The sequence below is a fragment of the Cervus canadensis genome, chromosome 6 (assembly GCF_019320065.1).
Source record: "Cervus canadensis isolate Bull #8, Minnesota chromosome 6, ASM1932006v1, whole genome shotgun sequence".
Taxonomy (NCBI): domain Eukaryota; kingdom Metazoa; phylum Chordata; class Mammalia; order Artiodactyla; family Cervidae; genus Cervus; species Cervus canadensis.
In genome coordinates this window covers 86,878,596-87,166,953 of record NC_057391.1, presented here as the reverse complement: position 1 = coordinate 87,166,953, position 288,358 = coordinate 86,878,596, and the positions used below count along the sequence as shown (strand labels likewise).

The following is a 288,358-nucleotide window of genomic DNA, read 5'->3' as shown; positions in this document are numbered from 1 at the left end:
GCTTCATGTGGGAAGGCAATCTTCCAGAGAGGTCCAAGCACCCACTGCCTGCAGAATGTACTTTCTCCAGGTATTCCATGGCCTTATATGCAGCTGCATCCTATGTGGCAAGACCTGTGTTGCTCAATGTGCCAAAATCTACAACCAGTGAGGAAAACAAGTTGGTGTTAAAGCAATACGCAGAGGGAGGCGGGAGGGGGGTTCGGGATGGGGAACACATGTAAATCCATGGCTGATTCATGTCAATGTATGGCAAAAACCACTACAATATTGTAAAGTAATTAGCCTCCAACTAATAAAAATAAATGGAAAATAAATAAATTAAGCAATATGGATCCTGTGGCCCAGTGCAGTGGCCATGGAGGTGAGAGGTGCACAGTGCTGAACCCCCTTCTAAAGGACCTGTGACAAGGGCACCCTCCGTCCGCTGTGAATTCATACAGAGACTGTGCTTTTCCCGGGCTTCCCTGGTGGCTCAGTGGTGAAAGAACCCCTCTGCCAATGTGAGATGTGCAGGTTCGATCCCTGGTTTGGGAAGATCCCGTGGAGAAGGCATCGGCCACCCACTCTAGTATTCTTGCCTGGGAAATCCCATGGACAGAGGGGCCTAGCAGGCTACTGTCCATGGGGTCACAAGGAGGTGGACACGACTGAGCAACTAAAGAACAACAACAACATGTCTTTCCCAGCTTGGCTTCAGCCAGTGGCTGAACATGCAGGAGACTTGAGTCAGACACTCTGCCCAACGAGGAACCTATTAGCCTTTGCTCTGGGCACCCCATCAGCTGATACTTTCTCAGACTGTGGCTCAAGGAAGGGTTTTTAAAGGCAACATTTTGGGTAAGGGTTGCATCTTATGGACTTTCTTCTGATTGGATAGTGGTAAGGTAACTGCGTAGTGTTTTGGGAGGCTGTACATGCTTGTGGTCCACGTGTCATCAGCATCCTCCACCTGGATCGGTTCAATTCAGTCACTCAGTTGTGTCCAACTCTTTGCGACCCCATGGACAGCAGCACGCCATGTGCATGAATGGCAGCATGAAGGGGGGCCTCTTCGCTTCTGCAAAACAACTCAAGGATACGGGTCAGACTGTTGTGTGTCTTCCTTGAGGAGGAAGTAGGACTCGGTTCTGTCGCTGAGCTACTGTTTAAGAATTCATTACTATTCTTGCTTGATTGCTTTTCCTTTGTTTCTGCATCTCTTCACTTCCCTAATTAGTTACTGCTTGAGTCTGATCTTTAGAACTCAGAGAAGACGCAGGAGACTAAAGCCTTTTTCTGCAAACAAGAAACAGAGGACACAGAGGGGCTTTTGTACCTGGGAGGGCCTTAAACGTTCCCACTCGATTTTGTTTACGTATATCGGACGTGTTGGTTACAGAGATTTGACCTGTTGTGAGAGCTGATTCAATAGTCTCCATCTTTGCAGCTGATGTTAGAACTTGAAGCCCACAGGGCAGACAGGCAGGAGGGGAAGGTGATATAAGCTGGAACAGAAGGACCGGTGGAGACCATATAAATGAACTAGAGCCCATAGGACAGACCAAACTCGTGTCAGTTCTTGTGGCCTTTGACCGTGATTGTTATGTGCTGAACTGTGTTCTCCCCAAACTCATGTGTTGAACTCCTAACTCCCAGGTGGTGATTACTTTTATGTACTGACTGGACCACTGGGTGCCCAGACTAACCTTTATTTCCAGGTGTCTTAGTGAGAGTGTTTCTGCACAGGATTAGCATTCGGGTGGATGGAGTCAGTAAAGCGGGTGGCCCTCCCCAACCTGCGTGAGCATCACCCAGTGTGCTGAGGCCTAAATAAAGCAAAAAGTCGAGGAAAGGAGGATTTATTCCCTTCCCCTCCTGCATGGGGTGCGACATCAGTCTTCTTCCTTGCACTGAGATTCACACCCTCAGCTCCCCAAGTTCTCAGACCTTCAGATTCCAACTGGGACCACACCACTGACTTTCTGGGTCTCCAGCTCGCAGATGGAAGATATTGAAACATCTTAGCCTTTATAAAAGATGCTTACTCCTTGGAAGGAAAGTTATGACCAACCTAGATAGCATATTAAAAAGCAGTGACATTACTTTGTCAACAAAGGTTCATCTAGTCAAGGCTATGGTTTCTCTAATAGTCATGTATGGATGTGAGAGTTGGACTATAAAGAGAACTGAGCGCAGAAGAATTGATGCTTTTGAACTGTGGTGTTGGAGAAGACTCTTGAGAGTCCCTTGGACTGCCAGGAGATCCAACCAGTCCATCCTAAAGGAACTCAGTCCTGGCTGTTCATTGGAAGGACTGTCGTTGATTGGAAGGACTGAAACTCCAATACTTTGGCCACCTTATGCGAAGAGCTGACTCATTTGAAAAGACCCTGATGCTGGGAAAGATTGAGGGCAGGAGGAGAAGGGGACAACAGAGGATGAGATGGTTAGATGGCATCACCATCATGTTAGATGGACATGAGTTTGGGTAAACTCTGGGAGCTGGTGTTGAACAGGGAGGCCTGGTGTGCTGCGGTTCATGGGGTTGCAAAGAGTCAGACACGACTGAGTGACTGAACTGACTGACCGACTGAGCCTTTATAGTTGCAGGAGCCAATGTGTTGTGATAGATAAACAGATCTACACATTTTGTTGTTGTTGTTGCAGCTGCTCAATCTCTAAGTCGTGCCCAACTCTTTGTAACCGTTAACCATAGCGTGCCAGGCTCCCTGCCCCTCACCATCTCCCAGAGTTTGCTCAAATTCATATCTGTTGAGTCGGTGATGCCAGGCTCCCTGCCCCTCACCATCTCCCAGAGTTTGCTCAAATTCATATCTGTTGAGTCGGTGATGCCAGGCTCCCTGCCCCTCACCATCTCCCAGAGTTTGCTCAAATTCATATCTGTTGAGTCGGTGATGCCAGGCTCCCTGCCCCTCACCATCTCCCAGAGTTTGCTCAATTCCATATCTGTACTGAGATCGGTGATGCCAGGACTTCCCTTCCCTCACCATCTTCCCAAGAGTTGCTCAAATTCATAATCTGTTGAGTCAGTGATGCCAGGTTCCCTGCCCCTCACCATGCTCCAGAGTTTGCTCAATTCATATCTGTTGAGTCGGTGATGCCAGGCTCCCTGCCCCTCACCATCTCCCAGAGTTTGCTCAAATTCATATCTGTTGAGTCGGTGATGCCAGGTTCCCTGTCCCTCACCATCTCCCAGAGTTTGCTCAAATTCATATCTGTTGAGTCGGTGATGCTATCTAACCATCTCAACCTCTGTTCCCCTCTTCTGCCTTCAGTCTTTCACAGCATCAGGGTCTTTTCCAATGAGTTGGCTCTTTGTATCAGGTGGCCAAAGTATTGGAGCTTCAGCTTTAGCATCAGTCCTTCCAATAAATATTTAGGGTTGATTTCCTTTAGGATGGACTGGTTTGATCTCCTTGCTGTCCAGGAGACTCCTCTAGTACCACAAGACAGATCACATAAATATGTATCATAAATATAAATAGGATAATAGATAAGTAGATAGGTGGGTAGGTAAGCAGGTAGATCAGATAAGTATGTATTATAAATATAAATAGGATGATAGGTAGGTAGAGAGATAATAAATAGCCTATCGGCTCTGTTTTTCAATAGAACCCTAATAAACACCAGTATCACAGAATGTGACTCTCCTTAGAGATAGGATCTTTGAAGAGTTAAATAAGTTAACACTTAACTTAGGTGAGCCCTAATGCAATACACCTGGTGTCCTCATAAGAAGAAGAAATTAGAACACAAGCGCACCCAGAGGGATGAGGAGGTGAACACGTGGAGAGAAGATGCCATCTACAGGCCTCAGAAGAAACCAACCCTGCTAACACCTCGATCTCAGACCTCTGACCACTGGAACTGGGAGAAATTACATATGTTGTTTGAGACACCCAGCCTGTGGTACTTCATTATGGCAGCCCTGGGTGTCTGCGTACTAAGTCGTTTCAGTGGTGCCCAACTCTGTGCGACCCTATGGACCGCAGCCTGCCAGGCTCCTCTGTCCATGGGATGCTCCAGGCAAGAACACTAGAGTGGGTTGCCATGCCCTCCTCCAGGGGATCTTCCCCAACCCAGGGATGGAACCTGAGTCTCTTAACGGCTCCTTCACTGGCAGGTGGGTTCTTTGTCCCAGCGCCACCTAGGTAGCCCCATGGTGGCCCCTAGCAGACTAATACAAATGACTCTGGCATCCTTCAGAAGCCAGAGCCCTTCTCCAGGGGCCTTCACGCACCCAGAGGTGAAGATGCTGAAGGTGGATTCAAGGCAGTAGAGCAGCAGCAGGTCCAGCCGCTGCTTCACACCGGCAGGGTGAGTCAGCTGATCTGTGTGTGGACTGCAAAGCCAGTGTGAGCTGCTGTTTCCCTTCTGCCCCCCACGTCTCCCACATAAATCCCCGGACCCACACTAACCAGAAACGCAAAGGAAAAGGAATTCTAGGGCAGGCGGTTCTGCCTAGGCAAGTTGGCGTGCTACCAAGCCGACATAATCACCCAACACAAAACTTAGCCCCTTCTACCATTTCCACTGGGCTTTCCAGGTCGCTAGTGGTAAAGAACCTGCCCGCCAATATAGGAGACAGAAAAGACGCAGGTTTGATCCCTGGGTCTGGAAGATCCCCTGGAGGAGGGCATGGCAACCCACTCTAGTGTTCTTGCGTGGAGAATCCCATAGACAGAGGAGCCTGGTGGGCTACAGTCCATGGGGTCTCAGAATCGGACACGACTAGAGCAACTTAGCACACACACGCAGATATATACTTAGCTGTCATAGCTGGAGGGTGGGGCCATTATTAGCATCTAGTGGGTAGAGGTCAGGGATGCTCCTAAATGTTCTTGGATACCTGGAGCCCCTGTGACAAAGAATTATCCAGCCCTAAAATGCCAGTCAAACCAAGGTTGAGAAACCCTGCATTATAGCAAGTCCTGAGCACCGAGAAGCCGAAACCTTAGGAGACGCCATGACGACTGAGCTGAGGAGAGGGGCGCGGGGGTCGGGTCTGGCAGCCATCATCCTGTCTGCCTCTCGTTTTTCCCCACTTTGTTCCTCACCCCCTCCTCCCACAGTCCCGGGAACTCCAGATTCCTCCCCTCCCACTTAAGAGCAGCTTTGCCCTTCTCTGAAGTCTTGATATCATTGAACATCCTGGAATTCAGAATTTCACCTTACCCCTCCTCAAAGAACTATCAAAATCTTTTTCCTGAGCAATGTGACTTCTAAATCTTGCAATTTCAGTTGATTTGCTTTTTCTTTTTTGCTTATCTACATTTTCCAACCCCTGCCACCACTGGAAAGACATTCTTAATAAAAGAAAACAGTAGGTCGGGGCAGGGGGCAGGGGTGTTGGTGTGGAATAGATAACAACATTTTTGAATTCTTATAAAATAAAACCAAATGAATGAAGTGTCAAATTTAATTGTATATACTTTATGACTCTATGTTTAGTTGTATCTACTATATGACTCTATGTTTATAGAGCTTCCCTGGTGGCTTAGACAGTAAAGAACCTACCTGCAATGCCGTGGAGACCCAGATTCGATCCCTGGGTCAGGAAGATCCCCTGGAGAAGGGAATGGCAACTCACTCCAGTATTTTTGCCTGGAAAATCCATGGACAGAGGAGCCTAGCAGGCTACAGTCCATGGGGTTGCAAAGAGTCGGACACGACTGAGCCACTAACACTTTCCACTTTCCACATTCCACACACTATATGACTCTGTGTTTAAAGTGAAAAGCAAACCCTAGTGGGCACAAGGGCAGCAATAAGTACAAATGACTAGAAAGAAACGCATCAGTAAGGTGTTTGGTTTAGGAACTCAAACAGGAAGTGACTTTCTTTTTCTCTGTGGCTGCTTGACCTTGTTTTTAAGAACTACCACTGTGTACCTACCCTGGCCTGGAGCGTGGAAGCAAGACTTTTGGTTATGATGGATGTCACTGCCATAGTTAGGTTACGTGATATAGCAAAGGGGAAGGGATTTTTACCGATGTGAGACCTCTAATCTGTTGATGCTGAGTTCATCAAAAGGCAGGTTATCCTGTGAGGGCCTGACCTAGTCCAGTGAGCCCTTTGAAAGTTTACTGTCCTAGGATTTGAAGCAACAGACTCTTCTGCCAGCTTTGAAAAAGCAGTGAGTTTGTTGCCTTACTCATCTTCTCATTCATCTTCAAAGATATGAATTCTACCAACATCCATGTGCGCTCAGAGAAGGAAACCAGGTCTGAGACCCCTGAGACCCCCCCAGCTGCAACCTTGTGAGACCCTAACCAAAAGACTCATTTAAACTGTTCCAGAACTCCTGATCCATGGAAACAATGAGATGATAACTGTGTTTTTAAGCTGCTAAATTTGTTATAATTTGTTTATCAGCAATAGAAAAGTGATACACCAGCCAATGGAAAACAAAACATTTTAATAAATAAACTTTAAACTGGAAGTCAAGAGATCAAGGTTTACATCACCATCATTAACTTGCTATATGATCTTAAAGTCACTTCTTAAGGCATGAGGTTTTAAAAAGGCATAATGTGAGAGATAAAGCTTGAAAATTCTATGATTGTAAATCTTGCCACAACAGACTCCCAGTTACTGTGCTTTTTTCCCTATCTTGCTTATAATGGAGTCTTGTAGTCCTAAAGATAAGTAGTCCATTAGCTAGGTTGTCAAAAATCTTTTCATAATGAAGAGATTCTCTTTATAACAGTATTTATTCTGCAAGAAATGGCACTTGCCTCATTACAACCCCAATTAGAATTTTAGAATAAAATATGTAGCAAAACGCTTAAGATCAAATACATGCAAACTAAAATAGCACAAAGGAATATTTTATGAAAAGGGAGAAGTCCAACACGAGATGGATTAAACTGGATGTATGCTTCTTAGACTTTAGAATTTGTCTTTACAAAGGAAGATTATCAGAAAATAAGGGCAAGTAATGCAGCTAGACGAGAGATACAGGAAGTACAGGAGAGTCCAAGCAGTATTATTGCATCTGAAGCAGCACGTAGTGCTATGGACTGAGTTGTGTGCACCCGCCATCCAAATTCATGTGTCGAAGCCCTAAACCTCCAACGTGATGGTGTTTGGAGATGGAGACTTCGGGAGGTGATTAGGGTTAGATGAGAACATGAGGGTGGGGTCCTGTGCTATGATTAGTGCCCTTCTAAAAAGAGACATCAGAATCGGAGGGCATGCTCACTCACTTTCTGTGCCTTATGAGGACACAACAAAAAGGTATCTGTCTTCAAGAAAGCTCTCACCAGAACCCAGCGACACTGGCACCCTAAGCTCGGACTTCCAGTGTTCAGAACTGTGAGAAGTAAATTCTGTTCTTTAAGCCACCCGTGTGTGCATGCTAAGACATATCAGTCATGTCCAACTCTTAGCCCAACAGGCTCCTCTGTCCATAGGATTCTCCAGGCAACAATATTGAAGTGGGTTGCCATACCCTCCTCCAGAGGATCTTCCTGACCCAACAGTTGAACCCTAGGCCCTTATGTCTCCTGCATTGGCAGGTGGATTCTTTACCACTAGTGCCCCCAGGGAAGTCTCTTAAATCACACAGTCTGTACTATTTTGTTACGGCAGCCCAAGCTGCCCTAATCCAAATATATTAGGGGAGAAAAATATAAGATCAGAGATGTAGAGGGCAGGAGAGAAAAAAGATGTTTGGTGGTCACATGGGGGAATTTGAGCTCATTGCCCATGATTACAGGAAACCCTCATAGCTTCTTATGTTTTTAATTATTTATTTATTTCTGGCCATGCTGGGTCTTCGTTGCTGTGTGGACTTCTCTCTAGTTGCAGTGCACAGGCTTCTCAGTGTGGTAGCTTCTCTTGTTGCAGAGTACAGGCTCTGGGGCATGTGGGCTTCCACTCAGTAGTTTCCACTCCCGGGTTCTAGAACACAGACTCAGTAGTTGTGGCACATGGGCTTAGTTGCTCTGTGGCATGTGGGGTCTTCCTGGACAAGGTGTGTCCTGCATTGTCAGGAAGATTCTTTACTGAACCGTCAGGGAAGCCACCCCTTATAACTTCTTAAGCAAGAGAGTTTGAGGAAAATGCGTCTGATGAGTGATGGTCCTGTCGGCTAGTTTATGTAGCATGAAGTAATGAGGGTTATGACTAGGACGGTGGTCATGGAAATAGAAAAGGGAGCAAAACTTTCAAGAAACATTAGGGGATAAGACTTGCCAGAACTTGGAGATGAATTTAATTGCTATTAAGCAATGAACTCATCTCTTAAGCCTGACAAGTGAGAGATTCTGATGAGGAAAATGGTGGAGGCCTGGCCAGTTAGCACAGAGGAGTGGACATAGGGATCTGGCCCTGTTTCCTGGAGGCCCCTTTCCTGCCTGCTCCCCAACTAAACTCCCAAGGTGTTCTGGAGAATCCATGAATAACTGAAAATGGTGTCGGGTACCTTTAGTGAGACTAAAAAGCAGAGACATTACTTTGCCAACAAAGGGCCATCTAGTCAAGGCTATGGTTTTTCCAGTGATCATGTATGGATGTGAGAGTTGAACTATAAAGAAAGCTAAGTGCCGAATAATTGATGCCTTTGAGCTGTGGTGTTGGAGAAGACTTAAGAGTCCCTTGGACTGCAAGGAGATCCAACCAGTCCATCCTAAAGGAAATCAGTCCTGGGTGTTCATTGGAAGGACTGATGTTGAAGCTGAAACTCCCATACTTTGGCCACCTAATGCGAAGAACTGACTCATTGGAAAAGACCCTGATGCTGGAAAAGATTGAAGGTGGGAGGAGAAGGGGACGACAGAGGTTGATGTGGTTCGATGGCATCACCAACTCAATGGACATGAGTTTGAGTAAACTCTGGGAGTTGGTGATGGACAGGGAGGCCTGGCATGCTGCAGTTCATGGGGTGGCAAGGAGTCAGACATGACTGAGCAACTGAACTGAGCTGAGTTGAGACTGCTCTAGGACAAAACACTCAGGTCACCCTCTTTCTTAGTTGTCAACTAATCAGTGCCTCTATTTTTATTTATTTTTGAAGATTTTTTGATGCAGACCATTTTTAAAGTCTTTACTGAATTTATTACCATGTTGCTTCTGTTTTATTTTTTAGCCCCAAGGCATGTGGGATCTTGGCTCCCTGACCAGAGTTCGAATCCCCACCCCATGCATTGCAAGGTGAAATCTTAACCACTGGACCACCAGGGAAGTCCCAAGGGCTTTTAAAAATTTGCTAAAGTTGCTTACTGTTTCCAGATGGTCTCCAATTTTCTCCTCCCCTCTTTTTATTATTCCTTGACTTAGCACAAACATCCATCCCTCATATGTGTGCGTGTACTCCTTTTGCACCTCTCATTGTTTAATTACTCAGTCATGTCCTACTCTTCATGATCCCATGGACTGTAGCCCGCCAGGCTCCTCTGCCCATGGGATTTTCCAGGCAAGAATACTGGAGTGGGTCGCCACTTCCTTCTTCGGGGGATCTTCCCGATCCAGGAACTGAACCCACATCTCCTGCATTGGAAAGCAGATTCTTTACCACTGAGCCATGAGGGAAGCCCCCTTGCATGTATATTTATGTACAAAATATAGAAATGTCTCTAAGTGATTCTGTGATATGGGGAGGATACCTTCTTCCTGTTTGTGCTTGGTCTCTAGAGTCAGGAACCAGGCTGAAATCCTGGTGCCCACATTCAGCTTGGGGAAGTTAGTAACCATTTCTATGTCTCAGTTTCTCTACAAAATCGGGAAAACTGAAGTACCTCCCTCACATTACCATTAGCATCAAGTGTAAATGACAACCAAGTATCTAAAGTGCTACCACAGTGGGAGTTCACAGCAAACCTTAGTTACTTTTGTTACTTAGTTACTCCAATATGATTGGACACTCAGCAAATCTAGGATCCGTCCAGATGGCCAGTAAGAGTGGAATAAGTAGACGTAATAAGCACCCTTTGAAAATGAATAGATAACTTATTTTGCAACGTCTTTTGAGTCTTAAAGTATTTCAAAATAAAAAGTAGTTTTTAAAAACATGAACAAGAACAGCCTGATAAGTTCTCCATGTGACCTTTGCCCCTCTACTCGAATTATCTTTTGTACCAGAGCGAAAATTCAAACTGCCCAATCACCATTGGTCAGTCATGCATTTGTGATGGATGACAAGTCCAGCAATAATGAAGTTTTCCTTTTTGGTCTTCTCTGGACAGAATCTTTTTTTAATTGCTTTTAGTATTCATGACAGGTCTGAGAAGCAAGGCAATAGTGATTTACTGATTCTGAGTTCGTACATTAAGGAACTGAGCTTCAGGGGTGTTGTGTAACTTGACAAAGGTTCCCTGGCTGAGCTAGCAGGTGACCCAATCCAGAATGGAACCCAGGTCTGTTCTACAACATGGCTATTTTTTTTTTTTTTTTTTTTGGTAGCACATGAGACTGCTCTTTAAGAGCTATGTTTTTAAATAAATTTTAAAATGAGGATTACATTAGTCTCCTATTGTGGCTATGGACTTTCTGGTAGCTCAGCTGGTAAGGAATCCACCTGCAATTCAAGGAGACCCCAGTTCCATTTCTGGGTCAGGAAGATCTGCCGGAGAAGGGAATGGCTGCCCACTCCAGTATTCATGGGCTTCCCTGGTGGTTCAGATGGTAAAGAATCTGCCCACAATGCGAGAGACCTGGGTTAGATCCCTGGGTTGGAAAGATCCCCTGGAGAAGGGAATGACAGCCCACTCCAGTACTCTTGCCTGGAGAAGTCCATGGACATAAGAGGCTGGTGGGCTACAGTCCATGGGGTTGCAAAGAGTTGGACATGACTGGGTGACTTTCACTTTTATTTTTTAACAAACTACCAGAAATTTAGTGGTTTGGGACACAGATTTATACTCTTAGAGTTCTGGATGTCAGAAGTCCAAAACTAGACCTCCTAAGGCTGAAACCAAGAAACTAGCATGGCCGTTTTCCTTCTGGAGGTTCTAAGGGAAAACCCACGCCTTGCCTTTTCCAGCTTTTAGAGGCTGTCTGCCTCCCTTGATGCATGACTCCCTTTCAGCAATGGCATCACTCCAACCCCTGTCTCCATCGTCACATCTTTTCCTTCTGACATGGAGCCTCCTGCCTCCCTCTGGTAAGAATGATTGTGATTTAAAACCATCTGGATAATCCAGGAGAATCTTCCCATCTCCAGACCCTTAATTTAGTCACATCAGCAAAGTCCTACACCTTATAAGGTGACATAGTCATAGGTTTGGGGATTAGGACATGAACACTTTCTGGGAGGGTTCCTTATTTTGTCTGCCCCAATGCATCATTTGCATACAGTAAAATGCATGGATCTGTGAATTCCAACAAATGTATCTACTCCTGTGAACTACCCACTAATTAGACCATTGAAGGTGCCATCATCCAAAATTTCCATCTTGCCTCTTGCCAGTGGCCCTACCCACCCTCACACCAAGCAGGTTCTATTCTGAGTGTGCTCACTATAATTAGGTCCACCTGTTCTTGAGCGCCACATGAATAAAATCATGTACTCTCTTTTCTGCCTGGTTTCTTTTACTCGGTATAAGGTTCTTGTGATTTATCCATGATGTGTACAAACCAGTTAGTCGTTTCCTTTTTTTTTTTTTTTTTTTTGATGAGTAGTATTCCATTGATTAAATATACTACTGCTTGTTTATCCATTCACCAGAAGGTGGATATTTTGAAAGTGTACATTTTGATGTATGAGAACTACTATCAAACAATTTTCCTCAGCAGTTGAAAGCCTTTGCAGTCCCACCAGTTGTATCCACTTTAAAACCTATCTACAACACTTCCACTACATATGAACATTTGAGTTGCAAACTTTCAAAGATATGAACACATGTTCTCATGTCCAATCATGTTAAGTGAGTTCACGTGTCTGGCGTTCATTGACATATTCATGCATCCTCTACGAGCAGTTATGCTTTTGTGACTTTACTGTATAATACTGTATAGTGTACAAGAGTATAGTATCTTTCTTTCAAGCCCAGGATGTCTAGAAACACAAAAGCAGTGGTGATGTAGCTGGTCCTGCTAAGGATCACCAATCAATAACAATGGAAACAAAGGTGAAAATCATTCAGAGAGTGGGGCAAGGTGAAAAGGTGGTACACACAAACTCCTCGCAGCATGAGGAACTTACTAATGAAGACCTGGGGTGATTAGAGGGCCAGAGTGTTGGGGTCCTTTAATGGACCAGAACCTGGTGGTACAGAGTCAACGATAAGAAAGTAAAAGAGAGAAAGAGAGAGAGAGAGAGAAAAGACCTGGGGACCTAAGCTCTGATGGAGCAAAGGTGCTTTAATGATTTTTCTATGAGTATATATAGGCTGTGGTACAAGAAACTTCTTTCGGGAATGATAGAGATCAGAAAACCAAACGTACAGCAACCGTTACCAAGGGAACAAGGGGTAATGTTAGTCACAAGGTCAGGAGACAATCCATATCTCAAGAAAGGGGAACGAGACTAAGCAGTTTTGTCCTAAAGAGAATATTTACTAAAGGAGACCCAAGCCTGCCTCACACAATGACCTCAGTCCCTGGGAGCAGCATGCTGTTCCGCTTGAAGAGGGACAAAAGACTCATGAGAGACAGCACGTAGGAATCCTCCCATCAAACATTCCCTGACACCAGAGAAAGAACAAAGAGAGACAAGAGAAAGGAGAAGCAACTGAAGAATTGCAGAGATTCATGATGCAGGGAGGTGTCTTTATTTGAAGAGGCACTGGGAGTTTTTGAACCACAGGACCTGAGTGTAGGCCGGTGCATGAAGTTTGCAGCAGCTCTTCAGAATGCAGTCCACTACTACCGTGTCATCTATGTCGAGAAAAGAAGAGTCAGTTCCCTGATATCACTGGATCATTTTTTTCAAGAGTACAGTACTACAAATACTTTCTTATATTTTCTCTATGGCTCAGTTCTGGATGTCAGACGGTCATTTCCTCAGAGGTTTCAATATATAGAAACATAAACACAGAAATGGGTACAGAAGTGGGTGGCTATGTATATGTGTATTATGGGTGTGTGTGTGCATTCACATGCTTATATACATACACAGACACACAGACACTCACTTCCCAACTTAGTCCACTCAGAGATTTTAGAAGCATTAAAACCACAGTAGCCATGGGTATTCCTGGAAAGAAAACACCATTCTCCACTGAAAGAAAGTGGGCTTCTTTGGAGAAATGTGTGATTCCAGTGCTGTGTTAGGAAAAGCAAAAAAAAAAAAAAATGATGGGAACATGTCAAAAAGATGCAGGAGTCAGTTTGAAGGAGTACACACTGGTCAAATCTGAGGCGATCTGAACATCAAAATAATAACGATAATGAAGATTATAAGCTATTGATTAAAGAGACGGGAATACCAGACCACCCGACCTGCCTCTTGAGAAACCTATATGCAAGTCAGGAAGCAACAGTTAGAACTGGACATGAATCAACAGACTGGTTCCAAATCAGGAAAGGAGTACATCAAGGCTGTATATTGTCACCCTGCTTATTTAACTTATATGCAGAGTACATCATGAGAAACGCTGGGCTGGAGGAAGCACAAGCTGGAATCAAGATTGCCAGGAGAAATATCAATTACCTCAGATATGCAGATGACACCAACCTTATGGCAGAAAGTGAAGAGGAACTAAAAAGCCTCTTGATGAAAGTGAAAGAGGAGAGTGAAAAAGTTGGCTTAAAGCTCAACATTCAGAAAACTAAGATCATGGCATCCAGTCCCATCACTTCATGGCAAACAGACAGGGAAACAGTGGGAACAGTGGCTGACTTTATTTTGAGGGGCTCCAAAATCACTTCAGATGGTAACTGCAGCCATGAAATTAAAAGACACTTACTCCTTGGAAGGAAAGTTATGACCAACCTAGACAGCGTATTAAAAAGCAGAAACATTACTTTGCCAACAGAGGTCCGTCCAGTCAAGGCTATGATTTTTCAAGTGGTCATGTATGGATGTGAGAGTTGGACAATAAAGAAAGCTGAGCTCCAAAGAACTGATGCTTTTGAACTGTGGTGTTGGAGAAGACTCTTGAGAGTCCCTTGGACTGCCAGGAGATCCAACCAGTCCATCCTAAAGGAACTCAGTCCTGGGTGTTCATTGGAAGGACTGATTCTGAAGCTGAAGCTCCAATACTTTAGCCACCTGATGCGAAGAACTGACTCATTGGAAAAGACCCTGATGCTGGGAAAGAGTGAAGGTGGGAGGAGAAGGGGACAACAGAGGTTGAGATGGTTGGATGGCATCACCGACTCAATGGACATGAGTTTGGGTAAACTCCGGGAGTTGGTGATGGACAGGGAGACTGGTGTGCTGTTGTCCATGGGGTAGCAAAGAGTCAGACACCACTGAGTGACTGAACTGAGCTGACCTGAACTGAAAGAATACATGGGTCTGTACCAATGTAAATTAATTAAATGAATAAATAAAAGATAATGCTCTGCCTATGCTAGAAAGCTAATAATAAATTCATAAAGAACGATGGAATTAGAAAATAACCATTTGTCAATCACCATAGTAATTTTTGGTTCAGGCAAGAGACATGAATACACCTTGTAAAGCTAGTTGGTGAATGTTTGAGGACCACTGAGATAATTACACAGTCTCAGAGTACCTTCTACAAGATACATATTAATTACAAATGAAAAATATACTGGAGGCATCTCTCCTTAACCAATTGATCAAAATTATTATTGCCAGGATTTGGACTAACCAACAGCATTTGGCTCCTGACATGACACCCTGAGAAGAATTCAGCATCACCTCTGAGGTGTTCTTACCAAATGTGTGTAACCTGAGTCTAATCGTGGCACAAATTGAAATTAGGGAACATTCTAGGAAATAACTTATTTAAACACTTTAAAAATGTCAGTATAGTGAGGTTCAGGGAAAGCACAGACACAGACAAACCAGGACAATCTGAATAACGTTGGTAGATTAAACGACAGTATTTGAATCAGTGGTAAATTCCTAACTTTGATAACAGTTCTGTGATTATTTGTTACTGTTGTTTAGTAGTTGTGTGTTCAACTCTTTTGTGACCCCCAGGGATTGTAGCCCGCCATGCTCATCTTTCCATGGGATTTCCAAGTCTTTGTTTTCAGAAAATACACACTAATACATGTAGGGATAAAGAGGCATCGTGTCTGCAATTTATTCTCAGTTGTTTTAATTATATACATGTGTGCTTGTGTATATACATGTTTACCCTGAATATATGAATATATATTTGATTTCTTAACATATATTTAATTTACTAATTTGTATTTAATTTATTGATATTAATTTAGTTAATTGTTTTATTACTGTTAAATTTATTGATATTAATATTTGGTGATTATTATTTTAACATATGTAACATATGTTTAGTATTTTGTCAATGCACCCCTTTGAGTTAGATTTATACAAAGTCATCCCAGCATAGGTGGGGGCCTATTCAAGTATAGGAGATGATCAAAATTCCTAATTTACTTCGAAAGGGCTTGCATTTACAGTATTACTTCAATATTTTGAAAATACTTATTTGACTATCCTTCTCTTAATAATGGCTATTTTAGTCTTATCCATCTCAATTTCTAACCAGTGTAAGAACTCTGTCTGAATCAAACTTTTGATTAAATTGTTTTAATTGGTTACTTTAGCATATGCGTGGTGCGTGCTTATACACTCAGTCATGTCTGACTCTTAGGACCCCATAGACTGTAGCCCGCCAGGCTCCCCTGTCCATGGGATTCTCCAGGCAAGAATACTGGAGTGGATTGCCATTTCCTCCTCCAGGGGATCTTCCTGACCCAGGAATCGAACCCATGTCTCCTGCATTGCAGGCAGACTCTCTACCAGCTGAGCTACAAGGGAAATCGCCACTTTAGCATATGGCCAAATGATGAACAAAGAGGTTTGTGTAATTAGTTTGGTCATTGCAGCGCAGCATAGGGGAAAGCACCAGGCCATTATTCAAACCACACTTCAAGACAGTCAGTCTCTGAGTATTAAAAAGTAGTGTTCTGATTACCCCTTAATATTGACAGCAAATCCCTAAACCATCCGGCCCCATCTCTTCTCTGACCTCCCGTTCACCTGCAAGTCCCTCGGCAGCACTGGCCTCCTTGCTGTTCTTAGAGCACAACAGGTGGGTTTTCCCCTGGAACCTTTGTTTCCTTCTTATTCCCGAAGGGTCTTCACTCACATCTTTATGGCTTAATACACTCATCAATATAAATCTTTGTTCAAATATGTCTATTACAGGGAAACCTCCTGGCCTCCCTTCTTTAAATTTAAGTGGTCCCAACCCTCCCCTTAGAATCCTAATTCCTTCTGTTGCTCTATGTTTTTTCTCTAGAGCATTTATCATCTTCTAATATATTTATTCTTTTTTTCTCCTCCTACTAGACTATAAACTCCGTGACTTTTGTGTGTTGTGTGGATTACTGAATCCCAAGGATCAAGGGCCTCCCAGGAGGGGCTGAGAAGGATAAACAAAGAGCAGCCCCCGACATTCAGAAGCCATACTTGGCATGCACACCTATTGTTCTCCTATTGGACATAATCAGTGTCACAGAATACCACCCGCAGACAGGTTACTCTGACACCGAGATACAATGGTTTCATAATTTTACCCAAAAGCACAGACAAAAACAGTTCCCTGTGCCACTCACAAAACACTGAATACGTCCTCTCTTGGCCCAAATGAGTAACTGCTGCTTCTTCACCGATGACAGCTTTATCCTCCTTCTAGTCTCCTCTCCCTTAAGATGAGGTTTATCAATTGATTTCTGCCAAATTATACCAAATTTCTACCAAATTATAGAAGTCAGGGGTACTTCTAATAGTATCCAGTAAGCATCCAGAGTAAACCTGGCTTCCCTGGATTCTCCCACAAACCACCCAGCTAAAGCCCAAATCCTGTAACAGTTTTCATTTAAATCCCCCATCCTGAGACACCCTATGGTGTGTGTGTTCTTCCTCATTGCAGTAAGTACTAAACCTAGTATGTTCGATGACTGGTGTCTTCCTTTGGTTGATCTTTGTCTGCAGGGCATTGACTGCCACCCAAATATTTGTTGAACAGATGAAGGAAGGAAGGAAAGATTATCCTATGAACATAATGTTCCCAACTCAACATTCACAAATGAAACACACTGCCATCTACAGAGAAGCTAAGTATTCTGAATCTAATAGGAGCTCCCATTGGTTTATCTCCATTTTCTAAGATTCACTTAATCAAATTCTTGTTGAAATTTAATTATAATCCAGCCTTTCTTCAGAAAGAAGTGAAAAGAAAGTGAAGTCACTCAGTTGTGTCTGACTCTTTGCAGCCCCATGGACTCTAGCCTACCAGGCTCCTCCGTCCATGGGATTTTCCAGGCAAGAATACTGAAGTGGGTTGCCATTTCCTTCTCCAGGGGATCTTCCCAAACCAGGGATGGAACCCGGGTTTCCTGCATTGTATGCAGATGCTTTACTGTCTGAGCCACCAGGGAAGTTAAAGTTATGAAAAAGCCAGGTCAAATGATGCCTGTCTGTTTATTCAAGGTATAAAGGTATCCTGACTTTTCCTTTATCTGTTGTAAGTCAATACTGCTCAGGAAGAATACACACCTCCAAAGTAAATGTCAGTTCTGGATGAAACTTGGTAAACAGTCTTACAGTCACACACCCAATCCCATTCATTCTGTTGCTACACACTTAGGCAGTATACACTTCTTATGTAGTTTGGTAGTATACACACTTAGAAGCATACACTTCTCTGCAATCTGGGATCTACACTTGACTTCTACGAGACAGTTATAATCACAGAAAGTGACTGAAACATTTAAAGCTTGTTTGTTTTGATTACTAATTATTGACTTGCCATATACAGTCTGGAATTCCAGGTGATACAATGGGATATAAAACCGTTATCCACTTACTCAAGAAGCTCAGAATGTACAGAAAGAGATGCCAGGTTCTACCTTACAATATGATGCAAGGACCTATATTTTCATTTATCCATGAAAAACAAACACAAAAATAATGATTCTGATTCCCCTCATCTACCTGAAAGAAAGTACCTTCTTCTCCAAGCCCCGAGGGGAAAACCTACAATTCCTCATCTCTCCCTAATTCTGCACTGGCGGATCTGATAATTCAAGCACTGGAGCCTTCACACATTTTTGCCAACTCAAATAGATCTCTAAAAATAACACGGGTAAGGATACTTGACTAGAGATGCTGATCACCACTCTGTTCTCAAGAAAAGGCTCTGAGGGCTATCTCACCATCTTTAAACGAAGAGCAAGCTGATTCACGTGTTCAACACATTCCGGAGGTTCTGAATAGTTGTGGATTGTTTGATTCATTTCAATAGAATAAGGTCACATCAATTTCAATGGAATAACAAGCCACTTATTGTCTACCTCCTCTGGGTCCTATGCTGTGTCGTAATGCAGAGCAAAAAGGTGTTCTGTAACTTGGAAATCTGTAACAATGACCTAGAACACTGACATGAGCAAGTAGAACAGGGTACAGACAGCTGAGCAAATAGTAAAGCAGTCTATGAATTAATAAGTAATGCTAACATTTTGTGCAAATTGACTGAGTATACAACTTAACTGGGAATGTTGGCAGGAAACCTTGAGGAGTGTATGCTCAATCTGGATAAAGCCATGGAAAATTTATAAACTTTTCACTAATTAATCATCATGCAAGATAGCAGGCTGACAAAATAAACCTGGCTTTCCCACACCATATTATAGACCTGCTCAGGAGGCTTGGAATTTCCCCAGGGATTTAAGGTCTCAGAACATGTCAGTAACTCATTGCTGACCTAAGACAATAGCTTTAGTAGCTCTAAACCCTTTTCAAATTAAGGTAATAAAGCTAACTTTATCAGTCTTAATAAAAACTAATTTTAACTTGTTTTGCTCCTTTGCCTCAAAGAATCAGTAAGAAATAACGTGTGTAGGCCATTCTATAATGAAGAAATCACTCCTCCTCACCCCATATCTCTTTTGAACTTCACAATAGACCTAGTGACCTGGTGAAGAGGGAATGATCAACGTATCTGTTTTTCAGATGAGGTGAATAGGAGTGAAGTAAATTTCCTGTGTAATAGGGGCACAAGGGCTCCTTAATATTTCCTGTAAGATAAAATTATGGTAGATATTTTAAGTTTAATCTATGGTACACAACATGTGTTTTGAAAATATTGTTAGAACACTTTATTGGTAAGGTGTATCTATTAATCAGGGCCCCCCAGGAGGCACTAGCAGTAAAGAATCCACCTGCCAATGCAGGAGACTTGGGTTCAATCTCTGGGTCTGGAAGCTCCCCTGGAGTAGGAAGAAATGGCACCCCATTCCAATATTCTTGCCTGGAAAATTCCACGGGCAGAGGAGCCTGGCAGGCTATAGTCCATGGGGTCACAAACAGCTGGACACAATGCAAAACTGAGCACACACATCATTAATCAACGAATAATCATCTAAGGCCAGTAGATGACAAGTTCAATGCTATATACCTATATACTTAATTGTATAATTGTCTTTGTTCTCAGCAAACTACCACCAATTTAAAAGGCAAGTTTGTGACTGTTCCGCAGACACTTAGAGAAATAAGGATTAATGAAGACTGGCCTGAAAGGAGAAGGCTCAGCTAAGATGAAATGCCAGTGAAACTGGGAAGATGCCAGGGTTGTGGTTAAGAAGCAGCAGCAGAGCAATGGGCAGATGGCAAAGGAGCCCAAGAGAAAACAAGAGAGTGTTAATGCAGAAGTCAAGAAGATAGTAAAAGAGAAGTTGGCAATTTGTCATTGCAGTGCCTAGCACAGGGCCTTCAATGTAAGAAGCACTCAGTAAAGAAAAAAGATGAAAAATGATGAAGTTAGATCTTAACCAAGCAGTGAGCTTTCCTCAATCTTATCAATCAGATAATCACTGCTTCTCTTGTGGAAGGCAGAAGTTTCTTTCCCAATAATCCCCCCAAGAAAGTAGAACGGTTTGTACAAGTTCCTATTTTGGCAGTAGAAGTTCTAATTTTTTTTTTTATTTTATGACAAAGCCAGTCATTGGAAAATTTTGAAAAAGCAGATGAAAGCAGTGTTTAAGGAAAATTAATCTGGCCGTGGTATGTAGTTTAGGTTAGAGAAAAGAAAGAATGGTGTTGGTGAATATGGCTAGAACTCAGGTGCATCAAGCAAGTAGGGAAAATGAGGGCCAGCAGGGAAGCTTTCAGTGAGAAAGGGGGAAATGGCCACATAATATACTAGATTTTACTCTATAATTTAAAATCAGAGGAACCCTAAGGAAGCACTGTTAGTGACAAAAATAGAGATGAATTGTGGTAAGACAGTATTAGAAAAGAGAACTCTTTTTCATGGGACAGTATTTGTCCTTCATCCTCTCCAGTGTGAATGTTGAACAACATTTTTTTTTATCCTTTTCCTGGAAAAGAGGACTCTTCATCAGAGAAGATGGAACACAAACGGTATCAAGATTCGTGTCCAGTGTGAACTTCTCCAAAATCCCGAACTCAGAATGTCTAAGTTCCAGACCTGACAGCTGACTGTGGGTGAATGCTAAGGAAAACAGAATGACACAATTTGATGAAGGAGCAGGAACATTAAGCCTCTGCCCTGCTTCCTCGTGAGAGCATACTAGAGTTGGTACTGAACACACAAGACTATTTCCACTTCCGCAATGTAATCACTGTCACCTTTATCTCCAAATATGTCAACCTAGACACCCGAACCTAGTCAACCTAAGACCTAGGTAGTCAATGAAGAGGACAATGTGACTTGACAAAAGGAGAGGGATGAGCACAAATGTGTGAAAGGGTTTTTCAAAGACTGTTGACCCCCTTTTCCAGATTATTATTATCTGGTGACCCTTGTAAAAATAAGTAGCATTGACATGATCTGTTAGTTGGTTCAGTTGCTCAGCTGTGTCTGACTCTTTGCGACTCATGGACTGCAGCACGCCAGGCTTCCCTGTCCATCAATAACTCCTGGAGCTTGCTCAAACTCATGTCCATTGACTCGGTGATATCATCCAACCATCTCATCCTTGGCCATCCCCTTCTCCTCCTGCCCTCAATCTTTCCCAGCATCAGGGTCTTTTCCAATAAGTCTATCCTTCGCATCAGGTGGCCAAAGGATTGGAGTTTCAGTTTCAGAATCAGTCCTTCCAATGAATATTCAGGGTTGATTTTCTTTAGGATTGACTGGTTGGATCTCCTTGCAGTCCAAGGGACTCTCAAGAGTCTTCTCCAACACCACAGTTCAAAAGCATCAATTCTTTGGTGTTCAGCTGCCTTTACAGTCCAACTCTCACATCCATACATGACTACTGGAAAAGCCATAGCTTTGACTAGATCAACCTTTGTCAGCAAAGTAATGTCTCTGCTTTTTAATATGCTTTCTAGGTTGGTCATGGTTTTTCTTCCAAGGATCAAGTATCTTTTAATTTCATGGCTGCAGTCACCATCTGCAGTGATTTTGAAGCCCAAGAAAATAGTCTGTCACTGTTTCTTTCCATTGTTTCCCCATCTGTTTGCCATGAAGTGATGGGACCAGATGCCATGATCTTTGTTTTTTGAACGTTGAGTTTTAAGCCAGCTTTTTCACTCTCCTCTTTGACTTTCATCAAGAGGCTCTTCAGTTCTTCTTCGCTTTCTGCCATAAGAGTGGTGTCATCTGCATATCTGAGGTTATTGATATTTCTCCTGGCAATCTTGATTCCAGCTTGTGCTTCATCCAGCCCAGCATTTTACATGATGTATGCTGCATGTAAGTTAAACAAGCAGGGTGACAACATACAGCCTTGATGTACTCCTTTCCCAATTTGGAACCAGTCTGTTGTTCCATGTCCGGTTCCAACTGTTGCTTCTTGACCTGCATACAGATTTCTCAGGATGCAGGTAAGGTAGTCTGGTATTCCCATCTCTTGAAGAATTTTCCAGTTTGCTGTGATCTACAGAGTCAAAGGGTTTGGCATAATCAATAAAGCAGAAGTTGATGTTTTTTCTGGTACCTGGTAGGATTTATTTCCTTTCCTTTTTTAGGGGCAAGGAGGCCGGTTAGTGAGTGCCAACCTGGTATCCCTATACCAGGTACTGTTTCATTTAAGTTAAAAAGAAACACCTCGCTCAGTCTAGCCCTTGTATTTTTTCCTCAGTGCTGTTATCACTATGCTCAATCCAAACTCTAAATAAAACTAAGAGTAAGAAGAGCTTAACACACTACAAACTCTTAACCTTATAATGTGTGTGCACTCGGTCGCTCAGTCCCGGGGGACTCTTTGAGGGCCCCACAAACTGTTGCCTGCCAGGCTCCTCTGTCCATGGAATTTTCCAGGTAAGAATACTGAAGTGGGGTGCCATTTCCTCCTCTAGGGGTGCTTCTGCGACCCAGGGATCGAACCCAGGTCTCCTGCATTGGCAGGAGGATTCTTTACCACTAGCGCCACCTGAGAGGCCCCTTCTTGATATTTACTTGGCGCCAAAAAAAAAAAAACAAAAAAAAACCTCTGGGTTCATGGCCTTGAGAGGGCGTCTGGTTCAGGTGTTAGCTAAGCTCTCTTAACTTCTACAGAACCGGGGCTTTTAGATATTGCCCCGCGACGGACTACGTTTCCCAGGAGCCCATACCAAAGCGAGAGGCCCATGAAGTGCATTGTGGGAATTGTAGTCTCTAGGGTGACTAACCTCGTCCAATTCCGGACTCTCGCTCCGATTCCGGGATGGTTAAACCAAGGAGCTCACCAATTAGTTGGGGCCATGTCGCTGAGGCCGTGGTCCAACCGAGAAAGCCGGTGTGAGAACTGCGCGTCGCGATTGGTCGAATCCTTGACCTCAGGGGCGGGGCAATGAGGTGGGCGGGGAGGGCCGCGACGATTGGGCGAGGCGTACGCGGCGGCGGGCGCGTATTGGCTGCCCGCTGGGGCAGGGAGGTCTGGGAAGGGGTGGAGGAAGAAGACCAGAGCAGGAAGCGCAGCGGCGAGGCGGAGGTGGCGGCGGCGGCGGCGGCGGAGGAGGAGGAGGCTGAGCTGGTGGTGGCCGAGGCGGAAGAGACAGCTCCGGGGGGTGGCAGCGGCCCTTGGGAGCAGGATGCGGGTCCGGTTCGGGCTGACGCTGCTGCTCTGGGCAGTGCTGCTGGGCTCGGCCTTGGCGTCCTCGGGTCAGTATCCGCCCCCTTCGGACTGGAGGCCGGGAGCCACCGCCCCCCGCTCCGGCCTCCTTCCCGGGGCAGGGCCGTGGGGGCTCCAGCCTCTCCCTGGCTTGTCACTCACGGTCCTCTCTTGGGTTTGGGATGCCCGGGGCCAGAGTGGCTGTTGAGGAGATCTTGCGAGGGGAGGAAGAGAAGGGTGCCCCCCGACCCACTGCCCACGCCTCTCCTCACTTGACAAACTTGCACGACTCCTTAGGAAGGAGAACGGAGTCGATGGGCATGAACCCCGACAGCTTAGAGACCCACGACTGCCACGGAGATACTGTGTTCCGTCGTTTTAGAAACTTCGCACAATCTGAGCTTGTCCCCTCGGCAGAGCCGGGTCCATCAAAAAAGCAGGATGTTGACAGTGGTTGGTTGGGTTTGCATGGCACCTCAGATGATCCTGTCTCTTTGTTTATTTAAAAAAAAAAAAAAAGCGAACGAAGGCTTTTGATGTGATCATGCCTATTCTGGTACCCCTTTTAAAGAAATAATTCCTGAGAAAGTGGTATTTTTGTGTTGTTTTTTTTTTTTTAACTGTGTCACAGGGTTTCTGAGCTGCCCCATGTTTGCTGACGGTCATTTTTCAAGAAAAGAAAGAACTGGGTGTTTTTTTTTTTCATTAGTGTAAAATGGATAACCTCTAGATTTAATTTTTTTTTTTACATAAATAGATTCAAGTGCCTTTGAATTGTTTTCCCAATTAGCTGATTTATACCCTGACTGTGGAAATTATCGTTTCCCTTCTTTAATAGCTTAATCTGCCAACATCTGAAAATGTCAGTTTTGAGAGTGTTGGTAAAGGAGCACTTAGTGTTTCTAAGTGTTGGTAAAGAAAGAATTAGTACAGTAAAGCTTTTGAATTTTAATTGGTTTCAGTTAACAAAACAGCTGTTCTGTGGCTTTAAATTTTTTTGGAACAAGGCAGGGTATAAATGTCAACGCTTTTTTTTTTTTTTTTTTTCCCAACAGAAAATTTCCCAGATGGTTATTTGAATCCTCAAATTATCTGTCCTAGTTGTAAGTCAGTGCTGTAACGTCATTCTGCTTCTAAAATAAGAGATCTAAACCTAAAATTCTATCCATAATGTGGTGTAAGACACCATTTCAAAAGCAACAAGCATATGCCAGTTACTTTACTGCCAACATCATGCTTTAAAGTCTGCTCCCGCCTCCCCTGTTCTTGTTGATTTGTGTTCATGACCAAATCTTTAAAACTCTGTGTAACTCCTGAAGCACTGCTAGTAGTTATCCGATCAAAGGAAGTTTGTGATCAGTGCTGTAGAGTCCCTGTGATCCAGGAACCACCTGCATCATAATTCGTCTTATGTGTTTGTTAAAAATGCAGTTTTAGGTCTTGAACGGGTTAGGGCATCTGTTGTTTAACAAGCTCCACAAGTGATTCTTCACACTAAAGTGTAAGAACTACTAAAGAACACAATTGATATCCCTCCAATTCAGTTTGCAGAATTTAAAGAAAAGGCATATAAACATTTTCCTGCATTTTCTTTTGACCTGATTTCACATATCCAAAGTGTCATGTCAGTGGAGATGATGATTGAAGAAGTCTTTTCATCAACAGTTGGGATTCCCGGTAGATTATAATAGAAGACTGTTAATAATAAATTGTTAAATCTTTGGGTTGTGTTGATATAAGCAAAAGACTAGGTTCACAAAACATCTGCTCTGATTTCTATCATGGTTAAACTGCCAAAACATTTCTATGGTAGAGGCTAAAGCCTTGCTTAACCCGAACTAGATCAATGTAGATGTGCATGCTGACATGAAGAGCAGATGATAGCACACTTAAGTGAGATAGTTTTATAAATGGAGTACATGGACTTTCAGTTGGCTTTTTTATTCGTTAAATTGCTTATTTACAAAGTGTTGGCCTCATTTTTAGCTTAAAAAGTTTTGCTTCGTTCACAATTTAGTGTTGACTTAAAATGTTTGACTGTTAGTAGCTACCCGGGGCGAGTCGCATTTTTTGCCAGGTAGAATTTGATCACCCAGCTGAAGGAATCTTGGTCCTGTCGTTGTTAGTAGCTGTTACCTACTTACCTTGAAGCCGTGTAAAAATTTCGTACTTTTTTAAGAAACATTTTCTTTTCCTTCGGAATAAATAAATTTAAAGGAGGAGATTTAAAAGATATTTCTCCTTTGTTTTCTCCAGGTTATAGTGAAACATGCTTTAACTTCTCACATGTTTTCGTGTTTTTGACAGGAAGTGGCTTATTGGTTAAAATGATTTACTGTTCATTTCTGTTTTTTTTTTTAATGCCAAATAATATTATGGAGTCTTGTGAATATGGTCCAACGCTAGGTATTTCAGGTAATAGTTACACCATATATTTCAGATTGCAAAATATGTTTCCTTTCACTCTTCTTTTGTTCCTTAAAACTTTATTGAGAGTCAACAGGGCAGGTGATATTCTTCCCTTTGACGCTTGAGGATAAGAAGGCTGAGCAAGCTTGCCATATTGAACCACGTGTGTAACATTGACATGCCATGAAGCCAGGTTTTGAGCCTAATTGTCCAGGCCTTGGATTTGGAGTAGTTAAGAATCAGCAGTATCCTAGGATCTGCACAGATTTCAGTGGCAAATCTGAAAACAGGCTGTCTGGTCTCTTTTCACTAAACTTTCCAGACTTTCTGTGTTTAAAAGTGTATCCGTCTCTGTTTAATCTACATGACAAGTTAGAAGATGAATTTGTAGTGACCACTTTCCCTTGAAAGATGATCCTTGATATTTTGCAGTTGTGTTGACTAATATTATAAAACTGAAAATTGGTCTTTTTCAAAGCAAGGGGTATGATTACCAGAGTAATGTAAACCATGATATTTGGATACAGTACTGTTTAGTGAGAAGTCCTTAACTCTTCACTGTATCCTTTTTACATTTTTCTTCTTGCTTGATAATGTAATCTGATCAAAGCACTACTGTATTCTTTTTATTTATACATAACTTCAGTATTTTTCATCCTTACCTGACTGTCTATCATAAGTTTCTAGGTTATGAGAAACTTACTTAAAAAGTATTATGTGAATGGACATATCAGTTTGAAAAAGAAAATAGCTGATGCTTTCAGATTACCATCTGGAGTAGGCTTTCCCAGTTTAGTAATTGAGAATTTTTTTAATTTGCCAGTAACCTGAATATATATTCCTGGTTTGTTAAAAGACAAAAGAAGGAGAGGCATGATGCAATTCGTATGAAATAACCCTGATGTCACAAGTTCCCATATCTCTGGGAGCTCAAAAACATATCCTGCTACTCTGATGCCTAACAGCTTGTAGTGTCTCAAATGTACATTTTTTATAATTTATTTATAGGCATCTATATTATTTACCTATTAGCTACATACGTGACCTGTTGTGGCAGGGTACTCAGCTGGGTGGTTAATGATTTTAGAGTTCTGACTAATAGCAAGTTTCAGAATTTGGGTGTATACCCTATACATTTCACATTTAATGTCTGCCCTTGATATATTAACTAGTTAATGTTTATGACTAATTAGATACATTCACATATACAATGTAGTTGTGTATTAGAGGTGAATTTTTTTCCTTTATGCAAAGATTTGCTGAGAATGGACTTTGAACCATATGTTAGAACTTGGGCTTTGGGTAATACTTGTGAAGAAGTGAGCCTGAAGAGTGACTGTTTATTAATTGACATCACTGCCTATAAACCTAAATGTTATAGGCCCTATGGGACTGATATATGTTGTACTCTTCTTTTCCCCACCCACCAGAAAAAAATATTTGGAAGGTAATCTAAAAGTAGTGAATGTGAAAATAACTATCATTTTTCTTTGAATTCATAGCACTTTTATATGTGGCAGAACCTCACCAGTAGACCGATTTCTGTCAAAGGAAACAAAACCTGAAATAGAGTTGAGTATTTGGTACATAATGAGTTGGTTATACTTCTTAAAAGTTTAGTTCAGTGCTTTGCTAACACAAACTCCAAAACATGTTTTTGCTGTACTTTGAAGAGTTACAAGTTACCAATAATAGTTAGGTATAATCATATGAAGTAAAGGTAAATGGCAACCATAACACCACATTTTCTAGTAAAAATCACATAGTTTATAACATTTTTGCCTGTGGTTAATTTCTCACATAACTTAAGGAGCTGGCAATACTGAAGTGAGTAAGAAGGAAATTTAACATTTTTGCCTATGGTTAATTTCTCACATAACTTAAGGAGCTGGCAATACTGAAGTGAGTAAGAAGGAAATTTAAAGATATCTGACACTTGTTTTTTTAACTGGCATACAAAGATCAAATATTTGCGAATGGCCAGTTGGGTTGCTGAATGTGTTTATATAAGGCAGTAAAAAGAATAACAGGCAGCTAGAATAGAAGTAACAACAGAGAAATCCAGAGAGAATAACAGAAGTAATCTTAATGTAATCTGACAAAGCCAAAACAGCTAATATAAATTTGGAAGAAAGATACAAGTAGTGATTGGATTTATTGGTAATGTGATATAGGCTATTGATTTCCTAATAAGTAGATCTCACGTGAGTGGATACATGATAGTGTGATGTTCTCAGTTCACATATCTGGTTATATCTTCAGTGAAGTCAAACACAAATCCTAACAATCTTTGGCAACTCTGCTAATCATTCTTAATGTCCATCTTTAGTAGTCTTAGTGAATAATAAAATGCTAGTTATCACTACAATAAGCTACAGTAACTCCAGATTCTGAGCAGAGGAAAAGAAGGAGTGGAATCCCAAACCACACAATTAGGACTCTATTTTCTAAATTTAGTAACTCATTCTCAGTAGTGGACTAACTGTATACAGAAGAACTGGATGGTATCTGAAGAAATATCTGGTTTTGGTGGTGATGTTCTCGGTCTTCCTGTCTAACAGATGAAGCTACTGTCCTTCCTGGATAAAGAGGAAGAAATACCCCCAACACCCCTTTTTCCTTTCACTTAGTTTTTTCTGAACAGTTGTTGCATACAACAAATTTTTAGATAATTCTAGATTATCTAGTGTCTGATCATTATTTATTATACTTATCAACTGCCTTCACTTAATAATACCTGTGATTACCAAACAAGAAAGACAACTAAATTGTCTTAAAATTTCTTTACAGATGAAGAAGGCAACCAGGATGAATCCATAGATTCCAAGGTGTGTACTCAGATTTGCATTGACCAGTGTTTGATGCCCAATTTAAAAGCATGAATTATGTATCTTAGAAAGGATATGAAATCTGCATCTTTTGAGCAACAGGATTGGATTTCAAAAAGAAAAAGATAGCTAGCATCAGTACTAATTCTTCTGGGGGCTGGAGGGTGGTGGGATGGAAATCACTGACCTGTTGGAATGTTCAGTCACTCAGTCACATCTGACTCTTTGTGACCCCCATGGACAGTAGTTTGCCAGGCTCATCTGTCCATGGAATTTTCTAGCCAGAATACTGGAGGGGGTTGTCATTTCCTCCTCCAGAGGATCTTCCCGACCCTGGGATCAAACCCGCATCTCCTGCGGCTTCTGCATTGGCACGTGGATTCTTTACCACTGAGCCACCTGGGAAGCCCCTAGAGAATAATAAATATTTCTATTAAGAGTGTTGGTTACCAGGTTTAATTTCAACTTAAATGTGGTGTGTGTGTCTGTGCGTTGAAGAGCCTTAAGGCAGTTACATTTTACTGCCTAATGAGAGATTGATTTTATTCTTTTTTTTCAGTTTTTTAATTCGAAGATTTAATCTCTGTCATTGTTTCCACTTATATAAGTTCTTTAAAAACAAAATCTATTAATGCACTTAAATTGATTGGTTGAATAAATGAGGTTGATGATTGCCTATTCAAAGAGACCAATCACTTATGATCCCTGATCTCTAGACTAGGAGGAATGGTAAGAAGCAGGAAGCTGCAGTACAGGGCTGTCATGCGGGGAAGTATGAGATACACTGGCAGCAAGGAGGGGAAGACCATAACCAAGCCTTAGGGGATTTAAGGAAGGCTTCTTGGGGGGAAGTAACATCCAAGTTGAAATCCGTACAATCAGGTTTAGGCAGGTGATGAGGGCACGTGATAGGCAGATAGCAGAGTCTGTAGAGGCAAGCAAGTAGGACACGTTCAAGGAGCTGAAGGAGCTGTGTCTGAATTAGTGAAAGTAATGGTCAGATTAGATTGGAGGGAGTCTTATTACTATTGGTAACTAAAAATACTTCATATTCTCAGACTTCTGTGCCGTCAGATGAGTCGGTAGAGAACCACAGCCCAGCAGGCAGAGTAATCGCTGGTCAGATATTCCTTGATTCAGAAGAATCTGAATTGGAATCACCTCCTCAAGAAGAGGAAGACAACCTCAGAAGCCAAGAAGGGGAAAGCATCGCAGAAGAAATCAGCTTTCTAGAATCTCCAAACCCAGAAAACAAGGACTATGAAGAGCCGACGAAAGTACGGACACCAGGTAGTCTGGACGTTTTGTTTGCTTTTGTCTGATTTAGCGAGGAGGCAGCTGGAATTTTAAAGCTAGCGTAGAAGGTACAGAAGTCCTGTTTTACTGATTGTTCATCACATATAATGTGTAGAGTATAATTTTACAGAGTGTGTTACATAAGCTGAATTTGATCGTCAGTATTGCTGTTGTGTTATATTAATGTTCAGGAGTCTGGTATGTAATAATGCATCAGAGCGGCACACAGAATAGGAACTCAGACAGGGAGGGTTGTCTTAAGTGCTGCTTTGGTTACTTTCAGAACTGTTAGGATTTTCACTGCAGTAATCTTTTCAGTCATCCTGGATAATTTGATTTAGGTGTTTATCCCTCTCCAGTTGAAGCCTACATAAAGACTTTAATCCAATTCTAATTTTCACTTTCTTGACACTGTAATTTTTAAATTTACGACTTGCTCTTTCTCACAATACAGTGTGCTAAATTCCTGTTCTTCTAAAAATTAATTATTAATGTGTCTTTGCTGCCCTGTCCCACCACCCTTCTGTCATTTATCATTTCAAAGATCACCACCATTCCCGCTTATTCTGTTAGTAGGCAGTCTCGAGAACTGATCCAGATTTGACCTTTTAAAAATATAATTTATTGCAAATATACAAAAAGAGAAACCACTGTTTAAAAATTAAAAGTACCTTAATCCCATCAATTAGAAGTAACAGCTGTTAACATAATGGAGACTCTTTCAGGCTTTTTTCTAGATGTTTGGTTTTAAGAAGACTAAATTGGTTCAGAATGTATATACTGTTTGACAGCCTGCATTTGCACATAACAGTTAATCTTGAACATTTCCCCATATTATTTAATATTCTTTTACAATTTGATGGTTAATGCCTATAAATATTTTTTCATGTAAATGTACCATAACAGTATTTTTTTAATGTATCTTTGGAAGTTGCCTTAGAGTTAGTTGTTAAAAGTAAACCTTGAAAGTAAAATATAAAATTTTAAGACATTTTTGTCAAATTGCTAAGTTCTGCAGAAAAATAAGTCTCTTTATTTCCTTTGAAACCACTCCTTTTCCTGTCCCTCAGTCAGATGTGTATTACCATTTTTAAGTTTTTGCCAAATATTTATTTTCATGCCTTTTTTTTATCCGGGAGACTTCCAAACAAGTGCAGAAGTAGAGAGCGTAATGACCCCGGTGTGCCCACCGTCGCCCGGCTTCAGCCGCCATCGGTGCCCTTGTACTTGCTTCATCTTTGCTACTCCATACGCACTTGCTCTTTTTTCCTCCTGGAGTATTAAGCAAATTCCACGTTGTTTTACCTGTGTAAACATCTCTAAAAGTAAGAATTTTTTTGTTCAATGAAACAAAAAATGCAGGTATTAAAACACTCACAAGGTTAGCTATTGTTCCCATTCCTATCACCCAGTACCCAGATTCTGTTCTGTTTTCCCAGTCGTTTCCAGTGTCTTCTTGGAATTGGTTTCTTTCAGTCAGTATCCACACTGAGATATTAGGTTTCTCTTACTCTGTAACAATCCTCCCTCCCTGTTTTCAGGTGCTATTTTATTTGTTAAAGAAAGAATGTCCTTTGTACTCCAGGACTTCCCACATTCTAGATCTAGTGGGTCATATTCTTGTAACGTAATTGAACTTGTTCCACTATCTGCTGTCTAGTCTGTGAACTAGAAGTTCAGTCCAAAGGCTTGGGTAGATTTTGTCTTTTTTTGGTGTGATTTAATATATGTTTATATTATGAAATGACTACCACAAATTTAATTAACATCCATTACCACACAGTTACAATTCTTTTTCTTGTGAAGAAAACTTTCAAGATCTACTCTCAGCAACTTACAGATATACAATATTGTTAACTATACTCAATGTGTTTTATATTATATCCTTGAAGTCAGTTTTTTAATTTATTATTTTTTATCTAGAATCTTTTTTATTTTTTAAATTATGAAAGTATGATTACATATTTACAGGAGACTTAGAAAATACAGAACAAAGTTACGTATAGTTCCACAATTTTTTCAGTAGATAAATTGAGAATTTTTAGTTGAAATTTCAATATAAAACTCAAAAAATACCAATAAATATACAGAAAAGTAGATGGATATTATAGACCTGAAAAGTGCCATGAACCAATTCAACATAATTAAGATTTTTATAATTTCACACAACAGTAGGATACAAATTCTATTCAAGTTCCCGTATACTATAAACTAGGAGACACTGGAACATATCCAGGGACATAAAACACAGTGCAAAAATTTCATGGTCTAAAGGTATTGCAATCATATGGAGTCTGTTCTCTTGTCACTGTGAAACTGTTTTTTAATTGATAATATTCATAGACAGTGTTGTATACTTCCCATTGCATTACCTGGGAGGTATGTAGTATTTGTCCCACTTCTAGGGATTGGTCAGTACGGTTGGGCGTTGTCAGCCTGATCTAGCCATTGGAAAGTTCCTCACTGACCTTTCGCCCAGAAGTTTTGAGAACCATTTCATTCTTTGTATGGATCCATCTTTTTCAGTGGGAGTTGCAAAATATGACTTTCTAACTTATTCCTTGTGCATTTGTTATCTGGGATTCTTTCATAAAGAAGAACTCTTCTCATCAACTATTTGGTTACCCAGAAATACAGTCCATATAGTAGGATAAAATGCTTGATTCTTTCCCCTGAAATATTTTCAAATAATGATTTGGTACCCTACCAACCTGCAAAAGAGACCTGTGAATATGTTTTCATTTCTGTTTGTTTTGCTTTGCTTTTGAGCATCATTAGAAATCCATGGGTTTTATATATCTGTGCATTACTCTTTTGTAATCATTCTTTTTTGTTGTTTACATTTTTCCATTTTTGGCTGTTGAGAGTCCCTTTAAGTTTATTCCTTTGTGCTTTTTTGACTAATTGTAGATAACTTTTAAACTTTCTTTTTTTTCTTTTTAGGCGGGACAAGATGTCCCAAATTCATCTTATATGTTTCCTGACCTAAAAATGAATCTCAGCCCTCCTTTTAGTGGGAAATTGTATTTATTTTGGAGAGTATAATCTAGACACCAAGGATATGCATTGCAGCTGCGTTATCATTACTAATAGACTTTTTTTTTGGTCAAAGAGTTAGGAAATATAACATTCATATTGATTTTTTTCCAGTTCAGATTGAATATTACAGGTGAGATAACAAAGGGTCAGACTGACAAATTGATTTCACAAGAATCCAAGATCCTACCTAATGTCCAACTTGACTAATGTGTTCAAAGATCTAACTGTCACAAGACACAGGTCACAGGTCTGAGGCCGCCAGAGCCGCTCCCAGGTCCTGTCTTGCCGCATTTAAGATGCGCCCTGGCTGACTTTAACACACGATTTTAACTTAGGACAGCTTTGACCGATGCATGTGGAGTGTCAGCCCCACAATAGGGAGCTATTTCAGTTATCAAAAGTCTCCAGGGTATTCCCTGATAATTGCATGACTTGCGTGGTGTTTTCTAGGAAGTCATGCCTGGTAAATACTGATATCCTGGGTGCACAGTGAGCAGTCTGCATAAACCAGCTCCAGCCAGCTAAAGCAGTGCACAAGTAGGGACTCTCCCGGTGGTAACCGGAAGGCCTCTTGGCGTGTTTCTTAGATGGTTTGATCCCACCCCTCTGTCTCTCTGTTTCTCTGACAGTGAAAGGAGAGAATGGATTTCAGGGCTGCCGCTAGTCCTTTCTACCCGTCAGGATCTTTGCTTCTTTGTTTTTATGTTGGGGTCTCTTTGCCCTGGTGCTGGTACCTAACAACATGGATGTTACCTTACTTCAGTCAGACAAACAAACAAAGGATATATCATTTCAAAATAACAATGGCAACCATACCACTAACAGTAAGATCGCTGAATGTAGCTTTAAGATTTCGTTGAGGTTCTTTTTGTTCTTAGTGTATATTTTACTAGTGATTTGTAGCATGATGTGTTTTAAAAATCACTTCAGTAATGCTGTGTGTGGTCATAGCAGGAACTTTTTAAACATTTAGATTGTTCAGTTTTTCAGTAATTGTTTTTTTCTTTTCATTCGTTTTCATGTGTTCTCAGTACGTGAGAGGACTTACGTATGTACGTGAAACATGCGTTGTGTCTGCATGACTTGGTGTGTGCAGTCACAGTTGCGTTAGAACTGGGTTATATGACAGCTAACTTCTAGACTTGCTTCCTCTGTCAGCCTCTCGTCCGTGTCTCTGCCATACTGATCTTCCTAAAACCCAAATGTGATCCTGTCACTTCCCTGTCTACAACTCCCATTAGCTCCCATTCACCTGTGAAATGAAGTCCTTGCTCCCCAGGGTGACTGACATAGCCTCTCTGTGCGCATGGCCGCCACCTTCCGTGGCTTCATCTCCCGAACCTTCCCCTCCATATGCCTTTTTCCAAGGAGACTAAACCCATCATCCTTCTTCAGAGGCTTGTGCCTCTGGGCCTTTGTACAAACTCGCCCCACCGCTTGGGATACCTTGCTCACCTCCTCACCCAGATCCATGTGTCACATTTCTGCTCATCTTGAAAGCCAGACTTAGGCTTCTCTTTTCCAAAGCAGTTCCTGAGGTAGCTAAGAGTCTCTTGTGTGAAAGGAATTCCTATCCAGTGCCCCTGTTTGCACCCTTTCCCCGGAGGCTAGTTATCTAACAGCAGCCAGACTGGTCCTCCTTCCTGTTCACAAGCCGCCAGTGGCTTCCCGCCACGTTGAGAATGAAATCCAAACAAGGCTTTAAATGATCAAGCCCCTCCTGTCTGACCTCATCTCTGTCACTCATGTGACTCCAGTCACACTCGCCTTCTGCTGCATGTTGAACCTTTCACACTTAATTCCCAGCTGTCAGGAGTCCCTAAGACTACACCCCTGGGCTCGATGATTCTCTCGAGAGACTCAGCAGGACTCAGCATATAGTCATATCTTCAGCTGTGATTTATTACAGAAAAAGAATACAAAGCAAAATCAGCAAAGGGAATGGTGCACAGAGTGAGTCTGGGGAAGCCAGACACAGGTTGCAGGGGTCCTCCCCCAGGGGAGTCACATGGGACGTGGTTAATTCCCTGGCAAGAAGTTGTGACCACATGTGTGAAGTGTCAGGGAAGCCCGTTAGAGGCTCAGAACCCGGAGTTTCTGTGGGGTCTGGTCACATAAGTGCTCCGTGCCTCGCACACAGCCAGAAGGAAAGCAGGCGTTCAGCATGAGCCATGTTGTTTATTCAGCTGGGCTGAGTCACTGGTAACTGTTAGGGTGGTGGGAACCCTTCCATGATCTTAAGTTCCCAGACACAAGCCAAGGGCCGGCCTGTTAAACAGGCCTTTTCAAGGACAGAACTTCAGGCCTGCTGCGCTCACTCTTCTCTGTGTCCCCACAGACCCCCTTGGTCACTGGCCAGGTTGTCTGTGCAGCAAAATTATTATCAGTATGACCCAGACAGCACGGATGAGGAGACCCCCCTGCAGTATTCATTTCAGCTGTGTTCTTTAACATGTCTTAGCCAACTGAGAAATCCCATTCGTCATAAAGGTCTGCCTTGGAAAGGCAGGTTAGCATCCTCCTCAAGTTTCTACATCAGCCTTTTTTACCTGACTCTAGGCATCAGTTTCCTGGCGGCCCAGTGGTTAAGAATCCACCTGCCAATGTAGGAGACACAAGTTTGATCCCTGGGAAAGATTCTGTAGAGAAGGAAATGGCAACCAGGAGTTGCCAGTATTCTTGCCTGGAAAATCCCATGGACAGAGAAGCCTGGCAGGCCACAGTCCATGGGATCGCAAAAGAGTTAGACGTGACTGGGCAACTCAGCACCACCCCCAGCATGAATTCAGGCCCAGTACAAGTCTGGCCAGGAAGTTGAAGCTGGCTTGAAAGCCTTCTAGGGCTGAGGCAGTGTCGTGATAGGGCGCACATCCAGGAGTCCATCCAGTACCAGAAGGAATTGCCAGGGAGTCCCAGGCATGCCCCAAAATCAGTTTGTGATTGCTGGGCACCCAGAGCAAGATATTAATTAGCAGTATGATGGACAGGGAGGCCTGGCGTGCTGCGGTCCAAGGGTTGCGAACAGTCGGGTACGACTGAGCGACTGAACCAGCTAATGATGCAGCTGCCCACCACAGGTATCTCGTCCTAGGGTTCCTGATCCAACCCAAGTCATTCAAGGTCAGTGCTTGGTTTCCCAGGGACTGCCAGCCAGTCCCCTAGAGTTTTGTTGTCTGTGACGACAATGGGTCCACCTCACGAGTGTGGTCGACATCGGAGGTCTTCTGCCTGGAAAGTACAGCGCCTGGGTCAGCCCCTCTGCCGCTCAGCAGCCCTGCCAGGTGTAATCGTAGGCTCCGAGTCTGAATTCACAGCGCTCTCAACAGGCTTGTAGAGGGGCCCAGGGGGTGTTCCTTCATGAAGAGGAAGACACTTCCAAAACAGCTTCGAAAAACAAGGATCATAACCCCTCCCCGCCCCCCGTGCCTCTCTGGGTGCAGGGCCTCTGCTCGCTTTCCTTGGCGGTTACAAAATCCGTGCTTCCATTCGGCAGTCATCATTCTATGTTTCCCGGCCATCCCCTGCTCTCATCCTGACCTGCCGTCTGGAGGGGCTGTGGGAAAGAGGTGGCACAACATCTTCATAGGAAAACCCTTTTAAGGACTTCCCTGGGGGTCCAGTGGTTAAGACACCACCCTTCCATCACAGGGGACTTGGGTTCGATCCCTGGTCGGGGAAGATCCTACATGCCACACGGCGTTACAAAAAAAAAACCTCCTTTATACAGCCGAACCAGAAAAATACCACGTGCACGGATTGGTCAGGACCAAACTCCTGAATTTCCTAAAAAATAAAAATGGTTTTATATAACCACCCACCCCTTTCACCCCGTGAACATCACTTCCCCAGTGACCAGCCTAGAAAAGACCAGTCCCTTTCTGAGGACAGCTGCATTGGCTGATCAGATTGCACTAAGGCGTGTGCCGCAGCTGGAAAGAGTGAGGGAGGCAAAGTCAGACATCAGTCCGTCGTCTCAAACAGCCCAGGGAGTTGACCTTTGCTAGACATGCTCCAGAGGGGGTCGGAGTTGACTCAGCCAGTCCAGAGTGATCGGAAGTCACTGTTGGTGTAATGTCCCTTTTCCCCAGTTGCAGCTTGCAGCTCTAGCCACAAGTTAAGAATGTAAGTCAGGCTCTGTATTGGAACCATACAAGCTCTATCTGCAGCTTGATTTTGGACGGTCCCATCAAAGATCAAGTCCTTTCCTGTGGGCTTTTGTAGCAGACCCAGACAGTCCAGCCGAGCAGCCGTGATGCACCGCAGAGAGGCGGCCTGATGCTCAGAGGTCAGAGGGCCTGAGCTCTTTACAAGCCAGCCACGCCAGCTTTCAGTTCAGCTCCCGGCTCCCACTGAGGCTGGAAGCTTATACCAGATGTGTGGGGCCTTAGCTTAGAATCAAGTCCAGGCAGTTAGGATCTGTGAATTCAGGAGTTTTAAAAAAAAGGCAGAGGCTTTTCTTTGGCAGCAAAACCTAGATGCTGTAGACCACAGAGGTTTTGGTTTTGTCCCTAAGTCCAAATCGACCCCACTCACAGATACACACATCAGCCTTCAAGGGACAGACCTCCACTCTCACCAGCTCCCATCAGCCAACTGAAACCTGCTTTTCAGAACTCCTAAAGGACATCTCCATCTGTAGAGCACCTTTCTTTTCTTTTTGTCTCCCTTTTCCCAGAGGCTCCAATAAGCAAAAACCCCTATCTTCCATTAGCAGAACTCATCAGTTACGGAAGCTGTTTCAGTTTCCAACATGCAGAGTTTCAATTCCAACCTGTCAACTGGCGGCAGAAAGCAAGGAAGTTGTGTCCCACTAACACATTTCTTCTTTGCAGCTTGCCTCAACCAGGATGACTCCTCTGGCATGTATGCAGTTACAAGCATTTAGCATTTTATATCCATTTTTACCATACATCCAGATGTCATGGCCACAAATCTAAAGTTACCAAAAAAATTTCTGTTCCCCCTCCCCCATTGCAAATTTATGTAAACTCCTAGCAGTAAAGTCAGCGTTTGCAGTATGACATCGCCTGAGAAACTGCCATCCCTGGGGTCCCTGGGGCCACCTCCCTCCGCCCGCTCCCACCCCCCGCCCCCACCCCCACCTTTTCTCCCTAGTTTATCTGAAGTGTAGTTCTAGCCCTGGGATCTGATTTCAACCCCACCCCCTCTCCTCCTGGAGAAGAGAGCAATGCAAACTTTTAACATTTTGGCCTCCATTTTGACATATTCACCTCTGGGATTTAGGAGGTTCCTTTCTCCTCCCTTGGAGGAGAGAGCAGACCCCAAAGACATGACTTTAGCTGGCCTGGCTGGAGGCAGATGGTGGGACCCAGCGAGCCCGCTCTCCCAGAGTTGGATTTCTCATTTCCAAATTGCACAGGTAGCTTTTACCTCTCAGAACAGATGACAGATCAGCTGTTGCTGCATACCACGGAGAATTCCATCATTACCTGGGTGCCGGAGATACCGACATACCCGGCCCCTTACCCTTCTTTTCCCAAAGTTTCACCTCGTTCAGGGAGTCAGGTTTGATTTAGGGAACCACAGTTCTTTTCTTTTTTTAACTTTTTTTTAATTGGAGTATAGCCAGTTAACAGCGTTGCCATAGTTTCAGGCGCACAGCAAAGCGACTCAGCTGTCCAGATACGTGTATCCATTCTCCCCTGAGCTAAAGAACCCCGTCTGATGCCAGCTGATACTGGGGTCCCCAGGACCACCCCTGGCTCCCATGATTTGCTGGGAGGACTCAGCATGTAGTTATACTCACAGCTATGATTTATTGTAGCAAAAGGGTGCAAGGAAAATCAGCATGGAGCGAGGTGGGGCGAGGTCCAGAGGAAACAAAGGTCCTCTCCCAGCAGAGTCACGTGACGTGAAGTGAAAGTCCCTCAGTCGTGTCTGACTCTTTGTGACCCCATGGACTATACAGTCCATGGAATTCCCTAGGCCAAGATACTGGAGTGGGTAGCCTTTCCCTTCTCCAGGGGATCTTCCCAACCCAGTGATCATACCCAGGTCTCCCGCATTGCAGGCGGATTCTTTGCCAGCTGAGCCACCAGGGAAGGTCGCACTGATTCCCCTTGCGTAGGTGACGTTTGTGTGCGGTGTCATCTGCCAGGGAAATTCAGTAGCGACCAGTGCCTGGAGTTTTTAGTGGAGACTAATCATGTAATCACCCTCTGCCTGGCATCCACCGAAATTACAGATTCCCAGAAGGAACATAGATGTTGCGCATCAACCACATTGTTTGTACAAGCAGTTTAGGCCCAGTGAGTCACTGGGGTGGCAGGAACCCCCCCCCACCACCCCATCTTAAGTTCCCAGATGCCAGCCAAGGGCCAGCCTCTCAAAGGATAACAGTCATTGTTGTGTTATCTGTTTTCTGCGTATCATCTCAGTAATAAACATTTGTTGAAAATGAATGAATAAGAGGCCACTAAGAGGGAAAATGATTTACACTGTGGTATTCCCGTTACCAAACACTCACAGTCATTATAAAAGGGACGTGTTTTGTTGGCAAATAATAGAAAATCCAACAAACCCTGGCAGGAGCAGAAGTTTGTTTGACTCACATAATCAGAACTCCATAGAGAAGGTGGTTCAGGACTCATGCCATCAAGGACTCCAGCTCCTTTCTCTCCAGTTCAGTCAATTGGCTTCATTGTCATCTCTGTCCCAAGTGATCCCATGGTAGTGGTTGGACCTCCAGGTCCCGGGTCCTTAGGAGGACGTGGTGCCTGCGTCAGAGGAGCGGGAGCCCCTTCAGAAGTCACTGCTTATCACTTGACCTGTCCATCCCTCACTCTACAGAAGTGAGTTGTTTAGTCACTAAGTTGTATCTGACTCTTTGCAACCCCAAGGGCTGGCACGCCAGGCCTCCCTATCCATCACCAACGCCTGGAGCTTGTTCAAACTCATGTCCTTTGAGTTGGTGATGCCATCCAACCATCTCATCCTCTGTTGCCCATTTCTCCTCTTGCCCTCAGTCTTTCTCAGCATCAAGATCTTTTCCAATGAGTCAGCTCTTCAAACAGGTGGCCAGAGTATTAGAACTTCAGCTTCAGCATCAGTCTCTCCAATGAATATTCAGGGTTGATCTCCTTTAGGATGGACTGGTTGGATCTCCTTGCTGTCCAAGGGACTCTCAAGAGTCTTGTCCAACACTACAGTTCAAAAGCATCAATTCTTCAGCACTCAGCCTTCTTTATGGTCTAATTCTCACATCCATACATGATTATTGGAAAAACCATAGTGGTGAGGAAGGGGTTAAGAATTATTAGCCAGTTTGCACTGGCTGCCACTGGAGGGAATGTCAGTGGTAAGTGAAAATGCCACATTGTAAATAATTCACCTAGTATGATCCTGTATTGATCAGGGTTCTTCAGAGAAGAACTGAAGGCCCTCTGCTGGCGGAATTCCTTCTTGCCCTTCTTCTATTAGGTCTTTTTTTTTTTTTTTTTTTTTTTTAGTTGGAGGCCAATCACTTCACAACATTTCAGTGGGTTTTGTCATACATTGATATGAATCAGCCATGGATTTACACGTATTCCCCGTCCCGATCCCCGCTCCCACCTCCCTCTCCACCCGATTCCCCCGAGTCCTCCCAGTGCACCAGGCTGGAGCACTTGTCTCATGCATCCCACCTGGGCTGGTGATCTGTTTCACCATAGATAGTATACATGCTGTTCTTTTGAGATATCCCACCCTCACATTCTCCCACAGAGGTCTTTAACTGATTGAACAAGGCCCACCCACATTGTGGAGGGTAATCTGCTTTACTCAGATAAATCCACTGATTTTCCGTGCCAGCCTCATCCAAAAACACCATCATGGAAACCTAGCATAGAGTTTGACCAAACATCTGAAACTCTGTGGCCCAGCCAAGTTTATACACAGAATTAACACATTGTAGGCAGACTGTTTAACCAACCATCTGAGCCACCGGGCAGCACCATTAACCATCACAGGTCCCTTGTGTAAAAGAAAGCCATTTCCCTCCAACATGTTCACACTTGAGAAATGAACCTCTTTTCTAGTAACAGTCATTACCTTTGGAGAAAAAGATAGTTTTCAGTGGTATCTAAAGTGTGATTTTTCTTTTACGTTTATATACTTTCTCATTGCTTGGATCATCTTTTTTTGCAATAAACACGCTATCCTAATAGGCAAAAAAAAAGAAGAAAAAAGAAATAACCAGCATCTTTCTCTGTTTTGAACAGCACAGGGTCTGAACTTACTAAACATGCTTAAAATTGGGTTCTGGAGTAAGAAAGTTGATTGAGTAATAGGATCTCATTTTTGCCTCATCGTCACATGCAAGAGGGTGGCAAGGAGTAAACAAACCTTAACTTAGTACTCAAACTAAACAGACTATGTATAGATGGTTAAGGAAACAGGTTGTGACCCTCAGCAGGTCTGACTTTAAAGATTTCTTTTGTCATCGTTTCTTTGTTCGATTGTCCAGCAAATTATTTGTGGAAGGAAACTCCTCTGTGAGACCATCCTGTGAAATAGCACCCCGCCAGCACGTTTGAAACTCAGAGAACCTTTACAGTCATTATTTAGTGAAACTCACTGTTCTTTTTTTTCTTTTTTTTGGCTGCATCACATCTAAGTTGCCCCACAGCTTAGTTCCCCGACCATTGAACCCACGTACCCCGCACTGGACGGTGGATTCATAACCCTTGGACCACCAGGGAAGCCCCTCGCTGTTTTTCAGTAGCAGTTTTCCTGAGCAGGTTTCACTCTGCATGCTTTCTGACAGTTCCTGTCACCTAAGTGTCTTGAAGTTTGTCCCTTTTTTCTGGGCACATGGAGCAGTGCTTGCTTGCTTTTTCTTTTTTTAAATTATTATTTTCACAGAGAGAACTGAGCTTTAATGAACTCTGACTTAATGTTCTGTTCATTCTCCATTTGACTACATTTCATTTTTCTTCTGAAAAATCATCTTAATCCTTAAAGCAGTGCCTTCCTTAGTATAGCGTGTGTATCTGTCTGTCCTCCCTTCATTAACATGTAATTTCTCAACTGTAGTTAGCAATTCTCAACCTTGGATGAAAGCAGTCTTCTTGTAGAAACTAACATAAAGTTGTTCTTTTCCTTACAAGATTAGGATACCATATTTCTCAGTCAGCAGTAAATATGCAGCCTGGACCATTTGCTTTATCTCAAGTAGGCTTGCTTTAAATCATCTGGACTTGTGTTTTGTTTGTACTACTTTTAATAGCGTGAAAGTGAAAGTCGCTCAGTTGTGTCCGACTCTTTGCGACCCCTGGCCTATACAGTCCGTGGGATTCTCTAGGCCAGAATACTGGAGTGGGTAGCCTTTCCCTTCTCCAGGGGATCTTTCCAACCCAGGGATCAAACCCAGGTCTCCCACATTGCAGGCAGATTCTTTACCAGCTGAGCCACAAGGCAAGCCCAAAAATACTGGAGTGGGTAGCCTATCCCTTCTCCAGTGGCTCTTCCCGACCCAGGAGTTGAACCAGGTCTCCCACATTGCAGGCAGAGTCTTTACCAGCTGAACTCTCAGGGAAGCACACTTTAATAGCGTAAATGCTCTAAAAAGGAGGAAATTTGCAGAGCCGGAACAGTTGCCTTTATTTGTGTGAGTCAAGAAGTTGATGTTTTTGTTTTGAATTTTAAAATAAAAATGAAAAGATATAAGTATTCCAGGGTATTTTATTCAGGACCAGCAGCAACATTCTAGCCACATTTGTTGTTTTCTCTTGTCAACCAAAGAACAACATGCAACCTACAAATTGCAAATAATACTTTATTCAGGGACCTTGCTGAGGGCTACAGCATGGGAGAAGCCTCTCAGGTGGCTCTGAGGAACTGCTCCAAAGGGGCAAGGGCAGAGCCAAGATACATGGGAGTTTTTGTTGTTGAGGGGGGGAGGGGTGGGCGGGGAATGCAGGTATCAGTCATCAAAAAATTACTGCCAATCACAAAAGTTGGACATCTCAAGCTAATAATGATTTTAGTGCTTTTCTGGGTTTGATAAGATGCAGGAGTTTGGGCTCCTTGAGATTATCCCTGAGATGTGCGGTATCTGATAGACCCAGTGTCCTGTTTTTCTCCACCCTGAGTTCCCTTGGGGTGTACTGTTGGGGGTGGGAGAGGTGCAGTGGCCGGGGATCTCTGGGCAGACAGAGGTCTTTGTTCACTGAATGGCAGCCAGATTCTCTGTCCACACACTTGAATTCTTTGCACCGACATTCAAACACGCTGCAATATCTGAACGTTAGAGAATCCGAAACCTGACCCCCAGTGCCGCTCCAGCAGCTGCCTCACTTCTCCCCTCCCCTTCGTGGCAGTCTTGCTAGGAAAAGGGGCCTCTGTTCACTGACTTCAGTTCGTCTCTTTCCATTCTGCAGTCTGAGTGGAGTGAGGCCCCAGTCCCTCTCCAGACCATTAAATCCACACCCCTCCAGGCACATCCTGATGGCTGAAGACCTGGGCGGTCCTTGGTCCTTATCTTCCTGGCCCCCCAAGTGTTTTTTTTTTTTTCCTTTCTCTGAGGACACTTTCTTCACTGGGCTGCGGTTCCTCAGAAGCTGTCCGCTGCTGAAATAGAAGGTTGCCCCAGGGACTCAGCTTTCATCCTGTGCTCTGTCTCCACTAGTCTCTGGTAACCTTTGAGTCCATCTGTGTGGATGCCAGGTGTCTCTGTAACAGCTGCACTGTAGTTGATTTAACCAACCCTCTCTTCCTTACCTCTGAGTTCTTTTGGGGTTTATGTTTTTAAAATAATGATGATGTGCAAACACTCCTTGGACATACCTCTCTGTATCCTTGTGAGAACGTTTCTATAAGTAAATATCCCACAATTGAAAAAATCTGATCTAAAGGTGTATGGAACTTTTCACTTCTAATAGATGTTACTAAATGTCCCTCTACACCCCTGCCAATAGTATGAAATTTACGTTCCTGCCATTTACCTATATTATGGCCAGCGCTGAAGGATTACATGTTCAGGTAGGGTAGGTTTTTTTAGGGGGGGGGAACCTTTCTAGCTTTTCTAAATGATTTTAATTGACTTTGCGAGAGCAAATTTCTACCAGTTTAAATATAAAGTGTTCTGTTCCTCATTGTAAGTTCTCAAATACCGTAAGCTTAATATCTTACTCCCACAGTCTAAATAAATTGTGATGCTATGTCATTTTTGCATGAAGATTCAGAATTGACTCAATGGCACATTTTTCCCTTTTGAGTATCAGATTTGATTGCTGGCTATCATTAACTCAGATTGCATAATCCGTCAGCCTCCATATGCCAGAGCAGTGATTACCATTGTTTTTAAAACTGGTACTGTTTTCATGGCTGTTATTAAAATAATAGCTTCGAAATTCTTACAGAATTTCTCCATGGAAAGAAAATTAACTGAAATTAATCCTATTGTGAGGAATATCAACCTGAGATAATTGACTTGAAACTAGCAAGCTCCAGTCAGTAACTTTTGGAAAACTTTAAAACAAATTTTAAAGGTAATAGCAGTTTCCCTGTGGTGACTTTGCTCGGAGAAGATAACTGAGAAATACAAATTTTCTTTCTATTAACTTACTTAGAGTCACATTATATGACCAGTGTATAATTTGACCAAGATATTTCAGTTTAACCAAACCGATGAAGCAGGTGTTCCTGGGCGTTCTTCGAGCTTAAGTTAATGTTGATTCATTAGTGGATTAAAATCTTGTATTGCCAAAAACTTTTGGATTCTCTTTAGTTTCTTTTCTGGTGTATCATTCCATCACATGGAAGAGAATTCTTTCATATATTTGAGCCTCTTAAAAAGTACAGGTTTTGGCAAGCTAGAATTCTTATGACAAGCTATTTGCCTTTAAAACAGAAATTTCAGTTTTCATAGGAAAAAATCAAATATTCGTTAAACCACTGGGTGTTATTTAGTTTGAAATTCAAGTTTACAAACTGCAGTTACAAATAGCATCTTTCTAAAGCAGATTTGACCCCACTGGCAGTGCACAGGAGTACCTTTTCAGATTCTGTAGTCATAGTGACCCCTCTGAGGCTGTTGATAGAGGATGCTTTGCTTATAGGATGCATGAAAGATCATTTCTTAAAAAGTGGACAGATCAAAGAAGAAGTTACTGCCCCTGGTCAGTAATTACCAGGATGGTGAGTGACTTTTATCTGGTATAAACGATTAGAAATTCATTTGCCTTTCATAACTTACTGAAACTGATTTTCAGATTAGCCTGAGGATGTATTCTTCTTTACACTGGAAAGAAGGAGCATACATTTTCTAGCCTTTCAGAGCAGACATGCCAGTAATAATCATAGACGCGCCCTCTCTTAGACTCATCACCTTAAGTGGCAGTCACCACGAGGAGTCCCTTACATGTACGGTGTCGGTTTGTCTTTGTGAGTAACTCTATGCGGCAAGGACTGCTATCCCTATTTGAAGATTAGGAAGTTGTCTGCAAATACTTTTATGAATAAGGAGAGAGATTAAATGACTTACTCAAAGTGCACAGCTAATAATCAGTAGAGTTTTAATCGGGTGTTCTGACTCCAGAACCTATACTGTTACTTACTAAGCTCCGCTGCTAAAATAAATTCTCCTTGTAAAAGCAACCAGTGGATGCTGACATGTATGTCCCCATACTTACCAAATGTGGCTGGAGTCCAGGCTCAGGCCTAGCCCCTTGGTGTGCTCTTAGACTTCTCACTTGGCGTTCTTACGCACACACTCACATTCAAATGTATCTGTGAACTGGAGGCCTTTTATTTTGCAGGGCTACAGCCGAGAAGATGTCTGAGATATCTTCGCTTGTTTAGTTTAGCTGCCTTGAATGTAGCAGGAGCAAAGCTTACTTAGCCTGTCTCCTGATCCATTGCATCCCTGCCCAGTCCCCGGCTCCTCCTCTAGTATGCTCCGTCCTGGCAGGGACAGCCACGTGCTCTTCCTGCAGCCTCGGAGCCTGGGCGCACCCCGGGCCTCTCCGCTCTCATCTGTGCATCTAGTCAGTGAGGAGGACCGTCTCTGTTTGCTTAGTATCGCTCGAGTGCACCCGCTGTTTCCATCCCATCGTCCTCCTGAGGCTGTCTGTCATCACCCCCCGACTAGACCATTGTCACAGCCTTTAAACTGGTCGCTTGGCCTCCAGCCTGGCTTTCCATTTTCCACTCTCGAAAGTGTAAGGACGAGCATGTCACTCCTTTGTTAAACTCCTGAGTTTCCATTGTCCTCAGGATGAGATCTGAATTCCTTAGTAAGGTTTGTCAGGACCTCACTAGTCTGGCTTCTTGGTGCTCCACTGGCTTTTTCTCTCGTCCCCTGTGACACTCACTCTGCGTGTTCTGAGACGATGAACTTGATTTTCTCTCATGCGCCGTCCTCTCTCTCGTTTGATTCTTACCACACGCTCTTCCCCTGGCCTGCAGTGCTTCTCCCCACCCCATCCTGGAGCGTTGCGTCTACCACCTCCTCCTGGACATCCTCGAGGTTCAGTATAAACTTCAGTTCCTGGCGGGGAGGCTTTCCCCTCCCAAACATTGGTCGTACGTTCGTTTAATGTCTCCTTCCTGGTAAGGCTGCAGGTTCTCCATAGTGGAGACCTCTGCTCCACCTCGTTTCCAGCCCCTGGCATAATTCCTAGCGCCTGGGAGATACATGGAAAGAACTTAGAGAACAAATTAGAGATACAGTTTCTCCCTTTACAAGCTCAGAGTCTAGTGGGAGCCAGGGTCTAGTGAAGAAAGAAGCTCGGAGCCGATGATCAGTCCTCTAATCAAATGCTGTGGGATCACAGAGGAGCATGTGAGTGATTAACTTCGCCTGGGGGAGCAGTTTCGCTGTGAAACTTCATATTATAGAAGAAACTGACTGACAGCATTCAGATAGGGGGAAAGAAGAGGAGAGTTGTGCCGAGCAGTGGAATTGATTCAGTTGCATTTGCTTTATTTTTTGCTCAGTAGTTGAGCAGCTGCTCTCAGTAGACTTTTGACCTTCTAAGGTTGTTATCTCAAGACTGTCAATTCTAACCTAGATGTAGAGCTAGGTAGCTAGCTAGCCACGCTCACTAAGTTGACTGACCTTCTCGTCGTCCCCGAGCAGAATCAGCGCTGGCTCTTTTATGTTCCCCATCACAAACCACGCGTCTGTGTCTCTGGATTCTCGTAGCCGAAATCGACAGTGTTAAGTCCCCAAGTAGCAGAGGTGCTGCCCGTGTTCCCATCTTCTTCTTGCCTTTCCAGCTCTGACGGCCATTGAAGGCACAGCGCACGGGGAGCCTTGCCACTTCCCTTTCCTCTTCCTGGATAAGGAGTACGACGCGTGCACCTCGGACGGGAGGGACGACGGCAGACTGTGGTGTGCCACCACCTACGACTACAAGGCGGACGAAAAGTGGGGCTTCTGCGAGAGTGAGTGTCGGCCGGCAGGAGGCAGGTCCGGTCGGGTGGCGTCTCGGCCAGCAGTTCGGAGGCCTTTTTGCTGCCGTCTGTTTTCTCCCTGCCGAGAAGCAGTCAGCACTGATGCCGTGGCTGTCCCCTAAAGCCTGGACGTCCGCGCACGACGCGGGCCGTGTCCCCACTTCCAGGCCGTCACCCGGGCAGCCTGTCACACTTGTGCCTTATGTCGAGGTGGTTTTCCAGGGTGTGCCTGGGTTGTTCGGAAGACTCTCAGGCAGACTACTAAATTAATTAACGTGAAACGTTTTTTTGGCAACAAAGGAAACAGAACATTACAGTAAAGGTTAACTAATAGTTGTCAAAAGAAAAATCGAGAATACCTTTTCTAAATACTTGAGTGAAATACCCTGTTCTAAGTTAACATTTGACAATACAGTGTATTTAACTGTCCTGAGTGTTCATGTCAGTACAGAGGGGCTGGCTTCTAAAGGCAAGCTGTATTTTCAGGAAAAACTTGCTGAAAATAAAGAGCAGTGGAAAACCTTGAGTATATCTCGGTTGATACCAAATGACATTTTCAGAATAGTGGCTCTGGTAGAATATTTAGGCTCTCCTAGAATATGACGTCTTATATGGTCCATCTTTGGAGGACCAACTGATTAAATGCTCCAGTTTAATACATCAGGTTTTTTTTATATTGTAAAAACAGCTCACTTCTGTTTCTATAAATATTTGTCCTAATGAAATATTCATATGTCTGTCGTTTGATGAGTTACAGATTTCTGTTAAAATGCTATATTACAGTAGCAAAATAACTTTTGCAAAATTTACGATAATTCTGTTATTTTCAGGGTTGTATTAATGTTAATGTATAGGAAAAAATAGACAACTTGAACATTAAATTGGGATCTATAGTTAATAAAAATCAAATTTTTTATTAAGTTTTTAGCATAATTAGTCAAATACTTTTTGCTTGTAAAAATATACAGCATTTCAGGTGAGGCTGAAGTGTTCTTTGACAATAATAATGTTTTTCTGACTGTTTTTTCCTGTCCTGGTTTTAGCTGACCTTGGCATATAGAGTCATAAGCTCCTAGTGAAATTTTAGTTCAACTTACTAAAAAGTTAGAATTACTAGCAGAAAAGCAGACTTGAGAGTGCCTTCCCTGAAAGAAAGTGATTTCAGCGAGTTTTGTTTCCCTGTCTTTTGTCAGATAAAGGCCATACTTAAAACCATGTATCTTTAGAGTCAGATTTTGAAATGGTGAAGAATCATGAATTGTGCTTGCATGCCCACCCAAGAAAAGGAATACGTTCTGATGTCTGACAAGTAATTGGTGCAGAATTATCCGTGTAAATGCAACTGACATTTTGTTTTCAGCTGAAGAAGAGGCTGCAAAAAGACGGCAAATGCAGGAAGCGGAAATGATGTACCAGACCGGGATGAAAATCCTCAACGGCAGCAACAGGAAAAGCCAGAGGAGAGAGTAGGTTGCATGGCCCACTCCATCCTTGCTCTGAGCCCGGCCCTTGCTGAGATGGTGGCTGAGTGCTTTTTAAGTGGAGCGTACTGCCAGAGATAAAAAGATTTCCTAAGTTGTATTACAGGAAAACTTAATCTGATATATATGGACATTAGGGACATTACTTTTATCAGATTTTAGCTTGTTGGGATAAACATGTTGTAAGTACCAGTCCTAAGAATGAAAAGCGAGCAAATGGCAGTATGTGATTAAGTTGTAGTCATTTCTCAGTGCCAGGAACACATACTATTCAGAATTCAAAGTGATATAAAACAGACAAAAGGAATTGTTGTCAGATGTTTTCTGGGTTTTTTTGTTTTTGCGTTGTAATTTTCTTACAAAGTCTAGAATTTAGAAATGAAGGAACATAAAACAAGTGATATAACATTTTATGTCCCCTTAATTTCAGCTGACTTTTGCTATAGTCTGTGCAAAGATTTTAAAGACAGTTGTAGTGGTCATCATTGGATTTTTTTACTGGAAACCATATTATTACTGTTCTGACATTGCAAATCAAGTTAACTTTTTTAATAGAACTCTTTAGGATTACTGTTAGTGTAATTAGAATTCCAAGACACTCTAACAACAGAACTGGTATTCTATGTAAAAACAAAAGTAGCCAGAATGTTTTATAAGTAACACTGCTTTAGTAAAAATATCAAAAGGGTTCTGTACAGTAAGGAAATTAGGTTACATTTTAGTAGATCTTGAAAACAAATTTTAATGGTAATTCCAAAACGTCGCTAATTTGTTTTTTCTTCACTTGCATGTAAAGAGCTTATCGGTACCTTCAGAAGGCAGCCAGCATGAACCACACGAAGGCCCTGGAGAGAGTGTCCTACGCTCTTCTGTTCGGTGATTACCTGACACAGAACATCCAGGCGGCGAAAGAGATGTTTGAGAAGCTGACCGAGGAGGGTTCTCCCAAGGGACAGACGGTGAGTGTCCTTCCTACGGAGCGCTCTCCGCACGAGTGCTGCTGCTCTCCTTTAACAGCCTGCTGCTCCGGTTGCTCTGACTTCCTTTAACAAGTGAGACTGTAAATATTAATTTCGTGGCAGATTATTGTACCAGTCTTCTTGGACAGTCTTTTTTCTTCGTTTGAGATCATTTATAGTCATTAAGGCATTTTTGCATTTGCATCTTGCCAAAATTCTGTTTGCACCAGCTCTGTGGAGACGGACGCGCCCGTGGTCAGGAACCTTACGGGCCTTGCCCTGAGTACCTCTGCACCCAGCTGTTTATTTGTATGCTTTATACTGTCTTCATTTTGTTTATGTGTTTTCATGTAAAAATAAGCAGTCTTATGTAGTTGAGTTTATTCATCTTTTTTTTGGTTTCTGAATCTTTTGTCCTACTTATAAAGGTATTTTGCCCACTTTAAAAAAAAAATGCCTTCAGTAATAAAGCTTTAGCAATGGTGTGGGATTTGCTTAAAGATAAAATTTCTGGTCACAGAGGAAGTCTGTTTTCAGGTTATATAAATAATAACAGGCATCGTGACCATTGTTTTCTACAGGACTGGTAACCAGTCTGCAACTCTTAGACATCTGTCTTGGTTTTGGTTTATAAACAGGTTATGTCTTAATTGCTCCCCTTTGTTTTCAAGGCTTTTTCCCCCTTCTAATGAGTTTAGGTAAAATTCACACATACATTCTTTTTTTCTTTTTTTTTTTTCATTTATTTTAATGGGAGGCTAATTGCTTTACAATGTTGTGGTTTTTCCCATACATTGACATGAATCAGCCATGGGTGTACATGTGTCCCCCATTCTGAAGCCCCCTCCCACCTCCCTCCCCATCCATCCCTCAGGATCATCCCAGTGCACCAGCCCTGAGCGCCCGGTCTCACGCATTGAACCTGGACTGGCGATCTATTTCACATATGATAATATACACACACATACATTCTTTATCTTCAGGCACATTCCATTCCGAGAAATGACTTTCCTTTTAAGGCCTCTTTTCTCTTTAATATTAGAACCTTACAATACCACAGTGCTGTTTTACACTGGAGGGCACTCTGTCCACTGTCATTAACGCTTGCTGGTGAAACGAAGCGCCAGAATCACAGTGGCTTCACACAACAAGGAGTTATTTCTTGCTTGTGCCAGGTCCCGTCAGTGCTCCTGCCCGAGCCACTCTTCAGATGGTGGCTCGGGATCTGGGCTGCTTCCATCACGTATCTGTCCACCATCCAGAACACGGGACTTCAAGCCGTCGTGTAGGGAGAAGTGGGGACTGGAGGAGTGCGGGATGTTTTTAAGGGCCAGGCCTGAAACTGGCTTGCGTCCCTTCTGGTCACATCCGAGGCAGTGGCCCTCCCTAACTTCAAGGGAGACTGGGCAGTACAGAAGAGCGCATGGATTTGGATGAGAATAGCACCAGCCTTTACAACTTTAGCTTACCCTTTCACGTCATCAAGGGTGGTCCTTAGACAGCAGAGGGTAGAACCTTATCAGTGCATTGTTTGCTTAATTGGTTGTTTTGTTTTGTTTTTAAGAAGTTGTACATGCACTAGCAAGGGGAGGTGACCTTTTTCCCTTCGCCCCTTCAATTTAGCCCCTTGCTGCCTCTTTTTGTTCCTAGGATAGTTATTTAGTAATCCCTTACCCATTATCGGGCTTCCCTTGTGGCTCAGCTGGTAAAGAATCCACCTGCAGTGCGGGAGACGTGGGTTTGATCCCTGGGTTGGGAAGATCCCCTGGAGAAGGGAAAGGCTTCCCACTCCAATATTCTGGCCTGAATCCCATGGACTGTACAGTCCATGGCTTTGCAAAGAGTCAGACATGACTGAACAGCTTTCACTCACCCATTATCATTGTGTACCACCCTCTACATAGATAATATATTGAAAGAAAATTTTGTTTCTTAAATTTATGATGGCGCTGGGTCTTCATTGCCACGTGCAGGCTTTCTCTAGTTCCATCGAGCTCGGGCTTCTCATTGCGGTGGCCCCTCTTGTTTGGAGCACAGGCTGTAAGCTCTCGGGCTTAGTTGCTCCATGGCATGTGGAATCTTCCTAGACCAGGGATGGAACCCATGTTTCCTGCATTGGCAGGAGGACTCTTATCCACTGTATCACCAGGGAAGTCCAATAGATACTATTTTGATGTAATGATATAGGAGGCATTTTGTTTTCATAGTAACTGTTCCCCAAGAATCAAGTAGAAGTCATATTTAAGTGTGTTCAGCTTTGGTTTTCTTAAAGTGTCTTTTGATCTTCAAGCTAAATTTTTTTACTTGTTTAAACTTATATTTCATTGTGTAATTTGTAAAACCTTGAATGCATTTCTGAGGCTTTTTAATTCCACGATTGTGTATATTTGCAGGTTTCACATATTTTAGTGTTTCAGGACCCTTAGATCTTCTCATGGTTCATAAAACTGTGTCTGCCTTAGGTAAACTTACACTCATGACTTTTATCATTTTGTTTCAGGCTCTTGGCTTTCTCTATGCTTCTGGACTTGGTGTTAATTCAAGTCAGGCAAAGGTAACACTGTTAAAACTTTATTGTATACTGCAGTGTGGACTGGGTGACTATGTGACTGTGTTCAGTTGAGCATCTTTCCTTCTTTCACAGGCCCTTGTTTATTACACTTTCGGAGCTCTTGGGGGCAACCTAATAGCCCACATGGTTTTGGTAAGTAAGATGTAAATGGAAGGTAATAAAATTGCTAACAATTGTAATAATATTCATAATTGCAAGTGGCCACCACTTCTCTCGCTTTCATGATTACAGTCTACTTATATTTAGTGAGACCCAATAGTCAATTGAATGTCCTTCAAATTCTTGTTAGTGGATACAGCAGTTGAATCTGCATGTGGATGAAAATTGGTAGAGTCTACGATTTTTCATTAAAATTATTAGTTTGGCTGATTGCCCTTAAAATAAGAATCTGATAAATGACTCTTTTCCCAATTTTCTCTTAAGTTGGAATTGTTTGTCAGAATTATTTTTTAGATTGGATTATGATAGATTTTATGTTTAAATTGATGATTGACTAACTATATAAAGAACCAGTATCCTATAAAGTTTACTACAGAGTATCTCTTACGTGTTACCTGACAGCATTGATCATTTAAATGGCTTAGTGGTAAAATATAGCATTTTACCTCCATGTTCCTTTCTGCTGAGGTGTTTAATCTGCCTTCTACTTTATAAATTGACTTTAAGAGAGTCGTCTGACCTCTGGCCCATATTGGTGGTGGTGGTGGTTTAGTCACTAACTCGTGTCCGACTCTCGCGACCCCGTGGACAGTAGCCTGCCAGGCTCCTCTGCCCATGGGAGTCTCTGGGCAAGAATACGGGATTGGGTTGCCATTTCCTTCTCCAGGGGACCTTCCCAACTGAGGAATCGAACCCAGGTCTCCTGCCTTGCAGGCAGGTTTTTTGCCAGCTGAGCTATGAGGGAAGCTCCTGGCCCATATCGCTGTGTTCCAAATGAAGGCATTAAGTTCTTGCAGAAATAAAAAGAATAGACTGAGCAGAGGTAAGACCAAAAGCGGATAAACCTCCGAAGTCTGGAGGGGGCGCAGGCCTGCTCGCTGACAGGACTGTGAGGCTTCAAAGAAGGGAGATCTGGAGGGGCCGCAAGCCTGCTCGCTGACAGGACTGTGAGGCTTCAAAGAAGGAAGACTGGAGGGGCCACAGGCCTGCTCGCTGACAGCACTGTGAGGCTTCACAAAGAAGGGAGATCTGGAGGGGCCACAGGACTGTGAGACTTCAAAGGAGGGAGATCTGGAGGGGCACAAGCCTGCTCGCTGACAGGACTGTGAGACTTCAAAGAAGGGAGATCTGGTTTTCTGGCCAGTGGGAGGATCCTGAATGATTTTCCCTCTGTGTATTCTAAAACACTGAATACTTGGCGTTGGGCTTCTCGTAGAGTAAGATCTAATGCCAGCCCACAACAAGCATTTACTCTCAAGAGGGAGGTGTGAGCAGGGAGACCATTACAGTACAGCACGGGCACATGAAGGAATCACTGACAGGCTCCCAGCCCACACTGGCAGGGGAAGGAGAGGAAGTTAAGGAGATCCTTCTGAAGAAAGAAGCAGCTGTCGGTGGAGAAGGGAATGCCAGGTAGGTCATCACCAGGACAGGTAGACAGGGATCGTGTAAAGGGCCGGACATCACGCCAGGGAGCTTGGACTTGGGCCTGTTACAGAGGTAAACCATTTTCCACTACATGAAAAATGAGAGTGTCGCTCTAACTTTCTGAAACATTCCTCACTAACTTTGAAGTTTTTTCATTTGTTCATCTCATCTCCAAAAATGTTTATTGCTCCCACAGTCATTGAAACGTTGTTTTTAGATGAGTTTTCAGAAAACATGAAGTATTTTTGACAGAAATCTCATTTTAAAGTTGTTTACCAATCTTCTTAAATAGGGGCTACAGACTAAGAACATTAAGTATTATTATACGTGTTATTGTACACTTCTGCCCTGAGGACTGTTACAGTTGGTGAAGTTATGTGAGTCTGTGTGACTCGAGAGAGCTCTGTTCTCTTTTCTTCATAATTAGCAGTCTTCCCCCTTATTCTGAAGTCATTTATTCCTGGTACTGCTCTGCCCATCTCTAGTAGTTTCTTGTCTTCCCTAGATTGCTAGTTGGTTGCTTCTTTAAAAGTTATTAGCTTTCGGATCCGCCATCTGCGGTGGAACCGCCGCCAAGGTGCAGATTTTTGTGAAGACCCTGATGGAGAAGACCATCACTCTCGAGGTCAAGCCCTCGGATACAATAGAAAATGTAAAGGCCAAGATCCAGAATAAGGAAAGAATTCCTCCTGGCCAACAAAGACTGATCTTTGCTGGCAAGCAACTGGAAGATGGACATACTTTGTCTGACTACAGCATTCAAAAGGAGTCCATTCTTCATCTAGTGTTGAGACTTCGTGGTGGTACTAAGAAAAGAAGAAGTCATCTTACACCACTCCCAAGAAGAACAAGCATAAGAGAAAGAAGGTTAAATCAGCTGTTCTGAAATACTATAAGGTGGATGAGAATGGCAAAATCAGTTGCCTTCGCCGGGAGTGTCCCTCAGATGAATGTGGTGCTGGAGTTTTTATGGCCAGTCACTTTGACAGACATTATTGTGGCAAATGTTATCTGACCTATTGTTTCAACAAACCAGAAGACAAGTAATTGTATATTGGTTAATAAAGATATGAGCTAACAAAAAAAAAAAGTTACTAATGCTTCGGAAGATTAGTCGATTTTTGTTAAAATTGTGTCTAAGATTGAAATCTCGTCTAAAAGCAAGAGCCTCGGTAATTTTCTCATATAGGTAAACGGGTACACACTGCATACAGAAAGTTGATGGCATCTATTTTGATTGGTCTCAGAACTTTAGTGTCTGTTTCCCAGGTCTTAGCTGTAGTCTGATTGTTAAAAGTTGCTGAATAAGGTACCTCAGAATGTGACACTCAGGATAAATGAAGTGGCCGTGTGTTTGTATCAGAGGACAGTACAGTTCCCCTTTGCGTATGGTTAGCTTTATCTGTTCCCTCTAGAATGCCACTGAAGCATGTGAAACTTCCCTCTTCTCACTGAGGTTGCATTTATTACAGGGTTACCGATACTGGGCTGGCATCGGGGTCCTCCAGAGCTGTGAATCCGCACTGACTCATTATCGTCTTGTGGCCAATCACGGTACCTGCTTTTTTTGCCTTTGACGTTACCAAAAAAAAAAAAGAAAAAATTAATTTTAAATTTATTGTACTGCTTGAAATACTGTGACTGGCTCTCAAGTGGAATCATCTTTACACTAGTTGATTAGGAGGTACTTTTAAAAAATTTGCTTTGGATTCCACTTCTTAGTATTGTGTGGGAAAGAAACTGAATTTAGCTTAGATGACTGTTTCACACTCCGTAGACCACAATAGAAAAACTTCCTTTAACGCAGCGTCTGTTGGTATCTGGCAGCTGGAACGGTACTTCTCACTGTGGGGCCGCCCCTCTGACTTTCTGCCCCGTGTTGCTTCGTCCCTGTTTCAGTTGCTAGTGATATCTCGCTGACGGGAGGCTCAGTGGTGCAGAGAATACGGCTGCCTGATGAGGTTGAAAATCCAGGAATGAACAGCGGAATGCTCGAGGAAGATTTGATTCAGTATTACCAGTTCTTAGCTGAAAAAGGGGATGTACAAGCCCAGGTATGTGTTTAAAGGCCTCCTGCAAGGTACACTGCCTTGTGTATTACAGCCTCTGGGGGCAGGCAGTTGGAGCTATAACATGTTCACTGAGCTATTATTAGCTATAAATTAGTCCCGTTTACTCTCCAGACCTTCCATTTGGGTTCATCTGGGTTGTGACCCAGGCATCGATGGGGCCTTAAAGGCTGGCCAGGTGACTCCAGAGTGCGCCACGGGTGGATTGGAGCAACATTACAGTGATGGCGAAGGCTCTTACTGGGTCACCGAGATAAGAACTGTCGCTTCCTCTAAACAGAGAGTCTCAGGAACACTTGTCATTTCAGATGCTCTTCAGAGCTATTTACCATTCGTTTCCTTTGCTTATCTTAGACTATAATTTTCTCAAGGTCAGGGAGCGAAGTAGGCCTGTTTAATGTAAACTGTATGACGTACATCAAAGTATCATGTGTAATTTGTTGTTTCATGGGTTGTTTTGATGATATTAGAAAAGAGAACTTCATCCATCTTTTTTAAGTTGACTTTTTTAAGTTTCTGATTTAGAAACATGTAGGGATGAGCAGTAGATACTTTTCCAATTAATTTTAAGACTAATAGAAGCTAACACTGTAGATTAGTTTGGCTTGTTTTTGAAACTTAAGTAAAAAAGAAATAGTCATATGGCATATTTTTGGTATCAACTTCTTTTGTTCAGTATTGTTTCTGAAATCAATCCTTGTGTTTTCACATAGCTGTAGGTCATTGATTTGCATTGCTGTGTAGTATTTCGTTGTATGAAACTACCACAATTTATCCATTTTATTCTTCCCAGATTTGGGCTATTAAAGTAATGCTATGTGCATTTTCTTGTACATTTCTTATGCAAATATTGTCTCAGATTTTCATAGCTTTATAGAACTTAGTATCTGATAGAAATACATTCTCCCACTATCATATTTTCATTATATTTAGCTCTGATTTTCATCATTTTTTTTTGACTCTTGTGTAATTTAGAAATGAATTGCTTAATTTCCATATCCAGTCAGCCCTCTGTATACTGCAGGTTTTGCATCCACAGATTCAATTAATCATGGATCAAAAATATTCAAAAAAACATTTTTTCCCCAGAAAGTTCCAAAAAGCAAACTTGAATTTGTTACACATCGGCAACTATTTACATAGTATTCACAACTATTTACATAGTGTTTACATTAAATTTTATAAGTGATCTGGAAATGATTTAACATGTACAGGAGGTTGTGTGTAGGCTGTACGCATTTTATACAAGGGGCTTGAGCATCTGAGAATTTTGGTATCTGTGTGGGGGAGGGGTCCTGGAACCAATTCCCTATGGATACTGAGGGATGACTGTACATGGGAATTTTCTACTTACCTTTTTTATTGTTGGAGTCTCTCTTAATCCACTGTAGTCAGAATATGCTCTTTGCTGTTAGTTGCTTGCGATTTCTCGAGACTTGCTCTATGCCCCCATCCCTTGGTCAGTTTGGGTAAATATTCCGTATGCTAAAGAGAATGAATTTCTGCAGTCGTTGGGTGTAGTGTTCTGTATGTGTCAGTTGAATCAGGTTTCTTCATTCTTTATTCAAATCTTTTGAATCCCTACTGGATTTGTCTGCTTTTTCTGTCCAGTGCTGAGATGACATGATTGAAATTTTTCACTCTGGATTTCTCTTTCTTTTAGTTCTGTTTCACTTTATATTTTAAGCCATGATGAGTTGCATACAGACTTAATACTTATCTTTCTTTTGAACTAACTTTTGTATCATGAAATGTCCTCTTTTTATCTCCAGAAATATTTTTTGCTTTCAATCCCCGAGGGAAAGGCTCCCCACTCCAGTATTCTGGCCTGGAGAATTCCATGGACTGTATAGTCCATGGGGGTTGGAAAGAGTCAGACATGACTGAGCGACTTTTAACTCACTAACTTGCTTAATACTGGCATAGCTGCCCTACTTTCTTTTGGTTAGTATTTACATGGAATATCTTTTCTGTCTTGTATTTTCAATCTTCTGATGTTTAAGGTATGTTTCTTACAAGTATCATATGACTAGTTTTGCTCATTTTTAAAAGTCTATTCTGACAGTCTTTTAATTAGAGTAATTAATGACATATTTGGGTTTTAATTTTCTATCTTTCTTGCTTTTGTTTTGCTTTTCTCTGTTCCCTTTTGTCTCCTTTCTTACCTTCTTTTGGTTGGAGGTTGTCTGTATTTTAACCTATGTATTTTTGAACCCCATAAGATAATTGTTCTTTTATACAGTCCATCCAGTATAGCATTCCTCACAGATTTACCTTTCTGTTGTTCTTTATTTCTTATCTCATCTCCAAGCTTCCTAGGATAATTTTCCCACTTCCGGAAGAACACCCTGTAATTCAAAGGATTTGAACTTTTCTTTAGTTTGTGTGGAAATGCCTTTTCTCACCTCTTTCAGAAGGATGTTTTGCAACTAAAAGCAGATGTTTTTAATTTTTTTTTAAATGCAGTTAGAGTAGTATCCCATAAGAAAAACGTTTACTTTTCTGTGTTATGGACAGAACCCTTTTTGTGACCAAATGTTTCTTGTTGGGCTAATTTAATTACAGACCAGATGCAGGTGCTACCATTTACAAAACCTTGCCTCCATTTTGTTCATTTTCAGGTTGGTCTGGGACAACTGCATCTGCACGGAGGCCGTGGAGTAGAACAAAACCATCAGGTACCCTTCCTGATCTTCAGGCTTAGCTTTTCATACTGTGGCAAGCTGTGACACTCCAAATGTATTTCTTGCAAAGTCAGTGACAATATCAAGCTTTGTAATTGAGTCACCATCACAAATGAGGAATCACAAATCACAAATGAGGAACCTGAAGAACAAAAATGTGGTCATACTTTGCAGTGATGGGAAAGGTTTTATTAATTCCAAAACTAGTTGTCAGTGCTGCCAAAAAACCATAGAACAGTGTCTTGGTTTTCTATAGGTATGTGATAGACATATGTCTGAAAACTCCTACTGGAAAGTATTTCCTAGAACTGAGGAGGCCTCAGTGTTGAGTTTTTGAGAAATTAGGCGTGTGCAGCTGTAGCAGTCACATCCATTTCCAGTCCCCAGTGTTTATCTGTTTTTTATCTGCTTTTTGTCCTGTGTATCGCTCATCTCTTCCCTTCTTTCCTCAGTACACCTGTCACTTGTGTGAATAATCTCCTGCCTGCATTTCCTAAACAGTAACTTGTATGGGTTACTGCAGATGTAAACTGTGCATCTGATGGTGCAGTTCCCTTGCTTTAATTTCTTTTGAGTGGTCTGTGATTTCCAGTAGCTTGAAAGCCACAACCTTCAGCATGACCTCCAAGGCCTTGGACCACGCTGTTTCCCTCGCCAGCCCCTTGCTTTCTGAGTCATAGGCACAGGGACCTTTACTCAGGTCTTTGAAAATACTAAGAAGCTCCCTGTCTCGGAACTTCTGGAAGGCCAGTCCCTCTGTCTAGAGTGAACATTGTTATCCCACCTGGCAGTTCGTCCTTGTCCTCCAGAAGCCAGGTCCAGCATCTCTTCCCCTAACCCGTGCCCCTGACCCCACCCCGCTGCAGGAACAGGTTGTGTATCACAGTTAGCAGTTCTGAAAATCTGTATTTCCTGTTTCCTTTGTCATTGTAAATTAGTCAAGTATGTAATATAATTGTTTCTCCTGCTAGAATGTGAGGTTCAAAACAGCATGGGCTGTGTCTGCCTTGTTTGCCACCTCATTGCCTGCGCCTGGCAATGCTTAGCATGTAGCAAGTTCTCAGTAAGTGTCTGACTAATGAAACTCTGTTTTTCTGCCATACCAGTTAAATGTTCTAATTAAGGTTATTTTATACATCATATTGCATCAACTTTTAAGAATTAGATCATAACAAAATGCATTTATCACTGAAACGATACCAGATATTGATGCTTTTTAAAAATTACTATGCAGACAGCATTTTTACAGCTTTCGGTGCCTCTTGGTCGTTAAAATTTCATGTCATTGGGCCAGTGAACCCAGCAAATGAACTGGTTAGTAAAAATGTCAGGTGAGAGAACAGAAATCTGGGTAAGAGTTTTCTGCTTACTTTTATACAAGTTTGGGGATGTTCCTGGTGGTGTATGCTACCTACCTGGGAAGCAGCTTACACAGGGATAAATTTTCATAGAAGAGAAGGCATTCCCATTACATAATTGCGTGAACTCAACCAGCATTGAGTAGTACCACCTGTCCCATTCACCACAAGGCATTCAGGATACAGTGCTGGACCTTACCTTTGGTTCTTACCTTTGCAGAGCTTCAAGTTTAACAGAAGCATTAGTTATTTTTTTAAACGGTCACACCAACAAACGTGTAGTAAATTGTGATTATTGTTACAAAGGAGACTTAAAGTGTCCAATGATAGGTTCCTTACTGGAAAGTAGCACTTGTCTCTGAAGAAATGTGGTTGACATTTAAGTTAAACCTTAGAGGTAAGGTCATCCCAGTCCAAAAAGAACAGATGTGTCTAGGTCCTCAGGCAGGAAGGAACATGGCTGGTGTACCCGGAGTACAGTGAGCAAAAGGTGAAACAGTGCTGAGATAAAGGGTCTGATCTATTCCTTACAGCGCTTCAAGGAGCTGGAAGGTCCAGCCTGTTGAGACTTAAGAACAGTCGCTTTGGGTGACCCCAACAATGAAAGCAGAAAGATCAGGGAGGGGCGCTTTGCAGAAGTTCCACGCCACTCTGATGGAGCCGTGGGGAGGGAGGGGGTCGGTGCGCTCCAGGCCTGCTCGGCGGTGCAGGAGCCAGCTGGGCTGGCTGCCGGAGGGACCGCTGGGCGCCTGCGCGACCAGCAGATGTTGCGTTGCCGTTTACTTCAACTTCTATGCTTCACTGTAACAAGATTTTTTTTAATGTTTTTGAAGCAATTATTTTGGTTAAAAGCCAAGGGCAGATTCTATTAATAACTAATAATTTTCATAAATTCCTTCCCACAGAGAGCATTTGACTACTTCAATTTAGCAGCAAATGCTGGCAATTCCCATGCCATGGCCTTCTTGGGAAAGGTACTGTACATCCTGTGAACATTTTCTTTGATAGCAAGAGGTGTTCACCTAGTAAGCACATACGGTATTTGTCTACAATTTAACAAAAATAAGCTGGAAATAAGATTTCCAGTACAAGCGTATTATATCTTAAGTGCTGCTCTGAGACCATTTTCTTAGGTAACTTAGAGGGAACATAGCATTTGCTTATCAGTATGTTAATTCTCCACTGAAGCTAATTGTCACTATCTGCAGACCTACTTTTGGTGTGTGATATGCAATAATAAGGGATTTATTCTTTATGTTGTGCAGTTTTTTTGCTAAGTCTGTCATAATTGCCTGTTTACTTCCATGTTGATTCGAGACAATTAGGGTGTGTTGAAATTTATCTGCAGACCTTATTTAATGTCTTAAATATGATAGCCATCACCCACTTCTCAGTGCAGTTCTTTTCTCAACCAAGGAAACATTTAAGTCTAGAGACTAATGAACAGATTCCATATGTCACGGCATGTTCTCACCACTTCCTTTTTTCATTATTTTGAAAACTAACACAGTGTAAACCAATGGGTATTTTCACCTTTAGCCAAGTCCTAGGGTTAGGAGGCTCAGGTAGAATATATCTCAAAAGTTTTTACAAAGAGAAAGATCTCATCAGTATTTGCCACACGATCACAACTGGTCATTTGGGGCCTGAGAACTGTACATTTACACTTTCTAACTATTGCAGTGTAGAAATTGGTATCACCCATCTATTTTTGTTAGCATTTAAGAACTTTTCAGCCCTCTCGATTCTTGCTCTGAATTTCTGATTTTCCCTATCTCAAAGAAAGATTTCCTTTCCTTATTTCCCCGATACACACATGGATAAAAACAGTACTACCGGTCATTCAGTCTTCCTTTCTCTTGGTCCTTTTATCAGTTCCCATACCCGGTACTCTGTAATAATTCAGTGCTTGAAACCTTTTAAAATAACTTTTGAGTTACCTCTTTTCCTGAACTTAAGACTGTCCTTGCATCTTATCATGGGGAAAGCAGTGGACATTGCCCTCAGCTATCCTTTTCCTTGTGTAATCACTTATTCCAAGCAACTGATTGACCATTTGACTGCCCTCAGTCAGCACAAGGAGAAAGATTTGTCTCGGGGTTTAAGATTACTTCTGAGATTGATCAGTGAACTGATTTTATGTAGTTGTGTTTATAGATAAGTCGTAAATTTGGCGTGACCAAGAGTATATTAAAAATATCTACATTTCAAAAAAAAAAAAAAAAAATCTACATTTAAGATTTTGCTTTTAATTCTAAAATACCCTGTGGGAAACTATAACACTTTGTTGAAAGAGTTCATGAAATCATGAGATGAGATAGGGGAAAAATGTAATTGCTAAGAAGGCTACAGCTCATATTGAAATTGGGGTCTGTTTTCCAGATGTATTCAGAGGGAAGCGATATCGTACCTCAGAGTAACGAGACAGCTCTTCACTACTTTAAAAAGGCTGCTGACATGGTAAGAATTCTTGACTCAGTGTATTGAAATGTGAGCCATATTTCTGTTATTTTAAGAGATAAGTTTTTAAAGGAATTAATCATAATCAACTCATTCCATAAATTATTGGAAGTGCTTATGTTAATATGATTCATTTGGATGAATGGATTAGGAAGAAACCTCAATAAAAAGCTGTATACGTAGATATGTGTGTGTGTGTGTATTAGGGACCAGATCATTGAACATTAAATCTGTTGCAGTTTCACTGAGAAGTTTCCTGGCCAGGGAAATAGTGATTTTAGTAGTAGAATTGGGAATTATATAATTTACCCTGTTTGTATTGCAGCTTGAGGTTTAAAGCTTCACTGACTAGTTTTGATCATTGTAACACACAGACTGTCTCTGGCCCCGAGAAAGCTGCCTCTTGAGTATTTAAGGCCCTCTGACGCCAGTGTGTGCACTTACCTCTCTGTCAACTAGCACATGCTACTGACCGGTGCTGTTACTACTAGTTGTCCTAGTACGACTAGTGCGTGTTGTCCCAGACCACAGTTAAGTTTTTCCTGAAGCGGCACTGTGACACTTTTTTTAGGTGGATACTAGATTTTTCTCTGTAAGGTCTCAAAGCAGTGATTGTCTTTGTTCCACAACAGTCCAACAACCTTAAGCATACCCTCACCACTGATCTCACCAATGTGTTGATTCTGCCCTGTGGCAGCATCTTCTTTGTTGGGGTTGGAGATTACCAGTGGAAAACCACCCCCCCAAAAACCAAAGTGACCTACTTTTAATTTTGGAAAGATTAAATATATCAGTCATGTTTCATATCACAGATTTGTGAGCCAGATATTAATAGGTAAGTCACCAAAATTTAATTCTAAGTGAATTTACTCTTTACTGTTTTTCAGCAAATATTGAATGTTAGGTCTCCAAAACTCAGTATCCTGTTTAGTCTGATGGAAAGGAGGAAATTCTGTTTTGAATTGAAAAACATACTAAGACATGTTTTGAATATGCTTATAAATTATTTCTTTTGCAGTCACTTTTTCTTGCCTATTTTTTTTTAATGAATCCTTTAATTTTGGTCTGGTTGGCAGGGCAACCCCGTTGGACAGAGTGGGCTTGGAATGGCTTACCTCTACGGGAGAGGAGTTCAAGTTGTAAGTTTTCAGTCCTAACGTTCTGACTTCAACAAGCAGGCAGCTAGTAACGTAGGGAAGTGTCCCAATCAGTCCAGGTGAGGCCGTTTGGTTTGTAACCAGAGCTCAACCTGGAACATTCTCTCTCAGTTGGGTTCCCCGCCACCCCTCACCCCGTCCCACCATAGCAGCTGTCTTCTAGGCGTGGCTGTGTCTCTGGCACCTTCTCAGGGCGTGAAACTGTTTCTCAACGTTTCCATCTGTGCTCTTCGCCTCCCTTACTCGCCCGTCTGTCTCAGGCTTCAGTATCTCCGGGCCGCTGCGTCACTCAGGCCTAAGAAAATTCTCAGGTCCTGCCGTGTGGAGTGAGGCGAGCTCTCTGTCACCCCTTTCCCGTCCAGCTGCCACCTCTCTCCTTTCCAGCCCCTTCCTGCAGCCCGGGTTTCTCCAGAGAAGGAAGTCCGTGAGCGGCTGCGTCCACTCCTCAGCTCTCAGCAGTCAGGCTTCCCCCTCCTGTCACTGCTCTGCACAGCCCAGCAGTGACCTCCGCGTTGGCCCGCACGGCGCTGGTTCTGCCTCCCCCGGACTCTCTCCTCGGGGCCGTCCGGGTTTTCCGGGGCCGCTGCGCCTCGCTCCTCTGCGCTTCTTGCCCACGCTGGAGGCCCCTGGATCCTCGCCACTGTCCCCACCTCTGTCCGATCTCCCCAAGCCATGTATTCCTTTAATTTGGGCCCAAACTAAGAGCTCGGTAGAGAATTCTAGTCTGTAGATATTCCCTATCACGAAAGACAGGGATGTGGTCTCATTTTGAGTCCTTCTAGTCATGTTAGGATAGTAAAATCCCGTAGTGACCTTTGTTTTCAGTTTTCTCTGGGGATATGTATGATATTTGACATCTGATGATGTTTGATAAGCTGTTCAGGGATGGAACTAATGAGGAGAGAATACTTTTTCTTATTTAATGTTTAAAAATTGAGGTTTAAAAGGGTTTGTTGATCAATAGAAAAGCTGTGACTGTTTCTTAATTTTTGGTCTGCTGCTTTAGTAGTGTTGTTCATGCTTTCTGAGTGCAGACGTACAAGTTGTTTCACAAAATAATGTTTTTGTTTTTCTTCACGGTCTTAAATGTTAATCCACCACGACTTAAAAAATATTACCATCTGTGTGTTATTAAAAAGAAGGTCTCTTAACGACTTCAGGAATACTGTGTGCTTTGTGAATTCTTTTTATGAATGAATCTCCTGACTTCGGAGTATGTCAGCCTTTCAAGCCTTCTCATCATGTGATCATGTGAACTCTTTTTCTCCAGAATTATGATTTGGCACTGAAGTATTTCCAGAAAGCTGCTGAACAAGGCTGGGTGGATGGGCAGCTGCAGCTTGGCTCCATGTACTATAGTAAGTAGCGATGGATACTCCAAGTCTACACTTCCTGTTTTCCTCTAGATGCCACTGTGATATGGAAATGAGAGCTATTGAGTTCCTATCTGATTAACGTCCTCCCAAGTCAATAATTTGTGCACATCTTGTATTGCCCTGGAGAATATATTAATCAGTGTTAATGTGCAAATCTATATTAATAAGATTCACATCTTTCTGAAGTAAGAATTCTGAGTTTCATTTAGTTTTATTCCTAGATAAGGCTTCTCTGATGCTTTAGCTAAATCACACTTAACACTGTTCCTGCCCTCTTGTGTGATTTTCCTTACAGATGGCATTGGAGTCAAGAGGGATTACAAACAAGCCTTGAAGTATTTTAACTTAGCTTCCCAGGGAGGCCATATCTTGGCTTTCTACAACCTGGCTCAGATGCACGCCAGCGGCACTGGTGTGATGCGATCATGTCACACTGCAGTGGAGGTAAGGGCTCTTCTGCGCTTGCCTGGGAGGAGAGGCTCTGTTTTCTTTCTGGTTCTCTTGCTATTGTTTCTTCTAGAGGAGAAACAGACTCAGCCGACTAGCTCTGAGACACGGAGGGAAGGCTCTGAGGGTCTGTGTGTCACTGTCGCACTTCCTGATTCAGTCTGTCCGGCCCTCCTGGCATCAGCCTTTACAAGAGCAGATATTATTGTGTGCAGTCTCTCTGGCACCTAAGACAGTATCTGAGACATAGCATCAAAAAGTGTATGTTAAATGAATGTTGCAGGGGGAATGCTAATATCTCCTAGCTGGAGCCTTGCCTCTTCAGCTTTCTCATGATTGGCACTTCAGAGGGACATTGGTAAACGCTTAGCACAGTTTTACGGGCTTCCCAGGCGGCACAGTGGCGAAGAATCCACCTGCCGGTGCAGGAGACGCGGGTCCAGTCCCCGGGTCGGGAAGATCTCCCGGAGAAGGAACTGGCAGCCCACTCCGGTGTTCTTGCCTGGGAAATCCCATGGACAGAGGAGCCTGGCAGGTCACAGTCCACGGGGTCGCAAAGAGGTGGACAGGACTGAGCATGAGCACACACAGTTTCTAAACCTCTGCTTCAGTTTCCTTCCTTGTAAAATAGAGCTGTTACTGGGACTTACCTCTTGAGAGAGTGGCCCCTCACAGGAGGAGTGAGTGAGTTACTGTTCTGAAGACTAAGGGAAAGCTTCAAATTAGTATCTCAGATTTTTATATATATATATATATTTTTTTTTTTTTTTAAATAAAGCTGCCAAAGATTGAGAGAACAAGCTTAACAGTAGCTTGTAGCCAACGTGCAAAAAATGATTTTCTGACACACCTCTGTTTTGTCCTGTCCTCACAGTTGTTTAAGAATGTGTGTGAGCGGGGCCGGTGGTCTGAGCGGCTCATGACCGCTTACAACAGCTACAAAGACGGAGACTACAACGCCGCTGTGATCCAGTACCTCCTGCTGGCCGAGCAGGGCTATGAGGTGGCGCAGAGCAACGCAGCCTTCATCCTCGACCAGAGTAAGGCCCACTCCCGTCCTGCCCGGGGGTTGGAACACAGGGTGCCCGTCAGGTTCAGTTCATTGCACTTCAGTCGCTCAGTCGTGTCCGACTCTCTGCGACCCCATGGACTGCAGCACGCCAGGCCTCCCTGTCCATCACCAACTCCCGGAGTTCACCCAAACCCACGTCCATTGAGTCGGTGATGCCATCCAACCATCTCACCCTCTGTCGTCCCCTTCTCCTCCCGCCCTCAATCTTTCCCAGCATCAGGGTCTTTTCCAATGAGTCAGCTCTTCTCATCAGGTGGCCAAAGTATTGGAGTTTCAGCTTCAGCATCAGTCCTTCCAATGAATATTCAGGGCTGATTTCCTTTAGGATGGACTGGTTGGATCTCCTGGCAGTCCAAGGGACTCTCAAGAGTCTTCTTCAGCACCACAGTTCAAAAGCATCAATTTAAGACATCAGGTTAACTTGTTTAAAAAGAAAAGCCACAAAGATATTTCTTTATTGAACTGAACAGCCCACATGCTCAAGTTATTTTACCTCAGATCTCTAAGCCATCAAAGTGAGTTTTATGGAGTTGACACTAGAAATAGGTCCGACATTGATCATAAAATTAACTGCTTTCAGTTAAATACATTTTTCAAACTACAGCAGATACAAAAACATTGTTTTTCCAGTGGCATATAGATTCCTCGTGGTTCAGTGCGAAATGTCAGACTGGATAAAGCACAAGCTGGAATCAAGATTGCAGGGAGAAATATCAGTAACCTCAGATATGCAGAAGACACCACCCTTATGGCAGAAAGCGAAGAAGAACTAAAGAGCCTCCTGATGAAAGTGAAAGAGGAGAGTGAAAAAGCTGGCCCAACATTCAGAAAACTAAGATCATGGCATCTGGTCCCATCACTTCATGGCAAATAGATGGGGAAACAGTGGAAACCATGACAGGCTTAATTTTGAGGGGGCTCTAAAATCACTGCAGATGGTGACTGCAGCCATGAAATTAAAAGAGGCTTGTTCTTTGAGAGAAAAGCTATGACCAACCTAAACAGCATAGTAAAAAGCAGAGAAATTACTTTGCTGACAAAGGTCCATCTAATCAAAGCTATGGTTTTTCCAATAGTCATGTATGGATGTGAGAGTTGGACTATGAAAAAAACTGAGCACCGAAGAATTTATGCTTTTGAACTGTGGTGTTGGAGGAGACTTGAGAGTCCCTTGGACTGCAAGGAGATCCAACCAGTCCATCCTAAAGAAGATCAGTCCTGAGTGTTCGTTGAAAGGACTGATGTTCAAGCTGAAACTCCAATACTTTGGCCACCTGATCGAATGAGCAGAGTCATCAGAAAAGACCCTGATGCTGGGAAAGGTTGAAGGCAGGAGGAGAAGGGGACAACAGAGGATGAGATGGTTGGATGGCATCACCGAGTCGATGGACATGAGTTTGAGTAAACTCCGGGAGTTGGTGATGGACAGAGAGGCCTGGCGTTTTTCAGTCCATGGGGTCACAGAGTCACATACAACTGAGTGACTGAACTGAGTGGTTCAGTAATTAGTCTCATTATTAGCTCTGTGGTTAAAACATGCCTCGGGAAGCAGTGTTGTCCTGAATGCAGTGATTCCTTTGAACTCAGTATTTTATTCCCATACTTGTTTAATTTAAACAGTTTTTTCATTTAATATTTTATATCCCATTTCTCATTTAAATTATGCTGCATGTATCCACCCTGGTTTGCAGATGAAGCCTAAAACTCTAGTGCCTTTCCTTAAATGCCTGGTTTGTGTTTCATTTTCCTTGCAGGAGAAGCAACCATCGTAGGTGAGAATGAAACTTATCCCAGAGCATTGCTTCACTGGAACCGGGCGGCCTCACAAGGTGAGTGGTTGGTTAGTTCTAGAATAAGAGTTTAAACTTGGGGCCTTTCTTTATTGTATCTTTGTTTTTATCTTCCATAAGGATTAGATCATATCATTCATGACTTTTAACAGAGATACTGTTCCTTAACTTGTTTGCCTGATTGGTATTCATTCTTAGAATGAGTTCTAATCCAGGGTTTTTAAATTAAACTGCAGGGTCTTTGTAATGGACATTTATATCATTCTATGCTTTACTCTGGTTTTTAGTTTGAGGCTGGTGTGTTGTGTAAAATGACAATTGAATAAAATGTGTAATAGAATATAGGTGTAAAACGTGAGATTTCAGCCTTTCCCCACTCTTTTTTGTTTGACTATTTCTTTCTCATGCATGCTACTCCCAACATTATCTGCCCATCTATTCTTCTATACAGTGTTCCAGTTGAACTATTTAAAATGTTAAATGATACTATAGAATCCAGTGATCATTTGAAGAGTATTGTTAGTGAAATACAAATTACACCCACTTTGTTTTGCCTCTCCCTGACTGTTACAAAAGCCTTCTTCAGAAGTGGAACACTTCTGATTTAAATTTTTTACTGAATTTGTAGCTTGGCTGAAGAAATTGCTATAAAGTTTGTGTGTTTATAAGATGGACTTCCCAGGTGGCACTAGTGATAAAGAACCCACCTGCCAATGCAGCAGACTCGAGTTCTGTCCTTGAGTTGGGAAGATCCCCTGGAGTAGGAAATGGCAACCTACTAATATTGGCAACCAATAACTCCAGTGTTCTTGCCTGGAAAATCCCATGGACAGAGGAGGCTGGCGGGTTATGGTCCATGGGGCCACAAAGAGTCAGACATGACTGAGCACGCACATGCACACTGTGTGTTACAAATTAACATTCTATTTTATGGAAGCATGTTAGCAGGAGGAGAAAGAAGAATTTCGTCTGTTTCAAACACAGTTTCTGATTGGCAGTTTTACATTTAACCGCTATTTCAGGCTATACTGTGGCTAGAATCAAGCTTGGAGACTACCACTTCTATGGCTTCGGCACGGACGTGGATTACGAGACGGCGTTTATTCACTATCGTCTGGCGTCTGAGCAGCAGCACAGCGCACAGGCCATGTTTAACCTGGGCTACATGCATGAGAAGGGACTGGGCATTAAACAGGTGGGCGTGACTTCAGATGTGTGCGTGCTGGCATTTTGATTTGGGGGACAGCATTTTCATTTTTACAGGAAATAGGCTTGCTTTGGAGTGTGTTCACATTTTAGGTGCTAAGTTAGAAGCCAGTCTTGGCGTATTTCGAAAGACTGCCCTCACCTCTCTCGTCCTCAGGCATACATACATAATGGCAGCTACACTGTTGTAATTAGGATATTAAGCCAAAGACAGATTCAAAAAAGTGGAAAACCAGTGCTGCCTCTGTTGGTAACTCCTGTTGGAGAAAGTGTCCATCAACAGCCAAAGTCTGTCATTTCTAACTTATTTTGAAATGAATTAAAATGCTTGCTACTGATGAACTTATTCTCACTCTTACACCTTCCTACTGAGGTCTAACATTCTTTAGACCTGTGGTCATTCAAGTTTCTTCCTGTGTTAAAATAACTGAAAAACATATCCTCTTACACATTTTCAATTTGACATTTAAAGTTTCTCCTAAGTTTCAAGGAGTCTTAAGTTCTAGCTATTTTAAACACTAACATTTTTATAAATGGAATGATTAAACTACTTTAAATCCCCAAATAATTTGATACATTCATTATTAACTTTTTTGAAAAGCATGGCAAAGTTATTAATAAAAATTGTATCTTTTACTTTTCTCCCTGACTTTATATTTTAGTCCATTATTCCTAAAAATTATATACCAGTGTAATATACTGATCACTCTGTCATGCTTACCTGAAACAAAAAGTATGTAAATTTGAATTTTATTTCCTGTGATTCTAGGCTGTGTTAAGAAAAATTATTGGGATATTATTAGTCATAGTTAGTCAATTATGAATACACTGTTGATCTCATCAAACTCGTGATTTTATAAAATTTTACTTTCTCTAATATTTAGAATGCATCCCTGAGATGAATAGAGCATTTAAAAAATTACTCTCAGTATTGTGGGATAAATTTAACATTCTGTTTTTCATTTTATAAATACATGAGTGGAACCTCGTTCACATAAGTAAGTGTATAGGAATGGGAAGAATTCTACAGCAAGGTTACCGGTTCTTTAAATGGCTTTGGAGTTCTGTGCTGTCTTGGTCAGCTCCGTAACAATACCGCAGGGCAGTGGTTTCAGCAGCAGACATTTATTTCCCCCATTTCTGGAGGCCGGGATGTTGAAGATCAGGGTGTCTGCGGGTTCGGTGTCTGGTGCAGGCGCTCTCCTCTCTGTGGCCTCTCATGAGGAAAGCGTGAGAGAGAAGCAGCAAGCTCGTTGAGGAGTCTGAGGAGGACGTTTATTCCCTTCATGAGTCCCCCCTCATCCAGTCCCAGTAACCTCTCAAAGCCCTCGCCTCTTCATACCGTAGGGCATGGGGCTTCACAGACAAGCATTTAGTCTGTGACATATGCCACAAATCAGATTAATCTGTCATTGAAGTTATTTCTAATGATCCATCACTGGATAACTCAGTTAGGTCCCCACTTCGTTCTGTTGAAAACAACAAATTGGAAACTAGAGACTTCCAGAAGGAGGTGTTCCCTGGTCACTGGACTCTTACTTCCTCAATTTCTGGGAGTCACCTCTGAAAGGCTTTCCCAGGGCTGATCAAGGAGCTGATGATACTCCTTACTCACTCAGTCTCCTAGAGACCTTTTGTGCTTAAAAGAAGGTGGTTCATTTCATTTTGTTAATGCACTGCTTTTTTGTCAAAGTGCTTATTTTATTGATTGAGTATTTTATGTTAATTCCAATATGTAAATTTTGATACATTTGTATGAACATTAGATGTTGAATATAGTTTTATCAAGATTCTGGAGCTGCAGGCTGTGCATTCAGTTCATGGACAGTCTGCCGAGTAACACAGCTGTTGAAGCTTCCTTGCTTTGTCAAACCAGTTGACCTAACCTGAGTGTTTCTATCAGAAGGCCTGACTTTGTTAATTTAAATAAAATTAATGGGTTGGATGCCTGAAAAGATCACATGTAAGTTGTGGTTTTTATACATTGAGTAATAATTTGCAAAGACAATCAGAATTAAAGTGGTAAAACTTTTAATTTTAGAAAAAGCCTGTTTGTATAATAGGCTATACAACAAGAAAATTAATCAGTGCTTTTTGCATAATAATTCGTAATGTTATACAAATTTAATTTGTAATGTTTTACAGAGCTTATACAAATTCTTACGAGTAAAGACTGATGAAATGCATGGTATTCCTTTGATTAGAAGTGGGGGTACTGCTGGGATCCATTTTTTTTTAATTAATTTATTTTTTATGAAAGGATACTTGCTTTACAGAATTTTGTTGTTTTCCGTCAAACCTCAACATGAATCAGCCATAGGTACACATATGTCCCCTCCCTCTTGAACCTGCCTCCCATCTCCCTTCCCATCCCACCCCCTGGGTTGGTACAGAGCCCCTGTTTGAGTTTCCTGAGACATACAACAGATCCCTACTGGCTATCTGTTTTACACATGGTAATGTAAGTTTCTGCGTTACTCTTTCCGTACATCTCACCCTCTCCTCCCCTCTCCCATAAGCCCATAAGTCTGTTCTCTATGTGTCTTTCTCCATTGCTGCCCTGCAGATAAATTCTTCAGTATCATCTTTCTAGATTCCGTATATATGCATTAGTATACAATATTTATCTTTCTTTTTCTGACATACTTGACTCTGTATAATAAGCTGTAGGCTCATCCACCTCATTAGGAACTGTCTCAAATGCATTCCTTTTTATGGCTGAGTAATATTCCATTGTGTATATGTACCACAACTTCTTTATCCATTCATCTGTCGATAGACATCTAGGTTGCTTTCACGTTATAGCTATTGTAAATAATGCTGCAATGAACATTGGGGTACGTGTGTCTTTTTCAGTTTTGGTTTCCTCAGCCTAGGAGTGGGTTTGCTGAGTCATGTGGTGGTTTTATTCCTAACTTTTTAAGGAATTTCATTAGTTTTATTAAGACATTATGATCACCTTTTCCTGTTTGTTTTCTGTTTTTTAAATAAACCACATATTCATACTCTAAAAACTAATCAATCCAGCATCTAATATAGATAGAAAAATTTAAGTATTAAACAAGATGAGGATTGGTTATAATTGGAATAAATAATTCAGGAGTTGATTGATAGACAAGATTTAATTTCTCTTATCGACTCATCTGCACAGAGTCTGTGGATCACATAAAGTTTGATGTATGATCTTGAAAGATATGACAATGCAGATAAAATGTGTTACTTTTTTAAAAATCAAAGCCACTCACCATACTGTCAATTTTGTTTGAAGGTGCTCTTCTGTTTAACTGATGACTCGCCTAGGGACAAGTACACAGAAGAGCTGGAAGTAGCCGCTTATATTTAAATGTGCAGGAAAAGTCAGTCTCAGTGTTTAGCCTTTCTTTACCGTGTCTCATGGAATTCTTACCTACGAATTTAGTATTCTTTGACAATACTCAGGGCATGAGAGAAGTGAGGTTGTTAAATGAGATTTTTGCAGCTCACAGCATCCCATTCTACCATTTATCTGAAGGCAGAGCACCCTCATCTGGGCCAAAGTTAGTAATAATTTGTTTCCCCCTTTGCAGAAACAATCTAAGACGGGGAAACAGAGGATTGAGAAACTCCTAACACCCCTTAGAAAACTTTTGGGTATGTCTACCCCAATATAAAGATCTCTGCTCCAGACAGAAACCAGAAATTCCTTATGCTGACTGGCTTGTAGGTAGGAAAAAATTAGCTTGAGACCTACAGGTCACCCTGGAAGTCTCTGGGTTAACAGTGTTATGCACAGACATTATATATAACTGTGTCCAGCAAGGTCAGGGACATACAGGTTACCTTTTGAATTTTTTCCATTAAATTCTTCAAAAGTAAGCAATTAGATAATTAAAAGAAATTTGAGTTCTTTCTTTCGGTAAGGGAAATTTTAAAATGAAACTTGAAAGGTAAATTAAACTTTCTGAACATGTAAATAGTAATTATTTTTACTTTAACAAGAACTGACACTTGGCTTATTGCCTCTGTTACAGGACATTCACCTTGCAAAGCGTTTTTATGACATGGCAGCCGAAGCCAGCCCAGATGCACAAGTACCAGTATTCCTAGCACTCTGCAAGTTGGGCGTGGTCTATTTCTTGCAGTACATACGGGAAACAAATGTAAGTGGTCCACGACTCTTCTCATTAAAATACGCGTGGTGTAACCTCAACCCAGAGGTTTGGTTTCGCTCAGGTGGGGGAGGGGAGAAAGGACGTGTAAGTGGCTGGCCTTTTGCCCCCTTCCTGGATGAAAGGCCCTCCCCAGGTGAGGGGCGAGGGTGCCGCAGAGCACTGTCGGTTGCCAGGACGTCTGACAGTGAGGGTAACGGGCTGAAGGGCGTCCCAGGCGGTGCAGCGAGAAGAGCCCGCCTGCCGATGCAGGAGACGCAAGAGACACGGGTTCGAACCCTGGGGTGGGAAGATCTCTTGGAATAGGAAGTGGCAGCCCGCACCGGTATTCCTGCCTGGGACATCCCACGGACAGGAGCCTGGTGGGCTACAGTCCACGGGGTCGCAGACAGCCGGACGCGACTGAGCGACAGTGCGTGTGTGCCCGTTGCTGGCGCATTTGTCACTGGTGCAGATCTTTTCTGGTTAGGGAAGGCTGAGACTAACCCATGACAACGTGAAATAGTAATTAACTGAATTCAGTAAACATTTAATCAGATGACTGCCTCGCAGTGACTCAGACCAACCACTGAAAGAGAGAATCTAAGACAGGGGAAGAAGTGGGTCCTGAGAGCCTGCCCAGGCTGCTGTGCTTCAGACGCTTCTGCTAGTGAAACATGTTAAAAACACCACCGGAAGTGTTTTCTAAAAATACCTAGAATTCTTTCAGTGTGCTCAGTGGTAGAACCTTGCTAGGAGGTGGGTGAGTTACCCGTTCTCCTCACAGCTCCCAGCTTAGTTTCCAGCACAGTGCTCTTGGGTTCCCCCGTTGTCTGTTCTGTTTACAGTACCTGTCATTCCTCGTAACGGATTCACTGGTGCAGCATTTAACTCTGAGCCCTAAAAGGTATGCAGAAAGAGAGGCTGTTTCACTTTAATTCACTCCAGGCCAGAAAGGGATGATGTCAACCTTTTGTTAGCATCTTTCAGGACAAGTTGACTGACGCATCCTTTCAGCGTTAGATTCCAAAAGGGATTTACTCGGTGTTAACATATGTAGATTGAGTCCTTGCTGCTTCAGCATCCAGAAGACGAAATTAGACAACTTCTCCATTTTCCAACCTTAGCTGACACACCAAGGTTCTCCACGTATAGGCCTCCTGAGGGCTGAAGGGGCTGGCGTCTGTCCTCTCCACTGCTTAGACACTCGTAATGTCAGTTTATGACCGTTTGGTAGCATGAGCCAGGGTGTGCTGTACGCTCTGCTATCAGTAACGCAGAGGATCTTCGTTCCTTTCACTGAAAAGCTAACAGTGTGGCCACTAGCTCTTACTTTCTCAGGACTATTTCAACTAAACTATTGATTACATGTGTATTACATTGTTACCCATATTGGCCTAATTATCAGTATTGAGCACAGTCTAGGATTTGGTCATGTAGTATGCCGTACTAAGTTGTGTTTTACCCCGGGGTGTAGGAGAACAATAAGATGCCCCATAATCTTACCACCTGGATATTCTCCCACCTCCCCTGCGAAAGGAGTAAAAAGTACTGATGGTAAGAAAGTCAAACAGTACAGAAAACCAAAGTCTCCTATTGTAGGTCGTACCCCAGGAAACTGTTAGTTTCTTACAATTTTTTTCCGGAAAAAATTAGATTCTATACCTACAAATGTATATATGGGGACCTTTTAAATGTAGTTTTATTTAAACATAAAGGATTATGCCCCATATTTCCTTTCTTGTTGGTCCAGGGTAAGTAGTAGTCAGAAAATACCAGGAATAACTTAAGCGACATTAAAATATGATAGACAACATAATTTTAAAGTTCAATTTCAGCAGTCAATTATAGTTAAATCCTAACTAAAAAGCATTATTTGTGCAGCTATTAAACATGTGAATCCCTAACACCTTCAGTTACAATACATGAGGGACCGTAGTAAAATAGCCCTGCCGTCATTAGGAGAAAGCTTTTTATGAGCAAGCGAGTCATTGCTGGAAACAGGCTATAGATGTGCCCAGAGACTGCTTCCCCAGCCCCGTCCTCCGGTGTCCCCAGTGTTCGTTTCAGATATTTCCTGTGAGAAATGGTTGGAAATTAGCGCATTAAGTTACTGATGGGAAGAAGTCCTGTAAGATACTTTGTTATTGTTTAGTCACTCAGTCCTTCTGACTCTCTGCGACCCCATACATTGTAGCCCGCCAGGCTCCTCTGTCCTGGAATTCTCCAGGCAGGAATGCTGGAGTGGGTTGCCATTCCCTTCTCCAGGGGATCTTTCTGCCCCAGAGATCAAACCCGAGTACTTTTCATTTTTTCAGTTGAACTGATTGTTTTGTATTGTCTCGTCCTTAATTTTATTAGATTGGTTACTCTGTTAAAGTCTGTTAAAGTTAATTTTTAGTTTTTTTCTTACTGAAGTACAGTTGATGTACAATACGGTAGAGTTACAGGTATACAATATAGTGATTCATAATTTTTATAGATTGCACTCCATGTGCGGTTATTATAAATTACCAGCTATATTCTCCATGTTGTAGCTTATGTTATACATAACAGTTTGTGTCTCTTAATCCCGTACCTTTATATGGCCCCTCCCACTTCCCTCTCCCCACTGGTAACCACTAGTTTGTCCTCTAATCTGTGAGTCCGCTTCTTTTTTGTTATATTCACTAGTTTGTAAATTTTTTAGACACCACTTATCAGTGATATCATACAGTATTTGTCTTTCTGTCTGACTTATTTCACTTACCATAATGCCCTCCAAGCCCATCCATGTTGCTACAGATGGCAAAATTTCATTCTTTTTATGGCTAAGTAATAATATTCCATTGTGTATATGCACCACATCTTCATTCACCAACTGATGGACACTTAGGTTTGCTTCCATATCTTGGCAATGATGAATTATGCTACTGTGAACATTGGAGTACATATATCTTTCAGAATTAAGTGTTTTTGTTTTTTTCAGATAAATAACCAAGCGTGGAACTGCCGGGTCATACGGTAGTTTTTATAGTAAAATCTTTTTTCTAAAAAAGACATTGCAAAATATTACTAAGACCAATTGTTTCAGTAAATTCTGTATTTATCTCTTAATTTGTGAGGTAACTTTCCTAGCTTTATGTTTAAGTGATCATAATGATTTTTATATTATTCTCACTAAGATTCGAGACATATTCACCCAACTTGATATGGACCAGCTCTTGGGACCTGAGTGGGACCTTTACCTCATGACCATCATCGCGTTGCTCTTGGGAACCGTAATCGCCTACAGGCAGCGGCAGCACCAGGACATGCCTGTCCCCAGGCCTCCGGGGCCACGGCCGGCCCCGCCACAGCAGGAGAGGCCCCCAGAGCAACCGCTGCCGCAGTAACCCGCCGCGCCCCCCCAGCGGGTGACAGACAAGGAAAGGGTTTGCTGAGAACGCTTGCATTCGATGTAGGACTTTGGATCAGCGGTCGCCACCTCCTGGAAGAGGCACAAGGAAGCGTTGAATTCCTAAAGCTGCTTGGAATCTGATGCCTTTATTTTCAGGGATAAGTAACTCTTACCTAAACTAAGTTGAATGTCCGTTTCAGTGCTGTACGGAATAACAACTCTCAGTGGCTTCCCCCGCCCCCCTTTCTTACCCCGGAAACATTTGCAAGACACTCACAGTGGTCATGTCCGCTGTGTCCAGCTGTCTTTCTTGGGTCCCTTCGGTCACTCTTTCAGTGTGCATACGTTCTGTCGCCCGTCCTGAAGGTCTTATGCATTGACACTAAAACTGATCAGTGTAAAAAGGGAAACCCAGTTAGTCGCAAATCTAACCTTAACATGTTTGAAAGTCTGAAAATAGAACTTGCCTTTTAAGTAAAAAAAAAAAAAAAAGTCCTCAAAGTGTTTCAGAACTCTGATAACCAAGGAACTTTTATCAGTCCACGTGCAAGTGTACGTATTCAGCATATTTGTTCCTTTAAAAGGGAAGGTTGGGCGGTTTATGATGATCAGTAATTGATTGTCATACGTTATCCCATACTTCTCTCCTTCAAAGACTGAGAGGCCTTGTTAAAGAGTTGTATGTGAACTTCGTTTCCTTGGAGTGGAGTCTATAGAAAACTCTGTGAACTGACTCCTTGAGCTAACACCTGGACTTGCCCCACCTGCTCAGTGTGACTTGCTTGTTTGTTACAAGTAGGCAGAGCCTTCATCTGGAGCCGGAGGCTGGACTGAAGGGAGACTTAGAAAGCAGCATTGAAGGACTCTGGGTGGGGGTAGCAGGATCAGACACACGTTCCCAAAAGTTAACGCAGTTGTTCCCAGGATTCAGTTTATTAATACTCTGCATTTCTTACTGCAAAAGAACAGACCACCCTCCTGAATTCTTTAAATGTGAACTATCCTTGCCAGGCTATGGCAGACATAAACTACCATTACAATACTAAAACTCTATAGAGAGTCGGAGATGCATTGAAGTCAGTGGTTGAAGAAAGCTACTAAAGCCTCTTTGTTCAGATAGATTTTTTTTTTCTGCAGCTTGACGTAACAGGAGAAAATCAACCACTTGCGTAGCTCCCGTGTTCACCACCCTCCACGGTTAACATTAGGAAAAGCAAGGCTGTTACCCTTCACAACTGTCTGCTTCAGGAGTATGGAGAACAGCCACCACGGCGCCAACAGAAAACACTGAGAACATCACATATCACACAAATGAAAAACTTCAGCCAAACTCATGCTCCTTTTTATGGTTGGATGGCAGCGTTCGCCATCCTGTATCCAGTCTGAGACTCGCTTTAGCGTCTGCGCAGGCTTTCTGCACTTGCTGACCTCCGTCTGTTTCTGTTCATCTTTATACTCTTTTTCTGTAACCCCTCATCTGCCAGAAAACTTGAAGAGTTCCTTACCTGTAGAGTTGTAAAACTTCGGTTTTTTAAGTGGGGATTGTATTTAGAACTAGGTCTAATCAGTCCGTAAGGAAGCTGAGGGCTCCAAATGTGAAGTTGTGTGCTTGTGTGTGTGTGGTGTGTGTAGAGTATTACAAGAAACCTGGTGAGCAAACTTTCCTCCTGGATAGTTGCTTCTAAACCTGAAGAGGTGGTCACAGCAAGAACCACATGTGTAAGTGCAGATCTGAAAGGTAGGACATTTTACCCTCACAAGTGTAATGTCGCTTTGGGCAGCTCATGTAAATACTAAGACTTCTGTTCGCTCTCTTTCGTGAGAGATCTGTGTGCATTTGGTACAGGATGTTCGCGTCTTCACCCCTGCCTCTTCTCCCCACCCTTCAAAATAAGTAGGATCCGTGGTAGCAGCCACTCTTCGTTTCAAAGGAACTGTTTTAGTTTATTTAAACGTTTAACAGCTAAACTTCCATGTTTTTCTGTCATCCACCTAATTTCTCCTTTAGCAGTATTCTTATCTCTTTATCTTTCCTTCCCTCTGTTAGTACTTCAAAAAAGACCATTCTTCAACAGTGGTCTCTACCCCAGAGGCAGACAGGAAGGGATGGTCTTGTTCTCCAGCCATGACAGCCTTCCTGTTGGCGTTCCTCTTGCTCCTGTCCTTGCTATTCATCTTCCAAATCCATCTTTTTCTGTTGGCCCTTGTCACCTCCTGTTTCACCCTGGCGCATTTGCTACTGGCGGTTTGAATGGTAACCCTAAAATGCTTAGTTCCTGTGACTTCATTCAAAGACCTGTCTCGAAATCCTTGGCTCCCTTCCTTGGTCTGTACAAGGGACCTGATGCCTAAGCAAATAGGAACTGGGTTTCTCCTAAATTAACGCTCAATACTTAACCTAATCAAATGGCATCCATTTGAATACAATGACAGTAACTCAAGCTAGTTAATGTCAGTGACGTTAAACTAACTCCAGGATTCAGGAGTTTTAATGATAGAATTTAGAGTTAGCAGGTGGGGTGTGGCTTCATCTCCCCACAGTAGCCCAGCTCTCCCCGTCCCTGTGAGAGGCTGTCTCCCTGCCTTCCGAGGCAGGGACAGAGGACTTCTACTCAGCTTCCGTCCTCTTGTGCGTTTGGTCTGTTGGTTATTCAGTCTGGAGACTCTAGCTTTTTGTTTTCTGCTACATTGGTGTTTGGGGTTTGCTATTGGTTTTTTGGTTTTTTTGTTTTCCTTTTTGTTCTTGGAGCTTTTGTTTCTGTTTTCTGGGTAAGGCCTACCTTGTTTTTAGTTCCTATTCAATGGCACAGAAAAATAGAAGGTTTCTTTTTCTTCCAAAATGATTTAGCACTTAAAGGAGATTAACTTGCGGATCATTAATCCTAATACTCTTGAGGATGTGTTCCCCTTCTGCATATGCGGTTAATTTGTGAGAGTTTTACTGCTAAGCCATTGTATCTCTGTATCACTGGGAAGTTGTAGAAGCTTCTGCCCATGATCTGTTGCTTTATTTAATTAAGGAGCTGCCATTGCCTCCAGAAAACTCAAGAATTTTGTATGAGCTTTTTTTTTCTTTCTGCTCCTTTCTTTGCTCCTCATGTTCTTCAAACCAGTGTTTTGGAAGTATGCATGCAAGCCTATAAATGAAGACCACAGGCCTTCATGTATGTAGCATGTGTATTATAGTGTCTAGCTACATCTGCAAACACCTTATTCAGAGGTTTGGACTAACATTTCACATGCACATTTCAAAACAGAAGTGCTTCAACTGTTAAACAGCCCCCTTACTTAACAAGAAGAGCAGCATGGGCTACATTTGCCCTGATAACAGCTACTGTTTGGTATAAAAGTGAATTTAATTATATGTTACACAATATTATGACTACCACTGTGCAAGAAATAAAGCAAAAAGAACTTCTATTTTCATGAAAGTATTTTTCATCAGTCACTGGTCTCAGATATAAGTGAAAATACAAACTTTCTGAATACCGTACTGTCTGAGGCACTAGCTGACTTTTAAATGTGTAGTAAAAAGAAGCTAAATTTCTCCTTCCATTTGGTATTTCAAGAAGATTGAAAATATTCCACGGAAAAATGATTTGCACAAGTAAAAATCCGATGTGTGCATGAGAAGGATGTCTTGGTTATGTGTAGAGTCATCTCACAGCACCAGTTTTCCTGTTTGGAATGATAAGATGACACTATTCTCTTTGATTTAAAAAAGAAAAATCGTAACATTTGATACGATCAAGGTGTAACCACTATTGATACTTAGGAGACGCTTTAAAAGACCATAAACTGTCATTGGAAAGAACACCATGGTAGACTTTTTGTAAATTTATTTTGTATTTAATTAAATTCAGTATAAAGGCTGGTGAAGTGTAATATAATTGTGTAAACAAATCCTGTTAATAGAGAGATGTACAGATTCGTTTTGTACTGTATCTTGAAACTTGTGAAATAAAGATCCCACCTCTGGTTATCCTGTATGCTAATCGCGTTCCACGGCCAGGCACCACTCCACACAGACCTTTTTAAAAATCTGTATGATTCAATTTTTTAATGAACCTTTTGGATTTTCAGAAGCGTCTGGAAAAGCATTCATTAGGGGCACTTTGAATCCATCTTAAATTTACTTTTAACTATTGAAATTCAGATTTCTGTTGAGTATTATCCTCCACAGAGTACAGAGAATATGAACTTGCTAAGAAGTGTTGGCCATGTTTAAATCTCTGAGATCTTGGACCTGAGTTGGCCTGTGATGTATAGTATGCATGATTCACTTTAATCCTGATTTTAGTAAAACTTAGCTAAAGTGTGTTTAGTGAAAGTGAAATTGCTCAGTCATGTGACCCCTTGGACTGTAGCCCACCAGGCTCCTCCATCCATGGGATTCTCCAGGCAAGAGTACTGGACTGGGTTGCCATTTCCTTCTCCAGGGGATCTTCCCGACCCAGGAATCGAACCCAGGTCTCCCGCATTGCAGGCAGACGCTTTAACCTCTGAGCCACCAGGGAAGCCCAAAGTGTGTTTAGGTGTTGCCTTTTTCCCTGAAGATTTTTACAGAGCTGCAACCGTACAACACAATGAAATGTACATAGGATAAGTACGATCTCAGTAAAGGGGAAACAAAGGAGAAAACAGTATTAAATCAGGAGTGAACATGTACAGAGATGCATGTTAGAGCTGGGCTACAGATACAGCCCTAACGTCCTAGCAGCCAACTCAAACTGAGCTAAAGTGTTCCGCTTAGAAGCAGCAGATCCTTTAAAAAAGTCTGGATGATGCAGATTGTGGCAAGTGAGAAGTTGCACCTCAGATTTTACTTATGGGAAGACAGCCAGCCACCCAAGAAGACCTTGACTAACCTTGACTGAAATCCAAGTTGTAAGGAAGTTATACATCAACTGTAATGTCAGCAGTGTGTTCATTCAGCCTGACGTTGGGTGTGATGCCTGTTTACCAGTTAACCCCTTTCTGACAAGTTGTTAAAATCAGTCCTGGGGCTTCACTGGATGCAACTTGGTGAGAAACAGCCTCTCCCTTTTATTTGTATGAGACTAATTTTGATTGGCCACACTAACCCTGAAATTTGCTTATACTGTGTCATGACATATACATTAATATATGCAAGTAAGAAATTAGAAATAATTTCTATAGTAGAAACTATGGGGGGGGGGGATTTTTTCACTTTTTGAATGTTTTGCAAATCACTTGTAGAGTCAAGTAAAAAACAAAATGAGCTTTAGAGTTTCCAGTTCAAAAGGAGAGGTGCTTCTATGTCACGGGTCTTGTGTATTTCTTTCAACGTCATTTCTATCACTGCTTAGAAAGCCATCAGGCTGAACAGCCTTATGGGATCCTGAAAATTCTGCCAACTTTCTAATTTATTGTTAGGATTACATTTTGAGCAAAACTCTGGTTTTCCTAGTGGCCAAATGTTTTCCATCTGGATTAATTTCTTTTAAATAGGACCTAGTGCTAATGCTGAATTATGTGTTAAATCCCACTCATAAAAGACCCACATGATTTTTTTTCTCATGTAAGTTGAGTAGAATGTGGTCAGTTAATTGACCCAAGAACATTCATCTAGATATTTTCAGGTTTTGCTCAATCCACTTTCCTTTTGCCTTCTCTCTACCACCTAATACAACTCTCTTATTTAGCCTCTCAGCATTGAAAAGAATTTCTCCTAAGCCTTACACATATCAGATATGAGATTTAAGTATCCTAAACAAGGATTCTGACTTTGAAAAATAAAGTGGTCGTTGAGTTTTACATGATTCAGGATTTAAATGGGAACAACAGAAACCTCCGTTCCCGGAAACAGATTTATTTCAAGACGTGAAAGCACAGCTGTTGGTTTCAGAGCTTGTGCCTCTGGGTTTCCCCATTCTTCACCCATGCCTTCCTTGCCTATATGTTTTTTTTCTCCCTTAAGAAAATTTGATTAGTTGAAATTGTTGTTGTTGTTGTTCTAAATGCAATTTTTTTGAAACAAATAGAAACTAATGCTGATCCTGCAAGGGAGGGGGAGGTAGTAAAGGGAGCCCATCCAGTTGGTCTTGTCTCTCTTGGGTCCTAGTACAGAATTTACTGGAATGTTTCTCAGCCTCCACATTTGTTATTTTCTTTTGCACACCATTTAGACAGTATTCTTTGGTAGCATCGTGCATGCTGCATGGAAATTTACTGCCAGGGCAGGTGAGAAGCACACTGTTTTCCCTACAGTCCCTAATTTGACTCCAGATGAAGTAAATGGTGTAAATTGAGCTGTCCACACCGGAGCTGTGAACAACAGCCTCTTATTATTTCAAGGGCAAGAAAAAAAGTACTTCAAGAAGCCTTAAGTATGTTCATTGGTATTTATATTTCATCACTCATTTAAGACTTAAAAGTAATCAAAACCGCATAAGTAATGTTTTTTTTTTTGCCTTCAAGTTCACTAAGCCAAAGAAGGAATCTCGTAGGTCTCACCCAGCACAGTAGAGTAAGTTTAGGAACAGGTTAATACTGCTTAATCTGAGAGCAGTGAAATAGAAGAAAGGCCTACAAACTGGGATGAAAGTCCACCCTTAGCCACAGAAAATCTGCACTGCACCCATTAGACCTGTGTCACCAATGAAAGGGGCATTTTAATCACGAGTCACTATCCAGTGGCTGAATCACGATGATAAGTGGGACAGACGCTTAGGGAGGGACCCCCCACTCAACCTCCATGGCCTGTGGCTGGGTTCTCCCATTGACCCTCCTGAGTTGCCTGAGCCTTCCGTAGAAGATTGGTGGTCAGTGCAGCCCCCACTAAATGGCCCTGATATGCAAGGGAGAAAGGAAGGACCCCACAGCAAGGGAGAGGAGAGACCCGCCCTGGGCTGTGGCCCTCACCATGAGTGGGTGGTCTTGGACAGACCACTCACTATATGGTGAGGTTGGTGGCCCTGGGTGTTCATTCAGGTCTTGCCAGCCCTCGGAGGTCTTCAATGCCAAAGGCAATTGAAGAGAAATATTTCAAGAACCAACCAGCCTGAGAAAAACCTCACAGCTGACATTCAGTTTGGGGTTCTGGAGAACAGGTCACCATGAAGTCCATCTAGATCTAGGTGTGCACCTTGTTCTAATATCAGATGCCCTAAATTATCAAACCTGGGTTTGCACAAACTGCAGTTTTTCTCTGCAGGACGTTATGTCCCTTTGAGACTGAAAGCTTCAGCAAGTGAATGCTGTCTTGCCGTGAAGAGACTCTAGAAGGAGAGCAGAGCGTTCCAAGGGTCAGGAGGGCAGATTATGCGGCTTTAAGGGGCTTCTTTACTTATATAAGATCTCGATTAATTCTGGAACGAACTTTTGCAGGATCTGTTTGAATCTTGATGGGATGGGCAAGTTTTGCCCGTATCAGTTGGAGATTTTGCCCACAAGGAATGGGGTAGCTGATTTAATGGGCACAAACGATCGGCGTTTCCAGACTCAGTCTAGTAAGGTCAGAGACAGAGCAAATGAACGATGTCAAAGGGTCATTTAATGCACTGGTTGGCTGATTATTTTTGTATATAATTGTATGTATTTATTTATGTTTATGGTTATGTTGGGTCTTCATTGCCGCACAGGCTTTTCCCTGGATGTGAATGCATGCATTCAGTCGTGTCTGACATTTTGTGACCCGTGGACTGCAGCCTGCCAGGCTCCTCTGTCCATGCGATTCTCCAGACGAGAATACTGGGGTGGGTTGCCACACCCTCCTGCAGGGGATCTTCCCCAACCCAGGAATAAGCTCACATCTCCCGCATGCAGGAGCCGTGGAGGAAGCCCAACATATACATTGCCGTGTGTAAAATAGATAAAAATAGATAGCCGGGGGGAGTTTGATGTATGACACAGGGAACCTGTCAGAAGCTGGTGCTCTGTGACCCCCTAGCCAGGTGGGATGAGGAGGGAGGCGGGAGGGGGTTCAAGAGGGAAGGGACACATGTACACCTATGGCCAAGTCACGTTGAGGTATGGCAAAGACCATCACAACATTGTCCAGTTCAGTTCAGTTCATTCACTCAGTCGTGTCCGACTCCTTGGGACCCCATGGACTGCAGCACGTCAGGCCTCCCTGTCTGAAAGGTTGTTTCTGAATGACGCAAAGACACCGGGGTTCTTGGCCTCCAGAGGAGAAGAATTCAATCCGGGGCCAGAGATGAGGCTGGATCGCTCAGAGCTTTTGTGCAATAAAGTTTTATTAAAGTATAAAGGAGATAGAGAAAGCTTCTGACATAGACATCAGAAGGGGGTAGAAAGAGTACCCCCTTGCTAGTGTTAGCAATGGAGTTATATACTCTCCAATGAATCCAAATAATGTCTGGAGGTTGTAAAGACCTCACCAGACCTACTCCCATAATTTACATTTTAAGATAACAGAATTAGCCAGAGGGTTTAATCCAAAGACTGTCCTCAGGCAGGATACATTATTGTTACATAATCCTAAGGAATGTAGAGGGAAAAAAGTAAAAAGTTTGTCCTTTCTTCCTCCTTGAATATTCCAGACCTCTCTCTCCTTGGGGACCCCTAGACTTCTTATCCGTCTGCCTAGGAAATGACTGTCTCATGTCCATCACCAACTCCCAGAGTTTACTCAAACTCATGTCCATTGAGTCGGTGATGCCGTCCAACCATCTCATCCTCTGTTGTCCCCTTCTCCTCCTGCCTTCAATCTTTCCCTGCATCAGGGTCTTTTCCAGTGAGTCGGTTCTTCGCATCAGGTGGCCAAAGTATTGGAGTTTCAGCTTCAGCATCAGTCCCTCCAATGAATATTCTGGACTGATTTCCTTTAGGTTGGACTGGTTGGATCTCCTTGCAGTCCACGGGACTCTCAGTATTGTAAAGTAGTTATCCTCTAACTAAAAAAGAAAAGAAAAAATTAAAAATGGCCTCCAGGAGCCTTTGAAGACCAAAGCAGCTTCCATGAGTTCCATGCTTGTAAGTTAACCCTAACTGTCACCACCCCAACCTGTGTATAAATTTAGAACAAGACCTCCCACGTCCATTTACCTGAAGTAGCTGAGCTAGTCAGAGTCGTGAGAGCTAGTGGAGAAACATGTGACGTGCTGTGTTCATCACGGCGGGGCTGTTCGGGTCTCACGCTGCCTGCCTGCCTCCCTCTGCCCCTTGTCCCAGCCCACCTTCCTCTCGTCTCTGCATTAAATCAGGTGCACCTGTTAGGCAACCCCTGATGTCTTTCCTTTATAGCACTTCTTATTGATTATTCACACTGTTTAATCTTGGTCTCCCTGTTGGTAAATCCCTAGAGAACAGGCACCATCTCTGTCTTATTCCCCAGTGGGTGCCCAGAGCTTGGCACGATGCCTGACATAGCAGTCAATTTGGTACATGTTTGAGTTGGCTTAAAGCTCAACATTCAGAAAACTAAGATCATGGCATCCAGTCCCATCACTCCATGGCAAATAAATGGGGAAACAATGGAAACAGACCAACTTTATTTTGGGGGGCTCCAAAATCACTGCAGATGGTGACTGCAGCCATGAAATTCAAAGACGCTTGCTCCTTGGAAGGAAAGTTATGACCAACCTAGACAGCATGTTAAAAAGCAGAGACATTACTTTGCCAACAGAGGTCTGTCTAGTCAAGGCTATGGTTTTTCCAGTGGTCATGTATGGATGTGAGAGTTGGGCTATAAAGAAAGCTGAGCACCGAAGAATTGATACTTTTAAACTGTGGTGTTGAAGGAGACTCTTGAGAGTCCCTTGGACTGCAAGGAGATCCAACAAGTCAATCCTAAAGGACATTAGTCCTGAATATTGATTGGAAGGACTGATGTTGAAGCTGAAACTGCAATACTTTGGCCACCTGATGCGAAGAACTGACTCATTTGAAAAGACCCTGATGCTGGGAAAGATTGGAGGCAGGAGGAGAAGGGGACGACAGAGGATGAGATGGCTGGATGGCATCAATGACTCAGCAGACATGTGTTTGAGTAAACTCCGGGGGTTGGTGATGGACAGGGAGGCCTGGCGTGCTGCAGTCCATGGGGTCACAAAGAGTCGGACACGACTGAGTGGCTGCAATGAACTGAATTAGTGGAGGGACTTAAAGCAACATTATGAAAAGAGTTAAGATCCAGAGTCAGCTCTTGAGAAAACCAGCCTCGATGCAGACGTACGTGAAGGCTTTATTAACGTGTGGCTCACCCGCGTGGTGTACGTTTTCCCTGTTCTCCTTCATGGTTCTTCCCATCTGCACACAGGGAGGGGAAATCCCTGCTGGGACAGGGCTCTAAGTGAGCAAGAGGAAAATGAGTCTGTCTGGAACTGGGTTCTGTGGCCCATGGAAGGTCCTCAAACTCCCACCCCGCAGAGGGGGAAACTGTGCCCCAGAAACAGAGGCCGGAGAGCTCTACGCTGGGGGCAGCTCACAGGAAGTGATGAAGCAGGAAATGTTAGTAGGTGAAAGTGTTAATCGCTCAGTGATGTCCAACTTGTTGTGACCCCATCAGCTGTGGCCCACCACGCTCCTCTGTCCACGGGGATTCTCCAGGCAAGAATACTGGAGTGGGTAGCCATGCCCTCCTCCAGGGGATCGTCCCAACCCAGAGATTGAATCTGGATCTCCCACATTGCAGGCAGATTCTTTACCGTCTGAGCCACCAGGGAAGCCCTTCGTTCGTAAGCCACCACTGAAAAGAAACCACAGTGTCCTCCGAGGGGCAGGTCCACTCAGTACTTTGTGGATGCTTATTGAGACCCTGGGCCAGGAAGGAGCAGCATGCAGATGTGGGGGCGGGTAACTGGGCAGCTGGCGCCCCCTGGAGGTGCCACTGCCTCATGTCCACCTGCATACAGTTGTCTGGGAAACGGGCCTTTCCCCACGAATCTTCCTTCATCCAATAGACAGATACCGTCTTGAGAACATGATGATAAAAACCCAGCAAAGAAAACAGGTGGGGAATTCACTTGGGGTTTTCTCATAAGTCTTTCCAAGTAATATTGCTATGAAAACATGATGACTAAATGGACTTTCCTGGCAGTCCAGTGGTGAAGACTCCTTGCTCCCAATGTAGGGGGTCAGGTTCCATCCCTAGACAGGGACTTAGATCCCATGTGCTGGAACTAAGACCCAGCACAGCCAAATAAATAAATAGAATAAAAACAATATTGAAACGAACAACAACAACAACAAAAAAATCACTGACACCTAAGAAGTCTGCAAATATCTCTTTATGACTGAAAGCACCTCACTCCAATATTGGGCGGTTATCGGGCCATGTTCATCCTATTTCCCTCCCGCACGTAACCTCCCTTGACTGGTTTTCCTTGTGTAAAGTTGGAGGGAGGGGGCAAGATCCAGGAGAACCCGAATTCACATGCAGGCATCTGCTCCCACTGTGCCTGGTATCACTTCTCTCCAGGGTGGATGGTAAATTGCACTGGGTTATAGTGTAGACGCTCCAAGTCATGTTTTTTTGTGTTGTTTCATTTCTATCCTATATCCTGCCTAGCTTATTATTTCAAATCTATCAAAAATTTCCTCTGAAAATTAACTTTGTAATTCCCATAAGTTCTCCTAGAGGACGCCAATGGGCTACATCGGATGGAAGATGAAGGCAGAAAAAGTCCTTTCTGGGACAGGTAGGATCCTAGGGAGGTCTGCTCCCACACTTTCCACAGTGACACCACTGTAACTGCTAGAAGCATCACAGGACTTTTAACAAGTGCCCTGCACCAGCGGTGTGGGGTGTGAAATGCACACCAAGCTTTCTTGCTGTGTTGCTGGCACAAATGATGTCCCCAGCTGCCCCCAAATATTTTAGTCCTTGTAGGGGGCCCAGTCGTGGCTCCCGAAAGACATTTTCATGCCAGCCCTAGCACCTGTAAATGTGACCTTGTTTGGAAAAGTTTCAGGACCTCAAGATGATGTTTCCTGGATAATTGGAACTGACCCTGAATTCAATGGCGGCAGTCATTATAAGAGAAAGGCTGAAGGAAAATTCGGCTCAGACAGACGAGGGGAACACAGGGAGGAGAGTCCACGTGAGGACGGAAGCAGAGACTGGAGGATCAGGCCACAAGCCCATGAGCTCCTGGAGCCACGGAAGCTGGAAGAGGCAAGGAGGGAGTCTCCCCTGGACCCTCCCTGGATGGAGCACCCCTCAATCTTTGGACTGTTGGACCCCAGAACTGTGAGCAAATAAATTTCTACTATTTCAAGCCATCAACTTGTAGTAATAAGTTACAACAATCCTAGAAGACGAATATAGTCAGTAATACCGCACATTCTCAAAGGGGGTGAAATGGCCCCCAAGGGGGAGGAAATTGTTTCTTGGAAGGGGGCAGGGAATGCCTGAAGAAATCTGAGAGACTGCAACGATTTGTCACCCTCCAAAGGACCACAGTATATAAGCAGATATGCAGCCTATCTGTGGGTGGTTTATTTGCTAAGTCGTGTCCGACTCTTGCAACCCCATGGACTGTAGCCCACCCGGCTCCTCTGTCTATGGGATTTTCCAGGCAAGAACACTGGAGTGGGTTGCCATTCCCTTCTCCAGGAGATCTTCCTGACCCAGGCATCAAACCCAGTTCTCTGTAATGCAGACGGATTCTTTTCTAACTGAGCCACCATTATCCATGGCACTAAAAATTTATTCATGGGGAAGCAAGAGGGACTAGACGCCTAGGGGAAAAAAAACAAAATCTAAACAAGGCTCCTTATGGAAATGATCATTTTTCCCCACGTTGAAAATCACTCCCCTACACTTCTGCTGTGCACACATAAGTGCTACTTTTTTTTTTTTTTTTAATTTTTTTATTAGTTGGAGGCTAATTACTTCACAACATTTCAGTGGGTTTTGTCATACATTGATATGAATCAGCCATAGATTTACACTTATTCCCCATCCCGATCCCCCCTCCCACCTCCCTCTCCACCCGATTCCTCTGGGTCTTCCCAGTGTACCAGGCCCGAGCACTTGTCTCATGCATCCCACCTGGGCTGGTGATCTGTTTCACCATAGATAGTATACATGCTGTTCTTTTGAGATATCCCACCCTCACATTCTCCCACAAAGTTCAAAAGTCTGTTCTGTATTTCTGTGTCTCTTTTTCTGTTTTGCATATAGGGTTATCGTTACCATCTTTCTAAATTCCATATATATGTGTTAGTATGCTGTAATGTTCTTTATCTTTCTGGCTTACTTCACTCTGTATAATGGGCTCCAGTTTCATCCATCTCATTAGAACTGGTTCAAATGAATTCTTTTTGACGGCTGAGTAATATTCCATGGTGTATATGTACCACAGCTTCCTTATCCATTCATCTGCTGATGGGCATCTAGGTTGCTTCCATGTCCTGGCTATTATAAACAGTGCTGCGATGAACATTGGGGTGCACGTGTCTCTTTCAGATCTGGTTTCCTCAGTGTGTATGCCCAGAAGTGGGATTGCTGGGTCATATGGCAGTTCTATTTCCAGTTTTTTAAGGAATCTCCACACTGTTTTCCATAGTGGCTGTACTAGTTTGCATTCCCACCAACAGTGTAAGAGGGTTCCCTTTTCTCCACACCCTCTCCAGCATTTATTGCTTGTAGACTTTTGGATAGCAGCCATCCTGACTGGCGTGTAATGGTACCTCATTGTGGTTTTGCTTTGCATTTCTCTAATAATGAGTGATGTTGAGCATCTTTTCATGTGTTTGTTAGCCATCTGTATGTCTTCTTTGGAGAAATGTCTGTTTAGTTCTTTGGCCCATTTTTTGATTGGGTCATTTATTTTTCTGGAATTGAGCTGCAGGAGTTGCTTGTATATTTTTGAGATTAATCCTTTGTCTGTTTCTTCATTTGCTATTATTTTCTCCCAATCTGACGGCTGTCTTTTCACCTTACTTATAGTTTCCTTTGTAGTGCAAAAGCTTTTAAGTTTCATTAGGTCCCATTTGTTTAGTTTTGCTTTTATTTCCAATATTCTGGGAGGTGGGTCATAGAGGATCTTGCTGTGATTTATGTCGGAGAGTGTTTTGCCTATGTTCTCCTCTAGGAGTTTTATAGTTTCTGGTCTTACATTTAGATCTTTAATCCATTTTGAGTTTATTTTTGTGTATGGTGTTAGAGAATGGAACTGGAGGAATCAACCTGCCTGACTTCAGACTCTACTACAAAGCCACAGTCATCAGACAGTGTGGTACTGGCACAAAGACAGATAATATGACCAATGGAACAGAATAGAAAGCCCAGAGATAAATCCACGAACCTATGGACACCTTATCTTTGACAAAGGAGGCAAGGATATACAATGGAAAAAAGACAACCTCTTTAACAAGTGGTGCTGGGAAAACTGGTCAACCACTTGCAAAAGAATGAAACTAGAACACTTTCTAACACCATACATAAGTGCTACTTTTAAGATTACATTGTAATTGAAAGTGGGATCCAGCCACTCGCCACTCAAAAGCCGTTAAAGAGGACAGGTTGGTGGAAAGGAAAGTCTGCTTTGTTTTGGACGCCAGCAAGGCAGGGAGATGCCCCCCAGTCCAGAAAGTCATGGGGCTATCCCTTTTTTAGGCTGAGGAAGCGGCCTACATGTAGAAACAGCACAGTCAGCTCTGACAGGCATCTTGATATTGGTCACCAGTGGTCTGACCAGCACCATCTTGTCTTAAGTGTGCTAAATCTTCAGTCCCATGGAAGGTTTGGTCCCATTCCCTTGAGGCCAGTTCTCAAAACTGTGGCGGCTTATGTCATGGCTACAGTCTGGTCATCGTGTGATAATAGTTGACTTCTCCACCTGGGGGGACGTTTCAGTATCTATAAGACAACTCCCAGGATATGACTCAGAATGTTATCTCCAGCCCTTGAGAAGGAACTACAGGTCCTCAACTATGCTTAATGACTACATTATTATTATTATTATTATTAGGTCTCCTTTGACTATTTCCCTTTGTTTCTGCGTTTTCTTACTTCTCTGATGAAAATTCTTCTTTGGCTAAAGTTTCCCACAGGACTTCCCTGGTGGCTCAGAGGGTAAAGCATCTTCCCGCAATGTGGGAGACCCAGGTTGAACCCCTGGGTTGGGAAGATCCCCTGGAGAAGGGAAAGGCAGCCCACTCCAGTGTTCTTGCCTGGAGAATCCCATGGACAGAGGAGCCTGGTGGGCTATCATCCACAAGATAGCAAAGCGTCAGACATGCCTGACTGACTGGCCAACACTTGCACAGGCAAAAGGCAGGCTGAGGTCGTGGGGGGCGGGCGGGGGGTGATGGCAAGGACCACGGGGCTCTTCTCCACTTCAACACGAGGAAACATTAAGATGTTACAAAAGAGAGAGAAAAGCAAAATACAGCCGGAACCTAAACTTTTTTTTCCTCAGGGAAAGGCGTTTTAGGCTCCTCCTTCTTTTCTAGAAGAGCCTCTTGATGAAAATGAAAGAGGAGAGTGAAAAAGTTGTCTTAAAGGTCAACATTCAGAAAACTAAGATCATGGCATCTGATCCCATCACTTCATGGCAAGTAGATGGGGAAACAGTGGAAACAGTGACAGACTTTCTTTGGGGGGCTCCAAAATCACTGCAGATAATGACTGCAGCCATGAAATAGAGAGACGCTTACTCCCTGGAAGAAAAGTTGATGCCATCCAACCATCTCATCCTCTGTCATCCCCTTCTCCTCCCCCATTCAGTCTTTCCCAGCATCAGGGTCTTTTCAAATGAGTCAGTTCTTCACATCAGGTGGCCAAAGTATTGGAGCTTCAGCTTCAGCATCAGTCCTTCCAATGAACACCCAGGACTGATCTCCTTTAGGATGGACTGGTTGGATCTCCTTGCAGTCCAAGGGACTCAAAGAGACTCAAGAGTCTCCTCCAGCACCACAGTTCAAAAGCATCAATTCTTTGATGCTCAGCTTTCTTTACAGTCCAACTCTCACAACCATACATGACCACTGGAAAAACCATAGCCTTGACTAGACGGACCTTTGTTGGCAAAGTAATGTGTCAGGTCTAAGCCAGTCATTGCATCCTGTATCCCATTGACTTGGGGATTAAACTTATACAGTGTTCAGGTTTTTTTCATTGCTGGCTTCCTAAGGAGTCATTTTAGATATTTTTTCCCCTAATCACATCCTTCTGCCCTCATGGAATTTTAATACCCCTGGTACAGTCATTCCTTGGTATTCATGGAACATTGGTTCTGGGATCTGCTACTGATTCCAAAATGAGTGAATGGATGTTCAAATCCCATGGCCCGTATCCAAGTCTAGACTGAATATGAGTTTATGTATTGCATGCATAGCTGTGCTTTATAAATAAATCAGCCCCTGTCAAGAATCCACTTTTACCCCTTTGGGGGGGCAATATCATCCCATTAAGAATGTACAGTGGAAGAGATTGCAACACTTTTGATAATACCAGAAGGCTGGAAATCACCTAAATGTGTATCAGTGAGGACTATTTGAATGCACTGTGATATACCCAAGGAATACAGTACTATGTAGACACACAGACACACACAGGAGGAGTCCTTCTATGTACTAGTAGATCTCCAAAATACATTAAGTAACAAAGTGCAAGGAGCAGAACATTTACAAAATGCTGTCATTCTTATAAGAGCAGAGAGGAAGAATGTGTATCTGTGTGTGAAAGTCGCTCAGTCGTGTCCAACTTTTGTGACTCCACAGACTATACAGTCCATGGAATTCTCCAGGCCAGAATACAGGAGTGGGAGGTAGCTTTTCCCTTCTCCAGGGGATCTTCCCAACCCAGGGATCGAACCCAGGTCTCCCGCAATGCAGGTGGATCCCTTACCAGCTGAGCCACTAAAGTATCACAGAAAAGATTATTGCCCTAGTGACACTGGTGTGCTTAAAGGGAAGAAAACAGAGTGGCCCAGATGGGGACCAGCTTCTGACTGTGTGCCCTGAACCGTGTCACTGCGCTGCCTGTTCAAATGTTAAATTAAAAGTTAAAAAAAAAAACCTAAGCGTTAAGTTAGCATTTATGCTTTTTGGCGTATCTTCTTAAAATACTGGTGCTAGTAGAATCTGTCGTGTTTCACTTTCACGTCACCAGCTGAAAGATGCGCTCATGAGCAGGATTTAAAGACACAATAGACGAGCAAGTGGCTTTTGCCTCCGTTTTCTGCTTCTACAACACTGGACTGGGTTTTTTTTTACCACCACGGGGTTTTCCATAGTACCTCCACGACTGGAAGCAAACTCTGCATGGCGTTGAAAACGTTGAGAACTTCCCGGACTCCCCGTTTTCCTCTCTCCTCAAGCCCTCGGTAACTCCCACGTAGCCGCGTGTGGACTACCTCCATTGTGGTTTCTACACTGCCTTGTCACACCTGCCACACTTACGTCTTCTTCAGGCAAAGTATCCTTGCCCAGTTTGGTGGATTTCCTGCGGCTAGAATTTCCCCCGAACATTCCTTCCTTCAGTGACTCATTTTCTAGGTATGGAGGAGCGTAAGCCAGTCAGGAGCCCTTTACGTGTTCAGGTTCCTGGGTGTCTCCCATATCTGTCATTAAGGCTTCACCCACTTGGACGATGCCTCATTAAACTCTTTAAATGTCGTCATCAGTTTGCACCAACAAGGAGTGAGTGAGCGCTGACTGTGCACTCACGGACTCCGCACTGTTCCCACTGCTGAGAGAGCCCCTGGCTGTAATCCAAAAGCAGCTGCCAGGGGCATTCTGCTGCTGATTAACTTGCACAGAATCGTGGACACACACAGAGACCGTGGCGAATCACTGACACCCTTTTCACGGGGTGTGGGTGCACTGTGAATATGGCAGCAGGTCTGCAGCGGCTAAGTCAACAGTGGTGATGTCCTTGCCCTAGCACGGTCACCTTTCAGTTCGGTTCAGTTCGGTTCAGTTCGGTTCAGTCGCTCAGTCGTGTCCGACTCTTCGCGACCCCACAGACTGCAGCACACCAGGCTTCCCTGTCCATCACCAACTCCTGGAGCTTGCTCAAACTCACATCCATCGAATCGGTGATGCCATCCAACCATCTCATCCTCTGTCATCCCCTTCTCCTCCTGCCCCCAATCCCTCCCAGCATCAGGGTCTTTTCCAATGAGTCACCTCTTCACATCAGGTGGCCAAAGTATTGGAGTTTTAGCTTCAGCATCAGTCCTTCCAATGAACACCCAGGGCTGATCTCCTTTAGGATGGACTGGTTGGATCTCCTTGCAGTCCAAGGGACTCTCAAGAGTCTTCTCCAACACCACAGTTCAAAAGCATCAATTCTTTGGCCCTCAGCTTTCTTTATAGTCCAACTCTCACATCCATACATGACCACTGGAAAAACTATAACCTTGACTAGATGGACCTTTGTTGGCAAAGTAATGTCTCTGCTTTTTAATATGCTGTCTAGGTTGGTCATAACTTTCCTTCCATTAATTCATCAGTATTCAGTTTTTGAATGCTTGCAAGTAAGAGCTTCAGAGATAACTCACACCTTAGGTTTGGTGGAAGGAGCCAGACTTCCCTCTGGTCAGTGTGGACTGGCCAAGAGTGGGGATGAGAGCTGAAGACCCGCGGGTGGAGGATGGGAGGGGGCCCTTCCTACTGGGGTGCTGGGCTGTGGGGGTTTTCAGGAGCTGATAAGGGAGGGATCAAAGCGGGTGTGCAGGGGCTGCAGTTTGAGGGGCAGCTGACCTCTGGGGTCTCTCTTTCCAAAGACATTTTTTTCATTTTTCGGCCACCTCAAGTAGTGTGCAGGACCTCAGTTCCCCAACCAGGAATCAAGCCTGTGCCCCTTGCGTGAGGCCCATGGAGTCTTAATTACTGGACTGCCAGGGAGGTCTTCCAAAGACAATTTTGGTCCAGTTCGTCATTGGTCATCATTTTGCCCTCCAGAGAAAAGAGCTAGTTGTACATTTAGCAAGTGAAAGTCTTCCATTCCTTGGATGCTTATGAGAGCTTGTTCAAATTTCCAAACCAGAGCAGAATTCAATTAAAATGTGTATGTTTATCTTTGAGATTCATGCTGGAAGTAATGAAAGAGACATTTATTACGAGGGTCTGGGGTAGGTCTCAGAATCAATACAAAAGCTGAAGATACAGGCAGCTCCCATGGTCTTGCTCAGGGTCCCCAGGCTCTGGGACTTAATTCGTGTTGATCTGAGGTGGGGCTGATGTAATAATAACAGAAATAAAGTGCACAATAAATGTGATGTGCTTGAATCATCCTGAAACCATCCCTGCTCCCCCATGTCCGTGGAAAAAGTGTCTTTCACGAAAGCAGTCCCTGGTACCAAAAAGGTTGCTGTCTGCTGGGATTGAAAGTGTGAGCCCCACTGTTGGAGATTATTCAAATCTCTAGGCTGACACCTCAGCCAGGGCGGGCAGGGCACTGGATTGAGAGCCTCACTAAAGACCCTGATGCTGGGAGGGATTGAGGGCAGGAGGAGAAGGGGGCGACAGAGGATGAGATGGCTGGATGGCATCACCAACTCGATGGACATGAGTTTGAGCAAGCTCTGGGAGTTGGTGATGGACAGGGAGGCCTGGCGTGCTGCAGTCCGTGGGGTGGCAGAGAGTTGGACACGACTTAGTGACTGAACAACAATGACAAGCTTGTGTAGGTTGGGGGAGAAAGAAAAAGGGATAAATATATATGGTGATGGGTGTTAACTAGACATATGGTGGTGACATTTCACAATATATACAAATATTGAATCATTTTGTACACCTGAAGCTTGCATAATATTATATGTCAACTATACTTCAAATTTTTTTTAAAGGCATCTGAAGCAGAACCTCCAACTAGGATCTATTTCTGACTGTCCCTCTGACCTGATACAAAGAGCCAACTCATTGGAAAAGACCCTGATGCTTGGGAAGATTGAAGTCGGGAGAAGTGGGTGACAGAGGATGAGATGATTAGATGGCATCACTGACTTGATGGACATGAGTTTGAGCAAACTTTGGGAAATGGTGAAGAACAGGGAAGCCTGGTATGCTACAGTCAATGGGGTTGCAAACAGTCAGACACGATAGAGCAACTGAACAACTCTGACAGTCTGAGACAGAAGAATCTCCTGCAATGATTCCCAACTTTTCTCAGTATGATTTTTTTAAATTTCAAGGACCTCCATGTAATTGTTGTCATCAGTCAGTTCAGTTCAGTTGCTCAGTCGTGTCCAACTCTTTGAGACCCCATGAACCGCAGCACACCAGGCCTCCCTGTCCATTGCCAACTCCCGGAGTTTACCCAAACTCATGTCCATCAAGTCAGTGACGCCGTCCAACCATCTCATCCTCTGTCGTCCCCTTCTCCTCCTGCCCCCAATCCCTCCCAGCATTAGGGTCTTTTCCAATGAGTCAGCTCTTCACGTGAGGTGGCCAAGATATTGGAGTTTCAGCTTCAGCATCAATCCTTCCAATGAACACCCAGGACTGATCTCCTTTAGGATGGACTGGCTGGATCTCCTTGCAGTTCAAGGGACTCTCAGGAGTCTTCTCCAACACAACAGTTCAAAAGCATCAGTTCTTCAGCGCTCAGCTGTCTTCACCATCCAACTCTCACATCCATACATGACCACTGGAAAAACCATAGCCTTGACTAGACGGAACTTTGCTGGCAAAGTAATGTCTCTGCTTTTTAATATAAATACAGTTAAGAACAAAGAAGGCCCACAAATGCATTTACCAGCAGCTTGCAATAACTCTTATTTCCACCAGGGTGCATCAGTGCCCAAGTTTTCAACAAGTCTACAAAAGCACAAACCCTTTAGGTGAGAGGAAATTAGATGTACCCTGTGACTTCTAGTAATTCACCTAATTTGTTGACAGCTCTCCCAGCACCGCTAATATAAGGATGGGCTTTGAATAACTATCTTGGAGACCTGTGGGATCAAAGAAAAGACATGATTCTAGTTCTGCCTTTGTGTCTGTTGGCTGTGTGATCTTGGCAAATTATTAACCTCAAATTAAAATACATGTTCCTTGTCCTCCTCACAGAGTTGTTCCAAAGAGAAAATGCCTTTAACCTAATATATTATTCAGCTTAATCCTCTGCAAAACTCTCACCTCTCTATCCATCACACTTCTCTGTGAGCAGTTAGCAATAATGGATGTTAAGTGCTCCTTTAAAAGCAAATAAATTGTATCTATTCCACGGTTGTTCTCTCCTTGTCTCCTATAACTATCTCCCAAGTAACTGTTCTAAAAAAAAAAGAAAGAAAGAAAGAAAAGTTCTAGATCTGCACTGTCCAATATAATAACCATTTGGCCCGTGTGACTACTGAACACTTGAAATGTGGTTAGTCTGAGGCGAGGTGTGCTGTAAAGTATAAAATCTACACCGGTTGTCACAGATTTAACACCAACAAAAAAGATATAAAATATTTCATTTATAATTCTTGACTATATGTTGAGATAACATTTGGATATATCAGCCTAAATAAAAATATATTACTAAAATGGTTCTGGCTACTGGAAAATTTACATGATGTATCTGACTCATATTTCCATGGGATAGTACTGGTCATGATTAGGTAGGTTTTCAGTTTCTCTCCTATTATGAGTTTCTGTGTTTTAACCATGAGCATTCTGAGAAGGAAAAGAAGTTCTAGGTAAGCCTAAGACTCAGCTCTTCCACAAATTTATCCTACAGAAACACACACATGTAGATACTTGTACAATGTGCATATGTTTGTAATACTGTCTATGGCATGAAGAAAAGAGCTGAAAACAACCTAAATGTTCAGTAGCTGAGGTCCAGCTTCTTCTGTGAGACATGTGCAACTATTAAAAAGGCAAGACATTTTCCATAAAACCCACTAGAGATATCATATACCTAAAATGAATACCATGTTACATATGATTTATAATCCCAATTTTTCAAACATTTAAAATTTTTTAAAAAAGAGCCATTTGAGACACTTATTCTGATTCAGTCTGTCTGGGATGAGCCCTCTCAATCTCTATGTTTAAAAATGTCCTCAAGAGATTCTGATTTCCAGATGTTTGACATACACTAAAATAATTTATGAGTACATGTAACTACAGGGGAAAGATACCCATGACAGTGTTTAGAATAATATTGTGTGCTGTGTGCTTAGCCACTCAGTCACGTACAACTCTGCGACCCGTTGGACTGTAGCCCACCAGGCTCCTCTGTCCATGGGATTCTCCAGGCAAGAATACTGGAATGGGTTACCATGCCCTCCTCCAGGGGATCTTCCCCACCCAGGGGTCAAACCTGCGTCTCCTGGGTCTCCTGCATTGCAGGCAGATTCTTTACCCACTGAGCATTCAGGGAATATATAATAATATTACATGATGATTTCTGTTTATAAAATAGTATTACGTGTGTGTGTACAAGGGTTTCCCTGGTGGTAAAGAATCTGCCTGCAATGCAGGAGACACAGGTTCCATCCTGGGTGGGGAAGATCCCCTGGAGAAGGAAATAGCAACCCACTCCAGTACTCTTGCCTGGAGAATTCCATGGACGGAGGAACCTGGTGGGCTACAGTCCCTGGGGTCTCAAAAGAATGGGACCCGACTTAACCACTAAACAACAGTGTGTGTACAAAGACATATTTAGGCATAGAAAAAACATATGGAAGGTAAGATCCCCGTCTGTTAGCTGTGGTTGCCTGGGGGAAGTGGAAGAGGCAGAAAAGGTGGATTTTTCCATTTTTACTTACAGACTTTGGTATTTGCTTGAAAGTAAAGGTCTCTCAGTGGAGTCTGACTCTTTGCGACCCCATGAACTATAAACAGCCCATGGAATTCTCCAGGCCAGAATACTGGAGTGGGTAGCTTTTCCCTTCTCCAGGGAAGAACTTCCCAACCCAGGGATGGAACCCAGGTCTCCCGCAATGCCGGCAGATTCTTTGCCAGCTCAGCCACCAGGGAAAAGTGAAAGTGAAGTCGCTCAGTCGTCTCCGACTCTTTGCGATCCCATGGACCCTCCATCCATGGAATTTTCCAGGCAAGAATACTGGAGTGGGCTGCCATTTCCTTCTCCAGGGGATCTTCCCAACCCAGGGATGGAACCAGGGTCTCCAGCGTTGCAAGCAAACGATTTTAGTGTCTGAGCCGCCTGGGAAGCGCATTTGTTTGTTTACACATCACTTAAGGGGAGGAGGAGGAGGACTTGTGATTTCACCATTCCGCAGTGTTGGGGAGGAAGGCTGTCACTGGCGCTCACAGCGCAGCCCCGGGGTGTGTGTATGTGCGGCGGGGGGCCGGGGTTTCCCGGGTGGGTGGGGGGCGCGCCCTTCCCCGGAGCCCCCCGCCCGGCGCCGCAGCTGCCCCCGCGCAGGGGAGCTCCTGCCGGACGCCACCGGGGGGGCCCGGAGCCGCCTTGAATCTGGGACCTGGAGAGAGAGCTTTCCCGATCGCCCCTTGGCCGGTGGCAGAAGCCGGAGGCGGTGAGGTCACCCCGCACAGCTGCGACCTATTTCAAGGAGACAGGTGGCGGCTCTGGCCTCCCTCCCCGCTGGAAGCCGGCTGCCAGAGGCCTCCTCAAGGCCTGGCACGACCCCAGCCCTGGACGCCTCTGCGGGGGCCAGAAGGGGCGCCCGGGGTGACCCGGTGTCCTCGGGAGCCCACAGACACTTCCTCCCTCCAGAGTGGCGGGCTCGCCCCGGTGACACACACTCCCGCTCGGGGGAATCCTCGCGCCGGCTGCATCCAGACCTGCAGGATCGGAATCTCTCGGGTGAGGTCACCATCAGCCTTTTGCACAGGTGATTCGAGAGGCAGCCAAGGTCCAGACCACTGGTCTAACTCAAGTGCCCCGATCCGCAGCAGTCCTGGGAAATGTGCTAGAAATGCAATCTCAGGCCCCACCCGCGACCCTCCTGAATCAGAACCTGCATTTCCGCAGGGTCCCAGGAGATCCAGGTGCGCTTGAAGGTTTGGATTCTCTGGTGGATCAGATGGTAAAGCATCTGCCTGCAATGTGGGAGACCCAGGTTTGATCCCCGAGTCAGGAAGATCTCCTGGAGAAGGAAATGGCAACCCAGCCCAGTATTTTTGCCTGGATAATTCCATGGACGGAGGAGCCTGGTAGGATACAGTCCATGGGGTCACAAAGAGTCAGACACGACTGAGCGACTTCACTTTCTTTCCTTCTTGAGGGTTTGGAGGGCTTCCCAGGTGGCGCTAGTGGTCAAGAACCCTCCTGCCAATGCAGGATGCCATAAGTGAAGAGGGGTTTGATCCCTGGGTCAGCAAGATCCCCAGGCGGGGGCATGGCAACCCACTCCAGTCTTCTTGCCTGGAGAATCCCATGGACAGAGGAGCCTGGCGGGTTACAGTCCACGGGGTCACAAAGAATCAGACAGGATTTAGCACTCCGGTGGGGTTGGAAGTGTTGCTGTAGGCAGGGACTGGGAGAGAAGCAGGCTCTGAGGGCTTGCAGAAAGGAGTGAAACGCTCACAAAGTCCCTGACTCCTGTGTGGCCCCCAGAGGCCTCCTTAACCTCTCTGAGCCTCATTAGCCTCATTGATCTAATGAAGATAAAAAATGCTCCTCTGGGACAGCTGTGAGATGATTAAGCTTGACGATGCCTGCAAAGTGCTGATCCTTTGCCCCAGTAAATATTACGAGCTCCGCGTTTGTTGGGATTGTACTGTTTCTCATCCTGAAATGCAACCTGCTCTGCTGGCCAGCCTGTGGTGAGCATGAGCTGCTTGTCCAACTCATCCCCCATCCCATCAGCGTCGAGCATCTTTCCAGGGGCTCAGACACGGGGACCAATCCAGACGGTGTCCAATTCCAGAGTTGTTTTTCCTGTTGCAATCATGTGCTTGCTCCCTTGTTCGGAGAAGAAAAACAATACAAGGGAGTAGGTTCTTGTAATCGCCGTGGAGGCTGCAAATGTGGAGCGTTTCTGTGCCGGCTGGAGAAGAGAAGGGCCTGGGGAGGGGGGGATGCCAAGTCTCCGCCCGTCTGGGCTTCTCAGTTGCAGATCAACCTCAGCTGGAGGGTAGGAGGAGCTGTGTGAAGGCCTCCGGGACAATCTGGGGACTGGTCTGTGATCACGGGAAGGGCTGGGCGATGTGAATGAAGCCTTGCTGGGCTTTTGGGCTCTACATACGTCCATCCGACAACAGTACTGGTTTTTCATAGCCCTTTTCAGTCGCTTAACAAACATGAAGCATTTTCTAAATGCCAGGCATTGCATTAGTATCTCATTTCATCATCAGGATTACCCCTGGAGGCTGGTATTACCCTCATTTTATAGGTGAGAAGATAGGTTCAGAGATGTATGGTTCAAAGGTCACACAGCTATTAAATGACAGAATTGGGACAGAAGCAGAGGCTGTGCAGGGTCCAAACTTTACTTGCGCTCACTCAACGGTACGTCTCCTCCTCCTCAGGATGCGGCCGTGGGGGCTGGAGCTCTTTCCCATGAAAGATCAGATTGTTATTCTGGGTGTTTTTTCCTCCTGGTGTTGAGAAGCCCCGTCTGCCCAAGTCCTCTGATAATCCCTTCGTCTTTGGAGAGGGAGGCACGAATTCCAGTGTGAACTATGGCTCTGTATTTGTCCGCAAACTGCCAAGAGTTTAAAATGTCTCCCTTACCTTCACCTTTCCACGGAAGAAACATTTGTTAAAGGTGTCGGGAAATTTACAACTGGGCAGTGAAAGGAGAGATGAATCCTATTTGAGGGACAGAAGCATAAGAGAGCAAGCCCTGGCCTTGGGGAGTGGAGAATATGTGGTGGTTTTATGGGCCAGAAAAAGGGAGGGTGGATTTTAGGTAAAGGGGCCAGGACAGGTAAGCCACAAAGATATCAGATGTATCTCTGTGCTCTTTTATCCACCTGCCCCCACCCCAATCGTCTTGAAATAAAAGCCAACTGGGGTTTTCAAGAACAAACTTTATTTTGAATTTTAAATTAACTCAGAAATTTAATATGAATGATATGTAGTAATTCCTAACACCATGTGCCAGCCACCACCCTAAACACATGATGTGCCTTAACTCATTCACTCCTCGAAAGAGCCCATTTCAGATGTGAAGAAACTGAGGCACAGACAGACTAAATAACTTGTCAATAACCATTAAGTGACTGAGCCAGGACTCACAGCCAAGCCACCTGGCTCCCAACACTCCGCTCTTGCCCACCTGCTGTTTTGTCTCTCAAATGCCAGATACTCTGACATCTCACTGCAGCCTCAGGCGAGCTTCCTTTCAAAATGTTTTCTCATAACTCCTTTTTCGTGCAGAGCAGGGCTGATCCAGGAGATCTGTAGCTACAGACATCTGTGTAGTAAAATAGTAATAATATTAAATATTTGTCAACCACCTACTATGTGCCAGTATGCGTGTGTGTTCAGTTACTCAGTCATGTCTGACTCTTTGTGATGCTGTGGGCTGTAGCCTGCCATACTCCTCTATCTGTGCGGTTATCCCAGCAAAAATACTGGAGTGGGCTGCCATTTCCTTCTCTAGGTGACCTTTCTGACCCAAGGATCAAACCTGCATCTCCCGAATTGCAGGTAGATTCTTTACCACTGCACCGCCTGGGAAGGCCACGATTTGCTAGGCACAGTGCTAAATTCTTTATAGGCATCGTCGCATTTAATACTCCCCCAAGCCCTCTGGGGATGTAGGTATATTATTATCCCTACATATAAATAAGGGACTGGGGCTCAGGAACCAGCCCAGGATACCAGGAGGTAGCTGAGCTGGGTGTCAATTCTAGGCTGTCTGAAATGAGTTCTCCCTTTCAACAAAAGTCCTATAGTATCTCTTTATTCTGTGTGTGTGTGTGTGTGTGTTAGGGGGCAGGGGACGGGGTCATTTAATTTTCCCCTAAAAAGCTAAAAAGATCTCCTATCTGTCAAATGAGACAAATAAAAATAACAAATATCTCCACACAATCAATGTACATTACGAAGGACTCCCAGGTGTATAATCTCATTTGAATCTTAGCAACCTTATTAAGATAGAATTACACATCTTCCAACCAGGTCTTGGAAGTTCCAAAGTATGATGCTTGGTGACAGCAAAAGCAGCTAGGTTCTTTCTTTCTGCTCTTTCATCCTTGACTTTTTGGCTTTATTTTAGGCTTGCTGCCTTGTGAGCACAAAATGATTGCCACAGCTCCAGGTATCTCATCTTCAGAAAAGCATATTCAAAGAAGGAAAAAAGTAGACTGGGCAGCAAAAGAGGCTTTCATTTAAATCATGGAGGAGAATTTTTCTCAAACACCCCCTCCTTCACATCTGGTAAACTGCCTCTTTCATCTCATTTGCTAGAACTAAGCAACATGGCCTTCCCTAGGTGCAAAGGAGGCTGGACAAATTAGTCCAGTATATGAATTTTTCAGCCTCAACAGTGAAAAGTAGGTATATGACTGACAGTACTGTCCTTACACCAGGCAGATGGGGTACTGACCCAGACTCCAGGCCTCGGGGTCCTGTTTTGGAATGCCTTCCTCACAATTTTCCACTTTTGTGCCTGAGACTGGTGGGGCTGAAAGTGCTATCTGGGTGGGGTACCCTGAGCCTGGGTCAGGCCCTGTCTGTCCCCTTTTCTCCCCTTGTAAGTGCTCTTGGGGGCTTCCCAGGTGGTGCTAGTGGTAAAGAACCCGCCCACCAATGCAGGAGATACAAGAAACTCAGGTTCGATCCCCAGGTCAGGAAGATCCCTTGGGGAAGAGAATGGCAACCCACTTCAGCATTCTTGCCTGGAGAATCCCATGGACAGAGGAGCCTGGCAGGCCATAGGGTTGCAGAGTTGGACATGAGTGACTCTTGAACTCTCTGGGTGCACATGCAATTGACCAGAGCCCCAAGGAGCTCTCAGATTCGTCCTGCTGGGGTCTTTTTGGAACCCTGTGGCCATCTTCTCTACCCAGGAGGCTGGCCTGGAGCATGGATTGCTTCACTGGCCTGTGCACTGTTTGTTTCGTAGGATCGCATGAGACAGACTGCCAGAATGGTCCTGGTACGCTGAATTTGGATGACTCACTCAAATCACACACTGGGTAAGTTCAGAGCTCGGGGCTGCGGACAGGTCACTTCCGGAATTTTGGGTTGGGCTGCACGTGTGAGCCCAGGCATTGGTCTTGACTGGCAATACTGCAGCTAGGTGCTCCTCTGGTCTACCTGAGGCATTTTTTCAACTCCAAGCTGGCGCCTGGGGCAGTGAGCTCTCCTCTCTGTGAGCTCCCCACCAGGCCCCAGGGTGGCGATGCCTGCTTTCTCCTGGGGCTTTCCAGCCCATTGTCCATAATGCCTACAGGCTTTTCTGGTTGATGATGTCCTCTGCCTCTGATCAACGTGGTGACATTGTGCTCTCCCTGGTCAGATCTTAAGCTGTCTGGATAAGGGATGGACATTCCTCCTGTGAATGAGCTTGTTCTCATTCACCCTGTCCTCCATTCTGGGCGGTATGAGGCAGGCAGGGGTGTGGCTGACCCTGAGAGAGACTGTCTTCTAGGAATGTAGTGATTAGAACCTGGAGTTCAAGAGAAGACCTGGTGGTATAGAGTCATTGAAGGATTTTGGAGAAGAGAGAGAAATGATAACATTTATAGGTTAGATCATTGTAATAGCTCTGGGCCGGATGGATCAGGGCAGTGTTTATGTAGTACCTGTGATGAGCTGATTTTACTTGATGCAGAAGCAGATTTTAAGTAGTATGCAAAAGGGGCAATAAATTTCATTGGCTCATATAGTGTGAGAATTATTCTTTTTCCAATTATCTTTCAGTCTGTTTGCTTGATTTAGCCAAGGAGAAATTATCAGAGTGGCGCCGGTGTGTCTTTCAGTTCAGTTCAGTTCAGTCACTCAGTCGTGTCCGACTCTTTGAGACCCCATGAATTGCAGCACACCAGGCTTCCCTGTCCATCACCAACTCCCGGAGTTTACTCAAACTCATGCCCATCAAGTCAGTGATGCCATCCAGCCATCTCATCCTCTGTCGTCCCCTTCTCCTCCTGCCCCCAATCCCTCCCAGCATCAGGGTCCTTTCCAATGAGTCAACTCTTCGCCTGAGGTGGCCAAAGTATTGGAGTTTCAGCTTCAGCATCAGTCCTTCCAATGAACACCCAGGACTGATCTCCTTTAGGATTGACCGGTTGGATCTCCTTGCAGTCCAAGGGACTCTCAAGAGTCTTCTCCAACACCACAGTTCAAAAGCATCAATTTTTCGGGCACTCAGCTTTCTTCACAGTCCAACTGTCACATCCATACATGATCACTGGAAAAACCATAGCCTTGACCAGATGGACCTTTGTTGGCAAAGTAATGTCTCTGCTTTTTAAATGCTACCTAGGTTGGTCATAACTTTCCTTCCAAGGAGTAAGCGTCTTTTAATTTCATGGCTGCAGTCACCATCCACAGTGATTTTGGAGCCCCCCCCCCAAAAAAAATAAAGTCTGACACTGTTTCTACTGTCTCCCCATATATTTCCCATGAGGTGATGGGACCGCATGCCATGATCTTAGTTTTCTGAATGTTAAGCTTTAAGGCAACTTTTTCACTCTCCTCTTTCACTTTCATCAAGAGGCTTTTCAGTTCCTCTTCACTCTCTGCCATAAGGGTGGTGTCATCTGCATATCTGAGGTTATTGGTATTTCTACTGGCAATCTTGATTCCAGTTTGTGCTTCTTCCAGCCCAGCGTCTCTCATGATGTACTCTGCATATAAGTTAAATAAGCAGGGTGACAATATACAGCCTTGACGTACTCCTTTTCCTATTTGGAACCAGTCTGTTGTTCCATGTCCAGTTCTAACTGTTGCTTCCTGACCTGCATACAGGTTTCTCAAAAGGCAGGTCAGGTGGTTTGGTATTCCCATCTCTTTCAGAATTTTCCACAGTTTATTGTGATCCACACAGTCGAAGGCTTTGGCGTAGTCAATAAAGCAGAAATAGATGTTTTTCTGGAACTCTCTTGCTTTTTCGATGATCCATCGGATATTGGCAATTTATCTCTGGTTCCTCTGCCTTTTCTAAAACCAGCTTGAACATCTGGAAGTTCTTGGTTCATGTATTGCTGAAGCCTGGCTTGGAGAATTTTGAGCATTACTTTACTAGTGTGTGAGATGAGTGCAATTGTGTGGTAGTTTGAGCATTCTTTGGGATTGCCTTTCTTAGGGATTGGAATGAAAACTGACCTTTTCCAGTCCTGTGGCCACTGCCGAGTTTTCCAAATTTGCTGGCATATTGAGTGCAGCACTTTCACAGCATCATCTTTCAGGATTTGAAATAGCTCAACTGGAATTCCATCACCTCCACTAGCTGTGTTCATAGTGATGCTTTCTAAGGTGTGTCTTTAATACCCCTCTAAATCTTGATGTACTGTGTTTAGTCGCTCAGTCTTGTCCGACTCTTTGTGACCCCATGGACTGCAGCCCACCAAGCTCCTTTGTCCATGGAATTTTCCAGGCAAGAATACTGCAGTGGGTTGCCATGCCCACCTCCGGGGATCTTCCCAACTCAGGGATCGAACCCTGGTCTCTCACATTGTAGGCGGACTCTTCACCGTCTGAGCCATCAGGGAAGCCCTCAGTCTTGGTACTGTTTCTTTTGAGCAAAGAAAAAGCAGGACTTAACTCAGAACTTTCAGAAGCCAACAATACGCAGCTAAGATTAGATAACATGGCTTTATTTTCATTCTACTAATTTTTGTGTGGTTAATATTCTATTTATGGCAAGTGATACTGGTTTTTCATTGATGATAATGATATAAAACTCCTTTTCAATAAACTTGAACAAAATGAGATGAATTTTAAAAAACAGTTAAGGGTGTACTAGTATAGCTGATAGGGGCTTCCCTGGTGGCTCAGTGGGAAAGAATCTACCTGCAATGCAGGAGACACGGATTTGATCCCTGGGTTGGGAAGATCCCCTGGAGAAGGAAATGGCAAACTTCAGCCCGCCAGGCTTCTCTGTCCATGGGGTCACAGAAGAGTCAGACACGACTTAGCGACTAAATATCAGTAACAATAAGTACAGCTGATACATGGAGAATTTTGTACATCTGCAAGAATGTACAGTTGAACACAGATGACTGGAATTTAGGATACACTGGAATAGAAGAAAGTAAGATTAAACACAAGAGACTAGTAAGAAGGGTATTGCAATAGTACAGGTGAGACCTTTTCAACTCCCTCCGATCAGAGAGTCTCATATGTATTCTTTTCAGCTCTCAGGATTAAGCCTTGGGGGCAGCCAGAGTGAATGTCCAGTTAACACCATTGTTAGCAATGAAAACCATGGCCACAGACTCTGAGCTGGACTTTGATATTAAAGCATTCTTTCAAACCTTGGTCCCCAAAGCTTTTCCTGACATGCTGCCTCAAATTCGACTTTGGGAGGTAAATTTATACATAAATGAATTTAAAATTTTTTAAAGTTATAAAGAAAAAAATCACACCTTACATTTTAAGAATTGACCATCATTTCACAATATATACGAACATTGGTTCATTATATTGTTGTTATTGTTTTTTAGTTGCTAACCTGTGACTAATATAATGTTAACTATTTTGAACTGTGGTTTTGGAGAAGACTCTTGAGAGTCCCTTGGACTGCAAGAAGATCCAACCAGTCCATCCTAAAGGAAATCAGTCCTGAATATTCATTGGAAGGACTGATGCTGAAGCTGAAACTCCAATACTTTGGCCACCTGATGCAAAGAACTGACTTATTTGAAAAGAACCTGATGCTGGGAAAGATTGAAGGTAGGAGGAGAAGGGGATGACAGAGGATGAGATGCTTGGATGGCATCACCGACTCAATAGACATGAGTTTGAGTAAACTCCGTGAGTTGGTGAAGGACAGGGAGGCCTGGCATGCTGCAGTCCATGGGATTGCAAAGAGTTGAACACAACTGAGCAACTGAACTGAATTGATCCCTCCCTTAAAAAATAAAAAAGCATCTTACTTTAAAAAAAAATGTTTCAAAAATTTGTATTCATCTTTCAAATTCCTTCAGTTCAACTGTCACCCCTCTGAGAAGCTTTCCCTGATTTCTCTATGTCTACTCATTTGTTCCTTGCCCCGTGTGTTCAGTGAACCTTCCAACACATGTAAACCAAACTTGGAAATTACCTGGTTGTCCAGTGGTTAGGACTCCGTGCTTTCATTGCTGGGGCCTGGGGTTCAATCCCTGGTAGGGGAACTACGATCCTACCAGGCGTATGGTGTGGCAATAAATAAATAAATATTAAGCCAAACTCTGTGGACCAGTGTCTGTGTGCCTTCTCACTAGGCTCTTAGCTGCCCAGTGACCCTGTCTTTCTTTTTATCCATGCCCCCTGAGACTATTCAGGCACAAAAATAAGCAGGAGTTCAATAAGCATTTCTGTAACAAATAAATCTTGCAGTGGGGACCCCACAAAACAGAAGAACACTTAGAAAGTCATTACGTTCTATTAATTTCAAAGTCAATGAAAGTTTGCAGAAGGGAAAGAGCTATGTGAATTGGAAGGTGTGCTGAAGGAATTAAGGACATTAAAAGGCTTGAGTGGGAACCGGAAATCTAAATAAGGATTCTTCAGCATCTCTTCTGCATCTTAATAGCAAGATTTCCCACTTGGAAGAGTATTGTGTGTGTGAGCAGGAGATGCTGATGGAAAGAAGAGAAGCAACCAGATCCCGGGAGAGGATTTCTCTTCTCTTTTCTTTTTCTCAGCCTTTTTGAGGCCAGTCCTTAGAATGTGGCTGACGCTGTCTACAGACCTTGCCCTCCCCAGAATTCTTCATGGCGCTTGGTCCATTAATATTTGCAGAATGGAAGCACCTTGCATAAAGACAAAACTAAGCAATATATTATTGATAGAAGTTCATTAAGAGTTCACAGAAGGGAGGAGATTGGGAGGAGTGAGATTGTATTGAAGGATGTCTCCTGGATACAGGGTTGAGCTAGGCTTTGGGACAGAAAGACAGACTCTCCCATTCCCATGCCCTGAAGTAGCTTACCAAACTGCCAGTGAAGATGGCTCTAGTCCTCTAAACCAGCAAAAGCTACCCTGCCAGGGAAGTAGCCACTAACCACACGTAGCTATTTAAATACAATTGAAAATTCAATTCTTCAGTTGCACTTAACCACATTGCAAGTATCCAATAGCCACATATGCCTAGTGGCTTTCATAATAAATAGCTCAGGTCCGTTACCATAGAATGTTCAGTTGGACAATGCAGATCTAAAAAGATCTGTTATTGAAAGCTGCAACACGAGGGGAAGACAATCTGACTTTTAACTTTTACATAGGCTTTTCTGTTTCTTTACACTTTTATGCTTTTAGCTACTACACTTTAGGATTTAACTGATGTTTCCTTCGTTGACAGTTTCTACACTCTTGGAATGCATGGTGTGGACTTTTTGAAAAAAAAAAAAAAATTCAGTGATTTTTAATACATTCACAAAGTTGTGCAGCCATAATCATTATCTAATTCTAGAACACTTTTGTCACCACAAAAGGAAACCCCAGATCAATTAAGCAGCCACTCACCATTTCTCTTTCCCCGAGGCCACCACTAATCTGCTTTGTGTCTCCATGAATCTGCCCATTCTAGAAATGTCATCTAAGTGGTATCATACAATATGATGCCCTTTGGGTCTCTGGTTTCTTTCACTTAGCACAGTGTTTTCAGGGTTCATCCATACTGTAGCATGTATCACTATCCACTCCTTTCCATAGCTGTGTAGTATTCTATCATGTGTATGCACCTCATTTTGTTTATCTATTCATCAGTTGATAAATGTTGAGATGCTTGCCTTTTTCAGCTGTTATGAATAATGCCTCTCTGAACATCTTAAAAAGCAGAGACATTACTTTGGCAACACAGTTCTGTCTAGTCAAAGCTGTGGTTTTTCCAGTAGTCATGTATGGATGTGAGAATTGAACTATAAAGACAGCTGAGCGCTGAAGAATCGATGCTTTTGAACTGTGGTGTTGGAGAAGACTCTTGAGAGTCCCTTGGACTCTAAAGAGATCCAACCAGTCAATCCTAAAGAAAATCAGTCCTGGGTGTTCATTGGAAGGACTGATGCTGAAGCTGAAATTCCAAAGCTTTGACCACCTGATGCAAAGAGCTGACTCATTTGAAAAGACCCTGATGCTGGGAAAGATTGAAGGCAGGAGGAGAAGGGGATGACAGAGGGTGAGATGGCTGGATGGCATCACCAACTCAATGGACATGAGTTTGGGTAAACTCCAGGAGTTGGTGATGGACAGGCAAGCCCAGTGTGCTGCAGTGCATGGAGTCGCAAAGAGTTGGACATGACTGAGCGACTGAACTAAACTGAACATCTGTGTACACATTTTTGCATGCACATATATTTTAAATTCTCTTGAATATACTTTAGAAGCAAAATTACTGGATAATAAGGTAAATATGTGTTTAATTCTTTCAGGAACCTCCAAACTCTTTTCTAAATCAGCTGCACCATTTTATTTTGCATATATTTAAGAGAGAAGTATTATTTTCTTTACTTGATAGTGCTTCATATACGGAAACTACTTGCTCACTATTGGGTTAGGTTGGTGATCACTTTGACCCACACCAGTTTGGACCTGGAGGATGCCCTGTTGACCAGGATAAGGATGTGGCCCCAGGCTCCTTAATGCCACCCTGTTAACCTGTTAAGGACTTTAGTCAATCAGATCATGTTTACTGAATACCTATTACCTCCCACTGGGTGACAGTCAGGTAAACTAGAATGCTGTCATGAAGATATAACACAGGTGAGGGGATCCTATCTTTGCTTGGGAGAATTGACGATGACCTGATGGAGGAAGAGTTATTTTAGTTGTCTTGAGTGCTAAGTAGCCAGGGAAGAAACGCCACACAGGAAGCAGAACCAAGCAAAGCATTTTGCTAGAGGAGACAGGGATGAGAGATGGATGCACAAAGAGTTCCCACCAAAGGAAGATTTCAGAGTGAATGTGATGGAATCCAGATTCTTTTTGAAAAAAATATTTATTTATAAACTCTTAGTTGCAGCATGTTGGATCTAGTCCCTGACCAGGGGTTGAACTCAGGCCCTCTGCATTGGGAGCCAGGAGTCTTAGTCACTGGACCACCAGGGAAGTCCCAGGAAACCAGAGTCTTCCATGTATCCTTCCAAGGGGGCTGAGTTCAGTGTGATGAGACCAAGATTGATCAATTTAAGAAATCACCTGGGGTCAGCCTAGTTCTTTGGCTGAAGGAGACTCTTTTCGGAGTGACTGCATGATCAATCCAAATGGAATTTCTGCTTTACCAAAAGCCACAGCCATGGAAAGGGAGCTCCTGGTGCTTGGGAGGGATGCTGGTGAAAGAAACTTCTTCATACAGTCCATTGTGCCCTCATTTTTACCAGGTAAGGCTTCACTAAACCAATACATCTATTCAGTATGAAGTTAACTGAGTGCTTATCCATTAATGCAAACTGGAGAAAACTGAGCTCATTTTCTCCAAGGGTCTTGGGCTCTTCAAAGTAACTGTGTTTTCAGGTTACTCCCTGATGGCTCAGATGGTAAAGAATCCACCTGCAATGCAGGAGATCCGGGTTTGATCCCTGGAACAGGAAGATCCCCTGGAGAAAGAAATGGCAACCCACTCCAGTATTCTGGCCTGGAGAATCCCATGGACAGAGGAGCCTGGCGGGCTACAGCTCATGGGGTAACAAAGTGTCAGTCACGACTGAGTGGGTAATACTTAATCCTTAGGGCAAAAATCAGGCTCTTTAGAATGGGTCAAGTTGGCTTTCACCAGGGTCTTTTAACTTCTCTATTAAACTAAATTTCTCTCTCAAGGGTTCTGTCAACACAGGAGAAAAGAACTAGGGGGAAATACCTGTAGGAAAATGGTTATATACCTGCTGTCAAGAAGACATTCCTGCAACCAAAGTCAAAGGTAAAATAGAAACTGTGCTATTGTTTATACTCATTGTCTAGCTGGGTGTTTTGGGATGGGGTGGGGTCCTTTGATGAGTGGTAGAACAAAGTTCTGGGAGCACCCTGATTTAGAGTGGTTGTTTTTATTCTTTAGAAAAATTCATTGCAGGTGTGAGAGAATGTTGGGAGAACTAAAGACCATGAAATGGGAGAAGAAATGAAGATGTGGACAGTTTTAATTCCTGACAGTTGCTCTCCATTCTAATTTGTGCCTCTCCGTCACAATGCAGGGTGACTGTCTTCTAGATGAAAATCTCTCGTACTCAGAGCTGATGTCTCTTGTCCGCAAGGGACCTGTGTGCACCCTTATGACAGCTGTTATATGTATTTCTGAATTAATAAATGCAAAGTACTTGGAAACCTGACTGGCGAATACTGTGCATCATGGAAACATTTGGGTTGTTGTTATTATTATTCAGACTCATCTCCGTAGCTAGGTAAAGATTCCTTGTTGAGGAAGACCTCGCTGTCCTTCTTGTCCTTAGTAATCGCTTAACGTGATTAGGACCTTGGACAAATCACTTACCCTTTGCAAGCTTGGACAAGTCGCTTACCCTTTGCAAGCTCCACAAAGATTGTATGTCAAGTACGATCTGAGTATAGAAACACAATTTGTTGCCCACTGTTTATGAGCTACTGCCCTGTGTCCTATGCCTATATATGTGTGTGTGTGTATATATATATATGTGTGTGTGTATATATATATATATATAAGTTCAGTCAGTTCAGTCGCTCAGTCATGTCCGATCTTTGCGACCCCATGGACTGCAGCATGCCAGGCCTCATTGTCCATTGGCAACTCCCAGAGTTTACCCAAACTCATGTCCTTAGAGTTGGTGATGCCATCCAACCATCTCATCCTCTGTCGTCCCCTTCTCCTCCCATCTTCAATATTTCCCAGCATCAGGGTCTTTTCCAATGAGTCAGTTCTCCGCATCAGGTGGTCAATAAGATTAACAGCTATAATCCTATAGCTCATATATATATATATATATATATATATAGAGAGAGAGAGAGAGAGAGAGAGAGTGCCTATATATATATATATGTATATAAAGTAAAACCAACCTAGAGAGCATATTAAAAAGCAGAGACATTACTTTGCCAACAAAGGTCTGTCTAGTCAAAGCTATGGTTTTTCCAGTAGTCATGTATGGATGTGAGAGTTGGACTATAAAGAAAGCTGAGGGCCGAAGAATTGATGCTTTTGAACTGTGGTGTTGGAGAAGATTCTTGAGAGTCCCTTGGACTGCAAGGAGATCCAACCAGTCCATCCTAAAGGAGATTAGTCCTGAATATTCATTGGAAGGACTGATGCTGAAGCTGAAACTCCAATACTTTGGCCACCTGATGCAAAGAACTGACTCATTTGAAAAGACCCTGATTCTGGGGAAGACTGAGGGCGGGAGGAGAAGGGGACGACAGAGGATGAGGTGGTTGGATGGCATCACCAACTCAATGGACATGAGTTTGGGTGAACTCCGGGAGTCGGTGATGGACAGGGAGGCCTGGCGTGCTGCAGTCCATGGGGTCGCAGAGAGTCGGACACGACTGAGCGACTGAACTGAACTGATAGTAAAAGCGTTAAATGAACGCGGAGTGAAAAGCTCATATAAGAGTGAGACCGGGGGAGCAGCGATCCGCACCGTGCAGCCTCGACACGGGCTGTGGGACAGCCTCCTGGGCCGTCCCCAGCCCCTGCACCCCCGGGCCGCGCGCCTGGGCCGGGGTTGCAGCGTCTGGCTCAGAGCTCCAGGCTCAGTGCGCAGCGAGGACGCCACGGGCTGCGGCGCGGGGGGTCGGGGTGGGGGCGGGCCCGCGCCGCGTCGGGCCCGCCCACCGCCCGGCCGGCCAGTCAGCGCGCGGCTCGGGCTCGCGCCACGGCCAATCCGAAGCGGCGGGAGCGGCGCCCAGCGCGGCGGGGCGCAGAACGAGCTCGGACTCGGAGCCGGCGGCCCGGCCGCCCTGGAGCGAGCGCGGCGGGGAGGAGCGCGCGGCGGGACGGGGGCGCCCCCGGGCCGGCGCCGCCCGCTGAGCCGCAGCCACCTTCCGGCGGACCCTCGCGACTCTGCGACCCGCGCCGCAGGTAGCTGCTCCCCGCGCGGGGAGGTCGACCGCGCTCGGGGCCCCCGCGGGTGGAGCGGCGGGGGGCGGGCCGGCCGCGAGGTCAGAGCGCCGCGGGAGCTGCCCGAGTCCTCCTGGGGCCCCCCGAGGCTGCCTCGGCCGGAGCGCCCCGGGGAGACGCGCTTCCCCCAGCCGCGGGCGTCCAGCGGTGAGAGCGAGCGAGGGGAGTCCGCTAAGGCGGGCAGGGGTGCAGGGTCGGGGGGCAAGACGTGACCCCTGGACACCCTGCCCCGCACACAGGCACTGTCTGCCCGTGCGTGTCCGCCCTGAGATCTGGGCCCCCGGGACGTCTTCTTGGGGCCCGAAGGAGGCGACAACAGGTGTCCTTGCGGACGGTGCTTTTCTTCACCGTCCACCCCTCACCCCAACCCCTCCCCAAAGCCTGAAATCCCGGCTTTGGCGTTCTGCGCCTCACTTTCGGGGTGTCCGGATACAGGGACCCCAGCCTGGCCTCTCAGGCGCGATGCCCGCTGGACAGCGCCCAGAGGCGGCCTGGACCCGGCCTTTGGATGGAGTTTCCTCCTCGCGTTGCCAAGCGATTTGCCTGACACCCGCCCCTCTCGCTGAGATGAAGAGTTGATGTGGTTGGTGTGTGTGCGCCTGTGTGTGTGTGCGTTGCAGCCTGTACTAAAAGGAGCTGCCCCAGGGCTGTGAGTGAATCATTAACTGGTTTCTGTACAGCTAGTGGCCTCCGTCTCTTTCTCCGAGGCAGGTCTTTTGTGGTCTTCTGCGCTTCACTCTTCTTGACTGTAAAGTCAAAACACTGCCTTTACCTGCCCGATGGCGTGGCTTTGCGGAGTAAATGAGCCAAGCTGGAAAACGCTGAGGCCAGCGTTGAAGTATTCCATAAATGCTGGCTTAGTGTTCATTATATGGAGCGGATGGCCTTTTTAAAGAATAAATCAGACGTGTCCAGACTGGCCCAGTGACTCTTTGGAGTTCTGAACAGCTTTTTACACTTGAAAGGGAAAAATACTCTTATTAATGTTACTGATGGTATCATTTAAAGGTACTCTATCCTTTGAGGGATTTTAAAAAAGAAAAAACAAGCCTGCTTCATTGGAATGGTGAGAGAGACAGATTCCAACTAGTTACTGAGAAAACTTTGTAACCCTTGGAAAAAAAGTGTATGAATGTTATGTGAAAAGAATATCATGGTACTGTGTTGCCTCATTACTATGGCTGATTTAGGGGGGAACTTTGAACATTCTTATACTCCCGACTCCTCCCTTAAAACAAGTGAATTTTAAAAGAGAGAGAGAGAAGAGAAAAGCAAACAAAAGCCCAACCACACAACAAAATGCCAACAGCTCACAGAAACCTAAAATTACAGTTCCTACTTGAGGCGATTTTTTTTTTTTTTTTCTGGTTTCTGACCTGGGTGGTCTGCTTCGGTTCCTTGCCACTGTGTCACTTTCCTTATTTAATTTGAAGAGTCAAATGTCTCACTCCCTGAATTTGTCTTTTTAAAAGCTAAAATATCAATGTATATCAGACTCGCTTGGATTTCTGAGCCCTCTGCTACTTTTTTCCTACCCCCTGACAAACCCCAAAGGACCTTCCCCAAGATTCTCTAGGGCAGGGGTCCCCAGCCTCTGGGATCTAATGCCTGATGATCTGAGGAGCTGATGAAATAATAATAGAAACGAAGTGCATAGTAAATGCGCTTGAATCATCCCGAAACCCCACCCCTAACTTTGGTCTGTGGAATAATTGTCTTCCATGAAACCCGTCACTGGTGCCAAAAAGGTTGGGGAGGGCAGCTCTAGAATAATGTTAGTGGGAACCTGCCTATCTTTCTCAGCACATTACCCCCACAGCCTGAGAACTGGGGAGAGGGTGCAGCTAAAGTGCCCCAGTGCTCCTAGGGCCTCCGGCACATTTACCAGGAGCCTTAGAATAAATACATCCACCCAGAGAACGTGACTGTCATCTCAGAGGGTAAGGAGCCCACTTCCAGATGTAAGTCCTCCAAAGTGAGTGAAATCGCTCAGTCATGTCTGACTCCTTGCAACCCCATGGACTGTAGCCCACCAAGGTCCTCTGTCCATGGGATTTTCCAGGCAAGAGTACTGGAGTCGGTTGCCATTTCCTTCTCCAGGGGATCTTCCTGACCCAGGGATCGAACCTGGGTCTCCTGCATTGTAGGCAGATGCTTTACCATCTGAGCCCCCAGGGAAGTCAGGTGTTTCAAATGTCAGATTAATTCACCAGCCCTTTCAGTTGTTGATGAGAAGACCCACCCCCTGCACCTGAGTGGGGGGATTTGGAAGCTGTGCTGAAGGAGACACAGACAGGCACGTGGGGCAGGGGGTGGGTTGCCGAGTTCAGAGCCACACCCGTGGCTGACAGCTGGGAAACTTGGACAAGTTGCTTTGTTTTTTTCTGAGCCAAAGTCTCTCACACCGTAAAATGAGGGCTCAGAAAAACATTTTTTATTTTTTTAAGCAGAATTGTTCTAAGGATGGTGCTAATGAATAGAAAACCCCTAGTGCCATTTCAGGGACGTGGTTATAGATCAGTAGCAGACAGAAGTGAAGTGAAAGTCGCTCAGTGGTGTCTGACTCTCTGCAGCCCCCATGGACTGTAGCCCGCCAGGCTCCCCCGTCCATGGAACTCTCCAGGCAAGAACACTGGAGTGGGTCTGCCATTCGCTTCTCCAGGGCATCTTCCTGGCCCCAGGGAGGGAACCCTGTTCTTCTGCATTGCAAGCAGATTCTTTACCAGCTGAGCCACCAGGGAAGCCCAGTTGATACATAGTTGATTTAGAAGCTTGTGTTACTCAGAAGGGTTTTACCCTGGAGTTTGAGATGATCAAATTTTCAGGGTGAGCACATCTCTAGTAGCAATGTGGGGAGATTGAAGCAGTTGAGATCTCAGATCTCTCTCGCTCACTGTCTGTCACATGACTTGAGAGTCCACTCCTAGAAGTGGCTCATTTGAGTGGTCTCTCTTCACAGGTCTTCTCTTAAAATGGGTGTCTCTCTCACATTAAAGTCCTTATTTCATAACTTTTATCATCCAAAGCAGCTGTTCTCAGAGTTTAGGGTGCATTGGAATCACCTAGAAGGTTTGAAAAAATAAATTTCTGGGTCCCCATGCCAGCGTCTCTGAACCAGTGGAGTGGGGTGAGCCTGGGAATGGGCATTTCAGAGAGGTGCTCAGGTGATAATGATGCTGGCCCAGACACCGCACTCTGAAAGTCACCGAATTACAGGGAGGAATTAAGACAGAGTTGAGGGGAAAGACCTGAATGGAACGGCCTAGTGGGAGGAGGAAATCTGGAAGGTCCCGGGATAATCCATGTGGCAGTTTTGCTGGAGGCGGGCTTTGGTCTGTAGGAGTGACTGAGTCTCTGGGTTAACTGAACTGCAGGTGCAGTGCTCAGGGTCAGGAAATGAAAACAGCTCGGATTCGGGGAGGCAAGAAATGTGCCACCCTGCCTTTGCCGTTCTGCCCCGACGCCCTGTCCAGTCCACGAGTCTGTCACACAGCCCCAGTCCTGACCCGTCGCACTTCTTGTCATCCCGGTCTTGATCTCTTCCAGAGCTGGTTTTGCTCACTGGGTGGACATTTGGCTGAATTTTGAAATAGTCGAAAAAATCACTCGTTTCCCTTGAGGGTCTTCATGAATAAACATCTGTACCATGTGATCATGCAAATTGTGATCACCGCCCCCCAGATAAATAACCCCCTGAGAACCCAAGGTTCTCAGTTTGGCTCATGCTTATGGTTGGAGCAAGTTGTGACAGCTCCCTTAGCTGTGACTCACTGCTCCTGTAACGAGAAAGCCCTCCAAGATCAGACGTTAAGGAGAAAATATGTTGGCGTGAACAACATGACACAAGAAATAAATCATAGTGAGGGTTTGTTTTCTTTTCACTGTGTTTTTATAAATCCCGGATGCGGCAAAAGTCTAATCAGTGATAGTCCTGCCCAACGGACATCATGTGAATGAATGAAATACTCGCAGGGTCAACCTTTGAGTGCTGGCTAGCAGGTTACAGTATTTGTTTCAAGGTGTCATGAGTATAAAATGGTTTGTTGGGGGGGTTGAATATACTAGAAACTCTCTGCATATTCAGTTCAGTTCAGTTCACTTGCTCAGTTGTGTCCGACTCTTTGTGACCCTATGGACAGCAGCACGCCAGCCCTCCCTGTCCATCACCAACTCCCGGAGTTTACTCAAACTCATGTCCATTGAGTCGGTGATGCCGTCCAACCATCTCATCCTCTGTCGTCCCCTTCTCCTCCTGCCTTCAATCTTGCCCAGCATCAGGGTCTTTTCCAGTGAGTCAGTTCCTCGAGTCAGGTGGCCAAAGTATTGGAGCTTTAGCATCAGTCCTTCCAGTGAATATTCAGGGCTGATTTCCTTTAGGATGGACTGGTTGGATCTCCTTCCAGTCCGGGAGACTCTCAAGAGTCTTCTCCAACACCACAGTTCGAAAGCATGGTGTGCCTATGCTATCAAATGAAGTGAGATTTGAAAAAGATAATTTTCCTAACAGAAATGTGATAGACAAATGACACTTTAAAAGTGTGCCCTTCACTGTTTACAATAGCCAGGACATGGGAGAAACCTAGATGTCCATCAGCAGATGAATGGAAAAGAAAGCTGTGGTACATATTCACAATGGAATATTACTCAGCAATTAAAAGAATGCATTTGAGTCAGTTCAAATGAGGTGGATGAACCTGGAGCCTATTATACAGAGTGAAGTAAGTCAGAGAGAAAAATACCAATACAGTATATTAATGCATATATATGGAATTTAGAAAGATGGTAACAACGACCCTATATGCGAGACAGCAAAAGAGACACAGATGTAAAGAACAGACTTTTGGACTCTGTGGGAAAAGGCGAGGGTGGGATGATTTGAGAGAATAGCATTGAAACATGTATATTACCATATGTGAAATAGATCACCAGTCCAGGTTCCTAGTTTCATAGATCACATGAAACAGGGTGCTCAAGTCGGTGTACTGGGATGACCCTGAGGGATGGGATGGAGAGGGAGGTGGGAGGGCGGTTTGGGATGGCGGGACACGTGTACCCCTGTGGCTGATTCATGTCAGTGTATGGCAAAACCACCACAATATTGTACATTAATTAGCCTCCAATTAAATTAATTAAAAATAAATAAAAATGTGCTCTTGGAGGCAGGAGAATTCCCTAGGTTTCTGGGTACCTCCAGAAGGATGCGAGAGCCTGTAGCCTGTGTCCAGGGGGCCTGTGGCCAGCTCCGTCGGTCGGATCTGTCTGTTACCCTGTTCAGGTAATTTTGGAAGGCTAACTGTTTCTCCTCCTGCTGCAGGATTGGCCTTAGTGTTGCCTTCCCTTGATCAGCTCTACAGCGAACTCCCGCAGTTCCCTCAGCCTCACGTCTCCAGGAAGCTTGGTCTGCAGTTTCAAAAGATGTAGCAAACCACACCCTAGACATGAGTGGGAGCCAGTGAGGAAAGGGACACTTCAGCTAGCCAGGAGGGATGTAAAACATGGAGCATGTTCATTAGAAAGTGTTTCTGTTCATGGTTGGATAGCACTTATCCAGATATTTGACATTTAAAAATCACAGATATTAAACTACATAAATGGTATACTCTCTGTATGTTTATATTGAATAAATGTTATGTGTCATGTCATGAGAGTGCATACTCAGTCGTGTCTGACTCTTTGCGACCTTGTGGACTGTAGCCCGCCAGGCTCCTCTGTCCATGATATTTCCCACGCAGGAACACTGGAGTGGGATGCCATTTCCTTCTCCAGAGGATCTTCCTGACCCAGGGATCAAACCTGAGTTTCTCGCGTCCCCTGCAATGGCAGGCAAATTCTTTGCCAACTGCTCCACCTGGGAATACACCATGTATACTTTTTCCACTTCTCGCAACTTCCGGTGGTAGATTTCTGGTGCTGTTGCTGTCTTTCTGAAATGTGACAACTTAGGTAGAAACAGCCAAAATTCTGTAGATGGATAATAGAAGGGCAGAATCGAAAACTCGCAAGTTCCGTGCATTTTTTTGTTCATTGTATACACACCTGTCCCTGCAGTTGGCCCCACACTAACCCAGACTGTGTGCTCGGAGGTGGCCTCACTACTCGCAAGAGATGGTCAGTGTTCTTTATAGTATTAAGTCACAATGAGGAATGTGAAGCTACTTGGCAGATTGCTAATCTGCCCAGTAATATCTTTGGAAGGTGGCTTTGCGTGAATGGCATTGAGTGTTTCCTGAGTGTAAGGCTCTGAGGAAGACATGAGGAATTCAGAAAAGGGTAACACTTAGTGCTCTGATCTGAGAAAGGGCATAGTATTTGTGCAGAATTAATAATACATAGCGGGAAGGCCAAGAGTAGCCATATACTCAGAGGGGGCACGCATGCTGTGAATCCAGAAACGGGGTCTTTTCTGAGGTTGTCCTGGGCTGGGAAGGCTCATGGAGGAGCAGTTACACCGGATTGGAGGGAGAAGTAGCATTTGGGTGGGAGCATCAGGGTTTAGGGGGCTTCTGTGGTGGCTCAGTCAGTAAAGACTCTGCCTGCAGTGCAGGAGACCCAGGCTCGATCCCTAGATCGGGAAGATCCACTGGAGAAGGAAGTGGCAACCCACTCAAGTATTCTTGCCTGGAAAATCCCATGGACAGAGGAGCCTGGCGGGCTATAGTCCATGGGGTCGCAGGAGTCCACACGATTTAGCAACTAAACCACTGCCATCAAGGTTTAGGGAATGGGCGCAAGTGAACTGTGGCTCTGATGGTCAGCATGGGCTTGTTTGGGAGTGTGACTCAACTTCTGTATCCCAGTGAAGGGATCAAGGGAGAGGGGAGAAGGGAAACCTGAGCTTCGAGCCTTCCTTTCTCCATCCCCATCTGACCCTCTAATCCGGATATCCTGACAGCTTCCATTGTTTGCATCACCTCCTGAAAAACGAAGCCCTTCAGTGACTCATGAGAAGATGAGTTACACTGGACTCTCATCTGACCTTCTTAACATTTCGCTTTATTAATAGGAAAGCGCTTTGAAGCGAAGGATGACAAACCACTTTATAAATACCGTCTAATCCCATCATAAACTCTGTCAAGCAGGCAGGAGGTCGGTCTCTCTCCACTTGCAAAAAAATGACTTGGGAAGGTCAAATGACTTGTTGAAAGTCCTGCAGGAATCCCCTGGCATATCACATCCCCTGATGCCATCTCCCTGGCATGTGGTGCTGCCCAGGTTCAGTTGCTTTGCAGATTTCTGTCGGGATGGTGGCTCTCAGAACTTGGGCCCTTGACATCCAGTTAAGATTTTCTCCATCTATTATTGTACCCCGTGGAGGCCTTCCAGCTGCCTCCGCAAAAGGTCCTCGTTAATTTTAATTCAGGGGATGAGATAATTACACCCTTCTCTTTCAGGCTGAACCCTGGCTCTCATTGAAAGGAGGTACCATTTCGGTGCTGTGGGTTTGTGCAAACACACCATCTGAATGAAATGGCAGTCTCAGCATTTTTCACGCCAGATGCCAAGCAGTATAGCAGGACTGTCAGTGGCTTTCAATCTGCCTGAACTTTGAAGTGAGACACCAGACCCTTACCAGCAAGACAGAATCACTCCATTGGCTACTTTTTGAAGTTAGCTAAGTGCTTTTTTTAAAAAATGTGAGCTGCTTTAAATGAGAACAGGTTTTATATCTGTTTGCTTTAGAAATCGAATATGTTTGTCTGTCTTTCCTGACTTCAGTTGTTAGAAGAGTAAGTGTAATGCCACAGTTAAGTGGATAAGGCTGGGGTGATCCACAGCTTATTCAGCGACACATTATTTAAATGCCGTCTATTCCGTGAACCCGGAGCTGTCACAAATAGCTTGACTTGTGTCTTCGCCCTGTACAGAGTATTAATTTTTTAACAGTACTCTATGTTCTTATGTTTCCCTCCACTTCAGACTCTGGCAGTTGAAAGATGGGGAAAAAGCTTTTTCGAAATTGAAGTGATCAGAATCATGATCAGTAGCTATCATTCACTGAATTTTGCTAATTTCGGATCCTCTGTTGTTCAGTCGCTCCGTCGTGTCGACCCTCCGCGACGCCGTGGACTGCAGCACGCCAGGCTTCCCTGTCCATCACCCTCTCCCGGAGTTTGCAGTCACTGCTGTAACTGGAAACAAAGGGGAAAGTGCTAGAAAGAGTGAACGGGGGCGGTCTGTGCTGTCCGCCACACCCGCAGAGATCCCGTGGAGGAAACGGGCCCTTGTTTTTGCTCTCTGGGTTCGCACTATCAGCAGGGCTGCTGAAGCACACTTCCTTCTCTCTTTTCCCTATCTCTTCCTCCTCAAGATTTTCGTTATAAAGTATCAGCTAGAAAGGGGATGAGTTGGGAGGGGGACCTCTTTGCGCCAGTTCAGCGGCTCTCTGTCACTCAGATCAGCCTAATTGGCCCCGGCGGGCGGGCGTGTCTGCACCCCCAGCTGCACCGTCAGGCACGGCCCTGTGCTTCTGGGACCAGGGGCCCTGCGGCCGTCCTCTGGGGGCCTCTGTCCTGTGAAGAGGACGGAGGACGCAGTTGCACCTGGGCCCTTGGCAGAGCTGGGTCCTGGCCGTAAGAAAGCCAGATAAGGCTGTAGGTTCATTAAGACTCCGGAGCTGGACTGTCCATGTTTGAGTGATGGGCATTCTATAACTTCCCTGTGCCTCAGATTCCTAAATACATGGGATAACAATAGTACCTACTTTATACAGCTCTTCTGAGGAGTATGTGAGTTACTTAGTTAAATGGGTTGTAAAGCACTTTGAGGTCAGTCCCTGGGAGACAGGAGGTGTCATATACATGTCCATCCAATAGCACACAAAAATGAAGTAGTGTGTGGTCATTGTTATTTGTAGGCAGACAGTGCTGCCGTGGACAAAGCTTACCTAACTGCTTCAGTGAAGGTACTCATGACCGGTTTGCGTGCTGATGACGTAACTATTAACTGTACTAGTGGAGTTTGCCATTTCAAAGAATCCTTTGAGAGGGACTTCCCTGGTGGTCCCATGGTCAAGACTCTGCACTCCCAAGGCAGGGAGTCAGATTCAGTCCCGGGTCAGGGAACTGGGGGTTCCCCTGGGGGCTCAGCCAGTAAAGAATCCGCCTGTAATGCAGGAGATGTGGGTTCGAGCCCTGGGTTGGGAAGATCCCCTGGAGGAGGGCATGGCAACCCACTCCAGTATTCTTGCCTGGAGAATCCCACGGACAGAGGGGTCTCATGGGCTACAGCCCGTGGGGTTGCAAAGAGTCAGACACGGCGGAGCGACTAACACGCACACTAGATCCTGCGTTCCACACGCCACGACTAAGACCTGACGCAGCCAAAGGAACCATTGATAAATATGTTTATAAAATGCCTTTTGTTCAATGAACGTGAGAGAAACAGTGTAAAAGGAAGCGGGAAGTCCAGGATGACTTGATTTTTTGACCACCCCCGCCCCCCAAGGCAGCTGGAAAAGAGCTGCTATCACTCTGGGCAGGGAAAGCTTCTGGTGGGGCAGTTTTGGGGAACAGAAAGTACTTGTTCGATTTTGGATGTGATGGTTTGAGAGGCCTGTTGGGTGATGAAATGAAGGTGCGTCGGCAGTGTCGGGGGAAGTTGGGGCCGGAGACCTCTGGGCAGTGCTTCCCCAGCTAGCGGTGGATCCAAAGCCATCGGGGAAGAAAGGAAGCAGGCCAAGAGGGGTCTGAGGGCTGAGCCAGGAGGTGTTCCAGCTCTAGTGGAAAAGTCAGGCTGCTTCCAGTTTTCTGGAAGCAAAAAGTTTGTTCTTTTTTTTTTTTTTTTTAAAGGCTGTGGCAAAAACAAAAAAAAAGGCTGTGGCATGTGAGATCTTAGTTCCCAGACCAGGGATTGAACCCACACCCCTTACATTGGAAGTGCAGAGTCTTAACCCCTGGACACCAGGGAATTCCCACTCGTTTGCTCTTGCCTTTGCCAGTATAAAGTGGCGCGTGGGCCTCTCTGATGCGGGTGTTTTCTTTGGCTAGTTTATCCTTTGAGCTCTATAATGCATGGATTTCAGGGTCACTGTTCTCAGGTTAGATACCACTTGGCCTCATCCTGGCTTTGGGCTCTGGGGCAAGTGACTTACTCTCTGACACTCCGTGTTTCCTTACCTTGAGATGGAAACTGGGAGTAAAAATGCCTCCAGTCTCCGAGACTGGAGGGCTCAGGAGATGCAGCTGTATTCATGCCGGGAAGCTGTTAATCGCTTTATCACTGTGAAATGCTCCCCGGCCCTGCCAACGGGTGAGAAGTGAGAACAGTGACGGATCACATATTTTTAAAGTCCTTTGAATCTTCCCTGAACTGAAAACCACATTTTAATTTAACCCACACTACTGCTATTTTCCTTTTTTTTTTTTTTTAATTCAAAATAAAAGAGAGAGGTCAAGGAGGTACTGCAATAAATTCTGCACACACGTCAGCCACTTAGGTTTCCCCTGTAATTGAAACAGGGCATCCAGAGATCAAATCTGGCCTGTGGCTGTGGCAACCGGTGCGGGAACCGCAGATGCGCAGGCCTTCAGAAACCCGAAAAACAGAGAAAAAGTGGATACCCCTGGCAGTGTCAGCGTTTCTGTGTCATGTGTGCTAACCTCGTATGTGCTCTTTACCACTGTGGGCCGTGTAAGAAGGTCCTCACTCTTTCCCAGTACATGAACTGGGCCTCCCAGTTTTAAATTCAAGTTTTGCAGTTGGTTGGAAAATGCATCTTAAGTTTTAAATTCAAGTTTTACAGTTGGTTGGAAAATGAACCTAAGACACTTGGCTTCACTCAACAAATAATACAATTCTGAATTTTTTTTTTTTGTCTTACTCACAAAGTAGGCTCAGTAAGAACCAAGAGGTAGGGAGAATGGAATTCTGAAGTCTCGTCTCAATTCTCTTGTTAGAATGTTTGCTGTGTTTGCATATGTGGTTTACAGGCTACGAATTTGTGGCTTTTCTGTTTTGCGAGAGTTACTGTCAGTGAGACGTCGACCAAAGGGAACACTACTATTAGTGGTGACCAAACGTATGGAACCGTGTGGCTAGTTTCTCAATCCCTCCACGAATTTTGGAGGGACCTTCTCCAGATGGAGACGGGTGGTGTGAGGACTGACCGAGAAAAACATTAGAAATAACCAAGGAGAAGAATTAATAGGAAAGAATTTGCAGTGATGAATTTTTTCTTTCTGGTCTTTCGGGTTGAGGAAGTAAGGAGAATAGGCACCAACTGTGGGAAATTTCCGTCAACTTGGAAAAAAACAATAGAATAAATAATTCTCAGCCACGGGGTGAGAGCCCAGGCAATCACGGGGTCAAAGGATTCTGTCCCATTTGTCTGTGGTGACACCTCCCCCTGCCCCCACAAGGGAACTCTTTACCCTTAAACAATAGAAGTGTCCCTGGGAAGCTGGAAAGGTGCTTGCAGAGGGAGTTTTTAGAAATCAAATCATTTCAGAAGTACCCCAGTGCTTATACTGGTTTTCTGTATTTTCCAGATTTCCTTTAGTGAGAGTGCATTCCTTTTATAATAAAGAAATCAAAAGGTAGATAAACAGATAAAAATTGGAAGAATAAATTTAAAAGAAGGAAATACACTAGGACGGCAGAGATGGTTGAGTCGTCACTATTTCAAGAGGCCGAGTTGCTCCCATTTCATAACGTGAGGATTATTTTGTCTGCAAGTCATAACACTCCCTATAACATATCTGCCCTCTGCATCTATCAGTGAGTACCATCTATCAAAACCCAAGGCCTGATCTACGGCAACAGGGCCAGCCCTCAGCGGACAGATTCTGATTCAGCTCTCACACCGGGCCAAGCCCACCCAGCGTGCCTGGTTCCTCGCCGCTGTCCCTGGTCATCGGAGACACCCAGGCTCCCCTCCCTGCCTTCGTCAGCAGCCTGCACTGGGGTGTTTCTTGTTTGTGAGGGGCCTGCTGCCCAGGGACAGCTTTGCAGTCAGCCAGGGGCCCAGCCCACAGCCGCAGCCACGAGGCAGCCCGAGTGTTTAGCGTTTGGGTGGACTGTCTTGGTGTTACGCCTGTGTGTCTTGTTTTGTTGGGGGAAGTGGGACGGGAGACCTTCTTCGAAAAGGGAAGGAGATCCCCTTTGCAGTACTGAAAATGGAAATAAGGAATTTATCAGTTCAGGGTCAGTAGAAGCCACAGTGCCTGGCTTCCTTCTGCTCTGCTGCCTTGGAGTGGTTTTGCTTGGTTTTGAAAACTCTGACAGCAGCGGGAACTAGATAAGTTGTTCTCGGGTGGAGCTTTTGGCTGGGAGTTTCACATACAGGGACCTTAGGAGAGATGTCTCTGAAGCTCCTGAATTTAGACAGAGTGTTGCCTGTATTTACCTGGAAGGGAGGGTCTCCCTTACATTATACTTACATTATATTTCAAAGAGATCCAGAGAGTCAGACTTTTTTTTTTTTTAAAGAAGTAAGGTTAATCGTACTTCTCAGTTGGGGGTCATTTTGTCCCAGGAGACAAATCTGGTGACGGTGTTAGCCGTCAGGGTTTAAATGGGCATGCTATGGGTACCTAGAAGGTAGAGGCCAAGGGTGCTGATAGACATCCTACAAGGCACAGGGCAGCCCACATAGAAAAAATCATTCAGCCCAAATGTCGGTAGTGTTCATCTTTGTAAAAAGTTAGCCAGCTAATGTTTGCTGATACGTTCTTTTTACTGTATGTGTATGTCACAATACATAAATGACAAAAATAAAAATTACTTACTCTGCAATAAAACAAACAAACAAACATAAGGTTAAGCATCAGTTCCTAGGGGGAGAACTTCAAGTTTGAGTGCCCCCTGGCCTTAGCCCTAACTAGAGACCCCTTCCTGACAGATGAATTGCGTAGGTAGTGGAAGTACCAGGGTAAGTGTGTAAAACATAAGTAAATCCCATGCTGCAAACAAGTGAGGAAGGTTTCACTTCCTCCAGGGCTGGAAAACCAGAAATGCACAACTCCTGTGGTTCTGTCTAACGCTGCCTGTATTTTTCCCCCTCTCTGTCTCATCCTGGAGCCTCCAGAGCCCCCTCAATTTGGTGTTACCTGAAGTGTTCACTAGTTGACATGAACACGAAAATCTGTACTACCTGATCTTCCTCTTGATTCTACAGCCCATGGGGTCGCAAAGAATTGGACAGGACTGAGTGAGCACACATGCACACACCTCTTGATTCTAAGCAAATCCGGTAGTTTATTTCCCCCCTACAGTGGAAGGTGGATCTCAGCCTGGGGCCTCCACGACGTGACCAGAGGAGGCGTTTATAGTGAAGTCCCGCCTTACTATTTATCCCGAGCCCAGCACGTAAAGGCTGACTTTCCCACCCTTGATTCTTGTTGCTCCTCGTGTTGTACATTCTCTCTGGGTGACCTAGTCCAGAGCCACAACTGACCTGTCAGTCTGTGTGATGAACGCTCATCTCTTGACATGTCTGTTGAGCAGACCCATAGACGCCTCAGTGTGATTGTCCTGAATGCCCATCGAACTCACCGGGTCTAAAAATGAACTTATATCCCTACCACCCCTCAGCCGTTCTTCCCCCGAAAGTCCTTATCTTGGTGGACAGCACTAAAATCTATCTGGTTTTCCAGGGTCCTTTTTATCCACTGACCACTACCCCTTCAATCTAAGTGAGCCCCAGATAGACTTCATCCCCGTGTCTGGATGATCTTACCTCCTAAGTGACTCATAAAGAACATCCCCCCTCTTTCCCCCTCACCTTGCAATGCCCAATCACTATAACTACCAGCTGGTCTTCCCACCCTCCACCCGACCATCCTTACTGCTTCCAGAAGGATCTTTGTCAAATACCCCTGAATCATGTGCTTCACTGATCTCCATTCCCTTTATGCCAGATCCCAGCCTTCTTGGGATGGCCTCCAAGGCCCCATCTGACCTGACTCTCAGTCTCGCCAGCCTCCTCTCTTGCTAACCTCCTCTGGCTCATTGCTTCAGTGAGTTAAACTGAATTATCTACAGTTCAGAAGACACAACATGCTTTTAATCATCCCCTAGATTTTGTATGAACACAATTACACTTTATTGCAGCAGTTTTGAATGGGGGACTTTTTTCAGTCTTCAGAGGTAGACGTCGTATACAAAACAGACACCATCATTCCGGCTCTGCGTCCCCAGCCCGCCCCATTCCCAACACTAACCCTGAATCTCGGGCCATCCCTGAACTTGAAGTTCATTTCTTAGCCACATCTTCCCTTCACACCATGCCTTCCCTTATCTCCAGATCCCACCCCATCTCTGATACATACTTTAGGAGTTGGGGTCAGTGATGGGAGATATTCAGGGATGGGGTTAGGTAGCAGGGAGTTCTCAGGATGAATGTCTAAGAGTCAAGGATGTCTGTTGCACGCCCCTTTGGGTAACAAACGGTGGCTTTGCATGTTAGCACAGTCACTTAAACATGGCTAAGTAAAATAGCACTCTCTAACTGACCACATTGTATTGTCCCATTTTGTTCTTCTAGATGTCATACTGCCGGTCATATCCCCCACCTCTAACTAATTTCTGTTCATCTTTCAAGCCCCTGCCCAGGTTTCATCTTCCCTCAGTTATTCTTCACTGACCCCAAGATGGGGCTAGGTACAACTCCCCTGTGTGCTTATGGCCCTGCTGGGTCCCCCTGTTCACACCGTGTTGAGATCATCTTTGGTTTGCCTGTCTCCCTGTCCCAGGCAGAGTCTGGGTCTTAGCCCTCTCTCTGTCCCTCAAATTTCACTAGAATATGCCTTGCCATGGAAGATGCTGCATAAGTGCTATCGAATGGCATTTATTCAATCAATGAATAAAGAAGAAATGAATGGATGATGTGCTATGACAGAATTCAGAGTTCAGAAATACCTACAGAGCATCACTTCTGCACTCTATGTATGTGGGATTGTGTACTGGCATTGATTCCCGTCTAGGTTTAACCTTCCTGTATTGGCTCCTGCTTGGGTACCACCTCAGATCTTCTTAGCCTCATCTGTCTCTGGGAGTGGTAGAGCCCAGATCTCTACCATCTTGCCATCCAAGGCCATGCTGGGGTTCCCCTCACCACTTCTGGACTCAAATGAAGTGTGCCCTGCAGGGTGTGGGATCTGGCTTCCCCATCTGCTGCAGAAAGGTCCAGCTGATACACCCCAGTTGAGGGGGGAAGTTGGGTCACCAAGGGGTGAACTTTGACTAATGGGGAACAAGAAACAGCCAGGCGCTGGCAAATTCATGCCCTCCTCTCACGCCACTTCCTCTGATGGAAGCTTTTGAGGTTCTGCAGTTCCCAACAGGCTCTTTGGGGAAGTCCTGGGTGACCGAGCAAGAAGCTGTGATTCTTGTGAAGCCACCGCCAGCCCCACGCCGTACACATCTGCTTTCATCGCCTCATTTCTCGTCTTCCCTGTCACATCCCTGGGATTCCTCCAAAGCCCTGGCATAGAAGCTTAGTCTCAGACTTTGTTTTCCAAGGAATCCAGGCTAAGATACATTCAAATGTACCACCATTTCTCTAGAAAAACAGGGGCTAGTAAAGGTAGAAGAGAGAGGACCACCGCAGGCCAGGTGCTCTCTGGTGTTTGGGTCTGGCAGGCCTTAGCTGGGAGTCTGAGCATTCAATCACGCATTCCTTGTTCTTCCTTGTCCGTGTTGCATTCCAGGGGAACCGGAATGATGGGCCTGTTAGTAAAGATCCATCATTTGGAACCTGTTACCTTGTTCTGATGCAAGCTGGCCATCAGTCCCATGATTTCCTATTTTAAGATATCTTTCTAATTAAAAAGACATCAAACGAGTATCTTTAAATGTCAGTGATGCAGTGGAATATTATGCAGCTATGAAAATTAAGCCTTTTGAGGATTTATGATATATCCTGGGTTTAATGTCCTAGCTCCACTTCTTATGTAGTCCTGAGGAAGATCGAAGCCTGGGAAAATAGACATTAATACTCGCACTTTATTACATGGGATAGTTATAAAGACTAGCTGAGATAATGCATGTAAAGCCCTCAGCACAATGTCTTACAGAAGAAGCAGTCAAAAGAGATTTACTATAGTTATTACTCTAGTTTTAAAGTACAACTTGAGAATGGTAGAATGCTTCTCTCTGTATGGAAAACAAGTTTAAGGTGAGATATTGTAGTTCTTGGATTTTATTGGGTTTTAAAGAAGTATTTTCTGGATAATTCTCAGTCCTAGTTTCAGTCTTTCTAAAACAAGTAGAAGGACCTGGCAAAAAGCTTCCGTGGAAGAAGTGTTTATCTGCAAACTGTTTTATTGGAGAACGTGTGAGGACCATATGGGACTTAAGACTAGTTAAGTCTATTTCCCATTTTCCAAGTATTTTCAAGGTCTTTGTGAATAGATTGATATCGATCCCCAATTAATAAATGTGTGGAAACTAAATCAGAAGTTTTAGTTTTTCAGTTTTGCTATGGTCATTCAGAGAATTCCTGCCAGGGAAGATCCCAGGAAAAAGTTTTCCCCTCCCCAGTGATAAGTTTCAGCTTGTTGCCAAGTAAGTAGAAAACTGCTTCCTCCATAGTAAAAGTACTTCCTCCTTGTAATCGGGATTAACACTGTGTTTGCAGGAAACTTTTGACTTCTTTTACAAAAGCTGTATTTAGAGTCGTAAAATTTAAACTGTGATCATGGTGTGTGTGTGTATATATATATATATATATATTTTTTTTTTAATAAGAATCTTTATTTGTCTTTGGCTGCTTCAGGTCTTAGTTGCAGCACGTGGGATCTTCACTGTGTCTTGCAGGCTCTTCATTGTGGTGTGCGGGGTTAGTTGCCCCACGGCATGTGGGATCTCAGCAGTGGCCACAGGACTGGAAAAGGTCAGTTTTCACTCCAATCCCAAGGAAAGGCAATGCCAAAGAGTGCTCAAACTACCGCACAGTTGCACTCATCTCACACGCTAGCAAAACAATGCTCAAAATTCTCCAAGTGAGGCTTCAGTACTATGTGAACCTTGAACTTCCAGATGTACAAGCTGGATTTAGAAAAGGCAGAGGAACCAGAGATCAAATTGTCAATATCCGTTGGACCATAGAAAAAGCAAGAGAATTCCAGAAAAACATCTACTTCTGCTTCATTGACTATGCTAAAGTCTTTGACTGTGTGAATCACAACAAACTGTGGAAAATTCTGAAAGAGATGGGAATACCAGACCACTTACCTGCCTCCTGAGAAATTATGCAGGTCAAGAAGCAACGGTTAGAATTGGACATGAAACAACAGGCTGGTTCCAAACAGGGAAGGGAGTACACCAGGGCTATATACTGTCACTATGCTTATTTAACTTATATGTAGAGTGCATCATGCAAAATGCCAGGCTGGACGAAGCACAAGCTGGAATCAAGATTGCCAGGAGAAATATCAATAACCTCAGATATGCAGATGACACCACCCTTATGGCACACAGCAAAGAGGAACTAAAGAGCCTCTTGATGAAGGTGAAAGAGAAGAGTAAAAAAGCTGGCTTAAAACTCAAAATTCAGAAAACAAAGATCATGACATCCTGTCCCATCACTTCATGGCAAATAGATGGGGAAACAACGGAAACAGTGACAGACTTTATTTTCTTGGGCTCCAAAATCACTATGGATGGTGACTGCAGCCATGAAACTAAAAGACACTTGCTCCTTGGAAGGGAATGGGCAGCTGGTAAAGAATCCACCTGCAATGCGGGAGACCTGGGTTTGATCCCTGGGTTGGGAAGATCCCCTGGAGAAGGGAAAGGTTACCCACTCCAGTATTCTGGCCTGGAGAATTCCACGGACTGTATAGTCCATGGGGTCGCAAAGGGTTGGGCATGACTGAGCAACTTTCACTCACTTGCTCCTTGGAAGAAAAGCTATGACAAACCTAGACAGCATATGTAAAAGCAGAGACATTACTTTGCCAGCAAAGGTCAGTCTGGTCAAAGCTATGGTTTTTCCAGTAGTCATGTATGGATGTGAGAGTTGGACCATAAAGAAAGCTGAGTGCCAAAGAATTGATGCTTTTGAACTGTGGGTGTTGAAGAAGACTCTTGCGGGTCCCTTGGACAGCAAGGAGATCCAACCAGTCCATCCTAAAGGAGATTAGTCCTGGGTGTTCATTGGAAGGACTGATGCTGAAGCTGAAACTCCAGTACTTTGACCACTTGATGCAAAGAGCTGACTCATTAGAAAGACCCCGACGCTGGGAAAGATTGAAGGCAGGAGGAGAAGGGAACGACAGAGGATGAGATGGTTGGATGGCATCACTGGCTCAATGGACGTGAGTTTGAGCAAGCTCTGGGAAATGGTGAAGAACAGGGAAGCCTGGTGTGCTGCAGTCTGTGGGGTCGCAAAGAGTTGAACTCGACTGAACAGCAACAATGTGAGATCTCAGTTCCCTGACTGGAGATAGAACCCATGTCTCCTGCATTGGAAGGCAAATTCTTAACCACTGGACCATGAGGGAAACCATGATCACGGTTTATTATTAACTCCTTGCAATTGGGCATCCAGTCTAGCTGCCATACTTTATTCCACAAATGCTTGTTCCTTTCCTTCTGTGCAGCCACTTGGAGCTTTGGCAATACTGTGAGAAAGGGCATGGGCCTTCCCTCAAGGAACCACCAGTTAACTTTCTGAAAGGTCAGCAGTGACATTCCCAGCCCTCATAATGTCTCTTTGTAGCATTTAACACTAGGGAAGCTTACTTTCTTGAAAACTGTCTTGTCTTCGTGATCCTAGAGGCCTCTGTTTTTTCTCTATCAATCTGATGGACCCCTCACCCCCACTGTATGTAGGCATGCTCCAAGAGTCAGCCGTCTTCCATTTTTTTCTCTCTCTCTTTTTGGCCTTACCTCTTGGCATGGTTACTTCTGTGACCAGGGATCAAACCTGTGGTAGAATACGGAGTCTTAACTGCTGGACCACCAGGGAAGTCTGAGTCAACCATCTTTTTTTGTCGTTTTACTTCCTGCATTGATTCATTCCCTTGACGTATTTCATACATCATCATTTTTTTTTTTTATGATTCTAAAAAATCTAGCTTTTACCCCTAATTTTTGTCTAGGCCCCAAATCTACATTTTCTACATCTACCTTCTGGTTTCACAAGCCTTGAATCGTGACACATTCTAATCACTCCCAGTTAATTCTGTGCTCCTGATTTCCTTAAGCTCTGCACTTCTGCCCTCAGTTCAACTGCCCTTCTCCTAACTGGTGTTGTTCAATCGCTAAGTCATGTCTGACTCTTTGCAACCTATGGACTCTCCAGGCTCTTTTGTGCATGGATTTTTCCAGGCAAGAATACACTGGAGTGAGTTGCCCTTTCCTTCTCCAGAGGATCTTCCCGGACCGAGGATCAAACCCCCGTTTCCTGCATTGGCAGGCGGATTCTTTACCACTGAGCCACCTGGGAAGCCCATTCTCCTCATTACCCAGGCTTGCTTGTTATTTCCTACCACTGTTGTTTTCATTCTGGAGAGTGAAGGATGAGCCCAAGGATTCCTATGGCCATAAGCAGTCACTTTCATCTTCCAGTGGAATTTTCTCCTGAACGTTTGACATTGCCTTTCTTTTTTTCCCAAGTGTGGATGGAGGGCTGGGAGGACATGCGCTCTCAGGGCTGCTGGACTTTGGGACTTTGTACCCCGAGGGCAGCACCCAGGTCAGGGGGCGTGTGCCCTTTGCATGGTATGTGACTGGGCCACCCAGAGTTCTGCAGCAGGGCCTTGGGAGGGGGGCGTCAGGTGGGAGGGCTTCCAGGCGGAAAGACTGACGAAGAAGCGGCAGAACTTCCCTGGTGGTCCAGTGGTGAAGACGCCATGCTTCCAGCGCAGAGGGTGTGGGTTCGATCCCTGGTCAGGGAACTAAGATCCCATATTGCTGCATGTAGCCAAAAATTTTTTTAAAGAAGAGTTGGCAGTGCAGCACAGGAGGAAAGTTTCATTTCAGTGCAAGAAAGCAGTATTGGGTCATCGTTTTTCTGTCTGTCATCTGCCTGGGGAATAAACTTTTGTGCTTGTCTACACAAATCCATATAGAGCCACCCATCAAACTTGAGGTCTGTGGCCGAGTGCTGTTTCCTGTAGTCCTTATTCTTGGTTTAGGGACCGCTGTCAGGAGTTTCTAAAAGGAAAGTTCCTGAAGCCGTGCTGTAAACTGTGATAGTCCCACATTCCCTTGTCACAACTGGACTCCTTTAGACAGAGTTTCCGTCGGGTCCAAAGAGGTGGATGACAGCGCAGGGCCCACTTCCGCCCCGTGTCCGTGCTCCGCAGACTCCGCTCGCCTCGGTGACCACGCGCAGGGCGTTCCTCCTGCGGTCCCTTCACTCTCTGGACCTTTCCGTGACTGCCATTCAGCGGAGCAGGCCGTTCCCTGCCTCAGGCTGAAGTTTGGCTTCCCTTTCTTCCCAAATTTCTGAGCTCTCCCCCTTCCTCCGCTTTCACTTCCTAAACCCGGCGACTGCAGGAACGCAATCAGCAACTTCATGCCATGTTTCTTTTGCAGGCTGACTCCTGCTCACCCTTTATTAGTGGAAGTCATCATGGAGCCAGATAACACTCATGGAACGGTGGAACCCTTCGTATTAGCTGTGCTGGAAGTCTGACATGCAGCATTTTTTATCCTTATAGGAACCTCTGAAGCTATTCGGCGAAATTCAGGTTTAGAGAGTTTAATAAGAGACGTGCCCTTGATTGCAGTTGACAGTGGGGTGGGGGCGGCCCGCCTGAGTGCAGAATTTCTGCTCGCCCGTCTTCCTAAGGCCCCGGTTAAATATAGCCTCTTCCAGGAAGCCTCCCTGAGTGACCCTCCCACCCCACCCCTGCGACCTTTGGTCATCGTCCCCGGTAACCCCTGCTGTCATTTCAAGTTCAGGGCCTCTTAGAGGTGGTGGAGAAAGACTTCTGTTCTTCCTTTTTCTGAGGTTCCCAGTAAAGACTGAAAAGGTTCTAAGACAGGGTTAGGAGAGTATTAGGTATTTTTGTGTGTATTTGCATTTAACCAAATTCACATGTTTAATGTCTCCTCAAGCACGTAGAAACCCCCAATGTAACCTAATTTGGGTACATACAAGGTAATTATAGGAGCTGTGACACTCATCAACCTCTCTGTGAAGGGTTGCATGGTAAGTGGAACCTTGAATTTAAGGTTGTAGGAGGCACATCTCTCAGTCCTTTCTGTGACTAAATGTGCTTTCTTTCCTTCTTAATAATATTTAAAATCCTTCAGAGGATGAGATGGCTGGATGGCATCACTGACTCAATGGACATGAGTTTGAGTAAACTCTGGGAGTTGGTGATGGACAGGGAGGTCTGGCGTGCTGTGGCCCATGAGGTCGCAGAGAGTTTGGGTACGACTGAGCAACTGAACTGAACTGGCAGTCCCTCATGAGTACGAGGCCATTGGCTAATTGGCCTTTCTGGATTCTGTGTCATCTGCTTCTCTGTTCGTGACGTCCAGCACAGAGCCAGGACTGGGAACACTGTAAGCTGCCTTTTCTTTTTAAATTGCAGGATAATTGCTTTACAGTGTGTTAGTGTCTGCCGTACAACATGAATCAGCTGTGTACATGTTTATGTGCACATATATCCCCTCACTCTTGGGCCTCGCTTCCCCACCCCCGTCCCATCCCTCTGGGTCATCACAGAGCGCTGAGCTAAGCTCTCTGTTCACGGCAGCTTCCCGCAAGCTGTCTGTTTTATGCAAGATCATGGATCGATGCCAGTGCTACCCTCCCAGTTCGTCCCACCCCCCGCTTCCGCCCTGTGTCTGTAGTCCATTCTCCTGTCTGTGTCTCTATGCTTGCCCTGCAAATAGGTTCATCAGGACCGTTTTTTAAAAGATGCATGTACAATATTTGTTTTTCTCTTTCTTACTTGCTTCACTCTGTATGACAGACTCTCGGTTCATCCACATCACTCCAAGTGACCCAATTCCGTTCCTTTTTTATGGCAGAGTAATATTCCATTGTAGACATGAATCAGTGTAAGCTGGTATTCCTCGTTGGTTGATTGGTTGAATGAGTCGGTGAATGGTCTTAGAAAAGTCTGGAAGTCAGAGCCGTTTTTGGTTGGGACCCCAGCACCTACATCTATCTCCTAGCTTTCTGGCCTGGAACAAGTTATGTGACCTCTCTGGCCTCAGCTTTTGTTATCTCTGAAATGGTGCTAATACCGATAGCACCTCCCTCGGAAAGACAGTGGGAGGAACAGAGGTGATGATCTGTGGGATGACAGGGGTGAGGCTGCACGTGCGTAGTGCTTGGGTCCAGGTGAGGAGGTGGAAGACAGGTCTGTGGGCCTCACTATTAAGAAAGCAAGAGCCCCCAGCCCCCGCCCCCCTGCGCCTTTGCTTCCCTGATGAGCCAGAGGGAAGGATGGTTGGTGGCCCCCGGAGAGTCTGCAAAGCCCCTGACTTAGTTTCCTGGGCCCCCTCTCTTTCCCCATTCTGCTGCTAGATTGACAACAATATGCCGAGCTTACTTTGCCATCTACAGAGCACTCTTACCCACATTGTCATGCTTAACAATTTTTCAGCATTGTAAAATTATCTGTGGTTTTGGGAAATTCCTCCCCTTGTTATGATGTGCCTAATACTGGCCCCTCTCCTGCTGATAGAGTTTATACCAAGGACATTCGTTTCTATATTTATGGAGTTGTTTAGCGGCATTTTCTTTTTTTCCATTCCCCCGCCCTGCCGAGCCTGAGATTAGAAGACTCTCATAGAGAAAAGCCCCATTTCCAACCAGTTTCTGAGTAGGCAGATTCGGAGTGCCGTTGTGCTGAGGGCCAGCTCTCCCTAACTGCGTGGCAGCTCTCCTTAACCTGGGCCCTCTTCCCTTTTCTGTCCATTTGGAGTCGCCACCAAGTCTGAGGGCTGGGATGGAGCGTCATGGTGTTAAAATATAAATACACAAACATTTACTGTGTAATCGTTTTGAAGTGAACCGCTCTGTGGCATTGAGCGTTCACGTTGCTACGCAATCATCACCGCCATTCACCTCCTGAACGCTTTTCGTCTTTCAAAACGGAGACTCTGGACCCGTCAAAATGATACCTCCCATTCTCCCCACCCTCCCTGCAGCCCCCGGCAACCACCATTCTACTTTTTGTTGCTGTGAATCTGACTACTCTTGATTCCCTCACATAAGTGGAATAATACCGTATTTGTCCTTTTGTGACAGGCTTCTTTCACTTAGCACACGTCCTCAAGGTTCATCCTTGTTTTAGCACGCGTCAGCATTTCATTCCCGTTTAAGCCTTCATACTATTCCATTGTATTGTCTTGTATTATCGACCACGTTTCGTTTATCCATTCATCTGTTGATGGATGCTCGAGTGTTTTCACTGTCTTTTGTCTCAGCTATGGTAGTAGCTTCCTAATTGTTCCCTTTGCTTCCACTCTTTCACCTTCCAATCTGCTCTCCACTCAGTCTGAAACCACAAATTGAACTTTGTTATTCTTCTTTAAGTTCTTCATTGACGTTTCATTATGCTCAGAATAAAATCTAACCGTCTCAATCTGGCTCATACTTCCACTGCTGCTAAGTCACTTCAGTCGTGTCCGACTCTATGCAACCCCATAGACGGCAGCCCACCAGGCTCCCCCGTCCCTGGGATTCTCCAGGCAAGAACACTGGAGTGGGCTGCCATTTCCTTCTCCAATGCATGCATGCATGCTAAGGCACTTCAGTCGTGCCTGACTCTTTTGTGACCCCACGGACAGCAGCCCACCAGGCTCCTCCGTCCATGGGATTCTCTAGGCAAGAACACTGGGGTGAGTTGGCATTTCCTTCTCCTAAACTGGCTCCTAAGACCCTGTGTTTACATAGTTCATAAAGTGAACTGGCTTTGCAACCTTACCCCATGCCACATCCTCCTGGTTCCCTCTATACTCAATTCAAGTGGGTTTTTTTTTTTTTTCATGATTTTATTTGTTTTTGGCCGTGCTGGGTCTTTGTTACTGCATGGGTTTTGCTCTAGTTGCGACGAGCAGAGGCTGCTCTCTAGTTGCAGCGTGTGGGCTTCTCCTTGCGGTGTCTTCTCTTGTTACAGACCGTGGGCTCTGGGGTCCGAAGGCCTCAGTAGCTGCGGTTCCCGGCTCTAGAGCACAGGCTCGGTAGCTGTGGCTCACGGGCTTGGTTGCTCCACGGCAGGTGGGATCTCCCCGGATCAGGGATCACACCTGCGTCTCCTGCGTTGGCAGGCGGATTCTTTACCCCTGAACTACCAAGGAAGCCCACTCAGTTCAAGTTCTTTCTTGTTAATTTCTTCCCCATCTCAGACTCTGTCTTTGGTTCCTTCTACCATGAATACGTTCTCCTTCTTGTCATGATCGGCTTCTTCTCATCCTTTAGGTAGCAGTCCAATGTAACCCCTTTGGAGAGAGCTCCTGTCACCGCATGTGTTATAGGGGCCCTTGTTATTCCTTTTCTAAACCCTTTATTGATTTGCAGTGTTCTTTCTTGTTTATAGTTGCCTTGTCCCATCCCTATTTTCCACTCTTGGATAGAAACCCTTTGAAAGCAGGGTCTGTATCTATTTTATATCCTGGATAGCTAGCAGGTCTTTACTAACAATTTTTTTGAATGAATTAAGACATATCCTATTTTTTTAATGATGTTTGGGTGGAGATTCCACAATTGGTTCTGCTTTTCCTTTCCTTCCTTTTTGCTCACTCTTCCTTCATGCTACCTCTAGCACCTTCCAAAGTGCTGACATCCCTCACTGAAGGTTCATGGGCATGATATCATCATTCTTGCTTTAGAAAACTGGTTGAATGTTCGTGGGCTCCTGCTGTTCAGAGGAAAGGTACCCAAAATTGTTTAACTTTTTACCCTGAAAATGAGCACCTTTCTAGCCTCGCTCCATGTCTCTAGAAGTAATTGTTAGTTGCTCAGTCGTGCCTGACTCTTTGCGACCCCATGGACTGCAGCCCACCAGGCTCCTCTGTCCATGAGATTTTCCAGGCAAGGATACTGGAGTGGGTTGCCATTTCCTTCTCCAGGGGATCTTCCCAACCTAGGGATCGAACCTGGGTCTTCTGCATTGCAGGCAGACTCTTGACTGACTGAGCTACAAGGGAAGCTGTCTCTAGAAAGACAAACTAATTTTGCAGTGACCTAAGTAAGCAAGGCAGAAAAAGAAATCACAGTTTCTCTTTTTAAGTTAATTTTTATTGGCGTATAGCTGCTTTATAATGTTGTGTTAATTTCTACTGTAATGTAAAATGAGTCTGCGGTACATGTGTGCATGTCCCCTTTTTCTTGGATTTCCTGCCCGTTTAGGTCACCACAATGCATTAAGTAGAGTTTCTTGAAATTAAACCTTCTGGAGAGAGAAATCCATGTAATATTTTCCAAAGTGCTATAAATAAAACTTAGTGGAATTGAATCTTTTGCTATTGTATTATTGTTTAATTTACTGTGTACTATGGCATCACCAACTCGATGGACATGAGTTTGAGTAAACTCTGGGAGTTGGTGATGGACAAGGAGGCCTGGCGTGCTGCGATTCATGGGGTCACAAAGAGTTGGACACAACTGACGACTGAACTGAACTGAACTGATGGGTAATAGTTGATTTTTGTTGAAATTCAGTCTCCTATCTATATTGGGAAATTTTCTGAAGAGTTTATGTCTGGGCTCTAAGATTTTGAGACCTTTTTGGAATAAATTCTCCCATTTTTAAACCACAGTGCTGGCCCAGCCCGGGTGGATTCTCTGCCCAGTGTATGATAGGCTGAAATCAGGGGTTGGCTGCTCTGTTCTTATCTGGAACTCAGAATCTCCTCCGAGCTGATGCCTGTTGTTGGGAGAATTCAGCTGTTTGTGGTCTTGGGATTATTGTCTCCTTTTTCTTGCTGGCTTTCAGTTGGGTCCCACTCTCAGCTCCTAGACTCTGCCTCAGGTCCTTGCCCTGTGGCCTCTGTCCCAGCAGTGGAGAACCTTCTTTTCACACTTTGATGCTCCCTGACTTCCTCTTCTGCTACCAGACGGAGAAAACTCTCTGCTTTTAAAGGACTCATTGATTATGTTGTTTCTTCTACAGTCACCCTATCCTAAGGTCAATTGATTAGTGACATTCATTGTATCTGCAAAAATCCCTTTGCCATGAATTATGTTGTTGTGCAGTTGCTAAGTCGTGTCCTACTCTTTGCAACCCCGTGGACTGCAGCGTGCCCTGTCCTTCACTGTCTCCCGGAGTTTGCTCAAATTCATGTCTGCTGAGTCGGTGACGCTACCTAACCATCTCATCCTCTGCCGCCCCCTTCCTCTTTGGGCTTTCATGCACAAAGACATAATCACAATAATAACACCAACGTGTGGAGATCACAGGTGTCTTCGTAGAAATTTGCTTGCCATTTTTCTCTCCCTGTTTTATTAGTTAGAATTACATCTGCCTGTAAGTATCAGAACACTTGATTCTAATAACTTAATTTTTTTTCGCATCACAATAAATAGAGAGATGAGTGATCACTGATACTGGTTCAGTGGCTCAGTGACATCAGGATCAGTGGCTGTGTGGCTCTCTGAGCCTTTCTTTGTGGTTACAGTAGCCCCGGTCATCATGGCTGTAATCAAGAGAACGTGAGCATGATTGGGACAGCGTGAGTAATGCCTGTTACCTTCATTCAGAGCGCAAAACAAAACACAGACAGAAAACCCTTCTCGGGGTTTTATTTCTGACTGTGCTTCCATTTCTGTCTCATTGGCCAGAACTTAGCCAAGCGGCCACCCCTGGGTTCAAGGGAGGCTGGGAGAGCAGGAATAAGAATTACCGTGATGCTGATGATGAGCTGTCCTCCAGTGCTGGATGATGAGAGGAAATGGATGTTGACAACGTAGCCAGCGTATCTGTTGTACCTATTTTCTGGAAGGCAGAATGGTATAGTGGAAGAAGTACAGAATTTAGAGTAAGAGACTTGTGATCCTGTTCCACCTCTGTCATGTCATGGTTAGCTGTGTGACCTTAGGTTAGTCAAATAGCCTCTCTGAGTCAGTTCCTTTATCTGTTAAGTGAGAGAAATTTCTGCTTTGCTTATCTCAGTGTTATTATAAAGATGGATCAAAATAACCCATGAGCTTCTTTGCATCCTGTAAATATGTATTAATTGTGGGTTTCGGTTAAGTATTTGGTATAAAAAAATTAGGCTTCCCTGGTGGCTAAGTGAGTAAAGAATCCTCCTGTCAGTGCAAGAGACCTGGGTTAGATTCCTGGGTCAGGAAGATCCCCTGGAGGAGGAAATGGCAATCCACTTCAGTATTCTTGTCTGTGAAATCCCGTGGACAGAGGAGCCTGGTGGGCTACAGTCCATAGGGTCGCAAGGAGTTGGACACGACTGAGCTACTAAAGCACCACCATAAAAATAAGAATGTATTTAATGGATTCTAGGAACTGTTTATGTATATACACAATTTTTATCAGTTATGATCTCTGAAATTTGATACATTTTACAACCCAAGACAGTTTCAGTGAAATATAGTAACAATATTTTGTTAAGCTTCTTGGAAAGTCTTAGGGTTATGCTTAGGAAATCTGTCCATTGGGACGCACAGACTCCTCAAGATTCCTAGGAAACTGACAGTCTCAGGATAGAACATCTGAAATGTAAATAAAAAGAAATTACCCATGCCTATTTCCTGCTTTCGTACAGGGAGATATTAGTGTCTGTGTTTCAGATACAAAACTGAAGTAAGCTGAGATGAGTTTACAAGATGGAATAAGCCATCTTCTAAGAGTTCAAGGTGCTAGAAAGTGTTCTGCAAACTTGAAAGCTTGGCCTCCTCCTAGGGTCATTCACTGAACATGGCATACTGTTCCGCTGCCTAGGGATGCCATTCAGGGTCACTGCCTCAGGAATGCACCAAGATCAGAGGCAACCTGTTTAGCAAGTCGAGTGTGACTTCAGCCCTTGACTCCGAATGTGGAGTCTTGAAGTTGTTGGATAGCACAGCCATCAAGATTGTTTATTTTGGAGAAAAATCACTTGATAGAATATTTATAATTATAACCTTGAGGTATACATATGCATATGCGTGTACACATATATTTATATGTGTCTGTGTTTGTATACGTGTGTATATATACACAAACACACAAATATGACCTTAGGTGGGGCAAAAACAGACATATAGGGATGGTGGATTGTGATGTACATGATTGAAAGAGACAAGTAGAGGGGAGTGAGTTTATGGAGAGTCATGGATACATATTGACTAAGAGACGGACATGACTGAGCGACTGAACAACAATAAATAGTTGAAATATTTATTGTCTTCCTTCCTTTTAGAGCTCTTTCTCCTTTACGTGTGACTTGAGACAGGGATATTCATTCTATTCACCAATTTCCAATGGAAGAAGAGATATCAGATTCTTTTTATATTTTGGAAAATGAGATATTTAAATGAAAGAATGAAGGAAAAAATGGTGCAAGATAGGAAGAACAACCAACCAGGGCCATCCTATTTTATGCCTTGAAGACTGTCAAGACGCCTGTCAATTAAAGTGAGTGTGGGGGTGTGTGTGTGTGTTCCAGTAAACTCTGCTCAGGTTGTGTGAACATGAACTCTGTCCTCTCACAAAGGAAAAAAAGTTTGAAAGAAGAAGGAAAAGAAGCCATGATCCAAGTCCTTAATCTGATTTGGGTCTTTGGCACAGGGTAGTCAGGCCTTCCAGGCTTCTGTTTATTCTGAGAATTCATGAAGCAAGCAGCATTGTTACTTTAACTTCCTGATTAAACTTCTGTGATTTCTGCAGCCCACTGTGACAAAGGCAGCGGAGTGTAAAACCGTGCTTGATATTATTTTGCACCTCTGTACTGAGCAGCATTCTGAACACACAGTAGATGCTCAGCGTAAATTGGTTGAATGTCCAATTTTATAAGAAAGTTCTAAAGAAATGCAAAAAATTTCTAGAGTCTTATTTTTCCTTTCTTCCCAGTTTCCCTTTTGACTTTGAGCTGCTTTTCCTTGATCAGGAAAAAGTTGAGGTTTTACTTTGGGGTTTGGAATTGGCACCAGGATCTAGTTTAAGATGTTTCTGCATGAAGCCCTAATAACCGGCTGGATATCATTTGCCAGTAACCTCAAAACCCAACAAGTGGATGCAGAGATTTTTTAAAGTAGCTGCCTAGTTGAATACATAGGACAAAGAGATATAGAAGGAAGATCACTAAATTCTCAGATTTACTTATTTATTTAAAAAGTTATTTATTTGTATATGGCTGCACTGGGTCTTGGCTGCTGTGGGTGGGCTTTCTCTTGTTGCAGTGAGTGAGGGCTACTCTCTAGTTGAGGCACATGGGGCTTCTCATTGCAGTGGCTTCTCTTGTTCTCTGCCCCACGACATGTGAAATCTTTCCTGACCAGGGATCGAACCCATGTCCCCTGCATTGGCAGGTGGATTCTTAACTGCTGGACCACCAGGGAAGTCCTAAATTCTCAGATTTAAATAAATTATGTTAGGTTGTTAGGTTGCATGTGTGTGTTCAGTTGCTTGGTCATGTCCAGCTCTTTGTGGTCTCATGAATTATAGCCCACCAGGCTCCTCTGTCCATGGAATCATCTTAGGCAAGAATATTGGAGTGGTTGCCACTTCCTACTCCAGGGGGATCTTCTGGACCCAGGAATCAAATGCACATCTCTTGCGTCTCCTGCGTTTGCAGGCGGATTTTTTTTTTAACCACTGGCGCCATCTGGGAAGCTGCTATGTTACATACCTAACCTGACAAAAGAGACCATCGTCTCAGCTCCCCTGATGGTTCAGTTGGTAAAGAATCTGCCTGCAATGCAGCAGACCCCAGTTCGATTCCTGGGTAGGGAAGATCCGCTGGAGAAGGGATAGGCTACCCACTCCAGTATTCTTGGGCTTCTCTTGTGGCTCAGCTGGTAAAGAATTCACCTGCAATGTGGGAGACCTGGGTTTGATCCCTGGGTTGGGAAGATCCCCAGGAGATAAGGCTACCCACTTCAGTATTCTGGCCTAGAGAATTCCATGGACTATATAGTCCATGGGGTTGCAAAGAGTTGGATGTGACTGAGCAGCTTTCACTTGAAACCGGAAACCCTCAGCTCTGAAGGGATGGATTTAATCTATACAGCTACATGAAACCCTCCTTTCCTTTTCAGATGACTTATAAAAGTTCCATAAAACTAATTAATATTTCTAGGGCAGTATAAAATCCCCCTCATTTAGATGATCTGAGCTAGTCTCTTTTTCCTTTTTTACGGAAATAAACCCAAGTTAGTAAGGAATTGTTTCCAAGGAGGACTTCCACTTGTTGCTCTAACTGGTTCACAGACTGGTCCTTCTGCAGTAAACCACTGCGCAGCCCGACAGAGTGTTGCAGGCGACTGTGTTCAAGTGTGGTCAGCAGGAAGCACAACAGTTCGATGCTAAGCGGAGGGCAGCTCGTGGGATGAGCCCAGTGGTCCCCGTGGCTGTTTTCCAGGGAAGAGTTTCCTGAGAGCAGCGCAGTATGCTTGAGTCTTGGCTGCTCACAGCAGTCCTGCTGAGCTAAGGAAACCCAGATTCGAGTTTGGGGCCACTGAAGCAACTGGCATTCACAGGGAGCAGAGGGCTGCCCGGGGCATGGGCAGGGAACAGAAGCGTGTCTGGTGTACCCAGGGAGTCCTTGGCCAGGCTCGTGTGCACATGTACGGATTGAAACTGTGTGAGATTTATCAAAAGCGGTGGCTCCAGGGTTGAGGATCAGACAGAGACACCAAAGGACAAGCAATCCTGAGGGATACTGGGGGTCCAGCCCAGCCACAGTGGAAAGGCTGCTTTAATAACACCCTGAGCATCCAGAAAAGTCACAAGAAATCTGTATCTTTGGGGCAAAGGCTATGATTTCAAATGGAGTTGGTAATTAAAAAAAAAACAAATGTCTAGATGGTAATTATTTTAGGCCCTGTGAACCATTCAATCTCTCTCACAGCTCCTCACTTCTGCTGAGCAAAAGCATTCATAGATAATGTGTAAATGAATGGGTATGGTTTTGTTTCAATATCATTTTTTTTTAAACAAACGCAGAGGGCTCGATTTGGGTCATCACTGTAGTTTGCCAACATTTACTCTAGGGTAAGGCCTACTTTAAATCTACCCTGAGCCAAGAGCTATCAAGGCAATTGCAAGGGAAGCTGAGTTTGGAAGTTGAGTCCTGCAGTAGTTAGCGGAACTTGGAAACATTTCTGACTTTGCGCAAATTCACCCGATGAAGTGGAAGACCAAGCCTATGTAAGATCAAGGGGAGACAGTTTGACTCCCGGCAAAAATTAACTCTGCAGAGGAAGATCAAATCCAGAATGTCTCAGTCTTTCATCACAGTTGTGAGGTATGCAAAGAAATAGAAAAATATTACCCATAGTGAAAAAACAGTCATTAGTAGATGCTAATCTCCAAATGGTCTAGATATTGGATTTGGCAGACAAAGGCTTTAAAGCAGCTATCATAAATAGGTTTGAAGAACTAAAGAAAAATGTTGTAAGAATGAGTGAATATAAAGGCATCTCAACAGATGAGTGGAACCTATAAAAGAATCTAATGAAAATCTTAGACTGAAAAAGTTGAATAATTGAGATGAAAAATTCACAGGATGGGCTTAAGAGGAGAACAGGAGATGACAGAAGAGAGTCAGTGGACTTGAAGACAGATCAATAGGAGAAGAGATGGAGAAAAACATATCTGAAGAGAGAGTGGCAAAATGTCCCCAAATTTAATGAAACTATTAGCAAGCAAATTCACAATCTTATACACACTACACACTTCAAGTAGGATGAGTTATAAGAAAACCACATCTAGACATTCGATAGTTAATTGCTCAAAACAAAGATTTCATAACAAAATAATTACAACCAAACTTCTCATCAGAACAACAGGGACAATAAGACAAGATACTGAAGAAAAAAAATAGTCATACTCCAATTTCATGTCTAGTGCAAAATATCCTTCAAAAACAAAGATAAATAACGGACTGTTTTGGAGCAGTTCTGTCCAATAGTAGTATAGGCCGCATATGTACTGTTTTACGTTTTCTAATTGCCCCATTAAAAAACCTTAAACAGGTGAAACTCATTTTTAACATTTAGTATATTTTTAAACCTGGTATATTCTAAAATACCACTTTAGCATGTAATCAGTATAAAAATCATTAAATAGATATTTTATACATATTTATGCTTTTTGAAATCTGATGTGTATGTTACACCCGAAGAACAGCTCCGTTTGGTCTAAGCACATTTTCATAGGTACCCACGTCTGGTGGCTACTGTACTGGACTAGCCCAGTGTTAGGTCAAAGAGAAAGGGGAACGGACAAGTTGCTCTGTATCCAGGTTGTTTCCCAGTCTGTCTTACACATAGTGTTTAAATTAACCTTTCTAAAATAGTTACTAGTTCAGAAGACCTGAGAGGCTACCTACTATGTGGTAAAATAAGTTGATTTGTTCATTCATTCATCTATTTACCCAATAAACATTTTCTAAATGCCAGACTCTTGTCTACGAGTTGGAGGACATCACAAGAATAAAATCCAGTCCCTTTCCTCACAGGCTAATTGATATGATAGCCACCTTAGCCAACCAGTTCATTATCATTTGGTAAATGAGTGTAGGTAAGATGCTGTCAGTATGCAGAGGACGTAGGTGATGAGGAACCAGTGGGATTAGTGGGAGTTGAGGAGGGATACCCTTCATCAAAGTTCCTCACTGCAAGCAGTAGAAATGGACTCTGGCTAACATAAGGGGGAAAGGACTCTGGCTGTGGGGAGCCTGTGAGGACTTAATTTTAAGCAGAGCTCTGGCATGGGCATTTTCAGGTTTTAGGCGTAGTAGGTTGGATCACAGGTTTAGAGGGGATGATGCTAAAGGCAGGGAGACAGATAAAGTGAAAGCTGCTCAGTCGTGTCTGACTCTGCAGCCCCTGGACCACACAGTCCATGGGATTCTCCAGGCCAGAACACTGGAGTGGGCAGCCTTTCCCTTCTCCAGGGGATCTTCCCAACCCGGGGATCGAACCCAGGTCTGCCACATTGCAGGCAGATTCTTCTTCTCGGCTGAGCCACCAGGGAAGGGAGGCAGATAAGAGACTGGTAATTGAATGAGAGGCTGAGGGGCTGACCCACACCAATGGCTGTGGGAACAGAAAGGGTAGTTTCCGGAGTTTAAACTCTGAAATTCGGGACTGTCTCTGTTCCTGCCCCTCCTTATCTCGTGCGCTCACCTCAGTGCCGCCCTCTTCAGGTGGACGGAGGCTGACTCACGGTGACCTGGACATGCCATTTCTGCCCATTGTTCCTCGAATGCCTTTGCCCCTCTGCTTGTTTGGCTAGAGCCCTCCCTTCTCGTTTAAGATGTAGCTCGTGAGCACCTACTGCTCAAGCCCTGGGTGGTCTCTTAACAACCTAACTCTCTGCCGGAGTGATGTCATTGTTTTGTGGCTAACTTGTCACAATAGGTTAAAGAGCCGGTACACATGTTTCGTGAGTCACTCAGTCGTGTCTGACTCTTTGTGACCCCATGAACTGTAGCCCGCCAGGCTCCTCTGTCCATGGGATTCTCTAGGCAAGAATACTGGAGTGGGTGGCCATTCCCTTCTCCAGGGGATCTTCCAGACCCAAGGATTGAACCTGGGTCTCCCACACTGCAGGCAGATTCTTTGCCCTCTGAGCCACCAGGAAGCTTATTGTTGTATTAAGGTCACGGTCATTAATGACAATCTCCTGTAAGCTACTGGGGTCTACTGATGCTGTCTCATTCTCCCATGTACTGTCAGGACCCAGAGTGGGGTCACGCACAGTACATGTTCCCGATGATGCTGACCCCTGGCTTTGTGGGACACACAGGGGTCTGGTTGCGGCTGATAGCATCCATCACCAGACTCCTGCTCAGCGCAGGCTTGTCCATCTCCCTTAAGCACATTTCTTGAGTCACTCTATACTCGTAAGCTTCCCATGGCCCCCTGAAATCTTCTTCTCGGCTTTAAGGTCCATCAGTCCTTTCTCCTCACATCTCCCCAGTTGTCATCAGACTGACCTCTTCATTGGCCCAGAAACAAGTCCCATGAAGGTCTAATTCTTCATTGTCACTTAGGCTAACCCTTGTCCCAAGGGTGGCCTTACTTTTTCCTTCTGGTGGTTCAGAGCCAAGTGAAAAAAGTGCAAGTGTTAGTCGCTCAGTCGTGTCCGACTCTTTCCAACCCCATGGACTGTAGCCTGCCAGGCTCCTCGGTCCATGGAATTTTGCAGGCAAGAGTACTGCAGTGAGTAGCTATTCCCTAATCTCCAGGGGATCTTCCCGACCCAGGGATTGAATCCAGGTCTCCTGCATTGCAGATGGATTCTTTACCACCTGAGCCACTAGGGAAACCCTGGTATCTTTCAGCCAAGGATATCTTTCAAATCCAAAATCCTGCTCAATCCCTGATGGTTCTAGCCCTTGCAGATCTCTCTGTGACCAAACTTTTGCAGCATTTGCGGTGTGTCCCCCAGCAGGCAGCTATTCCCAGATTTGTTGTGTTCACTGTTCTGAGCATCTTCACCTCTACAGCTAGATTGCGAGCTGCCTGATCTCCCAGTATCTCAAAGGGTGCCTAGTACATTTCTGGACACCTAGGGCTCATGAAAGCATAGTAAGAGATTGCCATAAGGCAGATCTGTTTCTCTGGCTCTCATCTTATCCAGCAACTGCATTCTACACACCCACATTTGAGTGTTGTTAGGGAAGCCGAGGAAGGAGCTTCTCTCTGCAGTGGCAGCCCAGAAACTTCAGCGAGGTTTTGAGTGGCTCCTGGTCAACCCTGTTGCTGATCGTGAGTCACCGCTCATTTGTGGCGAGCTGAAGCCTCAATTCATGATTCATGTTCTAAAAATGGGGTGAGGTTTTTGCAGAGAAACCAGTTCCGGTCTGAGCATGGCCTCATGGTGATCGGGTTCCTCTGTGGGCTTCCAGCTCTTCTAAACTCAGGCATCTCAGGGTTCCCTGGATGTGGCTGGTTCATGGCACACACCTAGAGTCAATTTCACAGGGTTAGGATAGGGTGTTCCTGGCACTAAATGCTGTCCTGCAGGCTTTCTTGAGACTTCTCATGATCTGTAACCAGGTCAAGTCTGGATCTGGGATGGACTAGAAAGGGGAGATCAATCTTGGGGGCTCCTCTTCTGTTCATACTTCTGAGAAGGTGTCTGGGTTTCCCAGCCAGAATGCACTTGCATCTAGGAAGAGGGCGTTGAGTGCCTGACTCCACTTAGCATCTGGGAGAACTGCTCTAAGGAGGAGTTGAAAAGGGAAATCACTAAAATCTGAATGGGCCAGTGACAGAAGTGGGGTGGTTTCACGAAATTTGCTTTCTGATCTCAAAACTTCCACCAATAAGCAGTGTGCCGTTTTGCGAGTCATTCACCTGCAGCAGTGATGGCCATAGCTGGCGTTTTTAGAGAGTTTGGACTAGAGCCTGGTGCGCACTAAGCCCTCTGGAAACTCACCTGCTCTGATCATCACCGTTGTTACAGAGCATTTTTTAGCACAGTGCTAAGCACTTGATGTATAGTATCTTACTTAAGCCTTAGAATATTGATGTGTTTTGTTTTTCTTGCTGCACCGGGTTGAGCTGAGGCTTACAGACTGTACGTGATTCAAATCCAGACAGTGGAACTCCCCAGCCTATCTCAGCCTCTGCTGTTGCTCTGCCTGACTTCCCTGGGCCTCAGTTTGGGTTGTTTTGTTCTGTTTTGTTTGTCTGTTTGTTTTTTATCGGTGGAAGTTGAGAGCTGGACTGCTGGCCTTTAAAATGTGTGAGTTCTAAAATTTCTAGCTATTTTGTCCATTATCTTCACCCTTTTTCCTCTCATTCTCTGCTTCCCCTCACCCACCCACATTCATCCGTGAATCTCACGGGATTCACCATCACGGGATGGGCGGGATATTTTCCCCATTGAGCTGTGAGGCTGCATGTGTCAGCATGTGGGCTTGGACTGTGGCTTTGTGGTGGCCGTTGTTGGAGCTGGTTTACATGCTGCTGTTGTTGGAGAGAGGGGATCTGACTCTTCAATTTGACTGTCTTACCTTGGCCTGCAGCCGTTACCACACTGAGCAATGCTAGCATTTGACAGACTGGAGAGAGGCTTATGGAGGAAGCCCACCAGACTCAGCTCTTTGGGTCTGTGAGCGCTACATGGTTATCTGGTGAGATTTGGTTGGAGCAGTCATTCTCTAGGCTGTTTGCACATATCTGGTCCCATGACTTGTAAGGATCTTAGGAGAGGAACTTGGAAGAGAATTTTCAATTCTCTGCACAGCTTGGATTCCCTCGCCTATGTCCAGTGAGGAGTTTCACTGATCATTTCATTATAGTTCTATTAGAACTGATGTCTGTAGAGTGCTTCAGTTGGGGGATAGTCTCTCTATATATATATTCCCCAGTGTGTTTCTTTGTGGCTGTGACCCAAAGATTAGAGTGTTTTGGCATCAGAAGACCTGGGTTCAAGTGTTGCATCCTTCACTTCCTAGCCTGGTGCATCTAACACCCCTGCTTGTGAGGACCTCTACTTGATTCATTTTTGGTGGTTTCTTACAGTGAAATAAGAAGAATCCATTTGTCACTATCCTGGGATATGTGAATTCTTCCACTTAAAAACCTGGAGGAAACATCTTAGGAATCTTAGTGTACCATACAAAAGCCTCAAAACAACAGAAGCTTTGGATAAGTCACTTAACTTCCCTCAGCCCAGATTTCTTCATCTGTGAAAGAATTATGGTAATACCTGTCTTACCCAACTACAAGGGCTATTGAATCAAAGAATGGTATGAAAATAGGTTTCTGAAAATTATAGATTCTATAAGAAACATTATTTAATTTTAGGAAGTATCATGCAGCAAAATTAATTGTTGTAATTACCAAAAAAACAAAAGCTATTAAATGTTTCTATTCTGGTTATCCTCAGCATAGAATATTTACTGCAGGTAATAACCTATAGTAAAATTTCAACATTTTCTTATCATGCACCAGTTAGAAGGCTATGAGTTAAATTGTTCTAGACTAAAATGGATATTGGGTATCCAGTTAATAGGAACTGATACTGTTCAAAGTGGATAGTAGCTCTTATGTGGAAACATTAATTTTGTATTAATTCTGGGAATTAATTAATTGCATTAATTTTGCATTTTCAGACTTTACTAATTCATTCCAAGATTAAGAGTTAGATTCCCGCTTGCACTATTAGTGGGAATGTAAGTTGATACAGCCACTATGGAAAACAGTATGGAGATTCCTTAAAAAATAGGAATAAAACCACCATATGTCCCAGCAATCCCACTACTGGGCATATACCCTGAGAAAACCATAATTCGAAAAGACGCGTGTACTCCAGTGTTCATTGCAGCACTACTTACAGTAGCCAGTACGTGAAGGCAGCCTAGATGTCCATCGACAGATGAATGGATAAAGAAGACGGAGTCCACACATACCGTGAAATATTACTCAGCCATAAAAAGAAACCAACTTGAGTCAGTTCTAGTGAGGTGGATAAACCTAGAGCCTATAATACAGAGTGAAATAGGTCAGAAAGATAAAAACAAATATCATATATTAATGCTTATATATGGAATCTACAAAAACGGTACAGATGAACCTATTTTCAGGGCAGGAGTAGAGACGCAGACGAGAGAACAGACTGTGGACACGGGGAGGGAGGAGAGGGTGGGATGAATCGAGGGAGAAGCGTGGAAACACACACGTTCCCGTGTGTAAAGTAGATGGCTGGTGGGAAGTTGCCCGTGTGACGTGGAGCTGAACGCACAGGGCTCTGCGGCAGCCTCGAGGGGTGGAATGGGGTGGTGGGAGGGAGGCTCGTGGAGACGTGTGTATCCTTACTCACATGGTTGTATGGCAGAAACCAACACAACGTTGTAAAGCAATTACGCCCCAATTAAAAAAAAAGTTCCAGTTGTAAAAAGAAGGCATTAATAGTACAAACAATATTAGACGTCTATTACGTATTCTTCCATGGAACATAATTGCAACGTGAGTAAAGGCTACCCTTTTACATGCTAATTCAAATCGACCTAGAATGCAATTGTGTTTCTTTTAACTCACATTTTCCACTACAGCAAATATGCCCTGCCCCCCTTACTCCAAATGAACAAGATAAATCCATTTCTGTTTTTCTTGACTGGTAAATTGTGCTCGGAGATACCATCTGGAGATGGTTGGGTTTCTGCCAAAGGTTTAAATCAGGCTTGCAAAGAGCTACCTGCCTAAGGCAAGAAACTATGCTGATTTAATAGGAAAGAACGTGCTTTTTATTTTGCCATCTGGTAAAGGAAAGTGAAAGCTCTTTGAAAAATGTTGATATTAGTTTTACAATAATGGTATTATATTATAGAGGAAATTTATTTCCAAAATATAGTAATTGGGAACATTTGAAAATCTGTTTGCTAAAATGTGTGTAAATCTGTCTGATGCTGGGAAAGACTGAGGGCAGAAGGAGAAGAGGGCGTCAGAGGATGAGATGGTTGGACGCCATCACTGATGCAATGGACAAGAGCTTGGGCAAACTCTGGGAGACGGTGAGGGACAGCAAGGCCTGGCGTGGTGTAGTCCGTGGGGTCACAAAGAGCTGGACGTGACTGGGCAGCTGAACAACAATGGCAACAACATTTGTAAATCTGATGTGAAGGCACACGCAGAGATCTCCATGCTCACGAAAGATATTTCTATCGAGAAGTGTGGGCAAGACAGGGACAGAGAAAGGGAAATAGGGAAACGACCCGGGTCTCCTGCTGGACACTGTGGCAAGCCCAGATGTGTGTGGCCTGGTTACAATGTGATGGTTATCCCCTGTAATTTTTATTATAATGTGATGGTTATCCCCTGTAATTTTTATTATAATGTGATGGTTATCCCCTATAATTTTTATTATAATGTGATGGTTATCCCCTGTAATTTTTATTATTTTTTAAAAACAGATTTCTGCTTGGCAGATTAACCAAAGGCAAGAGAGGCTACTCTGTCCGTGTTCTGCGTGCCACTCTCCGCGAGACCCCACGACAGACCCCAGGCCCACGTCCCCTGCGCTCCCAGACCCCTGCCCAGCCCCAGACATCGCTCTGGGTTCTGCCTGAGGCCTGCAGTGTGAAGATGCCCAGCACCTTCCTAGCATGACGACCCTGGACCATGTGATCGCCACCCACCAGTCTGAGTGGGTCTCCTTCAATGAGGAGCCACTCTTTCCCATCCCTTCTGAGGGTAAGGAGAGCTTTCACTGCCTACGTGAAAAAATTAACCAAGGACCACACCTGTGTGTTGTGGCTTTTATTGGAGCCTTCCTTCCATGGGGTCTTTTATTTAACATTTTATTCATTTATTTTTGGCCGTGCTAGGTCTTGGTTGCTTTGCACGGGCTTTTTCTAGGTGTGCCCAGCGGGGCCGCTCTCTCGATAAACCTGCGGTGTGCAGGCTTAGCACTGTGGTGTCTTCTCTTGCTGTGGAGCACGGGCTCAAGGTGCGTGGTGGATTCAGTCCTCGCAGCACGGAGGCTGGTTAGCTGTGGTGTGCGGGCTCTCGAGTGCTGGCTCTGTAGTGCTGGTGCACGGGCTTAGTTGCTCCGTAGCATGTGGAATCTTCCCGGACCGGGGATCAAACCTGTGTCCTCTGCATTGACAGGCAGATTCTTATCCATTGGGCCACCAGGAAGTCCTCAGTAGGATATTGACAAGGAAAAAGTCAGTTTATCACTTCCCTTCATTTCACTTCACTTATCACTTCACTTCCTTATCATTGCTTTCTTCCAATGAACATAAATTCATATTTACCAAGTCCGTGGAATATACAGTCCATAGAATCCTCCAGGCCAGAAGACTGGAGTGGGTAGCCTTTCCCTTCTCCAGGGGACGTTCCCAACCCAGGGATGGAACCCAGGTGTCCTGCATTGCGGGCTGATTCTTTACCAGCTGAGCCACAAGGGAAGCCCAAGAATACTGGAGTGGGTAGCCTATCCCTTTTCCAGGGGATCTTCCTGACCCAGGAATCGGACCAGGGTCTCCTGTATTACAAGCTGATTCTTTACCAACTGAGCTGTCAGGGAAGCCCTGAATATAAACTTCCTATTTACCAAGTACTTTACACTCAGTCCTTTTGGTTATTACTCCCAACAGCCATTCGGCTTGTCTCAGTTTTCAAAGGACAGTTGTCAAAAAGACTGATAAGCGCTCAAGCCAGATCCCTTGGGCTGAAATCCTGGCTCCATCATGGATGTGGATAATTGGGCGGATGATTTGTTTACCTCTCTGGGTGGTAGTCCATCTGAGCAATGTGGATAATCACAGTGCCGACCTCAGGGTAGCAGTGAGGATTAAGTGATTAACACATAAAAAACCGCTTACAACCGGGGACGGGCACATGCAGAGAACTCGGTAGTTGTCACTCGTGATCATGGTGAGGGTGGCTAGGTTGACTTCTGTGGGACTGTGCTCAAGGGTGAAGGTCACGGTAGGATGCAGGAGCTTTTTACAGAGCCATGTCAGCTGCTTTTCTTCCATGGCCCCTGCGGCTGCCTCCTGAATCATCCCAGCTTCATTTACAGCACCTGGAAAGTGGAGTTTACGGGCATGCTGTAAGCTTTATAGCCATATGGAGTCCTTGAAACGTGGCCAGTCTGAATTGAGATGCACTATAAACTGGGCTTCCCTGGTGGATCAGATGGTAAAGAATCTGCCTGCAATGCAGGAGATCGGGATTTGATCTCTGGGTTGGGAAGAGCCCCTAGAGAAGGAAATGGCAGCCCACTCCAGTATTCTTGCCTGGGAAATCCCATGGACAGAGGAGCCTGGCAGGCTACAGTCCATGGGGTCACAAGAGTTAGACACAACTGAGTGACTAACACTTCAAGAAATGTGAAATAGCCACACTGAATTTCGAGGACCTAGTTAAATGTTTCTTTAACAATTTTTTTATCATGTGTTGGAGTTATACATTTTCAACAAATTGAGTTGAAATACATTATTAAGAATAGTTTCACCTGTTTCTTTTTAATTTTTTAAATGTGGCTACTGGAAAATTTAAAGTTACGTATGTGGCCCACCTTTTATTTCTTTGGGACAGCTCTTGTCTAAAGGCTTTGATTACATTCGCGTGGACCAGTTTGTTTGGCTAGTGATGGGAGAAAGGAGTTTCATATGAGTACCTTTATTTTTTAGAAGCTTTCATACAGTAAAATTGATCATTTTTGGTCTACAGTTGATGAATTTTAACACATGTATAGATTGTGTAATCACCACCACAATTGGGGTCAATTCTGTTATTTAAGAACAAATATTTGAAGGCTGTCAACTGTTCCAGGACCAATAAAGTGAAACAAAGCTAGAGGAAGGGTCTCTGTGCCATGTTGAGCTGGACATTAGTGCAGAGTTTGCTTGTGGTGGCCCGCAGATGTGTGTCCTCTGGATTGTACACACTTTGAATTGGAGTGTTTTTAGTCCAGACAGAAGGTCTCCTGTTGAGCCACAGTCTCCACCAAACCCTATTGCCTTTTGCTTTTCAATTTGACCCAGTTCTATTTCTTGCTTGGCCTTCGCAACAATTTTTTGTGTGTGACACCCCAAGCACTGAAGTAGATGGTAGGACAAGAACAGTGAACCAGACCAGACTCCCAGTCTTAGCCTGCATGGAGACTGCCGGGGACAACCTTTGTTGTTGTTCAGTCACTAAGTCATGTCCGACTCTTTGCCGCCCCATGGACTGCAGCACGCCAGGCTTCCCTGTCCTTCACTATCTCCCAGAGTTGGCTCAAACTCATTTCCATCGAGCTGGTGATGCCATCCAATCATCTCATCCTCTGTCGTCCCCTTCTCCTCCTGCCTTCAATCTTGCCCAGCATCAGGGACTTTTCCAATGCGTCAGTTCTTTGCATCAGGTGGCCAAAGTATTGGAGCTTCAGCTTCAACATCAGTCCTTCCAATGAATATTCAGGGTTGATTTCCTTTAGGATGGACTGGTTTGTCTGCTTGCCGTCCAAGGGACCCTCAAGAGTTTTCTCCAGCACCACGTCCTAGGGTATAGTTTTCATACATTTTTGGGAAAACACTTCTTTAGCATAGAAGCAGTGGGCATGGCTGTCTCTTTCCTCTCACACCCTGTCATGGTGAGTCCTTTGATCACCCATTGCCTTTTCTGTTTTTTCCTCCACGAGACAGTCCTGAAGAGTGACCTTCCACCTCTGAGCTGATGGCAGTTTCTGGTTTCTGTTTCAGGGGGCCCCAAAGAGCACGTCCCAGGAGCCTCCTCTTCCTCAGACCAGTCCGAGAGCTCCTCCGGGGAGCACCATGTCTTGGATGGAGGCTCTCAGGACCTTTCCCACTCAGAGCATGATGACTCTTCCGAAAAGCTGGGCCTCATCTCTGAAGCGGCCTCGCCTCCTGGGAGCCCCCAGCGGCGCCCACCTGACCTGGTCTCGGCCATCAGCAGCTGGGTTCAGTTTGAGGATGATGCACCCTGGGCCAGCTCATCACCACCTCCTAAAGAAGCAGGGGGGACAGGTAGGCCAGGTGAGGGGCTGGGGAGGGTTGGGACGGAGGTCTGTGCTTCCCAGGGATGCTTTCCCAAGAGAGGTCTGCAGGGCTGCCAGGATTCTGCTGGGTCTGCTCCAGGGCCCTGAGCCTGGCTGCCTAGGAGACAGCAGGCGGAGGTCTCCTCGCGCTTAACTCTGCACCTCGTGTTTCTTAACAGAAGCCTGTGGAAGGATCTGTGTGTTCTGGGCCATTGCTAGCCTTTTACCTTTGTCCCTGGCTGTTCACCTCTCCTTGGAAGGATGCATATGGATTCATCTATTACAGATGGAATTATATTTACTCAGTGCCTAACTTGTAAGCTCCCTCTGGGTAAATCGGATGTCTCTAAAAGTGTGGACCGCTAACCATCTCTATCAGAGTGGCCGGTTACACATGGATGTTCTTGTACCTCAGACCTTAAGAATCCAGATCTTCAGGGGTGGGGACTGCCGTGAGTGGTCAAGTCTCTGACTCTGTGGCATTTGAACGGCCAGAAGCTGCGCTGGGAAGCTGGGTAAAGCCAGGGGCCTGGTTAGTTCCCACCCTGGTAAGCTGGCTACTTATTTTCTTGGGCACTGAAGCTTGCCCACAGTGATTCCACATAAGAGTGATAGCCTGTGGTGCTTGTCTTTCTTTGTGACTCGTCTCGCTTGGTGTGATCATCCCTAGTTGCATCCATGTTGCTGGAAGTGGCACTGGTTCATCCTTTTTTATAGCTGAGTCGTATTCCATTGTATATATGTACCACATTAAAAAAAAACATACTGGGGCATAGCCGCTTTATCCTTCTGTGTCAGGCTCTGCTGTGTAGCCAAGTGAATCAGCCACATGTATACACACATCCCCTCTTTTTATTCCCTTCCCGTTTAGGTGACCACAGATCACCAAGCATGCAGCAACGTGCTCTGGAAGCACCAAGTATGGGCTTCCCTGGTGGCTCAGACGGTGAAGGATCTGCCTGCCATGCAGGAGACATGGGTTCGATCCCTGGGTCGGGGAGATCCCCTGGAGGAGGGACTGGCGACCCACTCCAGTATTCTTGCCTGGAGAATCCCACGGACAGAGGAGCCTGGCAGGCTGCAGTCCATGGGGTCGCAAAACGGTCAAACCCGACTGAGCTGACTGACCGCAGAGCCCCGGGTGGAATTCTCATTAGTTACCTACTTTATCCTCAGTAGCCCCCACCGCTTGATTATCTGGTAATTCTGTCGTGCAGAAGTCTGACATGGGTGTCACCGAGCTGAATCAAGCTGCCGATCTGCGTTCCTGTTAGCAGGCCCCGGGGAAGCCTCTGCTGCCGGCCCTCCCCAGCCTCTGGAGGCTGCCCGAGTTTCTGGCGCGTGGCCGCTCCCTCAGTCTCCAGATGCAGCCGTGTGGCTTCTCTCTGTGCCTCCCTTCTGCCGTCAGGCCGTCCCCTGGCTGACTGCTGCCTTCCTCTCCTGCTTCTAAGGGCCTTGTGATGGTGTTGGGCCCACCAGGATAATCCAGGATAATTTGCCCGTCTCCAGGTTTTTTAACCTAATCACTTCTGCAAAGGCTCTTGCCACGTAAGACGACTTTGTCACAGGTTCTGAGGATTAGGACGTAGACATGTTTGTGGGGGAGCAAACATTTTGTCTACCACAGAAACCTAGAAAAAGGGATGTTTTTCTCTCGGATTAAATGGTTTGCTTGTTTGGATTTTTTAAAACAATCCCTTTGTTTTTCACATGGGTTTTCAACATCATTAAACACAACTTTAAGCAAATATCAAACATGATTCTATCATATAACATTTTCATTTCTACATGACAATTTGCACATTGGTATACTTTCTGGTATTTAAGCATCATTTTTCTCAGTGAATTGTTGGTGAAAAACCCATGACACTCAGGGCAGCGTGGATGAAATGACAGGTCCAGACAGGCTTCCCAGTCTGGCTGGAGGGAGGATTTAACCTTTACTGAACACCTAACACCAAGAAGACAGTGAGCTAAGCATTTGTGCGGTCTGGGAAAAGTCACTGAACACAGGGCAATGAACTGATACAGAAGGGTTTTTTTTTTAAGTTTTTTTTTTTTTTTTTTTTTTTTTATGTAGACCATTTTAAAAGCCTTTGCTGAGTTTGTTACAATATTGCTTCTGTTTTATTATGTTTGCTTTTTTGGGCCATGAGGCCTATGGGACCTTAGTCCCCCAACCAGGGCTCACACCCAAACCCCCTGCGTTGGAAGGCGAAGTCCCAGCCACTGGACTGCCAGGGAAGTCCCAGTAGGTTTGTTTTTCATGTTACATTTACTAAATATTTACTCTCTCGGGCACGGTGCTCAGAGCTTTACTACATCATCTCATGAGCTCTTTACAAGAGTCATAGGAGGAAGGTATTTAATATTATATTCGTAGTACCCGTGAGGAGACTGGGACAGATAGTGGTTTGGGAATATGCTCACAGTTAGATGCTAGGAAGTGGCAAGAGAGAGGTTTCCCACCAGGCAGACTGGCCCCAGGACCTTTGAACAGCCTAGGGGTGCTCTGTGTGGTATATTTGCATCGATCTTCCTGCTACTGAGATAGATTCCTTTGCTGCCTCATTTCCAGGAGACAACTGAGGCGAGAAATGAAGGGGGGGCAGGTTTCCTCCGCTCCGTTGCCCTAAAATGGCCCTGCCGGCTTGATCACTGATTATTTTCAAAGCATTCAGATTCTTTCACATCTTGCCCATACCTTGAGCTTTGAAGATTTCCTAATTGCTCAGAACTGTTTATACGACAGATGGATCAATTTGCTTTGACTCTTCACCGCTTGTTTCTGCAACGCTAACTTTGGAGTTAGTCATAATTTTGTTGCCGCCGTCTGACTGAGGATCTTAGCTCGTTATGGATAATGGTTTTGACCTTTAATGGTTTTAACCTTTAACTCATTAAAACCTTATCCTTTAAGGCAGCAATTTTCAAACTGTTATCTACAGATTTCTGGGTTTTCCTAAGACCCTGTCAAGGGATGTGTGGGACCAAAAGTATTTTCGTAAGAAGTCTAAGATGCTTTTTGCCTTTTTTATTATGTTGGCATTTGCATTAGTAGTGTAAAAGTAATGGCAAATAAACTTTTGGCTACTGTGTACATATAGTAAAAGATAAATGTAATGTCATTAATATCCTTGGCAAAGTGGTAAAGACTAATTTTATTAAATCTGTATTCTTAAATGCATCTTTTTTACTATTCTCTGTGATAAATTGGGAAATATACATAAAACATTTGTGCTCTATATCAAGATATAATGGTTGTCCTTAAGAAAAATAACTATCTTGAAAAATTAGGCCTCAAAAATATTTTAATTAAAAAAATAAATTTAAAAGTCAAAATTATTTTGAAATTACTTGAAAAAGTAAAAAACAATGCAAAAAAATCCTTAATGAACAAAATATCAGCATTTTAAAGACTAAAGACAAAATCCAACTAAAACCTGAATGACTGCCATTACTTCACCCTAATCCTAGTTCTTTTTCCGGTAAAATTCTGTGTTCAGAAATAGCTAGCTAGCCTGTAGGCTTCAGTTGGCTGATTCTATATTTTTTAAATGTTGTATTTAAAATATTATTTAATTACTGAGTTACTTAAGTTCTCTTTTAAATTTTGCGCCCGTAGTGAGTGCCTCCCTTGCCCCACCTTTGTGCTAGCCTTGCATTGTACTCAGGACAGGGGATTTATTGATGTTACTAGAGAACAAATCAAGAAATGACAACTTTGAAATGTGTTGAAAGCATGATTTTGGCCTAAAACATTGGCTCAGACATTCATTACTAATTCCATCTGTTTCCACGGATGAACATTTAGTTGAGCTCTGTGGAGGTAGGACTCTCCTCTGCAGAAAAGTCCATCAGCTGGTTTCCTAGCAGACGTGAGCCCAGACGTGTAGGGTCAGGCCCACCTCAGCCGGTGTTTCTAACTCAGGGACCCAAGGACCCTGGAGGACTGTGCAGAGCTGCAGGGCGGCAAAGAAAATGGTAATAAATCCAAGGACCCTTGTATATATGTACCACATCTTCTTCATCCATTCCTCTGTTGGTGGGCATTCAGGCTGATTCCGTGTCCTGGCTATATTGTACATAGGGTTGCCACGAACATTACTCAGCCATGAAAAGGAATGCTGCTGCTGCTGCTGCTAAGTCGCTTCCGTCGTGTCCGACTCTGTGCAACCCCATAGACAGTAGCCCACCAGGCTCCTCTGTCCCTGGGATTCTCCAGGCAAGGAAAGGAATGACATTGGGTCATTTGCAGAGACGTGGACGGACCTAGAATCTGTCACTCAGAGTGAAGTAAATCAGAAAGAGAAAAGCAGATGTATAATATTGCTTATGTGTGGAATCTAGAAGCATGATACAGATGAACTTATTTGCAAAGCAGAACTAGAGATGTAGAGAACAAGTTTATGGATACCAAAGCGGGGGAAGGGGAGGTGGAATGGATTGGGAGATTGGGATTGGCATCTATATATACCACTATGTATAAAATAGATAACTAATGCAAGCCTGCTGTATAGCACAGGAAACTCTACTTAGTGCTCTGTGATGACCTCAATGGGAAGGAAATCTATAAAAGAGGGGATATATGCATACATTGGAAATGTATGAGGGCTTCCCTGATAGCTCAGTCAGTAAAGAATCTGCCTGCAACACAGGAGACCTGGGTTCGATTCCTGGGTTGGGAAGATCCCCTGGAGAATGAAATGGCAACCCACTCCAGTACTCTTGCCTGGAAAATCCCATGGATAGAGGAGCCTGGTGGGCTACAGCCCATGAGGTTTGCAAGAGTTGGGCACGACTTAGTGACTAAACCACCATCACCCCATACATTGGAAAAGACACTGATGCTGGGAAAGATTGAGGTGGGAAGAGAAGGGGACGACAGAGGATGAGATGGTTGGATGGCATCACTGACTCAATGGAAGTGAGTTTGAGTAGGCTCCGGGAGTTGGTGATGGACAGGGAGGCCTGGCGTGCTGCAGTCCATGGGCTCGCAGAGTGGGACACGGCCGAGCGACTGGACTGAACTGATACGTATGTGTACGGGTGATTCACTTTGTTGTACTGCGGAAATGAACACAGCATGGTAAAGCAAGTATATTCCAATAAAGAGTAAAAAAAAATCCAGGAGCCCTCTCTTGACTCTCTTGCCCATCAAGGAACCTACCAAGTGAAGGATTGCCGGGTACATCCCTGTTACCCCAACCAGCCTCATCAACTAGACCAGCTCCTTCATGGGTTTCCTCACATAAACTGTGTTTAACAGTAAGGAAGAGTGAGGGGTTGGTAGAGCTCAGGTCAGGGGACTGGCAGGAGAAATGAGGCTTCAGCCCACTCAACACGGATAATGCAGACATCTCCCCAGCTTCCATCCTGGAGGCTGTAGAGCAGCTCAGGGTTTAATTTGGATCCAAAAGGTTCTGGTACTGGTGCTGTGTCAGCGATATCACATTCATTAACTGCAGGCATTACACTGCTATATTTTACAGCAAGTATCTTCACCTGATAGAAACAGACTGAGGCTTCTTGTAGTCACTGCTGCTGGCTCGGTTCTTTGGGTAATACTGAGTTTTCCTGGTGTGGTAACCTGAATGGTGGGCCCTACAGACATCAGGTCCTAGGCCCTGGAACCTGTAAACCTTGTCTTATTTGTAGAAGGGATTTTTGCTCCTGGATTAAGCTAAAGATTTTGAGAGAAGGAAATCATGCTGGATTATCTGGGTGGGTCCTCAGTATAATCATACATAAATAAGAGGGACATGGAAGGAGTGTTGCTCACATAGAGAAGGCAATGTGAAGGTAGAACAGAAAGGGATTTGAGGATGCTGGCCCGAGGACTCGCGTGAGGAGGCCGTAGCCACGGAAAGCCAGCGGCCACCAGATGCCAGAAGACACAAGGACCAGATTCTCTCCTCGAGCCTCTGGAGGAAGCCTTGCCCTGTTGACATCTTAACTTTGGCCCAGTGATTCTGAGCTCAGACTTCTAGCTTCTAGAACTACGAGAGAACAACTTTCTGCTGTTTGAATACACCAGGTTTTTGGTATAGCAGCCATAGTTACTTTAAATATCAAGTTTCTAAAATATTTTCCCCACTTTCTTTCCCTCCTTCCACTTTTTTTTTTTTTTTACTTAAAACAATCTCTTGTTTATCTTGCTTGCCTTTTCTTTTATTTGTTGGAGCGTCATTGCCTTAGGGTTGTGTCTGTGCGGTACAACATTGTCAATCAGCCGTGCTGTTCAGTCGCTCAGTCGTGTCTGACTGCGACCCCATGGACTGCAACAGGCCAGGCTCCTCTCTCCTCCTCTCCATTATCTCCAGATAGGTGATCCTATCTAACTGTCTCATCCTCTGCCCTCCCTTCTCCTCCTGCTTTTTGATCATTAGGGTCTTTTCTAAGGAGTTGGCCCTTCGCATCAGGTGGCCAAAGTATTGGATCTTCAGGTTCAGCAACATTGCTTCCAATGAACACCCAGGACTGATCTCCTTTAGGATGGACTGGTTGGATCTCCTTGTGCAGTCCAAGGGACTCTCAAGAGTCCTCTCCAACACCACAGTTCAAAAGCATCAATTCTTCAGTGCTCAGCCTTCTTTATGGTCCAACTCTCACATCCATACATGACTACTGGAAAAGCCATAGCTTTGATTATACGGACCTTTGTCAGCAAAGTGATATCTATTTCTGCTTTTTAATAAGCTCTCTAGGTTGGTCATAGCTTCTCTCCCAAGGAGCAAGTGTCCATACGTATACATCTACACCCTCCTTCTCTACGTGGAAGCAGGCTGGTCTAGTGGAGCACCTCTAATAGGGCAGGCCATTTATTAAGCGCATGTTCCATGGTAGCCACAATGCTTTACCTCCAAAGTTTACAGCCCCATGCATGCAGGCAGGGTGTGATGTTCCACCAGAACAAAGTTTCCATGGAAACTGATTTTTTGACTTCAGCCCTCTTCCCAGTCACATAAGCATCACCCATGGAAACGGACTCTTACCTATAATGTGATTGTAGTTTCTCGGTTTATTCCCATTTTATTCCTCACATCTGTTCTGTTTGCTTCTAGCAAATGCCTAGCACTTTCCAACCCGCTGTCTTTGTGTCAGGAAAAAAGGGAAAAATGTGTGTCTTGGACTCATCCCATGTAGCCTCTCTACTAATATCCTTTTATAAGAAAAAGGATGATCTTGGCCTCAGAGAAATAGGTGGGAGGATGACAGAGAAGGACTGATGAGTGCCTGGATTCCTGGAAGCAAAAAAGTGGAGCCTTACTCCTCCAGCTTGTCTGGTACCTTAACATCCTGGCTTGCAAAGAGAAGTTGGGAAAGAAACAATCACAGGGGAGTCTGTAGGGAGAAATGTTCCCTGGGACAGTCCTTTCCCCTCCCCAGTCCCTACCCTCCCAAAACCCCACAAAAGAATTTCTCTTTTAAGCGGTGCCACCTAAGAATAAAGCCAAGGGGGCATTGGCTTTTATCCTGGCAGGAGAATGTGCAATTTGCCTTCATTAAAATGCAGGAGGCTGTAGGCAGGGAAAGGAAGGGACAAAGAGACTGTCAGTAGTGGTAAATCTCTTATTTTTGTGGCATTTAAATGCCAGAAGCTGCACTGGGGACTTAGAGGAGCCAGAGAGTGGTTTGTCCCCACCCTGGTGACCTGGCTACTTAATTTATTGTTCACCGACCACTGATGCATACCCAGGGTGACTGAATAACTAGGAGCAACAGCTAGAAGGGAAAACACGTCCAGAAATGCTTAAATCGATCAAGGAGACAACTTTCTTTTGGACTTCAACTAGGGCAAATGTGAAGTAAGTGCCATCATGGTTGGTCTGGGAAAAAGGGGCTATGTGATCTTTTTCAGAAAAATATGAATAAAATCAGTTGAATGACAGAACCTTTCTATAAACACATATATAGGAAAGAATGGGCACGAGTTCTTTGGACCTGATGATGCTAGGAATGAAAGGGCATATAAAATCATGCCTCTTGAATATTTTGTAAAAGTTGTTTCCTCTGTTAAAACCCGTGAAATTTGGTGAAGGCCAAATGTGAAATTCACATATCTGACTTAAGATCAGTTTGGCTCAAGTCATGTTGATAAATATTCTCTTTGTGTATATGTGTGTGTGTGTGTGCGTGTGTCAGTGAGTATATTCTCAGTTGTGTCCTACTCTTTGTGACCACACGGACTGTAGCCCACCAGGCTCCTCTGTCTCACAGGCTTATCCAGGCAAGAACATGTAGTGGGTTGTCATTTTCTCTTCCAGGGGATCTTCCTGACCCAGGCAATGAACCCAAGTCTCCTGCATCTTCTGCTTTTGCAGGGGCATTCTTTCGCTTCCCTTGTGGCTCAGCTGGTAAAGAATCATCTACCTGCAATGCAGAAGACCTGGGTTCAGTCCCTGGGTTGGGAAGATCCCTGGAGAGGGGAAAGGCTACCTGCTGCAGTATTCTGGCCTAGAGAATTCCATGAACTGTATAGTCCGTGGGGTTGCAAAGATTCAGACATGACTGAGCAACTTTTACTTCACTTCTTTATCCCTGGGCCACCTGGAAGCCCAAATATTCTCTTTCAGTTCAGTTCAGTTCAGTTGCTCACTCATGTCTGACTCTTTGTGACCCCATGGACTACAGCACACCAGGCCTCCCTGTCCATCATCAACTCCCAGAGTTTACCCAAACTCACGTCCATTGAGTTGGTGATGCCATCCAGCCATCTCATTCTCTGTCGTCCCCTTCTCCTCCTGCCCTTAATCTTTCCCAGCATCAGGGTCTTTTCCAATGAGTCAGCTCTTCACATCAGCTGACCAAAGTATTGGAGTTTCAGCTTCAACATCAGTCCTTCCAATGAACACCCAGGACTGATCTCCTTTAGGATGGACTGGCTGGATCTCCTTGCAGTCTAAGGGACTCTCAAGAGTCTTCTCCAAAACCACAGTTCAAAAGCATCAATTCTTCAGCGCTCAGCTTTCTTCACAGTCCAACTCTCACATCCGTACATGACCACTGGAAAAACCATAGCCTTGACTAGACGGACCTTTGTTGGCAAAGTAATGTCTCTGCTTTTTAATATGCTGTCTAGATTGGTCATAACTTTTCTTTCAAGGAGAAAGCATCTTTTAATTTCATGGCTGCAGTCAACATCTGCAGTGATTTTGGAGCCCCCCAAAATAAAGTCTCTCCCTATTTCCATTGTTTCCCCATCTATTTGCCATGAAGTGATGGGACTGGATGCCATTATCTTAGTTTTCTAAATGTTAAGCTTTAAGCCAACTTTCTCACTCTCCTCTTTCACTTTCAATATATTCTTTTTAGGTTTTTTATTAGAATATTTAATGTCCAGTAGTCATGTTTGGATGTGAGAGTTGGACCATAAAGAAAGCTGAGTGCCGAAGAATTGATGCTTTTGAACTGTGGTGTTGGAGAAGACTCTTGGGAATCCCTTGGACTGACTCATTGGAAAAGACCCTGATGCTGGGTAAATCCCAGGAGTTGGTAATGGACAGGGAGTCGGACACGACTGAGGGACTGAACTGAACTGAATGTCAAACACTTACACTTTGGACTTAAATTAGCATAGGAATACTGTTCACATGTTGGAAATATTGTTCTGGTTTGAAAATGCTGTGTGATCAGTCTGAATTACATGGTGAAAATTGTCAAAAAAGAGACTTAACTGAAAACTCATTTGCTGAACTCTGTAGTAAGTGCATAGATATTTTGTTAAACCATGAGAGGAACCAAGGTGCTTTTTTTTCTTTTTCTGATGGATGTGTTCAAAGCAAAATTGAATGTTTATGTTTTTCTCTCAAAAACATATTCTTGAAAATGGATCTACACCCGCGTGTGTTTTATTCCCATGTTGTGCTTTAGCAGTAGTGTTTCTGAGGTGGGTTAGTTGCACAGTTTTCCTAACTTAGTGTTTTGCCTCCTCAGACTTCTAAATTCTGCCACACACCAGGAAAAATGTAGAGGTCAGCTTTGCTGTCACCTAAAATTGTTACAAAGATTGTCTCAGAGACAATGCCAGTGTGCATTTTCAAGTGTGTGGGTGTGCTTAGAATATGTTTGCAAATGCATGCAGGCAAGTTGAAAGAGCAAAGTTCACCCCCGAAATTTAAAAAAAAGAAAAAAATTAAGGCGTTATTATCCGCAGGAAGCTTCCTGTTCACTCATCGTTCTGTGCACTGACCTTCTCCCAGGGACACAGCGATTTGTGGCAAGGCCAAGGCCGAGGCTGAATTGGACCCATTATGCGGATCCTGCGGGATATGCATAATTACAAACATGGAAAAAAAAAAAACCTTGATTTCCGGAACCTTCATTTCCCCTGTCCTTCAAATGTCTTCCCTCAGAGCTTGGACTGAGGCCTTCCCATTGTGTCTGGGAGGGTGGGGGGGAAGCTAAGTCTTTCTGTCCAGAGAAAGACCCACTTGTTTGGGGGAGGACCAGAGATGATGTCAGCCATGTAAGAGGGTGACAGCTGAGAGGCCTGAAGAAGAGGCGCCCAGCGGTCAGTTCTGTGAGGTTGTTCGCTCTGCCTGCTGGGGGTGAGTGGTGGGCAGGGGTGGGGTAAGATCCCAGCCATTTGGTGAATATGGAGGCCAGGTGCCCCATAAGGCTTGCATGTTTCCTCTTCTGGACCCAGGGGGTCTTGCTTTCTTTAATACCCTGCATGGTTCTTCTCTGCTTGTAAAGGTAATTGGTGAGCTTCCTGGACTCCACCTCGGACCCAGGATGCTCTCAGGAATGAGACGGGCAGGGCCCGTCCCCACAGGGCTGGCTCTGCTCTGGTTGCCGCCTCTCCCGCCGCTCCCCGGAGTGCCTTTCCACTCCTGCGGCTCCCTCAGCCTTTGAAGCTCTCCCCCTACACGTTCTCCCCATCTCTGCTCAGCACCGCGCCCTCCAGCTGCTCTCTGCGTCTTCATCCTTTTTTTTTAACTGAGGCCCTCGTTTGCGTTTCTTTAAATTTGTATTTGTGCCTTTATTGGCCGTGCCCCGTCGTCGTGCGGGCTTCTCCTGGCGGGGGGCTCTCGTGCTGTGGAGACCAGCTCAAGGCTTCAGAAGCTGTGGCACATGGGCTTAGTTGCCCCAGAGCATGAGGGAACTTCCCAGACCAGGGATCGAACCCATGTCCCCTGCCTTGGCAGGCGGATTCTTAACCCCTGGACCACCAGGGAAGGCCCTTAAGTGTCTCTGCCTGAAATTGGGCTGTGTGCTTATGTGTTCACTGTCTGTCTTCCCCACTAGAGAAAAGGGACTTTGTCTCATCTACTCTTTATGCCAGAATATGGTCCATGGAACATAGTAGGTGCCCCCTTTGTATTTGCTGGATTAATGAATGAAGAGGTGATACCTGAAATTAGGCTGTGTGCTTATTTGTCTACTGTCTCTTTTTCCCACTAGAGAAAAGGGACTTTGTCTCATCTACTCTTTATCCCAGAACATGGTACATGGAACGTAATAGGTGCCCCCTTTGTATTTGCTGGATTAATGAATGAAAAGATGAAAGGTGGAGATGAAATCTATTGCAGAAGGACTCCTGTTTATGTGGGTAATGAGCTGTTAGGTAGAACTTGAAGGATGATCTCTTCAGTTAATCACAGTAAAGTGATTTTTTGTTTTGTTATTATCAGTTGTTTGATTTCCCATTGTTGTGCACACAGTGCGTATATCCACCTACCACATACGTACACATAAAATCCACAGACATAGCATATACATATAACGTGTACTAATACACATAGTAACACACATTTACATATATACACATAGTAATATACATTTACATACATACACATAACATATACGCTGACATTTATGCACACACATGCATGTTACATATACACCTAGCGTAACATGTTCATACTGTATTAAAACCCCAATGTTCTCCTCTTCCAGAGAATATTCTAGCTCACCCAGGGAGCCATGTGGCCCATCTCACCCTCACCCTCTGTGTGGGACGCAGAACACAATGAGCTGCCCAAGCATGCGTTAATTAACTAGTTCATTCATGCAAAGCATATTTAGGTGCTGGGAATGCATTATGAGAAAGTTGGACACAGTTCCTCTCCTGCCCAAGCTGAGGTTACCTAACAGTCGGGTACTCTATTTCCCACGAAGCCTTCTGGGGTGAGCCAAAGCTCCTCTGAACCCGTCCTGGGGCCGCTGCTTTGTATCGCGAGCTAAGAAAGCCACAAATGAAGAGTCAAATGAGATTTATTTTGTTTATTTTGTGTTCGTGGATAAGTGTGTTTATAACATTGGAGAAATCATTTAGCCCTTGTTAGTGAACTTCTAACTAGAAGCAGAAAGTGTAAGACTCTAGCCGGGGTAACCTTGGCTCTCCTGATCTGGCGTGTCTGTCCAGGCCACCTTCAAATCTCAGCGGATGATAAGCAGGAAAAAAAAAAACAGTCCGGAAGATATTACTCTCTAATACATTAAAGAGCCTTTTGATGAAAGTGAAAGAGGAGAGAGAAAAAGTTGGCTTAAAGCTCACCATTCAGAAAACTAAGATCATGGCATCTGGTCCCATCACTTCATGGCAGATAGATAGGCAAACCGGAAACTGTGGCTGACTTAATTTTGGGGGGCTCCAAAATCACTGCAGATGGTGATTGCAGCCATGAAATTAAAAGACGCTTACTCCTTGGAAGGAAAGTTATGACCAACGTAGACAGCATATTAAAAAGCAGAGATATTACTTTGTCAACAAAAGTCCGTCTAGTCAAGGCTATGGTTTTTCCAGTGGTCATGTATGAATGTGAGAGTTGGACTATAAAGAAAACTGAGCGCTGAAGAATTGATGCTTTTGAACTGTGGTGTTGGAGAAGACTCTTGGACTGCAAGGAGCTCCAACCAGTCCATCCTAAAGGAGATCAGTCCTGGGTGTTCATTGGAAGGACTGGTGCTAAAGCTGAAGCTCCAATATTTTGGCCACCTCATGTGAAGAGTTGACCCATTTGAAAAGACCCTGATACTGGGAAAGATTGAGGGCAGGAGGAGAAGGGGACGACAGAGGATGAGATGGTTGGATGGCATCACCGACTCAATGGACATGAGGTTGAGTAAACTCCAGGAGTTGGTGATGGACAGGGAGGCCTGGCGTGCAGCGGTTCATGGCGTCGCAACAAGTCCGACATGACTGAGTGACTGAACTGAACTGAGTAAACATTAAAGTATAAATAAAGGACATGACATCAAAGTGTATGTAAGTATTTGAAATTTCAGTCTACTCAGGATCCCAGGGGATAAAAAGAGAGAAGAGTATTTGCTGTATTAATTGTTTTAGCTGGTGACTTGTTGTGCCCTGTTCAGCTGTGTCTGACTCTTTTGGACTCCGTGAACTGTCGCCCACCAGGCTCCTCTGTCCATGGGATCCCCCAGGCAAAAATACTAAAATGAGTTGCCATTCCCTTCTCCAGGAAATGTTCCTCACCCAGGGATCGAACCCGCCTCTCCCACATTTTCTGCATTGCAAGGCAGATTCTTTACCTGCTGAGCCATCAAGGAAGCTCTGATAGCTTGTTTATTATTTATTCAACCAATGGAGCTTTGAGCCGCCACTTTGGGCCAGTCGCTCTTCAAGGCACTGGGGATACAGTGGGAAGTCCTGCCTTGTGGAACATCCATTCTGCTGGAGAAGCCACAGCAGAAACTGGATTGAGAAGTAGATATATGTGTGTCAGATGATGTGTTAAGTGGGAAGAGGAGGAAAATGAGGCAAAGAAAGGGAGTCGAGTGAGAGAGGATGTGAACTTAATAGAAGGTCCAGGAGTGGCTCTGAGCATTATCTTTGGCATGAAGACTTGAGGGAAGTGAGGCCTGAGCCTTGCAGAAACCAGGGAAGGAGTCTTCTAGGAGGAAGGAACAGCAAGTGATGGGACCCTGAGGAGGTGGCCCTGGTTGTGTTGTGTGATTCAAGTGGAATGAATGTGGGAGAAGTTCGAGAAGACGGCGAGTCAGAGCAATTGTGGAGTCTCAGATGGCGTAGGTTTTTAAGGGCACAGTGAGGACGTGGACCTTGACTGTGGGTAAGGAGGAAAGCTGTGGGAGGGTGTTGCACCCGAGGTGTGGTGTGAGCACCCTAGGCTTGCACACACAGGTGATTCTGTTCACACTGGGGGGCTGCTGTGGGGAGAACAGACTGAGAGGAGGAGGGTAAATGGAGAAGTGGGGAGACCAGGCACAGCCACTGGGATGACCCTGGAGAGGACGGGGTCTGGGATCGGGGTGGTAGCTTGGAGACGGTGGGAAGTGATTGGATTTCAGGTGTCCTTTGAAGGTGGCATTAACAGAAGCTGTGAGGGACCAAAGGTGGGAAGAATCAAGGTGTCCTTCTGAACTTCTGAAAGGGAGAGGGAGCTGGTGTGGAAGGGAGAAGAGGAACTTAGTTTCCAGCTTGTAGAGATCTCAGTCAAGATTTCAAGTGGATTTGGATAAAAGTTTAGGTCTGGAAGTAGCAACTGCCACTTAACCCTGTTTGGGGCTTCCCTGGTAGCTCAGACAGTAAAGAATCCGCCTGCAATGCGGGAGACCTGGGTTCAATCCCTGGGTGGGGAAGATGCCCTGGAGAAGGGAATGGCAATGCACTCCAGTATTCTTGCCTGGAGAATTCCGTGGACAGAGGAGCCTGGCGGGCTACAGTCCATGGGCTCGCAAAGAGTTAGACAGGACTGAGCGACTAATCACCCTTTTGGAGTACTTCCTTTGTGCCAAGCATTTTGCCAAGTGCTTCGTCAGTATTAGCCTAATGCGTTTATGAGGGGGGCACTGTTTTCTGTTCCATTTTACAGGTGAAAACTCAGAAGAACAGATGTATTGAGTCACTTGCCCCAGGCTACAGGGCTGAATGCGCAGCAGGCAGTCTGGATCCAGAGTCCTTACGTACAACCCCATAGAAAAGGAGAGAAGGCAGATTTCTGTCTTTGTTTCTCTGTATTCCTTGCGGATCAGATGTGAAGCATCGTGATGACAGCAACCTGCTGCTCACCGGCCTAGCTGTCAGAGGTCTGGTCTTCCTCTGGGAGAAGAGTCAACTCGAGACTGAGAACTTTCTCTCACTGTTCAACTGATCTTGTGGCCTAAGGATATTCAATCCAGAAACTAAATACCATGATATATTCAAATTTGCTAGGCTGATAAATAAAGTGTATGAGACCAAATGAGAACAGATGGTAGGATGTAGAGACATCGCCTCTCCCAGCTACTTTGGTTTTTGTTGTTCAGTCCCTCAGTCGTGTCTGACTCTTCGTGACCCCACGGATTGCAGCACGCCAGGCTCCTCTGTCCTCCACTGTCTCCTGGAGTTTGCTCAAATTTATGTCCATTGAGTTGGTGATGCTATCTAACCGTCTCATCTTCTGTTGCCTCTTCTCCTCCAGCCCTCAATCTTTTCCACTGTGTCGGCTCTTTGCATCAGGTGGTCAAAGGATTGGAGCTTCGGCTTTAGCATCAGTCCTTTCAATGAATATTCAGGGTTGATTTCCTTTAGGATTGACTGGTTTGATCTCCTTACAGTCCAGGGGACTCTCAAGAGTCTTCTCCCGGCTTCATTATTCTTAGTTTTTCTTTCGAGGGAAATTTGAGAGTTTTAGCTAACAAACATAAAGAAGCTGTATCTGGGGACTTCCCTAGTGGTCCAGTGGCTAAGACTCCGCACTCCCAATGCAGGGGGGATGGGTTTGATCCCTAGTCACGGGAGTAGATCCCACATGCCACAACTAAGAGTTCAAACACCCGCATGCCACAATGAAGACCTGGTGCAGCTAAATAAATAAATATGGAAGAGCTAATGTGAAAATACAAATAGTTAAAATAAATTCCTTTCTTGAATAGTCTTTTGATATGTGGCTTTAATAAGCTTTATTAACTACTGAATAAACACAAAGGATCATATTTAAAGCGTGTGTTAAATTACAAAGGATGACAGTCCTGCCCACCACCCAGGTTAAAAAATAGAACACTGTCAGCACTCAGAAGCCCTCTGTCTCCCCACTGATCACGGCATCCTTTTTCTAGACATTCACTTCCCTCTGTCATCCTCTTCCTGGGTTTTATGATAACTGCTCTACTTTTCTTAACAGCTTTCCTGCACACGCATCTCAAATGATGGAATTGCATTTCATCTGTTTGTGAACCTTATGTAAATGGAGTAATACTTTATGTGTTATCCTGTGGCCAACTCCTTTTACACTTTATTTATGAGGTTTTTCGGTTTCATTACCTGTAGGTATAGTGTTTATTGCAGTGTATTCCATCTTAGTGAAAGTGGAAGTCTTTCAGTTGTGCCCGACTCTTTGCAACCTCATGGACTATGCAGTCCTTGGAATTCTCCAGGCCAGAATACTGGAGCGGGTTGCCATGCCCTCCTCCAGGGAATCTTCCCCACCCAGGTCTCCCGCGTTGTGGGTGGATTCTTTACCAGCTGAGCCACCAGGGAAGCCCATTCCATCTTAGTGATATTCCACAGTTCATTCACCCATGCTGTGTGATGGATATTGGAGTTATTCTACTTTGGGGCAATTAGGAACGTGTTTCTATGAGCGTGTTTTGTCTTTTCAATGAGCACACCTCTCCTAGTGAACACATGCAAGTGCAAGTGATTCTCTTGTTTAAAAATGTCTGAGGGAGCTGCTGTGCGCGGGTGTGTTTATCTTCCACTCGATCAGATGACTTTAAGAGCAGCCCATTTTCTGCGGGGCTTCCAGCTGACTTTCCTACCAGCCACACAGAAAAGCTGCCTTGGCTCCACTGGGACTGTATGGGGATGGTCACATTTCACTATTTTTGTCCCAGGGAGGCAGGGAGGAAGGGAAGGGTGAAGAGCAATGATAGCTCATGTGGTTTTAATCTGCATTTCCTAGATTACGAATGAGGTTGAGTGCTTTTTTCTACCCCCCCCTTTGCTTTACTTTTTCTTCCGTTTAGTTTTTTCTTTTCATAAAATGCCTCTTTGAGAGTATTTTTTGACGGTATTTCCCTTTTCCTTGCTGATTTCTAGGAGTTCCCTGTGGACACGACGTGTGGCCGATTCTTATCTCCTTCCCTGTGGGTAGTCTCTTTACTCTTTGTGTTTGCTTAGTCACTCTGTCGTGTTTGGCTGTTTTGCAACCCCACGGACTGTAGCCCGCCAGGTTCCTCTGTCCATGGGATTCTCCAGGCAAGAATACTGGGGTGGGTTGCCATTTCCTTCTCCAGGGGATCTTCCTGACCCAGGGATCGAACCCGAGTCTCCTGTGTCTCCTGCATCGCAGGCAGATTCTTTACCTGCTGAGTCTTTGGGGAAGCCCCCTTTTACTCTTCATGGTGACTTTTCATGAAAAGAAGTTCTTCATTTTAGTGATATGAAATTTGTTTATTTTTCTTTTATGCTTGCTGCTTTCTTGGTCTCAGTAAAGAAAATCTTTCACTACCCCCAAAATCATGACCACATTAAGCTGTTTGGTTGGCCAAAATGTTCGTTTGGATTTTCCATAAGCTGTAATGGATCTTTTTGGCCAGCCCAATATATGCCTCTAAAGAACATCTTATGTAGCCTTTCATACTTTGACATTCAGCCCACTTAGAACTGATTTTTCTGTATAGTGTAGAGTAGGAATCTAATTTCATTTTTGCCTTATAGTAGCATATTTTTCTTATTTCTATCATTTTATTTTAACGTATATTTACAAGTGCATTTATATTATTAAAATTTTGATTTCATTCATATCTAAAATGTGTGATTCTGCTTCCTAGAAGGGGAAAAAAGGCCATGCTAGGATTTTGCTTGAGAGTACAAAACTATAATCCAATTTAGGGAGAATTAGTGTCTTTACCAGGGCTTCCCTGATGGCTCAGTGGTAAAGAATCCACCGGCCAGTGCAGGAGACACTGATTCAGTCCCTGGGTGGTGAAGATCCCCTGGAGAAAGAAATGCCAACCCACTCCAGTATTCTTGCCTGGAAAACTCCATGGACAGAGGAGCCTGGGGGGCTGCAGTCCATGGGGTCATACAGAGTTGGTCATGACTTAGCACCAAAACAACAACAACAAACATCTTTTCATCGTCCGTTCTTTCAATCTATGAATATAGAATCTCTCTCCATCTATTGTAGGTCTTCTCTATGGCCTCTTAACTTTACAAGTATCTCCTCTGGGGCTTTGCCCATCTTTTGTTAAATTTATTACTACATATGCTTCATATTTTGTGTTGCTTTTATAGATGCTATATTGTTTTTTTGCTGGTTAAAGACTTGTAAAACTTTTAAAACTTTTGCTTTGCAAAGACTCTGTTAAGAAAATAAGGAGATGTTCATGTGTGCTGATGGGAATGTAAAATGGTCCAGCATCTTTGGAAAACTGTTCGGTAGGTTCTTATAAAACTAAACATGCAGTTACCATATAGCTAAGAAATTGTACTCTTGGGTGTTTATCCCGGTGAAATTTAAACTTATGTACATACAAAAATCTGTACATGAATGTTCATAGCACCTTTATTTATAAGAGCCAAGGACTGGAAACAGCCCAGGTGTCCTTTGGCCGATGAACGGTGCAACTGCCTGTAGTACATCCACACCATGAAAGGCTGCTCAGAAATAAGGAGGCGTGAAGCGTTGATATGTTCAACAACGTCAGTGAAAGTCAAAGACATTAAGCTGAGTTTCTTTCCTTTTAATTCTTCCTTCCCGGTCCTTAGTTTTTTCAGCGCTTGCTTTCAGTATTTGTCAGTGAACTTGCAATGAGCCTCTCAGGAGACACCGTGGAGGAGCCATGTAACACGCGATTGAGCAAAAACAAGTTAGCATCAGGAAACTCAAAAAAGGGCCTCTGCAAAATGGTTTCTGCTGAATTCGGTGTGTAGGGTTACAGAGACAAAGCCGGATCCTGTGCACTTCCCCATTAAAGGTGTTTTTCATTGTCCGGCAGGTCAGCAGCCCTGGTAGATCTCAATTTGTATTTGTAACAGACTGCAGACTCCAGTTACAGCCAAACTCCAGGCAAGCAGACACACATCTCATTCCTAGGCGAATACATGTGTATTCAAGTTCCTGACCCTTAACCCAGTCTAGCTCTAATTTTGCAGTGCGGGTTGGGGAGTTTTCTTGAGATTGCTGGTGCACCACTAAAAATGGAGGGAAAGGTAAGGGGAAGGGTGAAACTGCGAGCACTTTGTATCTGAATGAAGCTGCAACCTAGGTTAGAAATCTAAGTCGAGCCTAATGTATGAAATAGACACCCGGGGGGAACATACTGGATAGCACAAGGAACTCTACCTAATGTGCTGCGGCGACCTAAATGAGAGGGAAATCCAAAAGCGGGGGGATACATGTGTATGTGTGGCCGATTCATTCTGCTCTGTAGCAGAACCCAACACGACATTGTGAAGCAACTAGACTCCAAGACAAAGAAGATGAAGGAATGCAAGGAGAGCCTAAAATCGCACATATTCTCTGAAGAGCTAATCTTTGATTTGAGGCTCCTGAGACCTTAGTTATAGCACCAGTTTTTATCCAGACTCACTGGTGGGGTCTCGGTCAATTGGTGTTCCCTGTCTGTGTCAGGAGTGACACTCCCTGTCCTTCCTTGCCTTGTATGGTTGTTGAGATGTCAGAGGATCCGAGCAACATCAAAGTCAGACAAGCGCTAAAGATAAGCAGAGTGCAGCTGTTTACCCTGGATGCTTTCCGTTCGTCCCCAGCCACATCACTGACCATGCCCTGCTGGACCTGCCCTTCCTTCGACTCCCTGAGGAGATGCCCCCTGCCTTCTGAGAGCAGCTGGACCACGCATTCTGAAGACACCAGCAGTCCTAGTTTTGGCCCCTCGTACACAGACCTGCAGCTCGTCAGTGCTGGGGAGCAGAGTGGCCTGGCTTCCGGGGCCGACTCGACAGGTAAGACGGAGCCCCCGGCCAGAGGACTCTGCAAGTCACTTTTGGTGACTGCTTGCCACTCATCAAATCTCTGCAGGCAGCTTTGTTTGCAGAATGAAGTCAGGCGTAGTCATCCAGTGGTGAAAGCTAGAATCCTCAGTCTTTCAGAATTGCATTAGGGAAAAACACAGGCACACAGACTGGCTGGTTGGTTGGCAGGTTCTCACACCTGGGAAACCATTTGCCATGCTGTCTTAAGGGGCTGTTTTCTGACTGTTCTGCACAAACGCAGTTCCCTGTCAGCTTGTTTTCCCCTTGGGTAACTGAATGGTGTGTAATGTGCGCAAGGCTGAAGCTTTCATCCTACCACCTACGCGCCTCCCCTGTTCTGCAAAGGGAGGTTAGATTTAAGCGGAGAAAAAAGTCAACATTATGTGAAGCGGAATGAGAATCGGGCTGCAGCCGCTGTGTTCAGGCTGCAGATAATTTTGTTGTTCTGTTTATTCTTTTGCACCTGAATATTGAGTTAGCTGTGCACTAGTCTGAAATATCCCATGTTCTCATTTATGGCATTTCCGGTAGGTGTGTAAGCTGGACGCTTGCTGACTTTGCAGGTGGAGGTTGCCGGCCTGTCCCTAAGCTCTGTATTGTGGCTTGGGTTTACAACGGCCTTGGAAGGACATTGCCTGTGCTTAGGGTTTTGGCCATTTGGCCCCAGGGATTGCCTTCCTTTGAAAGGGATAGAGTTACTGATGGTTTCTCTGTGGATGAATTTACCCAAATATTGTCCGACAATATTTGTTTCTCCTTCTCCTTTGGGAATTTGTCTCTGGATCTGTTTTCCAATTTGGGGTAACAATTGTCCTCATGCTGTGTGCTCCTGGGGGTTTCTACAAGTGGAGAGAGTGATCCCTCTTGCAGACTAAAAGGTTCAGACAGGATTTGGTTTGGTATTTGATAATATTGCAAGGAATCCTGGTTTATGATGATCTCTTTCTGAAGAAGCCACAGTTGTTTATTGCGTTTTGTTTGCTCCAACACTCTCTCAGTTCTGGTTGATGCTCTGGGACCGATGTTCTTGGTCTGCGGCTGAAATACGCACCCATCTCCCCCATGGGGAGCATTTCATGGATGGAAGCGTCTCATGGACGGGACGTCAGAAGCTGAGGCCATGCTGGGCTCCCTTCACCTCTCCTTGCTCTCAATCTCCCGGCCCAGCCTTCCCTTGGAGGAGGAGGCATGCAGTGTATTTGCTAAAAGCACACAGAGTCAGACTGCTTGGGTTCGCATCCTCCTTCGGCCGTTGTGACCTTGGGCAAGATTCTTAACAGCTTTAGGACTCAGTCTCCCCATCTGAAAAATGGCCATAAGAGTAGTACTTACCTCTGCCAACTTACTACTCAGCCCAAGTGGGACAGTTTGTGTATAACAGTTACATAATGCCTGACACAGAATAAAGGCCCATCGAGGATAATTTCCTCCCTCTCCTGCCCCAGGGTTCTGGTTGTTTAAAAGAAGTAGAGGTGGGCTTCTCACTGCAGGGAGAGTCAAGATCGCCGGACTCAGGTTGATTTTTTTTTTCAGTCTCCTCTTAAGTGAAAATCGCTTTCATTCCTAGAGGTTCAGATGATGAAGATCAGAGTCCTAGGCTGAACTGAACGTTTCTCATTGGTTCCCAAAGCTTATAATTGTGTTCAGTAACTGCCTTTTTGTAGAGAAGGCCTCCCCCCACCTGTCTTTTGGTCGGGGTCCTGGCGGGAAGTGGATGGTGCCCTCAAAGGGGTTCACCTGAAGGGAGTTTAATGCAATGACCTGCTTACAGCGGCAGCAAGAGCTAGAGTCACGAGACAGGGCCTGCCCCACAGGTTGCAAGAACAGCACCCCTGCCAGGGGCTCGGGGGAGGGGGGAGGGAAATAACCCCCCCGAACTTGTGCTGGTGCTCCCATCGGCAGACCTCATCAGAAACCAAAGGGCGCAGAGCTCGTAGCGGTCAGCCACCAGACTACAGAGCAGGTGTCGGGGGGGTGGAGAGTGGCTTTGGGGTGAGGGGGTGAGGTGAACAAGTGGGGAATGGGATGGGGCGAGGCTGATGCTCGTGGTCCCTCTCCTGTGTGGAGTGGGATTGCGGTGGCCCCGGCTGGCTTACCTGGGCTCTGTTGCTCTGTACCCCCTGTAGCAAGCCCTGCCCCCTCCTTGCCCCCCGGGGCAGCTGTTCTGTAGAGGGTTGGCAGCGTCTCCGGGCAGGCCCCGATTCCCACCATAATTGTGGAAGGAGAGACTCTGTGATCAGCCTACCCCTCTCTTGTCATTTTCTCACCAAGGGGATAATTAGGAGGAGGAAGGCAAGCATCCCCCAAATCCCTTCACCTTGGTTAAATCACAGGCTGAGGGCAGAGCTGGAGAGCCGTGTGGATGTCTGCTCTGGGGTTCAACTTGCCTGGGCAGGTGGCGCAGGTGGGAACAGGCCAGACCCCCAGTAACACCCCGTCTCCCCGGGGCCCCCTTCCCCTGGATGACAGGCACACCTCGTTGTCTTCAGCGGTCAGAGCAGCTCTGGAAGGCCACTAGTTTTACCTGAGCTGATAAACAGTCAGAGGGGCCAAGAAATAAAAATCCAGCCTTCTGCCCTGGCAGTCCGCGGCAACCCAGGGAAGAGAAAATACAGAAACGTTCGCCAGCACAAGCTGCTTCGCGTCGTGGGTCTGCGTTTTGGTTTTGTTTTATGCACAGGAAAGGCGTTGGTTTTAGCGTGGGATCAGAATGCTCGGTCCAGTGTGCAAACAGAGGCATGTCATGCTGGGCGAAGCACACAGCAGGTGTTTAATACTTGTCTGTTGCACGGCTCCTTGGATGAAAGGAGTAGGATGGCAGGGGGTGAGACTCACCTGCATCCCAGACATCTGTATCCCACGTGGATCTGAGAGTCCAGCATTTCTCCCAGGTGTGTCCACGCATGTGTGTTAGTTGCTCAGTCGTGTCTGACTCTTTGAGACCCCATGGACCGTCGCCCGCCCGGCTCCTCCGTGGAATTCTCCAGGCAAGAATACTGGAGTGGGTTGCCGTTCCCTTTTCCAGGGGATCTTCCTGACCCAGGGATTGAACCCGGGTCTTCTGCATTGCAGGCAGATTCTTTACCGTCTGAGCCCCCAGGGAAGCCCAAGTGTATCCCGTGCAGCAGCCTAAGAAAAACCAGAATGCTGGAGGCTCCGAAGAGTCGAAACATGTATTAGCTTGTTATAGGTTTTGAAGAATCCTGAAATGATGTATGTTTACCTATGGATCCACATATATGTATAATTTGTATTTGTGTGTGTGTATAGGTGTATGTCCAGGCTTCCTTGGTGGCTATGGAGTCACAAAAGAGTCGGACACGACTTAGCGACTAAACAATGTATGTATATACACACATACCTATGTTTATGTATTCAAATAAATTTGGTCTTCCATTCACCCATAGTGCCTACCTGGTTACCTGGTCAGATCTCAAGGTACAGAAACCCAAACATACATAAATTCGCAGATTTGAGCTGGAAGCACATGCCGTTGCTAAAGTGTTGGGAATCCAGAGAGAAACCAGAAGGAAATAACTTGGACAAACTTCCCTAGATTTACAAAGGTCGCTCTACTCTGTCTCACGCTCTGCTATACCTTTTGGCCTTTTAAAAAATTCTCATTCAATAGACTCAAGACTACATTTTGCCAAACATTCTTTGTATTTAAAACCCTTGTGGGCTTTAAAATAAATGTAGACCAGATGTTCTCAATTTATTTGCATTTAACTGATCACAGTGGAATTCTGCCAGAGCAGTAGGATATCCCCAGGGATTTTTTTTTTTTTCTTAGACACAAATGTTTATGATGGGTAGAAAGCTTTGGATTCAAGAGCTCACTTTTTTGTGACAAGCATTTATTAGATGCTCAGAAAGTTTCTGTTTTCAATAATTGGTTAAGGATGATATGAAAGCATCACAGGGGCTGTATGCCTCTTTGCAGGACGTAACATGTTTCTCTCTTGCCTGCTTTGTCATAATCCTGCTGCCTCTGGTAGAACACTAGGTTCATGGGCCCAGAGTCCCAGTAAACAGTGATTATCCTTGAGCATGATGGGGCCACAGGGGATGATGGGTTTTTTTAATTTTGATTTATCGTATATTTATTTTTGGCTGCTCTGGGTGTTTGTTGCTGCACGCAGGCTTTCTCTAGTTGCGGTGAGTGGGGAGCACTCTAGCTGTGGCTCGCCGGCTCAGCTCGCTTGCAGCGTGTGGATCAAACCCGTGCCCCTGCATTACCAGGCAGGCTCTGTGCCACTGTGCCATCAGGCCAGTCCCCGATTCTGGTTATTCCTAAGGCACATTTGTATTTTATGATTTTCTTTTTGCCTTGAATATATTTTGTGTGGAAGACAAAATGAGTTAGCTTATTTTAAAAATTCTTTACCCAGCTACAAATATCAGTGATAACTTGTATTCCTCTTGAGTATTAGTCTCCTCAAGATTAAAGGACAGTAGAACATACTTTTAAACAAACTACATCTTTTTCTCTTGTGATTGAAAGTAAAAGTTGCTCAGTCTTGTCCGACTCTTTGCAATCCCATGGACTATACAGTCCATGGGATTCTCCAGGCCAGAATACTGGACTGGGTTGCCATGCCCTCTTCCAAGGGATCTTCCCAACCCAGGGATCAAACCCAAGTCTCCTGCATTGCAGGTGGATTCTTTACCATCTGAGCCACCAGGGAAGCTATCAGGGAAGCCTGTCTCTTTCATTAGCAAAGATAAATTTGTCCCCATTTCTGCTTTTAGGATGCCCAGGATCCTTGATATTCTTCTTCTTTAAATTTTTTTTGGGGGGGGTAGAAGTCACATGATATAAAGCATATTACTTTAACCATATTTAACTGTACAGTTCAGTGGCACGAAGTTCATCCACATTGTTGTGCAACTCTCAGCGTCCTCCATCTCCTGGATTTTTCATCTTCCTAACCTGAAACTCGGTCCCCGTTAAGTACCAACTCCCCACCCCCCCCCACCCCTGGTATCTACCAATGTACTTTCTGACTCTATGAATTTGACTATTCTAAGTACCTCACAATCAGTAGAAGCAAACAGTATTTGTGTACACCTAGTGGTAAAGAACCTGCCTGCCAATACAAGAGATTTAAGAGACGTGGGTTCCATCCCTGGGTCAGGAAGATCCCCTGGAGGAGGGCATGGCAGCCCACTCCAGAGTTCTTGCCTGGAGAATCCCGTGGACAGAGGAGCCTGGCGGCCTGTGGTCCATAGGGTCGCACAGGCTTGAACACAACTGCAGCGACTTAGCACACACTCACACAGTGTACATTGGAATGCATTTTCCAGATTAACTTAGTATTGGCATACAAACGGCTTGTACCTTCTTTTTTTTTTTTTTCCACTGTGCTATGGTTTGTTTCCATTCGGTTGTACATTTTGGATTTAAATCAGTATTTCAAAACTCTGATGATTGCTTTCTTTGAAAGTTTCTCCAGAGAGGTTCAAAAGTTCCTCAGAAACACACTTTTTTTTTGAGTAAAACTGGTATTTTACCTGTCATTGCAAATACAGAGAAGATTAAGATATATGACATCTGTCTATGAAGAATGGATAATCTGCAGGCAAATTTTTGCCTTTGAAAGGATTATTATATATAACTTTAAAAATAGTTTTTATCTATAGAGCTTCAAGTATGTGCCGGAAAATAGTTTTCATTAACAGAACATCTAGTATGTCACACACATGTACACACACATTCAATCTTTACAATCTTTTAGATCCGTCTAGTCAAGGCTATGGTTTTTCCAGTGGTCACGTATGGATGTGAGAGTTGGACTATAAAGAAAGCTGAGCGCCGAAGAATTGATGCTTTGTACTGTGGTGTTGGAGAAGACTCTTGAGAGTCCCTTGGACTGCAAGGAGATCCAACCAGTCCATCCTAAAGGAGATCAGTCCTGGGTGTTCATTGGAAGGACTGATGTTGAAGCTGAAACTCCAATACTTTGACCATCTGATGCGAAGAGCTGACTCATTGGAAAAGACCCTGATGCTGGGAAAGATTGAGGGCAGGAGGAGAAGGGGACGACAGAGGATGAGATGGTTGGATGGCATCACCGACTTGATGGACATGGGTTTGGGTGGACTTCGGGAGTTGGTGATGGACAGGGAGGCCTGACATGCTGCTGTTTATAGGGTCGCAAAGAGTCAGACACGACTGAGCGACTGAACTGAAGTAGATATTACTATTTCATCTTATAGACGCAGAAACATGGCTAAAGATATGAAATCATCTGGCCAAAGGCACATAACTCTAAAGGGTAGCGTTGGGATTCAGTCCCAGTCTCTCTCCTCCGTATCCCCACCTGGTGCCTGGCAGTGAGAGGCTAGTGTTTGTGGACGCAGTGAGTGTGGACAGCGGTTGCAGACAGCCCTCCTGGGGCCTGGCACTGCTTCCTGTGTGCAAACCTCCCTCTGGGTCGATCTCACCGGATGGCAATGACTTACTTGTTCAGGAGTCCCCACTAGACTGAGACCTTCTTGGAAGTAGGAACCATGTCCTATTCATTTTATATTCCCACAGTGTGCCTGGCACATTGAAATTACACAGTGGATCCTCGTAGAATAAATTAACTATTCTGATAGAGGGCTGGAAGGCCTGTGTTCCCAATCCTACTCTCCAATTATCTAGGCTTAAGTGTATTTGCTAATTGAACTGTAACTTCATGACAGGGAAGAAGTAAAAGAGAACAGATAGTTACAGCTAGTGTGAAAAGATGACTTTTTTTCCCTCCTGTGTTTTCAAATGTTAGGCATTTATCCAGTGGTGTCCATTCATTTTGTTTTCCAGTTTTTATTTGGATCTTATTATCAGCTTTTGGGCTTCCCAGGTGGTTCAGTAGTAAAGAATCCATTTACCAATGCAGGAGATGAAGGTTTGATCCCTGGGTCTGAAAGATCCCCTGGAGAAGGAAATGGCAACCCACTCCAGTATTCTTGCCTGGAGAATTCCATGGACAGAGGAGCCTAGTGAGCTACCATCCATAGGGTTGCAAGAGTCAGACACAACTTCAGTGACTAAAGAACGGCAACAAATCATGTTTTAAAATGTATGTGAATGTATGTGTGTGCAGTGGGGGATTCTCTGTTTGGTATCTCAGAACCTCACTTACCCAGAATATGTCAGAGAGTGCAAAGAAGGTGATTTGGGGAAAGTTTTTTTGGGATAGTCCTTGTGACTTTTGAACCATCTGTGTAAAGCAAAATCTGAGGAGTGGCAGAGTTTTAGATGCTGTGCTCCATACAGATGATCTAAACCAGATCTTTTACAACCACTTGGTAAAAAAACAAACAAAACACTGTGACCTCCAACCAGAGATTTTGCAAGTCCCTTTTAGAGTTGCTAATGCACTAGTCCTGCAGAGGAGGTGACGGCTGCAGCGACTTTTATTGGTTGCCTTCCGAGGTGTTCTGTGTAGTGTTGGGATCTTCACCTTTGCCGATGATGACACCCAGAGGCACACATTAGTTAAGTGACAGAATTCGGATTGATGTCCAGGCTTGTTGGCGCTGTGCCGCTCCGCCCGTCCTGTAGCAGAGCTTTCTGCACGGACCACGTCACGGCACCTGGTCCTACAGGGCAGAGCTTAAGAGGCAGTGTTCTTCCAGTGCTAAACAGATGATCTAAACTAGATACCACTTAGAATTGGAAGACTCCGTGAACTTGGATGGGGCTCCCCTGATAGCCCAGTGGTAAAGAATCCACTGCAATGCAGGAGATGTGGGTTTGATCCCTGGGTCGGGAAGATCCCTTGGAAGAGGGCATGGCAACCCACTCCAGTTTTCTTGCCTGGAGAATCCCATGGACAGAGGAGCCTGGTGGGCTACAGTCCATGGGGTCACAGAGAGTCGGACACAACGGAGTGACTGAGCACATGACCTTGGATAATAGGTTGTTATTGTCTCTCACCTCAAGGGAGGTTAGTAAAATGAGCCTTTCCTTCACTTAATCATCAACAGAAATCATAGATATTTTCATAGCACATTATAAATTTTGACAGATTATCTCAAACTATCATTTATCTCACTGCAGCTTAGAGATCATGGTAGTTATTGACTGTATTGGGCTTCCCTGGTGGCTTAGATGATAAAGCGTCTGCCTGCAATGCAGGAGACCTGGGTTCGATCCCAGGGTTGGAAAGATCCCCTGGAGAAGGAAATAGCAACCCACTCCAGTACTCTTGCCTGGAAAATCCCATGGATGGAGGATCCTGGTAGGCTATAGTCCAGAGGGTCACGACTAGTGGCTGTATTAATGGTGGTATTAATATTCTGCTGTCATCCAGGTAACACGCGTGGTGGCTTGGACTAGGGCAGTGAACTCGGTTAGTGCCCTGTTAGTAACTGAACAGATTCAAAAGACCTCTAGGGGACTGCCCTGGTGGTCCAGTGGTGAAGAATCCACCTGCCAATGCAGGGGACATGGGTTCAGGTCCAGGATCTAAGATCCCCCTGCCACGGGGCATCTGAGCCCCTGTGTCAGAGCTACTAAGTCCGCTCTAGAGCCTGTGCTCCGTAACAAGAGAAGCCACCTCAGCAAGAATCCCGAGCGCCGCGTCAGGGAGCAGCCCTCTGCTCACTGCAAGTAGAGAAAGCCCACAGGCAGCATTGAAGAGCCCGTGCACTGCAACGAAGACCCAGGGCAGCCAGAAATAAATAAATAGCAACACTTTTAAAACCAGACATTTAGTGTTTAGAAGGGACAGAGTCCCCATCACACAACGTGTTCCACCTCCATGTCTCCACTCTTGATTTTTATCCTGAATAGCTCATTTTTTCCCCCCAACATGACAAACCTACTGCTGGTTTAAAATAAAACTCAAGTGATGTTTTTTCCCATGAAGTCCTTACTTTGTGCTAAGTATGGCGTTCCAATGAAGCCACTCCAAGCGGGTTCTGCCTGAGCTTTACCTTAGGTCCCCGTGTGTCTATCATCTCTTCTTCCTTCGGTTGAGGGTTCTTTGCGTGGAAGTCATTTCCCTACAGGCTCAAGTCCCCCAGGGCAGCAAGGGTGTTTCCATGTTCGAATCACTCCTACAGTCTGGTCTCCAGCACAATGGCAGGAATGAAGGAGGCATTGATGAATGTTTTTAGTTATTTCTCTCCTTTTTTGCTACATTGCATCAACATTATGCCCTTGCCTCCAACCTCAGGGGCGGAGAGGCTGGGAAACTTGCCTCAAAATACCTTGGTCCCGGGTACTCAAGTCTAGAAAAAGAAATTGAGAAAAATATTGGGTTGGCCAAAAAGTCTGTTTGGGTTTTCTGTAAGATGTTCCAAAAAAACCTGAGTGAGATTTTTGGCCAACTCACTAGGAGTGAGTTCCTCTGGTCATAAGTTTGATTTAATTTACTCACTATTTTAAGTGTAAGCTTATTGGATCCACCTGTGAAGGATGGTGTCGTCCCCTTTAAGTGGCTTCCCAGGTGAGTGATTTAACACCACTAATTTGATTTAAGACAGAAATTGCTCACTAAAGCTCTTGTGCAAACCATTCAGCACCTAGCAAAGTCAGGCTTCCAAGAGGGAAAGCGCTGCTTTTTTTTTTTCCAATAATAAGACTTTAACTGGAACTCAGCAAAATAACAGTGGGCATAAAATGCTCAAACCACAGTGGCCGGCACACAGGCCCTCTCCAGGGTGTGTTATTAACCCCGAGCCTCTGGAAATGGATGTCTTCATGTTTGGTTTGGAATCATAGGGGTTGGTTTGGATTCTTTAGCCATTAAAGTTAGAAAAAATGTAAGAGATTATTTAGTAGAATTTCTCCCATTTTACAGGCAAGAAAATCAAAGCCTGGAAAGTATTAGCAACAGGGTCAGGCTTTGTCATTCCCGGTCTCTCGCCCATTCTGTGGCTTGTTTGGAAACCTGAGAAGGACTGCCTTGGTGGTCCAGTGGTTAAGAATCCACCTGCTGATGCAGAAGACAGGAGTTCGATCCCTGGTCCCGGAGGATCCCACCTGCTCTGGTGCCACAAGCACTGAGTCCCCGCCCTAGAGCCTGTGCTCTGCAACGCAGAGAAGCCGATGCAAGGGGAAGCCTGAGGACTGCGATGGAGGGTGACCCCCGCTCGCTGCAGCTAGAGAAGGTCCATGCTGCTGCCGCTGCTGCTGCTAAGTCGCTTCAGGCGTGTCTGACTCTGTGCAGCCCTATGGACAGCAGCCCTCCAGGCTCCCCTGTCCACAGAATTCTCCAGGCAAGAGTACTGGAGTGGGTTGTCATTTTCTTCTCCTGAGAAGGTCCGTACACAGCTACAAAGACCCAGGACAGCCAAAAATAAATAAATAAAAATTTAAAAAAAATTCTGAGAGACTGGCCAGACATAACTGATTATTTTTCCTTTTATTTCTCTCGGAATGTTTCATCTCTTCCCTCCCACCCTACTTCCCTCCCTTCTTTTCTTCCTTTTCCTGAATTAAACAGTGAACCCCTCTTTCTTGAGACTTCAGTTCATTCCTGGAAATTTAAACGCAGTGGAACGAGTGGAGATGGAAGCCCTGAGATCCAAGAAGACAATTTTTCCCTTAATGGGAAGTTTGACACCTTAATGAACTGTGACCACAGGAGGTCTCTTGACTCCCAAGCAAATATGTCCTGGTACTGAGGTTCGGGTAGGACACGATCTGGTCTCTGTGATTCATCTTGGGGGCTCTTGGGCAATAAGATGCCGGCTGTCTTCTCTTTGAGATCTTCTTACAGACCTCTTCTCCCCCACCTGACTTTGCCTTGGGACCATCTCTTTCTTCCAGTTCTCAGAGCTTAGAAACCTCCTTGTTAATGTTAAAATGGGGCTTCCCTCATAGCTCAGTTGGTAAAGAATCCGCCTGCAATGCAGGAGACCCCGGTTCAATCCCTGGGTTGGGAAGATCCGCTGGAGATGGGATAGGCTACCCACTCCAGTATTCTGAGGCTTCCCTTGTGGCTCAGCTGGTAAAGAATCCACCTGCAATGCGGGAGCCCTGTGTTCGATCCCTAGTTTGGGGAGATCCCCTGGAGAAGGGAAAGGCTACCCACTCAGGTATTCTGGCCTGGAGAATTCCATGGACTGTGTATAGTCCATGGGGGTCGCAAAGAGTTACACATGACTTTTTGTTAAAATAGACTTTTTTCAAAAAATGGGACTTGATTTTTCATGTTCATTTCAAGGGAGACAGTGAGTTTGCCACATAACTTGGGTCACGTGAGGACACGGATGATACTGCTGTAAAAGGGCAGCTGTCCTGGGGAGAATTCACATCTGCCAGGAGCCTCCAGAACACATTCCCGTCACCGCCCTGTGGTTCTTCTGGCAAACCCAGAGACGCGCTCTGCACGGGGTTATAAACAGCCGCAAGATGTCAGCCCTTCCCAGTGGCAGCCCCAGCGTGTGCGTCGGCTGTCAGTGGACACGTGGCTTTTCCTTAGCCTCGGGTGGGATGCCGGGCCTGTTTACTAGGGTTGTCATGACACAGTTACCACATCCTGGGCGGTTTCAACAACAGATGTTTATTTTCTCACGATTCTGGAGCTTTTAGATGCCCAGAATCAAAGCATCAGCAGACATGGTTCCTTCTGAAGCCTCTCTCCTGTTCCTTCACATGGTGTTGCCTGTGTGTGTGTGGGTCTGGGTCCTCATCTCTTGTAAGAATGGTTATACTGGACTAGGGCCCATCCTAATGACCTCATTTTAGCCTAGCTACTCCTTTGGTAGCTAGGTGGTGCTAGTGGTAAAGAACCTGCCTGCCAATGCAGGAGACGTAAGAGACGCAGGTTCGATCCTTGGGTCAGGAAAATCCCTTGGAGGAGGAAATGGCAACCCACTCTAGTATTCTTGCCTGGAGAATCCCATGGACAGAGGAGCCTGGCGGGCTACAGTCTATGGGGTCGCAGAGTCAGACATGACTGAAGTGACTTAGCACACATACACATATCTCTTTAAAGACTCCGTCTCCAAAAAAGGTCACATAGTGAGGTACACAGGGTTAGGATTTCAGCATATGCATGTTGAGGAGGATATATAAATCAGGCCATAACACTATGCAAGCACAGTCTCAGAGTCCTCTCCAGCCCTGCCTGAGATAGGCAGATTGATGTTATGAACCTGTCTTAAATTGTCTTCCTGGAGTCATTACTGCCCTTGTTACTTGCTATGGAAATTGGATTTTGGGGTCCAACACTCCACTTAGGGCCCACTTCCTGTAGTTACAGTAAGGAGAAAGGAGTTTATGCTTCATAAACCCCTCAGTCAGACTTTTTGCCTGCTTACCTATTGAATGGCTTGCTCGTTCACGAAGGGGTTGGTTTCTCCTGCTGGACTCATTGGCTTACATGCCGACTCAAAAGTAAATGTAATAGTTCACAAAAGAAGAAATGCGGCATTATGCAAAAAGATGATGATTCCTATAATCAGTTGTGCAGATCAACAATGATGTCCATCAGCTTGGTAAAGTTCAGATGATTGGGAGTGTCTAGTGCTGGCAGTGGAGAGCTGGGAATTTGCGTACAAGGATCGCAGAAAGACCTTTCTGGAGGGCATTCTCGCTACTGGTGTCAATTTAAATGTCACTCTTTAATAATTAGTTTATCCCAAGGAAATAATTCAATATGTGCCTATATGTGCAAAACAGCACCATTTGTACTAGCCGGAGCAAACAAGCAAAGCCCAAATGTCAATGTGAAATGCTATGCAGCCATGGGAAGTGTTCCAATTATATTAACTGAAAGAGGCAGGCTAGAGAATAGAATGTATAATTATTTTGTTATACTGGTCTATATATGTATATGTTAGTCTCTCAGTCGTGTCCAACTCTTTGCAATCCTCTGGCTCCTCTGTCCATGGAATTCTCCAGACAAGAATACTGGAGTGGGTTGCTATGCCCTTCTCCAAGAGATCTTCCTAACCCAGGAGTCGAACCCAGGTCTCCTGTATTGTAGGCAGATTCTTTGCCATATGAGCTACTAGAGAAGCCCCCGTCTACATATACTTTTGCTATATATGTATGTGTATGTGTGTGTGTATTTCTAATTATATAGAAAAAAATTTAATGGGATATATCCCAAACTGCTATTATTGGTTATGTTGGGGTAGTGGACTTTTCATCCCTTACTACATTTATTTCTGGAGGATCTAGATTATAGTAACCATAGATAATTCTAAAAATCAGAACAAATAAGAATGAAACACTTCCATTTAGAAAATTAGACATGTTACGGGAGCATTTTAAAATTTCTTTTATGATATATGTGTTCGTTTGGAGGCTGGTTTATTTGGGGGTTGAGTGCTAGCCTCTTTTGCTTTGTGCAGGAGGCTAGAATTTCAGGTTTTGCTGTCACTCACTTGTGTTTGATTTCTCACTAGCATAATGCTTGTTCCTTATTCTTTCAGGAAGTAAATACAGTGTAATGAAAAGCCATAATCTTCTGAGTTTGACAGACCGAACATCAGTTCTGCTGCTTCTCTGCTCTGTGACATCGGCAGATTCTTTAACCTCAGTGACCTTTAGTTTCCTCAACTGTAGAATGGAAATAATAATGATAACTCTGAGCTTGCAGGTTTCTTCTGAAGCTTTCATGAGATCTGGAACAGAAAGTTTCTGGAATAAAATAAGGAGTAGTTATTATGATGGTAGTGATATCAAGTGGTTCTCAGAATCCCTCTTGTTTTAGATCTAGGACTTAGTCTATGGAAGGAAAATTCTTTCATGTTTTGGAAAAATGGCTAAATGGAACCCCCAAAGAAGTCCCACTTTATGTCCCTGGCTAATTTTTGTAAACTGCCTTTAGAGAAAGGCAGTTTCTTTTATTTGTTCTGTTCTTACTGACTGAAGGGTGGGCTCATCAGCATGCTTGGGGAAATCACTTGTGTCTACGGCATTTTCCTGCAGAATTAGAATCAGGAAGAAAAAGCTTTCCTGAAAAGAGGTGGGAGGGAAGGTGGGGTGAGAGAGAGGGCTGGATGGGGCAGGGAGCCAATGCCAGGGTTACTTTCATGAGGGGCCTCCCCCTCCTCCTCTTCAGGGTTGGTTTGTTTGTACAAATTGGTTGCCTCAAGCAACACATTATTAGTTTGAGCCAGAATGTATCCCGGGAGACTTGCTGCTTTCCTTTTGCCAAGTAATTGTCCTTTTCCCAAAGAGGATGCTGGGATTGTGAGGGCATTTTCCACTTTGGCATATTTCAGGTCCCCCCACCCCACCTCCCTCACACTGAGTGTCTGCTTCTGGCAAGGCATTAGGCATTGAGAAAGCAACCAGTTGTAAGCTGCTAATCCTTGTTTTCAACTCTTGGGTTTTGCTCACCTTCTTTGAACCCTCAGTAGTGGTTTCTGGTGTCGGAGAAGACCCTGATCCTGGGGAAGATTGAAAGCAAAAGGAGAAGGGGGTGGTAGAGGATGAGATGGTTAGATAGCATCCCCGACTCAACGGGCCTGAATTTGAGCAATGTCTGAGAGGTAGTGGAGGACAGAGAAGTCTAGCCTGCTGCAGTCCATGGGGTCACAAAGAGTCAGGCATGACTTAGCGACTAAACGACAGCAACAATAACAACTGGTGTCTAAAGAAAGAAGATTATACAGGCAGACCCTGTTTATATTTCAGGTTCCTTTCCAGACCACCACAGTAAAGTGAATATTGCAATAAAGTGGATCATGCAAATTTTTTGGTTTCCTAGTATATTGTAAAAGTTATAGTCACACTATACTAGAGTTTATTTTGTGTGCAATAGCATTATGTCTAAAAAGCAAGATAGATACCTTAATTAAGAAAATACTTTTTGGGGACTTCCCTGGTAGTCCAGTGGCTAACACTCACAATGCAGGAGGCCTGGCTTTGATCCCTGGTCAGGGAACTAAATGCCACATGTTGCAACTAAAGACTCTGCATGCTTCAAGGAAGACTGAAGATCCCGCATGCCACAGCTAAGACCTGGTGCAGCCAAATTAATAAAAGATAAATAAAAATTTCAAAAATACTTTATTGCTAAAAAATGCTAATCAACACCCGAGCCTTCACAAGTTGTCATCTTTTTGCTGGTGGCGGGTCTTGCCTCGATGTTGATCAGAGGTCAGGGTGGCTCCGGCGACTTCTTAAAATAAGACAGCGATGGCGTTTACCACATTGATTGACTCTTCCCTTCACAAATGATTTCTCTGTAGCAATCTTGATAGCATTCTACCCACAGTAACGCTTCTTTCCAAGTGGGAGTCAGTCCTCTCAAACCCTGCCGCTGCTTCATCAACTAAGTTAACCTAATATTCGGAATCCTTTGTTGTCCTGTCAACAGTCTACACAGCGCCTTCACCACGAGGAGTGTCCATCTCAAGAAACCACTTTCTTTGCTCTTCATAAGAAGCAAGTGCTCATCTGTTAAGGTATTATTATGAGATGACAGCCATTCAGTCACGTCTTTAGGCTCCATTTCTAGTTTTCTTGCCATTTCCACCACATCTGCAATTACAATAGTAATGTCAGATATCACTGATCACAGACCACCATAACCAGGCAATAATGAAAAAGTTTGAGATATTATGAGACTTGCCGAAACAGGACGCAGAGACACAAAGTAAGCAAATAAATACTGTTGGAACATTGACTTGCTAAATGCAGTTCAGTTCAATTGAGTTCAGTCACTCAGTCAGTCGTGTCCGACTCTTTGCAACCCCATGGACTGCAGCACGTCAGGCCTCCCTGTCCATCACCAACTCTTGGAGCTTGCTCAAACTCATGTCCATCGAGTCGGTGATGCCATCCCACCGTCTCATCCTCTGGCTGCTCAGATTATATCAAATATGAGGGACTTGCTGGAGCTGAGACTGTTTCTGATTTGGAACAAAGAAAAGTCACTTGGTCCTGGATGGGAGTAATACCATGAGCTTGGCCTAAGGATATCAAATACGGACATTTGTAATGGCAGTTAAGGTAATTGTATTGTAGGTGAAAAACATACTTGTTTTCAAAAAGCTTTCAAATGCATACATAAATTTATTCACTCTTTATTATAGTCCATGAGATAAGAAGAAAAATGTCCTGCCTTTTCATAGAGGACGAAACCAAGGCTTAGTAAGTTCCAATGATTTGCTCTTTCTTCGGCTACCAATACTAGTATTGGTATTAGGAATATTCCTGAAGTAGGAAATGGCAACCCACTCCAGTATTCTTGCCAGAATAATCCCACAGACAGAGGAACCTAACAGGCTAAAGTCTGTGGGTTCTCAAGGAGTCAGATGTGACTGAGCACGCATGCATGTATTGTACATGTGTTAATGACATACTTTGTCTTATGTGTCATATATATTTTATATACTTTATGTCATGTATTGAGATGTATTAGTGATATTTAAGTAATTTATATGATGCCTTGGCGAGGAGGCTATCTGCTGTAGTATCACCACGATTTCAGTGGCTCAGCAGAGTTCACGTTTATTTCTCATTCTCGCCGTCGTGGATACTGGTGACAGGGTGCTGTGCTCCCAAGTTCGGGGACCCGCTTGCGCTCAGAGTCTCCTCCATTCAGGTGGTGGGTGGGAGGTGGGTGTGCAATCTGCCGGCCAGAACTCAAGGCCTGGCTGTGCCTTCCTGCCAGAGAGGCTGGAAAACGTGGTCTCACTTCATGCCCAGAAAGCAGAGAACACAGCTGTTCATTAATACACGAGATCTGTGCCACAAAGTTCGTGGAAATGTGTAGTTCTCCCCTGATTATAGGGGCTCTGTCTAAGATCCGCAGACAGACCATTCTGTTTTTCCTCCAGCTCTATTGAGGTATAATAGACACACAACAAACGAAACACATTAAAAGGGTACAGTGTGATGATCTTTGACACATGTCTGCATCAGTGAAGCCATCACCATAATCAAGATAATGAATGCATCCACCACCCTCAAAAGTTCCTGGTGTCCATTTGTAATCCTCCTTTTCTCCTTAGTAGTCCCCACCCCCAAGTCCTGCCCCAGGCACCCCCTACTCTGCCTACACAGACATGCTTGCATTTTTAAGAATCAACTGTAGTTTCTGTAATTTGGCTTCTTTCACACAACATTATTATTTGGGGGTTCATCCATGTTGCATGTATCAATAATTCATTCCTTTCTATTGCTGAGTAGTGTTTTATTATATTGTTATACCACAATTTGTATTATTTTGTTTAATTTTAAAACGCCAAATCCAACTTTTCAAAGTTTGAGGACCTTCTTGATACTTTGCCTTATGACAGTTAGAAAAAGTTCAGAATGCCCAGCCTTCTTTGGGCAGGTCCAGAAGAACAGCCCTGAGTCTGTCATCCAGAACATGAGTCACAAGAAAAAGAGGACTAGATTGTGCAGATCTGTGCTTTTCTTGTTTCTGAACTTCATATTGGGCGGGCTATTAATCAAGTACTAGCATCTTAATATAGGCCAATCACCGTGCCCTGTGACCTTGGGAAGATAGTCATCCCCCCATCTCTGCGAGCTTCCCCGGAGGGACAGCAGTTGGTGAAGAATCCACTTGCCAATGCAGGAGTTGCAAGAGACACTGGTTCGATCCCTGGGTTGGGAAGATCCCTCGGAGTAGAAAATGGCAGCCCACTCCAATATTCTTGCCTGGAGAATCCCATGAACAGAGGAGCCTGGTGGGCTACAGTCCACGGGGTTGCAAAGAGTCAGACAACAACCAAGCATACATGCTTGCATACCTGATCTCTGCAGGGACCACAGGAGCCCCTGTGGATGCAGAAATCTGAGGATGCTCAAATACCATGTGTAAAATGATGTAATATAAAGAGTATAGTCCGAGCACCATATCTGTTTCTCATCCTGGGATGCGGAGGGGCCAACTCTTCAAAAGAAAAACGACGATCCCAGAAGTCGATAGTCTGAGGTCTGTGTCATCATTTGCTTGTCCCTGACCCTGCAACCTCAGTCCACACTGTGTTCACAAGCCTTCTAGGACTTCACTGCCTAAACTCTGACCTCTTTTACTCTGTCATCCACGGCTCATTCTCAAGTTTAACCTGACTTCAGTTCATTTTTTCTTTTTGGGCCGAGCTGTGAGCCCTAAGGAACTCAGATCTTAGTTCCCTGACCAGGGATTGAACCCTTGCCCCTTGCCTTGGGAGCGAGGAGTCTTAACCACTGGACCGCCAGGGAAGTCCCACAGTTCATCATCTTTGAATGAGCTTAGCAGTGTGTGTTGGAAGCTGTTTACTAAGAGAAATATTTATTTCATCTAATGGAAAAAATGATTATTTACTGAAATAAATAATCACTAAGTGAAATCATATAAAGTATGATGTACGCTCTCCCTTCCTCCCTCCCTGCCTATTTTGGTCTTACCTTTCCCGCCTGATTGTCAACCAGCGCCTTCTATCAGTTGCACCGTCCACCTAAACCAAATGCTTCTTTGTTCCCCAGGCACATCCTCTGTTTTCCTCTCTTTGGGGTTTGGCTGACAGTGTTTTTTTGCCATGGGTCCACATGGTCCTTCAATCAAGGTCCATCTCAGACGTCAGCACCTCCAGGAAGCCCGCCTTGATTCCTCATCGTGCTTTCCCGAAATACACTAACACTCCCCCAGCAGGGTAACTTGTCTACCGCAGCAGCTCCACTGTACCCCTCGCTCCCGTCTGCCTTGTCGTGTTCATACAGAACTGGCTCATGTGCTGTTCTTTGCCTCAGGGCTCTTTCTCTTGCTAGTCCCTCTATCTGGAAAAACCACCCTTCAGGAGGGTCACACAGCTCCCGCCCTTACTGCATTCGTGTTTCTGCTCAGCCGTCCCCAGGGAGGCCTCCCCAGATCACCCCACGGACACAGGCCTCCTGTGCTGTTGTCTTCACTCTGTCTCCCTACCCTGTTTTGTATTTTTCCGTCGCCCTTAACCTCACTTGGTGATATTCGTCTGTTTCTGATCGTCTGTTAGCTGCATACGAGCTCCTTGTTCAAAGGGACTCTGTCGTCCCTGGTACATCACCAAGTGCCTGGCGCAGAATAGGTGCTCAGTAGTGATTTGCTGAACGGGTGAATGTTGACCATCAGCTCGCAGTATAGTCTATCAGTGTGCCTTGAGACTGGGAGCTGTGTCAGCATCTGATTCATTCTTAGAAGACCTCAAACACAGTGCCCGTAACAGTATACACGGTCAGTGTTTGGCTGAAAGACAGAAGCCAACGGAGAGGAGAAAATTTCCCAAGGTCTACAGGAAAGTGAAAGTGAAGTCGCTCAGTCGTCTCCAGCTCTTTGCGACCCCATGGACTGTAGCCCACCAGGCTCCTCCATCCATGGGATTTTCTAGGCGAGAATACCAGAGTGGGTTGACATTTCCTTCTCCAGGGGATCTTCCCGACCCAGGGATCGAACTGGGGTCTCCCGCATTGTAGGGAGACGCTTTTACTGCCTGAGCCACCAGGGAATGTCTGCAGGACTCAACTTTAATTTCAGCAAAAAGTTCTCAGGTCCCTGCTCTTTGCCAGGCACCATCAGGTGCTTTTATACACGTCGTCTCATCTAAAGCACATAGTGCTGCTCCCATCCTCATACTAATATTCCGGTGAGAGCTCTGGGACGAGGACATGGAACCCTGGGAAGGTTCCCCGGCTTCTGCAGCAGCTACGCCTTTCCTGTTAGAACCCACCCCTCACGATCCCCGCTCTTCCCCATCCCCACTGTCGCGCATCATCGTCTGAGGCCGGAGCCCCTCTGCCCCGCTCCTTCACCTTTTCCTCATTTACTGACTCCATCCTGGGCTTCTCAGGTGGCACAGCGGTCAAAATCCGCCTGCCAGTGCAGCGGACGCAAGAGATGGGGGTTGGACCCCTGGGTCAGGACGATCCCATGGGGTGGGAAATGGCAACCTGCTCCAGTAGTCTTGCCTGGAAATTTCCACGGACAGAGGAGCCTGAGTCAGACACGACCGAGGGACTGAGCACACACCGCATCCTCAGTCACCTGTATCTTTCAAACTCCTGTTGATGCTGAGAAAATAGTTCACCTGCTCTGCCCGTTTTTGTGCTCCTTAAACTTGTATACATGCGAAGTCACTTCGGTCATGTCTGACTGTCTGTGACCCCATGGACTATAGCCCTCCAGGCTCCTCCGTCCATGGGATTTCCCAGGCAAGAATACTGGAGTGGAGATCCCCCTCTTCCAGGGGATCTTCCTGACCCAGGGCTCAAACCCATATTGCAGGCAGATACTTTAGCCTCTGGGGAAGACCTGCTCCTTAGACTTTCTTGTCCTAAAGCTGTCTGGCTTCCCTTCCTCCTCTCTAATCCTAAGTTTCTCACCCTTGGAAGGACGGGCATCATCTCCTTTCCCCGGGTCACTTTCATGCCTCTGTGGAGCTGCCACCATCCCACATTTTCCTCACGTTTCCCCACATTTCCTGGGTGCACTTCCAGCTCCCTCTGCCCGGGTCGTGCGTGTGCACTGCTGACGGTGGCCCTTGACTAGGTTTTCTCCAAGCCCGTCCTCACCTTCACGTTACCTCCAGTGATGTGGAGCCCTGGGGTGCTGGGCTGAGCCTTGGACTGGGAGTCAGAAGAGCTCGTTTGGAGGCTTCGCTCTCCCACTTAGCAGTGATCGAGCTTTGAGACATCACGTCGTGCCTCCCCGCCTTTGTTTCTTCATCTGAAGCTCGGCAGTAGTGACACCTACTCAATGTAACTACTTCACGGCTCAGAGCAATGGAATGTGAAGAAGTGAGTATCACCGGGGACCAGAGTGGGTCGTTAGCTACCATGTGCTAAGTGAAGCTTTTGAAAATAAATTTTATCAGAGTCGAGTTGGTTTACAATGTTGTATTAGTCTTGGGTGTACAGCAAAGTGAATTGGTTTTGCATGTGCATGTATCCACTCTTCCCTAGATTCTTTTCCCATATAAGTCATTACATTACTGAGTAGAGTCCCCTGTGCCATACAGTAGGTCCCTGCCGGCTCTCCATTGTATATTGAGTAGTGTGTATGTGGGTCCTTGGTACAGCGGTCACTGCCTGAACACCTCACGTTGAAGGATGCTCTCCCTAGAGAGGCAGCCTGTTCCGTGTTCAAGCCACGTTTGCTATCTGCCCACTAGTCCTTTGGCAACCAGCTGCTTGGGTTGAACATGGGCTTCCGTACTCATGAGCAGTTGGACCTTGTACAAGACACTTAGCTTTCCTGAGCTTCAGTTTCTTTTGTCTACGAAATCAGAACAATCATGTGCATGCTAAGGCGCTTCAGTCGTGTCCAATTCTGTGCGTGTCTGACCCCGTGGACTGTAGCCCGCCAGGCTCCTCTGTCCATGGGATTCTCCAGGCAAAAATACGGGAGTGGGTTGCTGTGCCCTCCCTCAGGGGATCTTCCCAATCCAGGGATCGAACTGGATCTCCTGCATTGCAGGCAGATTCTTTATTGCTGAGTCACCAGGGAAACCACAGAACAATCATAGTAGTATTAATAACTTCATAGGTTTGATGAGAAGGCTGAAAAATGTACTTAATGCTTTTAGAAAACTGCTTGATACTATAGGTGTGCTTCTTGTCAGCTCTTCTAGTATAATAATAAAATAATAATAATTATTATTATAGTTATTATCACCAGGCGTTGGATTGATAAAGGATAGATCTTCTGTTTTCTGTATGACAGCTTCTTCCCTATTTGAGAAGAGCCAGACAGCCTCAGTCCCAGAAACCGTTGACTGGTAAGCTGTTTACTTGAACAGCTTACCGTTCAGCTTAGTTCTTACAAAGATGACAAAAGAAGTCCCAAGCACTGAGGTAGGTTTAATACACTCAAGCCCATTTGGAGACCTCAACAGTAAAATATGTTTAATGTCCAAAAAAAATGATGACTTCTTTCCTGGAATTTATATCCCCAGAAGAGCGATTTTAAAGGGTATAAATAAAATAAGCCTAATAAGGAAATGGCTCTTGTTTTCTTTGCTGGGTTAAAAAGCAGTGCTTGCTTATGATGTATGCAAAGCACTTGCCTTTTTTGGGTCATTGATATGCTTAGCATCTTGGACATTTTACGGTGTGATCGTGATTTTTTTCACGATCTTCTTAAATCTGCACAGCAAGCTGGATATTCTCATTTGCTAACAGATGCTGTCAGACAGCCCCGCCCATTACCATGAAACCCCAGGGGACATGGCCAGAGAGTGCTGTCTGTGATGGGAGCCGCTTGCAGCCCCAACCTCTCCCCTCCCCACTGTGACATGCGATAACTTCCTAGGAGTTTTGTTTTGAGAGGCTGGGGGTGGGGGTGAGGGTGGGTGGGTGGGTGGATGGGGGCGGTTCTGGGAAAAGCCCAGCCGCCTTAGATTAGGTGGGGGGTTAGAACCCCGTCCACATGTTTGTGATCCATTCTGTCGCTGACTTTTGGATTCAAAGGAGAATCTATCTGCTGAGTTGCCTGAGGGAAACGCTCGCTCTCAGCCAGCCGTGGAGTCTGTTCCCAGGAAGATGACAGCCCCCCCACCCCCATATGCATTAAGCTGTTGAGGAGTCAAGGAAGGCGGGGCGCCCCCTCCCCTTCCCACGGCGGCTGGCAGCAGGCGGGGAGGCTGAGGGCTCCTGGGAGCCTTCTGTTTGCTTTCTATGGCTCTCACCTCCATTAGCTGCTCTGTATGGAGAGGAAGGAGGATGCAGCCTTTTTATTATTAATTTATTTATTTTAATTGGGGGCTAATGACCTTACAATATTGTGGTGGTTTTTGCCATACATTGACATGAATCAGCCATGGGTGTATGTGTGTCCCCCATCCTGAACCCCCCCCCCACCTCCCTCCCATCCCATCCCTCAGGATCATCCCAGTGCACCGGCCCTGAGCGCCCTGCCTCATGCATTGAACCTGGACTGGCGGTCTGTTTCACATATGGTAATATACATGTTTCAATGCTATTCTCTCAGATCATCCCACCCTTGCCTTCTCCCACAGAGTCCAAGAGTCTGTTCTTTACATCTGTGTCTCTTTTGCTGTCTTGCATGTAGGGTCATCAGCTTTTAACCCTCCTTCAGCAGCTTCAGGGAGGTTCTCTTTCCCCTTCTGCCCAAGGACAGAGAGATGCACGGAGGCGGCTTTGTGGAATCTTTCCAGGGTCTCTGGTCAAAGCTCCTCACTCATACTGCTGCCTGATGGATGCAAGCGGAGGAGAAAAAGGGCTTGGGACTCACAACTTCACTTAGTCCTTTCCTCTCCCCTCCCTCTGGTAGTGTTGAACTGTGGTCACGCTGGATATCTGTGCAGGCGTCACCAGAACAGGAGATCTGCGCTTTCACCCAGTTTCCCAGCCACTGACACAGAGATGGTACTACCCGAAGGCAGAGCCTCTGAATGGGATGCATCGAGGAGCGGACATAAAGGACTTAGCTCAGAGTCTGGCACATGCGGTGGTTGTAGCCGCTCAGTCGTGTCCGACTCTGTGACCCCACGGACTGGAGCCCGCCAGGCTCCTCTGTCCATGGGATTCTCCAGGCAAGAACACTGCAGCAGGTAGCCATTCCTTTCTTCAGGGGATCTTCTCAACCCAGGGATCGAACACGTGTCTCCTGCATCGCAGGTGGATTCTTTCAGATTCTTTACTGCTGAGCCACCAGGGCTGGCACATAGGACTCCACATTTCCAAAGACGTTTGGGGCTAAATTATTCTGGTTGCTTCCAGCAAGCCTCCGAAGCGTCCATGGCAATCATAAAGGAGCAATAAAATTCCAGAAGCCGCCACAGAGGCTTTTATTTGTTGTAGCCTTCCAGTGTTGTATGCATGCCAGGGGGCATGCATGTGTGTAGATGCACACATGTCCGTGTGCATGCATACACATACACGTGCACACAAGTGCACACACACACATCTGTTTCCCAGAGGCTGGTGCCTCACAGGTGGCTCTCTCTTAATCCGTTTGCGTGTTTTGTGCTGTGGTCGTGGTGGTGCCATCTCAGGGTGAACCGATAGGTCATGAATAAGCAGACCCTGAATGTGAGCAGAGCTCTCAGTCCCACTCCCTTCTGCTTCCTTCCTTGCCCAGATATAATCCCGAGGCAGCTCGTCCTGCCTTGTTTTCCAGGGAGAAATGTCTATAGCATCATCCAGTCTGTAGGGCCTGCTAATCCTGGGGCCTGGTGGGCTTTCGAGCAGATCCTAACAGATGGGCTGAAAGGAGGTGATTCCTGCCCTCAGGGAGCTCATCTGGGGAAGTAAGCCGGGCACACTTGAGATAATTAGCCACCAATGAAGGACTGAATCATGTGCTGCTGACCCAGCGGGAGGCGGTGCAGTGTGGGGGAGGGCAGACTGCAGGGCAGGCACTGTCTTCCTGGGTTCCTAGCACTGAGCAGTGTGGGAAGATTGAGTAGTGTGTGTGTGTGTGTGTGTGTGTAGGGGGGATATGTATGTATGATATATAAACTACATTCATATGTACACATACGTGTGGTAGCTTTTCCCACATCTCTCTTTAAACTTAGATCAGCGTTTTAAGTATTTCATTATAAAACATTATTATAAAATTAAAAGAGATTGTAAGAGGAAGAAAAGGCACCATACCTAATCCCTTACACTTTAGTTGTGTCCGACTCTTTGCGACCTCAAGGACTGTAGCCCACGAGGCTCGTCTGTCCATGGGATTTTTCAGGCAAGAATACTGGAGTGGGTTGCCACTTTCCTCCTCCAGAGAATCTTTCTGCCCCAGGGATTCAACCTGTGTCTCCTGCACTGGAGGTGGATTCTTGACCCACTGAGAATCCCTAAGATAATGAATTTATCAGAAGTGGTAGCTCAGTCTTAGACTCCAGCCTCGAGCCCAGCAGTGGCACAGAAAGGGGGCTGTATGGCGTTTGTGAATGGCCAGGCCACTAGTTCCTACCCCAGTATCCAGACAAGCGAAAGTGAAAGTCGCTCAGTCGTGTCTGACTCTTGGCAACCCCATGGACCATACAGCCCATGGAATTCTCCAGGTCAGAATGCTGGAGTAGGTTGCCATTCCCTTCTCCAGGAGATCTTCCCAACCCAGGGATCGAACCCAGGTCTCCTGCATTGCAGGTGGATTCTTTACCAGCTGAGCCACCGGGGAAGCCCAGTATCCAGACAAGGACTTTGTAAAGAGCCCCAGAGCAGCACCTCTCCCAGGCTGAGCTCTTTACTAATGTGCCGAGTGTCGGGGGTGGATGGCAGAGGCTCAGCATGGCTCTCAGGGCTCAGGAGGAGAGGCTGGGTGACTGGGGAGCGCTTGGCAGCTTCTCTGTAGGCCATCGAGCCTTCCCGAGATACGGTAAGGGTAGAGAGGTGGGTACCTAGGACACAGGGCTTCTCCCGCTGTGCCTGAAGGTGTTCGTGTTTCCCCCCTATCCTGTGGAAGAGGCTGTCGGTATCTCCCTTGCCAAGCTTCACAAAGAGCAGTCTCATTCCCAAGGTATCCATGTCAGCGAGTTCTGTGGCTTCCGTCTCCCTGCTTTTCAGGTCAAGCAGGCTTACCTGTTGGTACTTGCGTAGCTCCGATGAGTCAGTCCTGGGCCCCGCTGATGTAGCTAAAACTGGTTCAGGTTCTCCTGTCTAGGACCCCCTCCCGCCTCCTCTCCTCTCTCGATCCCACTAAACAGTTGGAGCCACAATTAGGCTGATTGGTCCAGATCTTTGGTCTGGGTTTCTGGGTGTATTAGCTTGCTTGAGCTGCCCAAAGAAGTTACCACAAACTGGGTGGCCTAAAACAAGAGCAGTTCATTCCCTCCTCGTTCTGGAGGCTAGAAACCTGGGGTCAGGGTGTCAGGAGAGACGTGCTCTCTCAAAAGACTGCAAGGAAGGGTCCTTTCCTGCCTCTTCTAGCCTCTGATAGTTACAGGCAGTTCTTGGCATTTCTTGTTTTATGGCAGCATAACTTCAGTCTCTGAATCCATCTTTCCATGGTTTTCCCTGTGTATCTGAGTCTCCCTCTCCCTTGTGAGGACACCAGTGGTTGGAGTAAAAACCCACTCTAGTCCAGTGTGAAAGTGAAAAGTGAAAGCGTTATTTGCTCAGTCGTGCCCAACTCTTTGCGACCCTTTGGACTGTAGCTCTCCAGGCTCCTCTGTCCATGAACTTCTCCAGGTAAGAATACTGGAGTGGGTAGCCATTCCTTTCTCCAGGGGATCTTCCTGACCCAGGGGTCGAACCCGTGTGTCCTGCATTGCAGGCAGATTCTTTACCGTCTGAGCCATTAGGGAAGTCTCATCTTAAATAGACTGCATTTGCAAAGACTAAATTTTCAAATATGCTCACATTCACAGGTTCTGAGGGTTAGGACATCAGCCTGTCTTTTGGGAAGATACAGTTGAGCCCAGTGTACTAGATAAGTGTTTACTGCATTTCAGGCCAAGTCAAGGGTAATAATAGTACTGGTTTATCATTCTCATGGAGAAAACTGATGTCTTCTCATGTGTCTGGGTGAGAGTTGAGTTGATCCTGTTCCGCTCTCTTGTCCCACCCTGTGAGTCACCAACAGTACTTGTTCTCTAAGTAGCCAACCAGGATAATTATCCTGAAACAAATGATGCCCGTCTCCATTCCTTCACACAACTAAACGTAAATTAATGAGCAGAGACTTTGTTTCATTCATTTCTATATTCTCAGCATCTTCAAGCCATCATCAATGTGGGGCAAAGTAAGCCCAGCAGTCCTTTATTTATTCATCCAGCATGTATTGCATGACTCCTGTCGGCCAGAATCTTGCTGGGTCTGGGGGAGACAGCGCTGAAACCAGTCGTAACTGCATTTTATGGAGCATCTACTTTTTTTTATTTTTGGACACTGGAACAGGCCCTTTGCATACTTTATCATGGATCCTCACAAAATCCACAAAGTTGGTATTATATCCCTATTATATAGATGAAAAAACTGGGTGTAAAACTGTTAAACTTTGACTAAAATGTGCCCACGAGAATCAAGTTTGAATCTGAATGATGTACTGTGGACTTGTGTTTTCTCTCCCCTTGGAGTGGAGGTTTCTGGATAGTGCTTCCCAGTTGTTTTCCTCAGAAATCTAACAGAGTATTTTTTAAACTAGGTTATCTTTTCAGTGTAATAGATTTTAATAAAATATATAGATAGAAAGGAACTGATATATTGTCTAACATAACACCTTATGGCCAAAAGCAGAAGTGGGGAATATATACTTTCAGGCAAATGTAAACCTTTAATAATAATAGCACCCAGTTTATAAGAAGTAGTAATGGGTGAAGTGATGGGGAAAAAAATCACCATTTTCCAATCTCTATGCAGTTATAACTAGGCCCTGATTATCAATGGTTGCTAAGCTCACAAAACCAGGGGTAGTCGATATGAATTGCCTCCTGATGGAAGGACACAAGACCACCTATGAATTTACTATCCTATCCAGAAATTAAATCTGAATATTTGCAAACCCCTAGATCTAACTATAAATTCACAGGAAATGTAGGAGGTGGAGGAACTTGTTAAATCACAGTATCATCAAAGTGTTAATTGTGGGAGAGTCTATATGACAAAAGAACCAGGTTCTTTAATGAATTGCCAGGAAGAAAATAAAGATGGAAAGATAAAAAAAGAACTTTGTATTTTAAAAGGCAACATTTGTCAACTAATTACAGGATTGATTTGAATAAGGAGCCAAAAAATCTTTGATATTTGGAGAAATGTTCATACTGACTAGATATTGGATAATATTAAGTAATTATAGTTTTCTGATGTAACATTTTTGGGTATGCTTGCAAACCTATTTCTTATCTTTTGGATATACATGCAAAAATGTTTTTGAATAAAATAATATGATATTGGAATTTGCTTATTCCATTCAGGTAGGGGTATGGGTAAAATGACATTTGAATGCTTTGATAATTATTGAAGCTGGTGATACCTACGTGGCGGTTTGTTACACATTTCACTTTTATATATGTTCGAAATTTTCCATAACAAAAGATTTTAAAACAGTTCTGCCAAAAGGAAGTAGTTCAGAAGAGCTGATAAAATCAAAAGGAATGAAGGAAAAAAAAAATCAATGTCCACATGAAAATAAGCTGGTCCATTTCCTACTGGAGTTGTGTTCATTTATTAGTTACTCTGATGGACCTGGCGGCAACAGCTGAGTAGACCCCGGGCTGAGGGGTCACGAACCACAGAAACCACATCATTCCTCTGTTAAAGCGGTCGTCATGCTCCACCGCTGACTCCTTTAGAGCGGTGATGCTCACTGCCCAGTGTTCATGCTGTTACCTGGAACTCTGCCGATTAAAGAATGTTTTATGTGCTCCTTGGGTTAATCTTCAGTCACGGCCTCATGAGGGAGATGATATTATCCTTACCCAAGAGACCAAGAAGCTGAGTCCCCGCCTGGGATGGGACCAGAGTTTACGTAGCCGAGCTGGGGCCCATGCCCTCGCTCTGGTGCCGTCAAGCAGGTTCCTTCCCCGCAGCCCTCCTGACCCCGCACCAGCCAAAGGAAACATTTCTGTCTTTTAAATATGTGCTGCTATCAGAGGAGGGCTGTGCTACCTCGCCTGGTGTGGACTTCTTTCTGGATGGACCGTCTTTGCTGAATATAATTAAGGATGAGAAACAATGCATTGGGCATGAAAATGATGCTAAATTGTAGGGCAGGGTAGGGGACAAAAATGCCCCCCAGTGCATAAGCTCCTACCATCTTCTCGGTACTCTGCTGAGAGCGACCATCTAGCATTGGGTCTGAGTCAGAGGGGAGGAGGGAAGAAGCTAGGGTCTTTGTCCATTTTTTCCTTTTAACCCTTAGAGTAAAATGCATAGCATGCAGCCAGTTGTGTCTCTCCTCTTCCTTCCTTCCTTTCTGCTGGCCTCTCTGAGACTTAGCTCACCTTTAGGCTTTCCTTGCTGGGAAGGGAGGATGGGGAACAGAGAGAGAGAGAGGTTGGCAGGAGAATCAGATCCAAGCACCTGGAATCAAGCTAAGGCCCAGAGTGATGTCCCAAACCATAGAGATGCTTCTGCAGCTGTGTTAAGGGGAAAGAACCCAGGGGACTGATGCTGCAGGTCTCTGGCTTTTATAGGAAAATAGATCCAGAGAGTTAAGGAGATTTGATTCTTGATAACCCTAGACAGTTTTTCTAAGAGAAGCGAATCAGTCAAATCACTTCTCAAGTGACCTTTAAATTCTAAGGAGGTGAGACGAGTTATTTCTAAGTAAATATTTGATGCTTGTTCTAACTTGGGTACTAACGTTGTGTCAGATTTGTGATACTGTATATTCTGTGTGTGCTGTACCTATAGAATATCTTGGCATCCCTGTGCACATTAAGTGTTGTTTTATGACTGAGACAGTGTAACAAGGTACATGCCCACAGGTGACCCACACATTTTCCGAATGTTATTTCATTCACTGATCAGTAAAAAGGAAGGATCGTTGGGGCTAATCTCTCAAAGTCTCTGAGCTCACGGAACATCATTCTGCTATTTCAATGAGATTTGTTGTATCTCTTGTTTTACGAGATCTTATTATATCTCTCATGTGTAGGAAGCCAGAGGCAGGTTTTGGAACGGAACTCCCAGTTCCATTATTTCTAAGGGAACAGGGGCTTCACTTTCTAGTACCACCGTGAGGAATGCACTGTGGCAAAGGTCAGGGCGGCCAGCATCATGTTGACTTCCTGGATAGAGCTTCAGGCCTTCCAGCAGGTAGCTAGGTACGAGCAGAGAAATGGGGCCAGGGGCCAGGTGGCGGGTGATCACCGTGTCTTGTAAACAGCGGGGTCCTTGGGCAGATAAAGAAAAACAGGAACCTCCAGACTGACAGGAAGCTGCACATTTTTTGAGTGATAAGTATCTTGGAAGCGGACAGAGGAAGGCGGGAAAAGTCAGGAATCTCTCGTGTCCGAATGTAACCTGTTGTTCGTGATGCTCTCATTACAATAAAATTAGCCTTACAGATAAGAGACACTCATCATGCACCAAAGCGGTGACTCTTCTGATCTGAGTGAGGACAAAACCCCTCCTCCCCTCGGGAAGATGGAGCTGGGATGAAAATCAGGGGCTACGGCGCCCAAACTCCTCCTCCCCCAGTGACTGTTCCGCCCCCTCCTTTGCATGCCCCTCATCACCAGCTGATGCTGACTATGACAGCTGAGATGGCTGGATGGCATCACCGACCCAATGGACATGAGTTTGAGCAAGCTCCAGGCGTTGGTGATGGACAGGGAGGCCTGGCGTGCTGCGGTCCACGGGGTCGCAAAGAGTCAGACACGACTGAGTGACTGAACCACATAACCGGCTTGCCGAAGAAGGTCAGGGCGGCAGCTCCTCTTCGGTTCTGCCTGCTCTCCCTCTCAGGGTCTCTTCTCGCTTAAGTCAACTCTCACTTTACTTTCTTAGCCTCCTAGCTTCATCCCGGAATTCTCCTGCGATGAAGAAGGAACCTTGAAGTCCACTGGGAACGTATGGGACCAGCACTTATTGTGTACCTGTGTGCTGGGTGTGCGCTCTGAGCTGGCTGTCTCAGTCTGAAAATGGGGCTAGTAATAGCCCCGCTTCAGAGGGCTGTTGAGAGTAAGGCGTCATGAAATCAACAAGTGCAAAGCGTTAAAGAATGTGCAGAGTGGCCGCTGAGGTGTCGTCGTCATCGTTACTGGTCCTCACAGTGACTGGTGGTGACGCGTTTCAGTCTTCGGGTCCTCCCCGTCCTGTACGCAGGTGTCAAGTGTGGGGTTTAGACGGAGCTGGGAAAAGAAGTGGGCGTTCTGACATCGAGTCACACGCAAAACGTCCTGTGACCCACATCAGGGATCCTTTGGTAAAGCAGGAATTCCATATCATAGATCTACCTTTGACTTTTTTTTGACTCTGACTTGCTAGTAGCCATTCTGTATGCTGTTATGGAAAATCCTGAATATGTAAGAACACATCATCAGTTCAGTTCAGTCGCTCAGTCCTGTCCGACTCTTTGCGACCCCACGGACTGCTGTACACCATAGCACTTTAGTATACTTTAGTATTAAATTAAATATACTGTATACTTTCATTCCGGTTGTGTTATTTTTCTGGTTGTGTTATTTGTAAAAGACTATTCATATGTGCTTTACACACATAAATATTTCTGAAGCAGATACATAAATTCCTAGCCTCTGGGGAATGGGGCTGGTTGTTAGAATAGGCAGATATTTACTTTTTATTTTATATCCTTACATATTGCTTGAAATATTTTGTCATGAATTTTTCTCTACGTTTAAAAAATTAGAAAAAGGAAGGTGTGTTAGTCTAATCAGGCTGCTATAACAAAATATTACAGACTGAGTGACTTATAAGCAACAGAAATTTATTTCTCATAGTTCTGAAGGCTGGAAGCCTGAGATCAGGTCAGGGTCCTCTTTCGAGTCTCAGACTTCTTGCTGTATCATCATGTGGAGGAAGGGCTCCTTTATAAGACACCTCCAGTGCCGTTCTTGAGGCTCCACCCTCATGACCTAAGCACCTCCCAAAGCCCCGCCTCCTAACACCATCGCTTTGGGCGTCGGATTCCAGCCTGTGAATTTTGGGAGGACGTAAACATTCAGACTGTAGCAGAGCGGTAGGAAAGTATGCCAGTAATCCATCTCTGTATTTCCCGAACCTCAAAGATCTCCTCGTCCCAAGTAGAAAACATCTGGAAAATGACACGTGACACTTTAAGTCCTGATCTTGGAGATTTACAATAGTTGCTTGTTAAAGGTTGTGAGGAGCTGCAGGCTTCCCAGGTGGCTCAGTGGTAAAGAATCCGCCTACAATGCAGGAGACCCTGGTTTGATACTTGGGTTGGGAAGATCCCCTGGAGAAGAAAGTGGCAACCCACTCCAGTATTCTTGCCTGGGACATTCCATGGACAGAGGAGCCTGGCGGGCTTCAGTCTGTGGGATCACAGCGTCAGACACAGCTTAGCAACTAAAAACAACAGTAAAGAAACCTGTACAGCACATTTTTCTTTTTTTTATTTTTATTATACCTATTAGTATCTTGCAGAAGTACATTGTGTGGCACATCAGTTTGGGAAATGGTATATAAAAAAATTAAGCCTTTGGTCAACTGCAGGATCCCTCCATTTATGAAAGACTTCATTTCAGGACTGATCAACAGCCAAGCTCTCAGGTAACAAGTTCTTGCATTTTCCACATGCCTCCATTCCTTAAATCTTGATTTTCTGATACCTGTTTCAAGAGTGTGCCTCTTATACAAGGCAAGGAATCTTCCTTCTCTGAAACTGAGAGCCTAAAAGAGAAATTCATTCTCTAAATTGCATCCAGGCTTGCCCAGTCACGGCCTTTCCAGGCCCCTGCACCGAGGTTGCCCCCTTCCTCTCATTTTCTGTGCTAGGATTGTTGCTCAGACAGAGGAGAAACAAATTACAGGGTTCCATGTGAAACTATGTGCACGAAAGCCTGGCCTTTTCAAAGTAAGCTTTGCACTGAGCTCTTGGAATCTAACTTCCCAAGTGTTATCTGCCTCCCCGAGTACCCAGGCTTGTGCAGATAGAGTTTAAAGTTCCGGAAGTATTCACAAAGGAAATCAGAAGCAAGATCTCCGAAGACTCTCCCTGTCTGCGCCTGGCCTCTCCCTCTGCCTGGGTGCGCCCGCCCCGCCTGGGAAGGCCAGTGAGTAACCTGCAGGGGTTTTTTTTTTCATCTTGGCCCTTCCCACCCAGACGGGAGGACGGAGTGGCAGACAGGCAGCAGGCAGGTGGGAGGGAGTCCTGTTCCAGCATGCATGTGGCATACCTCTACCCACTCCCACGTCTGGACCCCTCGCCACCCTCCAGCACCCCACGAGGAGCCTGAGCCCCAGCAGGGGTCTGCAGGGGGCCTCTGCCCGCCATGGTAAGGGCTGCCAGCAGTGGGACTTCATTCATTGTATTTGCTTTTGGTGTTGGCTTTCCTTTTCCATCGTGTTTAAGATGGGAGAGTTTCGGATAGAATCGAAGCTGTTTGGTTTGGTTGATTGGCTCGTTCTCAGTGGTCCCAAGACAAAGGCAAGTCTTCTCCCAGCAGGGTTGGTCAGAACTTGTAATCTGATAGCCGGGCCTTGAGCAACATTTCACCTTCTTATTACTTCTGGTTAGTCGAGTTTACCTTTTGGCCCCTGTAGGAAAGAAAACAGCATTGCTTACCAAATAGGTTTTTGGAGAAGGAAAGGCGGGTAAGAATTGTAGGCATTTTAATTCGTGGGCACCCCTGACTCATTGAAATGTAACTGAATCGTTAGCATAGCTTTAAAATAGACTCAGATGACATTTCCTCTCAAACCTGGTAAACGGAAAACCCTGTTTTCAGTATTGAATGAAAGATGCCAGCAGAAAGGTTTGAGTCAAAGGGTTAGAAGGTAAGTCGGTCAAAGGGTTAGAAGATAAGTCAGTCTTGTTAAGGATATCTGAACATGGACATGTTGGATTAAGTCTGTGGTGCTCTGGGAAGAGAGAAGTCAGATGTTCAATGTGGGATTCATGTGGTATTTCGGGGAGAAAGCTGAGACCTTTGTGTGGTGTGAGGAGAATTCTGTGAGGGGAGAGTCGCGAGGCAAATGGAGGAGGTTGGGAAGCAGGTTTTTTGCGTGGAGCTGAAGCCAAGGACTTCTCCCTCGATTGCTGGGGATGAGAGAGTAATTCAGAGCAATCAAGTGCTGCATTGTTCTCAGGCTTCTGAGTTCCAAATATTTATTCTAAACACAAGCCGTTGACTGCACTGGCATGCGAAGGAACGAAGCGGCTGCCTCTGGGTCCCTGCCTTGCCTGAACTTTAATACCTAAGGAGATTTCAAGAAAAATGTTGTAGGAAAGACAACATTTGTGTGTGATGTGACTTTGATACTACACCGGGCGTGCTTCATGCTCAGTCGTGTCTACCTCTTTGGCGACCCTGTGGACTGTAGCCTGCCAGGCTCCTCTGTCCTTGAACTTCTCCAGACAAGAATACTGGAGTGGGTTGCCATTTCCTCCTCGAAGGGATCTTCCCAACCCAGGGATCAAACCCACATCTCCTGCATCTCCCACATTGGCAGTGGGATTCTTTACCACTGAGCCACCTGGGAAGCTCTGATACTTCACCAGTATATTTGAGACGCTGTTTTTTTAATAGCCATGAGGAGTTCCACCGTGATTAAATTAGAGTGTGGAGATGATGAGCTAAGTGATTTTGTAGGAGAATGGCAAGGAAAACTGCAGTAGAAATTGCCCAAACCGGAAGCACTTCCAAGACACGTGTGAGATTTTGACTGGTATCCAGGTGTCTGCAAATGCAGCCCAGGTTCTTTGTCGGCCCTGCTCTGCAAGCAACTGAAGGAGCCTCTGTAAGGAGCACCCTGTACTTATAGCACGTCTAGGCTTTTAGGGCAGTAGTGAAACGATAGTCCTGAAAAGTACTGTGCCCAGAAGGGGGTGACGCTGCCGTGTGTGTGTGTGTGTGTGTGTATGTGTGTGTGTGTGTGTGTGTGTGCGTGTGTGTGTGTGTGTGTGTGTGTGTGTGCGTGCACGCGCTGAAGTAGGGAGGGGTACAGGCAGCATGAATATCTCCTTCTTAGATAGCATACCCCTCTGCATACCCCTTAGATAGCATACCCCTTTTCAGAATGGTACAGGATGGCTTTTGCTCAACAGACATCAGCAGTTTGTCATCACTGTCATTATCAATGTTCCTGTGGTGATAATATCAGTAGATTGCTTTTGTGCAGTTCCAGATTCCCCTTGGCTCATTAATCAAACACACAGATTGACTGAAGCCCAATCAACCAGCCCATTAGAAGGCATCCAAGAATGCCCATTAACGCTGTGGCCAAGGGAACAAGAGATGGGGGCTGGGTGGGTACCTTTATGGTGATTTTACCTGGTGACACAAGGTTCAGTTTGTGACTCTTTACACTTGTGATTAAAAAAACAGATGCTCCTCCAGGCCACCTGTGGACTTAACAGAACCAATAGCCATTCTGACTCTCATAGGCATTTGCGCTTTGGATGCTAAGTGTTACGGTGTAAAAATGTCACCATTCTTACCAAACCTCCTCCTCTCCCAGATTCAGTGCTCGGGAATAGAATACAGATCTGAAGAGTGTGGACAGCATTTCTTCTTATAGAGGGCCTGTTCTAAACATTTTCAGAACTTACTAGAATTTCGTCATAGATCGAGTGCGGCATCTTCTTGAATTTGGCTTTTCTGAGGCATCTTTATGATGAATTTCTCACTTATTTCGTTGTGTTTTTCATCCACTCCTGTTTCTTAGTCTTTGAAGCAGTGCTCCAACCAAGCAGCATGAAAACTGACTCTGTTAAACGGGAACCAAACCATGCCCTTGAGACAGCCTCGCACTGGAGCAGTGTCTGCTTTCTCCCACGTTCTCCAGAGAGCCTTCAGGCACTGCCTAAGCCCAGCTCCCCGTGTTCTCCTGTGTCTGCGGTTCTTTTCTCTAGCACCTCCCGCTGCCCCAGGCCTCACAAGCAGGTGTGGAGAGGAGTTGAGTGGAGTGCCCCGAAAGGTCGTGCCGATTTTTCTAAAACGCAGAAAGCAGCACCTTAATGGTAGGGATGCTCCGATAGCTGCTGCCCACGTCTGAGGGGCGGGGCCAGGGAAGACAGTTGTGGATTCAGCCAGTGGTGTTCAGCCACTCAGTCGTGTCCGACTCCCTGCGACCCCGTGAACCGCAGCACGCCGGGCCTCCCTGTCCATCACCAGCTCCCGGAGTTTACCCAGACTCATGCCCATGGAGTCGGTGATGCCATCCAGCCATCTCATCCTCTGTCGTCCCCGTCTCCTCCTGCCCTCAATCTTTCCCAGCATCAGGGTCTTTTCAGTGAGTCAGCTCTTCGCATCAGGTGGTCAAAGTATTGGAGTTTCAGCTTCAACATAAGTCCTTCCAATGAACACCCAGGACTGATCTCCTTTAGCATGGACTGGTTGGGTCTCCTTGCAGTCCAAGGGACTCTCAAGAGTCTTCTCCAACACCACAGTTCAAAAGCATCAATTCTTCAGCGCTCAGCTTTCTTTATAGTCCGACTCTCACATCCACACATGACCACTGGAAAAACCATAGCTCAGCCACTGTAGTTTAGTGCGTTTCTTAAACAGTCACAGGGCAAGGGTAACCAAGGGGGAAGTGGGAATGAAGAGGGCTTCGCCGGCAGCTGGTGGCTGAAATATAATTAGCCTCAGCCTGTAATCTTCAGGGAGCTCCAGTTTCCTGCTCCTCAAGGCCATCTGCTGCTCTTGGATGTTCCCTTTTTTCCTGCAATACTTCTTGTGCATTGCTGCTCCTCATGGTAATGTCGCGGGGTCCTTTGGAGACTGTAACCCTGGTGATCATTCAGTCACCTTTCATCCGTAGGCACGGCCTGAATGAGGAACACACGTCACAGAAAGACTTGCCCTGAGCAAATCCTCATGAGGGTGGCATGCGACCCAGCCTCGTCTTTAAAAGCCTCAAAGGATAAAGTAAAATGTGCTGAGAGTAAATAGATTTCTTTTGCTTTCATTTGAGACCAAGATCTTGAGGATTAAGATCTCTGTGTGTGTGTGTGTGTGTGTGTGTGTGATGTCAAAAGGAACTTCAGCCTGGGGATTTTAGAACTTTGTGAGATGAAGGCGAAAACTTCGGCCCGCACTTAGAAATCGCATTTGGCTGGAGCCATTTTTTTTTCTCATTAGGTTGTGTAATAGAGTGACTACAGATAATGGCCCCAGTTATTTCCCTCTTTGGATCTAGTCCCTGTGATGTGACTTTGAAGCTTCTCTTATCAAGCTGTGGAGTCTGTTTCCCCAGCGCTTGAGTCTGTGCTTGGCTTCCCAAGTGACCTTGGCCATAACATCTGCAGAAGGAAAGGTATGCTCGTTACTGGTCCCCAGCCTAGGTCTGAAGAGGCCTCACATACTTCTGCTTCAGTTCAGTTCAGTTCAGTTGCTCAGTCAGGTCTGACTCTTTGTAACCCCATGGACTGCAGCACACCAGGCCTCCCTGTCCATCACCAACTCCCAGAGTTTACTCAAACTTCTGCTTGCTCCCTGGAATCCAGCCCAGTCACCATAGGGACACTCCTGGACTCACTTGCTGTGGCCCTAAGACCCTTGTCACCCCAGCTGATAGTGATCTTGTACCAGACATGTGGATGAAGCAATCCTAGACCAGCCAGCTGACCTTAGACCCATGAGCGGGTCCAGCGGAGATTAGACAAACTGATCCAGGTTCATAGTCTCATGAGCGGTAGCTCATGCTTATTTTGTGCTTCTGAGTTGTGGGATGGTTTATTATGCTAACACTAACTGATGGATATGCGTGGTCCTCTGGAAATAGCCCCTCAAGTGTCCACCTTTGGGTCTGTTATTGTCATTACAGATGCTTAGCGAGACTCAGCATAAGAGATTCAGTCATTGGATGGAGGGGTTTTATGAGGTGTGGGGGTGGGGGGGTCCCAATTCTTATCTTTGTCAGCATTACTTTGAGACCTTCTAGACAACACAGCCACCTGGGCCTTGTACCACAGTAGTCAACTGAATATCTACAGATCAGAACTAGGAATCTGTAATTGAGAAGCTCTGGTGATTGGGTAGGATCGAAAGCCACTCATCCAATGGTCTTGTCAATTCCTTCCATTACTGAAAGCTGTTACGATTCCAGTTCACCTGTGCTTAGGCATAGACCACTCAAGTGGTTCAGAGTTCACCACTGACTTGGTATACTTCCAGCTGCGTAAGTAAACCTTATAATCATCTTTGAGCAAAAGAACATTGACCTGATCCTAATAGGAAAAAGTTCACAGGTGCAGGCTGATGATGGCTGTAATTGCATGTTGTTTATCCTTGTATCCCCTGGGATTTAGAACGTGGTGTGGACCTCGGCATATAAACCTTGGGTGTTGGGGATGTAATGGGACCCTGCTTTGAGGACCTTGTAGTGTAATGGGAGCAATCAGAGATCCATGACTTGTTATGTATTAAGGCAACAAGGCAAAAAATAAAAAGCAAACTTTTAATTCATAAACTGCAGGTTAATTTTTGCTAAGGTGGATATATCAGTTAGTTATTGATGTATTAATGCCGTGTTACAAGCAACCACAAAATCCCAGTGGCATACAGCAGTATGCTTTAACCCCATGACTGTAGGCTGGGGTGAGGAGAACCATCTTGATCTTGTCTGGGCTTTGGGCATGGCTTTATTCTGCGTGTGCCTCCTCCTCCCCCCTGGAACCAGCTGTTAGTTTGGGCACGCTTTTCTCAGGGCGATGGCAGAGTTACAAGAGCACAGACCACAGCGAGCAAACTCATTTCAGTCTTCTGGTTATGTCATTAATGTTTACCTCCTGGAGAGCAATGTAAGTCAGATGGCCAAGTCCATCGTCAAAGGGTGGGGAAAAGTATGTTGGCAGGGAGAAAGCGTAAAGTCACGGGACAAAGGGCAGGGATTCTGCGAGGGGTGATGAATCAGGACTATTACAGTTAAGCTTCCTTGGTGGAGGAGTGGTGTGTGTGTGGGCGGGGGTGGGGGTTGTGTTCTCTTTCCTGCTTTGAAAAGCTGGTGGAGTCATGGTGGGATCTCAGAGTAACAGGAGGCAGAAAGTGTCCGTCTTCTGGAGCCAGCCAGTTCCTTGTAATGTGGAAGTAAGAATCAGACTCTCTGCTACTATGATCTAGCCTATGGAATTTTAAAGGGAAGGAATTCCTGCAGGAACTTCAAACTTGGCAGATACAGACATGGCACTGGAATTCCAACAAAATGCTTCCATTTCCATTCTTGCTCTGTAGTCCAAAATGCAAAGGCTCTGGGGTGGGGGAGTGGTCCTTGGCCATGGATTTCCAGGACGGGCATTGTTTGAATGCAGTCATAACTTTACATCACACACATCCCTTTGCTATCATCACTTTTTTTCTTAGGCAAAAAGACTGGTTTCCGTGTAGTCTGAACACTTGGGACCTCGTTCTTTTCGACTGAAGTGAAAATGCACCCTGTAAAAGTTGTGAGTCCAGTTTTATTTGGGGACCTTACCTTAGCTTGGGAGACAGCCTCTCAGATATCTCTAAGGAGCTGCTCTGAAGAGGTCAGGAAGGAGCCAGAATATACATGAATCTTTTTCTTTTTTTTTTTGCTGGAAAAAAAAAAAAAACAACTGTGTTGTCAAACATCCAATGATGACTGCTAATCACACAGAACAGACATCTCAAGTTAATGGTTTTAACTTAATGATTTTAGTGCTTTTCTATGTATGGCAAGATGCAGGAATCCGGGAGTCGTTGAATTTTTTACTTCTATACGGATCTAGGGGCTGGTATATCCAAAGCCCAGAATGCTTCCTGTCTTACTCCACCCTGAATTCCCCTCAGGGCACACTGTTGGTGGGTGAGGGTGGTGGCCAGTTACTCGATCCTTATAAAACTGGAATGGTGGGTAACATTCCTTTCTTTCTGTCCCTAAACCCTCTCTTAGCAATGCAGTAGTTAAGTGAGATTTGGGTGAGGACCCTTCCTGGATGGTCCGTTTTCCCTGATATGTTCTGTGAAAGACTTGTACCCGGGCCTCTGGTTGAGCTCAGAAGCCAGTGTTCTAAAAGATGCTTGAGGGTCTCAGGACAGAGACCCTGTTTTTCAGGGTTGTGGTTGTTTAGTCGCTCGGTCGTGTCTGACTCTCTGCGACCCCAAGGACTGTAGCTCACCAGACTCCTCTCTCCATTGGATTTATCAGGCAAGAATACTGGAGTGGGTTGCCATTTCCTTCTCTGGAGGATCTTCCCAACCCAGGAATCAAACTCAAATCTCTCCCCTCTATTAGCAGGCAGGTTCTTTACCACTGAGCCACTTGGGGAGTCCGTTTTACAGTGTTATTAAGCATAATAACGGAGTACTTTATTTCCAGCACTGCTGCTAATCCACGTGTCTTTGGATCTATGTGGTGTGTCAAAAATACCTCTGAGGAAACTGAGGTACAAAGGTTTATGTAACTTCCCTGAGACCATGCCTTACTAGCCAGCCAAGATTAGTAACCCATCTTCTTGGTTTTTCAGCTTTTGCTTGGTTTTTCGATGCTGCCTCGTTTCACAAGAGTACATATGAGGATATCATTACCTACAGAGTTTATCCTCCTAAGAAACCCTGCCCTTCTGGTATTTATGGTCCGTGGGAAACAAGGAAGTCTAGTAGGAAATCTCAATGACATGAGATTCCATACCGCAAGGTTAGAGAAAGTAAGCTGGATTAGAGGTCATTTCTAAATTGTATTTCCTGAGCTTTCTTTGTGACTCTCTTGACCCCAGAAATAAATCAGGATGAGGGCTGTTTACGGGACACTCCCAGGGTCCTTAGGACAGTGTTTCTTTTGTGTATTTTCTGAGCCCTCACCTGCTATTTCTGTTCCCTGGTGACGGTTCAGCAACTGCGTGCAATGTTCTCTGACAAACAGTTTCTATTCTGTCTGGACAACTGATTTGAGTAAATAGCTCATTTGAACTAATGCTCTTTAGGAGGCCCGATGTGATGGAAATGTGCCTTGCTAGTGGTATTTTTGTCAAAGTAACACACGTAAACTATCAAAGAATTGCAGTCATCTCCAGCATATGGGTCTGCTACAACTAATGTTCCGGCTAGTTTCTTGGGTAGGTTGTTTCCATTCCGGTGATGACTTTGCGGAAAAGGAGTGTCTCCCTTGTAACCCTGATGCCACAGAGTACATTCTTCTTTGAGTAGTGATTTAATATCCTGTTCCCCATCTTGCTTAGCACCAAGGGCTATGTCTGTATGGTTTCCCAGTGAAAACCTAGGAACCAGCCTAACGGAATCAAAATAAATGGCTGTTTGATAAATGAGTGGGTGAGTGAATGTTAAGACTGTAACATCCAGCTCCTAGAAATCTTTAGGATTCGTTCCAGGTGTTTGTGCCCCTGGAAAGGGACAGCAAAGGGTTAATGTGCTTTTTGGGAGCAGGTGGGATTTGGATATGAATCTCTGCAGAGCTGCTGGAATCACATTCTTTCTGCTACTATAGCAACAGGTTGAGAATTCTGCAGGGCATTGTCCTCTGCCTACATTGGAGATGGCTGAGTGCCGGCGACTTCATTGTCTGGTGGGGGGGACAACGGTTTTGTCTTTTTTTCTCTGCAGTGTTTCAGTGAAGCAGCCTTTTGGCAGAGACAAAGAGGCCAACGCAAAGCAGGGGCTAAGAATCACGGAAAGGCAGAGAGAGATTTTGCTTTGATTGGAGTGACCGTTCCAATCTCTTGTCCCTTGAAGAGGTGTGAGGCAGGGGGAAGAATTGAGGTTTAATCTCTAGTCAGTAGGATCTTTTTTTCCCCCTTTTTAATGAGACCTCTGTTCTGAGAGCTATCCTCAAGCCAGTCAGGAAAGATAAGTAGTGGCGTTCGTTCTCCCCTGGTGTCACGGAGAGGAAGGGAAACGGAATCTGCTGAGAAAGGTGCTTAGGTGGTGTTGGCTTCCGAGGAGGCTTCCCAGGCACCTGAAAGATGCCGCGTGTCACTCAGGGATGATGCTTGTCATCTGGGGCTGGGGGTGGGGGGATCCGAGTTTAGGGCTAATTGTAGCTCTCGCTGGGCTGATAGACGAAGTCTCTAGACCTTAACTGTCGCTGCAGATTGACTTGTCACATCGCCACACTGCGGTTACCGCTGTTTTCACTCCTACCCTTGTTTGCACTTGGCTTGCAGATGGGGCTATCTGCCTGGCTCACTCTTTGTTCGTGATTTGCAAATACCTTTTGGTCAAAAAAAAACCAAAAAAACAAAAAAACCCGCACCGTTATCAAGTCATTCTTCAGAAGCAGCACTGAGTCCTTTTTTTTATTAAAAGCTTAAAAACCTTTAACCCCCAACCCGCTACATCTCTCCTTAGTTGCTAAGTCGTGTCCGACTCTTGCGACCCCATGGACTGTAACCTGCCAGGCTCCTCTGTCCATGGGATTCTCCAGGCAAGAATACTGGAGTGGGTTTACATTTCCTTCTCCCGGGGAACCCACTACATCCCATTTGAATATGGGATAAGCCCTTGATCTTCACATCTCAGAGTCCTGGCCATCACTGCATTTAGCTTCCCTCATAGCTCAGTTGGTAAAGAACTTGCCTGCAATGCAGGAAACCCTGGTTCAATTCCTGGGTCAGGAAGATCCCCTGGAGAAGGTATAGGCTACCCACTCCAGTATTCTTGGGGTTCCCTGGTGGCTCAGCTGGTAAAGCATCTGCCCGCAATGCGGGAGACCTGGGTTTGATCCCTGGGTTGGGAAGATCCCCTGGAGAAGGGAAAGGCTGCCCCCTCCAGTAGCCTTTGAGTCCTTTGTGGCCGCTGAAACCCCTGTTCTTGTTGCTGTGGAGCTCCGGACTGGGAACCAGGAGCCTGGGCCCTCCTCCTAGCTGGAGGGGCCTTGGGCAGCGCATACAGGGATTTTAACTTTGCTACATGTAAAGCAAAAGATTTGGATGACATTCCTAAGATTTCTTTCATGTCTGTCCCACACACGAAGTGGTACTGCAGTCATTTTAGAAGTGGGAAAGCCCTTTGCTTTGTTGACTGTCTTATAACTTGCAACGCTGTTAACTCCTGCTCAGACCTTAGGCTTCTGTTTCAGTGTCACTGACCCCCAGACTGGATCAGGACCCGGGCATACGTTCCCTGATGGTCTCTTCTTTTCTTTCATCGTACTTACCGTGGTTTGTAATTACTTATTTATTTTACTTTTCTCATTTAATTTTCTTTCTGGGTATGAGCCTGAGGGCTCTCTGAGGCGTGTACCCAGTGCGTTTTGTTCAGCGCTGGTTCTGCCCGTGGAAGCTGCTCAGTAAGTACTGTTGTGTGGCTGACTTAGGTTCCATGGAGGGTGCGAAGGGATTGTATCACAGCCTCTGCCCTCAAGGGTCTTCAGATTTGCTCTCACTTTTTCTCTTCTCTAGCATCATCCCAGTCTACACCCAAAATATGCTGCAAGAAATGAAAACCAAAGCAAAAAACCCTGGGTTCTTGTCACTGATCTGTGTATTCCTTCATTAGACTTTATTTTTCCTCAATTGGACCAATTAGTCTCTTGTGTCAGAATCCATGAAATGAACCAAGACTCTGAAAGGAGATTTTAAAAGATAGTATATAGAATGAATGGAGGGCTTTCCTGGTGTCTCAGCGGTCAAGAATCTGCCATTGATTGCAAGAGACACAAGTTTGATCCCTGGATCAGGAAGATCCCCTGGAGAAGGAATTGCCAATACACCCCGGTATTCTTGCCTGGAAAATTTCATGGACAGAGGAGTCTAGAAGGCTACAGTCCATGGGGTTGCAAAGAGTTGGACACGACTTAGTTACTAAACAACAACAACAATATAGAATGGAAGTGGTGGACAAAAAAAAGAAAAAGAAGGAAAGAAATAGAGGGAGGGAGAAAGAGATGAAGAGGCAGAGGAGGCAGAGACCAGAAGGGCAGTAAGGACCTTAGCTGTGTCTCTTTAATTAATTTGCTGGTAAGCGTCCTCCTTTTTTGACTGCCAGGCTTTACAAGCAAAGACATGTTTCTTCAATAGAATTCTTACCCGAAGTGTTGAGTCATGGTGTGGAGAGTTGGCGACAAAAAGTGGTTACGACTACACAAAAAGTTGACTCATCTCCAGAAATCTCTTTGCTGTAAACACCAGAAAGATACCCTAATTTTCAGAAGGACTGGTGGGTTCCTGTAAACCTGTACCGTTATGATCACAACGCCCCTGCGTTGTGAAACAGAGCGAGCCAGTACACGATAAAAACAGCCAGGAGCAATTTGACTTTAAACAGCAAGCCCGGTCTAGATGACGCCGGGAGGGAAGAGCAAGAATTCCTTGGGCTGGAGGTGTGATGGATGCTCCTCCATCAGCCAGGTGCAGGAGGCGAGCGGAGGGACTGAATTGGGAGGTGCGGCTCCTTTCGGTCTCAGTGAGCTTGCCGTGCGCAGGGTTAGGGGCTCAGGGGGGTCGCTCATTACATTTCGGTAGAAAGCATGAAATTAGTAGCTTCGAAGAGCCAAAGCAGCTTCAGTTTCTTTTGAGAAGGGGTATATATAGAGAGAGAATACGGGCAGGTGAGGGCAGGTCACGTTCCTCTCCCGGCTCTGCACCTAGAGGCCCCTTTGCTGGCAGAGGCCAGCCCTCCCCCGCGCGGCTGCCCCCGCCTGCCTCTCTCCCCTGCGCCCGGACGCAGGCGGCCAGCAGGCGGCGCTGCGCTCGGCCCGGTTGGGAGCGCGGACCCCACCAGACTGCGTTCCCCCCAGAGGGGAGGACTCACCCTCACGGAGCCTCTCTTCTCCGCGGGGAGGAAGGAGCGGCAGCCACGGATGCAGGGTGCGCCTGTGGGCTTTGTGCGTGCACTGCCTGAGTCACACACACACACCGCACACCGCACACACTGCACACACTGCACACCACACACACCGCACACCACACACACCGCACACACCACACACACCACACACACCGCACACCGCACACCACACACACCACACACAGCACACACCACACACACACCACACACACCACACATGACACACCACACACACCGCACACCGCACACCGCACACACTGCACACACTGCACACCACACACACCGCACACACCACACACACCACACACCACACACAGCACACACCACACACACACCACACACAGCACACACCACACACACACCACACACCACACCATCAATGACACACCACACACACCGCACACACCCCACACACCACACACCGCTCACACACACACCACACCACACACCGCACACCGCACACCACACAACACCCACACACCACACACAGCACAACACCACACACACACCACACCACAGCACACACACACAAACACACACACACACACACATGACACACCACAACAACACCCGACAAACACGACACACACCGCCACAACCCACCAAACACCCAACACCACCACAGCACACCACCACACACACCGCACACCGCACACACTGCACACACTGCACACCACACACACCGCACACCACACACACCGCACACACCACACACAGCACACACCGCACACACCACACACCACACACCACACACACTGCACACACCACACACACCGCACACCACACACAGCACACACCACACACACACCACACACAGCACACACCACACACACACCACACACACCACACAACACACACACATGACACACCACACAACACCGCACACACCACACACACCGCACACCACACACACCAACACACCACACACAGCACACACCACACACACCGCCACACACTCACACATCACCACACACACCACACACACCAACACACCGCCACCACACACACCACACACCAATACAGCACACACCGCACACACCGACCACACACCAACACACCACCACACCCACACACACCACACACACGCACACCGCACACCACACACACCACACACACCGCCACACCGCACACCACACACACCACACACACACACACAGCACACACCACACACACACCACACACACCACACATGACACACCACACACACCGCCACACACCACACACACCACACACCACAACACACCACACACCGCACACACCGACACCGCACACACACACCACACAGCACACACCGCACACACCACACACACCACACACACCACACACACCGCACACCACACACACCACACACCGCACACACCACACACACCGCACACACCACATACACCGCACACCGCACACACTGCACACACTGCACACCACACACACCGCACACCACACACACCGCACACACCACACACAGCACACACCGCACACACCGCACACACACCACACACCACACACACCACACACACACCACACACCACACACCGCACACACCGCACACCGCACACACACACCACACACCGCACACACCGCACACACACCACCACACACCACACACACACACACACCGACACCACACACACCGCACACACCGCACACACCGCACACCGCACACCACACACGCACACACACACACACAGCACACACCGCACACACCACACACACCGCACACACCGCACACTGCACATACCGCACACACCACACACCGCACACACCGCACACACCACACACCGCACACACCGCACACACCGCACACTGCACATACCGCACACTGCACACACCGCACACCGCACACATACCGCACACCGCACACACCACACACACACCACATATGACACACCACACACACAGCACACCGCACACCACCGCACACACCACACACACCAGACACACACATACACACACAAATCCCACACCCCACACACACACCTCCCATAACACATACATACATACTATACACACACACCCCACACGCACACATTCCACACACCACACACACACCCCCCCCACACTCACACACCACACACACACCCCACACACAACACACAACACACCCCCCGACCAGACACACACACACACACCCCACACTCACACACACCCCTGACCAGACATACACACCACACACACCACACACCCACACACACCACACAACCCTCCACACACACCAGACACACACACAAATCCCACACCCCACACACACACACCCCCACACCAAACACCATACACACACACACATCCCACACCACACACACACATACTATACACACACACCCCACACGCACACATCCCACACACCACAGACACACACCCCCACACCACACAAACACCATACACACACACACAAACCACACGACTCACACACACACACCGCACACACACACCATACCACACACACACACAAACACACACACCCAACCAAACACACATACCACACACCACACACACACACCACACATACAGCACACCACACATCCCCCCAACACCACGTACACACACACACCACACCCACCACACACAGACACACACACACACACACACATACACACACACGTCCACTTTGCTTATTCACATACTTAAGCAGAGACCGTATGGTATGCTATGCTGGCGAAAAAACAGGAAATAACTGTGTTGGGCTAAAACGCAGCCAAGCCATAAGGCTCTTATGTCTCCCTGGGTAATATAAATTCCCACTCCTTTATATACAAGACTAGACACAGCAAAGATTACCTATGGGGATAGGGTATTTTCCTATCTGATGTCTCCTGGCCCGTTTGTTTCAGAGAACATCAGCTATAAGCAATCTCTTGGGTTTCCTGGGGAGTTGCCTTTTTTTTTTTTAAGAGTTGTCAGGAACAAATACCACTTTAACAAAATTTTCTAAAAATAAAAAGTCTGTATTTGCTTGGCTGCCCGGGTCTTCTGTAGCCCGAGGCTCTCCCTCGCGGCCTGCAGGCGCTCTAGCTGTGGTTTGCCGGCTCAGCTGCTGCTGCGTCCACGAGCTTGGTTGCTCCTCAGTGCGTGGGGTTTTATTTCCCCAACCAGGGATTGTACCCACTTCCCCTGCGTTAGAAAGCAGATTCTTACCCCCTGGACCTCCAGGGAAGTCCCAACAAAATTCTTTACAAATGTTTTCAGCTTCTCTTAAATCTCAGCTCTGCCACTTCCTAACTAGATGCATGGGCGTGTTATTCAGCCTTTCTGTGCTGCTTTTTCTTCCTCTTTATGTGGTATTAGTAACAGCATCACCCTCATAGGATTCGTGTGAGAAGCAAAGACCAACCTGAAAAAGCTTTTTCACAGTGCCTGGCACGTGGTAGAAATTTAAAAATTATCATTTTTTTAATTCCAGTAAGAAATATTTCAGCCTTTTCTCCTTTGCCCCTCCAGAATTAGAAACAGCCCTTGACGTTTGATGCTCCTGAGTATCAGGGTTTTTATTCCAGTTTTGTGGAGGGTGGTGGGAGGAGAAGAGCAGAGACCATTGACCATTGCTTTACGCACACTCACCGTTCAGCCCAAACACACGGACTCACGCCCAACACATAACAGGCCCTGTAGGAGCATCAGTGGCACCGGTTGACATGATCATGGATGAACATAACATGAACATGATCATGGGTGACAGATCTAGTCACTTAACCATCTCATGTTCAGAGGCACTTTTAAAAAGTTTAAACGTAGATCAAGTATCAACCTTCCTGAGCTATCCAGTCTCTCAGGACTCGAGAGAAAAGGATGTGAGTAACTGGACCAGGAAAAAAGGCACAGAAGGAAGGAAACAGGAGATGTCCTATGCATCTCCACTGTGAAAGAGCTGTCAACACAACTGGGCTGAGTAGCATTAGCATGGCCAGGAACCTGAGCCTTCCTAGCCCTAGTTTCCTGGCCCACAAAATAGGGCTGATAATCAAACATACAATGAGATTTTATATATACATATATATATATATATGTATGTGTATATATATATACACACACACACACACATACACTTATGCATACATTTACTTAGCTCATGGATTTAAGGCCAGGTATTAATAAGTACTCAGTAAATGTTAGCCACAATTACTCACGCACAACACCTGGATACTTAAGCTATTTAGAGGCCAATTAGACTTCTGATGGCTCAGACAGTAAAGAATCTGCCTGCAAGGCAAGAGATCCAGGTTCGATCCCTGGGTCGGGAAGATCCCCTGGAGAAGGGCACGGCACCCCACTGCGGTATTCTTGGCTGGAGAGTTCCATGGACAGATGAGCCTGGTGGCTACAGGCCATGGGGTCGCAAAGAGTCGGACATAGCTGAGTGAGTAACACTAAGTAAGTGACTGGATTTCTCAGCCCTGTATAACTTAGACCTCACCACCTGCCCTGAGGCTGCCGTTACTCACCTGTTGACCATGGAGGTGCACTGTCTGCAGCTCTGGTTAGTCTTGACAGTTCTTAAATTGAAATTAAATGACCCATTTTGAGAGTTCATAACTATTTTTCGATCATTGCCATAGATGAGAGAGAAAAAGCGTGTGACAAGCAGGCATGTGATATGGTAAGCGGACAGCTCTCTCTTATCGACTGCAGGATGGCATTGTGTATATTTCTATCTTTAACACGAATTCACAGTTTATCATGTCTTTTATTTGCGGTCTCATCAAAGCAATGTCGTATCCTTCATTCTAGTGGAAGTGAGGTGGCTTACCCTGTTTTATTTCACAGTAATAAGGTAGAAGAATGAAGATGAATTATAGGGTTTTAAAGACAAAACAAATTCTGGATCATCTCACACAGCTCCTTCACTCACAGGTGTGGAGATTGAGGCCCATGGGTGCTAGGTGAATTCTCTGAGTGGCCAAAGGACAGGTCTTCCACCCCAATTCAGGCCCTGAATATGGGGCCTCTTGATTTATTGCTCTTCCAGAGTGACCATGGACATTTGAGTCATCATTTTGAAATGTGCACGTGGTCATCAGTGTGGGGGATTCTCAAACAAAACAACAGCACCTGTGACCCAGTCTCCTCCTGTCCTTGGCACAGTATCCCTGACTTTCTGTAGGAAATGCACGTTGTCTGTTATGTGACAGTGGCAGGGACGACAACGTGAACAGTTCCTGTTTTTCCCTCTGAAGAGTATCTCCTCCACAGACTCTGTGCCCACAGGCGCAGCCAGGATCCGAGAAGATCCGGATCCCTGAGCTCCATCCACGGTCCAGAGGGTTGACTGAAAGCACACTTCACAGTGGAATGCCGTTCTCCAGCTCTGCAACTCCAGGAAAGGCTCAGATCTGCAGAGCATGAGACCCAGAAATGTATGAATAGTTTTACAATTGATTAAGTGATTTTTAAAAAAATTCTCCTAAGTAAAATTGTGTGATATATGTAAATAAACCAAAAGGTATAGAGAATGTATTTGGAGAAAATATGCATTCAGGCTGTGATAGCTCAAACCAAGATTCAGCCAATTCTAGGATTATCCAGACTAGACCTAATTTTTCCCTGAACATACAGATTATTATCTTCCTAATAGTTCAAAATCCAAATATTTAGCATCTCTTTTTTTGTTTGTTTAAAACCAATAATAGTAATAACTGTTACTTATTAAGCAACTGCTATGTGCCAGACACTATAATGAATGCTTTTCGTGACCTCTCATTTAATTTCACAGGACTGTGAGGTAGTTATGAGTTGTCTCATTTTATGGATAAGGACACTGAGGCTCAGGGGTAAGGTAACAATTTTGTGGCTGTTTTGATGACTGATTTCTATTCCTGTCGAAGGTAGGCAGAGTAAAAGTTTTGGGCAGACATAAGGAAAGGTCGCTCAGCCCGTTGCTGAATCAAGTAAAGCTTTCCTTTTAGAAGATCAGCCTCTTCTACCTGGCAAGCACCACCCTAGAGACCAGCCCTTCTGAATTTTGAAATTCTGATTTTTGCCTGTCTAGGGAGGATTTCTTGTCCTGAATCCTCCCAGAGTCGCTCAGAGTATTTGTCTACGGGGAAAACATGTCTCTAGGTAAATCTGATTGTCCCTTGAGAATGTCTGTTTCCTCCATCAGTTCTTTCATTTTTCCCTACCCCGAAGTTACCCTGTCTGCACGGCCCCCTTCACCTCCCGTGGGTTGTTAACGATGAACTCGGAGCATGAGTGGTAGGCCTTGTGCAACACCAGGAAGCACACCTGTGAATAAATACCCCGGCTGTCGTAGTCCATAGACTCTGTGATTGTGTTCTGTAAGCTCAGAGTTCTTTTAAAAGTCATTTCTGGGTCTGAGCTCCGTTCCATAAATCCAGAGACAGTTTAAATCTTGACACTCCCAAATGACTATGCTAATGCATAAAACTCATACACTTCTGTTTGGCAAGTTCTTCCAGAATCAATTTACATTCCACAGGCAAAAGTCATTCTTCTTCCTTAGTTGTAATAATAAAAGCTAAGGCTGTAATAGCTTCAGTGGCGTGATCTCATTTACCAGTCACACCCATCAATCAGATAGACTGTTAGTCCCTTCTTTTTTAAAAAAATTGACATATTGTTGATTTACAACATTATATTATTTTCAGGTGTATAACATAGGGATTCAATATTTTTATAGTTTATACTCCATTTAAAGTTGTTAAAAAATAGTGTCTACATATCCCTACGCTGTAGAGTATATCCTTGTTCCATGTTAGTCCCTTCTTAACCGTAGGGCACTGAGGCTCAAAGAGGCTGTTTTGTGTTCAAGATCGTACCAGCAAGTATCAGTTAGAATCCAGATTTCTCTAAAAGTCAGTACTCTTAACTACTATATTGTATTATCTCTCTCTCTTTTTTTTTATGATTTTTTTTAATTTTTTTAATTTTTTTTTTATTAGTTGGAGGCTAATTACTTCACAACATTTCAGTGGGTTTTGTCATACATTGATATGAATCAGCCATAGATTTACACGTATTCCCCATCCCGATCCCCCCTCCCACCTCCCTCTCCACCCGATTCCTCTGGGTCTTCCCAGTGCACCAGCCCCAAGCACTTGTCTCATGCATCCCACCTGGGCTGGTGATCTGTTTCACCATAGATAGTATACATGCTGTTCTTTTGAAATATCCCACCCTCACATTCTCCCACAGAGTTCAAAAGTCTGTTCTGTACTTCTGTGTCTCTTTTTCTGTTTTGCGTATAGGGTTATCATTACCATCTTTCTAAATTCCATATATATGTGTCAGTATGCTGTAATGTTCTTTATCTTTCTGGCTTGCTTCACTCTGTATAAGGGGCTCCAGTTTCATCCATCTCATTAGGACTGGTTCAAATGAATTCTTTTTAACGGCTGAGTAATATTCCATGGTGTATATGTACCACAGCTTCCTTATCCATTCATCTGCTGATGGGCATCTAGGTTGCTTCCATGTCCTGGCTATTATAAACAGTGCTGCGATGAACATTGGGGTGCACGTCTCTCTTTTTTTAAAAGAGATTTATAGAAACTTACTTACCAGCTTTCACTCCAAGTACGTTTTGATTGTCTTGCAAAATCAAACCCAGTTGACCTTGAGTAATAAAGGTTTGCCAGCTCTTGGGTCATGCTGAAGACAATACCACAGCTTCTGAAAACACTTCTGGAAAATGCAGCCCACAACACCTAGTATTATAATTGCATCAGTGCAATACATGTATGGCTCACCGTCTTTGGGGCTTCCCAGGTGGCACTAGTGGTAAGGAACCTGCCTGCCAATGGAGGAGACGGAAGGGACATGGGTTCAATCCCTGGCTTGGGCAGATCCGCTGGAGAAGAGCATGCCAGCCCACTCCAGTACTCTTGTCTGGAGAATCCCGTGGACAGAGAAGCCTAACGGACTGCGGTCCATAGGGTCACAAAGAGTCAGACACGGCTGAAGTGACTTAGCATGCAGGATGCCTGTACCATCTTAGATTTATTTGGAGTTGTAACTTCTGTTTCTTTTTTTTTTTTTTAATCTCTTGTTAGTGCTGGCCTGTGTTCCTATTCTGTGAAACGTGAAGGGCCTAAGAGAGCAATCTTTGAGGCGATTCCCCAGACACCCTCCCAGTAATAACAGTGTTCCTGTAGATTGGCTTTACAGGATAAATTTGATTTTTAGAAGTGCTTCTTATTTAAACAATATTCCACGCAAAGTATTGTTTGCTCTTCCATTTAAATTATCAGTGCTCGTTATTATAGCTACCAGTAGAAAAGATAGCAATTATCATGCTTAGACACAGCTGCAGAGCAGCCTTTGCTCGATAATTTAAGGGGTTCATGCCCTATTGTACCTTTTTATTGTCAGCTTTATTGGAGAACATCCAGGTATAGCTAGATTTCCCCTTCTTCATTTCCCTAAGAGCCAACGTGTTGAAAATGCCATTGTTTTTCCTATCATGGTGAGTGTCAAGGCAGAGCCAGTTCTAGGATGTCAGGAAGCTCATAGTCTTCAAAAATTATCCTGAAACTGGGATTTCTCTGGTGGTCCAGTGGCTAAGACTTTCCCGGAGGGGAGATGCAGGGGGCCCAGGTTTGACCCCTGGTGGAGGAACTAGATCCCACATGCTGCAGCTGAGACCTGGTGCAGCCAAATAGATAAATATTTTCAAAAAGCTGTGAAAAGCTATACTGAAATCATGAAAGTGTGTGTGAGTGGTCGAGTTATGCTTCGGGGCTTAGTGCCATGTATAAAAATAGAGAAAAAGTGTCAATATAGAGAAAGTAAAAGAAGGAATCAATAGGGTTTTTTGGTTGCAAGCAACAGAAGTAGATTCTGGCTACTTGGAAATAAAAAAGAGTTTGTTGAAAAGATATGGGGGAAGAAAGTGTGTTCACAGAATTGAAAGGAAGATTGAGAAATCAAGCTGAAAAGCCAGACACAAAAAGGGCAGCACCTGGAACAGTGTTTGGGTTTCTGGAAAGGATTTGCAGATGTTTCTTCCAATGCTATCATCACGATGAATGAATGACAGCCATCTGCAATTTTATTTTCAAAGAAGAGTTAAATTTCAGTGAAAGAATTTTACAGTGGCTTAGCTTAACTTGCATGACTATAGGAAGGCAAGGGACCTTTACTGACAGTCCTACCAGTGAGTCTAATGAGACAGTCCCTAAAAAATGCATCTTAGAGACTTTCCTGGTGATCCAGTAGTTAAGACTCTGTGCTTCCAATGCAGAGGGCATGGCTTCTATCCCTGGTTGGGCAACTAAGATCCTGCATGCCATGTGGCATGGCCAAAAAAAAAAAAGCATCTTAAACAAAATGCAAAAGTACTAACTATAAAGGGAAAAAAGCCTGATAAATTAGACTACATTAATATAAAGATTGTCAATCAATAGACACTGGTAGGAGAGATAAAGATAAGCCACAGAATGAAAGAGGTTATTTATAATAGATATATCTGGCAAAGAGCTCATATCTAGAATATATAAAGAACTTCTACAAATCACCTTCTACAAAGCCGCAGATCACTCAATGGGCAAAAGCCTTGAAAAGCTATTTCACAAAATAGGGTATCCAGATGACCAATGAATACATGAGAAGTTGTATCACCTCATTAGTCATCAGTGAAAGGCCAACTAAAGCCACAATGTGACATCATGGCACACCCACCAGCACAGCTAAACTGAAAATAATAGTATCAGTGGCAAAGGTGTAGAGCTCCCAGAACTCTCAAACACTGAATAAGAATGTAAATTGGTATGGTCACCTTGCATACCTCACGACAGAAGAAGAATTCCATTGTTGGATATGTACACTCAAAAGGCATATATGTACCAAAAGTCATGTACAAGAATGTTCATAAAAGCACTAGCTATAGTTACTCAAATCTAGAATCTGTTAACTGTCCATTAACACCAGAATGGGTAAATTATGTCACATTCACACAATTAAATACATCACAGAAATGCAAATTAGTGTTTGTATAAAACCACCTGCAGCAAAATGAACAAATCTCATGATTATAAAGAGGTGTACTGTGTAATTCAATTATATAGTTACAGATAAACTAATGCATTTTTTAGAATTAAAATTAAAAACAGGTGAACTCCTAAAGTACTAGTCAGGACAGCAGGTAACCTGGGGGTGACTGAGGGGGTCATGAAAGGGTCTTCTGGGCTTCTGGCCATCTTGTCTGTTGATTTGGGTGTGAATTACCCAGGTGCCTTCACTTTGTGAAAACTTGCAGAACTTTTAAGTGTGTGATTTTTGCAGTTTTCTTTCTCAATTGTTTAGTAAACAGTTTATGAGAAGGGAACCAGGGTAATGAAAGGCCTCCAGTCCTTGTGTGCCCTGGAGTAACGATGCCTGGGTTTGAACCTTACTCCATCCCCCCTGCCTGCATGACCTTGGGCCAGTCACTTCTTTGTACCTCAGTTTTGTCATGCATCAAAGGGAGATAATTGCAATACCTACTTTATTGGGTTGTTGGGAGGATTAAGTGAGATCAGATAAAGTGCTGGAAACAGTGTCAGATGTGCAGACAATAACCGTTAGGTACATAGATTGGGGAGTAATTGCTCCATACCAAAAAGGACTTCCCTTGTGGCTCAGCTGGTAAAGAATCAGCCTGCAAAGTGGGAGACTTGGGTTCGATCCCTGGGTTGGGAAGATCTCCTGGAGGAGGGAACAGCTACCCACTCCAGTATTCTGGCCTGGAGAATTCTATGAACTGTATCGTTCATGGGGTGGCAAAGGGTCAGACACGACTTGAGCAACTTTCACTTTCACTCTCAACTGTATTAGGGGGAATGTCAAGAAGCATAAAAATGCTGACCTGAAGGAGTTTATAGTAGTAATTAAAAAAGAAAAAGTGTGTAAAAGAATAAATAGTTGACACTACAAGGGAGTATTGGGAAATTCCAGATGAGAGACACACATAAGAAAAGTCTAAGGATTCACTGGAAGAAGAGATCGTCGTAGAGTTTTCTGGGTGGAGCTCACAGAGAGCTGAGAGCAGGGGCTACCGTTGGAGGGGAGTGAAGAGAAAGGAGTGCAGGCGACTTGTTTACTGAGTGTTGGTTACACGGATGAGCTCAGTTTGTGAAAATGTATGGAGCTGCACGTGTGTGCACCTTTCTGTACGGGTGTTCTCCTGCAAGTATATGCAAAGGGCATTGGTTTTGAAACCTGGTGGATATCTGACCTCAAGCAAGTTACTTAACCTCTGTGAATTTCATTTTCTTCACCTATGGGTGCTAAGTCTCTTCGGTTGTGTCCAACTCTGTGACCCCATGGACTGCAGCCCGCCAGGCTCCTCTGTCCATGGGAGTCTCCAGGCAAGAACACTGAAGTGGGTTGCTGTGCCCTCCTCCAGGGGACCTTCACCGATAAGCTAGGACTGTCAACCTCCCAAAGGGTTGTCATGAGGATTTGGGAGCAGGTTATGTGCGATGCCTATTCCAGGGTGGAATGGCAAAATATTTCATGCCCCTGATTGGTTCCCTAGCGCAGAGGCTGACATTTCCTGCATTAAGATTTGGGGCCTCCACCTGGGATTTATTGTTTTGTTGGGGGAATGACCTCATGTCATTGTTGCTGTGGATGGAACCTGTCAGAGTGCGCCAGAGTGGTGGAGCAGTGACTCAACTCCGGGGACAGAGGGCGCTTCTCTCATCAGAGCCGCTGCTTGACAGGTGCCCACCCCGCCCCCGCCCCCGCCCCGCCCCCCTGGTTTCCGTTTCCTGTGTTTAGTCAGCCACACCTGCAACGGGGAGGGTGGCACCCAGTCCAGGAACTGTCTGCTGAGTGCTTGCTGGGTACCAGGCATTCTGGCAGACTCTGATGGAGCATGCAATAGTGACTAAAAGCAGGGCTAAAAGTGCAATGAAATAAAGCAGAGGCCTTGCCTTCAAATAGCTTATAGTCTAGTAACAAGATGTACGTGTTTCTTCTGAAAGCTTTTCCTTCCTTCTCTTCTGGTACCCTCTGCTCACCTGTACATATTCTAGTCTTTTCATTCTCATCATCATCTATCTCTTTCACTCACTCACACACACACACACACACACACACACACATAGACGCAGCCTTCACTCAACTCCATGTACACAGGCTAAAAGCTATTTACATGGCCTCTATCTAACAAAACAGTCAAGGCAGCATAGTATTGAATTGGCCAAAAACGTTTGTTCAGGTTTTTCCATAACATCTTACAGGAAAACCCAAATGAACTTTTTGGCCAACCCAGCGTATTTTTTCCTTGGGTCCCCCACACTGTGGATGACCATGTGTTCTGTTAGTTACAGTAACAGAAATAGCCATTTACTAGGTGTCCATTACGCACAAAGGACTATGCCAGGCTCTTGTCTACATCATTAAACTCTCACAACATCCTCCAAGCATCGTTATTGCACATTATAGGTGAGGAACCCGAGGCTTGGATAGCTTCCATAATTTGCCCAGCATCACCCACAGCCCAGTTGTGACACAGTGCGAGCCAGCTCTCTCTCTGGGTGCTGGGCTCCTGGTAGGGCTGTTCAGGGTTTGCGCGAGGGATTAAATCACGCAAACACCCTTCTCCATCAGTTTGTCAGTCACCTGTGCGCATGTAAACCCGTGTAGTTAGGAGAGAGGTGGGCTCCGTGGTCAGCTCTGGCTGTCACCATTCTACCTGACTGGAAATGGCAATGAAGAGCCAGTCAGCCTTGCACACAGTTTCTGAGTTCTTTTTTGTAAATACCTCGGTATTCAGTGGCACTCGACAGAGGATTGCATGGTTGGATGGCATCACTGACTCAGTGGACATGAATCTGAGTAAGCTCTGGGAGATGGTGAAGGACAGGGAAGCCTGGCATGCTGCAGTCCATGGGGTTGCAGAGTCGGACATGACTCGGCGACTGAGCACCAGCAACTCAAGCTTTTCAGCTTCAGAAGGTGAATCATTCTTGTATCGAGAGCTGAGACTTTCTGGGAATGACACACATTTACAGTAGGAGATGTCTGTTAGCAAGATGACTGTCACTAGTGATTTGTTAAAAAACTAAAAGCCATTAATACTATGAATTGAGTTCCTTATGTATGTACTTTGATCTTTCCAGGTATTATTTTTGGTTCTCCCACAACCTTTCAAATTGTTGGAAAGTCACATTTCACACATGGGAATCCTGAGCTGGCATCTTAGACAGGTGTATTCAGTTACAAATCTTGAGCTCTTCCTCAGGGCCTGAAGGCATTCTGTCTGTCCTTACATTATCAACTCAAATATTTGTTTGCCAGTTTGGCTTCAGTGAATTCCACAGAATTACCAGTCATTTCTGTTCTGGTTTCACATAGCACTTCGCATGGACCTGTCAGAGCACTTTGTGTTGGTTTGTAATTGCTTTCACTGCATCGTGGGGCTTCCCTTGTGGCTCAGCTGGTAAAGAATCCGCCTGCAGTGCAGGAGATCTGATCTGGGTTTGATTCCTGGGTTGGGAAGATCCCCTGGAGAAGGGAAAGGCTACCCACTCCAGTATTCTGGCCTGGAGAATTCCATGGACTGTATAGTCCATGGGGTTGCAAAGAGTCGGACACGACTGAATGACTTTCACTTTCTTTCACTGCATTGCAATTGATTATTTACCTGCCTGTTTTTTTCTGCTAGATTCTAAAATTGGAGTATAGACCTTGATGCTGGGAAGGAGTGAGGACAAAAGAAGGGGGCAGCAGCGGATGAGAAGGTTAGGTAGCAGTATCAGTGACTCAATGGACATGAATTTGAGCAAACTCCAGGAGGTGGTGAAGGACAGGGAAGCCAGGCGTGCTGCGGTCCATGGGGTTGCCAACAGTCAGACATGACTTAGAGACTGAATGACTCCAAATAGTTGATTTACAATGTTGTGGTAGATTCTAGTGTACAGCTAGACTCTGAACTCCTTAAAGGTAGTGATAGTGTCTTATTTTTTTCATGACAGGCCCATCACATTACCTAGCAGTTTTGTGTAGAGAAAGAACTGGGTTCAGTTTTGCTAACATTACACACTCAGCGCTTGCAACACTGACTGCACAAATTATATGCTCAATAAATATTGAATGAATTAACGTAATCTTGGACACTGCTTTTCATCTGTGAATCTTTTCCATTATTAAAATAGGGATAATGGTATCTCCTTTATTGGGTTGGTATGAGGTTGAATGAATGAATGAAACCAAGGTGAGCAATGGTGTGATAGTGACTTTTGAGATTCAGATAGTGGTTTAATGATTCATTGTGTTTCTGTATATAAATAGTTCATTTATGTTTATCGCTGTAGAAGTGTTCTCACATTTTCTAAGCCCTTCTGGTGGATGTGTTGTATCTAATTGTTGCTTCATCTCTTTGTTGTTGTTCATCGTAGCATCATCATAAGATACTTCCCTGGTTATGTGTTATATGGCCATTTGTATAGCTTCTTTGATTCCCTTTCGTTACCTTGTTGCAATGCCGAAGGGCTCCGATACAATATTGAATAAAGTGATGAGTTTTGGAAGAAAGCATTCAGTATTCCACCAATGTGAAGTTAGCTGGTCTTTTTATGACACATGCCCTTTATCAGATGGAGAAGTTCTCTTCCATTCCTAGCATGCTGAAAGTTTTTATCACTAAAGGGCCTTACATTTTACTAGATACTTTTTCTTAATTTATTGAGATGATGTCACGATATATTCTTGCACAACGCTATTCTGTGCACATATGGATAACTTTCATAATATTCCTGCGAGGTGAAGAGGAGTTGCCTAAGAGGACAGAAGTCCAGGCATGTGTATTAAAATGACCACCAGATCCTAGTACCATACAGGTTTGGTGTCACATGACAGTTAACTTTTGAACACTTCTGGCTGGAATTTTTAGTTTCTCCTTCATCAGCCTTCATGACAGCACAGATGTCTTATATTTTGGTGCTAAAGGTGGGACTTCGGATGCTTTTTATTATTTCACTTTTCTGTATTTTGTAAATTTTCTTCAGTGGACATGAATTACTTGTGTTAAAAAAAAAAAAAAAAGGTTTTTTAAACTTCTGTGTAGTTAGATTATGGATAGTAAGCTTTAGACCCATTCCTATCAAGTCTTTTTGAAATTATATCCAAGTCACCTTCGATTAGTATTGGGTGTTTCCTAAATCTCTGAGAGCAGCACATTCACAAACCATTAGTAATGGATGGCTAAAGCCTTCTTTGTTGGTCTTTTTTTAAGTCGCGTAATTACAGGAGATGCTCATTTTTCCTTCTGTCCCAACATTGGGTTCCTAGATGAACTCCCCAGTGCAATTCAGTTCAAAAAAACTTTATATAAAAAAAAAAAAAAAAACACCCAGCTTATTTGTATTCATTTGGCTGCACTGGGTCTTAGTTGCAGCATACAAGATCTTTAGTTGTGGCATGTGGGATCTAATTCCCTGACCAGGGATTGAACTCAGGTGCCCTGTGTTGGGAGCTCGGAGTCTTAGCCACTGGACCACTCGGGAAGTTCCTCCCCCTGCCAAAAGGCTTTTATGTAGCCTCTCTTCTCCAGGAACTTACTGGCCATATTTGGAAAATAAACACAAGGGTCCCGCCTGTGGGTGTTGGAATAGAAGTGTAGACCAGGAACTCCAGGCCTGCTTGGGTGTTTAATGACTTCCAGCAGACAGAGTCTGAGTCCAGGCTGACTTCACCCAGAGGTGACTCTTTCTGACCTTGGCTTTGAATCCTGGCATCTTTGTGTGTCTCTGAAACAGGGAAGCTTTAGAGGCTTGGAGCTTGAGAAGCCTCCCTCAGAGCAGACCGAGATTGGCAGCCCTAGGATAGAGAACAGGGACCAGAGACAGGCTGTTACTTCCAGAGGCTGGGCTTTGTTTTTTGTGGAGCAGGAAGTCATTATCTGGAGAGTCACAAACGCTTGAGAGTTCATCTCTTTCCAGAAAAGGGAGTGTCACCTGCCTGCCAGTAGAGTACTTTTATCACCAGAGCTGCCAAGCCCCCCAAGGAGTCATTGTAAGTCATTGTCCTGTCAAAATAATCACTCTTTTCTTTTCTTTCTTAATCACAGTTTCCTGATACAGGAAGTGTTTCTGATTTTTAATCAATACGTGATGTACCTGCCTTCCCCTATGTGGGTCCCTGCAGATTCACCTACTAGTGAATATCAGTTATTTTCATTGCTTTATGTTGGTTGTTAAAATTAAACCTTTTATACTAAGCGAAAAGAAAGAAAATCTCAAAATGAAGAAATTAGTGCCCTCTTTTTCCTTTTATTAGTAATAATGAAAATAGATTGTATAGTGGCAAATCCCTAGCAATGCAATGGTTAGGACTCTGTACTTTCTTTGCCTAGGATGTGGGTTCAATCCCTGGTGGGGGAACTGTGATCCCTGCAACATGCTTTTGGATTTAGGTCCTTTGCTTAACTTCTCTCATATATGCAAAGAAGGAGCTATTGTTGGGGCCAGTGTGAGGAAAGCAGGAGAGACTCCATCTTAAAGCCTGTCATCCGTCTTAAAGACAGGATGCGAACTGGGCCTGAACCCTGCCCAAGAGTGAGGAAACCATCGCTAGTGAAAACCAGGTCTCCTGGAGACTTCCCTCCCTATAGATAACAAACGGAGATTATAGTGGAGGTCAGGCTGCCGCTGTTAGATTAGCCTTGGAGACACCCCCCTTGATATATAATCATTGTGCCCCCTCTTTAACCTTAATTGTTTATTTTCCTGGCACCTACTTGTTGTAAAACCCAGTCATATACAACGAAGAGGTTGCTAATGTAACCAGTCATGTAGTGGGGGGTATAAAACCGGGCATCTCAGAAACATCAGGGTCCTTGTTCGGAACTGATTCCCCTTGGACCCGCTGGCGTAATAAACTGTATTCCACTGTCTTAAGTGTCCTCCGAGGTCTGTTTTGTGACTCTGGATTCCACAACACTGGAACAAGTTTCCACATGTATTTTTTTGTTTGTTTGCTTGATTTTCATTTTTCTGGCTGCGCTATGAGACATGTGGGATCTTCTTTCTCCGACCAGAGATTGAACCGGTGTCCCCTGCAGTGGAAGCGACTCAGTCTTAACCACTGAATCTCCAAGGAAGTCCCAGCCGCATGTATTGGTTGGCTGGCTATGCGTCCAGCTGCAGAGGAGATTCATTATGACCCCCAGGAAAGGCCCCCGGTGAGGACAGAAAAGTTCCTGTTTTTACAGAGTGAGACGCAGATGTTTGTCAACATTTCTGTGCGTCACAGCCAGGCTGGAAGCTTCAGGCTTGGAAACGGTCCTGATCCCATTGCCTCATCTCTGCAGCCCCTCACTATCAACAGGAGGCACATTTACTTCCTGAAACAAATCATCAGCATCGATTACCCTTCATGCGGTGTCATACTTTCTTATTACTTTTCACACGTCCTGCCCCTCCCTACAGAGGCAGCAAGACACTGCATTTAGGGACTGGAATAACTATACTTGCATGCTCTGCATTCCAAACCTTTGTAGCAAACATAGTGCTCATACTAATGGCTCGGTCAGATCCTGCCAACAACTGCTGGCACGTACTTGTTGTGAATGTTGTCCCGTGAAAAGTCTCATCAGAGAACGTGAAGCCAAAACACCTAGGCCCTAAAACTGCATGTGTGGAATGATCCCTGCTTTGTAGAGAGGTGTGTGCTCATGAACGTGTCAGAGCAGAGTGAAACAGCTTGGAGGAAGTGCACTGGGATGGTGACATCGATCGCCTCAGGTGGCTGCAAGATTTGGGTGCTTTTAACTGTCTGTGTTTCTGCACCATCCAAATTTTCTAAAACATGACTTCTTGCTTAGAATTATCAAAAATTTCGCCTCATTTGTATTATAGAAGCAAACTTTTATTTGCTTTAGGATTTGGTGACGAACATTTATAAAACTGGAGTGCTTTAAATTGAAATCACGGAACTTCCCTGGCAGTCCAGTGGCTGAGACTGTGCTCCCAATGCAGGGGGCCCAGATTTGATCCCTGGTCAGGGAACTGGATCCCGCATGCTGCAGCTAAAGATCCTGCATGCTGACAGTAAGACCCAGCACAGGCAAATAAGGGCTTCCCTGGTGGCTCAGCTGGTAAAGAATCCTCCTGCAATGCGGGAGACCTGGGTTCGATCCCTGTATTGGGAAGATCCTCTGGAGAAGGAAATAGCAACCCACTCCAGTATTCTGGCCTAGAGAATTCCATGGACTGTGTCTAGTCCATGGGGTCACAAAGAGTTGGACACGACTGAGTGACTGAACTGAACTGAACTGAGACATTTAAATAATAATAAAATGAACTCAAATGTGAGTACATTAAGTTCTGTGGGCCTTAAATCTTGCATTTTCCCCAGTGGTGGTAAAGAACACTCAACCCTGGTCCCAGGCACAGTTGGGGAGCAAGTCACTTAAGGGGCATCTGTCAGTTCAGGGGGTATAAAGGTGTGAAAGTGTGATCACTCATCTACTTTCCCCTCTTCTCTGCTTATTTCATTTCCTGTCCTTACTCAGAAACACTTACTGTGGTCTCTGGGAGACTTTTGAAAAGTCCAGGACCTCTTTGACCTGATATGCAACTGAGCGTCTCAATACACAAGTTTGAGTTTAATGTCTCTGTAAATAAGTCTGTAAAAATTTACTCTTAAGATGTGTTTATTTGGCTGGGTTTGTGTTGCTGGGCGTGGGCTTTCCCTAGCTGTGGCGAACAGGGGTTACTCTCCGCCTGGGGTGTGTGGGCATCTCCTTGCGGTGCCTCCTCTTGTTGCCGAGTATGGGCTCTGGGCCCTCAGGCTTCAGTAGTTGTGGCCCGTGGCTTCAGTTGCCCCACGGCATGTGGGATCTTCCTGGACCGGGGATCGAGTCCCTGCACCCTGCATTGGCAGGTGGATTCTTAACCCCTGGATCCCCAGGGGAGTCCTGTAAATAAGTCTCTAATCCAAGACTGTGTTCTGCATGTCCATGGTCTTCTATTTCTAAAAAATGTAATAATTGCCCACCTCAGATCCACTCACACAGCCTGAGGAGCTCTAGGACTTGCCTGGAACCTCAAACCACCTCACTATCTGAAAAGGAATCACAGGCCTTCCCAAACAGGGGTCGAGCACTTTTGGATGTGTAGACGCATGTTCCCATGTGTTATTTCATGCTTGCTTCCAAACCTGAAGAGGGATTGTATTCATCCCATGTTAAAGGAGGAAATGGCACAGAGACTTGCCTGAGACCACCAGGGGTTTGTGGCAGAGCCAGGACTAGAAGAAAAACCGTCTGTGCTGGGGCTTTACCAAAGCTCCCGCAGTGCCAAGTGTCTCTTTTCAAAATCTTTCCCAAGGGTACTGGGACCCTAAGGCGTACTGTGATAATGATCCTCCTAATACTTATATTTGCTGTGTAAGCTTTAGATACATTAACTCAGTCCTCACCGCAGTTTAAGCGGTCAGTACTGTTATGACCTCCGTTTTCAGTTGCGGAATCTGGGGCTTTGTGCATTTGTCACACTGCACTAAGTAACGAGTGCTCTTGGCCAAGGTCACAGAGCTAGGACAGGAGCCGGCCTAGAGGCAGAGTGCGTACTCTTGACCACTGGACAGGGCAGTCAGGATCCACTTTCCACCTGTGTGTGCCCAGGGTGACCAGGGCCAAAGACAATTCTAGGGCTGAGAGCCTTGAAACTCCTTCCCTCCAAACTTGCAGTTTGAAGGTATGTGTCTTGTATTATTTAAACAAGAAGAGTACTGTCCTACTTCCTTGCAGAAACAGTAAGGAGAATAGAGAGGAGCAATAAAATGGAAACACTTTGGCTCAATAGCCAGACACATTTAGAAGGTTCTAGGAATTTACATCCGCCCATGTTTCCAACGAAGATCTTTCCACCTTTCTTCCTCCTGGCAGCTAAGGAGCTTGGACTGCAAGCAGCAGTGGCCAACTCGACTACCTTTAAAGGAAAGGAATTTATTTTAAGGATATAGTTGTTTACAGAATCAGAAGAAAAGCTAAAAACTCAAGCTTGCTGTGTTCGCTTTTACTGTGTTACAAAGCACCCTGAAAATTAGTGCCTCCCCGCAAAATGACCATTTGTTCAAGATTAGCTCAAGATTCTGCAACTTGGCAATCTGGGCAAGCTTGAGCAGTTCCCTGTCTAAGCAGAGCTGACTTATCTCCTTAGCGGGTCACGCATGTGTCTGTAGTCAGTGGCCTGGTTGACTTGGGTGACTTACTTCAGCTGGTCACTCATCCCCCTGCAGCCTCATTTGAATGGTGAGTTCTGGGTTCCAAGTAGAGCAGAAGAGGGCAAGTCGTAGCTCACCAGCACTTTTCAGTTTTCTGCTAGCAGTGTATTTGCTCTAGACTAAAGCAAGTCATGTACTCTGTCTCAAAGTCAATGGGCGAGGGGGGGGCGGGCTGCCTGAGTGCATGGTTAGAGAAAAGATTGTGTGGTCATTTTTGCTGTCTCCCACAGATGGTCAGGTTAGTCCTTGGACTGCAAGGAGATCAAACCACTCAATCCTAAAGGAAATCAATCCCAAATACTCACTGGAAAGACTGATGCTGAAGCTCTAATACTTTGGCCACCAGATGTGAAGAGCCAACTATTGGAAAAGACCCTGATGCTGGGAAGGGTTGAAGGTGAAAGGAGAAGAGGGTGACAGAGGATGAGATGGTTGGATGGCATCACTGACTCAATGGACATGAGTTTGAGCAAGTTCCAGGAGTTGGTGATGGACGGGGAGGCCTGGCATGCTATAGTCCATGGGGTCGCAAAGAGTCAGACATGACTGAGCGACTGAACTGAATACAATATTTGTTTTTCTCTTTCTGATTTACTTTGCCCAGTATAATAGGCTCTAGGTTCATCCACCTCATTAGAACTGACTCAAATGCATTCCTTTTTATGGCTGAGTAATATTGCATTGTATATTCATACCACAGCTTCCTTATCCATTCATCTGTTGATGGACATCTAGGTTGCTTCCATGTTCTAGCTATTGTAAATAGTGCTGCAATGAACACTGGGGTACATGTGTCTTTTTCAATTTTGGTTTCCTCAGAGTACATGCCTAGTAGTGTGATTGCTGGGTCATTGGCGGTTTTATTCCTAGTTTTTTAAGGAATCTCTATACCATCTTCCATAGTGGCTGTATCAATTTACATTCCCACCAACAGTGCAAGAGCGTTCCCTTTTGTCCACACCCTCTCCAGCATTTATTGTTTGTAGACTTTTTGATGATGGCCACTCTGACCGGTGTGAGGTGATATCTCATTGTAGTTTTGATTTGCATTTCTCTAATAATGAGCGATGTTGAGCATCTTTTCATGTGTTTATTGGCCATCTGTCTGTCTTCTTTGGAGAAATGTGTGTTTAGGTCTTTTTCCCACTTTTTGATTGAGTTGTTTATTTTTCTGGTATTGACTTGTATGAGCTGCTTGTATATTTTAGAAATTAATCATTTTCAGTTGTTTCGTTTGCTATTATTTTCTCTCATTCTGATTGTTTTCTTTTCACCTTGTTTATAGTTTCCTTTGCTGTACAGAAGCTCTGAAGTTTCATCAGGTCGCACTTGTTTGTTTTTATTTCTGTTACTCTATGAGGTGGGTCTAGAGGATCTTGCTGTGATTTATGTTGTAGTGTGTTCTGCCTGTGTTTTCCCCCAAGAGTTTTATAGTTTCTGGTCTTACATTTAGGTCTTCAATCCATTTTGAGTTTATCTTTGTGTATGGTGTTTGGAAGTGTTCTAATTTCATTCTTTTACACATAGCTGTTCAGTTTTCCTAGCAGCACTTATTGCAGAGGCTATCTTTACCCCATTGTATATTCTTGCCTTCTTTGTCAAAAATAAGGTATGCATAGGTGTGTGGGTTTATCTCTGGGCTTTCTATCTTGTTCCATTGGTTTATAAGAAGGAAAGTTACACGGCTCAAAATAGCCTGGAGTTAAAACTCCCCTCCAGGTCCTCCCCACCATTCCATGCAAAACAAAGAACTCTGTCACCGGAAGAAAAAAATGGACATTAAGGCTGGTTATGCCCAGCTCCCAGCCAGTCCAGCCTCTGGCCGATCTCCAAAATTCCTTGCCCGTTTAAGAGATAGCTACTCCGAACAACCTTGGAGAAGAACAGGCCCCCTTAAGACACTAGCTTTCCACATACATGCCTGTATATACTTACTGGGTTAGCATCTCGCTAATCTGACTGCTGCCCCTTCCCGCCTCATTAAATGTGACCTGTTCCTGTAAAGTGCCGGTCTCGTTCTTTTTCTGAACCTCGCCTTCTCTAACTCCCTTACCCTACATTTTATTTCTGTTTTTGTTCCAGTACTGTACAGTCTTGATGGTGGTGGCTTTGCAGTGCAGTCTTAAGTCTGGAGGATTGATTCCTCCAGCTCCATTCTTCTTTCTCAAGATTGCTGTGGCTATTCAGGGTCTTTTGAGACAGCCCCTCTTTCTAGCATTGCTATATGTTTACTGGGCACCAAGAGCATAGCCAAGAGACATCAAAAGACCAGTATTGTGATAGTGAGGTTGAATAATCTTTGGCCCTGGTGGCAACTCCAACAGTTATTTTTTAGATGAGTTTTATAATTTTTGCAGAGTTGGAAGACTGGTTTTAAAACTTCCTAGAGAGCAAGGTGGGTGATGGTCAAGTCAAGCTTAACTAGGTTCCATGCAACATGAAAAGGCTAAGATACAGGTTGTCAGCATGGCCACCAGGGAGCTGGAGCATTTACGATTCAATTATTGCCCAAACAAAAGGAGAGCTTCAGAGAGTAATACATCCTTCTTATTTGCCAAAGTACCTTTCCCTTTTGAGTGACAACCAAGACCATATTTCTGGTTACAGTAGCCCACTCTGACAGAGACAGGGAAGAGGTGATATCTGTGTGTGTGTGTGTGTGTGTGTGTGTGTGTGTGTGTGTGTGTGTGTGTGTGTGTGTGTGTGTGTGTGTGTGTGTGTGTGTGTGTGTGTGTGTGTGTGTGTTTACCCATGCTAAATATTTAAAATATGCCTAGTGCACTGATCCAGTCTTCTCTAAATGTTTGGTCATGTCTCTCCAAAGGCTTGATCATGAACCTCTAATATTTGTATTTTTATAAATATATACTATATTATAAATGTATTTCTAAATTACAAACATACTAGATATTTTAGTGTATGTTTTCTAACATAAACAAAAAAATAGAAATGTTTAAAGGATTCATTAAAGAGTCAACAAAAACAGCAGTTCTGGTATTTTTCTTCTCATGCCCAAGTGGCTCATTCTGTATACATACTCGGGTGCACTCCTCTGTGGGGCCTGCTGCTCTGGAACACTAAAACATCTTAGACTCAGCCTGCAATTACAAAGACAATTCTTAGTACCAGAGGGTTAATAGGAAGTTTTATGTCCTATCTTGACCAAAGTGTACTCATGATTTAGCACTTCCCTTATGTAGCTGATTCTAGCACTGTTTTGTGATAATCAAGGTGGCTTTGTGAATGCAGACTCTCACATCTCTTGTAATTCCTAAGCCTTTGCAATAATTGTGGAAAGATTCGGATTCATGGATTCGCAGCCTGAGACAAACATTCTTCTTTCTTTCTCCACCCCCCTTTCCTTTGATAATGATAAAACTTCCAAGGCATTTGTTTCTCCTTGCTTCTCCACCCGCCCCTTTTTTTACTTCTTTAAGAACTCTGAAATAATGATAATATTTACATATTTTCATCATGATTGCTAACATTTAATGTGCTGTGGACCAGTTAAATTCACTGTCCTTAATTGATCTCATTTACCCTCACAACACTACAAAGTGGGTCCTATTAGTTCCCCTGAAGAGTTGATAAACATGAGGCTTAGAGAAGGTTCAGTAATGTGCCCAAGATCGCAGTTTTCCAAAGCAAGGCCATGTCAGTCTGATACCAAAGTCCTTTACCTTCTCTGCAGGGTCACAAATTAAGTGGTGAGGATGAGCATGGGGCCAGGAACTCAAGCCAGCATTAGCATAAACCACACTGAAGCTGTTTTCTACTATAGACCTTGTGTCCACCCAGGAGACCCCTACTGTTCATATGCTGGATGAAGAGGGTGCTGGGGCCAGCCAGGACCAGCACTGAGTGTGGTATGAATCATCTGGGAGGAACTTTACACTCCATTTGCCTTTGAGGTCTTCCGAAAAATTTGACAGGTCCAAGAGTACAAATAGATCTCTGCCTGCTAGAATAAATCTATTGGCATGGTAGAAATTAGTTGTTTGCTGTTTTTCTAACAGATTATTTTAACTTAGGAGCTTCCCTGGTAGCTCAGTAAAGAAACTGCCTGCAATGCAGGAGACCCAGGTTCAATCCCTGGGTCAGGAAGATGTCCTGGAGAAGGAAATGGCAACCCACTCCAGTATTCTTGCCTGGAGAACCCCATGGACAGAGGAGCCTGGCAGGGTACAGTTCATGGGGTCGTGCCAGTCGGACACGACTTAGTGGCTAAACTACCATTTTAACTTATGTTTACAGTTTCTAAATCACACCTACCACCAGTCTGTAAGACTGTCTCCTTTGATCTCGGTAACTAAAAGGGAGCTAGACAAGTAGTGAAATGAAATCAAACTACTCCAAATTCAGTTGAAAAGAAGTGACTTACTGCATACAGGAGCTGTTTGGTTATCTTGCTGTTGTTGCCATTGCTGGAAAATTTACATCGAGAGCAATGAGCTTTGGGTAAGGAGCAAGGGGATCGTTTGTACAGATCCTTCCAGCAGGAACTGCCCCTCACCTTGCCATGAGTGACCTTAGCCCAGCTGATTTATACCCCTCATCCCCAACAGACCTCTTGAATTCCTTCCAGAAGCCACCTTATAGCCTGGCAATGTTATAAAATGGAAGATAGGCTGGATACAGACTCAGTCAGGATGCCCACTCTTCTCATTCCCAATAAATACAGTGTGCGCGAGTGTATAGAATCATGCTTGAGAGGCCCCAGCTCCGTTTCCTAACCCCCGACCAAATGTACAGTGTCACCGGTGGAGAAGTAGCACTTCCCGTCCCTGAGGTTCAGAGTGATCAGACGTTGAACCTGGTCTGCAGTAGAGCGGTTCTGCTGTGGAACTGTTTCAGGGCATTTCCCTGGGAAGGGAAAGAGGGCCTGACTGTGTGTACTCACACTGTATAAACTCATCATGGTTGGACACTTACAAGCAGATGACCCTCCCATGCTCCTCCCCCAGAATAAGTAGGCTCCATGTCCCAGACCGTGGAAATCAGAGTTACAAGTATTACATGTAAAGAAGACGACGAGTCCCAGCTCTGTAGGGGCGCAGACTGAATGGCAGGACATTTGTTGTTGCTGTTCAGTCACTCAGTTGTGTCCGACTCTTTGTGACCCCATGGACTGCAGCACGCCAGGCTCCTCTGTCCTCCACTGTCTCCCGGAGTTGGCTCAAATTCATATCCATTGAGTTGGTAATACTACCTGACCACCTCATCCTCTGTCATCCCCTGCTCCTCCCGCCTTCAATCTTTCCCGGCATCAGGGTCTTTTCAAATGTGTTAGCTCTTCACATCAGGTGGCCGAAGTATTGGAGTTTCAGCTTCAACAGCAGTCCTTCCAGTGAACGCTCATGACTGATTTCCCTTAGGATGGACTGGTTGGATCTCCTTGCAGTCCAAGGGACTCTCAAGAGTCTTCTCCAACACCACAGTTCAAAAGCACTCAGCCTTCTTTGGGTGCTCCCTAACCCTGCACAAATCTAGTCCTTTTGTGTTCTCACTGTTGCAGTAACACATGCTAAAGGTGGAGAGGAACTTCTGATGAAGAAGAAGTTCCAGGGTGTGGGGAGCAACCTACAAAACCTGAAGCCTGATTTTTACCTGTTCATCTAGAGGGGTGAGGCTCTTAGACACTGAGCTCTCTGGCCAGATGTGACAGCAGGGTTCAGTCCCTTTAACCCTAGTGTAGGATGTGGGATCCACCCTGGTTTTTCACTAAAGTCCAGGACCTTGACTGCAGCGTTGCCCCCTTGCGGGTTCACTGAGTCCTTGGGGCTTATGAACACCCTGGGTCGTGGCTGGGGTGTGTCCTCACGTGGTGACCAGGTGAACAGTGAGTGAGGACGTGGGGGCACACACGGGTGAGACTCCCATGGTAGCGGTGGGGCGGGCAGTCCTGATGAGCGACCCGTCCTGACCACACTGAGGGCGTGGGCGCTTGTCCCTGTTTCTGGGAGCTTGCCCGGTGCCCCTCTAGGCAGTCCTTTCCTGGGCCCCCAGCCCTGGCACTTGCAGGGCAGAAGAACTGTGCTCAAATCAGAGTCAGGATGGACACCTTTTTTTTTCCTTTGCCCCTCCGATATGTTCTCCTTGACAGTAACACCTGGATGTTGCTCCTTTTCTTTTTAGCTCCTGAACCAAAAGAGCCCTTTCCACTATCTTGTCACATCATAGAAGAGTGTGATGGGTCAGTAAGCAGAGAGCTTCACAGACTGTCCAAAAGGGCTCAGACCCTGGAAACTCCTCTTGGTTCACTCCTCTTTGGTGGGCTCTGAAAACAGTTTAGGGTGGGAGGGAAATGCAAGAGGCTTTTTTGCTATGGCAATGAAAAAATAAGTAAGACACAGACTAGTTTAGGTCATCAGATAGCATCACTAGTTAAGTCTCTGAGATGCCCTGATATATAAAATGTTAAGAGACTAATTCCGTCCTAAAGGAAGTTGGTCCTGAATAGTCATTGGAAGGACTGATGCTGAAGCTGAAACTCCAATACTTTGGCCACCTGATGCCAACAACAGACTCATTTGAAAAGACCCTGATGCTGGGAAAGATTGAGGGCAGGAGGAGAAGGGGATGACAGAGGATGAGATGGTTGGATGGTATCACCGACTCAATGGACATGAGTTTGAGTAAATTCCGGGAGTTGGTGATGGACAGGGAGGCCTGGCGTGCTGCAGTCCATAAGATCGCAAAGAGTTGGACTCGACTGAGCAACTGAACTGACCTGAGGAGGCTAACTTATAAAATGGATTGCCAGTTTTTCAGTTTACTGTAGATACTGGAATCTAGTCCTGCTCCCCTGTCTGTGACCTCTGCTGGGAAACTGAAGTTGGCCCCTTCAGACAACAGCAAGGTGTTACAGTGGGATCTCTGCCCAGGTGGGTGTTGGAGAATAGAGCCTTCATCTCAGACAACATGAGAAGCTGGTATCAGAAAGGCACATTAAGTCAGAGAACCAGTGAGCCAGTTGAGTTGGAAGTTTAGTTGTCAGAGGAAGAAGCCAAAAGCAGGGATCCCAAGTGCTGAGTGTTGAAGAAGGCATGGGGAAATGGGTAGTGGTAAAACCAGGAAATATTTAGACACGCGTGTGTGTGTGTGTGTGGTCAGTCGTGTCCAACGCTTTGAAATCCTGTGGACTGTAGCGCTCCAGGCTCCTATGTCTGTGGGATTATCCCAGCAAGAATACTGGAGTGGGCTGCCCTTGCCTCCTCCAGGGATCTTTTCGTTCCAGGGACTGAACCCTCATCTCCTGCGGCTCCTTCATCGGCAGGCAGGTTCTTTAGCCCTGAGCCACCTGGGAAGCCCAAATGTTTAGAACCAGATTTTAAAAATTCAGAACAGATTAGGTAGGCACACCCAAAATACTGGGGAAGTTCCTGGGCCATTCATCAAACTTAAAGGCTGATGCTTGCTTTTGCGAGGGAAAATAAGTGATGAAATATGTTAGCCCATCTTGATAAGCAGGGAGGGAGCCGGCACAGTGAGCTCGATCAGTCATTGGAAGATGCTCAGTACTGCTTCTTAGCCCCTCTTAGCAAATACTGAATAAAAACCAGAACCTAGTGTGAAATGATAGAGACTCTGTCAAGTGGTGGTAAGTGGTAGTTTGACGAACTCATGTCTTCACCTTGAGGTGTCTCTGACCAGCATCCAAATATCCCCTCCCCAGCACAATAAATGCTAAGGACAGATAAACAGACTCAGACCCTCTGACTCCCCTTTTTATCAGTGTATTGTGATGATTAAGCAGGTCTCAGCTTATTTTATCCCAGTTGAGAAGCTCCCCTGATAAGGTTTAAATGAATAACTCCTTTCTGTCACCCATACACCTCATATCAGGGGATGACTTCATGCCGAAAGGCTTCCCTCTGTAAATGTCAGTCATTGTTTAACTTCTTTTCTCCCACTGAACAGTGCTCCTAAGAAGTTGTGTGTCAAGATAACTCTTGCCAATCTCAAAGGTAAATTAACCAGATTTTAACTTAATGAACAAGCGTTAAGACAATACCAGAGTTGATGAATATTAAAATTAGGACTTGACTTTCAGTTTCATTTTAGGCAGTTGACTTAAACTCACTGAGTGTCAGCCTTCTCAGCAAAATGAAGGAGTCAGGTTTTCTTATTTCTAAAATCTCTTCAGGTCAGAAAATTCTGTGTTCCTCTTCTCGCTAGAATTGATGCTTTTGAACTCTGGTGCTGGAGAAGACTCTTGAGAGTCCCTTGGACGAGAGGAAAATAAAACCAGTCAATCCTAAAGGAAATCAACCCCGAATACTATTGGAAGGACTGATGCTGAAGCTGAAGCTCCAATACTTTGGGCACCTGATGCAAACAGCTGACTCATTGGAAAAGACTCTGATCCTGGGAAATATTGAAGACAGAAGGAGAAGAGGGTGACAGAGGATGAGATGGTTGGATGGCATTACCAATTTAATGGACATGAACTTGGGCAAACTCTGGGAGATGGTGAGGGACAGTGAGGCCTGGCATGCCACCGTCCATGGCATTGCAAAGAGTCAGACACGACTTGGTGACTGAACACACACACAGATATTTAGGTGCCCACTGTTCATCCGAGGCTAGTCTTGCAGTATATGCTCTTGTGCAACAGTGACTGTTACTGCAATAATCTACTTGTTTTTGCCACTGCTCATAAATTCCAAGGAACAGCTCTCAGTAAGTGTTTTGCACTTGTCATTGCATTTAATAAACTAGGTTAACAAATGGGGGAGGAAGATGGCAAATCTCATCTGCTCTTTTCAAAAATATCATAGAATCTTACGTTTTCTCCCCCACAGAGCTTACTTTTTCTGCAGTTTGGTGGTTTTGATTGCCATTGTAATCAATTAATTTAATCTTAAAATCCATTGTGGTCTAACATCAAAAGGGCCCACAATTTCTTTTTAGTTTACATCAGTCAAGGCACTAAGGAAGCTCTTCAGTTCACTTCAGTTCAGTCGCTCAGTCGTGTCCAACTCTTTGTGACCCCATGGACTGCAGCACACCAGCCCTCCCTGTCCATCACCAACTCCTGGAGTTTACTCAAACTCATGTCCGTTGAGTCAGTGATGCCATCCAACCCTCTCATCCTCTGTTGTCCCCTTCTCCTCCTGCCTTCAATTTTCCCCAGCATCAGGATCTTTTCCAGTAAGTCAGTTCTTCACATCAGGTGGCCAATGTATTGGAGTTTCAGCTTCAGCATCAGTCCTTCCAATGAATATTCAGGACTGATCTCCTTTAGGATGGACTGGTTGGATCTCCTTGCAGTCTAAGGGACTCTCAAGAGTCTTCTCCAACACCACAGTTCAAAAGCATCAATTCTTCGGCACTCAGTTTTCTTTATAGTCCAACTCTCACATCCATACATGGCTACTGGAAAGGTACTGGAAATTCTCCCTGCAGTGTAGAATGAAAACCTAACCCTCATCCATGGTTTTTATTTAGCAGCAGCCTAAGTCACAACACCCCTGGAGAAGGCAATGGTAACCCACTCCAGTATTCTTGCCTGGAAAATCCCCACGGACAGAGGAGCCTGGCAAGTTACAGTCCATGGGGTTGCAAGAGTCGGACATGACTTGGTAACTAAACCACCACCACTAACTCATAATACTAAAAGTAATTTGGAGGTAGTGAGTGGAAGAGAGAGTAAGTAAAGTGAAGTTGGATTTTTGGTTATATTTTAATAAGTCAGTAAAACAGAATTGTGGATGATAATGTTGTTCTGAAAATAATTCATTTTGCTGGTTTCTTAGTGGAGAAATTTGCCAGACTTTCCCCTCCCCTTATTGTTTCCAATACCAGCCACACTAGTCACACCTGTCTTAGGAGACATCTAACTGCTGCTTTATCAACACAGACTACAGCAAAGCTCTTGGTTTTCTTTCTCTAAGGTTAGTTAGTGGGAGGCATAAAGATACATTTTGACCTTTTAGTATTTCTTTATTTTGTAAGCAACACAGCATTTTTGAAGGAAGGAAAGACTACAGATTTAGAATTTCAAAAATCACCTCTTACCCCACATATTTGTTTTCACATCAAAAAGCTTTTTAATATGTTTATACACTTTATATCATGAGTATATATCATTCTAGCAGCAGCAACAACAGTAGGTATAGCAGCCAACATCTAATGAACATTTAATGTTTGCCAAACACAATTCTAACATCTGGATTAATTTTTCTGAGCAACCCTGTTAGGGAGGACTTAATATTTTCCTAGTTTCATTAATGGGAAAGCTAAGACACTGAAGTTAAAACAACTTGCCCGAAGTCATACAGCTAATAAGCTGCAGATATGGAATTGAAACCCAGGCAGTCTGACTCCACATTGTGGGCTCTTGTTATTTACTCAATAATATAGATATCATGATCAGCTTCCATGTGCATTAACATCATCAACAGCATCATCATGACTGATGCATGGGCTTCCAGTTTGAGGATATAACAATTGATATAACCAGTCTCCTATTAGTGGATATTTAGAAAGTGAGAGTGTTAGTTACTTATTCATGTCCAACTCTTTGTGACCCCATGGACTGTAACCTGCCAGGCTTCTCTGTCCATGGGATTCTCCAGGCAAGAATACTAGAGTGGGTAGCTGTTCCCTTCTCCAGGGGATCTTCCCGACCCAGGGATAGAACTTGGTGTTAAAGGGGAGAATTTTTAAAGCAGGATTTGGCAGTCCTTAGGTTCGCCTCATGGGAAATAGATGGGGAGACAGTGGAAACAGTGTCAGGCTTTATTTTTTGGGGCTCCAAAATCACTGTAGATGGTGACTGCAGCCATGAAATTAAAAGACGCTTACTCCTTAGAAGGAAAGTTATGACCAACCTAGATAGCATATTAAAAAACAGAGACATTACTTTGCCAACAAAAGTCCATCTAGTCAAGGCTATGGTTTTCCCAGTGGTCATGTATGGACGTGAGAGTTGAACTGTGAAGAAAGCTGAGTGCCGAAGAATTGATGCTTTTGAACTGTGGTGTTGGAGAAGACTCTTGGGAGTCCCTTGGACTGCAAGGAGATCCAACCAGCCCATCCTAAAGGAGATAAGTCCTGGGTGTTCATTGGAAGGACTGATGCTGAAGCTGAAACTCCAATACTTTGGCCACCTGATACGAAGAGTTGACTCATTGGAAAAGACCCTGAAGCTGGGAGGGATTGGGGGCAGGAGGAGAAGGGGACGACAGACGATGAGATGGTTGGATGGTATCACCGACTCGATGGGCATGAGTTTGAGTAAACTCCGGGAGTTTGTGATGGACAGGGAGGCCTGGCGTGCTGTGATTCATGGGGTTGCAAACAGTCAGACATGACTGAGTGACTGAACTGAACTGTACTGAACTGTAAGTTCGCCTCAAGAAATGCTTTATTTTCAGGTGAAAATATGAACCACTGTGACCCTCTGTGAACTATGAACCAATTTTGTTTTTCATCCAGAAAAGTGCTTTTATTATTTTTTTCCTTATAAATGATTTTGTAGAAAACCAAATTCTCATTTTCAGAAATTTGACCTATTATATTACTACCATCCCCAAAGATGGATTTTTAAAACAGTTTGCAGTCATGGAAGATGAAGATGCCAAAGAAGAGGTAGTTTTTTTTTTTTTTTTTTTTTTTTTTAAGAGGTAGCTTTGTAACAATCTTTTGATACTATTTAATGAATATAGAATCTCTAGAAATTGATCTAATTTAAAAAATTTGCCTCCAAATTTGGAGATGTGTGTGTGTTAGCTGCTCAGTTATGTCTGACTCTCTGCGACCCCGTGGACTATAGCCCACCAGGCTCCTCTGTCCATGAAATTCTCCAGGCAAGAATACTGGAGTGGTTGCCATTTCCTTCTCCAGGGGATCTTCCCAACTCAGGGATTAAACGTGGGTCTCCCTCATTGTCGGCAAATTCTTTACCGTCTGAGCCACCAGAGAAGCCCCCAAATTTATTAAGTCTAATGCTTCAAAACTGTCTAGGACTTCGTGTGATTTCAAGTAACTTGGCTTAAAATTCTAAGACTTACTGTAAGAAAATTAAATTATCTTCAGTGGAGACAAAGGCCTCCCCCCCCAATGCTTCAAAACTGTCTAGGACTTCGTGTGATTTCAAGTAACTTGGCTTAAAATTCTAAGACTTACTGTAAGAAAATTAAATTATCTTCAGTGGAGACAAAGGCCTCCCCCCCCAATGCTTCAAAACTGTCTAGGACTTCGTGTGATTTCAAGTAACTTGGCTTAAAATTCTAAGACTTACTGTAAGAAAATTAAATTATCTTCAGTGGAGACAAAGGCCTCCCCCCCCACACCCTTTTTTTTTTTTTTTTTTCCAGTTTGGGAGAGGATGGAAAGTGCTATTTTGGGGACAAAATTCCCAACAGAAGAAAATCCTTTGGCAGCAAGAATAAACAGCTTTGGCAGAATCCACCCTCCAAGCAAAAAGGACTTAGGGTACATGTGAAGCTTGGGAGTAGTCCTGAGCTCCAAGGCAGAAAGGATGTCCCTGGTACAAGGGGTGAGTCAGCACCAGGCTGTGAGTGGAAATACTGTCCACAAACTGCTCCATAGAGCTGCTTCATTAGAAAGTGATACATTTTGTGATACATCCCGTTCCCTAGGGAGGTTCAGTTACTGTGTCAAGGAAGTGATTATATTTTACTCAGGGCTACATTGTTCCCTTTAGCCTTCATTACAACCACCACAACAGTGATAATAATGTTATCAAACAGTAGTAGTAGTAGTAAAATATGCCCTACAAACCTCGATTGTTTTCTGATTCCTTTCCCTTCATTTTCCAGAAAATAAATCACTTCTACATCTACAAAAGTAGATTAATGATTCATTTGAAGGAGAGTCTCCTCTTTAATTTTAAAACGCTTTGAAATTCTTTTGTGATGCTGTGCATGTAGAAAATACTTTTTGCTCATTTTATTTCTGGGGTGAGTGTGGGTATGTATGTGTGTGTGTGCATGTATTCAGCTTACATTTTCAAACTGATGCCTTCAGTAGAGGTAATCACTTTGTTTGAATAAATATACGTTGAAAGATGGATGACAGGTAGCCCTCCCATCCACGTGTAATTATGTGTTTAATTATGTGTCACACTGCTGATTTGGTGTGGCTGGGTATGATATTCATGAAGATTTAGCAGGATGGTAAGAAAACTCAACCGTTTGAATATTCATTTCTCTTTGTGTCCAAATGTCTGGAGGTGGAAACAGTGGGTGGAATGGAGATCCCGATACACATTTCTACAGAGTCAGCGAGAACACAACTGCTCCAAAGCAGAGTTTCTTTTCTCAACTCATTCAGTTAACAACCCTTTACTGAATATTGGCTCTATGCCAGACACTGATTTGTTTTCTGGGACATTCCTTCATCAGAATCCACTCCTGGCTTTATAAAGGCCCCTCACCCTCCCCCACCCCCCCCCCTTCCCACAACCACAGCAGACTCACAGGGTCTTTACTGAAAAGGTTTGGAATTTTCCTGCCTTGAAACTCAACTTTGCAGCTCCTTCCTTGAAGGCCCTGCAAGAGTGGAGTTTTATTTATAATAATCTTTTTTTTTCTTTATAAAATAAACGCTAAGATGGAAAAATATTTTAGAGAAAAAAGAAGAGATTAATATCAGGAGCATTTTCTTATGTTTCTCCTGACTTGTAAACATTTTACGGCTGCATGTTATTCCACAGTGTGCCTCAGTTTCCTAACATTCACCCCAAACTTAGTTCGCAATTTGGATTCATTTCCTTAGGGTAAGATTACTAAGTCATTGTAAGACGCTTAATACAAACTGCCAAACCATTTTCAAAGAATTTATAGCAACTTATAGTCCCACTGAGGATCTATTTACTGTTCATATTATAGCACCCTTACCCTCATCAAATACCAAAACTTGGAAAATCTTCACTTTCTTTTGGGGGATTTAATTTTCATTTTTCTTATTACTAGTGAAACTGAACATTTCCCACCTGGTTATTAGACATTTTTGCTTTTTCTTTCCTGGGTTGTCTATCTGTCCTCTGCCTGTATGTCAAGTTTTTATAGTTTTCTTATTCACTTGCATATGAAACTTATTTCATATTAAGAATGTTAGCATTTTGTCTTTAGTATTTATTGATCACATTTGGGTAAAAATTCCTCCAATTACATTATTTACAGTCACATCATCACTTAGAGTATATGGCTTGTTTTGTTCAATGTGATCAGCTTTATATCATTTTATGTAAAAGGTGGTTTTGATGTTTAAAAATTAAAAATACATACATTAGAGTCAAAAAGGAGAAAAAAGAAACCTATTCCAGAAACTTCTATAAAATAAAGTAGAATGTATAAGAGTTAAATCATGATGGACCTGGGTTCTATCAGTGCTTCTGTATTGACGTTTGCATTCTTACTGCATTTAATGTATGGCCCTCTGGTGGGCTTCCGTGGTGGCTCAGATGATAAAAAATCCGCCTGCAATGTGGGAGACCTGGGTTCAATCCCTGGGTTGGGAAGGCCCCCTGGAGCAGGGAAGGGCTACCCACTCCAGTACTCTGGCCTGGAGAATCCCACGGACTCTATAGTCCACGGCGTCGCAGAGAGTCAGACACGACTGAGCGACTTCTGCTTTCTCTGGTGTGCTTACTACGAAACTATAGGAGCTGTGTCAGACTAAACACTCGCGACAGGTAATGAACCGCTTTGGAATTTACTGGATTCCAGATAAAATTCTGGCAAAACTCCCTCATCCCCATACTCCTAGAGGCCCTGAGCAGCAGTCCCTCACGTGTTCTCCTTTTCCTTTCAGACAATTCCTCCTCTCTGCAGGAGGATGAAGAGGTAGAGATGGAGGCCATCAGCTGGCAGGCCGGCAGCCCGGCCGTGAACGGACACCCCGCCACACCAGTGACCTCTGCGCGTTTCCCCAGCTGGGTCACTTTTGATGACAATGAAGTCAGCGGCCCTTTGTCCCCCATCACGTCTCCCCTGAAGCCAGAAACACCGCCTCTTGCCTCTGTGACCCCAGATGGACCTTACAACTCAGCAGGGTCATTTAAGAAGCGGGAGCGGCCCAAGAGCACTTTGATGAACTTCTCCAAAGTTCAGAAGCTAGACGTGTCCTCCGTGAGCCATCCGCCTGCCGTGCCCGAGGCTCCGCCTTGGAGGGCCACCAATCCTTTTCTGAATGAGACCCTGCAGGATGTACAGCCGTCCCCCATCAACCCTTTCCGGGCTTTCTTTGAGGAGCAGGAGAGGCAAGCCCAGAACAGTTCTGTGGCCGGTACCCCAGGCAGGAGCCAGAGGGATTCCCTCATTGTCGTCTACCGGGACGCCATCAGTTTTGATGACTCAAGCCGCAACCAGTCACGCTCGGATGCTGTGGAAAAACTCAAGCGGCTCCGAATCGAGGATTCCGACCACGTGGGGAGTGCGACGCTCCCTGATGATGACCCGACCGCCTGGACTGAACTGGATGAGGACCCAGCCGGCTCCGAGCAGTCCCCGCCCAGAGACGGGTGGCCCATGATGCTTAGGATCCCCGAGAAGAAGAACATCATGTCCTCCAGGCACTGGGGACCCATCTACGTCAAACTGACAGCCGGTGGTTACCTGCAGCTCTATTATGAGCAGGGCCTGGAGAGGCCATTCCGTGAGTTCAAGCTGGAGATGTGCCATGAGATTTCCGAGCCCCGGCTCCAAAACTACGACGAGAACGGGAGGATCCACAGCTTGCGGATAGACCGCGTCACCTACAAGGAGAAGAAGAAGTACCAGCCTAAGCCCGCCGTGGCCCACTCGGCCGAGAGGGAGCAAGTCATCAAGCTGGGCACCACCAACTACGAGGACTTCCTGAGCTTCATCCGGGCGGTTCAGGACCGCCTCATGGAGCTGCCCGTGTTGTCCATGGAGCTGAGCACGGTCGGCCTGAACTACTTGGAAGAGGAGATGACGGTGGACGTCCAGGACGAGTTCTCTGGCCTGGTGAGCAAGGGGGACAACCAGATCCTCCAGCACCGCGTCCTGACACGGGTCCACGTGCTGAGCTTCCTCTCGGGCCTGGCCGAGTGCCGGCTGGGTCTCAACGACGTCCTGGTCAAAGGGAACGAGGTGGTGTCCCGCCAGGACATTGTGCCCACCACCACCACCAAGTGGATCCGGCTCCACGAGTGCCGCTTTCACGGCTGCGTGGATGAGGACGTGTTCCGCAGCTCGCGCGTCATCCTCTTCAACCCTCTGGACGCCTGCCGCTTCGAGCTCATGCGGTTCCGGACGGTGTTCGCCGAGAAGACCCTGCCCTTCACGCTCAGGACGGCGGCGAGCATCCACGGGGCGGAGGTGGAGGTGCAGAGCTGGCTGAGGATGTCGGCGGGCTTCTCCTCCAACTGGGACCCCCTCACCCAGGTTCCCTGCGAGAATGTGATGGTCCGCTACCCCGTGCCCAGCGAGTGGGTGAAAAACTTCCGCAGGGAAAGCGTCCTGGGGGAGAAGTCTCTGAAAGCCAAAGTGAACCGGGGGGCAAGTTTTGGCTCAGCCAGCATCTCCGGCTCTGAGCCGGTCATGAGAGTCACCCTGGGGACTGCCAAGTACGAGCATGCCTTCAATGCCATCGTGTGGAGGATAAACCGACTGCCTGACAAAAACTCAGGTAGGCAGGGCTCCGTCCTCTGTGAGAGCCGCCGCACTGGGGTGGTGGGGGAAAGAGCTGGGGTCCAAGTGCTGCTTTCTCTTCCGCTGTGAAGTGCTGGTTTTGTGCTATGTGAGGGGAACGGTGATGGGGAGGGACAGGGAATGGACGGCCGGAAAGCACAAGTGACCTGAGCGAGGTTAAGTCACAAACCTGCATGACCCAGGTCCCTCCATCTTTTGATTCCCCTACCTTCTTCACACTTCTTTCGTGAAATGATGCGTCATTTTTCTCAGCAGCTGAGTCGTGTCCAGCTCTTTGCCATCCCTTGGGCTGCTGCACGCCAGGTCTCCCTGCCCGAGTGCTCCCCCGGCGGGAGTTGGATTGATGATTCCTGCAACCCTGTGCAAAGCCTGTCAATCATAACGTCCCAAGCTTAGAGCTGGGATTTGGGCATGGGGAAGGGGCCTCCCGGGGCTTCCCCGGTGGCTCAGATGGTAAAGAAGTCCGCCTGCAATGCCGGAGACCCGGGTTCAATCCCTGGGTGGGGAAGATCCCCTGGAGAGGGGAATGGCAACCCACTCCAGGATTCTTGCCTGGGAGCTCCATGGACAGAAAAGCCTGGCAGACAGTCCATGGCGTCGCAAAGAATTGTCCACGACTGAGCGACTCTGAGAGAGAGAGAGAAGGGGCCTCTGGTCAGACTGCAGACAGCCAGGACATGAAGGTCCAGAAGGACTGGAATGCTCCCTGACAGAAGGTAAGGGAAGGAGTGTTTGCTCAAAGGAGACAGCTCACCAGCCCTTGCTGGCCTGCGCGCAGTGAGCAGGGTGCTTGTCTGCTCGAGTGGGCCCGAAGGCAACGGCTTTCCTCTTGGGTCTGGTGAGATTTGGTGGAATGACAAAACTGGGGAGTGATCAAACCAGCTCTAATAGTTTTATTTCTTAGAGTAAGTCTAGGTGATTCCAATGGCAGGCAATAAGCCCATGGTCCTTTAAACCACTTCTCGTTTGTAATAAACAAAAGTGGGCATTTTGGCCAACAACAACAACAACAACAAATGTATGGAAAAACTGTTGGTTGAACTTTCCCTTCTGCAGATATTCTTTATTCCATCTTCCCTGTTAAATCCTAACAACATAATTAGAGTCTTCATTTCCTGTTCGGAGTGCGGAGGGGCTGTGTTTCACCCTAGATGCAATACGACATGAAGCCAAGAGGCAATACGATCTGGTCAGCTCCCCCGGCGGGCCAGGCGGTAGACACACACCAGGGCTTTCTGTGTCCGACGCTGGGTGTAGCGGCGCAGACTGAAGACACAATTGGGCTTCTGTGTTTGAGGCTGGACCGGCCACCCTGTTTCTCAATGGACACGATTTTTAAAGCCTTGCTCTCAGTGCCTGCTTATTCACTTCTCTGAGGCCAGCACGTTATCACCTGGCTGATGGCACCAGGATTTTTGTCTTGGCCCATCTGAATTGATGGCAGGGAGAAGAGGCCCTTGCCTCTCCTGTGGCACGGATGCCCCCTGACAACAGAACCGAGGTCACAGGGGGAAAATCACTGTTTAGCCTGCTGGAGGCATGACAGAAAAAACAGGGCCTCCAGTTTGTGTTTACTGGGATTTTCAGCTCTGCAATTTACTAAGCATGGATTCAGATCACTTCCTTATGGAATAACTGGATTTTCAAGCTGGGAGGGACCTGTGGGATGACTTTAGGCAAACCTCTTCCTTCCACAGACGAGAAAATGAAGGACCAGGAGTGACATGACCCATCACATCCAGGGTCTTTTTTCATTCTCGATACCACCGCTGCCTCTCGGTTCGTCATACAAAACAGACATAGACTTGAAGTAACTTCCATTATGAGCACAGAGATTTGCAGTTTCCTCACATACCTGCTTTGCTTCAAAGTTCTTCTCTCAAATATGGAAAGGTACCACGTGAGGGGCTTTATAAGCCGTAAAGACTGAGACTGGCTTCTTTCAGCAAAAAGAGAGAAACTGTGGGGAAGATATGGGTGGTCTCGGAGAACTAGAGGAACAAGCAGGCTTCCGGAAGGATAATCCTGGATATCAGGAGCTGTGGGAGGCTGCAGCATTGGGACAGACCCCCGCGAGCCGTTTCGGGCCACTTCCCAAGGCTCGAAGGGCGTGACTGACATGACCACCAGGATGACACGCCGTGGGCTGCTGCTGCTGCAGCTGACGTCGCTTCAGTCATGTCCGACTCTGTGCGACCCTATGGACGGCAGCCCACCAGGCTCCTCTGTCCACGGAATTATAGGCAAGAATTCTAGCATTCTAGGCGAGAATACTGGAGTGGGTTGCCATTTCCTTCTCCCGAGATGCAGTGCTGGGGAAGAGTTATTTCTCAGAGAGAGAAGAAAAAAAAAAAGATTGTTACCAGATTAAAAAGGGAGAAGATACAGGATAGGGAATAAATAGTCCTCAGCAACAGCAACTATTAATGCTTCCCAGGCGGGAAGTATTCAGCAGGCTCAAGGCCAGGGAAGTGCAGCCTATGTATCACATAGGTAATTTCCAGGTTTAGTGGCACCTTACTTGTGAATGATTGTTAAAATACAGGACACTGCAAGAATATCTGGGGATGTTTCTCACTTAAACCGACCCCCCACCCACTCCTCAATTACTGATTTGCTGTCATGGTTGTTTGTTTTTAGAAGTAAAATCCCACCCCCCACCCAGAGAACTTCTTATTCTGCTTCTGGCCAATGGTATATTTCTGTATCGGTTCAGGACATTGATAGCACCCATTTCTGGCAACTGGAAATGTACAGGATCTGAATTCCTGGCAGACTGCAGGGTCTTACCGTTGCTGATATTCTGTGTTCTGAGCCCCTTGCCTTCCCCATCCAGGGCTCACTCCATCCATGAACCCAGAGAGCTGGTGATGGATTATCTATTAGTAACTATCGCCTTTCTGAGCTCTTCTGTCTCAGTCTAGGGATAGCTTTGGGAAGGTGTCTTTATTAGGCTATTTGTCAGAATCTTCACGTCTCTGCAGTGGAAGAGGACTGAACCTCTGCCCATGTATCCCACTTGCGTTGGCCCTGCAACCCTGGCTCCCGGAGGCGGGATGGTCAGACTGAGAGGCAGCAACGGCCAGGCTGGCATCCTGGGCCTTGCCAGCACCCCAAGCTTGCAGTCACAGCAGGGCCATCCCAACAAGCCTGCAAAAGGTAACAAGCCCTCCACTGGATTCCTACATGGCTCCCGCCAGCAGGGCCCATCCATGTTCTCCCTCTCACCCTAATCTCCAGGGTGTTCCTGATTCCTGGAAGGCACTGGAACAAGTTCTGTGCTTTCCCAGGCTGGCTGCCTGGGAACAGAACATTCTATCTTGCACAGGTAGCTTTCTTTGCTGGAATTCCAGTTCTCGTTAGATCAGGTAAAGAGGAAACAATTCCAGGAGGGTTCCCCTTCCATGAAAAATAGCAGTCTGAATTTTAATGTTAAATTTTCTCAACATCATTAAGATGACACAATGTGTAAGTTAATTAGTTCATTGCTGTGAAACTATACTAGCTTTCAAAATTGCACTTCCCTATCTGTTGGGCTTCCCAGGTGGATCAGTGGTAAAGAATCCACCTGCCAATGCAGGAGATGCAAGAGATGCAGGTTCGATCCCTGGGTCGGGAAGATCCCCTGGAGTAAGAAATGGCAACCTACTCCAGAGAAAATGAAAGTGTGAGTAACTCAGTCGTGTCTGATTCTTTGCGACCCCATGGACTATAGCTTGCCAGGCTCCTCTGTCCATGTGATTCTCCAGGCAAGGATACTGGAGTGGGTTGCCATTCCCTTCTCTGGGGATCTTCCAAATGCAGAGTTCGAACCCAGGTCTCCTGCATTGTAGGCAAAAGATTCTTTACTGGCTGAGCCACCAGAGAAACCCACCCGTTCCAGTATTTTTGCCTAAAAAATTGCCTGGACAGAGGAGCCTGGTGGGCTGCAGACAGAGGAGTCTGCTGGTCAGAGTCAGACACAGCTGAGCCCACAGCACATCTGTCCATGAGCCCCATTGGTTGACGCCAGAACTCAAGAAAGATTGTTGTTCTCATAGAATTTGTGGTGAATACTCTTTGGTTGGGGTGAGAAGAGGAGGGTCAGTTTTGTGGAAAGTTATGGTTTTCAGTGTTCCAGCAATATGTAAATAAGGGTAATGAGAGAAAACTGTCATTGAGGTTGCTATTGAATTAAGAAACTTCTCTATCTACTTTGTAATGATATAATAGCAGTATATTGAGAGGAGTCTAGGACATAATTTGCAGTCACTTAGATATGAATTTTATTCCCAGTACTACAGTTTAATGACTGTGCCCTTAGGCAATTTCCTTAAACCTTTCAGAGAAATCTCAGTTTCCTCTTTTATAAAACAGCATTATTAATACCCAGCTCATTAAGAATGAAATTAGATAATGCTTTTCAGTGTTTAGCAGAGTCTCTGGCCTGTAATAAACATTCAGTAAGGGATGGCTGTATAATGACATCTGTGGTTACACAGTTTAAAAAAAGCTGAATTAATTGATTTTCAAATAATGTAATTTTTACTACTACATGTATCTTAAATTCCTTTCCTAAAAAACTGCAATCTTTTTCTTAAGTATTACTTTTTAGAAAGAACCACTGAAACATGTTACATTTGTGAACCAGAGCAAAACAAATACTTCACTCTGTAATGTTTTCCTTGGAGAGCGGGTGTGTATGTCCTCACTCTCTGAGATTAAAAAGTCCTGCCCAGACCAATAGAGGAAATTGGAATTGTTTATTTGGGGAAACTCAGATAACTCAGGGCTGTTTCAGTTACATCATGGAGTCAGAGGCACACTGTTTATCCAGAGTGAGTCTGGGTCCTTACGGCTTTTTCTCCACCCTGTCACCCTGCAAACCCTGGTACCGAGGTTTAAGGACTCTGAGGTTGTCACACAGACAAATCGGTTAAGAGCGTCTGGAAGGCGGACTGCTGGGTCCAGTTTTCTTGGCTCTGCCACTTGCTAGCTGTGACCCTGGGCGGTCGACCTCACCTCCCGAAGCCTTAGCTCCTCTTCTGTACAAATGTAACAAATCACAGCCTCAGGGGACGGTTATGAAGATGCAGTGAGAGAGTCTGCAGGGAGCACTTTGCACACGACCTGGCTCAGGGTCCTCAGAAAACATCTCCTGCTACATCCGACCAGCGGTGGCGGCGATGCGTCCGTGGTGAGTCAGGGAACTCAGCTCTGGCTCTTCTGCCTCAAACAATCTGGTAACAATCTTCAGATGAAAATCAGACCATAAGTTTGCCTTCCAGATGCTGCAGGACCAGCCACAGATTGATAGAGTTAAATAGCAGTAAGGGCCGATGCCTGGCCTTGTTCAGCTCACCCTTTCCTACCAACCCCCAACTCCGCACTTCATCCTTGAGGAAGAAGCATGAAGAGAACAAAGGGTTTGGGTGTGGGGTCCTCACACTCAGAAGAGTCGCAGGTCAAATCCAGGACTCACAGGTCCCGGCTGTTAGCCTTGTGTTCTCTCCGGCGTTCCATGCGCGTGACCACGTGCTCACTCATGTCCGATTCATTGCGACCCCGTGGACTGTAGCCCGCTGGGCTCCTCTGTCCACGGGGTTTCCCAGGCCAGACTGCTGGAGTGGGTTGCCATTTCCTCCTCCAGGGGATCTTCATGGCCCAGGGATGGAACCCGGGTCTCCTGCATTGGCAGATTCTTTCCCAGATGTCGCCCTAGGAAGATATCTTGGAAACCATGCTTCCCTAATGCCTATGTGCAGTTTCTAAGGGCTTTGTTATTTACATATTTCATTCACCTGAAAAACACGCCAAAAGCATTTAAAAAAAATATGAACTGCTGTGAAGAAAATTCAACTCAGCTTTCAAAAGAAATTGATGATTTTGCTCCAGGTGTCTGCCTTTGATGTTTTATTAGGTGCTAAGCGCTGATCTCTTTTATTCCTTTCTGCCCATCTGCAATCTCTCTTTCCTGGTATTTGTGCTGTGTTCACGTCGCGCTCTGACCTGACCAGGCAGAGTGAGCCTCACGTCCCAGGTCACGGGTTTTATTGCTAGGATACCAGGCTACCGTAATGAGACGGTGTTACGTTCAGCAGTCTGAGGCACATACATGCAGTGTGGTCTCCACCGAGGCCAGTCCTCTGCTCAGCGTTGGACCCTCTGAAAGGCTGCCAGGCCTCCTTTGTTACTGACGCTTTCCTTCCACTTCGCCAAAGAACCCAAACCCTAGATTCTTTGTTTTTCTTTTATAGCTTCTGGTCACCCACACTGTTTCTTCTGCCATCTTGAACTTGGCTCGGACCGGGAAGTGCCTTCCAGATTTGCCAATCACGTGAACGTCGAGTTCAGCATGCCTACAACGTCTGCCTCCAAAGCTGCTGTGAGATCCATCTCGGTGGAAGACAAGACGGATGTCAGGAAGTGGGTCAATTATTCCGCACACTACAGCTACAAGGTAGCCTCGGGGGGCATCTGGCTAATGCTTCCAAGTCTGTCTGTTTACCCCCAAACGGTCCCTGCTCCCATTCCTTTTAGCAGAGCCCGCCCAGGGTGCAGACGGGCGCTCTGGTCACCATGGCGGTGGCCCAGCGTGCATAGCTGTGGTTGAAGCTGCTCTGAGTGAAGTGAATAAACCCGCTCGTGGGCAACAGAAAGGCTGGAAAGAGAAATAGAGGCTAATGAAAGAGGAGGATATAATGTCTCAGTTGCCATGAATGACAAAAGAGCCATGGGGTTAGGGTATTATTATTACTTGTTTATCATATAATTTATGTGCGGGGGAGTGGGTTTGAAAGTGCAGGCAGGCTCAGGAAAATGTTAACTCTAAGCATATATTTCAGCTGCAGATGTTGAAGTGGATCTGAGTGATGTTAAGACACATCTGACCTGGTCACTGGACTGTAACAGAGCAATCTCAAAAGCCAGGCAAACCTTTATAGTAGTAATAGGATCAGGGCTGTAAAGGGGGGTGTGAAGCTGGAGAGTTCTGACATAAAGGATTATATATTGGGGAGTTAAGAGATTCAGTAGGAAGAGATGCTAGTGGTAAAGAACCAATGCAAGAGACGTCGAGATGTGGGTTCCATCCCTGGGTCGGGAAGATCCCCTGGAGGAGGGCATGGCAACCCACTCCAGGATTCTTCCCTGGAGAATCCCATGGACAGTGGAGCCTAGGGGGGTACGGTCCATAAAGTTGCAAAGACTGAAGCAGCTGAGCACACACGCACAGGAGGAGATTAAATGCCAAAGATGGAAAATGGGCAGGGGGCTGGAGCGGGCATACTGAAGAAGGATTTGGCAAAGCGGTTTAATGATTTTCTATTCATAATAACACCCGTGGATTTATACCATCATTTAATTGTTCTTTAAATGTTTCCTTAGTTGTACGATCCAAAACATTCAACTACTGAAAAGAACAAATACTCCATCTTGTGGCCAGAAAAAAAAAAAACAACTCAGCACTTTCTTTTTTTTTTTCCAGCACTTTCTTCAAACATGACCCTAGTCAACTGTTTTGTCTTGAATTCTTTCCCTCATTATTATAAATATCAGTATTGAGAGAAGCAGCTTTCATTATGAAGCTCCCTAACTCAAAAGATTCCCTGCCTGACTTATCAAAAGGCTTCAGATGAGGTGTGTCACTCTCAAGACAAGATTAAATGATTAGTCTCTTTATAATTAACAGCTATAGTATTCTGCAAAAGCTATAGTATTCCTACAGGAATTCAGTCCTGAATATTCACTGGAAGGACTGATGTTGAAACTGAAACTCCAATACTTTGGCCACCTGATGCAAAGAACGGACTCATTTGAAAAGACCCTGATGCTGGGAAGGATTGAAAGCGGGAGGAGAAGGGGATGACAGAGGATGAGATGGTTGGATGGCATCACCGACTCAGTGGACATGAGTTTGAGTAAACTCCGGGAGTTGGTGATGGGCAGGGAGTCCTGGCATGCTGCAGTCCATGGGGTCGCAAAGAGATGGACAGGACTGAGCGACTGAACTGAACTGATTCTGCAAAAGATACAGGCAGAACTGTAAATACTATTGGATACTTTTTTTTTTTTTTTTTGGCTCTGCCGCATGGTATGTAAGATCTTAATTCACTGACCAGGGATCGAACCTGTGCCCCTTGCAGTGGAAGTGCAGAGTCCTGACCTTTGGACTGCCAGGGGATTCTCCGCAGACTGTTTAAAGGGACAAAGTCAGAGAGAGTGTAAACAGCCAACTGCAAAGAAATCCATTCATTTGATAAACCTTTGTGTTTGCCTATATTATTGGGGTTTAATAGTTAAAAGCGCCTGCCCTGTCTTACAGGGCCTGTGCTGTAGTGGGGCTGGGCGAGTGTATAGGGTGCAGGGGAAATATACACAGGGGGGCACCTGATTCTACCTGGGGAGTCAAGAACAGCTTTACAGGAGAGGTGATCTTTGAGCAACTGTGCAAGGCAGAGAAGAAGGATTTCCCGGGTGGACTGAGGGAGAGGAATTCCAGACCAAGCCAAGGGCATGTGCACATTCAGAGCCATGATCTACACAGGGCCAGTAGCTTGGTGTGGCTAAACCCCAGACTGTTAACCAAACTGTAAGGACTCTCAAAGAACCTGGTGAGGTTTTTCTCTTTTGGTTATTTGTTGGGTTGTTTTCCTGATATTTCTTTCTGATTATTTCTCTCCGACGTCTATTTCTTGACAGGTGGAAATTGAGCAAAAGAAGAGTTTGAAGCTGGACTTGGAAGGAGACGACTTGGAAAATCCCAAGGAGTGTGGGGTCCAGTGATGAGGCTGTCTTGCAGGGGGTTCCTGACCCCAGCAGCACCATAGGATGTCTTCCTGAATAGCTGAAATTCAAGTCAGTACCTAGCACGGCTCCTCCCTGCGGGGAACAGTGTATGGACCCTCCTGTTTGTAGTTACCTGTATTCTAACAGGGAACCCTAAGGTGGCTGCCTGGGAGAGGCTCTGACTATGCTTGAAACACAGGGGTCACCTGGCCTGTGGAGCTTACGGTATAATTAAGCCTCCCTCCACTCTCGCTTATCTCAAGGCTCTTGGGTATGGCTTGTTGCAACTGATAATAGTCAGGAAAAGAAATCCACCCCCCCATCAGTGTTGGCGTGATTTCTTCCTGATGTTCATCTGTCAATCAATTTCTGGAAAACAGTTTCTTGAGAAGTTAATTAACCAAGACTCCACCTCCATCACTCCCTCTAGAGAAAAAAATGACGAAAGGTACAAAACCAATTTCTTCTCTGGGTCTGCTAGACCTTTCTTAGGTGTCTCCACGCTTCAAATGTTAGCACTATGCAAGAAGGAAGTTTCTGAAATGTTTTCTTCCAGGTTTGAGATTGAAACACTTTTTCCATCTTTCTAAAGTGTCAGTCCCAGGGTTCACCATCCTGAGTCACAATAGACAATGGGGAAAAAGGCACAATAGGATGCTTTTAAATTCTGTAATTAGCCCTGTGTTCTGGAAAGAGTGGCTGTTGAACGGAAAGCAAAATTGAGCTATTTTTCTTCGTTCTGGGGAAAAGGAATATTCATTTTGAGATAATATTCATTTCAGGAGACAGCTTCAATCTCAGTGATTTTCTAAATTCCAACTGAAAAATAGATGCCATTTCTGACTCCTGAAATAAATGGATACATATATCTCAGGCATTTGTCAAGGGCATTTTGGGAACTCCATTTTATACCTCATAGCCAGTAGACACCTTCGTGTCTCTAACTCAGACTTTATAGGAAATGTAATTTGAAAAGATCATTTTAAAAGTTGTTTCAAAATTAAGCTTGTATGAGCTTTTCCTAAAAATTCACAGTTTGATAATCACAGTATTCTAATAGATCTGAAAGGCAGAAAACTCTAGGGTAGAGATAGGGGAAAGCCATATTTTTCTAATGTTGGGAACCTTAAATCCTGATTCCAAGAATCTAGGACACTCAATATTCTTTCTCTTCATCTGTTCCTGCTCATATTCTGTACCTCCGCATCCCAGAGGGAATACTAGGATCAACAATTTAAAGGCAGTTTTTATTTGCCTTCTTAGTTCTCTGATGAAGAAGAGAGCAAGGGGGGCAGAAAGTACGCCTATCAGATTTATAGATGACCCAGAAGTAGACATATATATCTAGTCTGTTGACTAGTAGATTCAGGATTAATTCATCCCATGAATATTCACTGAATTCTAACTATGTACTGACATTAGGATACAGAAATCATTGTAATTTTTGAAATATGTGAACATAAGACTGAAACTAAAAGGATAAAATTGAACAGGCATTAACAAGAGACTCCCACACTCTGAGTTTCTTAAATGCAACCTTCTGAGTATAGACTAGGGCGCCTATGTGTGTACGGATGTGTGTGTTAATGGGAAAGGTGTTAGAAAGTCCTGGTTTCACAGCAGTTTTTGTAGAAATGTTTTCTTAGGGAAATGTGAGTTCAGTTTTGAGTCAGGGGTATATCATGGCTAAACTAACACATTCGGCCTGTGGTGACAGAAATCTAGGGAGCCCTGCACGCGACACAGCTCAGGCCTCATCTGGTGGAGGACTGGGTTCAGTTCTGGAAACCACATTTTAAGAGAGACATTAATAAATTATTGCATCCAGGGTGGGGTGGCCAGGATCGTGAAGAGTCTGATTATACGTGGAATCGGGCAATAGTTCCCCTGAAGAACAGAAGGTATAGCTGCAAATGGAAAAAGAGGGGATGATATAATAGCTGCCTTGAAATCTCCATTGAACTATAAAAGGGGAGAGGAACTGGGCTTTTCCTGTGTTGCTTCAAAGGGCAAAAAGAGGAGCTTTATAGATGACAGATGTTTGCTTCAACACAAGAAAGAACTTTGCAATAAGAGTTATTCTAAAGAGGAATGGACTCAAGTAGTAGAATTTCCAGTTGCTATAGACACCCAAACAAAAGCTAAAATATCCCATCGCTCCTAAATGCCATGAAAGGGACTCTGAGATTGGATGTAGGCAAGATTCTTACCAAGATACCTTCTACACAGACGTTTAGTTTCAACAGCAATGGGACTCTAACTCTAGTTGTTTTTAGTTTCTAAGTAGCTTTTCATGCTCTTTGAAATATGGTGGGTTCCTCTAGAGGTCTTTGTCAAGTGGGGGGACTCCAAGGCATAGTCCTTCCCTTCTTGTGCTAAAAGCTCATGAGGATTCCTCATAGACACGTTAAGATGGGTGGAAGAGTTGCCAAGGTCAAGCATATTCCAGCACCTTCTTTAGCCAAGGTTAGAGCCCATGCACCCTCACAAGAGCTCTGCTTCACCTGCTAGCATCACATATGTGTATTGGTGGTTGGACCCTTTTTTCCTGTTGGTTAATTCTCATTGCCTTTGTGCTTTACCTGGATATAAATATTTTTTTTAAACCAAGGGTTGGAAAACTTCCTTCCACGCTATCTGCATTCAGCAATCAAATTATCATTCATTTTAAAAAACTTAACACCTTGATTTCATCAGATTTGTTTTCACTCTACTGTTTTTTAGAAACTGTTTATGGGTAGCATTTAGGGAATTGCAAAATGTAAGACTACTTATTTTTAGATGTAGTTTCTATGTAGTTTTGTTAATAACCTACATAGAAAACACAGTTGGACAAATAGCTTTTTGATATGCAGATTCTAAGTTTGCCACCCTGGACTTCTATTTTGTGTGTCTATAGACACACAAATATTTCTTTTCTATGTTGTCAATAATGTGAAAATACTAGAAGTGAATTCATTTTACTAGTACACAGTCTGTTACTATTAGAACATAAATTAGATGTCCCTTGATATCAAGAGCTATGCTTTTTTTTTGAGGCTGGCGACTTGCTTTATGACTTCATAGTAAAGGAAGATAAGAAATGCTCTCATTGTGATATGCCAGACAAGAGAATATGAGGTGCTTTGGGGGAGACCATTAAACCCCCTTTGCCACTCTTACTCTTGGGAATATAGTACTAGTTACGTCTTCTCAAAATTTTGTATTTCATTTAAATATAATCTGGACAGGTTTGTTCTTTTTTTTTTTTCTATTTTGTCCTCTGCCCCCCCACCTGCCCTGACCGTCCTGCATTATTGTCAGGGTTCATAACCCCTGAGAACATTATTTTGGGGGGCACTGCATGGCTTTTGCAGAATCTTAGTTCCCTGACCAGGGATTAAACCTGGGTCACCACATTGAAAGCTCTGAGTTATAACCACTGGACTGCCAGGGAATTCCTGAGAACGTTGTTTAATGTAAAATATTTCTTATTTGAAATGAGAGTAATTTCTTTTCAGATCTTAACAGATGAGGGCAGGAGCTTCAAAGTGTTAGCTGCTCATTCGTGTCTGACTCTTTGCAACCCCTGGACTGTAGCCCGCCGTACTCCTCTGTCCATGTCCTAGATTCTCCAGGCAAGAATATACTGGAGTGGGTCCCTAGAAATTCACATTCCCAAGAAATGTGACTCATGGAAGCAAGAAATGTATCATTCTTTCTTTCTACTATCTAGCACCAAACTTGGAATGTAATAAATTTCAACTACCTTAAATCCATGCCTACAAGACAAACATATTCATGTAATAAAGAAAAATTATTAGGTATTCAGTAAATGTTTGCTGAATGAATACTGACCCTGAGACTCCAAGACTGCCTAACCCTTCCTTATCATCAGACACTTCACCTTAAAGCGTACAAGCATGCTTTCATTTCCTGGAGCACTTAAGTCATTTCTTTTCTTGCCCCCACTGTCAACTAATAACTGTCAGCACTTAAGCACTTAATGTGCAGCTGAATTTAAACTACAGTGAACCTTATTCATGTTGAAAAACATTTTTATGCCCAAAGATAACAGCAGCATAGATGCTGTCAACAGTCTGGATTACTGATTCAGTTTTGTTCTTGCAAGTCAGAGAGCTCTGTGAGCCTGAGCCTTGTCTATTCGAATGGTCAGTGGGAGAAGGAAGCATTTACTAGAATCAGGGGCAGTCTTGGTGTGCGGGGTCTTTTTGTTTTCCCTAATAGTAACCACTCACCAGTGTCACTGTGTATTTATTTTGTATCATAGTAAGGAAGCCTGAGATAGTAAGCTGAAACTTTTGAAGTAACATCAGGATTTCAGAACTGCTTTAAATCTCTTAAGTGTTGTGGTGGTGGGAAAACAGAATGATCTGAAATTTTCCCTCCGACTCTTGAACATATTAAGTTGATGTGAATAGGAAGTGCTGCCATCTAGCCTACTTTTTAAAATTTTCTCAGTTGGCAATGGTAACTAACTATTCTATGAATGATGATTGTAAGTTAATTCTGACATATCTAGAGTTTAGGTCGTGTTAAAAATGCAACAGGAACTTCAAACAAAACTGGCCAAAAAACTAAATCCACAAAAAATATCATCCAATAAAGGAATTATCTCTTAACATTTCACTACAGGTGTCATCCGAACCGTGACAGCTCTTATGAAATTAGTCATAGCATTCTCACCAACTTCTAAACGTGCTTTCTAAACATTACCAATCTTTAAGTGCCAATTCCCTACAAGTCACCATTTCTTCATTTCTTAATTATGTTCTTTGTAAATGAAACTTGCTTTCAATATTGTGACTCATATTTATGTATTTAAGGAATTAAAAGTGAAAGAGATGTATAAGGCAGTCAACAATGTAGAAAATAAATGTGTGTATCAGTAGTATTCTCCCATGTATTCACTAAACCAGGAAAATGGAATTTTTACATTTCTACTACTGTGCCTTAGCAAGTCTGGTTAAGAGTCTAGTTCTTTAAACAACTGGAAAAAAAAAAAAAAGTATCTCTGAATTTGTAATATTCCAGGCCTGTAAAGGCAGAAAATATCCATAGTAATGTGTTTGGTAGTGCCTGGAGAGAGGCAAATAATAATTGCATTTAATGAAAAGTTATAAAAGAACAGAATCAAAAAATATAAATTACAGAGAAATGACAAATAGAGCATTGGCCACCAAACCTCAAAATACGTGAACGAGAGGTCATCCCTTAAATGTCAGGAGCTCCAGGAATACTAGGTTTGCCTGGCAGGGATAAACAGTGGAGTTAGTTGAGTTCAACAAGTATTTGGTCAAGGTGCTGTCCCAGCAGCCAGTTCCCTAACGGGAGCTGAGGAAACGCAAGGACACTGTGGACTGCTGATGGAAAGAGAACCGGGGTTTCTAGGAATCTTTAAAGGACACAGTCATAGAGACAATCATCATGGTCAGTCACTGGCTATTTTTCCAATTGGGTTTCAGAAACCTGAGCTAAAAAAGTGAAGACGCTGGACTAGTTGTTCCTTCAGGTCCTTTCAGCTCCACTTGCATAGGCTATGCTCTGGTGCCAATGTTAGTCATGCTCCATGTCGGTAGGACTCTTCATCCAGTCTTGGGAAGCAAGAAGTTAAGATTTGAATACTGGGGAAAGCAGCTGGCCCATCTTTCCCCTGTTTGTGTCTCTTTCATTTACCATCTGCCCCAAAGACCCTGCAACCCTCTGTTTAGTAGCTGCCTTCAAAACACAGAGAAACATGGTGGGTCGCGATCTCATTGGCACCCTGCTCTGGAAGTTCCCCTAGCATCGTCCAGCACAACGGTGGTGTGAGGGTGAAGAGGACTTCATGGGATTTGGGTGCTACCCAAAACAGAAGTGTAGGTCTCACCCTCCATGATACGAAAGGGCCATGGCTGACCAACAGTTTATAAATATGTCCTTTTATATAAAAGACTGCGGAAATTGAAGGAAGAAAAAACAGGAAAGATTCTGGGAATATCTGTCACATAGTTATGGCAAAGCCAGACTAGAGAAAAGGCAAGTCCTCCCTATTGGATCTTTTAGTAATAGGAAAATCTAACTATTAATTTTTAAAACACACACACAAGCTACAGAGTAAGCATCTCCTTTGTGGTATGTGTTAGTATGATTTGTTTCTAGTACTAAGAATTGGTCAAATGTAATGGCTTGATTCCAGCCAGCCAGAGGAAGAAATTCCAGCCTCCTCTCCTGGTCCCATCTTCTGCCTGAGATCAAGCCCTCAGCGCTGGCTGTGGACTCCCTCTAGCCACACTGTGACTGAAGCCTTAAGCACCGTGGTCTTGCCTCCCTGTGCTTCAGGATCAGTGCCCCCCATGTGGTTTCCAAGGGGAGCAGTTCTGGAGAAGCAGATGTCCACTCAGATCCTGACAGCAACCAGCTGGACCACAGCATCTAAGGGTTTTGAAGTACTGGGGTAGCAGAAGGAAGAATTTGAACAGCTCTCACTCTGAGTCAGCATTCGTTTAACCTTTGTGTCAGCCTGCCAACAGAACCTAGAGAAAGTTTACCATATTCAGGAAATGAAACAACCAGTGTTTTAAGCCTGGAAGTGATAAAAAAGCAACCCCTCCTCACTCTCCACTTGTGATGCTCATCGTGAATTTCAATATGTCAGGATGGAGGGACCCAGGATCCCAGTGAATGATTCAGCTGGTCCAAGGCTTGGGTTTTCCTTTCTTCATCATCCATCCTCATTCAGTGTTGTGATTTATTTTATGTAAAAAGTTTACTTAAAAAAATATGCGCCTCTGTAATAAAGTCTACACACTGGCTAACTCTGTAGAGGTGAGGTTTTGTTTTCAGCTATTCCGCTGATTATCACCTGTAACCCCCTTTTTGAGCTATGAAAAAGACCTATTAATAAAAACTTTTAAACAAAATCTATGCAAGATTTAATTCAATCAAGCATTAAAAAATGTTTATTATTAAGAAGACTCATCACCCAGTTAATACAGTGAGTGATCATAAGTTGACAAGTTACCAAGTGATTTGTATCCTAGGTTAAGTTTATCATGAATATACTTTAGTGAATTCAAGATATATTTTCTGCATTCCTACTTTGTGCCTAACCCTGTAAGAAAACAAAACAGTTCTTACAGGGATTTTTTTGGCAGTAAGAAAATGCGTATATAAATAAGTGAGAAATATAAAAGGGGACATAATCAAATAACACACTTATTTGTATTATGTTTCTGGCATATCGTTAGCACTCTACAAATAACTTTAATTCACTGATGAATCCAAATGACTAATGTCAACGTAAATGCAGGGGAAAAAAAATCATTATGGACTAAAATACTTGGGAGGTTTTCATAAGAAAGATGGCTTTTCAGTGAGGCCTGGAGGTGAGGATAAAATGGAATTCAGTGGCAAGAGCACGGGAGTTTAGAGTTGGGAAGACGCAAAGGTAGACGCAGTTGGATTAAGAGAGAAGCCTCACCTGCATCAGGGGTTCCTGCACACCAAGAGGTAAGAGCAATAGGGGGCCGAGCTGTGGGAGAGCTGGCCTCCAGCTTGAGGTTGGACTCAGTCTCGTAAATACCATGGAGCCACTTGAGAATCTTGCCAAGAAAGCTTTATTCTGGAATGACTAATTGCCTGCAACGTGCAGGTTGTTTGGGTCTAGGGGAAAGATTGAAGGCAAGGAAAATAAAGGGTGGGGTTTTTTTGTGTGTGTGTGTGTAAACAAGAAAGAGACAGAGCTTTGTGTTTTGGTTAGTTCAAAACAGACCATAGGCATCTTATTGCAAAATACAGTTATCCACAAGGGGAGAACTCAGGTCAGTTAAGTGGTTCCTACCATTGTGGGAACTCTATCCTGAATAGAACACACAGAATTTCATAGCCTAGGTGGTGCAAAATTAATTTATATTAGTAACTTATCAGGTATACAATAGGATGAAAAGCCAAATAAGAGCATAAGGTTTTCTTAGATTGTGGATATTCTACTCCTTCCCCCATTCTTCGCTTGCTATCTGCCCAGAGTCCTCTTGAACAAATTTTGAGACCTAATTGTCTAGTTCCCATGTTGTCACAAGGTTTTAGCCTTCTAAAGTCCCCCTTTCTTTTAATACCCAAGTGGAGCAACTACTCAGGTAACTCTTTGGAGCCAAGTATGCTTCCTGGGATTCCTTAGGATTTGGGGGAGGAAGGGCTGGGAATGAGAGGAAGTGAAGATGAGGATTTAAATGTCTTCCGCGTCACCTGTCAGCTCTTAAAACTCTTCTCAGCTCCTCTTTTATCACTTCCGACTATGTGCTCTGTATTCCTCCAGGCTGGGCACTTTCTGTCTCCCTAGACATAATAATATGACCTAACACTTAGGTGGTGCTTATACTCTGGTGACACCACCTGGACCAAGTATTTTAGATGCACAGACATAGTTTAGATCTTATTTAATGAAGGCAGCCCCCTCTCCATTCGGCAAGGTGCTAATAATTCAAGGCTGGGGGTTACAACCAATGCTGACTTTAGTTTAAAATCAGTGGTGAGTATTTACAGCTGGACACGGGGAAAGAACCTAAAATGAAGTATCAGGTATCCTTGTGTCTAAAGTTCATTGCCAATACCCCACAGAGGGAATTCTTATTAAAGATTTTTCTCACTTAGCTCTAGCTTGAGTAAAGGTGCCAATCCCTCAAGTCCCCAGACTTACTGTTTCACTGCCAAGGGAGAACTGAAAACTCACTCTTGAAAATCACTTAATAGATTAGTGACACCCTACAGAATAGACTAGGGTGTCAGCCTTCTTTAATGAGAGGATACCACTAGAATCATCACCACCCAAAATCCCAGCCACCTGCACAGTGCCTTCCAGTTCACGGTCAATGTGGAGAGAAATCATTAAAATGAGTCCCACAGTTATCCCCTGAGTTTAGCAATGTGAATTGACTGCTTCAGGCTTGACAGCATCTTTTATTGGCCTCACAGATCCACTGAGTGGAATGGCAGACCAAATAACTTGAACAGACGTATATCCATTATACTTCATTTTATTAGGCAAAGTAATTTTTATTTCCACTCCTTCACATCCTATTATGGACCCAAGAAAAGATGCTGAAGTATCTTTCCATACCAAAGAGAATTATGTGTTAGATCTCTAAAAAAAAGAACGTATTCACGATTTTTACTTAGAGGTCTCAAAATTACAGATAATATTTTTCAGTAGGAGTTAAAACCAACATACAGGTACTTTCCTCCCAAACACAGTCTAGGTCTCAACAGAAAAGAATGGGATAAAATCTATTCTCAACCTATCAAGAGCAGACCCAGGGGTCAAGACTTCTCTCTTAGCTCCCTCTGCTGTCCTCCCCTCTCTTCTTTCACCAACAGGCATAAAGTCCCAGAAGCCTAGACTAATCTGCTGACAGTAGCAGAGAAAAGGATATATATAATTCAGAAACTGGGACAGTCTCCAATTATTTCTTCCCACATTGAACTCTTTTTGAACAAGCCCCTATTGTACATCTCTTCTACTGCCTTTAGTTCTTATGTGCAGTCTTTTAGCATTTTATATTTATTGGCTTTATCCTCCTCATTAAAAAGCAGCAGCTATTATTGCTTTCTCAGTATATGGCCAAAGTGCACCAAAAGCAAAATGAGTCAGCAAGTATAATCAACATGCAACTGAATATGACTAAAATTCATTCTGTATTTTAGTTAAGACTTTCGTGAAGTCAACTCCTCTTTCCATTTCTGATCCTCTGCAGTCTGGGAAATCTACTGCTACTTTTCTCTCTCTATGCACCTCAGAAATTTACTGCTGTTAGAAATGCTGCAAGAATCCTGAATTCTCCCAATTTGCCAGGCAGTACAAAACTTAGCCCTTAATTTCACTCTCTTAATAATATACATCTAAAAAAAATAATATACATCTAATAAGGGGATGACAACTGCAATGAAGAAAGAAATGCTCGGTGCAAAGGATATAAATATTTGGTGACCAGACTGAATGTTGGGGCAAAGGAGAATCAACACTTTAGACCTACTGAACCTGGGTATGTTTATCCTGCAAGCCTTGCCAGTAGCCTATCAGAAACCTACTATTAAAAACAAACAAACAAACAAAAACTTGCTGTTTCTTTTGCTACCAAACTAACAAGTATATACTAATATATTCTCTCCTGAGACTTTAAAATGATGAACTTAAAGAGTACCCAAGACAAAGCAGGACAGATAGGACGCTGCAAAAGTTTGGAGGAGAGTGCAGCTGTTGGTTTGCAGCAAGCAAAACAGAGACCTGCCCAGATGGTCTGGGCCATCGCCGTGTGCTCAGCCTCAGGCCTGTGTCCGCTGGTGCGGGCGGGGGCTGAGTGCTGAAACTCAGGCTTCAGAGGCCACACCTGGGGCAAGGACTCAGGTTGGCGGAATGGAGACAGCCTGCAGCGACTGGAGCGTGTTATAGGCCACAACCAGGGGTATATGTGAAAGTCTAGGCCCACCACAGACATCCGGTTCAGGAAGGGGGAGTGGAAGGATGTGTGCTCATCTCCTCCTGCGAGAGCACCAAAATTGCAACTAGCTGTTGAACAGCCATGGACAGGAGGCCGCTGGAACCCACCAAAAAAAAAGATACTCCACTTCCAGAGACAACAAAGAAGATGCAGCAAGATGGTAGTAGGGACACAATTACTACGCAATTTGATAAAATCAAATCCCATACCTGCTGGGTGGGTAACCCACAGACTGGAGAACAGTAATAACCGAAGAAGTTCTCACACTGTTGTGAAGGTTCTGAACCCCATGTCAGGATTCTCAGCCTGGGGATCCAACAAAGGGACTGGGAATCCCCAGGGAATCTGGCCTTGAGGGCCAGTGGGATTTGATTATAGGTCTTCCAGAGGACTGGGGGAAACAGAGACTCCAGTCATAGGAGGCACAAACAAAATTTTGTGTGCACCAAGACCCAGAGGAGAGGAGCAGTGACCCCAAGGAGACTGAATCAAAACTACCAGCTAGTGTTGGAGGGCCTCCTGAGGAGGTGTGGGTCGGCAGGGGCTCACCACAGGGACAGGGGCATTGGAAGGCCCCCTTGGCGTAAACCTTCTTGGAGTTCGCCATTAACCCTACCATAGAGTCTGTAGTGACAGACTTTATTTTCTTGGGCTCCAAAATCACTGCCATGAAATTAAAAGATGTTTGCTCCTTGGAAGAAAAGCTATGACCAACCTAGATAACATGTTAAAAAGCAGAGACATTACTTTGCTGACAAAGGTCCATCTAGTGAGAGCTATTGTTTTTCCAGTAGTCATGTATGGACATGAGAGTTGGACCATAAAGAAGGCTGAGGGCTGAAGAATTGATGCTTCTGAACCGTGGTGTTGGAGAAGAGTCTTGAGAGTCCCTTGGACTACAAGGAGATCCAACCAGTCCATCCTAAAGGAAATCAGTTCTGAATATTCATTGGAAGGATTGATGCTGAAGCTGAAACTCCAATACTTTGGCCACCTGATATAAAGAGCTGACCCATTAGAAAAGACCCTGATGCTGGGAAAGATTAAAAGCGGGAGGAGAAGGGGACGACAGAGGATGAGATGGTTGGACGGCATCACTGACTCAATGGACATGGGTTTAAGTAAGCTCCAGGAAATGGTGATGGACATGGAAGCCTGGTGTGCTGCAGTCCATAGGGTCACAAAGAGTCAGACACAACTGAGTGACTGAACAACAAGAGCCCAAAGACCTCAGGGATGGGTCACCTCAGGCCAAGCAACTACCAGGGAGGGAGTGCAACCCCACCCGTCAGCAGTTAATTGGATTAAAGCTTTACTGAGCAAGGCCCTGCACACCAGAGCAAGACCCAGTTTTTCCCATGGCCAATCCCTCCCATCAAGAAGCTTGCAATCTACAGTCAGTGTGATCCCTGTCAAATCACCAATGGCATTTTTCACAGAATTAGAATGAAAAATTTCACAATTCATATGGAAGCACAAAAGACCCTGAATAGTGAAAGCAGTCTTGAGAAAGAAGAATGAAGCTGGAGGAATCCACCTTCCTGACTTCAGACTATCCTACTAAACTATAGTCATCAAGATAGTACGGAACTGACACCAAAACAGAAATATGGATCAAAGGAACAAGATAGCCCAGAAATAAACCCACACACCCGTGGGCACCTTATTATCAACAAAGGAGACAAGAATATACAATGGGGCAAAGAGAGCCTCTGCATTAAGTGCTGCTGGGAAAACTGGACAGTTGCATGTAAAAGAATGAAATTAGAACACTTCCAAACACCATACACAAAGATAAACTCAAAAATGGGTTAAAGACCTAAATATAAGACCAGAAACTATAAAACTCTTAGAGGAAAATACAGGCAGAACACTCGATGACATAAATCACAGCAAGATCCTCTATGACCCACCTCCTAGAGTAATGGAAATAAAAACAAAAGTAAACAAGTGGGACCTCATTAAACTTAAGTCTTTTGCACAGCAAAGGAAACTTTATAGTTTCCTCATTTATACGAGGTGAAAACACAACCCTCAGAATGGGAGAAAATAATAGCAAATGGAAAAACTGACAAAGGATTAATTTTAAAAATATACAAACAGCTCATACAAGTTAATACCAGAAAAATAACCCAATTAAAAAGTGGGGAAAAGACCTAAACAGACGTTTCTCCAAAGAAGACAGACAGATGGCTAACGAACACATGAAAAGATGCTCAACATTGCTCATTATTAGAGAAATGCAAATCAAAACTACAACAAGACATCACCTCACGCTGGTCAGAGTGGCCATCATCAAAGAGTCTACAAACAATAAATGCTGGAGAGGGTGTGAAGAAAAGGGAACCCACTTGCACTGTTGGTGGGAATGTAAATTGATACAGCCACTATGGAAGACATACCAGTATGGAGATTCCTTAAAAGACTAGGAATAAAACCACCAATGACCCAGCAGCCTCACTATTAGGCATGTAGTCTGAGGAAACCAAAATTGAAAAAGACACATGTACCTCAGTGTTCATTGAAGCACTATTTACAATAAGCTAGAACATGGAGGCAACCTAGATGTTCATCGACAGATGAATGGATAAAGAAGCTGTGGTACATATACACAATGGAATATTACTCAGTCTTAAAAAGGAATGCATTTGAATCAGTTTTAATGATGTGGATGAACCTAGAGCCTATTACCCAGAATGAAGTAAGTCAGGAAGAGAAAGATAAATATCATATACTAGCCTATATATATGGAATCTAGAAAGATGGCACTGATGAATTTATTTACAGGGAAGCAATGGGGAAACAGACATAGAGAACAGACTTATCAAGTGGCGGGGAGGAAGGAGAGGGTGAAATGTATGGAGAGAGACAGATGGAAACTTACATAACCGCGTGTAAAATAGAGACCCATCGGGAATTTGCTGTATGGCTCAGGAACTCAAACGGGGGCTCTGTTAACAACCTAGAGGGGTGGGATGGGGAAGGAGATGGGAGGGAGGTTCGGGAGGGGACGTATGTATACCTATGGCAGATTCATGTTGATATTTGGCAGGAAACAACAAAATTCTGCAAAGCAATTATCCTTCAATTAAAAAATAAATAATTAAAAAAAGCTTACACAAGCCTCTTAGCCCCACCCATTAGAGGGCAGACAGAAGAAGCAAGAAAAGGCACAGACTCATAACAGCTAAAACAAAATCCATATTACAGAAAATTAATCATCATGAAAAAGCAGAAAGTTATATCCCAGATGAAGGGACAAGATAAAAGCCCAGAGAAAAAATATAAATGAAGTGGAGATAGGCCCACCACAGAAGTGAAGTGCCTTTGTTAATAAGCATAGAAGGAAGGGATGGAGGTCTCCTTAAAAGCCTCTTCTCCCACACGCTGTCAGAAGACTTGGCGCCACCTCTGCAAGTTCGGGGAGAGCATCAGCAGGCTGCCCACATGCAGCAGCGGGGCTGAAACCTGAGGTGTGCAGATTTATGCCTTCACTGTCGGCTTTGGAAACTCAGTGCCTATGGGATATCTGAGTGGAAGATAGAATAATGGAAATCACCCATTCAGAACAGCAGACAGAAAACCAAATTTTAAAAAAAAGCAATATAAAAGACCTATAGAATAATATAAAGCTTGCCAATCTATGCATATTGGGGATTGCAGTAGGAGAAGAAAGAGAAAAAAGAGTCAAAAACAAACTGAAAAAAACTGTGGCTGAAAACTTCCCAAACCTAAAGAAGGAAAGAGACACTCGGGTACAGGAAGCACAGAAAGTCCCAAAAAAGATGAATCCAAAGAGACCTACACCAAGACATATTATCATCAAAATATTCTACCCAGCAAGACTATCAGTTAGAAGTGATAAAGAATTTTTCAGATCTGCAAAAACTGAAAGAATACAGCAATACTAAACCTTTCCTAAAAGAAATATTGAAAGATCTTTTATAAATACAAGAAAAGCAGTAATCTATTGGAAAGAAGAAAATTACGATTGAAACATAAATTACTTAAATAGACCAGTCTTCAGATTAAAAAAACAAACAAAAAATCTTGGTGAAAGTGATAACTACAATGAATGGCAAAAGGATAAACATGAAGATATAAAAGAGGACATGAAAATCATAAACTGTGGGGGAAGAGAGTAAGAAAATGCAATTCATTTTCAGAAGGTGTGTGAGCCTATTTTACTAACTCTAAAGAAAGTATATATAGGAAAGGGTTAACATACTTGAAAACAGGGTAACCACACATCAAAAACATACAACAGAGTCAGAAAAGCCAAAATAAGAGATTATAAGCATAATGCAAAAGAAAATCATCAAATCACAGAAGGAAAAAGAAAAAGGAACAAGGAAGAAATACGAAATCGACTGGAAATAAGGTCTAAAATGACAGTAAATACATATCTCTCATAATTACCTTCTGTGCCAATGAACTAAAGGCCCAATCAAAAGAGTGGCTGATTGGATTAAAAAAACAAGATCCTACAATATGCTGCCTACAAGAGACTCACTTTAGGACAAAGGACACACACCTATTAAAAGTGATGGGATGGAAAAATATATTTCATGCAAATGGAAATTACAAGAAAGCAGGGGTCATAATATTCATATCAGACAAAACAGACTTTAAAACAAAGTCCATAAAGAAAGATAAATAAGGACACTATATAATGATAAAAGGATCAATAAGAGGAAATTATACTTGTCAACAAACATGCACCCAATATAGAAACACCTAAATACATAAAAACTAACATATATAAAGGGAGAAATGATGAGAATACAATAATAGGAAGACATTTTTCAGACTTACATCAATGGACAGATCTTCTGAACAGAAAATCAATAAGGCAACAGAGATCCTAAATGGTACCATAGCACAGTTAGATAATATTTTTAAGGCATTACATCCCAAAATCCCAGAAAACACATCCATTTCAAGTGCACATGGAACAATGTCTGGAACTGACCACATACTAGGGCACAAAACGAGCCTCAACAAATTTTAGGGTACAAAAATTATTTCAAGCATCTTTTCTGACCACGATGGCATGAAACTAGAAATCACAGAAACAAGACAAAAATGATTACATGGAGACTAAATAACATGCTACTAAAAAAATCAATGGTCAGGACTTCCCTGGTGATCCAGTGGCTAACTCTCTGTGCTCCCAATGAAGGGGGCCCAAATTCAATCCCTGGTCAGGGAAATAGATCCCACATGCCAAAACTAAAGATAGCATGTGCTGCAACTAAAACCTGGCACAGGCAAATAAATACTTAAAAACAAACAAACAAAAACAGAAAGATCAATGAAGTTAAAGGCTTGTTCTTTGAAAAGATAAACAAAGTTGACAAATCTTTAGCCAGTGGTGGTGGTGATGGTTTAGTTGCTAAGTCATGTCCAACTCTTGTGACCCCATGAACTACAGCCCGCCAGGATCCTCTGTCCATGGAATATCCCAGGCATGAATACTGGAGTGGGTAGCCGTTCCCTTCTCCAGGGGATCTTCCCGACCCAAGGATCAAACCTGCCAGGAGCCATTATGGGAGATCCTGCCCATGACGAGGTCATGAAGAAAATACCAGGCAGGCAAGGCGGTCCGGGGCCCCATCCATGACGAGGTCATGAGGAAAAAAACTGACAGGCAAGGCCGTCTAGGATGAGGGACCCTCCAGGTTGGCCTCGGCCTCTACCCCACCCTGTATCCTCCCCCGTTTTCTGCTGTTGTTCTTATTTGCCCTGCTGCAGATTCTTGTGTTGCCTGCCGAGAGCTCTCCTGCTCCTCTTTCACTGAATAAAGACCAACTTAAAAGCTAATTAATAAATCTCCTGGATGCTGGTACCCTATGAAGAGGCCAGGGCTGAAGGAAATGCTTCATTTCAAACCCTTTTGCTGGCATTCTGGCTTGTTTGATAAATGTGTGCTCTCATTGCACAAAATGCTCATGATTGTTCTAAACATCCTAAGCACAGTATGCTAACAAAAGAAACTATTAAGCATAGGTCCCTCCGCGGGGTGAGAAAAGCTCCACAAATATTATAGCCACAAATGTGCCTAATAGAAAATAGTTTAGATAGAGATTAGCTGGTGACTTCTTGCAGGTAATTAACTTTTGGACTAAGAGCCTGTTTTGTGCCATATCTGCTGTTTTTGCAATCCTTTGCATTTCTGTTCTGTAAAAAATGTAATCCTATCTAGTTCCCATGGAGATGACACCTAATAGAAAGAAAATAGATTAACCACAAAAAAGACAGGGTCGGCTACTGAAGTTGCTTAAAGTTGCACCAGGTGCAAGCCATAAATTGTCAACAGGCCTGAAATCCAAAAGATATTATACATAGAGATTAACCATTAAAAAGGCCCTAATAGGCACAGAGCCCTTTGGGGGGTGAGGAAGCCCTATTAGAGAATACAAAAAATATTGTTTTAAAAGTGGTTATTGGATCAACGTTTGATTGATGTTAATGTGCTGAGGTTGTGCAGTGGAAACTATTGTTAATATAGTTGGAGATCTAGAAAAACAAGAGTTTAGCCCTAGTGTAAAAACAATAAGATAACTGTTCATTTTAACCAGGGGTGCTAAACAGGGGCTCCCTCACCAGAGCTGCAGAGTCTTTGTGTGTTAAACTTTTTAGATAAATTTAACTGAGAATTTCTGCAAAAAGACTGACTTTTATGTTAACAGGATTGTATTTCTATTATGTTGTGACTTGCTATACCATGAAACTGCCAATTTTCTGTTTTCTGCTAACCTCAAGGCCAGAAGATAATGTACAAAAAATCTATGGGAAAAGACTCTCATAAGCAAAAAATATACAGGGCACACCTGGTTTCGTGAAGGACAAGCTGAGGGTATGAAGGACAACTTAGGGTATAAAGGCTACGGTGAAAAATAAAGCAACGGCCAGACTCTGCTGCATATCCTAGTCTGGTCCCTCTCCCTCTCCCTCTCCCCCTCCCCCTCCCCCCTCGCAAACTTGGCCCCATCAAGGCAGGTCCTACGTGTCTCTCTCTTGCCGATGCCGTTCATCCTGAGGGTTCCCCTGGGTCCTGCTGGGGCTGGAGTCTCCTGCATCGCAGGTGGATTCTTCACTGACTGAACCACCAAGGAAGCCCCTTAGCAGACTCATCAACAAAACAAGGGAATGGGCCCAAATCAACAAAATCAGAAATCAAAAAGAAGTTACAACTGACACCACAGAAGTAAAAGTGAAAATGAAAGTCTCTCAGTCATGTCTGACTCTTTGCGACTCCATGGACTGTAGTCAGCCAGACTCCTCTGTCCATGGAATTCTCCAGGCAACACTGTAGTGGGTTACCATTCTCTTCTTCAGGGCATTTTCCTGACCCAGGGATCAAACCCAGGTCTCCTGCATTGCAGGTGGATTCTTTACCGTCTGAACTACCAGGGAAGCTCCTCACCACAGAAGTACAAAGGACCATAAAAGACTACTAGGAGCAAACATATGAAAATAATATGGACAACCTAGAATAAATGGAAACGTTCTGATAAATGTACACTCTCCCAAGACTTAAACAGGAAGAAAGAGAAAATATAAACAGACCAATTATGAGTAATGCAACTGAATCAGTAATTTTAAAACTCCCAAAAAACAAAAGTCTAGGACTAGCTGGCTTCACGGGTGAATTCTATCAAATTCTATCAAATCAAATTTTAGAAAAGAGTTAATATCTATCCTTCTGAAACTATTTCAAAGTAACTGCAGAGGGAGGAAAACTTACAAACTCATTCTATGAGGCCATCATCACCCTGATACCAAAATGGACCAAGATATCACAAATATAAAATTTACAGGCCAAAATCTCTGATGAACATAGATGCAAAAATCCTCAACAAAATATTAGCAAATCAAATCCAACAATACATTAAAAGGATAATATATTAAGATCAAGTCGGATTTATTCCAGGAATGTAGGATTTTTCAGTATCCATAAATCAATTGATGTGATGCACTACATTAATAAATTGAAGAATATAAACCATATAATCAGCATAACAGGTACAAATAAAGGTCTTGACAAAACTTAACATCTATTTATGATAAAAACTCTCCAGAAAGTGGGCACAGAGGGAACATACCTCACCATAGTAAAGGCCATATGACAAATCCATCATTAACATCATGCTCAATGGTGAAAAGCTGAAAGTGTTTCCTCTAAGATCAGGAACAAGACAAGGATGCCCACTCTTGCCACTTTTATTCAACTTAATATTGGAAGTCGTAGCCACAGCAATCAGACAAGAAAAAGAAAAAGAATCCAAATTGGAAAGGAAGAAGCAAAACTAACACTGTTTTGCAGATGACATGACTACTATACATAGAAAATCCTAAAGATGCCATCAGAAAACTACTAGAGCTCATCAATGAATTTGGTAAAATTTCTGAAAATTAATATATAGGAATCTGTTGCATTTCTATACACTAGCAGTGAACTACCAGAAAGAGAAATGAAGGAAACAATCCCATTTACCACTGCACTCAAAACAACTGAATACCTAGGGATAAATCTACTTAGGGAAGTAAAAGACTTGTAATCAGAAAACCGTAAGACACTGATGAAAGAAACTGAAGAAGACACACACAGATGGAAAGATATGCCATGTTCTTGGACGAGAAGAATTAATATTGTTAAAATGACCACACTACTGAACACAATCTACAGATTCAACGCAATCCCTATCCAAATACCAAGTGCATTTTTCACAGAAGTAGAACAAATAACTCAAAAATGAGTATAGAAACACGAAAGACCTTGAATAGCCAGAACAATCCTGAGAAAAACAGAGCTGGCAGACTCAGGCTCCCTGACTTCACACTATACTACAAAGCTATAGTAACCTAAACAGTATGGTCCTGGCACAAAAACAGACCCAGAGACCGATGGGACAGAGCAGACAGCCTGGAGAAAGAACCCACGCGCTTGTGGTCAATTGATCTATGCAAAGGAGAAGAGAGAGTCTCTGCAATAAGTGGTACTGGGAAAACTGGACAGCTACATGTAAAAGAATGAAACTAGACTATTTTCCAACACTGCACACAAAAATAAAATAGATTAAAGACCTTAGTACCAGTTCAGTTCAGTTCAGTCGCTCAGTCGTGTCCGACTCTTTGCGACCCCATGAATCGCAGCACGCCAGGCCTCCCTGTCCATCACCAACTCCCGGAGTTTACTCAAACCCATGTCCATTGAGTCGGTGATGCCATCCAACCATCTCGTCCTCTGTCGTCCCCTTCTCCTCCTGCCCCCAATCCCTCCCAGCAAGACTGGATAATATAAAACTCTTAGGGGAAAACAGGGCAGAACACTGTTTGATATACATCACAGCAGTATTTTTTTGGCTCTGATTCCTAAAGCAAAGGAATTATAAGCAAAAATAAACAAATGGGACCTAATAAAACTTTAAAGTTTTTTCACAGGAAAGGAAACCATTGACCCAATGAAAAGACAACCTATTAAATGGCAGAAAAACTTGTCAAATGGTATGATTTGTAAGTGGTTAATATCCCAAATATATATACAGCTTATCCAGCTCATACAACTCAGCCTCAACAAACAACCTCCTCCCCAAACCCAAACCACCCAATTAAGAAATCTGCAGAAGAAATGAATAGACATTTTCCCAAGATGACATGCATGTGGCCAACAGGCACAGAGAACAATGCTCAACATTGCTAATCATCAGGGAAATGAAAATCAAAATCACAGTGAGATGTCACCTCAGACCTGCCAGAATAGTTATCATCAAATAGAATACAAGGAACAAATGTTGGCAAGAATGTAGAGAAAAGGGAACTTTTGAACACCATTGTTGGGAATGTTAATTTCTGTAGCCACTGTGGAAAACAGGTTTATTTAAAAACTAAAAATAGAAGCACCACATGACCCACCAATTCCGTTTGTAGACATATTTTTTTCCATTTATTTTTATTAGTTGGAGGCTAATTACTTTACAATATTGTAGTGGTTTTTGCCATACATTGACATGAATCAGCCATGGATTTACATGTGTTCCCCGTCCCGATCCCCCCTCCTGCCTCCCTCTCCATCCCATCCCTCTGGGTCTTCCCAGTGCACCAGCCCTGAGCATATATTTGAAAAAAAATGAAGCCACTAATTTGAAAAGATACATGCACCCCAATGTTCATATCAGTATTACTTAAAATTGTCAAGATACTGAGGCAAACTAAGTGTCCATCAACAGACAGGTGGAGAAAATATGGTGTGAAATATAATGGAATACTACTCAGTCATAAAAATGAAGGAAATTTTGCCATTTGCAACCACAAATGAACTTGGAGGGTAATTTTGCAAAGTGAAATTAAGTCAGAAAAAGACAAATACTGTATGATATCACTTATGTGTGTAATCTAAAATATAAAACTATAACAAAATATAACCAAAAAAAGACTCACAGATATACAGAACTAACAGTGGCTATAGAGGGGCAACATAAGGGTAGGAGATTAAGAGATACAAACTACTGTAGATAAAATAAGCTATAAGGATACACTGTACAACACAGAATATAGCCAATATTTTATAATAACTATAAAGGGACTGTAACATTTAAAAATTGTGAATCACTATACAGTACACTTTAACTTACATAATATTATACATCAGCTATAATTCAGTGTAAAAAAACAACAAATACATACGGATCGCACTTATATGAGGTACTTATTGTAGTCCAGATCAGAGACACAAAGCAGACTGATTGTTGCCAGGAGCTGGGGTTAAAGGGGAGTGGGGAACTGCTGTTTAACTGCACCCAGAGTTTCACTTCCGCGAGATGAAGCATTCTGGAGATGGATGTCTGGTGACAGTAGCACAACAATGTGAATGTATTTAATACCACTGACCAGTGCACTTAAAAATGGTT

The 288,358-nt window shown here is 44.7% G+C and overlaps 2 protein-coding genes, 1 long non-coding RNA gene and 1 pseudogene across 8 annotated transcripts; 3 read left to right on the top strand and 1 right to left on the bottom strand.

Moving 5' to 3' along the window:
* The first annotated feature begins 22,977 nt into the window (after positions 1–22,977).
* SEL1L (SEL1L adaptor subunit of ERAD E3 ubiquitin ligase) lies at positions 22,978–80,790 on the top strand. Its single transcript, XM_043472702.1, has 21 exons — positions 22,978–23,165; positions 28,315–28,352; positions 29,411–29,642; positions 46,908–47,075; positions 48,445–48,550; positions 49,362–49,524; positions 52,025–52,078; positions 52,169–52,228; positions 55,156–55,237; positions 55,583–55,737; positions 58,374–58,430; positions 60,700–60,768; positions 62,177–62,254; positions 63,331–63,393; positions 64,682–64,769; positions 65,083–65,231; positions 66,109–66,274; positions 68,061–68,135; positions 69,119–69,291; positions 73,313–73,441; positions 76,594–80,790. Exons 1-21 carry the CDS (start codon positions 23,096–23,098, stop codon positions 76,801–76,803), a joined length of 2,385 nt encoding a protein of 794 aa, XP_043328637.1. The 5' UTR covers positions 22,978–23,095; the 3' UTR covers positions 76,804–80,790.
* Positions 53,559–54,773, top strand: LOC122443994 (annotated as a pseudogene).
* Positions 80,791–114,592: 33,802 nt separating the features above from the next.
* STON2 (stonin 2) lies at positions 114,593–273,872 on the top strand. 6 transcript variants are annotated; one of them, XM_043472697.1, is made up of 8 exons: positions 143,251–143,268; positions 151,335–151,514; positions 153,740–154,004; positions 157,007–157,300; positions 176,984–177,178; positions 256,343–258,181; positions 264,441–264,643; positions 266,884–273,872. In XM_043472697.1, exons 3-8 carry the CDS (start codon positions 153,917–153,919, stop codon positions 266,965–266,967), a joined length of 2,703 nt encoding a protein of 900 aa, XP_043328632.1. In that variant the 5' UTR covers positions 143,251–143,268; positions 151,335–151,514; positions 153,740–153,916; the 3' UTR covers positions 266,968–273,872. The 6 variants fall into 6 exon arrangements, with proteins under 6 accessions (XP_043328631.1, XP_043328635.1, XP_043328629.1 ...); XM_043472696.1 differs by lacking the exons at positions 143,251–143,268; positions 151,335–151,514 and adding an exon at positions 114,593–114,745; XM_043472694.1 differs by lacking the exons at positions 143,251–143,268; positions 151,335–151,514 and adding an exon at positions 114,596–114,745 and having other exon boundaries at positions 153,725–154,004.
* On the bottom strand, positions 210,133–221,493 carry LOC122443927. Its single transcript, XR_006270147.1, has 3 exons — positions 221,360–221,493; positions 216,108–216,207; positions 210,133–210,227 (listed from the first exon to the last, which is right to left on the bottom strand). It is a non-coding gene; the product is annotated as an uncharacterized LOC122443927 (long non-coding RNA).
* Positions 273,873–288,358: the final 14,486 nt, after the last annotated feature.

Coding starts and splice junctions, on each gene's coding strand:
- SEL1L (XM_043472702.1), top strand. CDS start 23,096: ATGCGGGTCCGGTTCGGGCTGACGCTGCTGCTCTGGGCAGTGCTGCTG. Junction 29,643..46,907: donor GACGAAAGTACGGACACCAG/GTAGTCTGGACG, acceptor TTGCCTTTCCAG/CTCTGACGGCCATTGAAGGC. Junction 64,770..65,082: donor GCTTGGCTCCATGTACTATA/GTAAGTAGCGAT, acceptor TTTTCCTTACAG/ATGGCATTGGAGTCAAGAGG.
- STON2 (XM_043472696.1), top strand. CDS start 153,917: ATGACGACCCTGGACCATGTGATCGCCACCCACCAGTCTGAGTGGGTC. Junction 258,182..264,440: donor ACTGCCTGACAAAAACTCAG/GTAGGCAGGGCT, acceptor TTTCTTTTATAG/CTTCTGGTCACCCACACTGT. Junction 264,644..266,883: donor CCGCACACTACAGCTACAAG/GTAGCCTCGGGG, acceptor ATTTCTTGACAG/GTGGAAATTGAGCAAAAGAA.